Raw genomic sequence first — 288358 nt, 5'->3', positions numbered from 1 at the left:
GCTTAAACTTAGACCGAAAGTTAATACTAAGGTCAAGTAACTAGGGTGGTCTGCCGTTACACTTTAGACGCATAAATGAGCGAAGCATTTTTTAAAGATTGTCAATGGCTTCTTGTTCACGACGCCACTCTCTTACAATATTTGCATTATTGGTGCGACGACCAATATTAAGACGTGGCCTTTGAGGCATGCTCAAAACAAATATAGCAAAACTGTTACTTCCATTGATAAACTGTTATTTTCCAACATTAACCTAGGATGAAAGTAAACATTGAAATGTAAACAAAACAGTTACAAACAATTACCATATGTTTATCTTATTTAAATGAAACTATATAAACCCATATGTCATAAACCCAATATAATTTTTCTTTCAACTTACATTAAAATAACAAGCGAAATAACACATACATTGAATAATACTAATACATTGAAATAACAAGCGTGACCCCTAAAATAAAATCCAGAAAGAAATTTGCAAATATGTTTTACCAAAACGTTGTGCTCAGTATTCTTTAGCTGTTGGCCAAATTCCATATCAATTGGTCAAGCCATTACATTCTGATGCTCTTACAAAGAAGTTACAGAGTGAGGGAAAGTGAGCTTCGCTCAACAAGTTTCTGTCATTGTCGGTGATAGTTCACTGATCATATGGATTCCATCTTCATGATAAGTTTTTTGTTGTTTTTTTTTTTATTAGTAGTATCATTTATTAAACTAATTCTATTCCACTTATCATACTTTTAGATGAGATTATTTATTAAAGTACTAGCCTACCCGTCGCGCGTTGCTGTGATTTCAAGGAAGTTAACCTTTCCGTTTTGAATCTCTCTAGGATCTTTTAAATTTTTCGTGCATTCCATTTTTTTATTTTTTATTATTATTTATATCTAATTAAACAGTAAACCATAATTCCGCTTCAAAACATTTAATCATATGTTTTTTGTAGAAATATTTTACAGTTTCTCCAGTTTGCGCATAAACAAATAGATTAATTGTTTGGTTTTACAACGTGAGAACAGGTCACATCAAGTTGTCCATGTGAGAAACATAGATTTGTTAAGTCTAATTCAAACACTTGCAGTGATTGCCCTTGGATTTGTGTATAGTCATTGCAAATGCGAGACGCATAGGAAACTAATTTAAACTACTCACTTCTATTACTAACATTGGTCATCAGTTTATTCACTATTATGTCGCGTGCCATTACATAATCGTGGAGGGTTGATATTAGGTCTTAAATTACAGGTATGCACACTCAAATTTGCAATCTAGCATCGATATTCATTTATTTGACGTATATTTCAAGTCATGCACAAAAGCAACTTCCTCCCTGTTGGTAGTAACACTTTTTTCGAGTTCGTTTGGCTCTTCTACTTGGCGATTTTCATAATCTTGATAGTTAAATGATTTTGTTTGAAACCTTAACAGTAACCGTAGAAATAAACGGCTTTTACCTAGTCTTATTTTTCAAATCAATGACACGATCTTAAAATAAACTAACCTACTACATAGTTGTATAGTTAAATTAACCAGCTGTTGCCTTGTAAATTCAAAAGTATTCATCTATTCAAATGTAAAGAAATCTATTCTCCATAAGGATAACATGGGAACTTTAAAGACCACTGGGGCAGTTGGGGCAGAGCCCTGAGGAATTTTCCAGCATTTAATTTCACACAAACCTTCCCGGGGGTGTATATAACAACTTCCCAAAATTTCATCATGATCGGATCGCCAGTTTGTTAACTCATAAAGGGCAAACAAACATACATTGGAATATACATATATATATATATATTTTTTAAAGAGGTTGGCGGCCTCTTTTAACCTTGCATATGCCCGTCCACATAGACTAAGCGCCCGTGCGTGGATCGTTTACAGCAAAGCAAGGAGTGAGCCGGTACAGTACAAAGGTGAACTGTACTGATAAAATGTTATCGGCAGTGACCAGGATCCGAACCCACGACATCGCTGCCTTGGGCCCGAAGTCCGCGACGCTACCGACTGAGCCACCGACTCACAACTACCTAATAGGCAAGGTGCCTTTTAACACTAAAGTATAATCGAACTGAATTAATTACAAAAAAAGGTTTGGTGTGCATAACATTTAAATAACAAACAATAGTAATATAAATAACAATAACAACAGTTTGAATATGGATATGATAACAGTAACAGAACAGTTAAAATGTACATTTTGAACAACCGCTGAGCCTTCTAAAATATCTTACAATTAGTATGTGTGTCGCTAAGGAATATTACATTCATTCTCGCAGGTATATTTCACTTCCCAAGCAGCATTCGAACATCCACATTGCAAATTCCATCGGTGTAAAACACCAGAAAGCTTTTAGACCTCGGTTAAATGCCCAGTTTACATTCCACTCGAATATATTTATTTGGAATTATGTTTATGCTTTTCTCTGTTTGCAATTTCATCCTTCTTTTTTGTATCGAAACTAAAATTTTGAAATCTTTATACGTCCTAAAATTTTACTTTGCTAGCTCAAGAAGGAAAACTGATTAATTTAGTATTTTGAATTGCCGTACTATCTTTGTTTATTTAAGTTACTGTAATGTTTTACTAACGTACTCAAGCAACTTTTTTTTGTTTTGAAGTGTGTTAAGGAAAATTAAAATCCAAGGAAAATACAAGGAAATATTTAGTAGGAAGTTGTACGTAGGGAGTTGTAAAGACCAAGTTAACACGTCTACCTGACCGGCTGAGTTTGGCCCAACCAGGCAACATACCAGTTCACATGAGCAACAGGTCCAGTGACTACATCGCAGGCGAGACGTAACAAATCGGCATGGATAAAGGCTGAGTGGATAAAAGTTGTGTATTGTCGTTTCTTTTTTTAAATTTCCAGAGCAAAACAAAAGTTTATGGATAAAAAAGTAAACATTTCTAAAACTAAAATAATGTTATTTACGGCAGGAATAGTCAGATTTTTAGCCAGTTTTCATTACGGATGATGGACCATTGATATTACTGATTCTGTGAAATTCCTAGCAATGCAGCTTGACCAAGTTGACCTCATATATGCTAAAGCTACATCTATAGTTATCACCCTATGTAATCAAAGTGATATTAATTTTACATTTTGGTATAGTCTCGTCTCAAATGTCTCATGGAAATATACTTTATGCTGCAAACTACAGGTTAAAACAGTAATTTAAAATCCAGAAAATGATAATGAGAACAGTTAGGAAAAATTCCTGATGAGGGACTCGTGTATAAATTATTTCAGGGAGTTAAGGACTGTTCACAGTATCATACTATTCCAATTTGGATGCCCACTAAGGCAGGGCAAAAACATCCACATCTTTAACACTCGAGGCAGGAAAATTACTTATCTCAAATATGTAGAAGTATGGCGTGCAAGCTTTTATTTGGTATCATAATCCTCAACAAACCCCCTTTACTCTGTCGAAAATGTCATAAGCTACAACTGAAAAATCTAAATTCTAAAATATTTTGAACACAAATCATGAACATGTGTTGAAAATATAAAAAAAAAGTATTAGTACACCCTTCCATATAAGAAAAAAAAACTGTTACCTGAAAACAACAACAATCTTCATATACTTTTAAATGGCTTTATTATAATATTTTACTCTAGCAACATTAAAATTCAAGATATGTCAAACCTTACAATTATTTTGAATTTGTATGTGCAAACTTACTGTAACAATAAAGGTACAGTATATCGGAAACAATATAATTTAGAATTAACTTAAAATGGGAAACTTCACCTTGCAAACTCAAACAACCTTGCATTTAGTAAATATGAAAATTAAAATTCCATCTTGAAAAAATTACATCAACTTCAAATAATATGGTGATCAACCTTTATTGTTCGAATCGTACGTCAAATCCATTTTATATGTACCATATCATATTATCATATCACCGTAAATCACATAGTTCTTAAAGTTGGCTCTCATATTGTAAAATAGTAACAAAACGGAAACAATAGTTTTGTTCGGAATGAAAACATCTTTTTCACCACACTATGACGTTTTTGGCTGTATTACATACGTTAATTGGTGGCCGAAAGTTAGGTTTTGCCGGCCATGCCAGCTGTCATCGTAATTTGGGGACCGAGCAGGTTTTTACAGGCCGGGGCCGCAAAATCAGCTGTCCGCTTACTTACTTAAAACATGAATGCGTTTTAAATACACAATCAAAATCCATAGCATTGCAATAGAATTGTGTTATTGTCACCGTTGCCTAGCAACTATTTACTTTTATTTTTGCTGATTCCTCAAAATATTTCTTCACATAACCTTAAAGTTGTAGTTGTGTTGACTATCAGTGTGCATTATTATAGTGGTGAATAGTAATAGTGGTAATAGGGTGTGGTGAAAAATAGCGTTCGTACCACGGACCGAAATGGTTTTGCAGCTCTCGATCGATTTAAGTTCTCGACTTCGTCTCGAACTTAAAAACTATCTCGAGCCGGCAAAACCTCATTTTCGGCCCTAGGTACGAAATATACTATTACCTACGACCGTTTTTTAAAGTAGCCATTTCAGTCCAGTTCTTAGAATTGAAAAGTTTCACTTTACAGCTGTTTACTTTCATATCCGCATAGTTTCATTTCATATCCGCATAGTTTTCTCATATCCACACAGGTAACGGACCAATGAGGTTCAAGTATTGAGAGAAAAGAATTAAAATTGTAATGCTTCGAACGTCAACTAATCAGCTGATCAGCTGATCAGTTGACCAATTTAATTGTTGGTCCGACTTGTTCATGTTGATACTCGCGTATTCTTAATTAAGTTGGTGGAAGTCCAAAAATAAATGAAATATTTGCCGAATTGTACCTGATACAATATTATTTATGGTAAGAATGCTGCTAGCAATGTAATATTTAACGAAGTTGAACAAACACGTAATTACAGGAAATCAGCTAATTATACAACAAGTCGTTGCATCACTTTCAGTGGCAATGACAATACACGAAAACATAACCTCTCTAAAAAGTTATCAGTAGTGATTGTTAGTAATTAAATCCAGATTGATAGTAATTAAAAAACGGTCGTAGGTAAAGTAGTGTACGCAACTCGCGTTAATAGTCTTTACGACACTCGTAGAAGTTTTTAAGGCACTCGCCAAGGCTCGTGCCTTAAATTTTCTACTCGTGTCGTAAAGACTCACTTAACGCAATCGTTGCGTAAACTACTATTTCATTAAGGTTTCTGATGTAGAGCCTACTAACTTCAGAACAGTTGACTCATCCACCATGAATTAAATAAATATTTAGGTACATTCATATTTTACTATTAACTTATAATCTCACTGTTGAATATAGCTATTATATTCACTAGATTGTAAACCTAACTGTCACCACGACGAACGTGTTTTACTGTGTCACGATGTGACGTCAGAGCTTGTGTCAAGACTGTCAACACCAGTCTATCGTTGTACAGAGGTTTGTTGGTACATTTTTCAATAAACACTACTTTATCTCATAAAAAAATAACTTTCCACATTCCTACAAACCAGGTCCATATCTTTTCATTTCACAACGGCACATAATAAGTTTTAATTATATAGAAAATGTTTCTTTTAAAATATATTTCAAAGGTAAAATTTTATATTTTTAACATTCAACTTGTTAACGTTGATTAAATTCCCTTGACGTTTATACTAGTGAAATAGTTTTTTCCCTCTGTAATGATCACAAAGTAAGTCCATGTTTTCCACTAAAGCGGCAGCACTTCGGAAAGCACTTTAGAATCTATGTTGTGTTCTTCATTATATTGGCTAATAACAATAAAAAATCTTTAGGAACGTTACCTTTATTTCTTCTACTTCATGGCGTTCTATGAGTGTTGTATTTTTCATCATTTTCGTGTCGGTTCTTTCAATAATTGCTCAAGAAATACAGCAGTAGGTCAATTCAGTTTTATTGATTGGATAACTAAATTAAATTTTCCATGATTTCTCTGCTTCTTCTGTTATAGTATGTATGCAAACCCAGATTCGCTAGTTAATGTCGTTGAGCTAGTAAATATTTGTCTTTAACCTAATAGTGAAACTTTTTGTCCCGGTAGACCAAACTCTATAAATAACTCCAAAAATAAGTAAAACATGTAACATGTAAGAATTTTTAAAATACATCAAATTAAAAATATTCAAATTAGTGTGGTAAAAATATCATTATATTACCTTGGCCACATCTTTAAGAGCCCTTCACACATACTAAGCTCATCTCATGGGGAGACACACAACTTAAAAGAGAGTTCTTTAAAACGACACAACTAAATACAAAGCATGAATAAGCAGAATAAAATAAAATACGAAATCATTGCAAAACAGTGACACGACACAATACATGCAGACTAACTGGAGAGAAGCCCAATAACACATTGTTGGATCCGATGAACACTTTCGTAGAACAGGTTACACAAGACCACTCTATAAGCTCAGTCTTACTAATCGAGTCAGAAAACTGTAGTAGTCATACTTGGTAGAGTGATGACGACGATTTAGAAGTTAGTGGGACCTGGTGTTTGATAGTACTTCACATCACCACACATCACCGCACATCAACATTATTATCACCACTGATAATTTTTAGAAGGTAGACCACATTCGTCAAGTCTCAAAAAGGGATGGAGTTTTAAACTTTCTGATAGTTCGTGAATACGCACTTCCATTCATCTATAATCGAAAAGAACACCGACTAGGCCAATGCAGTGCTGTAGCAGATTTGCCTTTGGCCCAGCCATGGAAGAGATTAAATAGGACTGGTTTATCGAGGATATGACGGACGCGAGCGTTATAGAGGGAACGAAGAGAGGGTTGTGAATTCTTATAGGGAAACCTATGATAAAACCTATAATTTTGCTGTCCTTACTGATACTGCTCACATGGCTTAAGAAGTGCGTGTATCCATTAAACCGTATATTTAAGTCCTTTATTTTCTGGTCCTTAAGAAAGGAAGTACCCTATATAAAATACTGGTATTCAGCTGGGGCCTTTGGTTGGAAAAAGTTAACGTTATTAAAGGTTTTCCTCCAAACCAATAACAAACCAAGTTGCCCTTGTAGAAATTACATTATAATATTTGTAAGTCAGTTGAATAGAAAATAATTAGGTAACGTTCCAAATTATGTCTTTATGATAGTTTTATAATTAGTATTTCTCACCAATATATTATTTAATTAATGTATTTAACTTGCAGGAACTTTCGTTCATACTTTTGCTTGTACACAATATAATAATCTTCATTTGCATCAAATATATTGCTTCAAGGATACTGATGACCTTTAGGCCTTTTGATATTGAAGTGAAAAATACTGCTCACATTTCATCAACTTATACAAATTTCAATAACTGTTTAGAAATCTTAAAACTGTAAGAATTCAGTAATATATTCTGCTGCAACATCACAGTAAGAAATATAGCCAGCAATGGACGTCAAAAACTGATCCCACAGTCCACAAGAATTTCCTGGCAGGATGACCATTGTCTATTACAGATAACACACACGATGTCTATTGATGTAGGTCAGGCTTCAGGTCACTTGATCTAAACTGTTGACTAAAACTTTTCATTTTATTTCAAAGCATAAAATACGTTTCTTAAGTAAACTATTAAACATTTCGTTAGGAAAAAACTTATTCATATTTTACTGAATGTCGAATTCATATAATATAGCGTAACATTTGTAAAACCTTGAAAAATTCTTAAAATTGTTTAAGCTAGATTTACAATACACAAATATTTTGTTTATAATTGTTTACCTAAAGAGTGTTATATATGGTTAAGTTTTATAAGTCTGTTATGTCGAAGTAATTTAAAAATTTACATCTCTGTTTACTCCGTGGACGTAGACCACATGCTTAGTATGTTCCTACTCTGCAAAGTAAAGTAAATTTAATATGCCCTTGAGTTATGAAACTCGACATTTGTCTTAAGAGCAGTTTTCAAGTTTGAACAGCACTTGGGCCGGAACATCGCGTTTGGGACTTCAAGTTATACTCTCATACATGTTGCTCTAGTCTTTGTTGGTTCATACTGTCATAACGTTGTTCTTCTTCATACACATACAATTTTTCTTTTACTCAAAAAATATATGTTGGTATAAAATATTAATTAAATAGATTAATTATTTAAATGTAAGAAAGTGTCAAAGGCTAAATACTCTGCCCAAGGGAAGAGTGATAAAATTCGATGTTGACTAGTAGTATCTACTGAACATCTGGTTCACGTGAATGGGATGTCTTTTTGCAGTATCCAAATCCAATGATAGATCTAGTCCATGTAAATGAGACGCCCATTGCAGTATTTAAAGTCATTGGTTCATCTTCTTCACATAAATTGGATGACTACTTGCATTATCTAAATTCAATAATACGTGGAATGCATATTCGCAGTTTCTGGAGTAAATTGTTCATAAGCCTAATTAGTCATTAATTTTGCAGTAGGAAATGCTCAAAGGTATTTATTTGACTGTTTTGCCCTTTTGTTCTGCAAATTCAATGTGCTAGTTTAGTTCATCGTTACAACTCTTTTCTTTGACTTTTTATTGTGATCTTGCAGATACTTCATAATGACAAATCAACACATAAGGCCCATGTTAAATTTAAGTTTACTCGGAGTTAAAAAATTGCCTGACTAAAAGCCCTGTAGTCAGATGTTTACCATTTCAGATGTAACATAGTTGGTTACTTTGACTGTGCTAAATGTCAAGTGGATTGCTTTAGCCTCCAAGGAGGAGTATTTAGGAAACATAAGCAGAAGTGGAGTATAAAAATAGAAACTTAAATTGAAATAATGGAACTAGAATTTTTAGCAATAGGAATAAAAGACAAGAAATTAAACCTTTTAATCTTAGCACTTAGGCCACCAAATGGAGACTTTCACACTTTCTTCTCAAACTTGAATAGCCTAACCCCATTATCAAGAACATTGCAAACCATTACATTAAAATGTCCAAATAAAAAATAAACAAAAAGTAAATATAACCAGACAACATGAAAAAGAAATTAAACCCACAACTACAATATCATAAATAAAAATGACTTAGATCCACAAAAAAAAAATAATAATAATTCCAACAAATAATGGAATAAAAGGATATAAATTATTACCAAATTGGCTCAACAACCTTCAACATATAACACAATTCTATATACTACTTAACAATTATCTTCTAGGAGGCTCTTACTACAACATGAACGAATTAATGGAAGAACCCGTGCACAGCATAAGGGACTCAATAACATTTAAATCTAAACATTACTCAAATAGATGCAACTAAAAATTATGAACACTCTTAAAAGACGATAAGCTATATCAGTTAAAGGGTTGCGTGAAAATTAATTGCAGTTCATGATAAGTAAATAAAGGTTGACCTCTTGTGAAACCTTCAAATTAAATTCGTATTTTTAGATCCAAAGAGCATGGTAATGTATTGAGCTAAATAAGCATTAGTCCATATTAAATGCTTTAAAATAATTTTCAAATTCAATTTACTTTAATGCAAAGGGAGAACAAATCCTTTGGGGAACAGTTCATTAGTGAAACACTAATAATCATAGTTTTAGATTAATTTACTGTAATGACGATAAACTGTCAAAACAGTTTGGAATCAGAAATTCGTTTTTTAGAAGCGTTATAATGTAATGCCTTCTCTACTTTTGCAAACGACTTATGGAAAACCGCAAAACATAATGATGGAAATACAGAGTTCAAGCAGTTCTGTTTGTGTTGAGATCATATTAAACTTCGATATTATATCATACATCAACACATATTATATCTTTGAAGATATAATAGAAGAGAGAGAGAACAAGATATAATGAGAACAATATGTAACTGGGATCTCGAAAAAAAAAAACATATCTTAAAACATTGTTTTAGGTTTTAATGGCTGGATGTGAATTCTATTGTTTTTACAACCAATACACAAAAAATATTAATGTTTGATGGTGATTATTTGAACCATTTCTTCATGAATATACTTTTAAGATATATAATATATGTTATAGTCTAAGTGTATGTTTTGATTTTTATTTTACCTAATATATCTAATTCTAATGAAATATAATTACTTATAATGTTAGCAAGAACATCATTCAACAAATTTACAATCTCTGAAAACTTAATTATTATATGGTGATATATTAAATGAGTGAGTATATTAAAATAGTTTCTACGCAATAACGTTTGAATCTGCAACATGTTTGAATTGCCTTTTTAAAACTTACATCAGGTAAACAGTATTTTTAATATCAACTATTATTTTTGTACTTGTCATTCCTTAACAAACATAGTCAGCAGTATCCAATCAAAGTAGTCTCTACAAATAAACTTCAAACCCATAAACATAGTGTACGTTATTATAAATCGTGTTTTTAAAAGCAGCTGGTTGTTGGAATTGTTACACACTTCTCACTTTCCATACTTTCACATATCCTTCACACATCAGAGCAGTAAAATATGGACTTTCAGAAAGATGTCGCCTGAAACATAATCTGTTCTCCTGTCAGAGTCAGAAGAATACCTCGCTGACTAAGAAACTGGGAAGTGATATTGAATCCAACGCTTTATTTCTCTTTTTGAGCAATATTTCCCCCCTTCAACTTTATGAGCTACTCATTCAGTTATAGGAAAGAAATTAGGTAGTTTGTGTGTGTGTGTGTATGTGTGTGTGCAGCATGTTAATAAAGAGGGGAGTTAGTCTACTTAAATGTGTTGTAAATGATTACTAATTTTATGAGGATAGGAATCCTCTGTTTTTATGTTACCTTTACATGTTTTAAAACATCTATTAAGTTTTAAATGTACTTGTCTAGATTAAGTATTTACATTGGTTTTAATGTATAGGTATGGATTTTAATTATCTAATTATAGTAATCTAACAAATATATTACCAGGAACTATTTAAATACTTCTTTTATTTAAGTTTAATTGAATATGGCAGTTGATATTATGTATGTACGTACTCACATACTTCATTTAAATAATTACAAAATAAATATTTAAATAATCGTTTACATAAACAAGTCCAATATTTGTATCTATTCATAAGGGTTTAAGAACTCTAACATCATGATGACCTTCACGCAATGCGCTCATTAGACACCAAACGCCATAGATTACTTTCTCAGTAGCATTCAAACATCCCGCCAACAGGTCTAGAAACTAAGAAGTAGAATAAAATTGTTATGATTAGCAGCTAATATATTTTTAATACGTGGAAACATTTTAATTATGCGATGAATTATAAACTAGTTTTTTGGGGGTAAACTAGCATTCATGTGTTAACAATAAGCTGTTAATATAGGCTGAGTGTAATCCAGTTATTTTGCGATCTTCACATCTACATACACGACATGGCTACATGTCACATGGCGTAAGGCCTGCCTATCATCAGACTGGCTGAGCTGACTGTCACAGCTGTGCAAAGTAACTTACCTTGTCAACAAACAAGCAATCTCTTGTACATTGAACCAATCACATTTTTTCTCAAAAGTGTCTCTAAAGGTTTGGAAAATTATAAGTCTACTTTTATATCGATTATTTAAAGCAATACGACTTTTTCAATCTAAGTTATTGATCTTGCCAAATTTTATCTACGAATTTTATTGAATTATTGTTATGTTTATTTTTCAGTCTAGGACCTACCGTACCTAAACTATAAACCTATCTTAGGTTGCAATGTTAATTTATGAAGCTACTGCCAGGGGCCAGTTACATAAAAAAGCAAAGTAATAATAACATACAGGGTGGCTGGTCATCAGTGTTACAAATCCTTTTTTGTGTAAGTACAAAGTAAATGAAGTTTAATAATGAATGTAAGAGGTCCCAAGTCTAAAAATTTTCTTCCCAAAGAATTATTAATTTGTTTCTAAAATAACCATGTTTTTAAACATAATACCATGATTTATCAACTACCTGCAAACCTTTGAGTAGATGATGTCATTTTTGGGTTCTACGTTAAATTTTGAATAAGAATCATTGGAAACTATGGAGGATTAGTGATAAAAACTCCATTGTAAATCAGTCCAAATACTAAAATTAAGTTCTTTTATAAAAATTAAAATTCGTTTGTCTATTTAATGTTTCTACACCCTGGATACAAGAAGGTAGTAAAATAGGTTGTAAATTGCGCCATTTTATAAGCCTTCCAACCATATGCATATTGTTGGTAGGACAAAAACCTCTTATGGTTTCAGTGACCACGGAGGGCAGATAAGATAGGTGATCGTTTACAATAATGGAAGGTGGTATATGTATCTACTCATAACCAATGTGAAAATTATCAGTTATCTCCCTTCAAAGCTTTTTGCATCGACAAAGTTTCTTTTTCATTGCAAAATTATTGGATCTAAAACCTATAATTTGAGGCCTATAATTTGATAAAAATATGTAGTATGGTGACTGGTGTTTACAATATGATTTTTTTACATGGAGACTAAAAGAGTTTTACTTTTATGAGTATGTAAAACAAGCTGTTCTGAATTTAAAATGTATACAGTTTTAAATGACTACTTGATTCTCGTGCGTAGAAAGGGCCTACAGCTTATGATTAAATGCATCGAGTTCTAAAAATAAGGACTCAGTTTATTTCAGGCCGAAAAGAGCGGAGCTGTGCCACTGTTCTCTGTGTTTATGTAGCGTAAGAAACTCGAGTAGTCTGTATCAATACTTTGAATTTCTTTACACTTACTGATTCTCCAGTTCTATCTTGGAGCTTTTTGGGTCAACACGTTTAATGGGAGATTTTTTAACTTGGTGATCATTGTTTTTCAAGATTTATTGGATTAAGTATTTTTTACTACACATTTCATCGAACACTAGCACTACGACGTAATTTTTACAACCAGGAGTTCATATAAAAAATTAATTACGGAAAATGTAGAATAAACCTGTTAAGACCTGTTAAACCTGTTAAATGTTTTAATTAATTATAAAAGTGTGATATTTGTATTACAAAACAAGACATAAGTACAGTATCATCTTTATTTGTACGATTGATAAAATAACATTACCTGAAATATCTCCAAATGTTCAATGTACATATTTATTTTTTAATTAACTGAAAGAGAAATATTTTTTTTATCCTTACACAAAGTGAAATGAAACCTTTAATTATCACGTATGGCATTGTCTTTCATGCCCGTAATGATTAATAAGCACATGTGATTATTTCTAGATAATTAATTATCTTACGTGGTAAACATGGAACAAATTGACAATTGATTAAGTATTTACAAAACAAAGATACTTAACAACATTACGATTGGATACTGAAATAAAAATCACATATACTGTAGAGGGACCAACTGTCACCAATTTTTTTTTAGCATAGTTGTGGGGGAGCCTAGCACAAAATGTGCTGATGTCTAAACTTATATTTCCGAACTTATTTTTTGTTGCTGACCCAGTTGATGGGTCAAAATAATTTCTAAAGCTTACAATAAGTAATTCTATTATTTGGATTTGATTAAACATTTCATGTATTTGACAGGAGTCTCCAATAGTTTAAACTGGCCCAAACCACCTGTGGACATCAACTACAGAACTATGATTTTGATTGAAAGATTAATGCCTTGTTTAACATGGGGCTTTGTATCTGTAGCTAAAGCTAACACTTGCGTTCAAAAAGAAAGCATAAGTTTAATCTGGAAATACTGTAAACAACCCCTAAGTCAAATTATTGTCAAATACACCCTTTATCTTTGGAAACAGTGAACCAAATGTATCAGATACTAGGGATCTACGTGAGAAGTTTAAGCTATGTAAAGCATTTGAGCTATATTGTTTCAGTTTGAAGGAATGTTTCTCAAGAGTGGACAGTGTCTGTGAGACATTGGTCTGTCTCTGGCCGTGACTCGCCTCAGCTGTAGATCCATCACAGTCAGAGAACACATCACAACTTTGTTCAAAACACAGTTAAACACACAATCATTCTAACACTATATACTCTCTAACAAACAATGCGCTCTGTAATATAGTAGTAGGTTGGTTACAAGCCCTTTACATTTTGGCTCCAACCGCAAAATCAATACTTGTTTACCTGATTATATTAATTTTATATTTACTGGATAGGGTGTGTGTGTACTTGACGCAGATTATCGGTACAGTATCTAAGAAAACTATTTACTGATTGTTTCCGTTGATTCTCATTTTACATATTTATTGTTTGTTTTTTTGTAGACACGGTATAAAAGATTACTTGTTTACCTTTAGGAAATGACGAAATCGCTAAGTAACAAACAGTGATTAAATATATTTTTACTTTCAGTCAACTAGTTTATAAGCACATCAGTCATCCACTAGGATGTGTAAAGTGCTAGATTATGCATTGCCGATGACTTTTATTGCTCACGAGTTGTGACAAGAAGATATCGAGAACCGATTTGAAACGTGAGAATATCCGTACCATTTCCTCAACATTGATGATAACCTTTATATCGTTTGTATCATTGTGTACCAAAATTATCTCAAACCTTTTTCGCCTATATAACAATTAATTAATTCGTTTTTCAAAGATTGTAGAGATAATTGTTTTTAAATTTTTTAATCTGTATTTATAAACAATCTATTGTGGACAAAACTTGTAATACATAAATGTATATCCTAGCTAAACGGACTTAACTTTTTTACTTTTTACTTTTAAGTACAGTTTAAGTTCGGCTGGGGACCACTGGGTCGTGGTATGTCAGAGCTAAAATCTACTGTAGATTGGCGAGTTTTGAACCCGAGGTTTCAATATACAAGGATCTCTTACACTAGATCAAACACTCCGGATAATGGCTACGGTGGTGGGATTAATTGGTTAAGAGTCAAATGGATAAATGGACATACACAGATGTCATTGAAAAGGTTTTAGCCTTTTATAAGAAACCACCATTAATAATGTAAATTGAAAAAAAATGAAATGCCTGAAGAAACCAAGGTCTAGTACCCAAATACTGAAAATTGCATATAAAAGTAAATTTGGCGACTCACCACAGATATCTTGTGTGAATCACTACACAACTGTGCACTTACGCGACATCGACGATCCGTTGTCTCAGTCATCGCCCAATACACTTCCAAGTGTTCGGATAAATATTTTACTTTCCCCAAAAACATGTCCTGAGGTATATTTTAGATTTTAGTGTGGCAGTCGTAAGTGGGTCTTGAAAGTGGTACTTTATGTAGAAGGTTATTATAAATTTCTGCATAATGTACATTATCACTTTTATTATATTATTTCCTAGGCTTACTCCTTTTTCATTTTGGTAGAATTTATACGTACAAATAATTGAGGAAAATCCGTATATGATTAAGACAGTCCGTTATCTTATGAAATAGTTATATGAAAACCATATTTTCACATGCAATGATTTGTTGCTGAACACATGACCTAGATTTGAAGCTAACTTGAAGTCGATCATTGACGAGTTCTATGTAGAATTTGTTTGGAACACGCCAAGATTCTGAGGGAGAAATCGTTTAATTATAGACAAAATAAAAGGAAAAAATAAATGTTCTACTAAAAACATGTATTTTCTAAGCTTACAACTTATAGTCTAAGCATGACGTGGATCTTGGTCCAGTATATCAATACGTTATTTACTGAGGGTCTACACTATTGTCTATGTTATTCCACCGCTCATACTGTATATGTAGTTGCTTCGGGCTGCAATATTAAATTTTTTGCCATTTCATCACGGGAGGATATTAAATAAAAATGACAGCCATACTAACAGAAAGCATTACAGTTTGAGCATACCATGCTGGAAGTTTTAATCTCACACCATACATTACTGAACAGTGGAGCTGGAGCCTAACACGTATGTTCAGTCAAGTTTGTAACAATGGTTAGAGACATAAACTGCTTATAATTTCCAAATTGGTGAAATCACTGAAACTCTACATGATGATAAAACTCTCTGGATGATAAAAACTTGGCATGGCCGTATTTTAACTGTGAAAAGGGGTCACAACCCCTTACTCCTCAAACCTTGTTATCATTTTGGTGGTATAAATGTACAGGACACTAGAACAGATTTGTACGAAAAATTCACGCGAATGATAATTAATGTAAAGACTTCTAAGATGTGCGAGTTTAGCTTTTAAGGCTTGAGCTTTAGTTTTATTTTCTTTCAAAGGCAATGTTGGTCTCGATTAAAAATAGTATCATATCCTTGAATGTTTCATAATTTACTGTAGTTTTTTGAAGTTGGCCACTTTAAAATAGTCTCTCAATACAGGTTCCGTGTGAATCCCTACATGCTGCCTTTATGCTGCGGTTTCTGTACTAAAGGTAATCTTGGCCTATACAAAAGTAGTTTCTGTTTCATAAATATATTTTTGAGCCATCGCTTTCGTCAGTACGCAATTATCGATAATCGAGTATTATGGCTGAACCGAAGACAAACTAAAATATCGTGTTAAACATTTCCAAAACTCTACAGACACAGGTGTCATTTTCATTTTTAACAAAAATACTTTTATTTTTCAACACACCTTTGTGGTTAATTCAAGTTTTATAAATCTATTAACAATGAAAATACCTATTTTGAAAACAAAATATTGTTTTTCATGCACTTCTTGTAGCACTGCCAGGTTTCTTGGTTTGGTCTTTGTATAGCAGCTCCAACTTTCATAATCATATAGAGCACATATTAAAATTAATGAGATTTAAGATTTATAAGTTTACCGATTCTCGTGTGACCTTGAATGCCTATTATGGTCCGATTTATCCATTTCTGTCGGATTTGGTGACAGTTTGGGGCTATGAGAGCTTTCGACTAAAGTTTAACTTTTGTCTTCAGAAAAAAGATTAAAGAGCAGCCTTTAGAACCCCGTCACACTTTTGCAAGCTTCTTTATAAGGAACACAATATTCTTACATCTCCGTCCATTCACATTCTCAGTTGTCTGTCGTTTAAAAAAATATTTATCTCTCTCAGCAGCAATACCATAAAATGCAGTATACTCTCAGATACATAAAACAATATACAGCTTCCTTAGCACAAGTCAACTTTCTTTGAAATGTATCTTTTCTATAACAGTGTTAGGTTCTTGAACGTGCTGCTTGAAATTTATTTTTAAGCGGAGCAAGACCGGCTTGGGAGAGCAGTGAGACGCCGACTAGTAGAGCGAGCTCCCTGTACTATAAACGAATTTTTAAAACTGCGTATCAAATTAAGACATATTGTTCTGTTCAATTTTAGAAGTTATATTATTATGTGTTTACATTTATTTATAATCTAGTAAGCTTTGTGACGCTATTCTACAAATACTCTGTGAAAAATATTTTCTGTATTTATTTCGGTATTCCTGTAAATATCCACCATATTAGTTATCTTTTAAGAATGTAATAATTCCTAAATATTTACAACTAATAAAGTACATTATTCGTTAAACCCTGCAAAGGTGGAACGTAGGTTAACTCGAATTAGTAAAAATTAAATTTTTTCGAGCATATTTATGTTAATTAATTTATACATTAAAAAAATGGGACGCAGTCTAATCACCCATCATAATGGATCAACCCAAGAAGACGAATTCGATTAAATGGTCCACAGCTTAAAAAGGCAGGCACATTTTTAACAAAATCTTTATTATGTAGGGGGTTTTTTATTTTCATCTTTCTTATACAATATATTAAACTATGGTAACAGAGGGTGGCAATTTACACCAAATATCAACTATGAAGTGTAATCAAGCCATTCTATTAAATTACCAACCGTTGCCACTATTATTGTAAGGTATCCATCATCATTGCTGCAACTTTACCGCAATTCTGGTATTGACATTTTTAACAGTTTTGTTTTGAATTTGGTAGGTTACTGTAGCAAGTTGTAAGCAGTTTATGTAATTGAAACCTCAACGTGAAGTTAGCTACTACTGTTACACTAGCAGCTCATAAAATTCCCATAAACCCTATATGCAGTAATCTTCAGCCTCGGCCTAACTCAGTTAAATCCTCATTGCCTCACCACACGTACTGTTGCGGTGAACTAACACATGTTTATTATCAGGAGTGCGTAGTACTCCGACCGTGCATCAGTTAATACTCCAGCTAAATAGTGATAAATTGCATAATTGGTGTAGATATTAGATTACATTTCAATCGTATTTCATGCAATCAATTATAATCGACAGCAAAAGGACATAATGGACATATGCAATGTGTATGTTCTCTAATTGGTGTTATGACCATCATTTTAATCATTTAATAACATTGTAAAGTACTAAAGGGGGTTTGAAGAAACCCACGAACGTTATGAAACTCATGATGAAGAAAATTACAATACTTTCTACGTTTTAGCATAGAATTAAGTACATAGCTTAACTATATACAAAGGAATATATTTTATATGAAACTGGCACAGTACTAAATCCATGCATACTCTACAGACTAGGCGCTTAGCAACCTAATCAATTGCCATCGACAGTTCATTTTCATTTTTTTATTTACGACATAAACATACACGATTTAGTAAGGATTTAATACGAGAATTATATCAGCAGTCGCAGCGAATATCTTTTACTGAGCTGCCTTGCTATTTCCAATTTTTATGTAGCAAAATACGGGGTTCCGTGGCCCGCGGTTATCGTTGTTCTCGGCCAATTTTAACCGACGGCCAAAAAATGGGTTCACGACATAGAGCGTTAGCCGAGATCAAGCTTAGCCGAGACCAACGCTGACCGTCGCTCAACAGCAGGGATTTTAACGGGGAACTTTCGTTATAAGGTTGGCAACAGCCACACGTGGGCTACCTGCCGAGCCGCTGCTCGCGGTCGACGAGTCCCAAAACAATAGGATGACGTGATAAATTATTATAATTACAGAGTGTTTACTGATATTGCATAGAAAGGTTGTGAACTTGCACTTAAATTCATTTTATACTTAACTTTTAAGTTACTGGATTAATCATTGCATTATGAAATGAATAATACACTTTTACTGACATGTCATTGAATCGGGAAAACATAATTATGTTTTTAATAAAGTTTGTTAAAACAAATCTTGGTAATGTTTGCAAACTAAATTTAGATCACCATTTATGTTCAAATATAAGACATAATTATCAGGTTTGAAGTTTTATCCAAACATTCAAACTATTTCATAAAATTGAAAGTTCTTTTCAAAGATTTATGATTATCTTTTATGTATCAGTAATTTGTGAAAAAAAATAAATTTGGAGGAACAACTGGCTATTATAGGAGTCGGGATGCCTCATATGTAACAAATAATAATATAAAACGTAAATGTTTTTGTTTGAAAGTGATTGCAATATATGTGACGTAGATATTTTTCTTTTATTGAGAAACAAATAAATATTGAACATTAGTAATAGGCTAAGTGATATTAGAATATTTCATTACAACTGTGTAGAGGAGTGGAATTTCTAAATCAGATGGCAGTAGACACCCTAGTTAGTATTGCGTGCTCTTTTCAATACCTCAGCATGTAGCGACAAATAAATAAATAGGTTTAAATACCTGATTGTTGCCTTGTGGTCCAAAGATTGTCCTATACGGATCCGACGATGGCGCTCACGCCGAAATTTACATAATCCACTAGGACAATACTTGGGACCACAAAGGCGACAATCAGGTATTTTAACCTTTTATTTATTTGTCAATTAGTTGGTCCGGAAACACCACAACAAAATATGAAATGTAGCTACACCTTATTTCACTGGGTTTACTCAGACTTTAAGCATGAGAAATCTTAGGTGTAAGAAAACAGGTTATAATCTTTTTTTAAATTGTTGTTATACGATGTTTTGTATATTTAACTATAGAATTTACCTTTTATCCCGACAAATTGAAGCAATTTATTGTAAAACCCGATATGACAAATATTAAGAAATTACCACAAGAAATGTCTTTCAACTGTTAAATCATAAACATAATAATATAAACATAAAATTTAAAACATACAAAATGAAATGTGGAAACTTAAATAAATTGACCTATATTAATTATACAGGGTGGGGCAATGAAAGCGCCCCAATTTATAAACAGTACAAACTCAATAATATTCACCCTATGGATATAAATAGCACACCAAAACACAGCTTATCTTTTGCCATTTTAACTAAGTAATTTTTCCATTTCTTGAGAACAAAATCCTACAAGTGACTTCATTGTCCTACTTGACATTCCTTTTTAGCCACTTGAAACTCCATCAAATACTCCTCCAGCACTTCTTCAGGAATCACTTTAGTTTTTGGACTATCCTCAGCTTCGGTTCAAGCAAATCTGTGGGGTAACTTTGAAAAACCTAGAACGTCAAGTAGCTTATTAGAACAACCCTCCCCCCTCCCAAAAAAATTAGCCAACGTAAAGCTTTCAACAACCAAAGCTTCCTGGCAAATCTCTTCGGACTTTGAGTTACTTGGACTCATATTCTTGTAACATTTGCTGGCGTACAAAGAGTTTTGCGGCACCCACCGATTATTTTGTTTAAGCGATTATCCTAAATAATTTTAACCAGTTAATCATTGTTTTCCAATCTGGAACAGCGCCATGTTGACCAAGGATGGAATACGGTCCAAACAATCTCTGTTTTTTGCACAGAACCACTATTTTATAAATAGGTTTCTACATCAAAATCTCAGTGTTAATAGCCTCAGGCATAATATTTACTAAAATGGCATAGTGTAATTGATGTTTTAAGCACAGCTGATCATTCATTGTTGCAACAATTAACATGTGACAGGTAAAACAAATTGTAGCGTTCTCATTGCCTCACCCTGTACAATAGAAATTCTTAGACAATCCTAACAGTATTTGTCAGAACCATTTTTATTTTGCAATTATTCGGCAGAAATAAAAGAGTTCAAAAGTGATAAAAAAAATAAAACAGAAACTAAATAAAATTCATTTTCAATTTAAATTTATATAAATAGGCCTATTTTAAGCCATTAATTATATTTTTATTTATTAATTAATTCAAATAAAAAACGGCAACCTTTTACTATGTTTCGTGTGTTTTCGACAATTAGAAGTAAAAAAATTAAAAAAATAAATATCATGTTGAGGGTAATGAAATTCTTCGGAATTTCATTGCGAATTCGAATATAACATTCTTTTTGCTAACAAAAAAACAATAAACGAGCAAATGGGATAATCCCGACATGATGTCAAGTTAACCCTGCCCCCTAGCAGGGTTAAGTTGAAGTCCAAAACCATTGTTATTTACGCCCGAGATTATCCAATTTGCGCTAGACCATGACTCGTGAACCCTATATCTGCCTATATCTGTCTGCGCCCGAGCGCGGGTAACCTCGTACTCGTGAAGCCGATTTCTAAGCCGTGGCGCAAAAAACCGGCTATAACTGGATTTTGCGCTTGAACTAAGGATAACCCGTGACTCGTGAACCGCCTCTGTGTTCAATATCAGTACTACATATTGCTTCTTAGAGGCGGTTCACGAGTACGGGGTTTCGTAGCCCACAGTTATCGTTGATCTCGACCAATTTTAACCGACGGTCAAAAAATGGGTTCACGACATAGAGCGTTAGCCGAGACCAAGCTTAGCCGAGAACAAAGCTGGCCGTCGCTCAAGATCAGGGATTAACTGGGAATTTTCGTTGGAAGGTTGGCAACAGCCACCTGCCGGGCCGCTGCTCGCGGTCGACGAGCCCCAAAACAATAGGATGACGTTGCGTCATAATGATTGGTTCATCATAAATTATTATTATTGTACAGGGTATTTACTGATATTGTATAATCATTGAATTTTGAATAATACACTATTACTGAATACATTGAATCGGGAAAATGCAATTATGTTTAAAAAAAAAAATGTTTAAACAAATCTTGGTCATGTTTGCAATAAAATTAGGTTACCAATTATGTTCAAAAATAAGACATACTTTATCAGGTTTGCAGTTTTATCCAAACGTTCTATTTATTTAATAAAATGACTGCTCTTTTCAAAGATTTATGATTATCTTTTATGTATCGGTAATTTGTATAAAAAATAAATTTGGAGGAACAACTGGCTATTATAGGAGCCGAGATGCCTTCATACGTAAACAGTAATAAACGTAAATATTAAATGGCAAACCTACAAAAACATTTTATGACACCAAGATCTTTTAAAGCTGTTCACAATTGGGGCCACAAACAACAGGCCTAAGAACTAAACCCCTTGCATTTGCGTGCGTCAGACGGGTAGATTCAGCCCTATACTGTAAGCATGAGAAAACGAAAACAGTTGTGAGAAAACAGGTTATAATTTGAAAAAAAAAAGATTTTGTTATAATACAACGTTTTATATATTGAACTATAGAATTTATCTTTTACCTCAGCAAATTGAAGCAATTTATTGTAAATCCCGATATAACAAATATTAAGACATTATCAGATGAAAAGGTCTTTCTTTAACAAATGTTAAACCATAACCATAATAATATAAACATATAATTTAAAACATAAAAAAATTTGGATACTTAAAATAAAATGACCTATGTTTATATTAATTTTATTGAGGGACAAAAATTGTACTAATTTTATACAATAAAAATTCTTAGACAAACCTAACAATGTTTGATGGAACCATTTTTATTTTGATATTATTCAGCTGAAATAAAAGGGTTCAAAATTGCTAAAATGAATATTAAACATAAGATTCGATTACAATTTAAATTTATATGAATATGTTAAGCTATTAGTTATATTTTTACTTAGTAATAATTAATTAAAATGTCTCAACAGCTACTTTTGTACGATTTTTGCATGTTTTCAGCAATCAGTAGTAAAAAAAATAAAAAAATAAATATCATGTTGAGGGTAATGAAATTGTTCGGAATTTAATGGCGAATCCGAATATAACATTCTTTTTGCTAACAAAAAAACAATAAACGAGCAAATGAGATAATCCCGACATGATGTCACCTTAACCCTGCCCCCTAGCAGGGTTAAGTTGAAGACCAAAACCATTGTTATTTACGCTCGAGATTATCCAGTTTGCGCTAGACCATGACTCGTGAACCCGACATTTGGCCCGGGGTTTTCTCTAATTGAACCCGTGAAGCCGACTTTTTGCGCTCGGGTTTATCCCTGTCATAATTGGGTGAAGTTTATCTGTCTGCGCTCGAGCGCGGGTAACCTCGTACTCGTGAAGCCGATTTCCAAGCCGCGGCGCAAAAAACCGGCTATAACTGGATTTTGCGCTCGAACTAAGGATAACCCGTGACTCGTGAACCGCCTCTTAGTGTCACCATACCTCCTACTATTGAGTTAGCAATCATAAGCGATAAATCAGGCATTAATAGATCTATCAATGAAAATATAAAATGTATATAAAGTCCGTATTTTTAATAAAAGGGCAGAAAAAGGGTTAAGTAATTTAAGGGTATGTCTTTGTGAATGATTCTATGAGAAAGGAGCTACAGCCAGAGTTTTTATTGTAAGTTAAAGCTATTTGGTTTAATGAACCTTTTGTTTAAGGAGATACAAAAACTGATTATTTAAACATGTTAAAAATGTTATGTGTACACATGTATATCAGTAGGAACGATAACAGTTATAAATTACCACAATCCTATATCCTAAAACAAGTGCGTGTACAGACAAACTTCTATTTTTGTCCGAGGATTTTCAATTCTTTGGTTTACTATGGGGTATTTGGCCACGATAAATCGATTGAACTTGGTCATAAGCCTAGGACAAATCTAGCCTCTGTCCTACAGCCCTTTAAAGGGCAAATTTTATTGTCAATATCTTGTTGTAGCTGCAGTTAATAAAAACAGCTGATACGGGTATTTATAACCATGTATTTTTGAAGGTGTGTTCAAATGTGTTCTTTAAATCACTTAAAATTCGTTCATGTTGGATTACCGTAAATATTAAATATCTTTGAATAAGCTAATTAACATATATATTTAATGTATGATTAAATGTCCAGCAAATATATAAAGTAACATACCAACTTATAGAAACATACTGTGGTCGCTAACCAGCAATATCCGAGTTTCTAGGTGGGCAATTGTGGGCTTTCTGGAAACTTCTTAAGTATTATTTTGTTATTAAGATCTGTTAAAAAATAAAAACTTCTTGGTTCTTGTTAATTTAGTGTATTCTTATTAATCCCCAAAATATTAAATTTAATAGACATAAAAGGTTGGCACCCGTGTTATTTTGCAAACAAATTTTACTTAATAGATTTTTGCACATATTGTTTTATGACTATTCAATAACTTATGAAATAGATCAAACGTAAAAATGATGCATTACAATATATAATGTAATAAATATATTTGACTTATCACGATAAAATAAGGCAGTAGTTAGTTTCCTCCCTGCTTGAAAGTATGAGATGTCGGCGACTTTGACTAGAGTTTATGACTCTCTTCATCTCGCTCATGCATATTTCAGGTTGTTGATTTCCAGTGGGGATCTTATCAGAAAATTGCCTATACAGATTTATACGGTACCTCTTTGCTGAGAATATGCAAAATAGGTTTTAGTTATTATATTTTGATTTTATGATTACTGGTCAATATATTGCGAATTTTAAAAGCGTACATTCATGTTCTTGTATGCCTTCAATAAAATCAACGTTTCAAATATTAATGTAAAATAATTTCCTGTATGTTTCATAATTAATTCCTAAAATATAAAAATTGTTTACTTCTAAACAAGGTGGGAGCTCAAATAGGCTATTTTTTATTCAAGAGAAAGGAAGTATGAGAATAGAAAGGAGTGAGATACATCATGTATCTTTTTACTGATTCCAGATGTTTATTTGCTTAGGTTGATTCATAGTGAACGCGCAATAATGGAGGACGGCTTGGCATATTTTTGAGCCATTAAAAACATATTGACCTTTTCAGGAACAAACTGCTGACTATTCGTTTACTATATCCTTGAGACATCCTATAAAACTGAGCTATGTGAGGCAGGCATACATATAAATGGCGCCCTAAAACGATTCGCCCTTAAACGGACAGAGGTTTATGGGAAGCAGAATATTTTCCACGCACTGTTACTAATCACATAGATGTTATTAGCAATGATGTGAACAAAAAGTTTTGTATCGTCTGTAGTAAAGTCAAAGGTTATGTTTGGTAAACCATTACAATAGTTTTGCATTGTTAACTACACATACAGAGGTCATCAGGGGTATTATAAGTTAAATTGGATTCTTTCGGAATTTGATTTTGATTGAATTGGGATGAACAACTTGAATTGAGTTACTTAGATTTCTTTAACCATTAAAAATGTAATTTCCCATAAGAGAAGTAGTGTTTCACTCACCCAGAAGGACTACAACTGATTCAGTACTAATATCAAAGATCCTAAAAAGTTAATCACGAACAATATTTTATGTAAATGATGTTGTGGGTACTTAATCAATGTGTTTACGAGGTTATCCGTGTGCAATTACGCATTTTAACAGGGTTCTTATTTGTCTCCTATAAAATAACAAATAATACACTTTCAAAGATGACTTAAATGGCTGAAAAACATAAAGCCAAGAAATGATATTATTATAACTGCATTTTCAGGTTTGAAACAATTTGGTCTATTACACAAATAACCCTACTAATTGACAGTCATTTGAATTTCAATTTGTAGATGTATACAATTTTTTGTCCTAGGACTCTAGGCACGAGCCCGGAATTGTTTTTTTACATTACTTCAGGCTAGACCCAACGAACTACGCTAGACCTAGGGCAATGAATATGCCAAGGGGTTGCAGCATTTATTATTATAAAATCCATTAGTGACTTGGCGGGATTGGAACCCGGGACCTCGTGGACCGAAGTCCCGCGCTCTAACCACTAGACCACCTCGCTCCCCGATGTAGGTATACCATTACATGTTTTACTTATCAATGATACCTTTTAACGCTTATTGCCTTTTAAACGATCATTTTATAACCTGGTATGTTTTTGGTCTACGATCTGACTGTTGCTAAGCAACCAACTACTGAAGATCAGCTGTTAAACTACATAATTCACATATTAGTTAATCAGTAATACAGCCCTTTGAAAGGGAGTTCTAGAAATGAATTATACGCTAGGGGACAAAGCCCTAAAGGAAACTAAAGTATTAGTTACTATTCGTCAATACACAAGATCATAAGAGTTATAATAGACATCAATCTTAAACCCTTATTTGTATTGATACAGCAAAATGGTACGGCATATACATTTTAGATTTTTTTTTATGCATGTCAGTTTTCAATCGAATATAAGTTAACGATATTGTAGATGAAACGTTTGCTAGATATCGTCTCAACACTTAATAACATAATGTGAATGAATTTTCAGCTAACCGATTTGTTAATTATTTTACTGAATATTAAACCAAGAGTCAAGCCATGTTTTAAAATACCCTTAACACGACCGAGTGTAATGATGGACAATTTTAACAAAAACTAATTCTTCGTTTTTATATAAAAAACGAAAACCTATTTTTTATCGTGAAATATGAATGATAATATTATTGCCGTTGCCAACATTTTTATATGACATTTCACATTGAGAATTCTGATATTCACTTCACCTGTCAAGCCAGTAAAATATGGACTTCCAAAAAGGTGTCGGTTGAAACATAATCTGTTCCTGTCAGAATCAGAATTTTATTTTGCTGACTAAGAAACTGAGGAAGTGATATTGCATTGCGTGTATGATTGCTTTATTGAAGTGATATATCTGTCACAACTGCTGCAGTTTTTTGTTTCTAACTTTACGACAAATACTTGCTAATAAATATTTATAAAGACGTTGAATGTAACATATGCATATTGTGAAGAGGGAGTGTTTGTCAATGTTGTGTGAGTAGGCTGGTAGGGTTGGTGAACAATAACTTGTTGTGCTGACCTACAGAAGGCTGTTACTTTGAATTGACAAAGCATCAGCCAAAGGATCAGGGGTTGAGAGTGTGTGTGTAGTGATAGTGTAGTGTACTGGATGACAGGTCCTGCTGGGTGGTAAGGTAAGATATACACTGTTCCAGGATACTCTATCTTTTGACTGTTACTGATCTGTGTGTTCTTATTATTGTTTTGTGGGTATTAATAAGGTTAAGTTTTGTAAGCGAGTGAGATTTATTCCTGAGCTACGTTACCCGAAGAAACACAGGGTAAACCTCCAGTAGTTGAGTTTACCTACCGTTACCATAAGCGACATATTTCATAACTAATTCTTAGTTTCAAAGGCACTGTATAGAATATTAGGATACTGGACCCAAGGTGTTTTGTTCTTCTGGACATATGCAGGATGTTTTGTTCTTATATATAGACATTGACTACCCGAATAGCATGTTTCGTCTTTTTGAATGTCTTTATAACTGTCGCAACAGAATCATAACATAACTACGTTTCATCTTACTCACTACAAAACGGATGTTTTTAAATATCCGTTGTATATTAGCTTATTACGTTCTTGAAAATCATATGAATTCACAGTTTTACTGAGCTTAAGTTTAAAATGTTTAAAATACAACAATTTAATGCAATATTTTCGTTATTTTATCCACTAATATCTCTGTACTGATATTATAAGTATTCGATCCGTATGCATTTGCAAGAAAATGTTTTATTGTTTGCTGAAACGGAAACATTACCAGTAACTCCAAAACCCGTCAACGGAAGCTTTCAACAACAACAATATTTCTCAGCGGTCTTTGATCATTCGTGATTCGTGGTTTCTATTTACCCACGTTTCAATGTACGTTCCCACTCATTTTAAGGAAAAGAAAACTCATTTTGTTCGGGTAGCCAAGTGGTTATAATGCTTGCCTTCAAATGAAAAGTTCGCTGGTTCGATTCCAAGTAAGATTGTTTCCAGACCCAGATGCCATTACTCGTATCAATAGGCTATCAATTAATGATGCTATCCAACAAGATACCGACGTTAGATAGTAACAAGACCAGGGGTTAGACCGTTCTCTTAAAAATAACTTAAAATAAATTCCACAAGCGTGGATATACTTGTGTATAAAACAAATATAAAATAAAGTAAAAATTGTTTTTGTTTCATGGACGATTAATTAGAAGTCCTGTAACATTTTTAACCGTTTCTCCATTTAAAACTAAGAAAAGGTGTAGAGGCTTGGTTGGGAGAGAAAAAATTAATGGAGTTACACATTGGACTAGCTCGTTTATATATTTCATAATCGTGGTCAATGTGTTGAAGTGTTGTCTGTTAGGATTATGCTAACGGAATTGCAGTTACGTACTTTTTAAAAGTATAAGTTTAATAACATTTAAATGTATTGTGTGACTCATATTCTCCGCATTCTCCCCCGTTTTACCTATCAGTGAATATATAAATATAATCTATTATTTATAAATGATTATTGGAGCCAATCAGAAATCATCTGTATGGATAGAGTAACGCCAGAAATATCAAATAAAAGACAATGTAATTTCAAATACAAATGTAATGTATATAAATAATTAATGAAACTACGTTACCAAAAAAGTTAATAATTCGACTTTTTTTAGAGGTTGGCGGCCTCTTTTAACCTTGCATTTGCCCGGCTACATAGACTAACTGCCCGTGCGCGGAACGTTTAATAGTAACTAGTTAGTTACTAGTATTTTACTAATAGAGGTAAGTTTATTTATACTTGTTCCCAAAAAATATAACGAGGCCCCAAGTGAATTATTAGTATCACTTAAGCTATAAATAAAGGGTGTAGTAAATAGTTAGTGAAGGTGTTTTGAGTATATATTGGTTTACTAAAATGTTTCATACCTTAAGTTTTGAAAATGTTTAATTATAGTCTTTTGTAACTCTATAACCGTCTACATTAGAAAGATTATGAACAGGACCATTCTTGTTTGAAATTAACTTTAGATAAGATTCTTTGATAACATATTTTTCACCAAATCAAAAGGCTTTTGTAATACTGTACTTCATGAAACCAAAACGCAACCAATATGTCAACTTTAATCCACCCTACTCCCCAAACCCGGCGCTCAAAATGGTGCCCCTATTTATACTACAGTATCAAACAGTTTGGAGTCAAAGGCTTGCTTGCACTTTGGATGTTTAGGTTTAAGTCTAATTGCGCCGTACAATTTGGAAAGAAACTATTGCCGTAAGGAACCGGGAGCGATTTACTTTCTTCATGCTGATGTCCCTAGAGGACATGAACACTATTCGTAAAAACCTGTAATGTATATGTTACACTCAATCTCCGAATTCGGACAATGTCCGAAATTTCTACCCACTCCGCGATGTGGATAGTGTGAAATACCCACGTCGCGGAGTGGGCATTTTATTTCGGACATTGGCCGAAACGAAATGCCCAGACCGCGTTGTGGGTAAACTGATTTACTCAAACGCCGAAGTCATAACGTTCTTCGGCGAGTGAGTAAATCCAAAATACCCACAACGCGATGTGAGCAAGATGTATTACCCACGTCACGTTGTGGGTATTTCTAGTTTAGGCAAACGCCGAATTCACGTTCAGACATTTCACCCCCACCATTTGCACTATTTGCGAATAGGATGGATGGACCTGCACGTGCATTGTGTTTTCTTTACTGTTGCTGCCCTGTAGTGATACGCTCGTGATGGACAGTCATTATCATCGAAAGATTATCGCCGAATCAACCGCTTCGATGTCATAAACATTGATGAAAAAGAAATGTTAATTGAAAAAACAACTGATGAAATGACAGATATAAAATATTTTTGTCGCATTGATCAAATGTATGACACAATTCATTCAGCTCACTTGCGAGTTGGTCTTAAGAAAGAGAAAGCTATGAAAGTAGAGCTTAAAAAGAACTTTTGCAACATTACCAGAGAGGTGATTAAAATATACTTGGATATGTTCGAACCTTGCTCACTGAAGAAAAAATCTCAAAGTAAAGGACTGGCCGTTAAACCCATCATTATTGAATTCACGATGTCAGGTAAGATTAGTTTTAATTTTTAAATCCTTTCGCTAAATTAGAGTGACTTTAGAATAATGTGTCAATAAGCAAAAGAAAGATGTAACAATAACTGTGTGATAATCGGTGTTTTAAGGTTACTCCTATTTTTGTAAAGCGGAAAAACGTATTCTCAATGTATGTGTAATGGACCTTTTTATATTTGTTAGTATTCGGTGATTTGCTGTTTATTTTCTAAAATGCTATTTTATACATTAAATAATTATAATCAAAACATAAATTTTATTTATTTTACCTAGTGATTGTGGATTTCATGTAGATTTTTGGGTATACGGTAGTTTATACAGGCTATTCGGCGTTTGCGCAAACTAGAAATATCCACTACCCGACGTGGGCAATCACTTTTGCTCACATCGCGTTGTGGGTATTTTGAATTTGCTCAATCGCCGAAGAAGGTTTTGACTTCGGCGTTTGAGTAAATCAGTTTACCCACAACGCGGTCTGGGCATTTCGTTTCGGCCAATGTCCGAAATAAAATGCCCACTCCGCGACGTGGGTATTTCACACTATCCACATCGCGGAGTGGGTAGAAATTTCGGACATTGTCCGAATTCGGAGATTGAGTGTAACATATACATTGTTTATATAAATAGTAAAACATATGTTTATTATACTTACACTATACTGTCAATGCCAATTGTTTATGTAATCATTACTTACTTACTCTTATTCCTGTGGCCTTTGAAAACCAACGCGGTCTTTGGCCTCGCCAACCAGGATCCAGGATCCTCTGTCTTCTGCCAGCTCCAGGTGTACTCCCATACTCCTTAGGTCCTTTGTAACCTCGTCACTCCATTTCATCGTTGGCCTTCCCAATGGTCTCCTTCCCTCCGGCGTACCTCTTATCACTTGTTTTATCATCTCCCTCTCACCTCTGCGTTGAATGTGTCCCAGTCACCTCAACCTTCTACTCTTAACCACTTCCACAATATCTAGTTCCTTATATAATTCCCTTAATTCCCCTTTTTTTCTTATTCCCCACAAGTCTGCGCCTTTTATTGGTTCAAAAATCCTTCTCAATACTTTAAAAAGTAATGAGTCTTTTTTGAGATTGTTTTGTCAAAGACCAGTCTCTGATCCGTATAGTACCATAGGTTGCACTATGGTGTTATACATTTCAATTTTTGTGGTTTTTTATAGAAGTTTACTTTTGAATGATTTTACTAAGTTCCAATATGATTTTTCTGCTGCCGTGAGTCTGTTTTGAATTTCAACATCTTCTCTTTTATTGTTTGTGATTGTTACTCCCAGATATTGAAAAGTGTTTGTTTTGTGGAACCTGTAATCTAATACTTCTAACTGGTCTTCTTCATCATCTTGCCTACTTACTTTCATGTATTTTGTTTTACTCTCATTTATTTTTAAGCCCTCTTTTCTTGCTTCTTTAATTAGGGTTTCTGTTGTGTCTCGAAGGTTGTATTTATTTTCGGCTACAATGGCCACATCATCTGCAAACACTAGAAGGTTTATTGATTTATGTAATTTTATTAAATAAATAAATATTAATTTATTTCTTAGTTTAATCTAAATATCTTGGATCTTTAATCCAAGCTTTTGTTTTCAATTTTATTCGTCTATTAAGCAAATTGGTTTTAAGAACTATAAATTAACAATCTTCAAGATGAAATACTCCTTGTTTGATTAGTTTTCGGATATATATAAACTATTTTTAGAGTTACATAATTATTTGTAATAAATAAGGTTGAGTCAAACATTGTAGCCTATAGGCTTTTTACTGTATATCAAAATCACAACTACTATAAAGTAAAACAGCGTGATTGATTGATTGACTTAGCAGTCCAAGCGTAATGGTATGTACATCGTACATGATGCAATATTACAGATTAGGTATTGATACACTTTTGTTTTAAGTCTTTACATTCCACTGACAAGATGTAAATGCAATTTTCGCTCTGTTTACAAACGTGGGATTGCCAATATAAATCTCTCATCAAAAGCTTCGACAGTGGACAAATATTTATTCGTCGAATTGAATTTATGGCTTATATCAGGGACTATGAAAATCCACTAGCTGATAAACTCATTTTATATTTCGAAATAAAATTAGTTTTTAATTATCTGATAAAGACCATTTATCTTTTGACTAATCACCAAAAACATATTTCTATCCATGCACTGTGTAGGTCCTTGGTTGATTTATTAATTAGTAAAATTATGCTTTTACGAATATTATTAATTATTTACTAAGTGAACCTCAGATGCCTTAACAATGATAAACTAAGGTGAGATTGAGTACATTGGTCATGTTTACTCTTGTATTTCTTGTACTCTTGTATGTTTAACACTAGGTCTGAATTGCAGGATTAATTAAAAACAATTCCATAATGTTTAAATGATGGTTTAACGTTTAATATCACACCCACCGTAGTTAGAAACACCGTGGAAGTTGACTTTGGTTGATAAAATTGTTTATTATTTGCACAACATTGCGCAACAATTTCAGTTAATGTGTATTTAAACGATAGAAAATAATATTTATCCAAACAAATACAAAAATCTTATAAATGTATCATCTCCATTAAAATGTATACTGTGTTAAATGTATACTTGGCTTAAAATACCTATCTTAGTTTTTCGTATGGTCGCCACTTCAGTAAATGTATTAAAGTTTGTATAATGTGTAATGCAATTTACAAGAACTGAAACAAAAAGGTTTAACTTTTGACTGCCCGTATTGACGTAAAATAAATAATAAATATAAAAAAGTGGTTTTTAATTAATCAAACATAGTAAATATTTGCAGTTAAACAATATAAGTTGAGATGATGATAAATATTTAGTTAACCTTAGGCTTGTTTTAGAGTAGTAATGTATTCGCCTAATTAGTTTTCTCCAGATATATGTCAAGTCCATTATCGACTTTTTATCATTTTACACGTTAAAAATCGTTTTTAAGGACATTAAGTTTAAAAAATCAGTTGAATTCATGTTTCTTTGGGTTTTTGTATAGTTCGTACTTTACCAGATTATTCAATTAATAAGTTTGCTCAAAGATCTCCCAATATAAACTTAATATTAATCTTCCGTAAATTACAAATTTAAACTGATTTAGTTTGACAAAATTTGTCTAATCTCCCAACACTAAAATTTTTCACACTTAGACATTTATGGTTTATGCACTTTGTGTGTGTTTTTTTTCAAATATCAATGTACACTAATAACTATAAAAATCATTTCGATGTTTGATTTCCTAGACGCCTGGACCCAACGACAGTACATAAGCGTAGCACAACAGTAGTGAAATTGCCTACATAGTATTTCAAGGCATCAGTAGAAGATCATTGCTTTTAAAAGACATAGATTAAACTTGTTAAAAACTAAATAGCTTTTTTGTTACCTGTTAAATAGGTATTTCGCAAGACTTAAATAACAGTTTCAAATTAAAATTTTAAATAACTTTGATTATTTATAAATATATGCCATCCTATACGTTTTCCTTACTTGTGAATGCACAAAGGAACGAAAACATACATGTTTAATCGTTACAATATTTACTTTAGAAATCGCAAAATAGAACCTTGTGGTTTATAATTCAAAACCAAACACCATGTCTGTATGATAAAGTCCTCCCCTGAGCTAATCGACGTGTTATTGCGTATACAGTACTCGTACGTATAATAAATCCATGAATCAATTATACACATATTATGTGACTGGAATATTCTCGGAACACATATTTTATGGTTTTTTATAATATTTCTGCTAACAATCTTAATCTGCATTTCATTATACCTACAGTGTAGGCATTATCAGACATTTAAAATAATATTAAAATTTTTGTTAAATATATAAGTTTTTAGTGACGTGTACATTTGGTTCAGGTAAATGTATACAGATTTTGATGAGTGGAAGCTAATGAGCCTTTGACCTGTCAATGTACTTAAGACAGTTCGCCTATAAGCGGAAAAGTAATTTGATAATTTCCAAAGTAATAAAAAATCTTTGTAGACTAGGTATTGCTTTATCAAACCAAACTAACGAGTTCATGAAGCAAGAAGATACTTTTTACTAACTTAGATGGTAATTGTTTTACTTCAAATAACCATAATATCAATTATTTCCATCAAAGTCAATTGAAGGGCGATTAAAGCGAAGGCATTGTATCCTCGACATTTTGTTTCTAATGGGAATGCTTTTATTGTCGACCGTCACAAAGACCTTTATATAAAAGCTCCTTTCACCCTTCATCAATTATCATTTTAAATTACCATCATTTAATATATTTGGACGTCGCCATGATGTTACCTAGAGCTATGAAATTACTGAACAGTCCAATGAATATCTTGTGGTTTCAAAAGTTTTACATAATAAATTATATTTAATTAATAATACCTAATTTCTCACATAATACAAACTGATTTATACTAACTGTGTGTATCACTCGGTCAACTAATTTACCATTTACCCAATTCATTAATAAATAACCACGAATGTTATTAACGTAATATTACCTCTACGATTTTATTACGTTTTCCTTTCCAAGCCATCTTTATCGGTTTCGAGAAGCAATATAATATAAAGTGCATATGTACTACAAATCCCTACAAGCAGTTATAGAAGTTAACTTTGATTACTCAAAGGCCAACGATAGAATTTCCATTCCACAAATATGTTGTAGGCTCTTCTGGAGTTATTTTATGTACTCAGTGCTAGACGTCAAGTGGTTCTAGAACCCATTTCCTGAGGATAACAGCGATAATGCTACTTGAATGAACCCATAGCTTGATCATCAGTATACTTCTACGAACCACTCTTAGACCCTACTATTTATATCTATAGTTCGGCCGCTTAGAAAACGACCTGCGCGCTAATGCTAAACCAATGCTGGAGGAGGTCGCTTTCTAAGCGGCCGAACTATAGTTAGTTCATTCTATGTAGCTTTTGAGCTAATGTGTGAAGTTATTTATAGAGATTGCAGATAATGTTATATTATACTGAATTTAAAATTCAAAGCTGATAAGTATTTAAAATAATAAAGAAAGTCCAAAAGAGGTTTATGTTAAGTATATGCACATGAGTAATTAATTTATATAATATCAGCTCCTCTGAAGTCTGTTGAATGTCAGCATGTTTATCTGTTAAGTCGGATTTAAAGTCTCTTGAAATTACCAGAAACCAAAATGAGGAAAATTGTAAATTTACTACAACAACAAAGGATAACTTCATATCCTGAAGATGAAATTTCTAATCTTGTAAGGCTTAAATTTAGAAAAACCATATATTAGCTTAGCTGTGGCAAATATAACATGTTTTGCCATGATTAACACAGAAACTTGTTCCATTTTTTTTTTCTTAGGTCTTTATTCATTATTTGTCTTAAGGATTTCAATGTCATATCTTATTTAACAAGAGATTAGGGCCTAGATATTTAACTGCCCAGCCTTGCAACATCAATAAAAACTTACAAGTATTCTAAATTAAAATTAAAATCTGAAAGTTTATAAGTGTTATTGAATTGTCTGTATTGAACGAAATCCAGGAAAGTTTTTAGGATACATTAATTGATTTTAGTGAATTTAACTAAATGGAGAAGCTATTACCGTTACCGTAGGTGGCACAAAAAGATCTAATCCCAGGACCGCCTTACATTTTCATTTTCATGTCCCCGGAGGCCAAAAGCTTCATTAGTTCAAATATGTATATGTGTGTGTGTGTGTGTCCGTAAATACTATAACTCGAGTAATTTTGGTCCGATTTTGATGAAATTTTTAGTTAATGTATAAAGAGAGAAACTTGAATGCAAACCAGATCGGGTCATGAAATGGACTACCGATGTTTTGAGGAGTTATGAAGTTTTTTTTTTTTTATTATTGAACATTCAATTTGTAAGCATGAAAATTTAGAAATACCAAATTTCCATTACATCCATCGTGTAGAGCGTAATAACTTAAAATTTTTTATATTGAAGCATTGTTGAACAATAAATTTTATTAAAGGTTACAACTAAAATTTTAAAATCAAAAGACTTAAAAATTCCCATGATATTCTTATTGAGAAAAATATAACTGTGCGTTTGGCTTGCTTATGGATATATTTTGATCGAATTTGGCAAATGTTTTCGTCCTATACTATTATTAAATAAAAACACACGTTTTCCCTTCCCCGTAGCAGCAGACTAGAGTACTTGTTAAATCTAATGTTATTAAAATGGGGAATACATACGTCGTTTTACAATTTAAAAGGCAATTCTAGTATGTAAACTTAACTAATTCAAGTTTATTTTTTTCAAATAATAACTGTCAGTTGGTGTTGTAACGCCAAACAATTTCATTATTGTAATTTTGTGAAACAACCGGAAATTGGAATTATCGGCTGTGGAACGAGATTTAATTAATAAATTCCAATTAGCAATGTCAATAAAATAAGGTTACTACACCTGAAAACTAAAATCCTTGATAAATAATGCAGATGTAATAGATTTTAGATTAATATTATTTTTATGTCCACTTACAACAATGTTTTAGGGGTTTCTCTGATTTTTTTAAGCTACGAGTTAAAGACAAAAAATGTTGTATTTATAAAATTCTGCTTCTAGGTAAAACAAAAATACACTATAGCATACATTTATTTACATTTTAATGATATTTATATTTTAGAATTTTATAAAAATGTATTCTCACCGTTTACTTCACGGATAAAAAACTAAATATGAAAAATAGTATTTCATTTATCAGAATAATTAAATGTATACGGTAAATTTAATAATGCCCATTGATTGACCTTACTGTATTACAACTGGTTATTGAGTTTTTGTTTGATTAAATTATGTTTTTGTTGGATTAAGTTGATATAATCTGGGTGGTGTTAATTGGTTAATGTGGTAATATATTTCAGTTGAAAATGTAATGTAAATATAATTTTGTTTGTTTGAAAAAAAGTGCAAAAGGCCAGTACTACACAAACGGGTTGGGGTTTGTGTTACAATGATCAAATTCTATTATACATATTTTTTTATTCACGAGACCTATAAAATGAGAGTCAGAGTGTTGGAAATGAGAAAAATGTTAAGTGCTGTTTAAGATCATAAGTATGGAATCATGTTACTTGGTGTTATTTAGTTTTGAGTAGTAGGCCTAGTAGAGTTTTAGTTTTCATTATTTAAGTAACAGAACGATAGCTATGTGTCTGATAACACTCAGACTTACATGAATCAAATTTACCATTTGTTTGAATTAGTTTTATTTATAAATGTAAAAGGCCAGTACCACACAAACGGGTTGGGGTTTGTGTTACAATGATCAAATTCTATTATACATGTTTTTAAATTCACGAGATCACCTATATAATTCATTAATTCACAAAACATTTGATTTCCTAAAGGGTGGTAGTGAGAGTTTTCATCAATAATCATACTTTTTTTGTATTTTTACAGACGTGCATTGACATGTAATGCTAAGTATATGACATTATTTCGGATTGCGCAACAGTTGCACTTAATGTCAATAAATTATTCCAACTAATTATGTACATAACAATAGTAGAACCATTTTCCTTGTGGGATACTTGAATATTTCTTAGAAAATGCGCAATTATGGAGCGTTCATTGCTTCTGCACTTCCCACGTCAAGGACCTCCAGGTATTGTTTACGTAATGACCGAGAAGCAGCAATAATGGACGGATAAACAGTGGTTTGAATCGGTCAGTAGATTAAAGATTTACTTGCTTCATTGTTGTTTTTACTGCGGTTTCTTGAGCTAGAATAAAATAATTCATATTTGTTTTCAAAGAGCCTTGTTAGTTGAAGATTTGCAAATTTGAAATAACGGAGTAATAAGAATGTTTTGAGGAAAAGCTATTTTTAGAAACTGTGGCAGGAAAGAAACCACGACTAATCCTAATGTCTCTAAGTCACTACATTATCTACACATCGGAACAGATGTTATCAGATTGAAATGTACTGTACTTGTGCCTACCTTAGCTTGATACACTTGTCTAGTTTTTAACGTGTTTGATTGTTTTATCATGAAATACAATTGAATTTTATATGTTAGATTTAACGTATGATATACATAATGTCCGATGGCAAAGTTACTTAGAATTCGTATTTACTAAAAATATTTAAACCTTATTACCATCGATAACATTTTTAAACATTTCTTATTTGTATTTAGAGGTAACCCCTACATCATTAAGGGTTAGTTTAACGTCCTGAGTAGAAGATTCACCGGGGTCAAACTCTTGAACAACAATGTACCAAAATAATTTAATATTACATAATAAATAGTTTTAAAACTGTACAAAACATAAACTAATCTATACATGATCTTAGCAACAAACATTTATTCGTTTACTTTATTATTCCTCAAAGTTTTTCTTCCTTAGACTTCTCATTTTGTGCCACCACAATGCGTTATCTGAGTTCCATCGTTTGCGGTTCGATTCTCTATGTGCATTCCGGGAATCTTCAGAATGTATTCCACTGTTTGGTTGATTATACCGCTCAGGATATTTAGGATTGTAAAACTCAATATTTTTTACTTTAGCACAACCTTTCTTGTTGTTGCAGCTGGTCGACTTGGACACGCTAAACGGATAAAACATTCTTTTCCCACCATCGTAGGGATATATCAAAAGCTTGTTTACTTCAGTCGTTGGAGAAGTTACTTTTGGATATTCAGGAAACACTAGGGTGAATGATTTGAAGGTATCGTTTATGATGTTGTTTACAGGATTGTCAACTTTCTGTGTTGGTCTAATTGGACTTGACGAAGTTGAATGTAAAGACTTGTCCTGTCTTGAATCAATGCCATTTGTGCTGCTAGTTGTGTACGGAGATTGAATATGGATTTGATCTTTGACCGTGGTAGGAGCTAAAGTTGAGGTGAGTAGAATGCCTGAATCTGTTGTCGTCGATGTTTTAGAAGCATGTAATTCTTCACCATCAAATGAAACAGTATTTGGATGTGAATTGGTGGGATCGGGAATGAATTGGCTGTGTTGGGTAGTTTCTTCTTCAATGCCAGGAGAAGGCGTGATTGGTGTGATGTTGTCCTCAGAAGCTGTAGTCCGGATACTTTCACGTCCAGTGCCATCACTGGTTGTATTATCAGCTTTTTCAGTGTCCAAAAATAAATTATCTTCGATTCCGGGGACCACGGTAATTGATGGAGTGGTTGACTCTTGCTTTTCAACTTCTTCTATAAAGTCAACTTTTGTATTCCCTTTCGGTTGAATGGTGGTTGTTGCAATATCTTCTGTTTCAACGGGTAAATCTCCATGTTCTTTTTCGTATTTTATGTTTAGGCCCTGATAATCTTCGGTTACGTCTGACCCATAGACTGGAGTCACCTTCTGCGAAGTGTCATTGTTTCTAGTTTGTTGTAGAATATCTTTATTAGTTCCGAGTATTTTACTTTTAGGGAGATTGTTAGGCATAGGGAGCTTATTGTCTGGTTCCTCCGTTTCGGAATATTTTGAAAATTCTTTACTTACAGTATGCGGAGTTTTTGTGGATTTATCTTCAGAATGGCTGTTTGTGTCGTATTCAGATATTCTAACTGTGTTCAAGTGGGTCGGGTGGGTATTAAGTGATATCACCGAAGGTCGTGGTTCAGACTCTGCTGCCTCATTGTCTATCTCTTCTTGAGACACAGAACTTGTAGGCCCCTCCAATACTTTAGAATGGTTTACATTCCCATAATTTGGATCACTTATGTTTATCGTGGATGCATTTAGATTTGAAATTTGCGATTCACTGTCATAAATTATACTATTATTGAAATAAGGAGGTTCTTGTGTCTTTGGTCTGTGAGCTTGATAAAGTGCTGATAATAACAGTCTGAAGAGTTTCACTAGTTTTCCTCTTAGAGGAGATTTTACTGGTAATCTCATCTCCAGGAGCTTTAAACGGGCCCAATCCTCTTCTAAAAGACCGAAGGATATGTTATCTTTATTGTCTGCCAAATTTATGTCAATAAAGTTAAAAATATTCGACCTCAATGATTCAACTTCCGAAAGGTCTATCTCGATGCAGTTATCTGAAATACGAGAGATGATATTAGAAAGTTAGAAAAATGTAATAGTAATGTTCAAAAGGTCAAATATATTTGACCATCCATTGTTACATGAGAAGCACGAAAATTCCTGATACAAAATTATGATTTAATGATAGCTGAAATACATTGCGTGACATGTACATTTCAAATTGTGATTTATGTGAGTCAGTCAGTGGCTAACTCAGTAGTGCGGTGAGCTACGAATCCAAGGCACCTCCTATGTAGTGGGTTTACATATTGGCGAATACTACGACATTGTAATAGCACAGATCACTAACTGCATCGGCTGAGCCCCTTGTTTGCTATATACTTTTTACCCAAAGGCCCGAGGCCTCTGTTGAGCGTTAATAAAGATAATAAGAGGCCACCAACCTTCATAAAAAAACACAGGTTAAACATTCGTAGCAAGTATTAGTTCACAACTTATTCGTTCGTTTTATTATTTGTTTGTAATCCCGGTTTTCTGTTTGCTTAAATCTATAAACAAATATGGCTGCTGTCAAGTAAGACGGTAAGCTATCTCAGGTCTGGCTTAGTGGAACTTGATAACATACCAGTATAATTTTTTTAATCTTTATTGAGTACGTTCAGGCAGGCTTAAGCCAGCACACCAAACGTAGTTAATTGTGAACTATCAACAGTCTCTATACTTTTAAAAGCCTAAAACCTAATTACTTACCAGGATTAGGCCTATACCTTCCAATCCCGGGTACAATAATGTAAATATATTCAATAACTATCATTACCCTTATAGGTAAGCATATTTCTTGAAAACCAATTTTTCTAAGCTCGTGTGCAATGCAGGGAAAATCTACGCATACTGCTAGAAAGCTATTTTCCTGCAGATATGCAGATTCTCTTTATAAATTATAAAAGGCTAAAAAAGCACACAAAAATAAATTCCATTTTGTAGCCCCTGAACTGCGTAGGATAGACTAAACTATTACGTACCTCGCCTTGCAGTTCAAACATAGTGCTTGAAATCCACTACATATGTTTCGCCAAATATGGCATTCTCAAGTGGTCAACAGAAACATTGTATCCAAACTGGACTCGTCAATTTGTAAATTTGAATTACAAAAATAATATTTTTGTATTTAAAACATACTATGTACATACTTACATGTACACTATGACACGTAAAATAAATTAGCAAATAAAACATTAAACATGTTCAGTTTTGTAGGCCTACACTACAACACTTAACCTTCTTAAATGTTTTATTCGTAAATGTATTTGGCGTGTCACAATGTACATTGTTGTATTTGAAATTACATCTTGACGAGTTTCTGTTACCCACTTAGCCCAGTCAATAAATGTTTTTAATCGCAACTAAATGGTGGAAAGCTGGATTTTTTATATGTGATAGAACCACATAAGAGGTGTATTTTCCCAAAAGTCCCCACTTTTACCCCTTGAGCTTTCCCCCCCACCCCCCTCCAAACGTGGAAATTGCAGTGTTTTACTTAATTGGTCATAATTCAAATTCTATGTGAGCTATCGAGCTGCAATTTGTTTTGTTTTATTTCTTATTAGTTTCCCTACAACTTTTGTATTTGTAACATTTTTCTAAAACCAATACTTAGGGAGATATAAAATTTAAACTTCGTTAAAAGCTTTGTTTCAGAGTGCAAAATTATGTTTTTCTCTATGTATACTTTTAAATAGAAATCATACGCAAATATGGTTTAAACAAAAGTTTTAGTACGTTTTTCAAGGTTTACAAATATATTATTGGTTAGTCATCTAGGTGACCGGGTGAAGTGCTGAGCGTCGGCAAAGTGAGCGCGTGCGCGCTAGTTGAACACCTCTGCGCTGCGTCGTCGCATCTAGCCCAGCCAATAAACGCACAAACTGCCTTTTTTCGTAGCTAAATAGTGGAAAGATGAGTTTGTTATATGTGATGGAACCACTTAAGACGTGTATTTTCAAAAAGTTCCCGATTCTCCCCCCCCAACCCCCTCCAACCCCCTACAAACCTGGAAATTACAGTCATTTACTTTACTGCATATCATCCAAATTCTACGCATGCCATCGTGTAGTGAAATTTGATTTGTATTATTTATAATTAGTTTATCTCCAACTTTTGTACTAAAGCTTTTCTTATAAAACTATACCCAAAGAGATATAGCATTTTAATTTTTTTTTATGTTTATGTTTTAGAGTACACAATTGTGTTTTACCCTCTATATATTTTTTCAAATAAAATATGCAAAATGTGTCGGAAACAAAATTTAGTATGTTTCTTAAGGTTTATAAATATATATTTGATTACTCATCTGAAAAAAAAAAACTGATGTGGTGTGGGCGTCGGCAAAGACAGCGCGTGCAGGCTCCGCGTAGCCCCGCCCGTCGATGCATAATAAGGACCGGCACCGCTAAGTTCTCAACTGTTTCATACAAATCTGACTTAATAATTTGTAGCCTACGTTACTACCAAAACAATCTGTTTCCAAGCTAAACCGTGACTAAATGAAGCACCTCACGGTCAGTAAAAAGTTTTCGTCGACCCACTAATCCTTGATACAAACTGCGACCTATCGTTGATATGTCCCTCTCTTCACGCTTCCCGCTAGCAAGGATTAGCTTTCTGCTCTGCCATGAGTTGTAAGTCTATGTTAAAATTATATCACGAACAACGTAGAAAACTGTCGGGAATATTTATAAGCCACTTTAAATATGGTAAGGAACACAAATTAAAACCAGTCAATGTTAAAACTAGTTTTTTTTATTAAGTCTATATATAGGAGATTTTAAAACACTTAATAAGCGCATTCATCTTTATTAGCGATGTTAAACGATTGCATAATGTCTACCACAAACCAATAAGAACTATTATGCTGACTCATTTTTAGGATAACATGAAAACAATGAAATATTAGAGAACAGAACCTCACCGAGATTCACAGTATAGAGTCTCTAAAAATGATTGATCTCGACGACGTATTAGTGCCGTAAAGCAAATTCGTAATACATTGCTGCCAATTTTTACGAAAAAACCCCAATTTGATTGACACATCTACACAGTATGTTAATTGTCAAGAAAGGAAATTTGAATAATCTGCCTGTATGTATTCCGTAAATAGCCTTGCCTGCATGTATGGGGACACAAATATAGTTTTTTACTTACTTATTTATGACTTTTGGATATATGCCTTATTACATTAATTAATTGGAAAGTAAATAAAAGAAAATACGTCTAATAATCTAACACTCAAAACAGAAATTTACACTTATAATGTTACTCACCATACTGTAAATATTACATAAAAGGTGGTAAGTGGTGGTGGATTTCGATTCGACACTCCAATCATCCTGAAATCCCATAGGCGAATTGGGTCATCTCGACCCAGCTTGTAATGTAATATTTCTTTAATATACATGGCAGCGGCCATATAGGTATGGTTGATATTATGGCCATATAGGTTGATATTATTGTCAATAGGTGTAGCCATTAACAGAAATAATTAAATAAATTATTATTTCAAATGAGAAACGAGATAAAAGTAACAATAAATCTAAGAAATGTACAAATGATTAGGTTTCATCTTAGTATTTTTTTGCAGTTTTCTTTTTAGATCTTCACTGACCGCGAGGCGCAGTTAGTAAAAACCTTGCGGAACAAAGCGAGTCCCATTGGTGGTAGATAATGGAAATCACATTGTAACGTAAGGAAGAGCAAAGAGTATGTTTGTAGTGATTTTTAAAGTGTTTACTAGGTCTAGTGTTCTATACCTCAATCTATCAAACTTCCGTTGGTCAAAGATGAAGAAATCAAGTACCTATTACAAGTATTGCAAGTATAACAAGTAAGTAGGTAGAGATTAGTTTACCTGAACCAAAACTGGTTATAAACAAGTAAATGGTTGGGTCCCATCTAAATAATTGTTTTTGGAGTTAACGGTTAAGCTTGGATACAGATTGTTTTGGTAGTAAAGTACAAAGTACAAGGCCTTAGCATTTGTATATACAACCTTTGAGAACTTATAGCGATGTCAGTGCCTACGACGCGACGCATCGACGGGCCAGCCTGCACGCGCTCTATTTGCCGACGCCCCACACTACATCAGTTCGTTCGACCGACTAACCAAATATATATTTATAAATCTTAAGAAGCATACTACAATTTTTGTTTGAAACATTTTAAGAAAAAAATTTTTTGAAACAAATTGATAGAGGGTAAAACAAAATTGTGTACCTCTAAAACATAAACATTACAAAAAAATAAAAATTTTATATCTCTTTGGATATGGTTTTAAAAGAAAATATTTAGTGCAAAAGTTGTAGATAAACTAATTATAAATAATACAAACCAAATTTCACTACGATTGCATGCGTAGAATTTGAATGATATGCAGTAAAGTAAACGACTGTAATTTCCAGGTTTGTAGGGGGTTGGAGGGGGTTGTGAGGGGGGGGGGAGAATCGGGAACTTTTTGAAAATACACGTCTTAAGAGTTTCCATCACATATAAAAAACTCATCTTTCCACTATTTAGCTACGAAAAAAGGCAGTTTGTGCGTTTATTGGCTGGGCTAGATGCGACGACGCAGCGCAGAGGTGTTCAGCTAACGCGCACGCGCTCACTTTGCCGACGCCCAGCACTTCACCCGGTCACCTAGATGACTAACCAATAATATATTTGTAAACCTTGAAAAACGTACTAAAACTTTTGTTCAAACCATATTTGCGTATTATTTCTATTTAATAGTATACATTGAGAAAAACAAAATTTTGCACTCTAAAACTAAGCTTTAAACGAAGTTTAAATTTTATATCTCCCTTAGTATTGGTTTTAGAAAAATGTTACAAATACAAAAGTTGTAGGGAAACTAATAAGAAATAAAACAAAACAAATTGCAGCTCGATAGCTCACATAGCATTTGAATTATGACCAATTAAGTAAAACACTGCAATTTCCACGTTTGAAGGGGGGTGGGGGGGAAAGCTCAAGGGGTAGAAGTGGGGACTTTTGGGAAAATACACCTCTCATGTGGTTCTATCACATATAAAAAATCCAGCTTTCCACCATTTAGTTGCGAAAAAGGGTGTTTTATTGCATTCATTGACTGGGCTAACTTGAGAATGCCATATATGGCGAAACATATGTAGTGAATTTCAAACACTATATTTGAACTACAAGACAAGGTACGTAAAAGTTTCGACAAAAAATAATCAAAATTAAAAAAAAATAACATGGGCCTTATGGGTTGCCATGCTGATTACGAAATAACAATGAAATACAAACAGAAAATCAAAACAAATGGAAGAAATTCAAATCACATGATTTATTTACAGCGTGGGGTGAAAATAGAGAAGTATGTACATTACATATTTTTGGTCGAGTTTACAACCACTGGACGACCTCTAATTACAATAATTAATATCAAGTCTAATGTATTTTTCAATAACTCTTACAATAGTCTGAGGCAGGTGAATGGTGAAGGGTTGCAGGGGCTGGATGTGAAGGTATTGGCTGTACACAGGTAGCGAGCGGCGCTGCTGTCACAACTATCAACATCAGGAGGTAGGTAGGAGTCCTCATCCTTCAGCCAGTCGACCTGCAACAAAATATAAATACATGTGGATGTTATCTTGGGATTACTAACTTATCTGAACTATATTTTGGTAAATGAAATACAAAGTTCTTACTAAATAAAATCATTTGTTGCAAACATTAAAAGCTTTCATGTCATATATCATGTCATACATATATCGAAAAAATATTTTTGAATGACTATTGTTTAGAATTCATAACAACTAGTTTGTTTGTATATTTATAAAGTGCGTATTTTAAGAATTAGCCCATTTAAGATACAACATGTAATTTTAATTGTTGTAATCCAATATACCTTTTTAAATTATATATTTTTTTTTATTTTACAGCTTAGTTTCATTTTTATTGATTAATCCGCTACTTAAAAAAAATATTCACTTAACAAACATGCTATTATAAAAAGTATTTTCAATATAATTTGTTACAACTTAGTGCAATATAATATTTGTTAGCGCATTCACTTATTCTCAAGTTACCCTAAATAATGAGAGGAATGAAAGAAAATAATCCATTAGGTTGAAGATTTATTGTATCGTTAACAAAGATAATTACGAGCAGGAGTGGTGGTTAATAACCTCGGGAACAAAACTGCAGGTATATTGTTCACTGGATTATAAGAATATGGCCAGCTAATGGACGGTTTTAACGTATCTTCAGATAATGAAACCTCTATTTCATTCTTTATGTTTTACCATTTCCGTTACGTTTAAGCTATTGCATTTAACGTAGCCGGTTTTCTCTATTTATCTGCTAGAAACTTTATATAAATAACAGTTAATAGCCGAGTCATTTTTGTTTACATCTATACATGCACCTCACGGTGCTACAAGTTTTATTCTGTTCCCGACTGCTGGAGGGGTGATCAACCACATGTGGAATATATATTCTCTTACTAGAGACTCGTCGTTGTATCTGTCTCACCCTCATGTTCCAGCAAGCCATATTAATTCTTTGTTTGTAGTTAATTGTTGGTGATTAGTACAGGTAAAATAATACAAAAACACTCCATATAAACAACAAAATTTGTACATTCATGAAATTTCACCTGTGAGTTACTAATAATATGAGAAATGAAGATCCGATGAGTCCCCAAAATTTTGGCCGTGCTAAGGCCCTTTTTGGGGCCCTTTTTGTTCCGAAGGGCCCTTAATCCTGAATAATTTTGTTTTTACGTTTAAGGTCGTGTGAGGTGTGGTTTTCGATGGTTTTAGTTATTTTAAATCGATTGGGACTAGTTTTATGTGTATTAAACCACTCCGTACAGGGTGTTTAGAAATATTATTCCTTTTTACGATATTTAAACATTTATTCATAAAGTGATAACATTAGTTACCTCCATGCATGCTCTATATAAAAGGGGATTATTGAAAATAACTAATTCTTTACTATATAAGAGGGAAGGATCTCAAGGAGTAAGAGAAAATATTAAATACCCCCGTCACAGCAAACCTGCAGACTAAGCGAATTTTAATTTGCCCGATTTTCAATTAAATCTAATAGTTTAATGAAATGAGGTCTAATAGTTTAATGAATACTTAGGTTTGCTGCTACAAGGAGGCTAATAAAGTGTGTTTATAGTAACATCTTAATAGCCTAGTATAAAACAAATAAATTTGACATATCTATAAACAAACAAACAAAATCATTTTACACTATTCTCCTTAAGAATAACATGGAATTTTAAACTTACTATTTTTGAATTTTATTCGTAACTAACACACTTACAAAACACGTTAATATACTAAATTATTTGTTTTCTTTGAGCTCTTTAAAATGCTGTAGAGAAAAATTGGGAAACTTTGTCTTTTGAGGGTCAAAGGTTACATATTTTTACCACATAAAACCCTGTTCCATGGACCGATTATGCCGGTTTCGTTAAAATTGAACCTAAATTACTCGAGTTATCATGTTTATGGACACGTATATAAAATGGATATATTATATTATATATGGATATAAACACATATATACTATTTTGAGTAGATGGTGCTTTAGGCTTCTGGGGCCATCGAAATGAAAACGTAAATCGGTTTCGGGTCTATGTTTTACCATGAGACCTTCGGTAATAGCTCATCTCCTAAATGGGATGTTCGCTAAAAGGGGATGAAGGGGATGGTTGAAGTTTCACACTATAACATGATAACATAGGTTACTAAGCAAAAATTTCAACTTTTAAGGTGGTGTGAATAATCTTTCAACGTGTTTATTATGCAAATCTATTAAGACCAATTTCAAATTGATATGTATTTTTCTAAGGTAGTATTTAAGTTATTTTTTTACATTTATTAAAAATTAAAACAATTGCATTTGTATATAACCTTACATTACATATTAAAATGAAGTACTTAAACTAAAGCTATTTTTCTACAATTTATGTAGTATCTCTCTTTACAATTTCATTATTACAATAATTATTCTCAGACGACTCATTAAAAATTTTATTATTCTTAGCAACTTGTCCATCTTTACTGATTTTGTCCAAGTTGGTGTTCAAGCAGGATTCCCCTTTACAAACCTAAAACCTTGCATATTGCAGAACAGGCAACACCAATCTTAAAGCACGAACAATGTGGTGCAAAAACACCTTTCATACATACTGACGTTTGCAGCTTGTATCTTAAGTTCCTCAAACTTATTTTCAATCAATCCAAGTACAGTTATCTTTCGTGGTTATGACGACCAGGACAGCACTAAGACATCAGAGCAGCATTGTCGGCACAAGCATTTTTGTCCTGAACAATGGGAACGAGGTTTATGGGGTAAAAATTGGGTTTTCTTATTTACTTTACCCTCAAAACACAAAGTTTCCCAATTTTTCTCTAGAACATTTTAAATAGCTTAAAAAAATAATTTAGTATATTAACGTGTTTTTGTATGATACTAGTTACGGATAAAAATACTAAAATTATAAATTTAAAATTCCCATGCTTTTCTTTTGTAGAATAGTGTAAAATGATTTTTTTTATTGTTAATAGATATATTTTGATCAAACTTATTAAATTTATTTGTTTTATACTAGGCTTTTAATATTTAACTATAAACACACTTTATTAGCCGCCTTGTAGCAGCAAACCTAGGTTATCATTAAACGCAAATTTAGACTAACGCTATTTTAGATTTAATTGAAAATCAAGTAAGTAAAACGGAAATTCGCTAGGTGTGCAGGTTTGCTGTGACGGGGGTATTTTATATTTTCTCTTACTCCTTGTGATCCTTCCCTCTTATATAGTAAAGAATTGCAGTTATTTTCAATAATCCCCTTTTATATAGAGCATGGAGGTAACTAATTTTTTTCACTTTATGAATAAATGTTTAAATATCGTAAAAAGTAATAATATTTCGAAACACCCTGTATGGAGTGGTATTTGTTTTATACTAGGCTGTTAAGATTTTACTATAAACACACTTTATTAGCCTCCTTGTAGCAGCAAACCTAAGTATTCATTAAACTATTAGACCCTTTTTTCATTAAACTATTAGATTTAATTGAAAATCGGACAAATTAAAATTACCTTAGTCTGCAGGTTTGCTGTGACGGGGTATTTAATATTTTCTCTTACTCCTTGAGATCCTTCTCTCTTATATAGTAAAGAATTACAGTTATTTTCAATAATCCCTTTTTATATAGAGCATGCATGGAAGTAACTAATTTTATCACTTTATGAATAAATGTTTAAATATTGTAAAAAGTAATAATATTTCTAAACACCCTGTACGGAGTGGTTTAATACACATAAAACTAGTCCCAATCGATTTAAAATAACTAAAACCATCGAAAACCACACCTCACACGACCTTAAACGTAAAAACAAAATTATTCAGGATTAAGGGCCCTTCGGAACAAAAAGGGCCCCAAAAAGTTGACCTTAGCACGCCCAAAATTTTGGGGACTCATCGGATCTTCATTTCTCATATTATTAGTAACTCACAGGTGAAATTTCATGAATGTACAAATTTTGTTGTTTATAAAACCCTATTTTACCTGTACTAGATGGTGAGTTAATGTTGTTCAAAGGTTTATTGTGGACATTTTCCATCACGATGGTAAAAAAACAATACACAACGTTTCGGGATCTGGAATCTGATGCCGTCCTCAGGTGAAAAAACTTAACTAACACATTACAACTAACAATACACAAACGCCCGACCTAAGTTGGAATAACTACAGAGGGTAGCAGTCAAAAAAATATGAACGGTACTATTAGTGTTCCATTGTGTGAGCTGTTCACACTACACACTTTATAGACCATGAAGTTTTGTGATTGGTTATTATTTGCATGTTGTATCATAACTTGACCGCTATACAGTGCATATTTTTTACTGCTACCCTCTGTAGTGTATTTCAACTTAGGTTAGGCGTTGTGTATTGTTAGTTGTAATGTGTTAATAAAGTTTTTTTTCACCTGAAGACGGGATCAGATTCCAGATCCCGAAACGATGTGTATTGTTTTTTACCATCATGATGAAAAATGTCCGCAACAAACCTTAGAACAAGCCTTTTAAGATTTAATACTATTTTATTGATCTTCTTTTTACTCTCAAAAACATTATTTCAACCTTTAATTAAATGTACACGCCTTTATTGTAGTAAACATAGTTTTTATGTGGCACTAATCTAAAATCGTTTCCTTTCAAACATGAAATTTAATAACACTTATGACAAATAATTCAGTTAAATGTACATACGTGTTTCTCATAGAATAGGTCACAGTTGAAGGAGTCAGCTAAGGTATACGGGAAATAGTGTCCATTCAAAATCCTGAAGAAGAAACTTCCCACTTAATATACTTTACATCAAGGATCTGTATCAGAAATAAGCACCAAAGTGACCAATCAGGTTTAAGCATAATCTCATAGTACGGTGTTAATGTGGATGTACGAATAAATACTGACTAAATTACCATTCATACTACATAACGTTGTATATGGCAGTATTTATTTACTAGGAAAATCATTTGTAGTTTCATTTGATTTTAGTTTTAGGTTAATGCGAGCCCATTCACTTATTATAAAAAGAATCATTATTGTACATCAACTAAACAGTGGATATCTTTTGACAAAAATAAAAAGTTTAATATTAAAAATGGTCACAGGTTATAGTGTCGGACACTCGAATTGTAGTAAAAAATAAACTTGGCTTGGGTGACCAGGTCATCGGAGGGCGTTAGGTCATCCAATTCAGGCCAAGCTTCATAACATATACTATGTGTGTTTGAAAGTTTATCATTGAGATCTGGACTGTGGAAATATATATTTTGCTGGTAGCATAACCCGTTGTTGGCCCCATATAAATTAGCTTGCGTTAGATTTTCTTATATTGTTTAATAATTTCGTTCAAAATGTAAACTTGTTTCAACAAAACAAATATACGTACAAGTATAAACCTAAGTAAGTGAATGACTTCAAATAATATGAGAATAATAAATGCTGCCATCAAATGTTCAATTTAAGCCAATAAGCGCATTCATCTCGGCTTGTATTACCCTGCAGTAATTGTGAGTCATCAATTCTCCCTTGTTATTGTCGCCGGGTTTTTGCAACATCAAGCGAATCGTTGAATTAATGTTTGAGTCTCGCTGGTAATAACGTTCCAGTTTTCTTTATTTTCAACTGACGTTAATATTGTCAGTCCAATTTACGTTAGCTGAAAGTGTATGTAACGATAAAAATTACTTAAGGTTGATCTTCACTTAATGTTTGTAAAAGTGTGAAACCATCTAACCGTACTGAACTGTTATGAAGTAATAGTACCTACTACAGTGTTTTGATTACTAAAATCACTACTGATAATTTCTAAGAGAAGTTATGTTTTCGTTTATAACCTTTCATTGCCACTGACAGTGATGCAACGAAACATATTGTACCGAACACTAAATGCACCACTCAACAACTACATTGTCCTGAACAGCTGATTCGTTGAAGTTCGAATCATAACAATTTTACTTCTTCTCTCTCAGTCCTTATACCTCATTGGTCCATTACCCATGTTGTTATACGTGAAACTATGCTGTTATGAAAGTAAACAATGCTGTTATGTGAAACTTTTCAATTCTAAGAACTAAACTGAAATGGCTACTTTAAAAAACGATCGTAGGTAAATATTTTTAGTTTAAAATAATAACTGACTCAGTTGTAGTTAATTGAACATCTTTAATAAAGTATTGCAATGATTTGAATTATTCTAAAATCCAACTGATACCATAAAAGGGCTCATCTGAAGAAGTTTTATGACTGGTTGTAAAAATATGCCTATAACTCTGTGTTTCTTGGACTATCGTGAAGAATACTACCTGTAAGGATCCATTCAAATTATTTTTGTTGCTAAAAATATATATTTGCTTTATTGGCACACTTATTCAATCCGTCATTTAAAGTTATTTTTGGACTAAAAGTTAATACATTACTCATACAATGTTTGCCCATATTTTTGTTGTTTTCTTCATATATTATGTATTTTATGTCCAACGCTAGAGAAGTTTTCAGGTTTTATTAGACTTTTCTTAGAACAATCCAAGGACTAGACCGGTTGTGGTTAATTTTTTTTATTTTTTATTATCATAAGTCAAATTAATTACTAATGTCAACTGGATCCAGAATCGGCCCTCCTCAAAATTGAATCAGCGACCTTCAGATATGGAAGCCCGCACATCGATTACTCTGTTGCACGATACTGTAGCTTTTATCATTGTAACGATTGCAAATACTTCGCAACGAGATAGTAGCTTATCGTGACAAAACTGATGTAACTTACTGATGTGTTAACTACTGGTGTTTTTCTCGGACCACATCACTTATGTTTCCTTGGTCTCTTAGGGAAGGCTGCGTGATCTGTACCGTACAGAAATCCTCACAGAGAGAGCCAAGCTGCAATGGTACAGTCACTAGTGTTGTTGGAGCTCCACTAATATTAACTGCACACGCCAGCATCATCTAAAGAGAAGGGATCTCCCCTTATCGAACATTACAGATCTCCGGAGTTTGTTTTGTTTACTGTATCCGTGCGATCGGGTATTGCCTTTCCAGGATGCTGTGGGGATAGTGGATGATGTTTGCAGAGTGCAGACTTGTAGCCTCATCAACCATCTTGGTTCAGTAAAGGCCAAAGTACTTGGTGGGGATGGATTGTGGCACGTGGGGAGGTGGCCTAACGCAAGACTCAGCACAACGCCTTGCTCCACTTTCAAAAAGTGCGTGTAGTAGTGGGTAGAAAGAAAAGGGTTTTCTTACTTTGGCCCAAAGATCTATAGTGATATCCCCTCCGACCTGAAACAGCTGGGGGTCCTGGGTTAAAAAAAAAACGCGAAAAGAACTGTAAAATAATTGTGTTTTATCATACAAATTGTCTTTTGTCATAATTTTTGTATGTTAAGGGAGTTATATTAACGTGAGGTTCTTTGTAAAACAGTTTAGTTTGTACTGAGGGACGCGTGGAAATAAAAAAAATGTATTTATTTATTTGGTTTATTTGTGTGTAGAGCAAAAATTAAATACCGAAACTTGACTACAACTATGGATACTGCATTGCATTTTATGGTTGGATCTGTAATGGTCAAAAGGACCTCGATCAAAAACTTAGCCCTCCAGATTGGGTGTTCAATGGTAGGCTAACTCCCTGACATGTGCGAACCTTAAACCTTGTAAAAAGCCTTGGGCTTTACAGGGACGAAAAACAACCAACACAAATAAGCATTATATTTTGAAATTTAGAACATCATTTAAAGAGGAGTAAGAGAAGAAAATGGGGGTTAGCTATACTTTTTTGTCTAAGAGTACATCTTTTTATTTGCAAATATTTCTACATCTTCTATTCTCTAATATTAAACAAATAAATTCAATAAAACAAGATCAATACAACAACAGCGATTGCTCTATCGATGTTTATAACAGTCGTAGTCAACGTACTGGCCCTATAGCTATAATAATTCTGAAGACATACTGCAGCTGCTATGGTATTGCTTTGGTTTCAGTCAGTATTGCTTTGGTTTCAGTCAGATGGGATTGTTGCCATGCAGTTCAAAACACTGACGATTTTATTGCTTGAAAAGTGCAATGCTAGCTTCAAACTCAATTACTGTGGGGACCAGTAGCGTCACTTGGCTACACCATTAAACCTTGACTTTAAAGTTCTACTTTAAAATTCAACTTTAAAGTTCGTCTCGTCATTGTTGGTATACGTACAGCATGATTTCAGGATAAATGGTAGTAATCCGTGCTAACCAGGGCACGAACGTTCATAAAATAATTATTCTTAAATACAAAAGAAAATATATATTTATAAATATGTTTATAAGTCCAATACCATACTTCTTGACGTACTTTATTGGTTATCTTTAAAAGCAAGCATGCACAACTAGGTAGGCGTAATATGCTCCAAATGTATACTATGAAATAAGAGTCAGCATTAATGTTGGTTACTCCGTCATAATTTTTGCAGTTAATATTTTCGTTTAGCAAATCAAGACGTCACATAGGTTTGTTTGTTTACAATAGATAAGTTGGGTGAAAAGTTAATTTGTTTGTCTGGAACATTCAATTATAAAGTGAACGTTAAAATCCACCACTGAGGTGAGTAACACTGCACTTAACCTCCTCTCCCAACAATGAACGTCACATTCTATTTGCAATGCATATGTGACGGGCCATTAACTGCTCTAGTGATAATCACATTTTCTCCATCAGGGACGATAAAACACGATGCGCTCATCTTCCCTGGCGAATACAGTTCAATCAGCGGCAAAGTTGACTTTTATCTATTGGATGAGTCGAACTCGTATGGTTAACTTTATAATTACAGAATATCTTTGGGGTCTATCAAAGCCAAAAATGTTACAGCTCATGCATTAGGTCCGATGAAACTGAACTTATGGTATAATTGTAAGTGTGTTTTTTTTTAGTTAAGCATTATTGTCCATAGAATCTATACTATGGTATAGTCGTCTGTTAACATTTCATCTATCAGGTATGTCAAAGTTGAGCATGGAACAGTTGTATGTTTAGTTACAGTTTATCTCTATAATATTAGGTTTAAAGAGTACCTAGGTTAGCTGCTACAGGGAAAAAACTATTACGGAGGGGGGGGATAAGGCGAGTTTTTTTTTGGTTTTTTTTTTATACTAATAGCTTAGTATAATAACAAAATAAATTACAAAGCTTCATCAAAATATATCCATAAATAAGTAAATAATAAGAATTTACTTCTTCTCCATAGAAACAATTAACAATAAAATTTTTTTTTATTTTATATGTGACCAAAAACTGTGAAAAAACACTTCAATATACTAAATTATTTTTAAGCTCTACAAAATGGCTGAGAAAGAATTTAAAATGGAACATTTAATGTTTACCATATAAGCCTCTGTTTAGTCAGTGTATTGGTTCGCCGTACCAAATTCAATCAAAATTGGATGAGTTTTCCTTTGACTTTTCGTACTAACCCTTACAGTTTATTATATATGAGGTCTAGTATGGTCCTGAGTCCAGGTCTTACTATGACACCCACGGTATAGCTTATTCCCTACCTATATGGGAAATTTGTTAAAACCTAGAGGATAGTTAAATTAATAGTTATTTGTGCAACTAGTGAGAAAAGTGAGCAATTGACTCACTCGAGAGAAATCCTTACTCACGAGCCGTAGGCGAGTGAGGAATGGTTTCTCGAGTGAGGCAATTGTACTTTGAACTCGAGTTGCACATTATACTTTTCCTACAGTTACTATAAAACAAATACATTTGTGAAGAAACATAACCTATTTTTACACAGAAGTGAACTTTTAATATAACATTTAATGTGAAGTGACAAATACAACAGTACAACAGCTGACCAGCTGATTTACAGCCAGTGCTGCCAACGTATTTCGCGCGCATACGACGTTGCCTGCATGTTACGCGCGCACTATTTCGTGCCTTCACGTTGCAAATCTGGAGTGAGACAAAGTAATTAGAGTGAGACAATGTTAACATTGTCTCACTGATGAGCGAATTGGCCACTTTGCTTTCTCAAATCAGTGAGAGAACATGTACATTGTTAGGTAACTGTAGGAAAAAGTCTTATTAACCAAAGCTATATATGTAACAAAATATTTTGACCAAATTTAGGGACATATTTTTTCTGAAAACATTTAACTCTCCTTGTCTTCAATGTACATAGGACCTGAACATGAAGGATAGTGTTATCTCCAATGAATGCTGTTTGTTACCCATTTATAACAATGGTAGCTCAGTATAGAAAGTGAATTATGCTTACATTTTATCTAGGATACCTCACTTAGCCAACACTGGGTAACAAAGCATTCAAATTTGTTTTTTTCGAATAATCGAATATGTGTTTACTTCGCATATAAATATATAATTTGATTTCTGGTCAAAAAAGTAAACCTGAAAGTTACAAACAATGTTACCTTGATGTATTTTTTTTTACTTGAATTTGTAATTAATTATACAACGATATTGTTTTATTTGATAGTTGAAAATAATTATTGAGTCGTTTGCTTTACGTTGTGAATTTACATGTTTAAACCAAAGCAAACCGTCAGTTGCGGTGCTAAATAATAGTTATTCCAGCATAAAGGATTTATTCATACGGTTGATTCCAATAACTTTGCTCACTCGCCTGAATACAATTATCAAATCGAGCTGTGGTAAGTTGAAATGTTTTAATTTACCCGTATTTTCACCATTTCATTAAATATGGGCTTTCATCAATGTTTATTCGAATACAAAATATTTCCCATATATTTGTTTGCATCTCAATTTCATCTAGTATGTTGCGAAATGCGAGTTGTTATGAATTGACAATCTGAGAGTGTTATGGTGTCACGAGTTTATTTGTTACAATAACTGACTAAAAATATTTTGATTTTAAAAGAGTTACAAGAGTTACTGTCGCATTACATCTTAAAGTAGTTGATAAATAACCATCTTACGCCTTTTCGAAAACATACAACTTGATGCATAAATACATAAAAACAATGTCGTATTTGGTTAGGAATTTAGTTTAAAGCTAAGAAATTTTAGTAATTTAAGCTTCGTTGAGATATACTTTTATTTCATATCTCTAATAAAAAAAAAAACTAAATTCAATCAATATTATATAAGGTTTTTTTTTAAATGCCTCATTATTTTATCATTGGCCACGATTAAACTTGGATAGTAAATATTTCATTAATAAACTACTTTAAGCCCCAAAACCTCTACAAACAAAAAATCTATACCAATTACTAAACTCATTAGTTTATGTGAAACGTACTTAGTTTTGCATTTTCAGCTTTATAAGAATATAAACCATCTAAACTTAAAATATAAAGATCAAAGTCGATTAAAAACCAAACCTAAAATGTATTATTTCCTGAAAAAACTAGTATTTGAAATATAAATACAATTTGGCGGTGTTGCATATTCAATAATTTGGAGTAATTAAACCAGCACAATCTCTTGTAAATGAGGTAAGTGTAGAAGGCACGTGCGGTGGAATCATATTTTGTTAACGAATTCGCTTTGTTGAAATTAACATGGATCAATAAATATTTAACGGTGACAGGAATTTAATAGCAAGGAGTGTTATATGTTTTTTCATTGACAACTAGATTCTAAATCAAAAAGAACATCGAAACCTTTAAAAAACATAACATTATGTTACATTACAGAATTTGGATAAGATAGTGATGGATAAACAACGGGATTACTTGTGGAAACTAAGTAATTTGTTAAGAGGCGACCCATGTGCAAATAGCGCAACATAGGCTATTAGATTCATTGTTACTTTACCTAACAAGGTAAATAAATGTAATATAACCCCTGTTTTTCATACCACGTTCAGCTGTAATCAGTCAACTTTAATATCATCTGGTTTTATGGATTTACTGGTAATCTCACCATAGAGTCACATTATACATAAACATTATATTTTGTAGTTTTCAGAATATTCACACTAATTTTACGTATGCATTTTGTCATAGTACTAAATTGTACTTGTCTTAGTACAAACCGAATTAGATAATTAAATTTGTTATGTGTTACAGCACGGATATAATCTTATAAAACAAAAATAAAATATCTAAGTAAACATTCAGTTGTTATTGGGCATTAAATGCACAAGTATACTGTATTAACTGTACATATTGTATGGTGTAATATATCATAATTACACGTGCAGCAAACATTGCCATGCTGTTACTACACATATATCTACTATGTAGTCCCCAAAGCATTATCATCCATTTTAGCGTTGTATCAACATTACATACCCATTTTACGGTTAAGTTAATACTTTGTTTGTTGGCTTAAGAAAAGGAATTTACCTACTAATGCAAAAATAACATATAACATGTAAACATATATTACCCGATTATACATAAAAGTTAACAAAGCAACTACAGTATACTGTTTTGACAGATCGCCGGTAAATATATTAAAACATTTTTTTTTATCAATCGAATTAGGCAAGGATTTCGTTATAAGAGTACTTTTAATTGTTCCCCGAGCAAAGCTCGCCTTCCAGATACTTAACATAATCCGAACAAACTGTATAACCCTGCATAAAAGAATGTACGTACCTGAAGAGTGTGGTAGCCCAGTAGGCCGAACACTGCTGAGTAGCGGTGAACTGTTGAGGAACTCGGTGGCGACTCAGCACCTAGCAGGCACAGCTGCATCAGCAAGTGACAGCTGCTTTGAACACTGTACATTGTACAACAAGTAGCAGTAATCAACATGGGTGAGTTGGGGATCACTACCATTGTGTCTGAGGTAAGCGTATTGATGAACATAATCAATGGAAACCCAAAACCTACAATAGACATGTAACAAATGTCGTTTGAAAGCTATTACCCTACTAATGTAGCAGAATCATATCTTTGTTAATGTATAATATATTAACTAGGACTAAATATACCGATTAATTTAGATAAAAACGTGATAGAGGCATTTAAAAGTTGTAAAAAACTCTTTTAAAGAATGCCTTTGGAAACTTTATATTCCACTGTTTTTGGTGTTCTTTTTTACATATAGATTATTTTGACTTATATCATGGTGTCCTCAAGAGATTACTTTGTATTCTTAATAGTGACACATTGCTTGGACATAGCATCTACTCGTATTTTAGATAGCATTTTAGTTTTGATTTACCTTTTTTATAGTCATCTTTGTCCATTCAGCTGGTTTTTAAATTGTTCTATCAGGGATTGGCGAATCAACATTTATTGTCAAAATAATTCATTTTTGAGCAAACAAAAGCATTATTATTATACTATAACATCATTTATATGGTTCATCACAAAATTAATATTACAGCTGTTTACGCCTATTATGTTTAGGAAAACGATTAAAATGCTTCATTTATATTACTGTGGAATTTGATGGGATATTACAATCACTAACAATAAACTATATTCTAGTAAACATATTGTTAGCATAAAGAGAACTTGTTGTTAATAGGCTATTTTCTCATGCTTAAATTTATGGCTCGTTCTAGCTACCTGTGTGTATGGTTTAATCTAATCTTCTTTTGCTGAAAACCTTCTGGAAGTGATTTTTTTGTGTTCACTAAAACATGCAAATGCTCTACTAGTAGTAGGCTCTTGTAGACAATTAAAAGCTTACACATGTTACCTTACAAGTTAGTTTTCATAACTTTGTACATTGATTAACATTCAGCATATGAAGTCTTAAGGTCCAAACCAACAAAGTAATTTATTAACTTCATTGTTGGGGTTTAGACTATATAGCGCTTACTCCCATGGACTATTTTGGATATATTATTTGAGATAGTAGCCTGGTCAATAAACAGATTTGTGCACTAAAGTCAAGAGTGGATGAGAAATATTTCAATATATAGTTTCTTAGGAGTTCCAAAATGTGACTTAAATAGTATGAATTTTCATTGTTAGTTTTCAGCATTTGGGTTTTGAAATCACGTCCACATTTTTTCTGTGGTTTATCTTAAATGTTTCCTCACATAAGACATAAAATTTTAAAACCTCTCAACTCAGAAAAGTAGGATTTTTTTAATATTACATAAAAAAAAATATTACATATAAATTTAATTACTTAAAATGAATTTCTCACTGAAGAAGACACTTGACAACCAAAAAGTGTTCTTGTATGTACATTAAATCTAAGGTATACCCAACTGATGGTAATATTAGAATTCAACAATGTTAATTCAACAAAACATTAATTTCAAAGTGATAATAGTCTTTTTACATTTCAACTTTTGCAAAAGTAATAGCTGTCCGTTCGTTATTAAAACATAAATCAACAAGCAAATCCAATATCCAGAAACATTGGAAAAATTCAATTAAAACTGGCGTTACTTTATAGTTCACACATAACACTTATTAATTAAAGGAGTATTTTCAAACACACATGGACCCGCTTTAAATCTCCCGGTAATCAAGTCGCATGTTAATATTTAACTGCCTATAACCGGATTATTGATGTAATATCAGTTTTCTTCAACCCATTTTTATTTAACATTACATACAACTTTGGAATTTTAACAGGTAATTGCAGACAATAAAACTTTTTTACATAATTTATACACCATTGGAAAATACTGTTTGTAATATGCCAATGATTATAAATAGAGAAAGTTATAGTAAAGAGTGAGCTGGCCGAGAACCGAGGCTGCGTTACTGATTCCCTCCCACCCTACGTCAGTTGCGGTATAGAATATTATACCATAGTTAAAATGAGTAAGCTTTTAATCCATGGTTATGCCGATAGTCGATAAGAGTCACCACGCCACTTACAATAGCTTGAGTCATACAATTTTTTAATAGTAAAATATTTAAATATATTATGTCATTTCTTTTAATCACCATTGGTAAAAAATAAAGAGACAACATTTTGAGATTTGAAAAGAACAACATACAATTTCTCACGAAAAAATTGCCAAAAAATACTGTAAGGATGATTTATTATCGAATTATTTTGTTTATTCAAATTATAAGTAAATTAATTTATTCGAATTATTTTATTAAGTTATTTCATGATTGAAATAACTTAATATTTCATATTCACAACATATTTATTAACTGAAAAACAGTTCCCACCCATATCTGCAATTGTTTTTTTTTAATATAAAGAAATTATTAGAAGAAGTCGAGATAAACATCAGGTGTTTATAGCTACTGATATTTAGCAATATATGGCTGTACGTTATATACAGCTCAAAATATTTAAGGTTTAGTCACTACAATTATAACTTTTGCGCTGTATTGACGAAGTTATAAAATATTGTTTGGTTATATTACAGCTCAGGCGCTAAAACAAAGATTTTAAACACACCTGACTAACACTCCAATGTTTTTATGCGACATAAAAATATTATTCAGTTTATCAAATGTTTGCAATAATCTGAATGGGTATGACTAACATGAACTATAATAATTGTATTTAGCCTACACAGTAAAAACTAGAAGTGTCTTACGTTTTGCTGAACTTTATATAAAGCGGAATGCGCACTAATCCTTAATAGTGTCTTAAAGAGCTGAACTACCCATCATCATCTTAATACAACGAGGAAATCCCATCGTCTTATTCACAACCGGAAGTATGGTTGAGATATAGGTTTCTAAATAGAAATAAACATTTCTATATTTTGAATTTTTTTAATACATTCTCTCTGCAGCATGATGTGGGCGAAAACAATAAAGGTAGAAAAGGTTATTTCCAAATAGAAATGAACTATAGAGCTCTTAATAATAAAACAATTGGATGAAATCTGGGTTCAGATAAAAATGTAATTTACACAAAGAACGGAATAAAATGAAGAACCAACCGATTTGTTGGACAGCTCTCTCAACATGGAGCAGCTCCCGCTCTCTTAATTTATTTAAACCCAATTTATTAAACAAATGTTTGAGTTCTTTAATTTGAAGTACAGAATTTATCGTCCTATCAAATAACAAGTAGATATACCTTTCGTGTGGTATTATTATATGAAGACTGCTTAGTAACAATTATCAAGTTGTTAATTGTTATAGTGTTATGGAGACTATTAGTACGAATTGAATACAGGAATTTATCTACCAAAGGTCTATGGATTGCATTGATATATTGTTAGTTGTTGGTTTTTAAGGTGCATATTCTTAATATTTTATTTATAATCACCGATACGAATTAAGATAAATCTGTCAATTTACTAACAAAAGGTAAAATTTACATAGTGACAATACCAGGGTGGTTTTGAGCGTTACCTTACAAAACCATTTAACAATGAAGCTGGAGTATATAAACAATGGTTCACATTTTAGTAATTTTACGCGGTTTGAAAAGGGGGTTTTATAGTTTTTTATTTGTAAATTCAGCAATGTTTAAAAAAAAATGTTTGTCTGTTGTTTCAACGACAAGGATATATTTATGTATATTTGAGTTTACTTGACCCTTAATTTTATATTCATTACCATATCAATTCGAAACCATAATAGTATATTTCGTAGTCGAGAGGAGAGCTGCAAAACCATTTCGGTCCGTGGTACGAACGATATTTTTCACCACACTTTACCCTATTACCAAATGCACACTGAGAGTCAACACAACTACAACTTTAGGGTTATGTGAAGAAATAATTTGAGGAATCAACAAAAATAAAAATAAATAGTAGCTAGGCAACGGTGACAATAAAACAATTCTATTGCAATGCTATGGATTTTGATTGTGTATTTAATATGCATTCATGTTTTAAGTAAGTAAGCGGGCAGCTGATTTTGCGGCCCTAGGGATAAAAAAACCTGCTCGGTCCCCAAATAACGATGACAGCTGGCATGGCCAGCTAAACGTAACTTTCAGCCACCAATTAACGTATGTAAAACAGCTAAAAACATCATATTGTGGTGAAAAAATGTTATATCCAAGGGGATACACCTCCTCCAATGGTCAGTTTTGAATAGTAATTTTTTTTTCAAACCATTTTGAAAATTATTTATAATTTTTTTGGTTGTTTTATTATGCTGGTGCAAATCGCGATATTTTCATTTTTCACATCTCTTTTTTAATAGACGTTACTTTCATCACATTTATTGGTTTATTATTAAGCTACACTAACTAGCACTACGCCTTCTAAGCTTTATAATTTATATATTTTTGAAAATAGACATTTATATAGTGTAACTTGGTTTTGTTATAGTACCTCAGTACATTACATGTGATATTCATATGATCTAGCACTGTACCAGCTGTTTGCTGTAAACGATATTTGCCACTTATAATGTTTTCCAGTTTTCGAACACAAGATTTTAAATAACTTTTAACCCAAATAAGATAGAGTAGAAATGTTTACCACCTTATAAGATTTAGCAGCTTTTTAACCATTTGAATCATTTTGCATGCTATATTACTCATTTTTTGAAAGTTTTTAAATGAAAATGTTAAAATTTTAACTTTTAGCGAATTTCCCTATAGGGAAGTAGCTATTACCGTAGGTGGCACGGTAACACCTAGGCCCGGGACTGATTTACTTTTTCATTTTGATGTCCCAACAGGCCAAAAACACCATACGTCCGTGAACGCGATAATTTGAGTAATTTTTGTCCAGTTTTGATGAAATTTGGTTTAAAGGTGTAAGGCGGGTTAATCTTGAATGAGTTCGCGAACCAGCATGATCGGACCATGGGAATGGGGTTTTAGGGGGGTTTTATGGGGTAAAATTTATTTATTGAAGGCCTATACTAAGCTATTGATATTTTACTAAAAACCCCACTTTAACAGTTTCCTTGTAGCAGCAAACCTATGTACTTGTTAAACCTAATGTTATTTAAATAGATTTAATTAAAAATCAATTCGCTTAGTAATCAGGTTTACTGTGGCGGGGGTATTTTGATTATATTCTATAGCTGAAAAACTGTATTTGTATAATTAGTCTTTAAAACTTTAGGCAAAATAGTTAAAAAACTAAAAAACTAAAAAAAATTTAAATCTTAAAACAATTATCTAAAGAGATGATATAATTAAATGTTATCAACACTAAGTTTGGGAATTATTATTTTTTTTATTTTTCCTTGTACTTAATTATAAGAAAGTTAAAAAATACTATTTATGGTTTAAATGTTAAAAATTGGAAAAAGAATTTCCGGAGGAGGTGTATCCCCTTAATCCAAAAATATTAAATAAAAACTCAGTAACTTGTCTACGGACTTTAATTATAAACTGCGTTATGTTCTGAGCTGTCTATTGTCTAATGGCAGTGATAATAGTTATTTGTGCAACTAGTGAGAAAAGTGAGCAATTGACTCACTCGAGAGAAATCCTTACTCACGAACCGTAGGCGAGTGAGGAATGGTTTCTCGAGTGAGGCAATTGTACTTTGAACTCGAGTTGCACATTATACTTTTCCTACAGTTACCATGAAACAAATAAATTGGTGAAGAAACATAACCTATTTTTACACAGAAGTGAACTTGTAATATAACATTTAATGTGAAGTGACAAATACAACAGTACAACAGCTGACGAGCTGATTTACAGCCAGTGCTGCCAACGTATTTCGCGCGCATACGACGTTGCCTGCATGTTACGCGCTCACTATTTCGTGCATTCACGTTGCAAATCTGGAGTAAGACAAAGTAATTAGAGTGAGACAATGTTAACATTGTCTCACTGATGAGCGAATTGGCCACTTTGCTTTCTCAAATCAGTGAGAGAACATGTACATTGTTAGGTAACTGTAGGAAAAGAATATTTTTAATTTTTATACGAATAATTATTTGATCAAATAAAAAATGTAAGCAATTGTTTATAGCTATTTTATCACTCTAGGAATAAATATGAGGTGTTAAATAAATACAACCACATTATGTTGTTGGTGTTATTTTGCATAGAAGACGTATTAATTATTTGCTCAATAAACCCGTTAAAAATTATATTCTAAAAGTTTATATATTTTGTGTTATCACTTTCTTATAACAATTTTCATTACAGCCAGTAACGTTTCCCATTTGTTTGTACTACATCAAGAATGTATTTGTATACATAATTTATTATTTAGATTTACAGAGTTTTAGCTTTATATGTAAGTTGTACTATAAGCATGTGTAACCTTCCTTACATAAAGTTACTTTCTTTAAAGTCATTAACTACTTCTTTACCTAAACACATTACCTGCATATCAGTTATAATAAGCTCACTTGGTTATCATTTTGTTATTGTGTAGTGATCGTATACATTAGAATGTTTGAATGTTTTTATATCATTTTCTTTAGCACAAATAAACATAAATTTATTAAATAATTGCAAGATACTTTTATTTAAGTGGAAAAATACGTGGACAATAATGTCTCTTCTTATTAACTTGTAAGATGGTATTTAATATTGCAACAGCGGATAGTATCTTTGTTTGATGTAAAAAAACAAATTGAATTGTTATAATTTACAACTTTATTGCTTCATGGTGTAAACATTTCCTTTGAACTCAAATGAAATTGTTTTTAAATTGAATCCAGCGCTTGGGCCCTTAAAAGCGGGTGTCAAAAACACATTTTGTCAGAGTATGCAGATGAAAATTTATATTTCTTTTGACGCTCTATGTAAGAATATGAGTAGCAATTGTTGAGATCTCGTTCTGCATTGTAGGAGATATGAAATGATCATGTAAAATGATATCAATAGATTTAATTTAGGCTTAAATATTAAATGCTATTAAATTGATGGTGTGAAGTCATTTTAGCAAGTTAAATAACTGTCTCATTGTTTGAGAATAGTTTTCTTTTGTCGTTATGTTGACAGCATTAGTAGCAGGTTTGTTGTGGTTTAATGAACAATTTAGGTTTATTTTAATGTATAACCTATTTGCTTTATTATAGTCAACTATACACAATTTGTTCTAAATAATTCTCTAGAATTTCAGCCTCAGTTGCATGAACAACCATATTATTCCTTAAAAGGCGATGATAATTGGAGTATAACACTTCAACCGCATTTTGAACATTTTGATTCTTCACGATTTCTTATTTTTCATCAAAAGGTTTCCATTCCATGGTTACTAATATGAGTTCTTATGTTACGAGGCGAGTTATGTAAGAGCCAGTTTATAGTATAGCAGGTAACACACAAAATTATAAAAACCCAGTTTCACTGTAGCTATGACGGAAATTTCACCTCTGTATGAATAAAATGTATTCCGTCAGTATTATTTCTGATTTCAAATCAAACTTTAAAAATGCTTGTTGACAGTGGGACAATCAGCTCTATTAATTGGTATTTACACGTGTTGTTCGCAGTGATCGCTGAGCTGCTGAGTGTGCTGTGTGCATGTCCATTACCTAGACAGACGGTGCGTGACGACGATGTACCGTGTACAGTAAGACAAGATGGCGGCGGTGCGACGGTGAGGTTGAGGTAGCTGGAGGATCAGTCGTCGCGGCGCGCCGTGTCGGCAGCCTACACCCGCGCACACCGTCACACCAACACACCAACACACCACGACATCGGTAAGTGACGTGTCACTCTGGCTTATGCAACATGCACATCTAGGATGAGAGGGTTCGGTCGTCAGTAAACTGCTATACTTTGACGTTCAATCATAACATTGCTCTATGATAGTTATAATATAAAATATTGTCCAATGAAATCCTTGGATCTGATAACTATTGGGTTATCTACAGGTAGCTTTGTCCATTCACGTAACAAATTTTCCGAGGCTTTTCATCACAAAAAGGCCAAAATCATAAATTGGTGACTATTTAGCATAAATATATTTAATATGTATTGACTATGAACTTATTGTTAGCTATTTTAAAATGTGGTATTTAGTTTCATGTAAACATACAAAAATAACGTCAACTCAGTATCGATACATAAATAAACTATAGGATAACAATAAAAACAGAAGACAACATTCCAATAATATCAAAGCCAATATATACGAATGAAGTGCAATCGAGTCTATGGTTTATTTTATAGCCGGCCAAGTGGGCAGCAGTCAGCACAGCTCAAGTATAAACCGGCAATAAACTGGCCCATGAATACGGGATCAGCCGTTAAGCGAATCGCACCAGCCAGAATGAATAATTCATCATCTGTCCGCTCTAACCTTGCCTCTAGCTGTGGAAGTCGAGCAGACTGATGATGTTAGGACATCGACCTAGGAACATTAGACAGAGCTGCACTTGTAAACAATGGAGTGCGAGATATACATGTGTAATCAATTGGTTCACGTTGCACCAGCCAGAATGAATAATTCATCATCTGTCCGCTCTAACCTTGCCTCTAGCTGTGGAAGTCGAGCAGACTGATGATGGTAGGACATCGACCTAGGAACATTAGACAGAGCTGCACTTGTAAACAATGGAGTGCGAGATATACATGTGTAATCAATTGGTTCACGTTGCACCAGCCAGAATGAATAATTCATCATCTGTCCGCTCTAACCTTGCCTCTAGCTGTGGAAGTCGAGCAGACTGATGATGTTAGGACATCGACCTACGAACATTAGACAGAGCTGCACTTGTAAACAATGGAGTGCGAGATATACATGTGTAATCAATTGGTTCACGTTGCACCAGCCAGAATGAATAATTCATCATCTGTCCGCTCTAACCTTGCCTCTAGCTGTGGAAGTAGATCAGGCTGATGATGGTAGGACATCGACCTAGGAACATTAGACAGAGCTGCACTTGTAAACAATGGAGTGCGAGATATACATGTGTAATCAATTGGTTCACGTTGCACCAGCCAGAATGAATAATTCATCTTCTGTCCGCTCTAACCTTGCCTCTAGCTGTGGAAGTCGAGCAGACTGATGATGGTAGGACATCGACCTAGGAACATTAGACAGAGTTGCACTTGTAAACAATGGAGTATGAGATATACATGTGTAATCAATTGGTTCACGTTGCACCAGCCAGAATGAATAATTCATCATCTGTCCGCTCTAACCTTGCCTCTAGCTCTGGAAGTACAAGTGAGTAGATTAAACAACAATAAAAATTGCGTATGGCTTAAAACCAATACAGGATGTTGTCTCCACTGATTGTTCGATGTAGAAGCAGGTAGACTTTTTGATATACCTTGTTAATGCTGAAATTATTATGTTATCTTAAGTCAGTAGTCTATCAGGGCACACCTATAGGGATCACTTTAAAGAAGGTGATTCGGTTCACATAACCATACAAATTTAGGAAACACCGGCCATATACGTAAACATAAAAGACGCTCTGGACCAGGCTAGAGCGGTGTGTTGACCATCAGTATACCCGGGTGGATGACAATAGCCAGAGAGAGAGAGAGAGAGAGAGGTTGGTTGGTTACAAGGCGTTTTCTCAATATGAATTATTATAGATACACTCAAACATATAGTAATTAAATTGTATGTGTTTTGATAGCTCTGACTTATCTTTACAAACTTTTTCTTAATACCATATTTAATTATGCTACTTTCTAATTATACAGGGTGAGTTTTAATTGTCCCCCCCCCCCAACTTTTGTCTACATTTTTTCAAATATCAATCCCAGACCACTTCCAAACATTGTTGGGTAGTAAGTACTTCATTTTGACAAGGTGGTCATTTCCGGCCGCCATCTTGGATCCGCCATATTGGATGCAAAATTTTTTTTTCAAATGTAAAGGTGGAGTTGTGACCCATTATTTCGAATTAGATTTTTACCCTAATTACAATGCCGCAAACTGTTTTTAAAAATCTTGATTCATTCTAAAGTTATGAGGGCTTTTTAAAACTTTATTTTTAGCCCATTTTAACATTGTGCATTTACAAACTAAGACCATAATCTCAAAATAGTGCTAGATAAAGATAAGTATACACTACCAGTAATTGTCGACCTATTTTCACTTGGTTATGACTGATGTATTTTTTCGGCCGCCATCTTGGATCCGCCATTTTGAAATGTGATAAATTATTTTAAATATGAAGGGGGTGTTGTGACCCATCATTTCTCACTACTTTTTTAAGCTGAACTTAATTCCATGATCCGTTTTTCATTTTAATTTTTTGGTTTTTAAATATTGACATTTTTTACAAAAAAATTGCAATATTTCATAAATAAAACTTGATAAAAAAAAATGGATTGCGGCATTGAGTTTAGCTTAAAAAAGTAGTTCGAAATGATGGGTCACAACACCCCCTTCATATTTAAAATAATTTATCATATTTCAAAATGGCGGATCCAAGATGGTGGCCGAAAAAATACATCAGTCATAACCAAGTGAAAATAGGTCGACAATTACTGGTAGTGTATACTTATCTTTATCTAGCACTATTTTGAGATTATGGTCTTAGTTTGTAAATGCACAATGTTAAAATGGGCTAAAAATAAAGTTTTAAAAAGCCCTCATAACTTTGGAATGAATCAAGAATTTTAAAAACAGTTTGCGGCATTGTAATCAGGGTAAAAATCTAGTTCGAAATAATGGGTCACAACTCCACCTTTACATTTGAAAAAAAAATTTGCATCCAATATGGCGGATCCAAGATGGCGGCCGGAAATGACCACCTTGTCAAAATGAAGTACTTACTACCCAACAATGTTTGGAAGTGGTCTGGGATTGATATTTGAAAAAATGTAGAAAAAAGTTTGGGGGGGGGACAATTAAAACTCACCCTGTATAAGATCTGTAATGCTGGTTAGGCTAAAACAAGGCCCATTTAGTTATCATACGTCACAGGCTATAACCAGCTCCAAGGTAAAAAGCCGATATGCATTCACACGGGGGGCAAACCGGCAAACGTTTACCGCACTTTTTTGAGGGCAAATGAAAAGTATATTTTTTTCTTGTATAAGTTTTTAGCTGTTCGAACATAGTTAATTTTAATGTAACACTATTGGTTATTCAGCTTTATGCCGGCATTTTAATTCTATTCGATAGTTAATATAATTTTTTTGCATTTACTCCTTACACAGATTTGGCGGTATTCTATGTTGCCATTTTTTATGTTAAGCGTAATTGTTAACAACATAAATCTCTTATGTAAAAAAATCCCATACGATCTAAGTCGATGTAAAAGAGTCACAACGTATTTATCAGTATTTCTATTTAATTGGCTTTTGAGCCTGTAGGCCTGTAATTTAATACATATCCTAACCATGATTACCATAAACATTAAAACGATTAACCTTCAATAAAAATCTAAACCAAAGTTTAAAAAGTTGCTCGCCTAAGAGCTGAGTGATAAAGTTGAGTTGTAAAAGATTCCGATCAGACTGTTTGAAACAATGTTTACGAGGAAACACGAGTAACTTGTTACAATAAACTCTGAGGAAAGCTGTTAACTCGGTGAAGAGAGAGAGACAGAGCAAGTGAGGTCCTCACCTTTCCATTAATTAAACACTTTTAACCTTGATACCCATGAAATAGTTTGTAAGCCGCACGAACCTTTCTGTCATTGTACTCCATTGATGTAATTACTAATGACTTTAGATCATTTTGTAACGTTCAATTGTAATTAATCTATGAGCAACGATGTATCTGAAAAGTTTCCTGATCGTGATAATAAAGATTTCTTTTTAATTGTTCTCAAAAGGTTTATTAAAGTAATTCAATTTTCCTTTAATGTAAATCTGGTAAAAATCTGAAATTACTTTACTTTAGTTTATTAAATAAATGTGACTGATTACATCTTCATTACTCATACTGATTATACTGTCATTTACCATTGATCTGTTCTATTCCTAGACCTGTCCACCACATTTCGCACGAGCTGCAAAATAGCTGTGACTCTATGAAACTGTGAGATTGACATGATCTTACGTTAGTACAGATTAATAAATGTCTTCTTTTTTTATCGTAACAAACTTTTTTGTGGTAGACATTCGTTTGTTATGTTATGAAAATAACCATCCGTTATCCGTGCCATTTTTTTCTATCAGTGAACTGAAGTTTCCTGTGAAAAGATTTTTTTTAGGTTCAAGCTGGGATAGAATAAATAGGTAAATTTACCCTGAAGGACACGAGGAATAAATAAGGCGGAACACAACTCGTAGTATAGAATACCATGTTTGATATGTCCGTTAAATGTGTAATACATAGATAGTGCTTCCAAATATCCTTGACATTCACCATTCACCAAACAACTATTGAGGCAAATCAAGGTGAGCAGCTAGGCCAGAGCCCACGGTATAGTCAGTGTGTACTGTATCAAGTGTAGGCACTAGGCAGGTCAGCCGTTACAACCATACACATAGTCACTTTGCAAAATATTATAAAGTACTTTTCCTTTTTTATGAGGGCAGAGTTTCTTGAACTATAACTCGTGCATGTAACGAATGGTTTAAATGTACAATTGGTTCGTTACAGAACATTTTTTTAACAGTTATTGGTATTATCCTGTCAAATATGAATCTTCCTTAGGTTATAAGGTTGTTTAATTTTACACAATCATTCAAGTAACTATGAGGATACCTAAAACACAACTAATTAAATTAATTAATTGACAACCATGTAAAAAGGCCTTAAGTTTTATAGATTTGATATTCTCTACTCAAAACTATGTATAAATCTTATTTTGACATGGCACTCATTGCTAACATGAAAGTTCTATAGAATAGATCAATACATATTATAATTTGAAAATTATTGTTAGAATTGTTGAATTGTTAGAAGAATACTATGATGCTCTGTGGGATTTAATGTACAATACATAATAAACAAATAATAATGAAACTGATGCGCTTTTCTTGGTAGTAGAGATAAACAATGAGCATCTTAACAGGAAAGCAACTACGTAAAGTAAGAGCGTATTCATCTGAAGAACGCCAGCACGCCAGTCTGCTTGTGCTTGATTCTGTTTCATTTCTGCTCGGGCGGTCCCGCAATGAATGTGAACGCTGAGCCGTGTTTCACATGAGCGGTTCTGTTTCTGTTTACATGCCTAGGTTATGAGAACCGCCCTGTCAAAGGGACTCTGGTTTTATAACCGAGTTTCAATTTTAAACAATTTCTCGTCTTTTGTTGTTTTGTTTAAACAAATCCAATTTACTTTTGCTATTTCTGCGTTCTAAGATTGTGTTTTATTGGAATAATTATTTATTTATTGTAAATCTTAGTGATCACTAAGACATCAACACTTCACACTAAGACGCACACACTGAGAGACTAAGACTTACACAATTTTTAATCGTCGTTTACTATTAAATTTCATCTATTATAAATTCAACATAATGTTTAAAAAAGGAATAGAAAACAACTCTCCCATGGTTATTTTACCATTTTGTTATTATTTCATAAATCGAGTTTACCACTTTCCAAATTTTTTTCCATTCCAAAAGACTACTTACAGTGACTCTTCAAATTTAATTTAAATTTGAAATAAATTACACTCAGCATACCTGAAATGAGTTATTATTTAGATATATTGATCCTTTAGAACCCTCATTTAGTCAGTTAGTGTCAATTAGCTCTTTACTATGAATAATTGAGACACCACAAACTATATGAAAACTGCATTCCATATTGTATTTATTTTAAATATTGTTTTTTTTTACATTGGTGCCATATTTACAAAATAATATAATATTGATATTAAAATAATATCAATAGAGTGTCACGTATAAAATTACGTTGAAATCAATAAATTAAACAATGACAAAACGTGAAAGATCGCAGTGCTCCAGAAACCGAGATCGCGGTGTGCGGGTCAATACCCCGACCATTTATCACTCTTTGTCAATAGAAAGTGTCGGCTTTGAATTTGTTCTTATTGATCGTCCGATGGCAATCCATTTCTTCAAACAAACCCCGTGGTCGTTCGTCATGTGGCCAACTAGCAGATCATCTATCTCACTCTGCTCAACGCCCGATTCACCTTCGAAACATCACCCACTCTGCCCTTGAGTACATTTACTGCTGTCAGTCGTCATGTGGCCAACTAGCAGATCATCTATCTCACTCTGCTCAACGCCCGATTCACCTTCGAAACATCACCCACTCTGCCCTTGAGTACAGTTACTGCTGTCAGTCGTCATGTGGCCAACTAGCAGATCATCTATCTCACTCTGCTCAACGCCCGATTCACCTTCGAAACATCACCCACTCTGCCCTTGAGTACATTTACTGCTGTCAGTCGTCATGTGGCCAACTAGCAGATCATCTATCTCACTCTGCTCAACGCCCGATTCACCTTCGAAACATCACCCACTCAGTCCTTGAGTACAGATACTGCTGTCAGTCGTCATGTGGCCAACTAGCAGATCATCTATCTCACTCTGCTCAACGCCCGATTCACCTTCGAAACATCACCCACTCTGCCCTTGAGTACATTTACTGCTGTCAGTCGTCATGTGGCCAACTAGCAGATCATCTATCTCACTCTGCTCAACGCCCGATTCACCTTCGAAACATCACCCACTCAGTCCTTGAGTACAGTTACTGCTGTCAGTCGTCATGTGGCCAACTAGCAGATCATCTATCTTACTCTGCTAAACGCCCGATTCCCCTTCGAAACATCACCCACTCAGCCCTTGAGTACTGTAACTGCTGTCAGTAGTAATGTGGCCAACTAGCAGATCATCTATCTCACTCTGCTCAACGCCCGATTCACCTTCGAAACATCACCCACTCAGCCCTTGAGTACAGTTACAGCTGTCAGTCGTCATGTGGCCAACTAGCAGATCATCTATCTCACTCTGCTCAACGCCCGATTCACCTTCGAAACATCACCCACTCAGCCCTTGAGTACAGTTACTGATGTCAGTCGTCATGTGGCCAACTAGCAGATCATCTATCTCACTCTGCTCAACGCCCGATTCACCTTCGAAACATCACCCACTCAGCCCTTGAGTACAGTTACAGCTGTCAGTCGTCATGTGGCCAACTAGCAGATCATCTATCTCACTCTGCTCAACGCCCGATTCACCTTCGAAACATCACCCACTCAGCCCTTGAGTACAGTTACTGATGTCAGTCGTCATGTGGCCAACTAGCAGATCATCTATCTCACTCTGCTCAACGCCCGATTCACCTTCGAAACATCACCCACTCAGCCCTTGAGTACAGTTACAGCTGTCAGTCGTCATGTGGCCAACTAGCAGATCATCTATCTCACTCTGCTCAACGCCCGATTCACCTTCGAAACATCACCCACTCAGCCCTTGAGTACAGTTACAGCTGTCAGTCGTCATGTGGCCAACTAGCAGATCATCTATCTCACTCTGCTCAACGCCCGATTCACCTTCGAAACATCACCCACTCAGTCCTTGAGTACAGTTACTGCTGTCAGTCGTCATGTGGCCAACTAGCAGATCATCTATCTCACACTGCTCAACGCCCGATTCACCTTCGAAACATCACCCACTCAGTCCTTGAGTACAGTTACTGCTGTCAGTCGTCATGTGGCCAACTAGCAGATCATCTATCTCACACTGCTCAACGCCCTATTCACCTTCGAAACATCACCCACTCAGCCCTTGAGTACAGTTACTGCTGTCAGTCGTCATGTGGCCAACTAGCAGATCATCTATCTCACACTGCTCAACGCCCGATTCACCTTCGAAACATCGCCCACTCTGCCCTTGAGTACAGTTACTGCTGTCAGTCGTCATGTGGCCAACTAGCAGATCATCTATCTCACCCTGCTCAACTCCCGATTCACCTTCGAAACATCACCCACTCAGCCCTTGAGTACAGTTACAGCTGTCAGTCGTCATGTGGCCAACTAGCAGATCATCTATCTCACTCTGCTCAACGCCCGATTCACCTTCGAAACATCACCCACTCAGCCCTTGAGTACAGTTACTGATGTCAGTCGTCATGTGGCCAACTAGCAGATCATCTATCTCACTCTGCTCAACGCCCGATTCACCTTCGAAACATCACCCACTCAGCCCTTGAGTACAGTTACAGCTGTCAGTCGTCATGTGGCCAACTAGCAGATCATCTATCTCACTCTGCTCAACGCCCGATTCACCTTCGAAACATCACCCACTCAGCCCTTGAGTACAGTTACTGCTGTCAGTCGTCATGTGGCCAACTAGCAGATCATCTATCTCACTCTGCTCAACGCCCGATTCACCTTCGAAACATCACCCACTCAGCCCTTGAGTACAGTTACTGATGTCAGTCGTCATGTGGCCAACTAGCAGATCATCTATCTCACTCTGCTCAACGCCCGATTCACCTTCGAAACATCACCCACTCAGCCCTTGAGTACAGTTACTGATGTCAGTCGTCATGTGGCCAACTAGCAGATCATCTATCTCACTCTGCTCAACGCCCGATTCACCTTCGAAACATCACCCACTCAGCCCTTGAGTACAGTTACAGCTGTCAGTCGTCATGTGGCCAACTAGCAGATCATCTATCTCACTCTGCTCAACGCCCGATTCACCTTCGAAACATCACCCACTCAGCCCTTGAGTACAGTTACAGCTGTCAGTCGTCATGTGGCCAACTAGCAGATCATCTATCTCACTCTGCTCAACGCCCGATTCACCTTCGAAACATCACCCACTCAGTCCTTGAGTACAGTTACTGCTGTCAGTCGTCATGTGGCCAACTAGCAGATCATCTATCTCACACTGCTCAACGCCCGATTCACCTTCGAAACATCACCCACTCAGTCCTTGAGTACAGTTACTGCTGTCAGTCGTCATGTGGCCAACTAGCAGATCATCTATCTCACACTGCTCAACGCCCGATTCACCTTCGAAACATCACCCACTCAGCCCTTGAGTACAGTTACTGCTGTCAGTCGTCATGTGGCCAACTAGCAGATCATCTATCTCACACTGCTCAACGCCCGATTCACCTTCGAAACATCACCCACTCTGCCCTTGAGTACAGTTACTGCTGTCAGTCGTCATGTGGCCAACTAGCAGATCATCTATCTCACCCTGCTCAACTCCCGATTCACCTTCGAAACATCACCCACTCAGTCCTTGAGTACAGTTACTGCTGTCAGTCGTCATGTGGCCAACTAGTAGATCATCTATCTCCTTCGAAACTTCATCCACTCAGCCCTTGAGTACTGTTACTGCTGTTAGTCGTCATGTGACCAACTAGTAGATTTTCTATCTCCTTCGAAACATCACCCACTCTGCCTTTGAGTACTGTTACTGCTGTTAGTCGTCATGTGGCCAACTAGTAGATTATCTATCTCCTTCGAAACATCACCCACTCTGCCCTTGAGTACTGTTACTGCTGTTAGTCGTCATAAGGCCAACTAGTAGATAATCTATCTCCTTCGAAACATCACCCACTCTGCCCTCGAGTACTGTTACTGCTGTTAGTCGTCATGTGGCCAACTAGTAGACAATCTATCTCCTTCGAAACATCACCCACTCTGCCCTTGAGTACTGTTACTGCTGTTAGTCGTCATGAGGCCAACGAGTAGATAATCTATCTCCTTCGAAACATCACCCACTCTGCCCTTGAGTACTGTTATTGCTGTTAGTCGTCATGAGGCCAACTAGTAGATAATCTATCTCCTTTGAAACATCACCCACTCTGCCCTTGAGTACTGTTCTGCAATCATCCTATCCGTCCTACTCAATGAGCGTTGTTATATTATCACTTGTTTGTATATTAATGATCTAAGGCTTTATTGTTAAGGTGTTCTGTTATCTGTAAGGAACCTCCCCAGTAGTCCGCAGAGCGTGGCGGCCTTGGGCGGGGTGGTTTGGTCACGCAGGTCCTGCCCAGCTGATGATTCATTTACCGATGTTCCACTTCGTGCCCATTGTAATGTGTCAGCAAACTAGAACTCGTTATATCAGACTTAATAATTTTATAGTGTTGAAAAAATGTTTTCAAAGGAATCCATGAACCAGTTTAGCTATAATTCTAACTTCAGTTCCACAATCAGTTTCGGCAAAATTGTCAAAGCTATTATGTAGATATGCATATTTAGCTGCAGTAATGTTATTTGCTACAACGCACGGTAATGGACGGTAAATATGATAACAAACAGTTTGGTAACTACATAAATGAAATATCCTACTGATAGGATTATCGACAAACAATTACCAGCATACGCAGTGATATGTTAATGTAGTAATGAATTATAAGTGGTTTGGTGATAACTCTATTTATCCACAAAATGTAGTTTTAATAACCATGTTAAAACCCATGTCGTTAAAAGTAAAATACTTTTCGGCAAATTTCAATTGATCCGTTAATTTTTTCACATTATAAAAATTATGTATAGTACACCGTTAACAAAATTGTAGTGAAAATTACATAAATTGTCCTCTCAAAAAATGTTTGTTGTATCATTAACAATGTAGTGGTATAATACCTGTATATTCGCTAAACTGTACAGCACACACGTAGGTACACAGTTTAACAGTGAGCTATACAGTGTACAACCTGGGGTGCTGCCCATTGTCTACTCCGGTGGAGGTATATGCCCAGTAACACACCAGGTAAGGGCATGGAGCCCGGTGTCCTGATGTAGTCACTGCCCACTCTGTGGTGAATCATGCTGCGGTCCGCACACTCCAACTCTGTCGCCATTGTATTGTTAACACTCGCTGTCGTAGTCATCATACTGTACGCTTACCTAACGGTTCTGTGGTTGATACGTGAATAGTGGAAATAGATGGGAAGGGATACCATAAACGTTAAGGAATGGAGAGTAGTTGGGAGTAATACAGAATTTTCAATAGTGGAAGTTAAATTAATGTTTAGGTTGAAAAGAAATAAATCAAAATCTTTTGTAACAATGTAGAAATATTTATTTTCCTACAGTTACTTGACAAAGTGGGCTTTCTTGCACTGCTTATAGCTCGTAAAGTATCTAATTGCTGCATTCACTTACTTTTTCCGCACTAATTTTTTGCCGCACTCCAGTATTTCAACCAAACAACACAAAACTGTGTGCTTTTATTAGGCACGTAAGCACGTAATACGTATACGCTTGAAAATAAGTTGACAAACTTAAAGATAATACGACTACGATCAGCTGATGCAGTGTTTCCCATTTCGTTCAACATTTGGATTTAACCTAACCTAAAAATGTGTTACACATTGTTTGAAGGACTAATTATTTATATGATTTTCAGTAACTTTAGGAAAAAATAATGTGTAGCGCGAGTGCAAAGTGTCTTTGCTGCACATGAAAGAAATGCTACGCACGAGCCGCAGTTTAAATCGAATAGTGTGAAAAGAAGAGTTTAGTGTTATTGGACCAAAACCCGTCGATACGTTGTCGACTCATTAACTATACTGGACATTTTTAACAGTAAATATAGCAACGTCAAAAACAACATATTTAAATAAAATGTGTCTATTGAGTAGTAAAAGTAAATAGAAGATCGATAGCAAAAATCGAATCCAAAAAATGCATCATCAAGAGAATTTGACCTATAAACCTTCAATTCCTTTATATATTTATAAGGTTATATAGTTACAATTCCCTTGATGATGCATTTGTTTCGCCTCAATAGCACCTCTGGTTATCAGGATTTTTACGGATGACCACTGGAATAGTGTTGAGTAGGCTATTGGAGCAACAAATATATTTGAACAAAAAATATTTGTCATCTGTAAATTTACAATGAATGAGTTGATTTGGTAGACTCTAGTGCATAATATACCAGAGGAAACGGTACATCTGTTGTTTAGTTATTATACTAGTTGCTCTGTCCGTGCTTCGCTACAGGGTTAGAATACAGTAGAGAATAATTCTAACAACATGTACACATGACGCAAATTATCTTGACACATTCCACAACTGAAGTAAGATTTATAAAACAGCTGTGTTAGTAAAATTTCTTCATAAGAAATTTTTATGGCCTGTGGGGCAAAGCCCGAAAACTTTTAATACAGGAATCGGTGAAAGGGGGCCTCTACACAAAAATTACTTAATTTTGACACATCGTTTGTTAAAATCCGTCCATTATTAATGGAGGAGTAGTGTTTAGTAGAAATCGCCTTCACGCATATATAAAAATGCTAAATCCCATTATGGAGTATGTTATGTTGAGGTTGCGTGAACCTGAATTAGTTAAAACAAACATAAATAAACAGTGAAGATGCTAATTATACAACAAAAATCTTATTTTACAAAGATGGACAAAAACAGACAGCGCGAAACAAATATATTGATAGATATATCTGAAGCATAGTTTGTTGTTTCCACAGCTAAGATACCGCTTATAACTACCATTCTGTTTAATACTTTAAGGACGTCACTGAATGTATACCGGTATCCGGGGTAAGTCCACGGATATTACAAAATAAATGCTGTGGATCATAATCATACACAAATGACGTCACTGGCCCGAAAGTAAACTTTAGAGAAGTAATAAGCTATACAGTAGCCAGTAGCCTGAGGTGTAACAGTGCAAGTCTATGTATAGTGTGGAGGGGGTGAGGAGATGTTCTCGGCATGACCCGAGGTCGTTGAGTCAGTCGACACAATGACATGAAGGTTGCAACAGTTTGGTCTTGCAACAACTGATGATACACCCGGTAGTGACGTCAGTGTTTTTTGATTCGGTGACTTCAATTTGATTCGGTATTTTGATAGCTGTAATTTCAATATCATTTTTTTTTTAAGTAGATTTTAAAATATATTTCTGTTTCTAATTGTATTTATGTGATTGAATACAACACTATGCAGAAGTACAGAGGGGATCTGTCCAAAGACTGTATCCAGGCAAAACAAACAAGAATGTGTGCGTCTTAGTTAACTTTGCTATATGCACAATTTAATCGATTTTGGAATTGTTTTACATTGGATGAGAAGACTATACAAAACATCTAATATATAAAATTCTCGTGTCACAGTGTTTGTCTGCAAACTCCTCCGGAACGACTTCATCGATCGTTATGAAATTTGGTGTGTAAATTCTGTAGGTATGCGAATCGGACGTAAACTATTTCCCGTTTCGAAATTCTTAAAAGGGCTCCGCCCCAGTGGCTCTGGAGTTTCCCATGTTAACCTTATGAGAAATGGAATTAATGAATCTTAACAGCTGTTTCAATTAAACAAGTTGGTTCTGTTCTATGATGTTCAATAGCATTGAAGTTACAAGGATTACCAACAGGGTGCAGCACTATTATTTCTTTTACATTTATGACAACAGCTAATTTGCAACCAAAAGGCAAGTGAGCGCAGCGAACGAGCTCCAACCTAAAGGTGAGTGAGCGTAGCGAACGAACTTCAACCCAAAGGTGAGTGAGCGTAGCGAACGAACTTCAACCAGGACGTGATTGAGCGATGCGAACGAGATCATCTTGAAAATTAAACGTAACGGTACTTTCTTTTCATCGGTCTGTCTTAGGGGAAACCTATAACTTAGGCGATACGATGTTCGCCGGGTCAGCTAGTATAAATATATTACTAAATTGTTAGAACATTAGACCAAGACAATTAGTCACATAAAACTACTATTAAATTCACTTAATAACTTATATTTATCGAAATATTACAAAAAGTTAACATCCATTTTTTATACTTAATCATTTAAATATTTACTGCTTGAACATTAAACCAAGGTTATGAAAAACTTGTCAACTCGTGGGCAGGGAAATTGTAAGTTCGTCAGATAAAAGAGCTATACAATATCGTCGAAGTTAATTTTAATAAATATACTCAATTTATTTAACCAATATAATATTTAGTTATGCTAAAGCCGTAACAACTTTCGCCTCTCATTGAAAAAATAAAATGTAGGGTTGATAAACTAACGAACTAACGTGTAGTACTGAAACAATTATCCGTTTTGTAAACCCAAGCTGCCTAAGTTCATTAAAACTCGCTTATAGCGAATAGAAACTTTTCTGGACAACAAACAAGAAGAAATCGTTTATGGACAGAAGTATCAGACAAGGACGTCGATTAAGCAGATTTCCAATAATGGTAATGTTTATCTGGAACCTGTGTCGCATTATATAACCGATCACCATCGATAGGTGCCAGGTGCCATATTCAAACCCAAACCTCGGCCCGTCGCTGTAAATGGACCGAGCTTTACTGAGCAACATCTCAACCAATCTCAACACAGCAGGGCTACACTCTGTCCGTTACTACGGGTGTTGTAGTTGATTGGTCTAGTAAAAAATATTGTTTATTTGCCATTTGCTTTAAGTTTATATCAATGCGTGGACTTGAACAGTATATTTGAGATATATGGATATATCTATGTTGTTGAAAGATGATCAAGGTCCGTCTTCTACCTGAAAAACCATATTATGCTTTGTTATGTATTTCACATTAGTATTTGAGTGGCTATGGTTCTCGCCTAAAAATCAAATATCTCCGGTTAGATCGTCATAAAAGGGAGTAGCTTTTTGATGATTCGAAACTATACCTATCTGCAATGTAAAATGTATGATTATTTTCATGTTTGGCTGTTTATAGAACTAGATATTCCATCCCCATGGAAAAATGTGTCTCCAGTTTTGTGTTTTTTACGGGCGTAATTGAAGTAAACCTCCAACAGATTGCGCTGAAATAAATTACTGATTTCTGTTGAATATGCAGACTTAGTAACCAAGTCAAACTTATGGGACAATTTATTTTAACCTTTTTCCTTTATTTAGTACCACTTTGGTATTCATAAATAAGTAATTAAAAGTAACAAATTACATAACTTGTAACTTGGCTTGTATAATTACATACGGTTTTTGTTTTGATTTTTTAATGATATACCCAATTCTACGTAGTGAGCGTTTTAGTTTCGAAACATTATTAAAAGTATGTAGAACTGTTAGGCTATACCTATCCGCATCGCAAAAATGTTGTTCACTTGTTTACTCATAATTAAAAACGTTTTGTTTTATCATGTAAATGTTATACTTTTTGAAATTGAATCAATTAGTGATTAATAACAATCCATTGTGTTAATCACTAAACTTCATACCTTATAATGGTATGGTACAGAAAATTTCCAATGTTGTGCATTTAACCGGACAGAAAGTGAAGTGATAAAATAAGTACGGGTTTCTGTTCAGGATGATTGAAGAAGAGAACCCGGTGCGTGCCTAGCATCGATGTTGAATTCATTTTGAAAAGTAAATTTTAGCGTCATCCATACGGGACGTGACCGGGAGATCCTGTTTAGCCAGGAACTCCGGGACTTTGCCAGAGAAGTCACTTTGATTTGACTAATCAATTCTGATGTATTATTACGGGAACCACTTACTTCAAATGTATTGTCACCTCTAGGCCCGATGTGTACGTGATGTCAGCAGAATAACTGATTAGATTAATCCCCACGACGTAAAATATTATTTAGTATAATAAGTATTTTACTATGATAATCAATTAAATATTTAATTTAAAGACATAGTTGAATATGTAATTTATTTTAATATTTATCATAACATAATCAAATAGAGAAATGTTTTTATAATGTTAAAATATTAAACGCTATATTTTAAATATTTAAAACCTGATGGACTGTGTTAATTCGTCTCGTTATAACACAGGACATTTTATTTTGATGACTATTGTATTTTTCAGTAATTAATGTTAATTTGCCCCTTCCCTACTTTCTGAAACAGCTTTTGTACTTACTTAATTTTTATAATGTTACATGTATTTCAAGTCAAAGTTCAGAGTTTATGTTAAATAGTTTTAACAGTGCTAAGTTCAAACATGTTTTTTTATCACCTACCTCAGTTTTTATTCAATTACTTGACTTTAATGCACAACAATAACAGTCCTAGTCCTACTCTCTCTACTATATGGCATGGATTTGTTGTTTAAAAAGAATTATTAAAATAGTGCTTAATAACTTTAATCCTTAATTGTTTTTTTCACCACACTATGATGTTTTTTGCTGTATTACATACGATAATTGGTGGCTGAGAGTTTGTGTCGTCGTAATTTGGGGACCGAGCAGGTTTTTACATCCCGGGGCCGCAAAATCAGCTGTCCGCTTACTTACTTAAAACATGAATGCATTTTAAATACACAATCAAAATCCATAGCATTGCAATAGAATTGTGTTATTGTAACCGTTGCCTGGCAACTATTTATTTTTATTTTTGCTGATTCCTCAAATTATTTCTTCACATAACCTTAAGTTGTAGTTGTGATGACTCTCAGTGTGCATTATTTATTATACTGGTGAATAGTGGTAATAGGGTATATTGTGGTGAAAAATAGTGTTCGTACCACGGACCGAAATGGTTTTGCAGCTCTCAATCGATTTAAGTTCTCGACTTCGTCTCGAACTTAAAAACTATCTCGAACCGGCAAAACCTCATTTTCGGCCCTAGGTACGACAAGATGTATGACAAGATTGTTATTTGTGTATTTTAAAGAGTGCTAGACACATATTGATGTAGTTTGTATATTTGCATAATGTTATGTAATTATGTTACAGAGTGAGATGGCTGCAATGCAGGGCATTAGCTGCAACATGTCTTCCTCTACAGGCTCTGTATCTCGCCTCACAGAACTACAGGTAACACATCACACACTCTCTCCACATTACTAATGTTGTTGCTATCCCGAGAGTGACTATGAGCCACCTGCAGCACATTGTCTATTCATTCACAGAACTACAGGTAATACACACACTCTACATTACTTTTTTTTGTATGATCCACCTTCAGCACATTGCGTTCACTGCCTGAGGTCGTCCAGTCATTCACCCCGACTCCCACACTCTGCTGACGATAAACAGACGGAAACCTTGATTGGATTCAAGATTCATTGTTATCTTAAATAACCCACCAAATAAATTAAATTATAAATGAAAATAGTTGATCATGTGAGTTAGCTATATAATATGTAAATATATACATGATTTTACTTATCACAATCAGCAAAATAAGTTGTAAAACAAACTAATTAAATTATCTGCAACACTAGAAAATTACAATTTGAACAGCAATTTTTTTACCATGCCCATTCTTATGTGATAGCAAAGGCAATAAACAACAAACATATCGCTTATAAACTAACATTAACTTTGTATTTGGTTGATTTATTAGATTCAAATGTAAATAGAAGCTATACCTCTGCTATGCCCAAGCTATAAAAAATTTATTTAAAAATCCCTAACACTGATACGACATTATACAGGGTTAGGCAAAAGTCTGGAACCCCCCAGTTAACTTTTTAACACGTTCCAGTAGGAAAACCAAACTCGGTACATATTTACAACATAAAAAATTGCACTTTTTCATTGAAGTTACAACTTTGCCCCAGCCCCCAAAATGGGGTGTTTTGGGGGCAGCCCGAAATTTTGAAATGTAAACACCTATCACGTGACCCCTCATTTTAAAGGGTTTATCAAGAGAAATTGAATAGCGCAAAATAGAGGTCAATATCACACCCCTAATCAAAATGGCAGCCATTTTAATTTAAGATGAGCAAGCAAGATAAAGTCTGGACACCCCCAGTTTACTTTATAACGTGTGGCAGTGGGAAAACCAAACTCGGCACATGTTTACAACATTAAAAAATGTACTTTTTCATCAAAGATAGAACTTGTGCCCAGCCCCGGGGTATTTTTGGGACAGGCCCAAATTTTCAAATGTAAACACCTATCATGTGACCCCTCATTTTAAAGGGCTTCTCAAGACAAATTAAATGGCACAAACTAGAGGTCAATATCGCACCCCTAATCATAATGGCAGTCATTTTTAAATATCCCCAATAACTTTTTAACAGGTTATAACAGGAAAACTAAACTCAGCATACCTTTATAAAAAAATCACCTTTTGGTCAGTATTAAAATATTAAATTTTTAAAGTTACCTGGAGGTGGTCCAGACTTTATCTTGCTTGCTCATCTTAAATAATTAAAATGGCTGTCATTTTATTAGGGGTGCGATATTGACCTCTAGCTTTCACAATTCTATTTCTCTTAATAAACCCTTTAAAACGAAGGGTCAAATGATAGGTGTTTACATTAAAAAATTTGGGGCTGCCCTCAAAATACCCCATTTTGGGGCCTGGGGCAAAGTTGTAACTTTGATTAAAAAGTGCAATTTCATATGTTGTAAATATGTGCCAAGTTTTGTTTTCCTACTGCAACGCGTTAAAAAGTTAACTGGGTGTTCCAGACTTTTGCCTAACCCCGTATAAGAGTAGATGTACTAAAGAACATGGCAGAGTGCAGTTACAGCAACAGAGCCAACTCCCCAGTATAATAACACAGCCTGCGGCAGTATCCACTATCCACTCCATTACAGCCATTACGATTGTATAAGGGTAGATGTACTAAAGACCGTGGAAGAGTGCAGTTACAGCAACAGCGCCAACTCCCCAGCATAATAACACAGCCTGCGGCAGTATCCACTATCCGCTCCATTACAGCCATTGTGATTGTATAAGGGTAGATGTACTAAAGACCGTGGAAGAGTGCAGTTACAGCAACAGCGCCAACTCCCCAGCATAATAACACAGCCTGCGGCAGTATCCACTATCCACTCCATTACAGCCATTATGATTGTATAAGGGTAGATGTACTAAAGACCGTGGAAGAGTGCAGTTACAGCAACAGAGCCAACTCTCCAGTATAATAACACAGCCTGCGGCAGTATCCACTATCCACTCCATTACAGCCATTGTGATTATATAAGAGTAGATGTACTAAAGAACGTGGAAGAGTGCAGTTACAGCAACAGAGCCAACTCTCCAGTATAATAACACAGCCTGCGGCAGTATCCACTATCCACTCCATTACAGCCATTGTGATTGTATAAGGGTAGATGTACTAAAGAACGTGGAAGAGTGCAGTTACAGCAACAGAGCCAACTCTCCAGTATAATAACACAGCCTGCGGCAGTATCCACTATCCACTCCATTACAGCCATTGTGATTGTATAAGGGTAGATGTACTAAAGAAAGTGGAAGAGTGCAGTTACAGCAACAGAGCCAACTCTCCAGTATAATAACACAGCCTGCGGCAGTATCCACTATCCACTCCATTACAGCCATTGTGATTGTATAAGGGTAGATGTACTAAAGAACGTGGAAGAGTGCAGTTACAGCAACAGAGCCAACTCTCCAGTATAATAACACAGCCTGCGGCAGTATCCACTATCCACTCCATTAAAGCCATTGTGATTGTATAAGGGTAGATGTAGTAAAGAACATGAAAGAGTGCAGTTACAGCAACAGAGCCAACTCCCCAGTATAATAACACAGCCTGCGGCAGTATCCACTATCCACTCCATTACAGCCATTGTGATTGTATAAGGGTAGATGTACTAAAGAACGTGGAAGAGTGGAGTTACAGCAACAGAGCCAACTCCCCAGTATAATAACACAGCCTGCGGCAGTATCCACTATCCACTCCATTACAGCCATTATGATTGTATAAGAGTAGATGTACTAAAGAACGTGGAAGAGTGCAGTTACAGCAACAGCGCCAACTCCCCAGCATAATAACACAGCCTGCGGCAGTATCCACTATCCACTCCATTACAGCCATTATGATTGTATAAGGGTAGATGTACTAAAGACCGTGGAAGAGTGCAGTTACAGCAACAGCGCCAACTCCCCAGTATAATAACACAGCCTGCGGCAGTATCCACTATCCACTCCATTACAGCCATTATGATTGTATAAGGGTAGATGTACTAAAGACCGTGGAAGAGTGCAGTTACAGCAACAGAGCCAACTCTCCAGTATAATAACACAGCCTGCGGCAGTATCCACTATCCACTCCATTACAGCCATTGTGATTGTATAAGAGTAGATGTACTAAAGAACGCTGAAGAGTGCAGTTACAGCAACAGAGCCAACTCCCCAGTATAATAACACAGCCTGCGGCAGTATCCACTATCCGCTCCATTACAGCCATTGTGATTGTATAAGAGTAGATGTACTAAAGAACGCTGAAGAGTGCAGTTACAGCAACAGAGCCAACTCTCCAGTATAATAACACAGCCTGCGGCAGTATCCACTATCCGCTCCATTACAGCCATTGTGATTGTATAAGGGTAGATGTACTAAAGAACGTGGAAGAGTGCAGTTACAGCAACAGAGCCAACTCTCCAGTATAATAACACAGCCTGCGGCAGTATCCACTATCCACTCCATTACAGCCATTGTGATTGTATAAGAGTAGATGTACTAAAGAACATGGAAGAGTGCAGTTACAGCAACAGAGCCAACTCCCCAGTATAATAACACAGCCTGCGGCAGTATCCACTATCCACTCCATTACAGCCATTGTGATTGTATAAGAGTAGATGTACTAAAGAACGTGGAAGAGTGCAGTTACAGCAACAGAGCCAACTCTCCAGTATAATAACACAGCCTGCGGCAGTATCCACTATCCATTCCATTACAGCCATTGTGATTGTATAAGAGTAGATGTACTAAAGAACGTGGAAGAGTGCAGTTACAGCAACAGAGCCAACTCTCCAGTATAATAACACAGCCTGCGGCAGTATCCACTATCCACTCCATTACAGCCATTGTGATTGTATAAGGGTAGATGTACTAAAGAACGTGGAAGAGTGCAGTTACAGCAACAGAGCCAACTCCCCAGTATAATAACACAGCCTGCGGCAGTATCCACTATCCACTCCATTACAGCCATTGTGATTGTATAAGAGTAGATGTACTAAAGAACATGGAAGAGTTTAGTTACAGCAACAGAGCCAACTCTCCAGTATAATAACACAGCCTGCGGCAGTATCCACTATCCACTCCATTACAGCCATTGTGATTGTATAAGAGTAAATGTACTAAAGAACATGGAAGAGTGCAGTTACAGCAACAGAGCCAACTCCCCAGTATAATAACACAGCCTGCGGCAGTATCCACTATCCACTCCATTACAGCCATTGTGATTGTATAAGGGTAGATGTACTAAAGAACGTGGAAGAGTGCAGTTACAGCAACAGAGCCAACTCTCCAGTATAATAACACAGCCTGCGGCAGTATCCACTATCCACTCCATTAAAGCCATTGTGATTGTATAAGGGTAGATGTAGTAAAGAACATGAAAGAGTGCAGTTACAGCAACAGAGCCAACTCTCCAGCATAATAACACAGCCTGCGGCAGTATCCACTATCCACTCCATTACAGCCATTGTGATTGTATAAGAGTAGATGTACTAAAGAACATGGAAGAGTTTAGTTACAGCAACAGAGCCAACTCTCCAGTATAATAACACAGCCTGCGGCAGTATCCACTATCCACTCCATTACAGCCATTGTGATTGTATAAGAGTAGATGTACTAAAGAACATGGAAGAGTGCAGTTACAGCAACAGAGCCAACTCCCCAGTATAATAACACAGCCTGCGGCAGTATCCACTATCCGCTCCATTACAGCCATTGTGATTGTATAAGAGTAGATGTACTAAAGAACATGGAAGAGTGCAGTTACAGCAACAGAGCCAACTCCCCAGTATAATAACACAGCCTGCGGCAGTATCCACTATCCACTCCATTACAGCCATTGTGATTGTATAAGGGTAGATGTACTAAAGAACATGGAAGAGTGCAGTTACAGCAACAGAGCCAACTCCCCAGTATAATAACACAGCCTGCGGCAGTATCCACTATCCGCTCCATTACAGCCATTGTGATTGCTTATGTTACATTAAAACTGCTGCTTTGAGAATTCGGCTGGGAAATTAATTAACTTACCAAAACAATCACTTATTAATTTTGTTTTTCTGAACTATATTGAAGATCGCAAGAAATATGCAATCAGGAAAACATAGCAGGAATTAAAAATACTGAGTTGAGGAAAATATGATATAAAACTTTACCAAAACATGAGTTCAAAACGAATTTATAAGTCTAAATTTATAAATGAAAAAATAAATTCGTTGGTGAAAGCATAATTTTTCAATGTTAACATGTTGTCTATACTAGACAGGAGATACGATTTCTACTAACATGGATGTTAATAATCAAGAAAGACATAGAAATATCAATTCTCCAGTGTCAAGAGCCAGCACCTGACATCTGGTATGTTATGTTATTGTAATTATTTTCTTTTATATGCGCATTATCATTCCTTTGCAAGTGATCTCTAAAATACAAAAAATTGTCGATACATCGTTAATAAGTTTTCATCACACTATTATGTTTTTAGCTGTTTTACATACGTTAATTGGTGGCTGAAAGTTACGTCACAGTTGTCTGTGGTTACGTTTTGTTTGCCATGCCAGCTGTCATCGTCATTTGGGAATCGAGCAGGTTTTTACATCCCTAGGGCCGCAAAATCAGCTGCCCGCTTACTTTCTTAAAACATGAATGCATATTAAATACACAATCAGTATCCATAGCATTCCAATAGAATTGTTTTATTGTCACCGCTGCCTAGCAACTATTTATTATTACTTTTGCTGATTCCTCAAATTATTTCTTCACATAACCTTAAACTTGCAGTTGTGTTGACTATCAGTGTGCATTATTATTGTGGTGAATGGTGGTAATAGGGTATAGTATGGAGAAAAAAAAGCGACTTCATTGACTTCGTCTCGAACTTAAAAACTATCTTGAGCTGGCAAAACCTCATTTTCGGCCCTAGGTACGAAATATACTATTTAAAACTCCACAAGATATTTAATTTTTAATTTTGTTTAGTACCTTTTATTAGAGTAAAAAAAATTGTTTTCATTAGTAGAAGTAGCCAGATTAATTGAACAAATGTGATCAACAATATTACATGAGAAATAACAATTATCCATCATTGTTTAGTTATACAAATATTCTTTATCTGCCTACACTTTACTTTGAGTATCACTCTAAATATTTTATATCAGATACATAAGAAATTACGTGTTATTGTTCATGGACTGGACAAAATGTTAATCGTAAAAATATCAGAAGCTATTTTTTATTCTGTTCTCTAGAGAATATATGCTACATATAACTGCATTAATTTGAACTATTAAATGTCGGAAACCATCGTAAAATGAAATAGAAATACGGGCGAAGACTCTTTAATGCTTATTCGGGATATGTTTCACAATATAAGCAATATAACTTGTTTGTTATTTTGTTTAGTACTTTAATTTTGGGGCTATTTTAAAGAGCAGCATTTGCAAAGCTGTTGAATGGCTAAACTCTGAATAAAATAGTAATTATTAATATATAATATTATTCCAATGAAGGAAGGAAATCTAAGTAGTTTAAACTCAACTCGTTTAAAAGTTACCGTCAGTTAAAACAGTGCTTTCTATTAGTACATCTTACAGTGGACGGGTTTGATCGTAATTTGTTAGTGGTTTAGTTTGAAGAGATTAAGGATGCGATGCCAGTGACGTTATGACAAAACCAGGGTAATTAATTAATAACTTCATCGTGGTCAATTAGTTTTGGAGTTTGAAGAGCCTCTAGTCTCGCATGAACGACCGCTGCTAACTACGGCACAAGTGGGGTTAGCGTACCACGTCGGAATGTGCTACTTGACCTCTGCCTGTACTCTATACCTCACACCATCACACAGATACTTAACCTGTTAAACTCAAACATTACCCATCTTACATGTTAATTAATGTTTCATACACTATTTATTTAACAAATTCGGTACCGGTCGTCACACAGCCCTGCATGTATAGTCTCCAGACACGAGGGATTGAGTGTGTTAAGTCATAGAAGACAAGAAGAGTTACTCTGGATTTCAAAAAATGGAAGATAAAATTATTTAGACGAACTGGTCAAATATTAATTTATGTGAATACGTGTTTGTATAACAATATTTTGAATCTGAAATAAATAGTGCTTCAAAAGTTATTGTTTACAAATACAATATTTTTGAGAATTTGTGACATTTCATTTAATTTGTTTGGGGCCAACAGTTTATCAAAGGCGATCTAATTATATAAAGCTCACCCAAACCCGCTTCATAGGCCAGGTACTTATATTACTGAGGATGTAATGGGGTTGCCGATGAAATAAATTCAACAGTAAATTACATTTTTTTTACTTAACTTTAATGATAATCGAGGTTGAAGTGAAGAGAAATCACCAGTAAGTAATCAGTAAATTATTAGTCAAATGCAACTAACCGCATGTCGTTGGTCACGGGTATAGAGCCAACATGTGGTAAAATGCATACATCATTGCAGACGAAACAACTCAGTCTCTGACGCTAAATTGAATTACTTCTGTCAAACTGTCTATTAGGAATTTGCATACAGACATTAGGAATTTATAAACGGTGTATTAGGAATGCAGTCTAGCCATTGTTGCTTTCTAATGTCCTAATTGACTTTTGGTTATTCATTTATTATTTTTGTATCAGGCTTTAACAATGCCTAAAAACTAACTCATCACTGTCAAAAAGGGCCAATTTCAACTCTCAGATACCTAAACCCTAAAAAATCATTTCATATCTGCAACAGCTTAACATCGATGGAAAAGTGTTTAAAACAATTTATGGAGTTTGATAAGTGGTAATCCATTTAACAACAATAAATGCGGTTATATGACGAAGACGAATCATTTCATATAGTTAAGTTTAATCGCTTTAGAAACTTGGGGAATAACTTCCTTTGTCAGAGACGAATAATAAAGTGAATGACGTGTTAGAACTCAACCTGCTGACTTGAACATTATCTGACAATTGTATATTCAAACACAGTGCTATAATACATCTGGTTGATAAATGTAATATGTTGCACAAGTATACAGTAATTGGGTCACACACAAAAACATAACATATGTAATCAACGTTACCGCATTTGTATACATTTGATATTGATTGAAACTAAAAATCTTCTTCGCTATTTTATAAATAGTTAACAGTCTTAAATATAAAATACATGTACATAGTTTAAAATTATGTTGTAGATTACTTAGTATTGTTTACTGGTGACAGAAATTTAATTACTATCCTCACCGATGACACAATCACTCAAATTATGTTTTCGTGGTAAGTATTAGAAATTTGTCAATTATATATATATAATTATCTTGATGTGAAATTTTTTTATTTTTTTGATGTATATATATATAATTAGCTTAACTTAATATATATATATATATATGTATAATATTAAAATTTGTAAACCAAAAGATGTCAAACATCTAAATTATAATGGAATGTATTTAATTACAGACCCAATTTGCCTTAAAAATGATTCAGTTCTCTTCGGACACCCGGTATTATATATCCTGTTTATGGTTTGATTTTTAAAATGAAATGAGAAAGGCGATGAACTTCTGACTATAAGCAATGAATCACAAAATATTTGTGTACGAAACCATGAATGTGTTCACTAAAGGGTGTTGTTGTCAAATAATTGTAACTCATTGGTAAACCAATTCCTTAAAACGTACTTACCAAAGTTCATGTTAATTTGAGGAACAACACCCAAAACTTTGGTAAACTACTTCAATTATAAGATATGAAAAAGATAACAGTGTAAATATAATCAGCTTCAGCTTTTATTCGGAAAAATCAATGTTAACATCTCCTAATAATGGATGAAGTATAAAAGACAGCGGCCATTGTTACTTTACAGACGACTCAACATTGTCAATGGGTTAGTACATTACTTTGGAACCACTCGCTCTTACAAACGTAGTTCATTATTTCATAACATGGAATAGGAATGTTTTTATAACTATGAGAAACTGTTGATATATGAAATATATTTGTTATCCAAATTTTGCATATCATCAATCATTACAGGTTAAGTGTAAGAAAGAGCCATGTGGCCCTAACTTTGCCTGGGTTAAAAACCCATTTTTCATTTTATTTCATCATCAACGTTATTCTTTGTATGCATTTAATACATTCTAATGATAAAGAGATCATACCAACATTTTATTGATTGTGTTTTGAAATCCACTGACGCTTTTCCAAGTTTACAATTACGATTAGAAACTTAGTACAGTATAACTAAAACATACTAATGAATTGCATGTTTTACACAACTAATTAATCCAAACTATGATCATTTTCATTACCTTCGTTCGCGTGTTGATGGAACTTCTAGTGAAACTAATTTGTTATACGATATTTAGTGGTTAGAATGCGTGTAACACTTTACAGCAAAGAAAAAGCAGCATTGCTGCAGTTGAAAAGTTATAAAGCCCCTTGACGAAACCGATTTCCACGAAATAACTTAACTTTATTGAATAGAGTTAGTTTCCTTTGAAGTAAACATCTTTAAACAAAAAAAAATTATAAAATATAATATATTGCATGGGGATACGTTTTTAAAATGTTGTCAGATTTTAATTGTAAATATACTGTGTGTAGTTTTAAGTTGTATTATATTTGATGTAAATCGTTATTTATAGATCATTCATTTTATTGTATGAATTAGTTTTTTCAAGACTAAGCAGTCTAATTTCAACAAATAATATTTTTTGTATAGGAATAATTTTTTGTAATTGATTTAGTTAACTCGATTTAAGATTAGTATATTAGTTTAGTAATAAAGGTTTCATGCACAATACTAATACCAAAAATCTTTCATAATGAAGATATGTAAATCACTTTTAAGTTTGTTCAAACTAATCAAGTTTAAACTTGTAAAGCGTTTGTTTGTGCTCGAAACTACCAGTACGGTAACGACTTGCACTATACTATAAATTTACGACTATAGTCTGTCGTTGAAAACTAGTGCAAAGCCTGTAAGTGGGATTAATCGTCCGTCCTAAGTTATGAATAAGTTTCTTGAGGTACTACATTTTAAGTGAGATTAGTTTGAAACCTAAACCCATATTACTTACCTCATCGACTGACAAAGTCACTTACCTTTGTGCTGTGTGCTCTTACACCCCTATTGCTTAGACAGGACATAAAGGGGTTTATTTATATATATTTCCTTCTTACGAACTAAAATCAGTCATAGTGTTCTATAAAACTTTGTACAATTTCAAACATAACGCTGCTATGTTTTTAGGCTACACATTTTGTTTTGATACCAAGACCTACGTTTCATTTATCGAGTATATAGGATGTCGAGCGTATAGGAGTACCGACACTATTGGGTTGTAAGACCTAGAGGGCCATCGAATCAATCATACTACAATAACCTTTCTAAAACTATTGTCGATAACTTTCAAAGGTTTTACAGCCAATAGGACCACCTAGAAAAACCCAGAGAGGTTAGAAAAACACGTGAATATAACTATCTTTGTTCACTGTCGTAATAGCATATGCATGTCTATTTTGGTTTCGGCCACGGGAAAAAAGTAATTTCACTACTACCAACTTACGTGGACAATTTTTGAAGATCATTTAAAGGATCATGATTTTCTACTGTTCTCCCATGGATGACATTTTCTACACAATATACTACGTACGGTACATCCATGCATATATTAATTGAACAATAATCAAACGTAGATCAATTAGATGTAAAGTTAGATAGCGATTGGTCCAAAAATAAGTTTTTTTTTTAATTTTTGATTCTATTTACATGACTTTGGATCCATTGTTTGACGTAGAAATTGAACTCGTCTCGACCGTCATGTAAGCTGCTTAATCTGGATATTAATCTTATCACTACGAGCACTTAAATACTAAAAGTAATCACTTCGGTGTTACTTTTAAATATTTCATACCGCGTCTGCTGCAATGGAGACTGGGAATGAAGTTGTAATGAAATGTAAGCAATGCCCGAGTGATGGTAATAGAACGCATACGGCTGGAGGCGCGTGATGGTAATAGAACGCATACGGCTGGAGGCGCGTGATAGTAATGTGGATCTCAAGCGCGAGTAATGGATCGTATAGTGTGGTACGTAAAACACCACATTTAATATTATCCAAACCAAACAATCCGATTTTCTATATTACCGATTTTCAATGCTACGTATTTTTTATTTTACTTAAATGTTTAACGTGTAAAACCTTGATCTTTTTACCGTGTTACCTTCTGAAATTTACGTGTTATGAGCCTAACAACTAATAACTAATAGCCTAACAAATGAAAACGCGGCCATAATTAATCCTGATTAGGATCGAAAAAAGCAATAATGAAGACGCTTTGGGTCGTTTTGGCTATCCAGTCAATTTCTTAGTGCGTTAGGTTTTGATTCTTGCTTAGTGTTTTCATAAACGCAGTGTATATAGTACTTGATATAGATGCTATCCGTGTCATAAAATAGCTTAACTAGAGATGCGCCGTAACAGTGAACTGCAATATCACGGTTACGATCCAACTAAACACATAACAAATAGGTTTATTGCACGTGTTCTGTCCCAGCATCTTTACTATCGTTCGCTATCAAGTTCTTCTGAGGTAATGCAATGTTATCATTCTGAGCTAGCTACGATGAAACACAGTTAAATGCATCCCAAAAACACGTTAATTGAATATTTGCTGTCCCCGAGTCATTAAAATGGCGGGGGTACTAAATATAGTTTGCACCAATGAATTGTTAAGATGGAATGAACACATTGCAACTAGGCTTATTATACTGTTTCAGATTCTGGATAATAATTTGCCAATATAGATATCTGCAGGAAAAGCATGTCACCAATCAATTATACAATGCAATTAAACACACGGGAAAAACTTTTTTGCTCTTTTTAGTTGTCACAATTATTTATAATGGGTCAGACGCTTCAACTGTATTGTAAATAATAACAAAATACTAACCAATACCATATTACAATGCAATTGAGCATATCACCAATACTGTATTGCACTTTAACTGTCACAATGTCTGCAAGCACTCCAGAAGTAAAGATGCTGAACTAACTCAGATAAAGATGCGCAGTTACTGAAACATTTTATGCGACTAAACAAATGACAAATGGTTTTAATCCCCCTTGTGTCTTGTGTCTTATGTACTCAATTGACCCAGTAACTAAACATATTTTCAGCATCGGAATATTTGTGTGTTTCTTATTCAAAGATTATGTTTATGTAGTAATTTATTTTTATTCAGTATCAGATCAGGACAGTTTTACTTTCAGAGTAAGCTATTGTAAGATATGTCTTGTTGCAACAGATATTTACTTAAAATCTTTCCCATTGCATGATTTTTTACTTTTTTATGTTAATAAATTATATATTTATCTTAATAAATCAAACTAGTGATTCTTTAATTGATAAGACAAACTATATGGTTCTAAAGAATAGTGCAGCAAAATTAGTCGTTTCTACTAACTTATAACATTTGTCATGTAGTTCATTATGGATGTTATCAAACTTAAGAGTATATTTTTTATCCTTTGAAGATTTCTAACCAATGAAGAGATAAAGAGGTGAAACACTAACCTCATTCCAGACAACTGTTTGTACGTTAGAGGAGCAGCAGGGGGCCAAGACGTGTTCAGCATTCTCTTATTTTTCATAGCAGTTTTCTTGGCGTCGATGAAAGAAGAGCACATGACTTTACTTTTACTTTTCTTGTTAACCTTTTCAACAAATTAGTAAAAAACAAACATAATAAGCTTTTGAAAGAATCAAAATAATCATCACGATTAAATGTATGCACTGCAAACTGTGCTTCACCAGTGGTGCGTAGGCAATACATGGTTGAGAGGTGATAAATATACTATTATTAGACCTACATTACAATAAAAGTACTTTCACGAATTAAATACAAACCTAGCAATTAGCATAACAATATGTGTAGAAATAATTGTATGTTCCTTTTTATTCCAGACTATACTAGAGAAACTCAAAATCTTGAAAATCCCATCCACAAATACACAAGCAAACACACAGCAAAACTCAGAACAACACAATCCAAACAACCGTACACAAGAAAATCACTTGCAGGTAATTCATTGTTGTAATTATAATCAAACACTGTACATCATATTGAAACATCACTGTTTTGTAGAATTATATTACACAACACCTTACATTAATGTGTATATAATCATTTCTGTCGTATCTCAACGTAGTAGATTTGATCAATACTGTAAACTAATACCAAATAAATGCTGGTAAAACAGCAACGGTATAGTGACAAAAATCAATACATGGTTTACTAATAATAAAATAACCTCGATTTAGTGGCTATCAAAGGCGAAACTGCTGAGCGTCGCGTCACTTATGTCCCGCATGACGACTCCCACGTTTACAACTGAGCCGTATAAATAAATCTCTAGCACGTGCAGAGTTCTTCAAATGGAACCCTGCATCTTGAAAACTGAGGTAGCATCCCTCCCAGAATCACCTCCTTTTAAGGAACTGTTAGGAAGAACGGTGGGTACTTTAGACAGCATAAAAGTGACACACCAATGCAATAGACAGTACAGCATTTATGACTAATGCAAATGTATTTATTGTTCAAAAAGCACATTCAAGAAGAGAGTGAGCATGTTTTGTAAAGTTTGTTGATTAAACACTACAGAGGTGAGAATTGAGTTCTTGGTAGGGTCAATTTTAAGGTTCCTAGACTATTTACATCGAGATAGCTATAGTATTTTTCCTTTTTTAGTTTTACGGCCAGTTGTATACAGTTTATTATTGTCTTATTTAAAACCAACATATTTTTCCTGGATGCAAATATTTACTGGTAATTATTTCAGTAAAGGGCTAGTAGCTCTTTACTATATTTCTTGTTTTTAAAAACTAAGTAAACGAATAAATTAGGCCTTAGAACTAAATTTTGACCTAACAACTATTAATCCATCTAATAATATTATTAAATGTACATAAAAAACATTATTACTTTAACTACTGTATTTATAAAGATCTTTTTATGCACTTTCATCTGGAAGTTTCTTTTAACAGTTATTCAGCCCAAGATCATAATTAAAAAGAGAAGGAATAGAAACAAGATTTGCGAACAATGTCTTCCCTCAGATAGAGCGTTACGTCAGACTGCTTCTTTATTCAAGATTTAATTAGAGAAATTCTGTTCTATTGAATCGCCGATGAATAACTCGTGTTATTCCCTCGTCGTTTGGAAATATTGCTTTCGGAATTACTTGTAAGGAATCTGTTGTTCTGGTTTGTTTGTAATTCTTTCACAGTTTCAAACGTATTTTTAAAATAACCTTTTTCGTTTATTCCGTTATAATGATTTTAAAATTACAATTTAACATTATATTTTACATTCTCTATTTTACCTACTTTGCCAATCTTTATGAACTCGTCGTATTATTTTTTTTTATCTCTTTGATTCACATTTTAACGCTTTAAAAACCCGGAGGGTGAAATTTCTTTGCCATGTTGTTATCACGATAGGTACATACAGGGTTGGGCAAATGTGTGGATACCCCTAGTTAACTTTTTAATGGGTGACACCAGGAAAACTAAACTCCACATACCTTCATAAAAAATAAAACTGCAATTTTTGGTCGGTATCACAATTTTGCCCGGGACCCCGAAATGGGGTATTTTGGGGGCAGCTCAACAATTTTAAATGTAAAGCCCCATCAAGTGACACCTCATTTTAAAGGCCTTTATTAAAGAAGAATATTAGCGAAAACTAGAGGTCTCTATCTCAACCCAGTACAACATGGCAGTAATTTTAAATTTTCATCACCCTTAGAGAAACTTTTAATGAGGTTAAATTGTACAATGAATTTTCAAATGACCGCCATGTCGTACTGGGTTGAGATAGAGACCTCTAGTTTTCTCTGATATTCTTCTTTAATAAAGGCCTTTAAAATGAGGTGTTACTCGATGGAGCTTTACATTTAAAGTTGTTGAGCTGCCCCCAAAATACCTTATTTCAGGGTCCCGGGCAAAATTGTGATACGGACCAAAAAGATCATTTTTGTTTCTTATGAAGGTATGCAGAGTTTAGTTTTCCTGGTATAAGCCGCTAAAAAGTTAATATGGGATATTGATGCCTACATTTAAGTGGGTTCTCTCAGGCTGATGAAAATTTAAAATGACCGCCATGTCGTACTGGGTTGAGATAGAGACCTCTAATTTTCGCTGATGTTCTTCTTTAATAAAGGCCTTTAAAATAAGGTGTAACTCGATGGAGCTTTACTTTTAAATTTTGGAGCTACCCCCAAAATACCCCTTTTTGGGGTCCCAGGATAAATTGGGATACCGTCCAAAAAGTGCAGTTTTATTTTTTATGAAGGTATGTGGAGTTTAGTTTTCCTGGTGTCACCCATTAAAAAGTTAACTAGGGGTATCCACAAATTTGCCCAACCCTGTATATATCTCTCCGGTCGCAACAGATATTCAAATATGTCAATGTCTAAATCGAGTGAATAGCTCGTCAACATTGACGATAAAAATACTAAGGTAATAAATTTCACTCTGTATATAAACAGTTTTAGGGATATTAATCTAGGTTTGAATAGAATTTGTCTAAGCTAGGTGTTTTGACTATACATACTACGTTCGGGAACACCTCCATTTTCAAGAGACCGAACTCTTAATTTCATTTACCTAACTAACCTTTCTTACATAATCTACATATTTTCCTTTTCCAAACCGATTAAATTGTATGTATTACTTGGCTGAAAAATAATATGCATGTTTTAGGGAATTACCCTGTAAGCATATAAACCGTAGTTTTTATTAGTCTTGGACCACGATACCTTATCGTTATGAGAGCCCCGGAGGCCAAATAGATCGTTCGTTTAAACTATAGAAATAATATGTAAATGTTTATAAAAATGTTTAATAAGAGTGTAATGAAACCTTTATTTTATCGGTTTACAAACTGGCCAACCAATACACAGTTGGACGGGCTATATTGGGAGATTGTACTTCGATATTGTTGTTTTCCTTTGTGTAAAAAATCTGATTAATGTCAAAAGTGTTTATTTACAATTGAAACCAGCTTTGAAGTGCAAACGATATTGTATATTTTTTTTGTATTTTACCCTTATTTTTATCATCATATTGAAAGCTGTAAACACATTTACTAATAGCTTGTTTAGATCTTCATTCACTGTACGTTTTGAAAACTACCAACTATTTTAAGTATTCCTCGGAGCAGCGAACTTAAATACTTATTGTATTCATACCGCCCGTACATTTAAAAGAAAGTTTCATTTTATTGTGTTAATAAAATGTAGTAAACGAACTGGAAATTCGCTTTGCGTTTTGGGAAGGAAATGTTTACATGAAATTTATTCAGTTGGGTAGTTTAGTTTAGAATCGATCGATGTTGCTGTGATCGGTCACCAAAGCCACACAGAGTCCAAGGGTTCGCTCCAAGTTAGCTCATAACCTAACCAACTGTGATTGTGAATTCCAGCAGCTATTGTCTAGTTTGCCGATCACTTTGGCACCTTACCAATTCGAATTCCAATCATACCTACTAGTGACATTGTTTAATCTCGACATTTTCTGAGCTTAGGATTATGACTTTCTAATTTTTGTGTTTATTCACTTAGAAAGCGCTGTTTTTGTTTATAAAATTTATCAATGTTGTTAAATAATTAAATTTTTACAGCTTTTAAGGATTACAATATTCTACTTCCATAGATTAACCTTTAGCACATACCCATGCTCATCAAAACATCTGTTTATAAAGTTATAGTGATAGAAGGAGCTGGTATCAAATGAAGATGTACCTCTATATTATTTATTTATCTTTGGACCTTGAAGTAGACATCTCATCTTTATAGCCCAACACGTAGCCTATTTTCTATTTTTTTTTCTTGTTGTATTTGTCACTCACATAGTACCCTAGAGCCTAGAGTCCAAAATTGTATTTTATACCTCAGTTTATTTTATTTTATTATTTTTTTTTTACAAGATGTTGTGACATAAAAGAATCTTTAGAGTAAAAGAAGTCAGTATGGCCATTGACCAGATTAACAGGGAGAATATTCGACAAAAATCTGTAATTTACATCAGCATTCTTCTGGTGACCCAATTTATATACATCCATTTTGATCCCAGATCAGAACACAGCTTTGAACTTGGGGGTTGAATATCTATTTCTAAGCCAGCGCTATTGCTCTAACGTTCCGTCCACAACCAACTGTAATTTTAGTTATCAACTGTATTAAAAGGTTTTCTACAGTGCAGTGCAGAACCTACGATAAATGAGCAAATAAGAAAAAAATACGTTCAACCTTAAATATGTTTGCACTATTTCATTTTTGAAAATTTGACTATAACACTATTTTAAATTCATAGTGAGGCAGTGAGAGCACCCCAATTTTCTTTCGTCGTCACACTATAAGTAAAGCAACAATGAATGAACAGTTGGTGCTTATAACGTCAATTAAACTATGCCATTTTAGTAAACATTATGCCTGAGGCTATTAACACTGAGATTTAGACGTTGAAACCTATTTTTAAAATAGTGACTCTTGTGCAAAAACCCAGAGATTGTTTGGACCACATTCCATCCTTGGTCAACATTGCACTGTTCCAGATTGGAAAAAATGGTGAACAGGGTAAAATTATTTAGGATAACAGCCTAAACCTTAAAAATAATCGGTGGGTCCCGCAAAACTCTTTGTACACCAGCAAATGTTGAAAGAGTGCGAGTCGCAGTAACTCGAAGTCCAAAGAGATTTGCCAGAAAGCTTTTGGTGTTGAAAGCTTTACGTTGGCTCTTTTTTGTGCGGGAGGGGGGGTGTGGGTAATTCTGATAAGCTACTATTGTAGTTCGAGGCTTTTCAAAGTCGCCACGCAGATTTGCTTGAACCGAAGCTAAGAATTGCCCAAAAACTTAAGTGATTCCTGAAGAAATGCTGGGTGAGTTTTTGATGGAGTTTTTTAAGTGACTAAAAATGAATGTCAAGTAGGACAAGGAAGTCACTTGCAGGATTTTGTTTTCAAGATATTGAAAAAATGACTATGTTAAGTTAAAATGGCAAAAGATAAGCTTTGTTTTGATGTGCTATTTATTTCGATAGGGTGAATATTATTGAGTTTGTACTATTTACACATTGGGGCGCTTTCATTGCCTCACCCTGTATTACTTTATAACACGTAAATTGAACCAAAACCTTGAAACAGCCAGTGAATGTTTGAACTCAGCATCGCCCCGATATGAATGGATATGATCATTGAGAGTGAGAGTAGTCCTACTGCTAGGCAGACGAGCGTAGGAAGTCTGTGGGCAACACCGTTGGCCGAGTCTTTGACCCAAATAATGTCAGAAGGTCGTTAAGGCCAACTAATGAATTGATACGTTCAAAGCTTTCAATTTGTCTTCACCACAGACGCCCTTGACCGTTGCCAACGTAGGCTGATATTCGCTGCGTACAACCTAGTATTTTTCGATATTAGGTTAGAAGATAGCCAATAATAAAATATTTTTTTATTAATCTGCAATTTATTAATTTGCCTATTTCATTTAAAATATAATTATTTTTCCATTCTTGTTTTTACCCATGGTTATATTTAAGACCCCACACTATGCCTAACAGGTTAACAAACATTTACTGAGGTGCCTATGCTAACAATGAATTGTATTTGCAGTTTTGGTAACCTACATTTTGCCAGGGCTACCTACCTAAATTTTTACTTACACTTTATGATTCCGTTTTACCATTGCTAAGTATGTTCTTGGATAGAATAATATTCTTTCACAATTAATGACGCCTTTTCATCAAGTATATAAGAATACATTTCAAAATGTTTTCCCTTAAATAATACTTCCTCAAATATATTATACTGAGATAAACAACAAACAGTAAAGGGTGCAACATTTGAAACCGAACACTACGTACAACATTGTAGATTAGTTTGGGAGCATTGTATCAGCTTAGCAGTGGCTAAACTATCACAAGCAAGTAAGCAACGCAGCAGTGTACAACATACAGTATGTAACAATCCAAAGGTTCATAACAGCCAAGGACTAGTATAGCAGCACAGTGCTTTAAAGCATCGCAGCAATGTATCACGGTAGGTGGCCACGGATCCACCATCAACTACAATATAGGCTCTGCGGCAGAGTATGAATACATACATATAAAGCAGTACCGTAGTATTTCAGAAAAATAAAAAGCTATGCAGTTAGTTGCATGTTGCAGATTAGAAAATAATGTGTATGACATAGCATTGAAGTGATTTAGGCGTAGACCAGTATAGTAGAAAGTAATACGGCACGATGGGTCTCATAGAAAACTACTTTATTGGTATCTAAAATCACCACAGTTTACAGGCTTTTTACACCATGAAAGCCGTATAAAGCTGTAAAGCACATTAGTATAGCTTCATAGCACAGCAATACAGCTCTATAGCTAAACAGTAAAGCTGCATGTAGTATAATACAAGTCATGGGTTGCAGGTGATTACAATACCAACCAGTAAAAGGGATTTACGCAGTTTCAGTGTAGCTGTTTATATTCAAGCGGTACACCCTTTTAACTGCGTAGCGGTGCAGGTGTGAAGAAAGTACTGCTGTACAGCAGTACATCTGTATAATATCATAGCAGATGTATCATTTTACAAGCTTTATGTGTTATAAAGCAGTATTGAAGCAAAAGTGAGAATAGAACATAAATCTGTTTAGCAGTACAATTAATTGGACTAAACAGTTGTTCAGTATTTAGACAAAAGTATAGCTGTTCAATAATTATAACATCACACACTGCACCTATACGTAATCATAGTGAAGTACAGAGCGGGCGACTGCGACAGTAGGTGTGACAGTGGGCGATCAAGGCTCCACCACCATCGTCTGATTTATGATATTGATCAGTTCAGTAATAACGAGCGAATGGAGATTCCAACAGATATCTGTCATTCTGACATTAATGTTGGAATTATAATTCAATAATTTTTCATCGAGATATTTTTCAATTCGCAATTATTTTGATTTACAGCCTCTTCCCGACCCTTGCCTTCGCATCGATCATTCCTCTTCAAATACTTCCTGCCAACAGTGGTATGGAAGGTTTATTATTTTTTAGTAATCGAACGTAGATTAATATTGATTTCGATTAAGCTCTGGACTATTATTGCAATTGAGATGACGAAAGTGTTATTAAATACGTAAGGCACCGCACAAAATTACGACAAATATATAATGAGTGAAAAGTATTTTTCCCCTTTTGACAAATATATTTCTTTAACAATGGGGACGTATTATAGAGGTTGCTGTTATTTCTTCATGTAGCTAAAGTTGTTTAGATTATATATTTTAAAGCTTTAAAATAGGAATACTATTGAAATAGTTTTAATTCTTCGAGGAATATTATTGCAACAGAAATATGAATGCAATATTAATTAAATGTTTATCGTCCTACAAATGATCATATAATCATTTATGATCAAGCTGTCAGATCTTTGTCCACATACTATCCTTGCTAAACACTTTAATTAAACTGATCCTTAAGGATTCTGGTGATGAATGAAAATACAAGACAGTTACCTTTATGTTGTACAGTTTATAGAAGACGTTTGTTTCATAATACGAATCTTCACACCATCCAGCTTGAAGAGAGTTAATGTTGTTTAAACACGTCAACTTGAAAACGAAGACGTTTTGGCCTTCGAAACCATTTTAGTGTAACTATAACAACAAGATCACTTGGCAATCCATAACCGACTGTTCTAATAATCATAGTCTACCTGCGGCAACGCCACGATGATAATGACAATGGAAGAGTAAAGAAATATAATTTACATTAACATCGTTAATCAAGTTAAATACAACCGTACTCATTTAGATGATAAGGAACACACCACGTATATTAATCAATAGATTACATCACAAGAGTAATAGAAACATAAAACCAACATCTTGCCAAAATTCTGGAGGGAAGTGAATGCTAGTCACGTAAATGCTCTCGCCCTTCGATACAACAAACACCGGCTACAAATTAGATCACTGGCTTCTTCCTCCCGTTTGATTTTTTATTTGTAGCGATGATTAACAGGTTTAAAAATGGAATAACACCGTGTGCAGATTTTTTTTTATTGTTGTGCAGCTGTTTTTATTGAGTGGGTGTAAACTAATTAGTTTGGTTTATATAAAAAGTAAATCGCTACTTGGAATACATTGTACTATAAAATATAACTGTAACACCTAAAGACTAATTTGAAATTTAAAAGTATAAGTTTTCTTATAACTCAGAAAAAATAAATGGCAAACTTATTTTTAATACATTAATTTATTAATGTATTAACTTTGCTATGCGTTTTATTTGGTTTTCTCCTGTTACTGGATTATTTTAAAGAGTTTCAGTTACACTGTCCAAACAAAACACTTCCTCTCACTAAACAAAATGTGATTAAAAGGCATTAGTAACACGATATGACTGATGTATGTGGTCCAATATTGTCTCTTTGTTCCACAGCCTTTGAGTCAACGAATTCCCAAACAGGATATAATTGTACTTGTGACGTGGTCTGCTGTTTAATCATTCTGTTTGTAGACGTCTAATTTGGACGTTATAAGCTGATATCCGACAGCTGGACTAGCTGTGGCCTACATTGCTCGCATGTATACCAACTAGAACCTACAACTAAACAATAAAAACTAATCTTTCCATAGACAATAGTAGTAACTCGTTATAAACAATATAAACACGATAATTATTAATAGAGAAAATGTTTCTTTGAAACCTTTTGTCTCAGCTCGTGTACAACGCAGGGAAAATCTACGCATACTGTTAGATACTACTGATACAGTTAGAATACTGATATTTTGCTGTAGATGTGCAGAATCCCTTTATAAATTAAACTAGGCTAAAAAATAAGCACAAAAAAATAAATTAAATTTTACAAAAGCTTAACATGGGCCTTACGGGTTGCCATGCTGTTGACGAAATAACAACAAAATATAAACAGAAAATCAAAACGAATGGAAGAAATTCCAATTACATGTTTTATTTACAGCGTGGGGTGAAAATAGAGAGAACTGTACATTAAATATTTTTGGCCGAGTTTTCAACCACTGGACGACCTCTAGTTAAAAGTAATCTACAAGTTAGCTTTTAATTTGATACTAAGACATTTTAAGGGGTTATTTCGTTTAAATAAAATTATTTGGTATTTGTGATTAATTTTAAATAACGATTTGATATTAAGATAGTAAGATACTTTAAGAACCGTCTCGTCTTTTATAACTTAAGAAGCTGGATTGCTGTTACGATATAATACAAGATCACAACAACATGATATGCTGAACGTGTACTGGATGGAAACCTATAAAATTACTACAACGTTCAACAACAAACAAGCACTCGTAACATGATATCTTGAAAATTGTATGCATCATAAATAAATGAAAACGAACTTATAATGTTCTGGAAGGACGAATTGATTGCTATGACGGAGGAAAACAATACATTGTTGGTTCTTTATCATCTTTAGCAGCTTGAAATGTAGTTACAGACTATTTTCATCACAAATTACTACCAATTTAACTATGTAAAGAGAAAGTCTTTTTCTACAAATTAATCAATAAAGATGATGAATGCAATTACAAAATGTTAACCAACAAACACCAGCATGCTTTCGTAAAGGGGTTGATAACTGGGAATCAACCATCCATTTTTACAGTTCTCGTTTAAACAACTTTAATCTCTTTTATTTGAGCCTATCGGACGAAACATGTGTTATTTTCTCCTCAATAAAACAAAGGGAAATAAAAAACTAACAGTAATTGGAGAGTGCGGCCACGATTGGCTGCTTCAAATGATGTCATGGCTTTGTTGGTGATAACAGAACCCCGCGGCCAGCCCTTTGAAACTCTACAAATTAACATCATTGTGACGCAGCACCAGAGTCGTCGTTGATTGCATTAACAAAAGGAGTAATTCTGTGATGCACGACCTTTGTATTTAATGCTGTGCCATGTGATATTCTCTTTAAAGCCAACATATTAAACGAAAATTACAATTGATTCTGCTTTCATATATAGTTGTTTAACATTTGTTTTCAAACAGATTGAAATCAAAAGACTTTACATTAAATTCATCAGTAATCACGTGTATGAAACCTTTGACTATAGATACACTACCGTGATACAGGTAATCCATTCCCATGTTAAATGTATACAAAAAACTTTGGCCACTTACAGAGTTAGCTTTTACAGTTTTTTCTTTGTTCAACGCCACCTTTTTAGTCATATCACACTGAAAGTACTCGTATGACTTATTGTAAGCCAGAGCCTCGTATCAACTTTCGTAGTGTAGAAAAATTTAAAATAGAACTCCAGTTATAGAGAGAGCCACTCAACTAAACTCTTCGAATAAAAAATACTTACTACAGCAGATGCTTATATAATATAAGCTTATATAACAGACGGATATTTAATCCAGTATCAAAGTCAAAGATGTAACTAATCATCGAACTCTTAGTTATGGCGTATTCGTAATCGGTCTAATGTTAGTTTGTCGTTGATTACGGTGGATAAGCTGTACCATCGTACTGAGTGGACATGGCAGAGTGGTCTAGACTAGAACATGAGTCCCTACTCTCTACAATATGTAGGTCAACTCTGTGTTGACGAGGAGCCTGTTTGCTTAATGCTGAAGATTTATGTTTTCAGCACTGCGCTTAGACACATAAACTGAACTGACCCTACTACACTGCACCACCTACGACTTCTAGTTTTACACTGTATTGATGTTGTTAAGCAGTACATTTAAATGGTTTTATGATAGCTTTAGAAACATTGTTATGCATAATATTTATAATGTTTTACTATTACCCGAATGTTTTAAACGCTGCATGCCTGATTACAAACTAGTTTTCGTTGTTTAATTCAATCTTATTTACTCTATGGATTCAAAATAAGTTGTAATAGCTGATCGTACATACTAGTTTCGTTTTTTATAAGATAAATAAGTTTATTAAAATGTTTATTTCCGGTCACGAAAATAAATGAATTTTACATTACTGTTATTTGTTTACTGGAACCTTGAAAAATCTTGCTTGATTTTACAAGTATCAGATTTAAAACAGTAAAGGAACAACTTTTTACTTGTAATTTTAAAACTAACACTATAACACGATGTATGCATGTTTTTGAGATGAAAGGTAGTCCATTTTACCTGTCGATGCTTTGGATGACATTCGCAAATTCCACTCATGGCACATTCGTTGTGTCAGAAACAAAAGCACTACACCTCATGATAACATGGTCGGCATCACGTTGATGAAACCAAAGCGAGCACCTTTACACATTCTGATTGTTAAAGGTGTCAAGTAATCCAATAAGTGCAGCCTACATGAACGCTGAATCACACGTAACTGCTACAATGCACTTCAGTAAACAGGCACAATTATATTAGCACGCCTATTCAATGTTGAATTCAATTAGGTAAGCAAAGAGAAGCTACAACACTGTGTTGTATACTATACTGCGACTGTATTGTGAAATAGAATTAAGTGTGATCCGCCCCTAGAGGCGCTGACTAGTTGTGTCTAGTCAGGAACTTCTCTTGTTCTTAGTTCAGCTTACAACTGCAGTTGCACTTCTAACATTTTACTGTATAGCCATGTTTATGTAATGTCGAAACACTTACATTCTCAAAGTTGTCTTCCACTGTTTCCATAAACGTTCAACTTAGTTTTACTTAGAAACTTATATGCATAAGTTTTATTTGTCCGTTTTGCGTTGTTACATGATTTATTTATGTACAGTATAAAAAGTTTCAAAGTGCAACAGGGACGGAAACGTTTAACTGAATGTTGAGGTTCTTTAGGCGATCACGGTGGAAAACATCGTTGCTACTGATTAATCATAGTTACCGTGAATGACGGCTTCATTCGCGCCTGTAAACATAAATCTTGGCCTCATTAGGTAGGCAAATGTCAGGGTGACTGTTGCGTCCCTTCCACATCAACCACACACTTAACTATACATAACGTTACATTCTAAGGCACAATACTGCAAAGTTTCTAAAATCACCTCATATTAAAGTCCATTGAGTGATTAAAACTTCATAACAGGGAATTATAACTGTTTTAATAATAAAGTAAGTTTATGAGACTTTATACTTAAATATCATGAATATTTCAATGGGTAGTTGCATTCACTATTGGATCCTGAAGTAGACTTCCCAAGTAAATGGACCAGCTGTAGCCAATGTTTTAATTAAAATACCTCCGCCACAGCAAACCTGCCGACTAAGCAAATTTCCATTTGTCTGAATTGATTTTTAAGCAAATCTATTTAGACAACATTAGGTTTAGCATTAGAGTACTTAAGATTGCTGCTACAAGGAAAGTAATGAAGTGTGTGTGTGTGTGTGTGTTTTTTTGTAAAATATTAATAGCTTAGTATAAAATAAATAAATTTGCTTAGGTCTTTAAAAATGTCTATAGGAAAATTGGGAAATTTTGAGTTTTGAGGTTCAAAAATCTTAAAAACCATTTTTTACCCCATAAAACCCGCCGTAAAACCCTGCTGCCATGGTCCGATCATGCTAGTTCACGAAATCATTCACGTTTATCCTGCCTTAACACCTATAAACCAAATTTCATCAAAATCAGACAAAAAATACTCAAGTTATCGCGTTCACGGACGTATATATATATAAATGTTAACGAATGGTATTTTTGGCCTCTGGGGACATCAAAATGAAAAGTAAATCGGTCCCGGGCCTAGGTCTTACCGTGCCACCTACGGTAATAGCTACTTCCCTATAGGGAAATTCGCTAAAGTAACGTAGTTGTGTGAGCCAGTAACAGAATGTGCTAATGTATAAAATGTAATTTTATTCCCTATTTTTTGTTGCTGACTAGGGGCCTGTTTCGTAATCAAATTACAAACTAATATTATTATTAAATCAGCTGATCGCCCAATGCAAATCTAATGGAAATTACAAGTTACACCTTGTAGCTTGAAACCTAGTTTACTATGAAACAGGCCCAAGGTCGATGGGTCATAACAGTTGCTATAAAAGTATAAGTCATTCCTTAAGTTTGAGTTGGTAAAAATGTTTCGTGTATTTGACAGAATTTAGTAATTTAGATCAGCACAATCTGTAGGCGGCTCACATCAACTACGACGAATTTGGTAAAAAATCTGGCTACAAATTTAACACAGGGATGGAATGTCTAGTTGTATTATTAGACCTAGTCAAAGGCAGTATTATAAATGGGTAGCCATAAACCTATTAAAACGATGCGGGTTTTAATATAATCAGTAGTAACTTTCTTCTGGGGTACTTCTTGCCTACTTTTGTGACAAAAAAGGTTGACGTTTAGCCAAAACCCGTGTTATATAAGGCTGATCTTTATAGATATACCAATAACCTTTAGCATGAGTAAAAATATAAGATAAAATTGAAAAGCATTATTTTTTAATACATTATTAGGATATGAATATTATATTAAATTTGATATTAGTTTGATGCCTAAGAGAGTAGAAAGGCCAAAGGAAGGCCAGAGCCTCTGAATAATGCAGACAATATCAGCTCCGGGATCAAACGGACTTGTGTAGCCACTAAATAACATCTGCTGCGAACCGACAACATTCCGCTCTATTATATTACCTCTATCACCATATTTGGCTTCACATTAACACACTTAAGTAATTATAAACGGAGCCGGAGTTTTCTAATGTATTCTAAACTGCTGCGAAGTACCTCCAAGACGAACCAACTACACTGTACAACAACTTCGTTTACTTTGCGAAATATTCGCTGCGAATGATGCACTAAATACCAACTAAGATATTTAAAACCAGCACATTTATTTCAATGTGATCTTATTATTTTTACTTTGTTCCTAAATGAAACCTCTTGTTCTCTTTGCATGTCTGTCTCTATAAAAAAAAGAAAATTCAGTAATGTATAATCATATTTAGTGTAACCCAGACTGGTTTATGTCTTTGAATTTTTACTTAAGTATCAATAATGTGTTTTCCAAAAATATAGATTATTATTTAATGATTTTCCATAAGCAAAAATACACTTACCGTACTAAATTGTTTTTTATAGAAGTTACGATAGCTTTAGTTGGAAACAATAGGCAAACTATTTAAATGAAAGATCAATATTATTTTATGAACATAAAATATAAAAGATAAAACAAATGTTTGGATAAATACAAAAAAAAAAAAATTAATTTGTAATTTTTTGTAAATTGTACAATTCTAGTTTTTGTTATCGCTAGGCTGACTAATTTCCTTCGCCCTTGTTATTCATTACTTTGACTACGTTTTATTTTTCACACCTCTTGTTAAGTTTTCTTCTAATTTTCAAATTGTCTATTCTTGTTATACATTGCGATTGTCTTGTTTCTCGTTGAACAGTTTTTTTTTTTTTTTTTATTTTAGTTTTGATCTACATATTTATTATTGTTGGCTTATAAGACTGACTTGTCTGAACCATAGATGTATGCATTATTGTAAAAATGGTATTTACCGTTGAAAATAAATGAAATGAAATGAAATGGAACAAATCCAACATTGTCTCTTTTGCATACTGACCCGGTTGCATGGCACAGGTAGTTTATGAGGTAGCTAGTGTTACTAAAACAAATAATTAAATAATAGCGATTATAGTTATTTAGACCTGTGATTATAATAGAATGTAATCTCCTTAACTAAATTGCCTTAAACCATCTGAGATTGTTAAATAGGAAGTATTCTCGCAAGACAATGGAACACCTACATTAGCATGGAAATTATACAGTCGAGGTTGTAGCTGCACTGAGACTTATACTGTCATTTTGCAACCGATTTAACATGTTTACCTCAGCAAAAAAAAAATGGGTTTCGGCGATTCTGTTCGCATTCTAGCACAAAATACCAAATTATCTATAATATAAAAAGGAGGAATTGGTCAAAGCCATGAAAACGCATTCCACATAATGTTTTTTGGACTTGTGTTTTAATTACCAATAAAATTATAGGTTCTAAGATGTAGAAAGTAATAAAAATTGGGAGAAATTTTGAATAAGGTTGAAAGAATATAAAATAACATTCAGGTCTTAGAATGGGTTTAAAAATATATTTTTATGACCTTTTTTCGAAGGACATTTCATTTTTCAATAAAATAAACTTAAGAAAACTAGGACTACTGTTTAGTAATGAGTACAATTGACACGTTCTGTGATTATGCAGGTATTAATTATTTGTAATGAGTCAAGATTTAGTTTCTCTGTAGAATTGATGATACGGAAAATGTCTAGATTACACTACAATAATTATTCTTAGCCATAAAAGGCTATGGGTATAATAAACACTTATTCTGGTGTTTGCTAAGAAAAGGCAATTTAATAACATAATTTACAGAAAAATGTTTAAACAAGATTTCTAACTCGCTGAGATGCCTGTGAGAGCACGCAGCTTGCTGAAGAAAGGTTTGACGAAATAAAACTGTTGGAAGTTCAATTTCCTTCGTTTACTGCGTCTGAACAAATAAAAGCCGGCGATCCCGTCATGCACCACCGCTATCGTCTCAACCAAAGTCTCATTCTACTTTTATTCCCTTATTTTCCAACTTTAGAAGAGAATTCTCTTTTCTAACCAAGTAACGTAAATATATATAAAGTAATGTTTCACAATTAACAAGTAAATAGAAATGCTTTCAACATGTCCTTTAAGTGAATGTAGAAAGTAAATCGTTTGAATGCAACATAAGGTGTGATTTTACTTTAAATCGACACAGATATATTATTTTAAATACGTAATAAATCTTTCATCACTCCGTACAGAAAGTACCTACTTTTGAAAACAGCTGATATCAAAGAGAGTAAGTGTTTCCCAAGCTCTGAGATGGAGCAATGGAAAAATAATCAGCTGATTCCCCTTACTCTAAATTTACTTTTCCTTGCACCCACTACATGCACTAGTGTTTCTTTTATATTTATTCATATTATTGAAATTAACTTTTCCAATGTTACCAATACAAATTTGAAAAGAATTATACGCATAAGCTGGTTTTTTGCTGTGTTTTAAGCTTGTAGAGCGTGTTTAATGCACAATGAACCTAACCTTAAACTGGAACTTCTAATTTTACGTTTTCATATAAGTTTGATATAACCTCTATGTTTTTTTTTTTAACTAAACATGTTTAAGAAACCGGGCCCGTACATCAAGCATCTATTCCACGCTATGTTAATTGTTTATTATGTCATAAAGACAAAGTTATTATCACTAGTGAAAAAAAGTGTTCTTGAAAACCCTATATACATACAGGTGTTGAGCTTGTTGTATTATAATGTGTACGATACGGTTATAAGGTATTCTATACTAGTAGAGTGTATAGTTGAGATCATATTTAGTTGTTTGTATTTGTCTTATCTGACACTTTTCTGTATCGTATTACAATATACGGATGTATACTTAATTTATCACGTAATGATCTTGTCTAGCAAAACAGTTTTGGAGTCGTTTCCAAGAAAAATATTTTATTTATTAAAACTACGTAATTATTTTAGCAATAACGTCATTGCCCAGATATGTATACAACAATCCTCTAATTCAATCTAACACTATTACAAGCTTACACTTTTGATAATCAACATTATATATACAGTATATATATATATATATATATATATATATATATATATATATATATATATATATATAATGTTGATTGATTCTAAGTCGGATAAAACCCTATGGATGTTGGATTCAGCTGCACAAAGGTCCAAGAGATTCAATAAAAGATTGACATCGATCTCGAATCAAACAAGTTTTTCCGTGGTTGGCCTTTGGGTTTTTAATATTCACTCTCTGTCTACAAATTTTTACTATTTTTATATGACAAAATATGTTAATTCCCTTTTGCAACTTATTCTCAAATAATGCATTTGTAATTCCCTTCATAAACGACACCATGACATTTTAAATACCCTCGCCGCAGCAAATCTGTAAATTGGGCGAAATTATATTTGCCTGATTGGGTTTTCTATCAAATATGACCCTAAAATGTAGGATTTAGGCCATTCCTTATTATAATACCATGAGACAATTACTTAGGTTTGCTGCTATAGGCAAGGTATTAAGTGTGATTTTAATGAAATAACAATGACATAATGTGGTATTAAATAAATAAATTTGCCAAGTCTGATTTAGCACATCCGTAAACAATAGAACTACAACAGTTGACTTATAACGTGGAGATTTTAAATTCACAGACGTTTTAAATTTTCTTCTTAACCATTAGGCGTACAAGAACGCTTCAACATATTAAATCGTTATTTTAGTTCTACTAATTTGGAAATAAATTGCAAAATCTTAAGTCAAAATGGGAAAGCACAATTTTTACTCCCATAAAACCCAGCTAACATGCATCCTAGCATGCATCCATATTAAACTTTTGAATTTGAAAGTATATGGTGTTTAGACTGTAGGGAAATCAAAACCAAAAAATTCAAACGGTCCCATGTCTAGGTCTTACTATAAGACCAGCGGTAATAGCTAGTTCCCAACATAAAGATTTCGCAAACATCCATTATGTTTTCGTTAACTAAAAGAACTCCTTTTGATTGAGAAGTCACATGCACTTAAAATTGACCTGAAAGCAACCACAATGTATAGACTTTAATATTTATACCAATGTAAAAGAAACCAACATACAGTTAACATTTAGGCCTAGATGGAAGTAATTTTTCTACGTTTTACTAATTTTACTACGGTGATTAGGAAATGTAACCTGCAATCACATCTGTAAAAAATAAAGTTTTAAGGAAATAAAATCAACTCTCTACTTTGAATACGAGAATATCTCAGTGACAAAACTGTTTGACAAATTACACAAAATAAGGAACACTGTAATTGTTACTGGAAAGTGAGCAATTTCATTTAACGCTCATCCCAGTTTTCTTATACGAGTAAAGTGAGCGTGACATTTCATTACTTAGACTGACTGGCGCGCAATAAAAGTCGCCAATCTATGTGACAGATGCACAAGTCCTGATTACTTTTATATCTTCAAACACTATACACAAGATATGTAATTAGCGGTTGGTCTCAACAATGTTATTATTATTTGTTGATGCACAACTTTTTTGAAAACGCTTTAGTGAGACCACCTTTGCTTTGACATCTCAATGTAAACAAGAACTGTCTAATAGATTTTATTTACAATGCCACACAGCTGGCTTAGGAAAATAAGATATTCAGTAAAATCATGTGGCAGGTTTATCAGCAAGATTCTGTAGCCACTGTCTGTACTAGTCTCTATCCCCAAGTTTTTCAAATTAACATTACACGAATTATTTTATTGGTAGATATTTATATAAACTAGAGGTCGTACCGTGGTCGAAAACTCGAACAAAGAAATATGTACTGTACAGGCTTCTCTATTTTCACCCCACGCTGTAAATAAAACATTTGATTGTAACAACTGCACAACTTGTATTGACGCCCTTTCAATCTTAAAGATTGCAAATAAAGTATTCTTGTATCTTGTATCTTGTAATTTCTTCCACATGTTTTCATTTTCTATTTATACCCTATTCTGTTGTTATATCGTCGCCAGCATGGCAACGCATAAGCCCCATATTAATTTATTGAAAATTTCTAATTCATTTTTCGTCCTTATTTTTGAGCCTATTTTAATAAAATAGGCTCAAAGGTACTCTGAGTACCTTTATAAAGAGATTCTGCACATCTACAGGCAAATATATTTCTAACAGTATGTGTAGATTTTCCCGGCGATGCACATGAGCTAAGAAAAAGGGTTTTAAAGAAACATGCTTGCCTATTAATATATAGGCTAGAGGTCGTCCAGTAGTCGAAAACTGGACCAAAAATATGTAAATAAAATTAAATGAAAAAATAATAAATGGAAAAATACCTTATTTATTCAGGCAAAGTTAGGACCACATGGCCGTTTCTTACACTATGTAATGTACAGTGTTAACCCCCACACTGTGAATAAAACATGTGATAGGAATTTGTTTAGATTTGTTGTGCTTATTGTTGAGCCTATTTTAATTTATAAAGGGATTCTGCACATCTACAGGGAAATATCTTTCTAACAGTATGCTTAGATTTTCCCTACGATGCACACGAGCTGAGAAAAAAGGGTTTAAAGAAACATGCTTGCCAATTGATATGGAGATAGTAGGAAGATTATTAGATTTACATAATTTGAAAATGTTGATAGTTTTAACTTACAATCTGAAAGTACTTTACATGCATTTGGATTAGGCCATAAAAATAAAGATTTGCTCTTTTAAAGAAAGAACATAATGCAAATATTTTCTCAAATTTAAGGTAATAATGTGTGCACTATTTGCTTTGGTATCGTAATCATACTTTACCTTTAGACTACTCCATATATCCTGATTGTTTTACTCAGAGATATCTGCTATATTTTCTCTATAGTTAAGCCCGGTTATATTTTAGGATAACCAAACCCGTAATAAGGACGGGTACTCGCTGCTAGTACTGTTTATAGTATTTTCATAGTATAAAGGCCTAGAGCGAGTTATAAAGAGTTATTCAGGGGTTTGGGGGTTAAAATATGTACACATTTTTAATTTCTGCATTTAAGGCTAGTTTCAAGGAGTGAATTTAATTTATTGCTTACCATAATTCAACACATTTCCTACTAATTTACTTTGTGATTTACTTGTTTAAAAACTTATAACAAATTGTTCAATAAAAACAAAGATTTTATTGTAAGAAACGTAGAACTCTTCAGTAAACGCACCGCACTTCCTCGAGAACAAATATTTTAATGGCGAACACACAATTCAGTACACTCAGTTACAGCCCAATATTCAACTTCAAAGAGACATAAACCGTTTATTTGACGAGTAGTCGGTAGCGTAACAATATCACGCCGTTATTGCGACGCGCCAACTGCACAGCTTTGTCAAATGCAATCAAGTAAGTGCGCGGAACTGTTTCGCATAAACTGGAAACATCGCCCGTGTTAGTCAATATGCATGTCTACACAGTTGCAGTGTTGCAGTTAGAAGTGTGAAGAGCGACTGTTGCACTCAGGTCTTCGCTCCAATTACACAAGACGGAGTTGAACGATCACATTCACACGACATCCTGTATGCTAATAGTTCTACAAATTACTGGTTTGAGACTGATTATGTAAATAATTCTACCGCTTTTAGCGATGCACTTGTAGACTCGTGTAGTCTTTATATGTTAATACTTCGATTTCTCAATTGACTATGTATTTCAGTTTAAATAAGGTTAGTATAGAAATTAATTTCTAGACAGGATGATACATTGTAGTTGTAAAGGAACACATCTTTATACATTGCGTAATGGGTTGGATCTTTGCAGCCATAAATTATTATACTAGATAAATATTATATCATTCATGTAATTTTGTATGTAAATTTAAGGACTTAAGTATGCTGGATCCAGATAATACAATCATTGGGTATTCTCCGTTATCAAACTTGCCTTTTAATTTATAGTTTCGAAACATGCATTATACCATGATCTAGGACGGTCAAGAGCAATAAAACAATTTTTGCAAGCGTAACTTACTACATACATGAAGTAACGTTTAATTGCTAAACGTGCACTTTTAATATGTCTTTCCACCAGATATGTGGTTGTGTGAATTGTACGGGTTGCATATAGATCGCAGGTAGTAGGTATGTAGCTTATGCATTTAAATCCGCGACATTATGTATTATCAATATGAGTACAATACTGTATGAGGGTAAACACAAGACTTCGCTAACGTCTAGTCTGTTTAGCTTGTTTGACTTTGAACTGTTTAAATATATGACCTGAGAACTACGATGCGACGTCCAAATCAAGACCATTAAAATAGAGACTAGCAAGGCCAAGATGGAGTATTGACTTGTAACGCGTTGATACAATAGTTATGGTTAATTAGTCCTAGGAAATGTCTACGATATAAGTAGATACAAAGTGTTCAGTAGATTCATAGATATATTTTGAGGTTTAATATTTCCATCATCAGCCTTAATTACATAGCTTATTTGATTTCATAGAAGCGGAGACCAAAACTGTTACAACTTCGGTGAATGTTAAGGCTAGCTGGGTGGTCTCTTTCAGAAATTAAACTTTTAATTAAATGTACACTCATCTCGAGAGTCTAGCAGTAGCAGAGGAGGCAATCCTGACCTCGCAATGGACCTCGTTTAACTGATTACATCTATTGGATCTAAAGGTCTGTTCACACCGGCGTAGCCCGACGTCTGCAGACGTATTCGGTGTATTAATACGTTGCCCGTGCACTGTTCACACCGCAGCTACGTCTGACGGCTACGTAGCCGGTGAGCCGGCTGCTGTTTGTTTATTTTATTATATTATTTTATATTTGGTAATTTTATTGTTTATTTTTATTAGCGTTTTATGGATTTCAGTTAAGATTGTCACGGTTCAAGTGCAGCTTTTATAGTACCCTGAAAAGTCTGTTGATTAATGAGTTAATGTTGACAAAAATGTTTCACTCTAATTTTAGGCCGTATATAGTAGACTTTTTATAAGACTTGTGCTATATTATAATATAAAATAAATATTATCATAAAACATGTAATAATTTTGCTCATCCATGGATTACATGATAAAATATTCTATGGTGTAAGTAAGACATAGGCCTATGTCTAAAAATAATTCATTAATGTTTCATAAATATCAGCCCACAATATGGTATCAGCCGACTTTTTTGATAAGGAGATTACAAGCAAAATGTTAGTACATTAGGTACTCGTATGATGAAGTATTATTACATATATTGATCATATAAAGTTTTCTTAAGGTTGTTATGTTATAGTGATTTAATGATTTGTTAAAGTGATTCTTAGTTTTTGTGTTATAATCCAACATTTACCGCTTAATAAATTAATTATATGGTGGAGGGAGGGTGGCGGTCACAGCCCGGTGTGCTAGTGCGCATGCGCGTATTCGGCTATGCGAGCTACGCGTAGCTAGCCGGCGTAGCGGCAGCGCCGTAGCTTCCGTAGCTCACGTATTAATACGCCGGTGTAAACACTCTCTATGAATTACATTAAGAGCTACGTCAGCTACGTATTCAGAAAAAGTATTAATACGTCTGGCTACGCCGGTGTGAACAGTCCTTTAAGTTAAATAGAAAGCGACTCCCTACGTAATTGCACATAAACTCGGTATCTGAGAGTGATTCACTATTGTTACAAACTACATTTTCAAATCACGCTATCCTAAATATATAATATAAGTAAGGCTTGTATAAATGTTACTTATATCTTGCAGTCGGCACCATCTATAGTTACCGTTAACTTTGTTCTGCTCCAAAAAGCGGTTATTGTTTTTTACACATTGTGTCATTCATAATTGTACAATTGTATATCATGTTAAAAAAATAAAGATTTTCTAAAAAAACAATAAGTTCCAGAACAGTATATACAGGGTGATCAACTCAAGGAGGCCACCATTGGGATATCGAAAACTGTAAGAATTAGAGAAAACTTTAAATGGGGGACATTCCTTTATTTTTTGTGGCAGTTAAAAATATGATTTTGTTTTTTTGAAATTCAGCCGCCATTTTCCAAAATGGCGGCCAACTTTGAAATTTCTTATAGAACACCCTATATTTTATCATGTTTTCGGATAGAACAGGCAATTTAAAAACTTTTTTATTCTTGACATTTTTTCGATAAACCCACTCGTTTATGAGTTACAGCCTATGGAAAAATGACTTCCGGTGTACATTTAACATCATGTAGCTCCTAAACAAGTAGGTTTATAGCGAAAATTCAAAAAGTAAATAAGTCAAATAAGTCTTAAAATTGCATCCACATTCCAAAAAGACCATAATATTCGTTAAAACTTTTAATTCGATTATTTTTTAAATGGCGGCCATTTTCCAAAATGGCGGAAAACTTGAAAAGTGGAAAACTGTGTATTTTATGGTCTTTATGGAATGTGGATGCAATATTAAGACTTACTTATTTACTCATCGCATTTTCGCCATAAACCTACTTGTTTAGGAGCTACATGATGTTAAATGTACACCGGAAGTCATTTTTCCATAGGCTGTAACTCCTAAACGAGTGGGTTTATCGAAAAAATGTCAAGATTAAAAAAGTTTTTAAATTGCCTGTTCTATCCGAAAACATGATAAAATATAGGGTGTTCCATAAGAAATTTCAAAGTTGGCCGCCATTTTGGAAAATGGCGGCTGAATTTCAAAAAAATAAAATCATATTTTTAACTGCCACAAAAAATAAAGGAATATCCCACATTTAAAGTTTTTTCTAATTCTTGCAGTTTTCGATATCCCAATGGTGGCCTCCTTGAGTTGATCACCCTGTATATATTATTGAAGCAATTTCAATAAGCCTGCTTATAATGTCATATAAATCATGAAACATATGACATTATTTATAATGTGTAAAATTGTTTAGTTCAGTTTGTATTGGTGTGTGTTCTGTTCTGTCTATTAAAAGTTAAATTTAATTTCCAAACAAGTCTTAAAGTTTCCTACTAATAACAGGTTATGGGCTACTAAATTGAGGATAAGGTTGACTTGGAATGGCAATGGGAACTCCAATTTTGGTATTGAAACCTTTTGATGGACACAAGTTTGGTATTGGCTGTTCAGATTAGAGTTGGTATTGGAACAGTATAAAGTCCTAGATGTCTTGACACAAGAAATTCCTGAAGAAGAAGGACCAAGGTCTGCCTTCATGGAAAAAGATGTTAAAGAAAGAGGTCTGATAGTACAGCATATCACGGATGATATCATGTCGACCATCAAGGGCCAGAGGACAGCAAAAGGAATGATGAATCTCCTCAAGAGGACGTATGGAGCAACTGGCATTGGAGAGCAAGTAAGAATAAAACAGGAACTGAGTAACCTGAAGTATCGTGGTGAGTTACCTCTTTTGTCATTCTTTACAAAATTTGAGATGTTGGTGAATGACCTGAAATCTGCAGGTGGTAGTATGGATAGCAAAGAGATCATTACCACTCTTTTGTCGTCCATGCCTGCACAGTACCAATCGGTCACTCGTACTGTTGATATTCTCTTTCATCAGAATCCTGAATCCATAACATTAGATTTTTTGAAAAATCAACTGCTGTCTGAAGAAACTCGTATTAAGGGCGAGTGTAAAACTGAAACTCTTGATTCTTCTGCCTTTGCTGGTCACAGAAAATCAAACTTCTCTAACACGAAGTCAAATTTCCGGAATAAAGACAGTAAAAGTTGTTACTTTAAAGATCAAAATCAAACATTTAAATTTCGTTGTTATGAATGTAATGAGAAGGGTCATCGTAAAGCAGACTGTCCTAAACTGAAACATAAAGTAAAGTCTCATGTAGCAAACGATGACACTTGTTTTTTATCTGAAGGTAAGGAAGCTCTCATTGGCACTAATGATATTGTAGATTTTGTGGTAGATTCTGGTTCTACACATCATCTGGTTGATTCTATCACTGGAGCATTTCTTGAAAATGTAAAAGATGTTGATTTTAATATTCAAGTGGCCAAGCATGGTCAACAGCTAAAGGCTATTAGATGTGGTGATTTAAGGTTACTACTACCAAGCGGGAAAAGTGTCACAATCGAAAATGTCATTGAATGTCCGAACCTTACAAGAAATTTATTATCTGTGCGTAGAATTGAGCAAAAGGGACATTCTGTAATATTTTCAGAAAATAAGGTTTCCATTGAAAAACCTCTTGGGAATGTACTTCTGAAAGGTCAGATATATGGTGACTTATACATGGTTAAACTAGGTTTACCCTTCAACTCTGAAGCTAATGTTGTTAAAGGTAGTGACAATCAACTTTTATTACATAGACGGATGGGGCATTCATCAACATTTCCATGTAAACGACCTTGTGATACTTTTTTAAAGGGTAAGCAAACAAGAAACAGTTTTTCTTCTTTACCAATTGAAAGGAAACCAAAGAGAATTCTTGAGGTCGTTTCTAGTGACGTTTGTGGTCCGTTTGAAACTAAGACATATGATGATATGAAGTACTTTGTCTCTTTTCTAGACCATTATTCACATTTTACTTATGTTTATTTAATGAGAACCAAGAATGAAGTATTAGAACATTTTAAATCATTTGAAGCCTCTGTTTCTGCACATTTTGGAAGTAAAATTGACCGCCTTCGGTGTGATAACGGTGGGGAATATGCATCTAAAGAATTTCAAAAATTTTGTCGTGAAAAGGGTATAACCTTAGAGTATACTGTACCACGGAATCCCCAACAGAATGGATGCAGTGAACGGCTTAATAGGACTATTTGTGAGTGTTTGCGTTGCATTTTAATTGACTCGAAAATGCCACAACACTTCTGGGGTGATGCTTTGCGATCAGCTGTGCATTTAATAAATCGCAGACCTACTGCAACTCTAGACAAAAATGTTACACCTGCTGAAATATGGTATGGATATAAACCTGATCTGGCAAAAATCAAACTCTTTGGTTGTGTAGCGTATTGCCATGTCGATAAGGAACTTCGGAAGAAACTGGATGACCGCAGTTCAAAAATGATCATGGTTGGTTATGCAAACAATGGTTATCGTTTATGGGACCCTGTGAAAGAAAAAGTCATCATAGCTAAACATGTCAAGTTCTTTGAAAATGAGCTGTACTATGATGTGAAAGACAAACAAGACATTCTACAGTTTGAATCTTCAATCTACATACCTGATGTATACTCAAATGACAGTGATAGAGAAGTTGAAGGTAATGTTAATCAACTGCATGAAAATCCTGAAATTGAACAAAATGGAATCTTTCAAGAACCAGAGGTCAATGACTATCACCTCAATGAAACACAAGATAATTTGAGAAAGTCGACAAGGCAAAAGAAACTACCTACATGGCTGGATGACTATGAGGTAAATTATGTAGCTGCTTATTCTGTGGATGAACTTTTGAAGGATGGACCAAAGACTTATGAGGAGGCAATTCAAGATGAAGGATGGCGTAGTGCAGTGAATGAAGAATTAAACTGTCTACACAGAAACGAAACTTGGGATTTGGTAGAAACTCCTAAAGACGCTAAAATAATTGATTCTCGGTGGATTTTTCGGGGAAAATCTGTTAATGGCAACCTAGTTAAGAAAGCACGGCTTGTTGCTCGCGGATTTCTTCAGGGGGAGATGTCATGTGAAGAAATATTCGCTCCGGTAGCACGCATGATAACGATAAGAACTTTACTTTCATTTTTGGTTGTGCATAGTTTGTTTTTTTGTCAACTAGATGTAAAGTGTGCATTTCTTAATGGAAATCTAACCAACCCTGTGTATATGAAACCGCCTAAAGGGGTAAAAACTGAGGATGGTATCGTGTGCAAGCTTAAAAGATCACTATATCGTGTGCAAGCTTAAAAGATCACTATATGGATTGAAAGAAGCGCCAAAATGTTGGTATACTCGTCTTCATGAGTTTTTGATCAGTATTGACTTTAAGAGATCGTCTTCTGATCCATGTTTCTATTATACTCAAGATGTTTTTATCGTTATATATGTTGACGATATGATTATTCTGGCCAAAGAAAAGAATATTTTGTTGGAAGTTAAAGCCAAATTAATATCTTCATTTGAAATGAGAGATCTTACTGATGATAAACATCTAGAGTTCCTTGGTATTTCTATAGAAAAGTGTGAAGAAGGACTTAAACTAAAACAAACTAGGTTAATTGAAAAAATTATACAAAAGTTCAGGATGGAAGAAGCTAAGCCAGTTTCGTTACCTATATTGCCGAATTTGAAACTAACAAAAAGTAAAGAAAATTGTGAAAGCTTACCTTACAAACAACTATTAGGAAGTTTAATATATCTCATGTTAGGTACAAGACCAGATCTGAGTTACTCTGTTACGTACTTCAGCTCCTTTCAAAACTGTTATGACATAGGACATTGGAAGAACTTAAAAAGTATTGTGAGGTACTTAATTGGAACCAAGGATTTGACGCTGACCTATTCCAAAAATAGCAAAACAGAAAATCTCATTGAATGCTACTGCGATGAGAATTTTGCTAATAGTGAAGATAGGAAGAGTATCAGTGGTTATATGTTTAAAATATTTGGCAACACAGTGGCTTGGAAAACTAAGAAACAACCAATAGTGGCTCTTTCCACTTGCGAAGCGGAATATATTGCCTTGGCTACATGTGCAACGGAGTGTGTGTTCATAACAAGATTATTATCAGAAATACTACTTAAGGTTCAAATAACTCCGGTTGTTATTTGGGAAGATAACCAGTCTTGCATAAAAATGGCTAAGACACTTGAAACTAAGAGATCCAAACATATTGATGTGCGATTCCATTATATAAAGGAGCTGATAGAAAATGGTGTAGTGGAACTTAAGTATGTTGCATCTGAAAACCAAGTTGCAGATATTTTTACCAAAGGATTACCTATATTTAAATTCAACAAATTCAGGAAGGATATGGGACTTAAATGAAACTTGACATTTTTAATATTTGTGCCTGAAGATTATGAAATTGCGGGGGAGTATTGAAGCAATTTCAATAAGCCTGCTTATAATGTCATATAAATCATGAAACATATGACATTATTTATAATGTGTAATTGTTTAGTTCAGTTTGTATTGGTGTGTGTTCTGTTCTGTCTATTAAAAGTTAAATTTAATTTCCAAACAAGTCTTAAAGTTTCCTACTAATAACATATATATCGTGGTAAAGCCAGGAAAAATGTTTTTTTCGTCATAATGTACATATCAAATTTCGAGGATTTAACATGGAAATTATGGGTTGCCATGGCGCTATGGCAGTTTTCTAATATGAATGTACCGGATTAATACCATGGTGAAATTAATTAGAAGAAAAACGGAATACTCGTAACTGATACCTGTTTTTGGATTTATAAGAAGGCAGGTTTGAGCTAATTTATTTCGACTTATCTATTATTTCATATGGAACCTGTGACCATTTTAAACAACGCAACTCACCCTGAAATGAAACTACTTACCTATAAGGCCACCGACTACCGTAAAACTTTGTCTTACACAGTTACGTTATTATAAAATAATGAAAATAGAGAATATGTATACAAATTATGCTCTAACTTTTATTGGGTTTAACCACAATTTTATTGACGGGGATTTATAGCTGGCCCATAGCCGTTAAATGATTATGGGTCAGCTAAGAACAATGTATAATTGTAACATTGTAATCTAAGAATATTATAAAAGAAGTATCCAATACATTTTAGAGTTAATAATAGTACGTTAACTATACTTGTAAAAAAGCTGCTCGATCCATATTTTATAGAACGACATAATACTTTAGTTATTTGTACGAGATGATAATAAACACCCACTGTCTAGGGAATTGTTACATCCCGTGTTAAAATATGGCCACAATAAATCTAACGCATAATGTTATAGCACATGGCTTTTGCCGTTGTGTCTTTGCTGTTTTACTGTGTTTATCACATAAACGCTGGAAAAGTAAATTATTATAAAGAAATTTTATTTGGGGTTTCAAATACATCATTAACTAATTAAGGTAGTACAGGAATTGGTTTGTCAAATTTAACGTGCATTCTCAATTAGTTCTGCTGTTAGGAATGGGTAAAATTTGTTATTATTTGTACTACCTAACTTCCAACACTTACGGACAACACCAACGGTCGGTTGTATTAGGCTATCAAGCTCACTAATGTCAGTGATGTTGTTGGGAGAGCGACTCAAGTTACAAGGTCGCGTGATTCACAGGTTCTAGGTGAGGGTGAGTCGTGTTGTCCTCTACCTAACTGTCAACACTTACGGTCGATATCCAACTGTTGGTTGTCTTGTCAAACTTACACTTGTAGTGTCAGTGTCAGTGATGTTGTTGAGAGAGCGACTCAAGTAACAAGTTCGCGTGATTCCCCCTTATTTATTCAAAGGCAATTAACTTGAACTAATGCGAAATAACATTTATTATGTATGTTTTTACAAACCACTAAAATATGTCTATACAAAATAAATAGCTTTTATCTAAAAAAAGTCAACAAAAACTCCAAATTGCTTTGTTTGTATTCCTTTCAAAATTTGCATCCCTTCGACAAATTTGTTACAAAAAAATTTGCAAGTTTGCTTACAATTTGTTATTAGTGTTGTTGGTACAAATTATTTAAAATGTTAGGGAAAGTGGTATCAATCCTCCTAAGAGCTGTGCTTTAGTAAAAGCTTTCGAAATTTAATATTGAATCAATCGCAATTCCAGCTTGAACAGCGTTCGTAACAACAACGTCAAAGAAAGTCAATAAAAGAAATACAGTTCTTTCCAATCAAGTGCTGTATAACTTTTCATGATTACCCTTCTGATTCTCAATATCCGTTCAACTTTTATGGATGAATGCGTTTCGTGTAACCAAAAGGTTTAACTTTTAAACAACTTACTTTTATCCCCTAAAAGAGATGTTTGCAAATTCATATCGGATAATCAGTACGAATTTGATCATAATTTAACACAACCGTTAGCAACATGAATACAAAATAAATTTTACTATAATGAATTTTGAAAGAGCAATAAGAGTGAAATAATTAATAAGATTAATAAATAGTTGGTTTTAAAATATTTTTGAAACACAGCCCGGTAAATTGTAAGTGAAATATGCATAAACGACACAAGGGGAAAATGTATAAGAATTGAACTACCCTACCAAATAATAACGGAACTGACACGGGGGAATAAAGAGCACAGTTCATGACGGTTCATGTCATTGCAATCTTTATAACAAGTAATACGAGGTTATTACAAATGGTGTTCATAATTCCAAGCATAAATAAAATATAGTTTGACTTTTTTTTATAAAATGTTTAAACCGATTAACAAAATTTCGACACAGATACACAGAACTGTAAATGCTCGATATGGGAACCCCTTGTGATACGACAGATGTCAATCATGTAGTCAAGCTCTTGCCATACTTTGAAAATAGTGTATTAATCTACAGTTTCTATAGCATTTGTAATCCGTTGCTGGATCTCAAGTATGCTACCTGGTAATGGTGGTGTGTACACCTTATATTTGATGTATCACAACAAAAAATCACAGGGCGATGTCCGGAGATCTTACAGGCCAGTTCAAGAATGTGTCATCATTCGGACCACCGCACCCAATCCATCTCTCAGGCAGCACATTGTTAAGTTCAGCCATACTAAAAGTAACGTTACTAACGTACTAAAGTGCCGTTGCAGACTTATAACTGATTGGTTTATATAAAAGTATCACTACACAATAAATCATAATCTATAAAGTCACGATATACGTATACACGAAAGAAGTGGAAAGGCGTTATAAAGCGTAATGTCCAGCAATACACAACTGAAACAGTACAGCAAAAAGGAGTGTCATGACGTCACCAAACAAGAGATACGGCGAGACATTATACAGCGTAGTGTATTACGTCTCAACAACATACACAGTAGGCTACACAGCACCAAACAGTGGCCATGACGTCACCAAACAAGAGATACGGCGAGACATTATACAGCGTAGAGTGTATTACGTCTCAACAACATACACAGTAGGCTACACAGCTCCAGTGGCCATGACGTCACCAAACAAGAGATACGGCGAGACATTTATGGCGTAGTGTCTATGTCTCAACAACATACACAGTAGGCTACACAGCACCAAACAGTGGCCATGACGTCACCAAACAAGAGATACGGCGAGACATCTATGGCGTAGTGTCTATGTCTCAACAACACACAAGTCAAAACATACACAGAACAGCTCCAAGCAGAGGTCATGACGTCACTGCACAGTGCACGTATGATAAGTAGGCCGCCGGCCGCCCTTTGATATGTCTACATACAATATAATTAATTAATTACATGTGACTTTGCAGTGTATCCTTCGAGGTTGTACTTTACTCATTAGTGTGAATACTGTAAAATGTAATTACCAACAGTAAGATAAAAAATATTTTGTTTTTAAAAAATGCATAGAATTACATTTGTTTGGTAATTTCAAGATTATATTCACCATTGTGATAAAAATGCCATCCATACCGTCCACTCGCTATCTCAGTAAAATGTTGCATTAGAATAAATTAAATTGATTGCTAAATTAATATAATACTAGTGTACATGTTGCTCGAATTCGAGCAATTGCAAATATTACAGAAGATATTTCAAAACGAATAACAGTCATATTTACAACGAATTTAAAAGAGTCAACTCAAAGATTACCGGTGTGTAATTCAGACTATGTTTATCTTCGTTATTGATAAACCTAAAGCATTCGGGCCGGTTTTCTCCTTCTCAAAATGCCTCGCAGTACAGGCAACACAGGTCATTTATAGAGGGCCAATTGAGAACGAAAAGTCGTTTTGGGGTAGTGTTAGGGGGCGTTTGTAACCTAATAGTTGAGATTGTCCAGGGTCAGGTGCTGACTGTGATGAGTTAAGCCTAATACTCGCCACTGTTCTGTGAGATGCGGTCGTTATCACGATTACGCCTCCTGTCTATGTGTTGTTGTCGTCACGTCGGAGGCATATAAAAGAAAAAAAAAACAACAAATAAACAAATGATAGCTACACAAAACAACGATAAATGTTACAATCGTGCTAACACGATCCGTCATAGCTACACAAAACAACGATAAATAAATACACAAATTTAAGATACTGTACAACCATACTAACAAAATCCGTCTTGAAGGTTATGTTTATACAAACTCAAATAGTAAATAAATGTACTCGATGGGTTTCATTGAATTGAAAAATAAATAACAGCAATTAAATTAAACAGCTGACCAAAATGTAAACAATTATGTTCTTCATAAGGATAACATGGGAACTCTCAAAGCCACTGAGGCAGAGCCCAAGGGACTTTTTCAAAAATGTAAGGCCAGTTTGCAAATCTACGTGACACGCTCTTTCCAATGAGATGTCAATGGATAAAATCGGTTAAGAAATGGCGGAGGAGTTCAACCGACAAAGTTTCATGTAGCGTATTAATTATATAGATAGTGACATTTTAATCAGGTTCGGTAAGAAAAAGTAAAAAAACCCTATGCTTTAAAAAAAATCAACAATAAATAAATGTATCCCTGAAAATGAAATGATACATCGTTTACACATTACAAAAATGACGGATCTACCATTACTGTGGTTCGAAAATTTTCGTTATTTCTAAAATCATCAATACATGGTACAAAAACGTCATCAATATTATTTTACACTACATAATGACGAGTTATGATTGAAGGCGAGGGCAGTTTCCATCCATGAAGCAATCAACCAATACACGACGCTCGCTGCTCTTTGTGAGCGGCGCTTTGTACAATGCACATCGTTTACAATTTCCGTTTCAATCATTGAATATTTTCACCTTAACTAGTAGGTACAGTACTTACAATTGAGATTCCTTCGATGGTTATTTGATAACTAATGTACCTAAAAATATCCGTTTCAATGAATAATACAAGTTTTGCAAAAAAAAACTTGAATGCTAAAGTATGTCTTTTTCATATTTTGGACGCTATTTGGAAAGGATGAATATATTGATTTTCAAACATTATTGTGTTCAGTTTTCTTTCACAAGATAAATAACTTAGGTGTACTGTAACTAGGCTGGTTGGTAAAGTTACTGATCGGTTTTGTTGAAATGAGATAAAACGATTTTGGATGGTTAAAAAGTATGATTTACACAAACAATATTAAAGATTCTTTCAATAAACAAAAATAGAAGATATTTACGGAAACATACATTTAGTTAATCTACCACTCTATCTGTGTATTTGTGGTTAATTATAACATTGAAAAACATTTACAACGCTAATATAGGTAATAAATTGAACAATCACAATGATCAACAGTGTTTCCAAACTTCCTTCCGCTCACTGACTAAAATTAATCCTATAAAAAATATAATATGTTAAATAATCTTAAAAAATATATATATATATTTACAAGCGAATCAGAGTACTACAAGTTGTAATGTATCGGACAAAAAAATGAAAGGTACAGTAAAAAAAAAAACAATGATTTTGCTAAGAAGGGAATGTAGTAGGCCTGGATATAGCAACATTGTTAGTAGTGCAACGCAAGTCTTTAGTAAGCAGATCTTTATTAGTCATATATTTAACCGTAAACGCTTTAGATAACGTGACACCCAATATGGGGACATAGAAGACTATCATCCTAAAAGTAAAAAGACGGACGAAATTTAACTTAAGAAAATTGTGGTAGCAAGTTTGCTTTCGACGTCGTCGGCTTATAATAGAACTATTATCGAAGGCGATTAGCTATAACACATTTTGTGTCATTGATAGTTAAGTTTAGCGTATCTAATAGCAGTATGGTTTAATGTAAATCTATTTGAAATTGTTTTAATGGTAGATGCGTTGAGAAAACCAATTATAAGTTGGCTTTTGTCAGGCTACATTTTGATTACAGATCACAGATCACAGAATAACCAAGTGTTTGATTAGTGAGGAGCCGATAGTAATTAAGAGATAGTACAGAGGTCACGTCCAAACAGACTGGCTAAATAACAGGCAGTGTGTCGCTACCTGATCACACGGTGCACGGTCCGTTCTAAACTCCCTGTGAAAGGATATAAAGGATCTTCAGTTTGAAAACCCACTATTTATTCTATTACAGTTGTTTGAGTGAAATAATCTTCAATATTTCTTTCTCACAGCACTTCTTTTTGGCAAAATATTAATATTTAACAAATGCGTTTTAACAAATATTTCCTTCATTTAAAACGAAAACGTAACGTATACCTACATCGCTTCATGTTTTTTTACCATTTATCTTCTTATCAATTTGGTGACATGAATGTCGAAATTCCAAAAGAGTCTTTAAATTGCAAAATAAAGCCATCAGAACGGTTTTTAAAAAGCGTCGTAAACTTTTCTGTAAAACTCTTTTTGCTAACAATAAAATTTTTACTTTTCCGTTGGTTTATATCTCGAACTCTCTCGTATTTTGCTAAGAAAAATTTGGACCTTTTCCAAAATCCTTCCTATTCTATCTTCTATGGTTTTAGAAGCCGGTTCAATATAGACATCCCAAAAACACAAAACTGGTTTTTAAAACCATTTATATTGCAATGACATTAACTGTTTAATGCACTGCCCTCTCCCCAATGTGGACAGATTCGGTACTGTTGTTTTTTCACGCTGATTTTAAGTATGCAAAGGTAATGCAGTATTATAGGAATATTTAAGTGATGATTCGAATAATTCGTCATTGTATTGGTTACATTGAATTAGATTATGGAAACGGTATCTGTATTCTGGTATCTGGTTGTAATACAGATTTTGTTATTAGATCAGCTAATATGGTTCATTTTTCTTTATCAGTAAAAGAGGTTAGTTTCAAGAGAGTTTGCGATCAGCAAACAACGTAGAATACTAGGTGAAACCCGTCGAAATCGACGGTTACTTTCAAGGCTTACGTTAATTCATCTAACTGTGATAAATTGGGTGAAATATACATATTTTGAGCATTTAGCATTGTTTAAAGAGTAATAAGTGTAAAAACTATAATGATTTGAATTGCGTTAGTTGCCAAATTTGGTTTACTTCCCACTGTCACTTAATGACTAAATGAAATATCACTTAAGGAATCAATTACAAAACGCGTTTAACAAGCACCATAATCAAGTTTAATTATTTGTACAATTAGATAAAGAAAATAGCTACGATTTTATAATTAATAGAGTTTGAATATTGCGTAAAATGTATTTTAAAAATAATAATAAATACAAATTTTAATTAAGCATACAAGCGGTATGCAGATTCTGTAATTTGTTATTAGTCTCCTTCTGAGGTAAACTTCATGGTTTTTATACCTGTATTCGTCTCTAGAAAACTCAAATTAAGTTAAACACGATTCCCTGGTTTCAACACTTAGTCACTTTAATTATATAAATGAAACCCTGCTCAAAGGAAGGAATCGGTTACCTTATCTCATTAAAGACTGAGCTGTGCGTGTGAATCATTAAATTTAATGAAACTACGGTAGTACACATTTACCGTCCCTTTTCTTAAAAATAATTTTAAAAATAGATTCATCAGTCTCAAAGTCTACAAACGTTTAGGCTGTATCTCATTATGTTGACTACTAGAAGAAATTAAATGTTTGCACTTATATTCAAAACCCATTCAACAGTTTATTTAGTTATAAAATATGCCTCAATAGTTATAATTTTAGAGAAATTATTTTTAGCTTATGTAATCACTGAATCAAATGCCGTTTATTATTTTGTTCTAACGAAAGAATAATTTCAGTGAAAACTAAAGGTCCCTATCTCAACCCATAACCCATGTGGCGAACATTACAAAATATACCGAAAATACATTTTACATGGATTCTCTCAGGCTGAAGGAAATTTGAAATGAGTGGATACCCCCGTTTACTTGTTCAATGAGTTGCGCCAGGAAACTGAACTTATCACCCGTAAATGGTATTAATGTGGTCGGTTGTCGGTGTGACAATTTTGACCGGGACTCCAAAATGGCATGTTTTGGGGCAGCTTAAACATTTAAAAGTAAAGCTCAATCGAGTGGCACCTCACTTTTCATTTCCTTATTGATAAAGAACATAAGTGGAAATCAGACGTTACTATCCCAACCCAGTACAAAATTGTGATCATTTTCAAATTGCCGCCATGTCGTACTGGGTAGATAGGGACATTTCATTCTTCTTGAATAACGGCATTTATACAGTAATGAGGTGTTACTCGATTTTTACATTTAAAAATCTTAATTTACCCTAAGAAAAAATACCGCATTTTGGGGTCCCGGTCCCAGGAAAAGTTGTCAAATCAATTAAAAGTATACTTTTACGCCTTATAACGTTGTGTTGAGATTAGTTATCCTGGTCTAACCCATTGAAAAATTAAGAGGGTTTAGCCATACCTTTGCCGGGACCTGCATATAGAAAATTAACCTTAATAGTTACATGGTTAGAAAAATAAATTTGGCAAAAAGTAATTGTATTGAAGTAAGCTTAAAAATAATTATAGTAGATTTAAATTGTATTTATATAATAATTTAAGAGGCAGAACTGTACAGTATTTCATCATACGTGAGGCTCGGCCCCCAGGAGCATTGAGGCGCCAAGGTCCGAAGGTCTTGGTTGGCTAAATTGAGCGGTTCAATCACGCCTACTAACACATAAACTTCTCCTCAGCTCCTTAGATTATATACTTTTAACTTTCACATGTAGCCCTCAGACTCATTATATTTTACAACGCTGTCCGATCAATTACTGAGAGAGTACAGTAGATTGTAGCGCGGGCGTCAGGTAATCTTTAGCACAGTGATTTGAAATATTAAGAAGGTTTGACAACCAACGCGCTATATGAAACTAGTATTGTGTTTAACTATTTTACTATGTCAGTTTCAAACTTCCAACTCTCTCATATTCTTCGTGAATAATGTAAAAATGGCAGCAAATCGTTGGGAATATGAGGTCTAAATTTTTTTACCACAGCAAAGCAAAGTTGATTCTTGTTCACTACTGTATCCTTACTGAAAGTTTAAGTCTTAATTAGGTTTAGGCCTCCATTTGTTGTGAATTTTGGAGGGAATTATAAATAATACATTTGGTGCACAGTAATCATAAGCTATTATATTGCTTCTGTATTATTAGGTCACCTTTGAACAATAAACTGGAAGAAATGTTTACAGGAAAGTAACAATGTTTTCAGTGAAAGAGGCAATGCTGTTGATTGAGTAAGACCATCAAACCAGCCCGTGCTCCGAATATCTGATAAATTAATACAGTTTCCCCATGTCTCAACATAAACGGTACAAAAGGAATGTAATATCGACAAAAGTACTCAAATATATAAGCTTATTTGGTAACTGTTGAAATTTCGGTGACGTCCTGAGTAATGCGTACTCCAAAATTGACTATGTCCTATTCCAGAATACAATCCATCTCCTTATCTATCCGTTCTGGTGTTCCGGCTTGGTTGAAAAATATCCACACTTACAGTATTGATATAGCTACGATGTATAATGAGAATAAGCCTAAGTAAAAAAATTAAAAAAAAAATAGGTAGACCCCAAACATTGTCATGAGTTTAAATATTTAGATGCAATAAAACTCATTCTAAACTAGGCAAAAGTTTTAAAACCAGAAATAAATGTTTAAATAGGATAAATTCCAAGGCGAAGCACTGCTGACAAAACACTACAAATGGAAGGAAACATCTCAGAGCGATTCAAAGGCCCTTCAAATATGTAATTAAAGAGTTAATGTAGGCGCTACACTCAGCCCTCTACTTCGTCGTTTCAAATGAGCAAGATTAAATCTCGCAAGCCTTTAGAGGTTTATGTTCCCATCAGTGAGTGTGTTTCTAAGGCTGAAACCCCAAAACTATATTTTTTTTATATCCTCGGAACACACAATTTGGGTCTAGTGATAAAAATATTTTCGAACAAGCTACAGTACTAAATTTTCTATTTGAACAATTCTACCGATATGAGAAAACAATTCGCACGTTTGTTTGATTCCTTGATATAATTGAAAAGTCTAGAGAGAAGAGTGTTACTTTTAACCCTCCCAAAAAGAAAAATGCAAAAAAATTTCAAATTTTTGCATTTGTATATTGCGGATTTGTAATGGGAAAATATTGTTAATTGATATGGAATTCGTTGCAGAAAATCAAGTAAATTAATATTTGGTAAAAATACAAATGTTTGATACCATATTAAAATAGATAAAACTCAAATCATCTTAACCAGGGACATAGCGATGGTCAGTAGTGAATGGTAAAGGTCAGTTAGCCGTGGTTCGATCCGTTTGGCCGCTCCCATCAGATGGCAGCCCCGCGCGGCGGTCACCGGCGTGTGTTGTCACGGTCTCCATGGCGATGGCTAGCTACCCTCTAGTGTCCAGTCCAGTGACAGTGTGGTGGTCAATGTGTGGCTGGTACCATGACGTTGGCACAATACCTCCTGGGGTCCAGCCTCAACTCTGTGGTGTCTCTAGACCTAGACACGTCCTGGGCCGCCAAGAGTGTGGACACCGCTCTCTACTACCGACAGAAGGCAGACAAGGTGAGGTTGTACACACTGAATACCCCGTACTTGTATAACTTTCCAAGCCTCTGTGTGATGTCTCTAGACCTAGACACGTCCTGGGCCGCCAAGAGTGTATACACCGCCCTCTACTACCGACAGAAGGCAGACAAGGTGAGGTTGTGTACACTGAATACCCCGTACTTGTATAACTTTCCAAGCCTCTGTGTGATGTCTCTAGACCTAGACACGTCCTGGGCCGCCAAGAGTGTATACACCGCCCTCTACTACCGACAGAAGGCAGACAAGGTGAGGTTGTATACACTGAATACCCCGTACTTGTATAACTTGCCAAGCCTCTGTGTGATGTCTCTGGACCTACACTCGTCCTGGGCCGCCAAAATGTGGACACCGCGCTCTACTACCTACCGAAGGCAGACAAGGTGAGGTTGTATACACTGAATACCCCGTACTTGTATAACTTGCCAAGCCTCTGTGTGATGTCTCTGGACCTACACACGTCCTGGGCCGCCAAGAGTGTGGACACCGCTCTCTACTACCGACAGAAGGCAGACAAGGTGAGGTTGTACACACTGAATACCCCGTACTTGTATAACTTGCCAAGCCTCTGTGTGATGTCTCTAGACCTAGACACGTCCTGGGCCGCCAAGAGTGTGGACACCGCTCTCTACCACCGACAGAAGGCAGACAAGGTGAGGTTGTACACACTGAATACCCCGTACTTGTATAACTTGCCAAGCCTCTGTGTGATGTCTCTGGACCTAGACACGTCCTGGGCCGCCAAGAGTGTGGACACCGCTCTCTACTACCGACAGAAGGCAGACAAGGTGAGGTTGTGTACACTGAATACCCCGTACTTGTATAACTTGCCAAGCCTCTGTGTGATGTCTCTAGACCTAGACACGTCCTGGGCCGCCAAGAGTGTGGACACCGCTCTCTACTACCGACAGAAGGCAGACAAGGTGAGGTTGTGTACACTGAATACCCCGTACTTGTATAACTTGCCAAGCCTCTGTGTGATGTCTCTAGACCTAGACACGTCCTGGGCCGCCAAGAGTGTGGACACCGCTCTCTACTACCGACAGAAGGCAGACAAGGTGAGGTTGTGTACACTGAATACCCCGTACTTGTATAACTTGCCAAGCCTCTGTGTGATGTCTCTAGACCTAGACACGTCCTGGGCCGCCAAGAGTGTGGACACCGCTCTCTACTACCGACAGAAGGCAGACAAGGTGAGGTTGTGTACACTGAATACCCCGTACTTGTATAACTTGCCAAGCCTCTGTGTGATGTCTCTAGACCTAGACACGTCCTGGGCCGCCAAGAGTGTGGACACCGCTCTCTACTACCGACAGAAGGCAGACAAGGTGAGGTTGTGTACACTGAATACCCCGTACTTGTATAACTTGCCAAGCCTCTGTGTGATGTCTCTAGACCTAGACACGTCCTGGGCCGCCAAGAGTGTGGACACCGCTCTCTACTACCGACAGAAGGCAGACAAGGTGAGGTTGTGTACACTGAATACCCCGTACTTGTATAACTTGCCAAGCCTCTGTGTGATGTCTCTAGACCTAGACACGTCCTGGGCCGCCAAGAGTGTGGACACCGCTCTCTACTACCGACAGAAGGCAGACAAGGTGAGGTTGTGTACACTGAATACCCCGTACTTGTATAACTTGCCAAGCCTCTGTGTGATGTCTCTAGACCTAGACACGTCCTGGGCCGCCAAGAGTGTGGACACCGCTCTCTACTACCGACAGAAGGCAGACAAGGTGAGGTTGTGTACACTGAATACCCCGTACTTGTATAACTTGCCAAGCCTCTGTGTGATGTCTCTGGACCAAGACACGTCCTGGGCCGCCAAGAGTGTGGACACCGCTCTCTACTACCGACAGAAGGAAGACAAGGTGAGGTTGTGTACACTGAATACCCCGTACTTGTATAACTTGCCAAGCCTCTGTGTGATGTCTCTGGACCAAGACACGTCCTGGGCCGCCAAGAGTGTGGACACCGCGCTCTACTACCGACAGAAGGAAGACAAGGTGAGGTTGTACACACTGAATACCCCGTACTTGTATAACTTGCCAAGCCTCTGTGTGATGTCTCTAGACCTAGACACGTCCTGGGCCGCCAAGAGTGTGGACACCGCTCTCTACTACCGACAGAAGGCAGACAAGGTGAGGTTGTGTACACTGAATACCCCGTACTTGTATAACTTTCCAAGCCTCTGTGTGATGTCTCTAGACCTAGACACGTCCTGGGCCGCCAAGAGTGTATACACCGCCCTCTACTACCGACAGAAGGCAGACAAGGTGAGGTTGTACACACTGAATACCCCGTACTTGTATAACTTGCCAAGCCTCTGTGTGATGTCTCTAGACCTAGACACGTCCTGGGCCGCCAAGAGTGTGGACACCGCTCTCTACTACCGACAGAGGCAGACAAGGTGAGGTTGTACACACTGAATACCCCGTACTTGTATAACTTGCCAAGCCTCTGTGTGATGTCTCTAGACCTAGACACGTCCTGGGCCGCCAAGAGTGTTGACACCGCTCTCTACTACCGACAGAAGGCAGACAAGGTGAGGTTGTGTACACTGAATACCCCGTACTTGTATAACTTGCCAAGCCTCTGTGTGATGTCTCTAGACCTAGACACGTCCTGGGCCGCCAAGAGTGTGGACACCGCTCTCTACTACCGACAGAAGGCAGACAAGGTGAGGTTGTACACACTGAATACCCCGTACTTGTATAACTTGCCAAGCCTCTGTGTGATGTCTCTAGACCTAGACACGTCCTGGGCCGCCAAGAGTGTGGACACCGCTCTCTACTACCGACAGAAGGCAGACAAGGTGAGGTTGTGTACACTGAATACCCCGTACTTGTATAACTTGCCAAGCCTCTGTGTGATGTCTCTGGACCAAGACACGTCCTGGGCCGCCAAGAGTGTGGACACCGCTCTCTACTACCGACAGAAGGAAGACAAGGTGAGGTTGTGTACACTGAATACCCCGTACTTGTATAACTTGCCAAGCCTCTGTGTGATGTCTCTGGACCAAGACACGTCCTGGGCCGCCAAGAGTGTGGACACCGCTCTCTACTACCGACAGAAGGCAGACAAGGTGAGGTTGTGTACACTGAATACCCCGTACTTGTATAACTTGCCAAGCGTCTGTGTGATGTCTCTGGACCAAGACACGTCCTGGGCCGCCAAGAGTGTGGACACCGCGCTCTACTACCGACAGAAGGAAGACAAGGTGAGGTTGTGTACACTGAATACCCCGTACTTGTATAACTTGCCAAGCCTCTGTGTGATGTCTCTGGACCAAGACACGTCCTGGGCCGCCAAGAGTGTGGACACCGCGCTCTACTACCGACAGAAGGAAGACAAGGTGAGGTTGTGTACACTGAATACCCCGTACTTGTATAACTTGCCAAGCCTCTGTGTGATGTCTCTGGACCTAGACACGTCCTGGGCCATGACACAAAAACATGTCATGACACGGTTTTACTATATGTTATTAAGAACAGATAATGTAAAGATAATATTATCCGAAAAAATGAACAAAACTGTATTTATACTTTGGTTGTGTAAACTCCTACTTTGCAACCCACCTAGGGTTCCTAGTATTTAATTAATAAAACGGACAAGAAACTTTCCTTTAAGGAAAAGGACGACTAAAATACTGTTAGTGTTTTTCATAAAATGTTATGGAACTACTGCTCTGCAATTTCAAAACTTATTTTAATGGTTCACATTTACGAAATAAAAAGTTTTTACTGAATCCATCTTTTATCAGACGCCACTGTTTGCATGATTAAATTTAATAGCCGATCGGAGCTGCTAAAAGCTTCCATATACCGGGTAAGGATTACTAGAAAGTTTAGGATTTAGAGGTTTTATCGTTCGGTCACTTTCGAACATTTTGTTCGGTAAAACCATTACAGGTAATCCTTTATTTTAAAGTAACGTTAAAACTAAAAGAGTATTAAGTGTGGAGAGTAAAAATCGGTGGTATATTTTAGCGTAGATATTTTACCATAAAAGGTTCTTTTAATAGAAAATATGGCACTTTTCTACTTAAGTTTGACACCGTTAGTTATATTGTTATCAGCGTTCATCTAAAGGATTTCGTCAGTATTCAAAGGTCTAATTTCTAGCCAAGTTTTAAAAATATCACTCCGGATATAATCTGTAGAACTATTTATGCATACAGTATATGGATCACCGAAATGTTCCCCTATGGTCAACCCCTAGTGTTATGACAACTGTCGACCACTGTAATTCAGAACTGCGATGTCGTTATTTATGTATATTTTCCGTGTTTACTGTGTGTGTGGGAGGGCTGAGGAGGGGGGAGGGGGGGGCAGAATGACCCACTTGGCGTATCAGTTATCAGAGATCACGTGACTGTCGTAGAATTACAGGTTCATCTCGAGTATTGATCAACAATATTCATCAGTCCTTAGCCAGTTGTGTGAAAACAAGATACATAAATCATTAATTTTTCCAAACAGAAAATGTTTTTCGACTGAGATTATGCCTCTTTTATTCATACTGTAAGCTCATAAATTAACGATTCGAATTGTTTTGTTGGTTATATTTATATACAGGGCGTCCCAGACCACCCGGCCGGCTTCTATAGCTCCAATATGAAATCAAATAGAAACCCAATTGCAACTGGAACCCCCTATTTTGACCCCAAGGAATTCAGCAAAATTATTTTCAAACCAAAAAACACCCGAGAGGACAAATTTGGGGGGGTGGGGGTGGTTTTTGGGAAATTTTATATGTAAAGGGGGATTGTATTATACCTCATTTAAAAGGTCTTTGAGTCCTCAGTATTTAAGTGGAAAAAGTTTTAAATTATCTTCATCCCTATTTACAGGGTGTTCAAAAACGTAGAAAAATAGACCTTTTAACTACTTTTCACTGCAAAGAGGTGGAATTTCGTGGGTGTTCAAATTTTGATAACACTTTAATTGCTAAATGAGCTGGTCAAAAAACTCTGGTTTCAACCCTTTTCCTAACTTTTTACTTATGTTATGAGAATATATGCAATAGCCGTATATTTCATAACTGAAACCAAAACTAAAAGTGACACATTTTGATACGAGCTAAAACTTAATGCCCGAAACAGAGGCCGGGAAATTAATGAGGATTGAAAAGCCACATTGGGCAAAGTGATTAAATTATACTTTAATTGTTTCGACAAACTAGACAAATTACTTCTTTTAACGTACTACTTCGAAAACTAAAATTGAACACTGTTCGTAATTACAGTAAAAACAATATTAACAGCAACAACAAAAAAATAATTTAGGGTTTTGAATTAATTTACGTAAATAAATTAACAAAATAATAAACATACAAGGAACTTCTTGTACACAGTCGAGTACGTATTGAAAGCAGTCGCTTTGCAGCAGTATGACGATCAACAAATTGTGCATATTTAACCACAACACGGGAGAACAGGAACATAACTCTAACTTAGGAGAACAAATGCCTGTCTATTAAATGTATGATCTACAGTGTACTGCCTACACCTCTGTGTTGGGTGTAATGGTGTAATGGTGGATGGGTGGATAGGTGATGACTCTCCGGGGTATCATAACACACGGACCACTAACCCACTAACCACCGCTGTGCTGAACAGTCCGTAGAGATACCTCCCTCCCTAGCCATACCATTTAGATTCCAGGTATCGTATTACACATTATAGTAAACTCTATGCGCCAGCGCCGGCGTACACTTATCATAAATATGCAATTACACCTGTTTACTAACGATTCAGATACTCGTTTTCTCCAACACAATCAACGATAATAGTAACAGAACTCAGTAAAAATGTCGCTTCAACTCGATCAGCGAACCCTGTGACTCGCAAAGAATAATAAACATCGGCTCAAAGGCTCAGACTTTCTTAAGTTCCGAGTTTCGTCCCACTAATGATTGGAAATACTAATTCCGTCCTCTTTCATCTCTTGCTCTATTATTAAAATCCCTTCTTTTGGCTCAGAACTGTGTGGGACCTAACAGTAAAACGTTAATTTCAAGTTTGCTTTTTATATTATTATTATTATTATTATTATGTACCGTACTCAAAAATATTTATATATTTGTTCGATCGAATGTTCACAAGAACACTTAATCCACATATTTATCTTGCACCATTTTTATGGTTTAACATAAGATCAGCATACTACATGTATATGTTGAATGTCTGCGTCACAACTAAATGACGAAATGCCCCATTTAGGGGTGGGGGGAGAATTTTACGATGTTACCTTTTAAAACCGAAATTTTATATATTTTCCCCACCACTGCATGGAAATAATCACATTTCCATGCCTGTAAACAGTACGCAAAATAGCTCATTGGGAACTGATCATTCCCGCTCGTTAATCAGCTCATTTCCCAATTGTCGTTTCTAGACCAGCCACAGCTGCGGATGCGGTACGTTATCAACCGGTAAGATATACATAACCATAAAAGCAAACACGACCTAAATGACATTTTATATTCATCAAAAATGTTAATATTTGTGTTATTATAAGTTAATTATGGTGTAAGGAAACATCTTTTGTGTATTACAAGCACAAACAGTCAATGCCGCTCTTGACATAAGTAGCTATAGTAAATGTCATTCTTTGATATGGCACAGCATAGGTACCATTGACACGAGTAATGTTGTATTCTACATCAACGTTATTTTTGTGACGAATACACTTTTACCAAAATAAAATTATTTTCACGCGTGACTCTAAGTATCACAGTTTTAATGTATATCTTTACTGTATGCGGTTGCAAGTGGGGTGGTATAAATTTTCATTTAAATGTGTGCAAAACATATTTTTAACGTATACAGTATGCTTAAGCAAGAATTGAGTATTTTAACTTAAATATATAACTATAATGAATTAAATTAACAAAGCAAACTGCTGCTGCGCTGGCTTCAAGCGTCAGTAACATTAACTTGCGCCATAAAAATGCAAATATGATGTCGACGACCGAATTAATCCCGCGCGGATCCGATCTGCCGTGTAACTGTCGGGTCTAATGAGACATAGATGTGATTAACACACATCACAAACCCGTGGTCACCACTAATTACACCTCTAGCAGCAAACCTGCAGACTAACAGAACTGCTATGGTTTATCTAAGTATCCAATAGAATACAAAATGTGACGTACTCCATTGTTTGTATTTTAATGCCTTTTAATTTGACGTTGGCACAATACCTCCTGGGGTCCAGCCTCAACTCTGTGGTGTCTCTAGACCTAGACACGTCCTGGGCCGCCAAGAGTGTGGACACCGCTCTCTACTACCGACAGAAGGCAGACAAGGTGAGGTTGTACACACTGAATACCCCGTACTTGTATAACTTTCCAAGCCTCTGTGTGGTGTCTCTAGACCTAGACACGTCCTGGGCCGCCAAGAGTGTGGACACCGCTCTCTACTACCGACAGAAGGCAGACAAGGTAAGGTTGTGTACACTGAATACCCCGTACTTGTATAACTTTCCAAGCCTCTGTGTGATGTCTCTAGAACTAGACACGTCCTGGGCCGCCAAGAGTGTATACACCGCCCTCTACTACCGACAGAAGGCAGACAAGGTGAGGTTGTATACACTGAATACCCCGTACTTGTATAACTTGCCAAGCCTCTGTGTGATGTCTCTGGACCTACACTCGTCCTGGGCCGCCAAAATGTGGACACCGCGCTCTACTACCTACCGAAGGCAGACAAGGTGAGGTTGTATACACTGAATACCCCGTACTTGTATAACTTGCCAAGCCTCTGTGTGATGTCTCTGGACCTACACACGTCCTGGGCCGCCAAGAGTGTGGACACCGCTCTCTACTACCGACAGAAGGCAGACAAGGTGAGGTTGTACACACTGAATACCCCGTACTTGTATAACTTGCCAAGCCTCTGTGTGATGTCTCTAGACCTAGACACGTCCTAGGCCGCAAAGAGTGTGGACACCGCTCTCTACTACCGACAGAAGGCAGACAAGGTGAGGTTGTACACACTGAATACCCCGTACTTGTATAACTTGCCAAGCCTCTGTGTGATGTCTCTGGACCTAGACACGTCCTGGGCCGCCAAGAGTGTGGACACCGCTCTCTACTACCGACAGAAGGCAGATAAGGTGAGGTTGTGTACACTGAATACCCCGTACTTGTATAACTTGCCAAGCCTCTGTGTGATGTCTCTAGACCTAGACACGTCCTGGGCCGCCAAGAGTGTGGACACCGCGCTCTACTACCGACAGAAGGAAGACAAGGTGAGGTTGTACACACTGAATACCCCGTACTTGTATAACTTGCCAAGCCTCTGTGTGATGTCTCTAGACCTAGACACGTCCTGGGCCGCCAAGAGTGTGGACACCGCTCTCTACTACCGACAGAAGGCACACAAGGTGAGGTTGTACACACTGAATACCCCGTACTTGTATAACTTGCCAAGCCTCTGTGTGATGTCTCTAGACCTAGACACGTCCTGGGCCGCCAAGAGTGTGGACACCGCTCTCTACTACCGACAGAAGGCAGACAAGGTGAGGTTGTACACACTGAATACCCCGTACTTGTATAACTTGCCAAGCCTCTGTGTGATGTCTCTAGACCTAGACACGTCCTGGGCCGCCAAGAGTGTGGACACCGCTCTCTACTACCGACAGAAGGCAGACAAGGTGAGGTTGTGTACACTGAATACCCCGTACTTGTATAACTTGCCAAGCCTCTGTGTGATGTCTCTAGACCTAGACACGTCCTGGGCCGCCAAGAGTGTGGACACCGCTCTCTACTACCGACAGAAGGCAGACAAGGTGAGGTTGTACACACTGAATACCCCGTACTTGTATAACTTGCCAAGCCTCTGTGTGATGTCTCTAGACCTAGACACGTCCTGGGCCGCCAAGAGTGTGGACACCGCTCTCTACTACCGACAGAAGGCAGACAAGGTGAGGTTGTGTACACTGAATACCCCGTACTTGTATAACTTGCCAAGCCTCTGTGTGATGTCTCTGGACCAAGACACGTCCTGGACCGCCAAGAGTGTGGACACCGCTCTCTACTACCGACAGAAGGAAGACAAGGTGAGGTTGTGTACACTGAATACCCCGTACTTGTATAACTTGCCAAGCCTCTGTGTGATGTCTCTAGACCTAGACACGTCCTGGGCCGCCAAGAGTGTGGACACCGCTCTCTACTACCGACAGAAGGCAGACAAGGTGAGGTTGTACACACTGAATACCCCGTACTTGTATAACTTGCCAAGCCTCTGTGTGATGTCTCTAGACCTAGACACGTCCTGGGCCGCCAAGAGTGTGGACACCGCTCTCTACTACCGACAGAAGGCAGACAAGGTGAGGTTGTGTACACTGAATACCCCGTACTTGTATAACTTGCCAAGCCTCTGTGTGATGTCTCTAGACCTAGACACGTCCTGGGCCGCCAAGAGTGTGGACACCGCTCTCTACTACCGACAGAAGGCAGACAAGGTGAGGTTGTACACACTGAATACCCCGTACTTGTATAACTTGCCAAGCCTCTGTGTGATGTCTCTAGACCTAGACACGTCCTGGGCCGCCAAGAGTGTGGACACCGCTCTCTACTACCGACAGAAGGCAGACAAGGTGAGGTTGTGTACACTGAATACCCCGTACTTGTATAACTTGCCAAGCCTCTGTGTGATGTCTCTGGACCAAGACACGTCCTGGGCCGCCAAGAGTGTGGACACCGCTCTCTACTACCGACAGAAGGAAGACAAGGTGAGGTTGTGTACACTGAATACCCCGTACTTGTATAACTTGCCAAGCCTCTGTGTGATGTCTCTGGACCAAGACACGTCCTGGGCCGCCAAGAGTGTGGACACCGCTCTCTACTACCGACAGAAGGCAGACAAGGTGAGGTTGTGTACACTGAATACCCCGTACTTGTATAACTTGCCAAGCGTCTGTGTGATGTCTCTGGACCAAGACACGTCCTGGGCCGCCAAGAGTGTGGACACCGCGCTCTACTACCGACAGAAGGAAGACAAGGTGAGGTTGTGTACACTGAATACCCCGTACTTGTATAACTTGCCAAGCCTCTGTGTGATGTCTCTGGACCAAGACACGTCCTGGGCCGCCAAGAGTGTGGACACCGCGCTCTACTACCGACAGAAGGCAGACAAGGTGAGGTTGTGTACACTGAATACCCCGTACTTGTATAACTTGCCAAGCCTCTGTGTGATGTCTCTGGACCAAGACACGTCCTGGGCCGCCAAGAGTGTGGACACCGCGCTCTACTACCGACAGAAGGAAGACAAGGTGAGGTTGTGTACACTGAATACCCCGTACTTGTATAACTTGCCAAGCCTCTGTGTGATGTCTCTGGACCAAGACACGTCCTGGGCCGCCAAGAGTGTGGACACCGCGCTCTACTACCGACAGAAGGAAGACAAGGTGAGGTTGTATACACTGAATACCCCGTACTTGTATAACTTGCCAAGCCTCTGTGTGATGTCTCTGGACCTAGACACGTCCTGGGCCATGACACAAAAACATGTCATGACACGGTTTTACTATATGTTATTAAGAACAGATAATGTAAAGATAATATTATCCGAAAAAATGAACAAAACTGTATTTATACTTTGGTTGTGTAAACTCCTACTTTGCAACCCACCTAGGGTTCCTAGTATTTAATTAATAAAACGGACAAGAAACTTTCCTTTAAGGAAAAGGACGACTAAAATACTGTTAGTGTTTTTCATAAAATGTTATGGAACTACTGCTCTGCAATTTCAAAACTTATTTTAATGGTTCACATTTACGAAATAAAAAGTTTTTACTGAATCCATCTTTTATCAGACGCCACTGTTTGCATGATTAAATTTAATAGCCGATCGGAGCTGCTAAAAGCTTCCATATACCGGGTAAGGATTACTAGAAAGTTTAGGATTTAGAGGTTTTATCGTTCGGTCACTTTCGAACATTTTGTTCGGTAAAACCATTACAGGTAATCCTTTATTTTAAAGTAACGTTAAAACTAAAAGAGTATTAAGTGTGGAGAGTAAAAATCGGTGGTATATTTTAGCGTAGATATTTTACCATAAAAGGTTCTTTTAATAGAAAATATGGCACTTTTCTACTTAAGTTTGACACCGTTAGTTATATTGTTATCAGCGTTCATCTAAAGGATTTCGTCAGTATTCAAAGGTCTAATTTCTAGCCAAGTTTTAAAAATATCACTCCGGATATAATCTGTAGAACTATTTATGCATACAGTATATGGATCACCGAAATGTTCCCCTATGGTCAACCCCTAGTGTTATGACAACTGTCGACCACTGTAATTCAGAACTGCGATGTCGTTATTTATGTATATTTTCCGTGTTTACTGTGTGTGTGGGAGGGCTGAGGAGGGGGGAGGGGGGGGCAGAATGACCCACTTGGCGTATCAGTTATCAGAGATCACGTGACTGTCGTAGAATTACAGGTTCATCTCGAGTATTGATCAACAATATTCATCAGTCCTTAGCCAGTTGTGTGAAAACAAGATACATAAATCATTAATTTTTCCAAACAGAAAATGTTTTTCGACTGAGATTATGCCTCTTTTATTCATACTGTAAGCTCATAAATTAACGATTCGAATTGTTTTGTTGGTTATATTTATATACAGGGCGTCCCAGACCACCCGGCCGGCTTCTATAGCTCCAATATGAAATCAAATAGAAACCCAATTGCAACTGGAACCCCCTATTTTGACCCCAAGGAATTCAGCTAAATTATTTTCAAACCAAAAAACACCCGAGAGGACAAATTTGGGGGGGTGGGGGTGGTTTTTGGGAAATTTTATATGTAAAGGGGGATTGTATTATACCTCATTTAAAAGGTCTTTGAGTCCTCAGTATTTAAGTGGAAAAAGTTTTAAATTATCTTCATCCCTATTTACAGGGTGTTCAAAAACGTAGAAAAATAGACCTTTTAACTACTTTTCACTGCAAAGAGGTGGAATTTCGTGGGTGTTCAAATTTTGATAACACTTTAATTGCTAAATGAGCTGGTCAAAAAACTCTGGTTTCAACCCTTTTCCTAACTTTTTACTTATGTTATGAGAATATATGCAATAGCCGTATATTTCATAACTGAAACCAAAACTAAAAGTGACACATTTTGATACGAGCTAAAACTTAATGCCCGAAACAGAGGCCGGGAAATTAATGAGGATTGAAAAGCCACATTGGGCAAAGTGATTAAATTATACTTTAATTGTTTCGACAAACTAGACAAATTACTTCTTTTAACGTACTACTTCGAAAACTAAAATTGAACACTGTTCGTAATTACAGTAAAAACAATATTAACAGCAACAACAAAAAAATAATTTAGGGTTTTGAATTAATTTACGTAAATAAATTAACAAAATAATAAACATACAAGGAACTTCTTGTACACAGTCGAGTACGTATTGAAAGCAGTCGCTTTGCAGCAGTATGACGATCAACAAATTGTGCATATTTAACCACAACACGGGAGAACAGGAACATAACTCTAACTTAGGAGAACAAATGCCTGTCTATTAAATGTATGATCTACAGTGTACTGCCTACACCTCTGTGTTGGGTGTAATGGTGTAATGGTGGATGGGTGGATAGGTGATGACTCTCCGGGGTATCATAACACACGGACCACTAACCCACTAACCACCGCTGTGCTGAACAGTCCGTAGAGATACCTCCCTCCCTAGCCATACCATTTAGATTCCAGGTATCGTATTACACATTATAGTAAACTCTATGCGCCAGCGCCGGCGTACACTTATCATAAATATGCAATTACACCTGTTTACTAACGATTCAGATACTCGTTTTCTCCAACACAATCAACGATAATAGTAACAGAACTCAGTAAAAATGTCGCTTCAACTCGATCAGCGAACCCTGTGACTCGCAAAGAATAATAAACATCGGCTCAAAGGCTCAGACTTTCTTAAGTTCCGAGTTTCGTCCCACTAATGATTGGAAATACTAATTCCGTCCTCTTTCATCTCTTGCTCTATTATTAAAATCCCTTCTTTTGGCTCAGAACTGTGTGGGACCTAACAGTAAAACGTTAATTTCAAGTTTGCTTTTTATATTATTATTATTATTATTATTATGTACCGTACTCAAAAATATTTATATATTTGTTCGATCGAATGTTCACAAGAACACTTAATCCACATATTTATCTTGCACCATTTTTATGGTTTAACATAAGATCAGCATACTACATGTATATGTTGAATGTCTGCGTCACAACTAAATGACGAAATGCCCCATTTAGGGGTGGGGGGAGAATTTTACGATGTTACCTTTTAAAACCGAAATTTTATATATTTTCCCAACCACTGCATGGAAATAATCACATTTCCATGCCTGTAAACAGTACGCAAAATAGCTCATTGGGAACTGATCATTCCCGCTCGTTAATCAGCTCATTTCCCAATTGTCGTTTCTAGACCAGCCACAGCTGCGGATGCGGTACGTTATCAACCGGTAAGATATACATAACCATAAAAGCAAACACGACCTAAATGACATTTTATATTCATCAAAAATGTTAATATTTGTGTTATTATAAGTTAATTATGGTGTAAGGAAACATCTTTTGTGTATTACAAGCACAAACAGTCAATGCCGCTCTTGACATAAGTAGCTATAGTAAATGTCATTCTTTGATATGGCACAGCATAGGTACCATTGACACGAGTAATGTTGTATTCTACATCAACGTTATTTTTGTGACGAATACACTTTTACCAAAATAAAATTATTTTCACGCGTGACTCTAAGTATCACAGTTTTAATGTATATCTTTACTGTATGCGGTTGCAAGTGGGGTGGTATAAATTTTCATTTAAATGTGTGCAAGACATATTTTTAACGTATACAGTAAGCTTAAGCAAGAATTGAGTATTTTAACTTAAATATATAACTATAATGAATTAAATTAACAAAGCAAACTGCTGCTGCGCTGGCTTCAAGCGTCAGTAACATTAACATGCGCCATAAAAATGCAAATATGATGTCGACGACCGAATTAATCCCGCGCGGATCCGATCTGCCGTGTAACTGTCGGGTCTAATGAGACATAGATGTGATTAACACACATCACAAACCCGTGGTCACCACTAATTACACCTCTAGCAGCAAACCTGCAGACTAACAGAACTGCTATGGTTTATCTAAGTATCCAATAGAATACAAAATGTGACGTACTCCATTGTTTGTATTTTAATGCCTTTTAATTTGTCAATTTGGACATAAAAGTCAAACAACATTATATTGCGGGTGCAACCCCCCCCCCTCCTCCTCAAAACACCATTCAAATTCAAATAATGTAGGTTTACTAAGTGTTATTAAAATCAGAGAATATTTACTCCAGTTGCTGAGTTGCTTACGTGCTTACGTACATACAAGTATGCCACAAATTTGAATTTGAACAATTATCGGCCTCTATATAAAGGTTTGACTGCGGCGGCTACTTTTGTCAGAGTAACTTTATGCCCATATAGGGAAAGGGAACTTTGTCGAACATAGTCTATGCAGTTATTTAAGCTAAAGAGAATTGGTTCAAACGACTATTTTAGCATTGACTGTAATATTAAATGTTATTAGCCATAATCCCAAACTAAAATATCCACATTGGGTATAACGATTTTACGGCTATTTTAACTGCCGGTATTAAAACCTTAATATCCCACGCTTTTGAATTAATTATTGGTGTTATACGCCAACTATCATAACCCTTGAATGTTCTAATAACTACATATTCAATCCGTAACAGTAATTGTTACCATCCCGAGATTAATGACTTAACAACTGAAGCTTGGTGTTCTAATTTACGTCAAACATATAGTAAAGTACTAAGAGTTATTATCGCTCTGTTTTAAAGATAAAACTATTTCATACATGCACTGATCGCTTACTAAGCTTATTTTTATCTAGAGGAAACAGGTTTTTATTTCTCTCGTTATTATTCCAATATTTTCCTCTTATTCTACTCGTTGTTGTATCAACACTAGCTGATTGCTCGATCTTCGCTCGGGTAAACTTGAGATTAGTAAAATAAAGGTATCACGTGTGAAACGTAGCTGTAAAAATTTAGAATAATTATCGGAAGATAGAAATAAACACGGCATACATGAAACTGTTTTTAACAACGTTTTCTACCCGGACGAATTTACCTTAAAATCACTATTTTAGTTCCTTGATATTAGAAAAAAATCACCCTCAGAATTGTCGTCTACAAAAAGTCTATGAAGAGATTCGGGCCGCTTTTCAAAATGCTTAGAGCACTTTCCCGCTGATGTAACATAACCAAGTACTTTGATTTGTATTTCAATGTTAAGGTATTCCATTAATCACAAACCTTACTCATGGACACTTTTAGCCAACAGTCAAACAAGTCAGTCACTGCAATTAATTCACATATTGATCCGTATGTTGAAGGCTTGATCATTTTATTGCTTGTAATCTTTAGTAGTGATTTAGGTGTATACCGTACTGTTAAAAGTTGTTCAAAACATTATCAACTACTCTTTACGAGGTACCTGGATCAAATATTCGACAGCATGAAGAAGGTATGAACCTATTTCCTTAGGAGACGTTTGAACGCCTCCAAAGAGGTGGAGGTACTTTGTCCATCAAGGAATAATTCATGATATCTATTTGTGAATGGAAGATATTCCATCGCCCTAGCAGACTTGCAGTTTGTATATTTATCCTAACTCTAGTTGTGGTCTATAACGTCTCGGCTGGATGCCGGGTGTAGTGGGGGCAGGTAGCTGGGTCTGTGTAGGCAGTCGTGTTGTGTGCCCGGTGTGCGGTGAGTCAGTGTATGGAGGCGGTAGACGAGGTGGGCACAGGACATAGTCAGTGACTGCCTTGGTCGTCGCCGCGCCGTACTCCACTCAGGTAACACATCAACAATGCACCGACAATTGTCAGTGTACACACTTACAACCAGTAAATACTGTTAGCTTTGGTTAATGCTTGAATCTGCTGAGTCAATAGATGTATTTATCAGCAAATTAGTTCGATTACGTAACGATTTGCCCGAACCCAATTAAAATCTGCAGGAATTGCTAATGTTTATTAATCTTGTACTTTACTACAGAGGGTAGCAGTAAAAAATATGCACTGTATAGCAGTCAAGTCATGATACAACATGCAAATAATAAAACCAATCACAAAACACTACAATCTATCCATAAAAGGCGTAGTGTGAACAGCTCACACAATGGAACACTAATCGCACAGATAATCGCGCGCTACTATAGATCGCTTGTAGTGTTTTGTGATTGGTTATTATTTGCATCTTGTATCATGACTTGACTGCTATACAGTGCATATTTTTTTACTGCTACCCTCTGTAGTGTATTCCAACTTAAGTTGGGCGTTTGTGTATTGTTAGTTGTAATGTGTTAGTTAAGCTTTTTTTCACCTGAGGACGGGATCAGATTCCAGATCCCGAAACGTTGTGTATTGTTTTTTACCATTGTGATGGAAAATGTCCGCAATAAACCTTTGAACAACATTAACTCACCATCACTTAATATTAGCTAATATTTTAGTTGCAATTTAAGGAAACGTGTGCTACAAACATTAACTGACTTGGTTGAAATGAAATATTTACTATTTGAATTTAGGTTGGCATAAATACTACAATGTAAAAAAGCGAGACAGCAATAAACCTTTGAATAAAATATGTAGGCCTACCATCTACCAGATTACATCTAAGTTAATTAATAAAAAAAATTCGTCGATTTAACCATCATAGGTTGAATATTTTACGACATAATAGTATTCCACTAGGAGTTTATTTTGCAACTGTGGTTGAAGAGGACCTGGTCGTAGAACAGCCTCAGGCCAGTGGATTGGGGTTTCGGCTCCCTGGACTGAAACATCTCGAAACACACAACTCTAGTAAAACTCTAATCCGTGGTAATGTCAGTTTAGATTATGAAAAATAGTAGTGATTTAAATAGATCACCCTGAACAAAATTACAGTAGACACTTTTAAGTTTTAATGATGGCTGATCTCAACAAAAATTATAGGATTCCAAGCGTTATTATAAAGTAAGGGTAAATATTTAGCTGGATCATGTTATATAATTATTTTTTTATCATTTCAATATACAAAACTGATAGTTGATCTTACTAATATTATAAATGTGAAAGTTTGTGAGTTTGTTTGTTTGTTTGTTTGAAGTTCAATCACGCATTTACTACTTAATGGTTTGGGTTGAAATTTGGTATGAAGATAGCTCACATTCCCAATTATCATATTGGCATATTCTTATCTCAAAAATCCTTTCGGGCTCCGCCCCAGTGGCTCTGTAGTTCCCCATGTTAACCTTATAAGGATTCATATTTAAAGGGAATTAAAGAATTTAGTCAGCTGTTTCAACTAAAAAAGTTGGTTCTATAATGCAAAAGCATTACAAGTTATAAGATTTACCAACAGGGTGCAGCACTAATTTGCTAATTTTGAACTAAGCAGCAACAAAAAACTGTGATACGCAATGAAAACTGTCAAAGGTAGGATTGTTTACAGTTATGTTTATGTTTTTATTTTCAATTTTTTAATTTAGTAATTTGTGATATTTTGCGAATATTTAATAATTTATTTTTCTGTATTGTTTAGGTGAAGTGGTTGAACATTATGGCTATGGTAGATGTGTAATACTATAGTATGCAGTAAATTTAAAGAAGCAAACTTTATCAAACTGTGTCAACCCTCATTGCAAACGCAAAGCTTGAGTATAACTGCAATAATCATTTTATACTTATATGCCAACCCCGTATGAAGGACGGGTACTCTGCTAGTAATTGATAAAAATAAATTAATAATAATCAGTTGTTTATATTTTGGTTGGGGTAAATCCCTGATCAAAATGACTTATTATTGCTTCCAACTCCATTTTACTTACCGTACTAATATTAGCTTTTCATTTCAATGCATTTGTGCCATTCAAGTCAGTTTGTTTACAATATGGCAACTCATTTCACAAACACGTGAATACAAAATATCTAGCTTTCTTCTATCGATACAAAAACTCTTTCAAAACTCGTACCGGTACCGAAAAAGTTACCGATACTTGTTCTAAATATTTCTGTAGACTACTTAGCTTTTGTCTCATAATTGAAATCGCCTGGAGCTCGTCTTTGCTAGTGTTATTGTGTACCCTACAGCTCATACCCACTCACGAATCTAGAGCCCTCATAGGAAAACTTGGCATTAGTGATTGCCTATATAGAATTGCCACAATATTTATAACTACCGATATTTTTTAGGCAAAATTAGTTAATCATGTGATTGGTTATAGGTTTAAGATGCATTCAAGGAAACGCATTACTATTTACTACTAAGGGTTGTGTTCAAATTTCTTATAGTTATTTTTATATACGCGAGATTGGTTTTTTAAACATACACTAACTAAACTCATCAAATGACTATGCCTGGATATATTTTTAGCTACAATTTTCAATCATTGAGATGGGAACGCCACCCATGGAGCGTATTCCCAAATACGAGTGTAGATTGGTGTGAGATGATCTGTGTTGTTTTTTACTGACTAAGATTAGCTGTTTCCTAATCCAGGATCATTAATTTAAAAGTCCAATGATCAGGAACGGAGGGGTACAGTTTCGAACCATCGAGAAGCTATTGATGACTTTTCTTATGGATCGATCCGGCAACTTGAGTGTAGGCGAGCAGAGCACTATAACAGCTCATCTACTATCAAACGGTATCAGCAATATCTGACACATACTTTCTCCCATTATGGCTTGTCAACAACCTTTATCATGGGTGCAAGCGGTGATTAGGGAACTATGATATTTTATGGGGAAGATCACAAAAGTTGCAATGACTTTGAACCCTCATTCTACAGCAATGGGGGTTTTACCATTTTGTTTAGTATTATAAGCACAGTAACATAATAAATTTGAATTGTAATCGGTGGAGGAGTTTTTATCCGACCTATTTGTTATTTTATGAGGTATTTTTATAGGAGAATCACATAAATCATAAGTTACAACAAATGTTGAAACGTAATTTTTTACAGTAATGATGGTTGTACCGTTAAGTTTACAGTTTAAATGGCAATAACATACTCAACTTTAATCCAAATCGTTTTGGGTTGTTTTTGTAAATTTTTTTTATAAAAAAAAAGTCTGGAGATAACATGGAATCAGTTCCTACATACAAAAAAAGGTTTTAGAAATTGGGCCAAAGATGTGTCTGCAGCTCTGTACACTTTAAACACACATAGCCATCACTTTGAAAACCACTTTTTTCAGGGAGACCCAAAACGTCCTATATCCACCCAAAGCTCAAACTCGAATGTTTTGGTGACTATACTTTTCCATATCCTCTAATAGGGAGGGAGAGTAGAAACATAAAAATCAAGGCCGTAGACAGGGAGATTAGGGGTCAAACCCTCATCCTCCCCTAATATCCTTAAGTTTAGTAATAGGCTAGTAAATAGTTTTATTGTTATGATACCTCTGTATAATAGCACATATAACAGTGTCTTAAGGTTAACCTTGTTTTTCCATGAGCATTGATATTTGCAGTGTAAATCCCCAATATGACTTCTCCCCTTTCAAATAAAAGGTTCTCCATTCAACCATCCTTGGGAATACAATTAGCCTAGATTTAGATTGTTAAAAATAATAGATGTTAATATTAAAGGAACTGTTTTTAGTAGTTAATAAAAAAATACAGGCTTGAAACAAGTTAATTTTTGTTTCAGGCAAGGTTTCAGCAAAAACAGTTACAGGAAAAGGAGCAGAAGTTGCTGGCTTTATATGAAGAACAAGCACATCAAGGCTATCAACGATTTGGTCCTGGATGTGGAAAGGTAAGATTAACAACATTTTTCCACCTTTCTTTTTCTGTTGATCAATTATTATAGCATACAGCAAACCATCTAAAACCATAAGTATAACAATTTGCAGACTAGTTACCTACTGGCTAAAAGGAACAGGTATTTATTTATTAGCAGAAGTTGATTTTAAGGGGGAAAAGTAGACAGTAGCAGGGCATAAAATAACATGTTAACTGGGCGACACAAGTGTCACCTAGTGGTGAGATTTTGTCGCCCAGTGACTATGGGTGGTGCCGGCATATTTTTGTTATGATTCACATTTTAAATGTATCGGAATTTAAAAAATAACATTATGTAAATATTTTTGAGTATTGAGCTATGATTTTGGCCCAAGAGGTTGTGAAGGGAGCTTTGGCCTGTTACAACGTTCTAGAATACGTAATTAAGTGAGATTATATGGACTATTTACAAGCAAATATAATCGAAAAATGCATTAAAAGATACGTAGAAATGTGTGATTTTCACTTAAACTTTTGCAAAAATTTCCGGGTGGGGTATTCCATACCCCCCAGACCCCCCCCCCCCCCCAAGGTAAGTCCGGCGACACTGTCACCCAGTGAAAATCCCTTAAAATATGCTCTGGACAGTAGACAAGCATATTTAAGAATTTTTTTTTACAGACATTGAAAAAACCAATCCCCTGAACCAAAAAAAGTAGTTTTCGAAGTGATGTATATGTGTGTGTGTGTGGATGTGTGGATGTGTACAGAGCTACAGACCACACCTGAGGTGTGATTCCAATGAAACTTTTACTATCATGTCATTGAATTGGGAAAATACAATTATGTTTTTAATAAAATTTGTCAAAACAAATCTTGGTAATGTTTGCAAACTACATTTAGTTCAAATATAAGACATACTCATCAGGTTTGCAGTTTTATCGAAACATTCCAAATATTTCATAAAATGGCTGTTCTTTTTGAAGATTTATGATTATCTTTTATGTATCAGTAATTTGTGAAAAAAATAAATTTGGAGGAACAACTGGCTATTATAGGAGTCGTGATGACCTCATGTAAAAAATAATAATATAAAACGTAAATGTTTTTGTTTGAAAGTAATTTCAATATATTTGACGTAGATATTTTTCTTTTATTGATAAACAAATAAATATTTAACAATAGTAATAGGCTAAGTGATATTAGAATATTTCATTACAGTATAACTGTGTAGAGGATTGGAATTTTTAAATCAGATGGCAGTAGACACCCTAGTTAGTATTTTGCGCTCTTTTCAAAACCTCAGCATGTAATTTATAAAAGGTAAAAATACCTGATTGTTACCTTGTGGTCCAAAGTATTGTCCTATACAGATCCAACGATGGCGCTCGCGCCAAATTGTACATAATCCACTAGGACAATACTTTGGACCACAAAGGCGACAATCGGGTATTTTAACCTTTTATTTATTTGTCAATCAGTTGGTCCGGAAACACCACAACAAAATATGAAATGTAGCTACATCTTATTTCACTGGAATTACTCAAACTTTAAGCATGAGAAATCTTAGGTGTAAGAAAACAGGTTATAATTTTTTTTTACTGTTGTAGTACATTGTTTTGTATATTTAACTATAGAATTTACCTTTTACCTCGGCAAATTGAAGCAATTTATTGTAAAACCCGATATGACAAATACTAAGAAATTATCAGATAAAATGTCTTTCAACTATTTAATCATAAACATAATATAAACATATAATTTAAAACATACAAAATTAAATGTGGAAACTTAAATAAATTGACCTATATTAATTATACAATAAAAATTCTTAGACAAACCTAACAGTATTTGTCGGAACCATTTTTATTTCGGCTGAAATAAAAGTGTTCAAAAGTGATAAAAATAAATGAAACAGTAACGTTATAAAATTCATTTTCAATTTAAATTAATATAAATAGGCCTATTTTAAGCTAATAATTATATTTTTATTTAGTAATTAATTAAAATTAAAAACCGGAACTTTTTACAATGTTTCGTATGTTTTCAACAATCAGTAGTAATAAATGAAAAAAATAAATATCAAGTTGAGGGTAATGAAATTGTTCGGAATTTAATGGTGAATTCAAATAATATAACATTCTTTTTGCTAACAAAAATCAATAAATGAGCAAATGATATAATCCCGACATGATGTCAAGTTAACCCTGCCCCCTAGCGGGGTTAAGTTTAAGTCCAAAACCATTGTTATTTACGCCAGAGATTATCCAATTTGCGCTAGACCATGACTCGTGAACCCAACATTTGGCCCGGGGTTTTCTCCAATTGAACCTGTGAAGCCGACTTTTTGCGCTCGGGTTTATCCCTGTCATAATTGGAACAAGTTTAACTGCCTGCGCCCGAGCGCGGGGTAACCTCGTACTCGTGAACCCGATTTCTAAGCCGCAGCGCAAAAAAACGGCTATAACTGAATTTTGCGCTCGAACTAAGGATAACCCGTGACTCGTGAACCGCCCCTAAAAGTTTAAATTCACGTAGGGAAAAATCCCTGTGCTCCAATTTCTACCATTTCAGACTTATACCTTCCCATGGTTGGTTACTATGGCTGTGATAAATTCGAGTAGATCGCTTCAGCCGTTCAGGAGGAGTAACACAAAAAAGTTGTAAAACAAAAGCAGGAGTGTAGTATAAGTGCTTCGCTCTGCTCAATTAATAGAGTTAGGAAATCCAATTCACTCTTTTTACTACTACATTAGCCTATGTATCACTCACTACCACTTATGAATTGATTAAACATTAGAATGAAACTATACTACATAACTTTAATAATCATTGCTGCAACACCTAATTTTCAGGTACGGCAGTTGTTTCAAGAACGAAGGGGTAACAACCATCACCATTCTGCAGGGTGGGATAAAAGCTATCCCTTGGAACCCATCAACGACAGTAAGCGAGAACGAGGGAGCAGCCTAGACCGCAACCTCAACAACGTATGGAAACAACCGGTGAGGCGAACACGGAGTCAGGTGCGGCGAGATGATGAGTTGTCATCTTCTAGAAGCTACGAGCCATTGGATCAGCTAGCGCTCAAACACAATCCTGTGTTTGGAGATGAGAATGACTACCTCTCTAGAGTGACGGACCTAGACAGTTCCAGACTGTTCAGGAAGTTGCCTAATATAGGAGGGGCTCCTCTGTCTGACTCTACGGACAGATTCAAGACATACATAGCCACAAAACAACACCCCAACGCAAGCATGGCGCCGGCCAAGGAGACAAGAATCACAGAAGTGGGATCAATCACAAAGGCACTGTCAAGATTGTCACCTCCTTCAAAAAAGACTGAGGTAATTTATCTATCTTCTTAATACAGATATATAGATATCTATCTATCGTAACTACAGATATACGAGGTGAAACCCGTCGAAATCGACGGTTACTTTCAAGACTTACGCTAATTATTCTAACTGCCATAAATTGAGTGAAATTATACATATTATGAGCATTTAGCATTGTTTATATTTTAGAGATAAATTGAATGGTTATTGTTGCTGATGAGTAGCGCTAGTAAACATGAACAACCCTTTTCGTTAGTCTAATAACATTCAAAGGCTCTCTAAAAGTTTTTATTTGTATACACAATACATATCTATATTATGTTTTCACTAAGCTGAATGAATACATCGAAGTAACCCCTCTGAGAAGTCTGCAGTATATTGCAGTTTTCCAGCTTAATGACTTTCTAAACCATGCACATATTTCTACATAAATATTGTAAAAATGTTTATCCAGTTGCTGTAAACCACTATTAATTTAACAAAATGTGGACGCTCAAATGGGCACCGCGCCCTTCTGCACTTGTATTATTTTGTATTGTATTACACAGTTGAAGATTTTCCAATAATTGAAGCATGACAATAATCTCATGAGCCTATGATGACCTGTCTAGAATAATATAATAAAATATAGAGAAATGGTGTGAAAAAAGCAGACACCGACCCGTAAAATAGATATAAGATAGTTCAATTAAAAAATAATTGTAAGAGTTATTCTGATAAAAGGATTTTCCACTGATTTCGTAGTGGAACTTTATATTGCAACACATGACATGATACAGAAGAAAATCAATAAATTTTAAAATCAGAAAATAACATTGCAAATACTTCTTTTAGACAATTCAGTAACTCACAATAAATTTGTGTTGTTTAAAATAGGCTACAATTTTAAAATTAACAGCTGTTTTATTAAAAAGTATTATCCACATTACCAAAATGTAAACAAATCTGTGGGTTGAAGGCTTCTAGGGGAAAACCCTAAGCGAATTTACTTTGTTTTCTTTTGATAACTCATCTACAGACCAAGACCTCTCCTTGGACACCTATACCAAGTTTCTATGCCCAGCCGTTCTCTCAAATTAGTGGAGACAAAGTTTCCAATTAAATATTAAGATCCCCCCATGTTAATCTTATGGGAGAAAGAGAAAACCCAACTTTGATGGAAGATCCTGCCCAAACTAATAAAGATATCAAAACTCTTTGCAAAACTACAGATCACGGCAATTTTATTGACACTTTAATCATCAAAATCGGTCCAAAAATGAGGGAGGAGTTCTGTTTACAAAAATCGGCTTAGCGTATTATATATATAGACTAGCAGAGTACCCGTCCTTCGTACGGGGTTGGCATATAAGTATCAAATGCTTATAGCAGTTATGAGTGAGGACATGGCTTAAGAAATTTAGGTTCTTTTTTAAGTTTGTTCGCTACGCTCACTCACCTTTAGGTTGGAGCTCGTTCGCTGCGCTCACTTTCCTTCAGGTTAGCTCGTTCGCTACGCTCACTTGCCTTCAGGTTAGCTCGTTCACTACGCTCACTCGCCTCCAGGTTGAAGTTCGTTCGCTACGCTCACTCACCTTTTGCTGTTGTCATAAATGTAAAAGAAATAATAGTGCTAGTGCTGCACCCTGTTGGTAATCCTTGTAACTTTAATGCTATTGAACATCACAGAACAGAACCAACTTGTTTAATTGAAACAGCTGTTAAGATTCAATAATTTCATTTCTCATAAGGTTAACATGGGAAACTCCAGAGCCACTGGGGCGGAGCCCGAAAGGATTTTTGGGATAAAAATATGCCTATATGTTAATCGGGAATGTGAGCTATCATCATGCCAAATTTCAGCCCGATCCGACCAGTAGTTTTCGCGTTTACTTTTCCCATACACACACACAGACACCACCTCTTTTTTATAATAGTATAGATAGATAGATAGATTTAAGTCAGTAGTTAACAGAAAATTATAGAAAGCGTTCAATCATTCATGAGTTATGTATTGTAAAGTACCGTAGTTATCGATCCATTTGCTTATGGATTATTGTGAGTCTCCTTATACGTTGGGGACTATGCAATACAACTGAATATGCCTCGTTGGTAATTTGGTATTTTACTGTTACTATGGTTTTAAACAGTTGCAAGATTCCAGTTCAAGTTCCAGGATAAAAAAAAAAAATTTAAATTAAAACTTAAGTGTGCATGATTCTTCTTAGTGATCTATATCCATCATAATCATTCTCGAATGTCTACTAAATACTATGTGAGTAGTTTAAAGCACCAATATAATATTGGTATGGAGTAAAAGCTATTTAGAATTACATCATGAAAACCCCCAACTGAACATCATACTGAACATGTACTACACAAATGGTTACCATTATATTATTTTTGCTACAGGGTATTACATTACAGGTAACCGTTTTGTTAGTATAATTGTGCAATGTTAACAATCAAATGATTTTGGATTTTTTTAAGGAAAGGAGTATAGTTTAGCTAGCTTTCCTGGAAAATTATAATCTAGTACATAATACAGTATGTACATAAAAGGTCATACTGTATAACTTAACAATGACTTTTATCCTACTACAGGACTTCTTGTGAGTCCTTTTATAGTTTATGTAGGCCTACCAGCTCCTGGAGTCTACAATTTATTAACTTAGTTGAACCCTACCTCTTTCTAAGCCCTTTGATTAGGTAATTTCTTGGCTTTCCTAAAAAAAGTATGGTTATGTAATGCCCAGGTCATGCTTTAAAAATAACCTGCTGTAATGAGAATTGGAAACTAAAACTGTAGTGCCTACATAGCCTATATTATTAGGATTTAGAATACATGGGTTAATTTTAGATATGCAAATATGTCCTCTAAAACTAGAAGTAATAAGATTATTCAGTTAGTTTTGAAAGTAATACATTTTTGCTTTATTACCTCACAGGTATAAATATTAAGTAGTCCTCACAAAGTTGTTAATAAACAAAGTTTATGAAATAAATCCTTTCTAGTCTCCTCGCTTCATACCAAATCACAGAAGTTCAAAGTTTGTCAAGCTGATGAAATTTAATTATAACTGGTTGTTTAATCAAAGTTACTCTTTCTGGCTGCTGAGATGCAACTTAATTTAGCAGAATTTTAATTAATTTAGATGGTGCTGAACACAATTACAGCATATAATTGAATCCAAAATAACTCGATTATTCAAAACACAATCTTGTTTGTTTGACCTTATTATTATGCTGCCCAACACTATTGGAAAGAGTAAATATTGGACATTTGTTTTAGCTAATCAAAATCTATACACTCCCAATCCAATGAAATATCTTCCAATCACTTTTAAAATTAAATATTTTCAATTATCTTGTTTTAGATATTAATTTCTGTTGTGCAATAATAAATCAGTCTTAAAAGTTGTTTATCACCCTAGTTTTTTAAACCAATAAATTAAAATATTTCCTTATAAAGCAAAATTATATTTAAAATATCATATTATGAGTTGAATTGTAAAAATTTAGCAAGAATGTAGAAAGAAAGGTGAATATCTTTAATTTAAAAATTCATAAAAAGTTGAAAATTTTGTTAAATAATAAATATATATATCTAAACTCAATGTAGTTGGGGAAGAAATATAGTATAAATATAGAAGAAAAAGTATGGCTACCAACACCAACCACAAGCTCACGACTACAAGTAATGGAATCATTTAAAAAGAAATAATTGTAAGCTCATGATTAATAACTGGTAATATCTTGCAGGACTTTTTCACAAGAACTATGACTCGATTAATGATCTTTTTCCACACAATGCAACAAATCTAAAAACACAAATTTGATTTTACAGTCAAAAGTATTAATATGACCTCAAATAGGAATTCTACTAGCAATCTGTTATTGAGACTAAATAAATTGTATTACATAAAAAAAACATTTAGATTTACTTTATGTTTAGGTAAAGGCATCAACCCAGCCTGGAGTGAACAGTCGCACAAAACCCTCCATCACGCCTCCAAGTAGTGGGCTGAAACCACGCAACAACACAGTAGCCAACAACAACAACAGGGACCCACCGAGGCCAGCGTCTGATCCTCCCTCACGAGCCAATCAGGTAGTAAAATCACCAAGTTTATGTTTAGGTCATACAAGGTTTTTCATGAGTGATTACAGCAGGGGGCTATCATTATAACAAACACTTCTCAAGATTGTTTCAGAACGGCGTAGCCTTGTCTAAGCGACGTTTTAGGGAGACGTATCTTGGATATTATTTTGTAAGCTAAGAACAGTTCACACCGAAAGCTAGCTCTTATATGCTTTGTTTTTGCTCACAGTCTGAGCTGTGGTCGAGTGCATAGCTGGTTATTTGTTTCAAGTTTATTGTTTTTTGCAGAGCTTTATTGAATTTAAGATCTTTGATAGACTGAGTGACATGGCGTTTAGTGTTTTTTTTTTTCAGTTTCGTGGTGTGAGCCAGGTTTCTGCTCCAGTTTGCCAATGTATAATGTATATAATTTTTCAAATTGTTGGCAGGTTCTTCCCATGCTTAGTCACAAAGATTAGCGTCATTGTACTATATAATCTTGAACTGACAAATAAACGGGATTTTGCCCCAATATGGTTTTTCAATCCAGATATTTTTATCGATCAAAGCGAGAGGTATAGACTGTAAATCAATAGGCAGAAATACTTTTATGTCAACAGAGCTAATGGTCGTCATTTAGCACAGCGCATGCAAGCAAAAGATAAGAAGCGAAAGTATGAATACAGATGCATATTATGTAGCTTCGCAACGCGATGCTACGCTGGTCTGAAATGAACCATTAATTGACATTAGGAGATACATCTGTGATGTCTATCAAAAGCAATTCCTTGAGCTGGTCTGTGAATGATCTACCGCACTTGCCTTAGGAAGGCAATACCTCCTCCACTACTTCCTGCACAGTGACCAAACGCTTGTCACTTTTGGAACGGCCCTAGTATATTCCTCTTCACTTCACTGTTAATCTATTTAAATAAAAATGAATCCCTTTTTTGATGGTATTCCATAACTCGAGAACGAGTGCACCGAATTGGATGATTCTCTTTTTGTTGTGTTCCTTAGTGCCAGGGGAAGGTTTTTATGTACCTAAGGAAATTTATAATACATCCAACCGTTATTTAGTAATTTGATTTTTAAAATTTAAAAATAATGCCTTTACATTAGCATTGGAGGAAAATGTTTTCATTAAACTGTGGGATACAATAACATGTGCTAATTTTCAAACAAAATTTGAGTGAGCGTAGCGAACGAACTTCATCCAGGACGTGATTGAGCGATGCGAACATGTTCATCTTGAAAACGAGCATTTGATGTAAAACCACATTAGGACAGGATGACGTCTGTCAGGCCAGCTAGTATATTATCATTTTGTAACTGCAGTTTTAACAAGAGCAGCAAATAGTTCAGATCAGCAAAATAGCCTGCATAATAAATTGAGACGCTTATTACGATTAGATGGACCAAAGATATGATTGTGTCAACAGTGCTCAAACAAAATGGGATGAAAAGTTTTAAAGCAAATTTTCTTTACTATCATCATATTTTGAATCGTAACAGGGGGGTTCAATCAAGGTTCCCACAATGTTTTTTGTTGGACGCACATTCAAGCGACACAACTGTGTGACAAGTTTACACAGCATGGAAGGCAGTTTATACGACAAATGTACAACTTCACAAGCCAAAGAGGCAGAAAATGCTATAAAATTTAAAATGATCTTTGATACATGTATTTTTTTTATTTCAACTAAGAACTTTTAATGACTAATACTGAGGAGTAAAGCTCATTAAAACACAGTAGTCGACTAGATAACAGCCAGTTCCAAAACCAATTTGTAACTTTAGGATTATCTTTTAGGATTGTAAATAGCAAACCTATTTGTCAAATGGTTTACACACTCACAGGAACTATTAGCTACGACTAGATATTAAATGAACAATTCACCTGTAGGTGTTCTTCAAGAATTAGGGTCCAAACTAATAAACAAAAATTACATGATGTAGTGGTCAACCCTGCCAAGAAGATGACAACCTTCCAAAAGTGCTGTTGTGACCAGATTGCCAAAGACATTTAGAGAATAAGAAAAGTATGTGACCGTAAACCCCTTGCACTTGACCAGCCTAGTCCTGACAAAGTGTATAAAGCCCTGCCTTGTGCTCTATGAGTATTTACATATAAAATATGCTGCAAGAAGTGGATGCTACAACATTAATTATCTAGAAAACTATAGGTGGCATGGTAATTTGACTGGACAGTGCTTTTTACTTCGTGTAATTAATTTAACTTTTAAACCCAAACTCACATTCACAAATTATGCATGTAAACTACCATGTCATTGTAAGGTACGTACTTAAAAAAGCTTGATAGAAGAGAATTGCAAATAGAACTTATGATCAATTTTTGTTTTCTAATTCCTCAAAAAAAAAAATATAGACAATAATAATGTTAATATAGTTATTTTTTAACCATTCATTTGTTCTATTTGTTAACATTTTTTTTTAACCACTCATTTGTTCTATTTGTTAACATAGTTATTTTTTAACCACTTATTTGTTCTATTTGTTAACATAGTTATTTTTTAACCACTCATTTGTTCTATTTGTCACAGGAGAAGGAACCACCAAAGATGAACAGAGGTCCACCAACCACGAGAGGGGCAGTGCCACGTGCAGGCACCACAGCAGGGGCCTCACAAATTAGGGCCCCGCAGGCAGCACGGGGTCCCCAGGGCATGAAAGCCCCTGTAGGCCCGACAAGTGGGGCCCGCTCTGACCTGGTACCTTGCAAAACTTGCAACCGTAGTTTTGCCCCCGACAGAATCCAAGCCCATGCTGAAATCTGTGTCAAGACAGCTCGCAAAAAGAGGAAACCTTTTGATGTTGCAAAACAGAGAGTTAAGGGAACAGAACTTGAACAGTTTGCTAGGAAAGGGCGGACATCAACACAACCACCACCGGTCAGTACATAGTATAGTGTAAAATTGTGTGTAAGAGAAAGGTGATGATTATGAGCTGTTTAAGTTATAGTGGTGTTTGCATTTCTATATTAGAATGAAGTGAAAAAAACCAAAGGATTGTTCATAGGACCGTGATAGTCTGAGAGTCAGGGGTAAACCTACACAGCCTAGAACAAATTTCTCACTTCCAAAACTCACACTATTTTCGAATAACAACTTATTTCATTTTTTAAGATTGAAATGAACTGCCAATAACATGCAAGTTATCAATTTTTATATAACCTGCATTTTAGTTAAATACAAGTTACTTAAGAATAGTTAACTGTTGTAACAGAATCACTTTGATTGGAACCAGAAAGATTAGATTGGTTTTTGAAGTAGGCCTAAAGAAAAACAACCGATCAAAAAAAAGGCGACTGAACCTTCTTGGTAAAGGAATTGGAATAGACGGAAAAGGATTATCTATTCAGAGTAAAGTATGTTTTTCTAGGTTTTTTTTCAAATATTAGCTCAATAAGGTTCACCGCAGACTACCCAGAAACTTAGGGAATATTCCAGAGATGTGCAAGGTTCTAGTAAATCCTTTAATTTTGAGCTCATAGTGTTTCGGTATACAATTTTTTTTGTAGATACGTATTTTTGATAAATATTATAGCCATTCACATTGAGTAGTAGCTCACTAAGGCGCCCGTTACACTATGGTGGCTTAGCTACAGGTGCAAATGTTTACACTGAATCAAATGAATCCTGTTACACTAGGCGTGGCCAAAAATGAGCGACTCGGAAGGCTAAAACAGCCACGAGCACAGTGGCTGTTCTCAACAAAACAGTCGCTGGCCAACCGGGCCATGGCTGCTCCAAGGTTTGAAAGTGCACTTTTTAACACTTGGTTATATGGCAGCTGGTTACACTACGGTGGCCGGCAACATGGCTAGCCATGCAGCTCGATGCGCACATTGGTTATATGCTGGTGATATGGGTTCCCTCAAGAACGTCTTTTGTCCTACTATATCGTCTCTGATGTATTTGAGTAATTTAAAAAATGATGTCTTCTTCTTCTTCTCTTTAGCAGGAAAGCTAGTAATAGCATGTACTCACTGTTTGATGGCATCTTTACAAAATTAGAAAACTGAACTGCGTTTAACAGACATAGGTGCCCACGACGTGACTAGCCACCGTAGTGTGACTAAACTAACCACATAGTTGACTGGAAAGATATCAAGTGTTAAAATATGGAATAGTTTTATGCCTGCAATTCTGGGTATTGCTTATACTTGCCAGATATCCAAATTTGTCTTCACAGCTGAACTACATTATTGGTATTATTTGCTTGCAGTCGCTTGCAAAGTCAAACTGGCGCCGTAAACATGAAGAGTTCATTAGCAACATCCGAGCAGCCAAGCAGGCACAGCAGCATGTGGCGAGGGGAGGCAAGTTGGCAGACCTGCCGCCGCCCCCACCTCTCGACACCTCTGACTACGTCCAGTGTCCTCATTGCGGACGACGCTTCAACCAGGGCGCGGCCGAGCGGCACATCCCCAAGTGTGCCAATATGCTGCACAACAAGCCAAAGCCAGCAGCAGGCGGCAGACCCACAGGTGGCGGGGCCAAGCCTAGGACTACAGGACCACCTAGGCGTTGATCAATCTCTTACAGTGCTGTGATATTGGAAATATACTGAATTTTAGTCTCTATTGAAAATGTTTTGAAACTGGGTACCAAACATACATTTTTGCTTTAGGCAACGTAACATTATAGTGAGAGGTGGAGGTAGAACATTAGAAAATGAACAATGGGTTCAAGTAACTACATGAAAACTTTTGTTATTGTTTGTATGTGAATTACAAAATGTGCTTTTTAATACCGTGTTTTGGGCAAAGAGTTCTAAATAGGCCTATGATTGGAAGTAAAACTGGTCTGGCCAAATTTATGAAAACAATTTTGATTGAAGGTTGTTAAGATATGTTTTAACAAATCAGTATTTTAAAAGTTAATACAAGCAAACCTAGTTTTTGTCATGCTAATATGAATTTCTTGTTGTTAAGAATTTAAACTGGCAGGATGAGAAGTTGGTATTGCTTCAATAGCTTAATATGTGGTACCTTTTCTTTTATGTTTTCTTTGAAAGGAGAGTCCAATAAAAATAATAGTTATCTCAAGAGTATACAGGTTGGTAATGAAGTCCGAAGACAGTTAATTATTTTAAAAAATAATGTAGATAGAGCTACAATACTTGGTACAAAGTTACAGAGCATAAAACTGTATCTTAACACATATTCAGTGATCCAATAACTCTTCAGGGGGACGGCCCACAAGGAGTCAGAAGAAAATCTTAAAGGAAGCATAGGTCAATTAATATGTACATCAAATGAAAGGTCTTTTTTTAGTAGAATACAATGCCGCAAACCGCACTTCAAAAGGTTGATCCTGCGCAAAATGGCAGCCGTTCAAAGATTTCTTGAATCTGCTATTTTTAATCTTTGAACGCCCACCATTTTTTACTCAGGCGTTCTTTTGAACTTGAATTTACGGCATTTAATCTACTAGAGAAGACCTTTAATTTGATGTGCATATCGACCTATGCTTATGTTAATAATTTTCTTCCGATTCCTAGAACTGTGCCCCCTGAGGAGTAAGCGTATAATAGCAATGCAAATTAAATGAATCTTTGAACAACTGTCATTCTTGGCTCGGTTGTCCGTTAGAGTTCAAATTTGTGGCATTAATTCTACTAGTAAAGACTTTAATTTGATGTACATGTCAACCTATGCTTCTATTTAAGATTTCCTTCTGACTCCTTGCGGGACGTACCCATGATATGACAGAAAATTGATATTTTAAAAAAAAGTAGATTTTTATGTGTGGTGTTGATGTACCAAATCTTGTTGATTTATCTGTTGTCGTTTACAAAATATTGAACTGTCTTCGGACCCTGTACATTCAAGAAAATTACACACCTTATTGCCATTGGTATTAATTTTTACATGTACTGTACATCATTTTGCTATGATGTAATGAAAACGTTAAACCATCTAAAAACCTTTCACCATATTTTATTTAGTTCTCTGTTCTCTTAACATGAACAGGTAATAAATACTGTAGATGAGTTTTTCCTATTATTTATATTATGGTGCAATTATGTAATTGTAGTAAAACTATTTTTATAAATGTAATTTTGTGGACTAAAAACTAAATTTATTTTTAAATAGTGTTCTGAATGAATGTTTAAATATTAAATAGCAAAAGTGCCAATATATCAAGCTGATAAATTTTGCCGACTATATCTCAAAGACTGTTCCTACTTTCATAGTCTTAAGGCATTTTTAACAGTAAGTTAATGATGAAACAAGTAGATTTTACAATCAATCTGTGTAGATATACTATAAACAAAATATCAACACATTCTTCAGATAACTACAAAACTAACAAAATATGAGTATTGTATTTTTATAACAATGTTAAAACTGCAATTGAAGTAGTGTTTATGAGTTGTAAAATCCATTAAAATCTGGCATTATAATTAGCAACCAAACAAAAAAACTGTTTGGTACTGTACTAAAATTTTGTATTTAGTTGTGATGCCTTTGTTCCAGTAGAAATAATGTGATAAACATATTTTATAGGTTAACAATATTTAATTTGTCATATTACGTAACATGTTAATGAATGCTTTATTGCTTTGTATACAATTAGATTGTACACTGAGGACATTTAATGTTTGTGACTTATGTTTGTATTTTGTTATTAAATTATTTTATTAATTAAACTTGAAAGTGGTTTTTTACGACATATGAAAATCATTAAAAAGTGTAACGTAAATCGATCAATGAGTTGTTTTAAGAAGTTTCATTTACAGTAACACAGGGTCAAAAGTAGGGATGTATCAGTTCTCAACTTTTATTCTAATGTCTAAGAATCATATGATCAGAATCAGATGACTAGGATAACGTTTCTGTAACCGCGGGACGATGATGATGTCTAACTGACTGCGGCAGGTGATCAGATTTTTGTTATAATCACAGAGGAAGATGATATTGTCTGACGCCCAGTGATGTTCATGGTTTACCACCATAGCAAAAGTCTATGATGTTGTTTGTGTTATTTAGGATTTTGCCGCCATCGTCAAAAACTATGATGTGTACAACCGCGAAAAATTATCAGAATTTTTCTGCATTTGGAAAGACGATGATGATGTTTTCATGTCTGATGGGACATATTTATGATTTTACCAAGATGGTAGAAGACGATGATGATGTTCCAGTGATCGTGGGTCAATATTTTGCCTCCATCATGGGTGACGATGATGATGTTTCCCTTATTGCTGAGAGATATTTTTAGAATTTTACCAGAAAAAAAAAATTTTAAAGAAAATCGGGTGCAATAAAAAAAAGGTATCGAGGATAAAAAATAGATTTTTAAAGGCATCGAGAATCAATACATTTTGGTATTGAACTACCTCCAGTCAAAAGCTACCTATGTAGGCTATGCCAACACCGACCTACCTTACCTTTTAGCCTTTTGCTTCAGCTAACGTAAATGGTCATGGAAAATCAAGTCATGTAAGAAATACTGACACTTCCTGACAACAACTAGATGAGAGCCCATCTAGCCTTGGCCATGGTCATGAGCCACATACAGTAATACCAAGGCAAATTACCCGAAAATATTTGTTCTTCCTTTCACCTTATTAAAAATAAAAAGAAGAAAGTACAAATAACTATTGTTTTAAAGGAAACTCAATTTAAAGACCTATCAGATACACACACAGCTCAAGATACAAAACGGATCTAGTGTTAAGGGTTTAAAACACTCTGCTTCATTTTACTTATGACACAGTATTTTTATTGCCAAAGTTAACACTTATCATAACTATGTTTATTCAGAATAATATAGGGAAACATAGTCAGAGTGGTCACGGAACTCATGAAAAAATCCAGGAATTGTCCCCAGTGTTCACAACAGCAAACTCTGTTAGGTGTAACTTGTGCTGGAGGTCTGCGGTAACCGATATTTTTGGGTTATAAAAAAGTTGGTCAATAAAATAAAATAATAAATAAAACCTACAACATTAATACACAAAATGCATTCATTCACACAAAGTTCAAATATATCACATTCCTTGTTTTAACAAATATTGTAGAATATTTTGATCACCAAAGTTTTCCAAGTGGTAACAGCTTACTTTCATTCACAGTTTCTGTAATGTGGGATAACAGTTCTTCTGTTAGTTCTTCTTCAGATTTATCTGCATCGATTTCCTAAAGAATATGTCACAAAAATTAAAACCAGTCAAATCATCTTCTAATCTATATATATATAATCCAATGTATGTTAAACTTTCAGGCATTATTAAGCATTATTCAAGGATGGTTTGTGTGAAGTTTGGTGCAGATCCGTCAAAAGGGCTCCGCCCAATGGCTCTGTAGTTTCCCATGTTAACCTTATGAGTACTCATATTTAAAGGGAATTAAAGAATCTTAACAGCTGGTTCAACTAAGTAATTTGATTTAAAAAGTTAATAAGTTTACCAACAGGGTGCAGGGTCTCGCCCAGTCTTTAATGTCAGAAATAATGTCCACTAGGATTACGAATTAACTACCAGAATGAACTACTAGGATTATTAATTAATCCACCAGAAGACTCAAATAGTAAACCATTATCAAACAGCTGATCGGGTCGCTCTCATCTCTTGCTCATTCATCCAAAGTACAATAGGTTTGGATAAAATTTAGCGGAGTCATCAGGATTCATACAGAGTGACCGTCAGGAACCTGACGTTTTTCAAACAGATAGTATACGAGCAACAGTTATTTAAACAAGGGATGTCATTGACTAGTTTATGCTATGCCATTTTATTGGCCATGAAGCATTAAACTCAATGTATGTTTTCCTATGATGTAAAATGGCGATCCAACCAAAATACAATTTTCAGGTGAATTAACAATTAAAAGAAAATTTTACAAATCCTAAAAAAAAGCTTTGCCAAAAAATTACTTTTAAACGGTTTAGCAAGCTTTAATTCGCAAATTGATATGCTCAATCACTTTTATGAGGTCACGGTCACAGGCGAGATAGAAACGTTTGAAGAAGATCCACCCTTCACAATGCTCAGTATTCAATGGCCATGGTGTGTATGTGTGTATTACTAATCTAGGAAGGATTATTTAACGTTTCAATGATGTTCTGTGGTCCCAAGGTCACTAGGTTTAAGCGTGTGAGAATTGTTTCTTCAGGGCGTACTCAATTTGTGTGTCTACATTCACAAACCCAAAGCCCTGATGGGTCTTAAAGACACGATTAACCAGGTGGACAATTAATGGTAACTGTGAAATGCTGAGACGTGTAATAGATGATTTTATGAAAATGACTAAAACCTGCATGAATGAAAGTGGACTCCAAATTATTGATGTTTTACACGTTCTGGCCCATATTTATAGCTAAATTTAAAATGTCAAAATTTAAATCTCTTACTCGATGTCTCTGTCCACTGTCCAGTTTTATCTATATGTATCGTAGTTTCATTGCTATTAATTTCTGTAGTTTCACATTCACCTAATTTTTACACCAACATATATTCTGAAGCTTCACAGTCTGTTCCGTCAACAAATCACACAAAAGTGCACACCATAGTAATAAGGGGGAGGGAAAAAGTATTTTAAAAATGAAAATAAGATGTGCAATATTTTGACAAAAATAAAATAGGTTGCAACAAATGTAGAGTGAATTACCTTCCAAGATGAATCTTGCAGTGTTTTATAGATTTCTATGACTTTACGTTGGATTTCGTCCTTTTCATATCTCTCAGCCCCAAAGCCTCCCCTCGCCCTCTGAGCCTCAGGCGTGAGATTGAGCAGCAACACCAGGTCTGGTTTGGGGAGACCAGAGTCAGGCTGCTTACACCACTCCAGGTCCAAACCCTTCACAACAAAACAGCTATCATTCATACAGTTATGCAAACTATGATTTTTAATTAATTAGGTAGGCCTGATCAGGGACGTATTTAAGTCCATGCCGCCTCTAGGCAGCTAGTTTATTTAATATCGTTCTTTCTGTAAACACTTGAGTTCTCATCTCCACCTGTTTACTTTGTTCCCTGTTACGCACTATGCAGCGGACGGCAGCCTTGACTTGTCCTCTAGACCAACAGGGCAGCACGGATAACTCAGCAGAGCTGTGTAGAACTAGAATACCCCCACCGCAGCAAACCTGCCGACTAAGCGAATTTCCATTTGTCTGAATTGATTTTCAGTGAAATATATTTTAATAACATTAGGTTTAACGAGTACCTAGGTTTGCTGCTACAAGGAAACTAATAAAGTGTGTTTTTGAGTAAAATATTGATAGCTTAGTACAAAATAAATAAATTTGCCAAGTTTGATCAAAATATATCCATAAACAAGCAAACTACAACATTTGACAATATTCTCCATAAGAATAACATGGGAATTTTAAATTTACAATTTTTTTAATTTTCTCCGTTACTAATAATCGAACAAAAATACTTTTATATACTAAATTATTTGTTTTTTTAAGCTCTTTAAAAAGGTCTAAAGAGAAATCGGGAAATTTTGTGTTTTGAGGGTCAAAAGTGAGAAAAACCAATTTTTACCCTATAAAACCCCCCGTAAAGCCCCGTTCCCATGGTCCGATCGTGCTGGTTCGCGAACTCATTCAAGTTTATCCCGCTTTACACCTTTAAACCAAATTTCATCAAAATCGGACAAAAATTACTCAAGTTATCGCGTTCACGGACGTATATATATATATATATATATAAGTCTATATATATATATATATATATATATATATATACATATATAAAAATTTGAACGAATGGTGTTTTTGGCCTCTGGGGACATCAAAATGAAAAAGTAAATCGGTCCCGGGTCTAGGTCTTACCGTGCCACCTACGGTAATAGCTACTTCCCTATAGGGAAATTCGCTAAAATTATAGACTTTTGACTTAAATGAGTTCTAAAATAAATTTATACTTAGTTCAAGTATTTAAAATAGCGGCTTTGCCATTCTCAGAGTTATTTGTTAAACCTTTTAGCGAATTTCCCTATAGGGAAGTAGCTATTAGCGAATTTCCCTATAAGGAAGTAGCTATTAGCGAATTTCCCTATAGGGAAGTAGCTATTACCGTAGGTGGCACGGTAAGACCTAGACCCGGGACCGATTTACTTTTTCATTTCGATGTTCCCAGAGGCCAAAAACACCATTTGTTCAAATTTTTATATATGTATATTTATATATACACACGGCCGCGCCCGGGAAGCCAGTCACATAAAATATACACTGGAAGTCAGTCAGTTGCACCCCCCAATATATTTCAAGACTATGATATATATATAATATATGTTGGTAAATATCTTAAGCTTAGACATATCTGAACGTATATATCTCTTTTTTTCTTAAAAATACTAAAATATAATTACGTAAAAAATGCTATGCTAATGCAGTCACCACCGCATTTGCATGGGAAAGCCAGTCACGTAAAATTTGTGCTGCTAAGCCAGTCACTATATATTTTACCGCATACCACTGGAATCCAGTCACTGAAAATCCACCCGGGTATCCCGTCACTTCAGTCACTTTCACTCCTGCCCTTCTACTTTGTGATATTTATTTGTTCTACAAGCTTGGAAATCCGCACCTCAAACAAATGGATTATGCTTCAGGCATTGAGCACTCTCATAACCCATCTTTCGCACTTCATTTTTATTAGTTGTCTTCCAGATTACTTAACAATTACTATTCTACAGATTAAATACCTAAATGTCAATGTAATCTTTGGTCGTCTTAATAGTCGTCATGGCAACTGTGGATACAAATATGTACCGTACTAATTCGCAAGCGTAAGATGGGAAGTTATTGCTTTATAGTCGCACAATTAGGCCTATTGTTGAGTCCTTGGAGGCAAGCGGCCATCTTGGATGATTTCAAAAAGCTGCAAAATTTATCGTCCAAAAATATTTTTCAAACACCAAAGTGTTTATAATTTAAATAGCTAGTATACTGTGGGATTAGAAATGTTCTTTGTAGTTTTGAATTATTCTCCAAGGGAGTCCATAAAATAAGTTAACGGTCACGGTCATCTTGGAAAAAGGCCAACTAATACGAAAACAATATCCTGTGTTGCGCGGGCCGTAGCACACAAATAGTTTTCCCGCCTCAAACAATCAAAGGCGTGTGGAACAAGGCAAAATTCTTGTCTCTTTTGTGGCGAGAGGTAGGGGCGAGCCTTAACGGGTTCCATTGATGGGCTACCCGGCTACCGACCGACCTGGGGTAGCGACTAGCGAGCCAGTGGATGGTTAAAGGTTTTGCCGGTTATTTCCATCTTATTGCTGGTTCTCGAGCTTTTGAGCTCGTTGTACAGTGAAATATTACTTCCCTATTTTATATAGCCACAATCAAAGCGATTTTTACAAGAAAGAATGAAGATATAGACTCAGTGATGTGTGGTTACTTAATTAAATCATGTTCCTTGATTGTTTACCCTTTTGTAAGAGCCAATAATCAATCAACTTATATTTCTTTATTTTTCGATTTATTATCTATATCAATTCAAGAGGTAGCCCTGTACCTGGTTAACAAATATACCGATTACATTTAACGTGTTTTCTTTGAGTTACGCCCCATGGGATTCCAAAGTTTCACAATGTTTACATTTTTGAAGAATGTAGATAACAGAATGTTTAACGAAGTCAGCTTTAAATGCTGTCAATAAAGTTCTTTGATTTTGCGGTCCAAAAGGTAGAAACTATTCGAATTGTGAAACTTTTAATTTTTGCTACGAGCCTGTTAATTGGAGATTGTGACTTTCTTAATTTAAGGAAGTAAACGTATTAACATGACGTGTTTGGAGTGGGATTTGAAATATGTGACGTGTATCAAACTTTTTCTCTTCAAAATCCTCTCCAATGTAAAACACAGGTACGGCAGCTAGGTTTATTAGAATGCAAAAGTTTTTTAATTGTCCTCCAATGTTTAGAAATTATTTTTCGATCAAGTTGTTTAATGAATAAATAATTGTTTTGCCAAATTATGTTTCGAAAACAGGAACTAAAAATAGATCAGGAAATAGATATTTTAGTTCAGAAAACAAAGCCAATCAAATAGGCCTACGTACTTTTTAAATAAAAACACTGGTCAGATGGTTTTTAACTTTGCTTTTTATTTACTTCAATAAATTTCTAATAAAAATCACCACAGGTACTAATCTATATAAATAAAATTAGAGTTTTGTCTGTACATTGCCCAGAATCATCAACTTTTAGATTATTTTTACGTTTTAAACATTCAAGAATCCGAAAAAAGTTTCATCTCAATTCCGTTATTATCTCAATCATCAATTATTATCTCAATTCCGTTGTTGTCTATCTTCCGTCTGTCACGGTCCAAAGGCCATTTTACGCGGCCTTCTCCTGAAAACGAGAGTACCTATCAAGATCCTCGAATCATTTTAATGTATTCACTGGATTGGCGAAAGTGTCTTTAGCTATTAAAATATGGCCTCGCTACTTTGTAAAAAAAACTTACGGACGTTTAAAACCCAATTTTGTGCGATTTTTGTCAAGTTTTCTCACAATGTTTATCACATAATCATCATATGAAATAGCGAACAGCTGTTCGGATCAAGATTATTTTTCTCTAGCTGTCACTGATATGTTTACATTGAATATTGTTTACAAATACCGCAATCATTTCAGATCAAGTTTCAAAAGCAAATCCAAACCAAGTTGGATTAAAACCGTTTTTCCTTACATAACGGATTTAATTAATCGCAAGTGCAATAATGTGTAGGGTAACCGTAAATGAAAATAGAGCTTCTTTGTGTATAGAATTTCTATCGAGTTTTGGGTTTATAACCGGGGAAAAGACTTTGACTCAGTGTTCTATATGCCTGGGAAACTTACATTTTTTACATAAGCGTTACCAATAGCTTACATATAAGGTTTCAACTCGTTGACGGCACTTCAATGGTGGTTGTGTAAAGTGTTTAGAGACAACTGCAGTGGGTGATTGTAACAGAGGTTTACGGATTATGCTCAAATCGTATTTCTAATGTGTCTTCTCAACGCTATGTGCTGCTCGCTGGACCATACGTCCAACAGACCAATTATCCATCTCTTGGGTTCGTAGGCTTAAACAATTATTCATAAGTTGGTAGCACATATAACTCAGTGTTCCGTACGGACAGGCCAAGAGCACCTTTGATAGTGAAATTTCCAACCTGAATGTTTAATGGCGAGGTTGAGGTATAGTATTTTAACTATATATTGTTTGGTAAACCATTTAAACGATTTATGGAATTAAACAATCGAATAATCAATATTACTAATTTAGTTGTTTGTGCCAACAGATATGGAAGTGTACCCCTCATAGATCTATTACGCATTTTTTTTTTACTTGAAACTGTCAGATACTGTATTTGTTTGTATATAGTTTGTTTGTTGTATTGTTAGTTTGGCTAGCATATCTGAAAATATGCAAACCAATAGTTTTTAGCGAATTTCCCTATAGGGAAGTAGCTATTACCGTAGGTCTCATGGTAAGACTTAGGCCCGGGACCGATTTACTTTTTCATTTTGATGTCCCCAGAGGCCAAAAACACCACTCGTTCAAATTTTTATATATGTATATATATATATATATATATATATATATATATATGTGTCCGTGAACACGATAACTTGAGTAATTTTTATCCGATTTTGATGAAATTTGGTTCGAAGGTGTAAGGCGGGATAAACTTGAATGAGTTCGCGATCCAGCATGATCGGACCATGGGAACAGGGTTTTATGGGGGGTTTTATGGGGTAAAAATTGGTTTTTCTCACTTTTGACCCTTAAAACACAAAATTTCCCAATTTTTCTCTAAACCTTCTTAAAGAGCTTAAAAAAACAAACAATTCAGTATATCAAAGTGTTTTTGTACGGTTATTGGTTACGGAGAAAACTAAAAAAATGGTAAATTTAAAATTCCCATGTTATTCTTATGGAGAATATTGAAAAATGTTGTTGTTTGCTTGTTTATGGATATCTTTTGATCAAACTTGGCAAATATATTCATTTTATACTAAGCAATAATTATTTTACTTAAACATACACTTTATTAGTTTCCTTGTAGCAGCAAACCTAGGTACTCGTTAAACCTAATGTTATTTAAATAGATCAATTGAAAATCAATTCAGCCAAATGGAAATTCGCTTAGGCGTCAGGTTTGCTGCGGCGGGGGTATTCTTTATTTAGGAAGGTTTCAACTGACCACTAGAGGATCCCCGTGCGTAGAACGGGCACACAGCTAGTAATTAATATCTAATTAATACATCTTATCTTACTAATATTATAAATGTGAAAGTTTGTGTGTTTGTTTGTTTGTTTGAAGTTCAATCACGCATTAACTACTGGCACAGAAGATATACTGTTTTAAATTTATAAATAATTTGTCATATTGTGCGAATCTTGGTGATTTGAATTTGGTGATTTGCTTTTTTCTGCTGTTTAGGTGCAGTGGTAGAACATTATTATGGATATGGTAGATGTTTTATACTATATTATACCTAAATTAAAGAAACGACACGACGAGTGTCGTTGTCAATAATGTCGTCTGATTCTGACTGATGTCAGATGTTACACTGAATCGGTCACAGGGATAATAATTAGTTGTAACCTACCACTAGCTTACCTAACTAAGTTTGAGTGTTGCTATTTGCAGTGTGGGATGATTGCACTGGACAGTTTAGCTATCTATTTCAGAAAAATAAAGTTTAAAATAAATCAAATTCTAGGATCTGTTCTTAAGTTGTGGCCGTTTTGAGATGGATGCTTTCAGAGTTCAGTTTAGCCTAGCCTGAACAACTGGATTAGTAGCTTGACTTAGTGGTTCATCCATGTTTAGTTTATAAACACTAATCAATGCCTAATCTAGATTATAGGTGCCTTATTCTACTCTGTTTTAAAACTAATATACATAGGCATAAGCTTTAATTTTTGTATTAAATACTGTGTGCATCATTAAGGTAACTCCGTTAGGTTGCTTTTTATAAATAAATAATTTCATAAATCACTGATACCCTATATCATCTAAGTGTGCTCAGTACATAATGACACTCTCTCAAAAAAGTACTAATCCTAACCCAAAAAAATATAGATAGGTAGCTTTAGGCCTACAGAGGATGAGTGTTTATATTTATATCACTTATATTTATATGTCTGTGGTTAGGTTTTGGTTATGTTTGCCTTAAGATGGCTATAAGCTTAGGACTAGATATCAAATAAACTTCCAATTAACTTATAGTGCAGCCTAGCCCTAATTTGTCAGTGTCAATGAAATAGTGCAATATCAAGGACAACCAAACTTGGATATACAACCATGTTTATACCTAAGGTTCCTTTTTGGTACTCACCAACAAGGATCAACCGTAATTATTTTTAGTCAGAAAGTGTCCTGAGTTTCCAGAAAATTGTAACTTATTACATTTTAAAAATTGAGGGTAAATTAAACGTTTCGGTTCTGGTTTTGGAGCGAGTCCAAGTTCTTGCAGTGACTAATACTTCAAAGGAAGGAAGGTGGGAAGATTTTCATACTACTAATAGCCTTCTTTGAATTCAGCGTGAAAAATACTGGGTAATTTCTATAGTTTCGGCCATTTAGGGGAACCAAACAAATTTTTAAAAACTCTTCTATCTCATCATTTCAGTAAACTATGATATTATTATTTGAATAGAAGTTAAATGTCAAGAAAAAAAATACCGCAAATTATTATTTTTGGGATAGCATTACATTGACCAAGGAATACTCTCAAAGTGTAAAGTTTCCCGAACAAAGCTTGGTCCCCAGCTACTTGTCAAACAACGCAATATTGTACGTTATTTCATAAAATTTGTACCTGAGAAATGTACAAATGGAAAATGCATTTCTCGTAAGTGTAAGCAAATCTTAAAATGATAGGATTTGTAATGATACAATCTTAAAACGAGCAATTCAGTATTCTTATTCAAAACACCAAACACCCGCCACTGGATCAAAATATGCCCGCACGGCGCGATCCGGCACGGTGGGAAGCCCCTCTCGTACAATTTAAATTACGTACATAAGCCAAAAATAAAAAAAAAATGATTTAGAACATTTCACTTTTTGTATACAGAATCCACTGTTTTTAAACTAACCTGACCAAAAAATAAAATAAAGTAGTAGCCGACAAAAAAAGTTCCGTGGAAATTTGCTATGTCACGTTTCATAAAACATTAAAAATAATCGACTTTATTTGAATATTTAAAATGAAAAGTACCGGGGGACCGAGCCGTGGCTCAGTATGTATATTTCGATTGTAAAAGCAATATAAAGGAAACTCGTGTTTTCTTTATAACTAATTTCGGCTTTTATTGTTTAAGTTTCAGTGGAATTTTAATTTACTATGATGTAACTTTAAATGGACAATGCAACACATTAATTTATTTTAATCTTACACATTTCTGTTATTGTAAATAAATTAAAAAAAAAAATAAATAAAAGTAGTATTTTTTTAAATACGTTCCTAATGAATGAATTAATATGCGATCACAGGTTAATGCAGTAGCAATCAACTACACAGAATTAAAACAGCACAGTGTATGTAAGGGGTGTTATTTATTTCTTGGTACTAAATTAAGTCATTCTTCAAGTATAAGTAAAACTTCAGCATGGGCATACTCTCTAACGTACTATCATATGATGGATTAGCTGAAGGCAGATAAGTCCGATTCAAGCTTATATTGCTTACTATAAAGATTGTTGTAATACAATTAACTTTAACTAGTGGTCGTCCAGTGGTCGAAAACTCGACCAAAAATATGTAATGTACAGGTTTCAAATGATTTAGGCCTAAAACTTTTTTCCCCGTGTGAGTAACTAAGGACTTCTGGATAGTTTAAATATGATATTTATATGTTTCTTACTCAGGAACAATGCCGTTCCGGGACACTATATAAATGGACGTTAACGTGATTATAAATTTGCATTTTACATAGTCAAAATACAATAGGTATTGCGCAACCGTGATATGTTAAGTCATTAACCTTGGTTTACTAATAAAAACTACACCGTATGCTTACTCAAACAAAACAAAACTTGCTTACTGTACAGCAATAAATCACGTAAAGAACAAAACAAAATGAAAATGTAGACTAGAAGACTACTGATACCGTAGTCATCCTAGGCTACTACTACATGATGTTTCAGAACAGAAGTATGGGGATAAAAATATTAAATAACTCATAAAACACCATAAAATCATAGTACTGTACTCAAGTCTTTCTGGTAATAATAACAATGATAAAAATAAGATAAAAATGATGTAAAACACCTCTTATTATTTCTCTTTGTTCTATTCTTTCTTTGGTTTCTCTACATCCACAAGTTGTCATGGTTACTAATCACCCAACGACCCAACCACAAAATATTGTAGTGTTGTGACAGCAGACAGAAGCAGACGATTGTCAGTATGTCAGTGTCAGTGCAAGATTGTCAGTCTGTAGGTGCGAGCGTATAGGTTGACCTTGACGATACTGATCGATATTTCTCCGTTTTGCTTCCATCTTATTTTTGTTAAATGAACTGTAATATTTCAATAATTGGGAACCTACTGCACATAAAAATTACCGTAAATAGTTAAATATATCGTTCATATCGAAATATAAGACTGAAAAACACAGTTAATAAAACATTTTCTTGGGATTTGTGCGGTTATATAATATATAGGCATCATGATGATGCGACTCCAGTTAAGCGAGGTTCTACTGTATTTGCAAGTTAAAGTTACAAATAGAAAACCCATTATATGGTTTGTATTCAATGACCGATGTATTATACAAAATAAATTAAAACTTATTTTGATATTAATCAGCAGCATTTATTACAGCTTGCAGCACTTATTGGTATATATAAATATCCCAGTTACTATTAGTAAAAAAAAATAAAACACAAAATTGTGTGGCCATTCAATTTTTATAAACACAGTGTTAACCATTTGACTCTGCAGAATACCGGATGGTAAAGAGTGTTTGGTTTCAAGAAAATAAAAAAAAAAATAGTTTAACCTGCTTTACTATTTATTTTGAAAAATAATAGATAGGAAACCATAAGGATAGGTATGGGATTGAACTGAAATAATTGCAGGAAAACTTAAATAGTAAAGTCCACAATCTGTACATTGTTAGAGAGCGAGAGAGAGAGAGATAGAGAGAGAGATTTGATAAGGAATCTGAAAAGTAAACAAATAATCGTTTCTGGCGTTCGTTATATTGTACCCCTCTCCCCCCCCGTATTTGCACTCGTGACCACTTTTTGTTGCTTCCTTATCATTCATCCGTCCCAAAATATAATTCCTGTAATAGTTTGTTTGTAAAATTGAAATTATTATAAAAATATTTTATCTTTCGAGTGTAGTTTCATGGTTATTCTTATCAGATAGAATAATATCGTTGTCATATGTAATAGTTACTCCTTCACGTTACGCAATTGCGTAAAAAACAGTTCCAGTATCTCGGACAAGATTCACGTATATTTCTCGAGATAAAGAAAATCCGTATAGTTCCCGGTCCGTGGAAACACTGTAAATACTAGGATAAAAAATATTGTATAAAGGAGAAGTTGACTAAAATTTAAACTGAAGGTAAAAAAAATCAAAATAACTTAAAATATGAGATGATGAACGGGTAGGATCAAGATTTAACCAATTATAATTAATTAATATTCGACGATCCTTATTAGAGGTGCATCATATTTATTTGGAGTATGAACATGTTTAAACATTAACACGTAGTTAATCACTATCCCAACACAAATAGTAACAAGGAGTAAACGAAGGTTACAGACCGCTGGGTTTTACCGCTACAAAGTAGGGTAGGGTGCCGTACTGGCTACACTACTCCACGATAGAACACACGATGAGACAGTCTCCGCATTGGTATTGCAGTTACGCTTATCGACACAGGCAGCAGCACCGGTTTGCTGTTTTCATACGTATAAAGTGCACGGGAAGCCATACCTGACTGGCTTATGGGAGAGCTGACTGGCTTTCGGGTGGGTGACTGCCACACCGAGTAAATTACCAGCGCACTGACTGCCAAACCGGGTGGGCACAAAAGTATATATATATATATATATATATATATATATATATATTAAGAAAACTGTAGTGATTAGGGCTACTATTTTGATGTATAAATGCATTATTAAAAACTAATTACCCTTTTTTTTTATTCATTTTATTTAACGACTAGTTTCGACGATAATGTCATAGTCATGTTGTTTTTATATCTAACAAATACAATAAACATTTTATCTAAATAATAAATACAATCATATGATTTCATAGGTTTTGATGACTTTAGATTTCTTCTGTTTTAAATGGTCTTTATACTATATATAATAATTTTCTCTCTTAATTTAACTGCAGGATTTTTTCAAATATTGGATTGCATTTGTTGATGTTCATTGTGTTTAGTAAATTTTCTGGGTGTTGTTTATAGTTTTTGTAAATGTAAAAATCTTCTTTAACATGTAATTTTGATTTGTCTTTTTCATATTCAAGGATTTTTAAATTTTCGTAGATGCTTTTGTATTCATGGTCTGTTTGTATTAAATGTTCTGCAAAATTAGATTTCATTGTTGTGCGGTTTCCTGATCTTAATGCTTGAATATGACTATGACATTATCGTCGAAACTAGTCGTTAAATAAAATGAATAAAAAAAAAGGGTACTAAGTTTTTAATAATGCATTTATATATATATATATATATATATACGTCCGTGAACGCGATAACTTGAGTAATTTTTGTCCAATTTTGATGAAATTTGGTTTAAAGGTGTAAAGCGGGATAAACTTGAATGAGTTTGCGAACCAGCATGATCGGACCATGGGAACGGGGCTTTACGGGGGGTTTTATGGGGTAAAAATTGGTTTTTCTCACTTTTGACCCTCAAAACACAAAATTTCCCAATTTCTCTTTAGACCTTTTTAAAGAGCTTAAAAAACAATTAATATAGTAGGCTATATAAAAGTATTTTTGTTCGGTTAATAGTAACGGAGAAAATTAAAAAAAATTGTAAATTTAAAATTCCCATGTTATTCTTATGGAGAATATTGTCAAATGTTGTAGTTTGCTTGTTTATGGATATATTTTGTATTTTGACCAAATTTATTTATTTTGTACTTAGCTATCAATATTTTACAAAAAAACACACTTTATTAGTTTCCTTGTAGCAGCAAACCTAGGTACTGGTTAAACCTAATTTTATTAAAATATATTTAATTGAAAATCAATTAAGACAAATGGAAATTCGCTTAGTCGGCAGGTTTGCTGCGGCGGGGGTATTTTACATTTTTTACATTAAAACCTCTCTTTTTTTTATTATTTATCCCTCCCTAATTTTGCCGCACCCTCAAATTTGCCGCCCTGGGACACACCTAGTCCTCTTATTCGGAAATATGTCCATGGGCCTAGAAAAATTACTAAGTTATTGAATTTAGGTTATTAATTCATACTGAATCCTACTTTAGAGGGAGGATCACACAAATCAAGTGTCTCAGTTAGACCATAACACAGTACACCTCTTTCCAACTGGGCCTACATCAAATAAAATAAACGATTGGTTAAAATGAGCAACTATGCAAACATGTAAAATACCGTACTGTAGATATAAATGTATGTCTAAATGGTATTGTATAGAAATGAAAAACAAAAACTCAACTTCATCAATTCCTTCTTTCTTTCTTTAAAGTGAATGGTGTTAATTAAGCTTTGCAAGGATTAATTATGAAATATTGAAATAAACTATAGGCCTACTAGCTGGCCTAATCAAGTATCAATGAAAGTAGGGCAATGTAATTATGTTGGTCATAAATGTTTCAACTTGTTTGTAACACTATCTGCCTCTTACCTAATGTATTTATTACAAGGAACACATACCAAGTTAAACTCACCACACTGATTATTATAAACTTATTTACGAAATTCATTATTAACTTATTTACAATCTGTCTCTAAAAATTACATCAAATCTGGTTCATAACAAAACTAGAACTGCACAGACTCAATTATGGTTCGTAATTGGAATATGGATGAAAGCGGAAGTCTCTAGATTCCTAAAAAAGTCTTTTAAACCAGTTTAAAATTTTAGGGTGAGTAAACCGACCAATATTTGTGCTACACAGAGGCGGTTAGTCTGAACCGACGGTTGATCTGGGGTGGATTAAGAGAGGGTGTATTGTATATGTATAGCCTGGTACTTACTGGTTTCACAGCAGAAAACGCCACCCCTGAGAAAGCGTATCTGTCAATAATTACAGTTGTCCCCTGAAGCAATGATTTCTCAATTTTATGTCTGTAAAAAACACACATAATAATTTATTCAATTGGCTATGTTTTACAAATAGAAAAAAAGATAATAAAAAAAACTGTAATCAATACTGTTAGCTATATCTTTGTGTGTTAACTTTTATCACTTTACAATGTTTGATATCAGAAGCAGACCCGCGGTTTGCATGTGATGCACAATGGGGCCGAGAGATAATTGTGATCCTCTCATACCTTGTGGGTATGAGTCTCAATCATGGGATCCCAGTTGATTTTTGATACTTATAAATCTTGGGATTAACGGGATTGCAAAACCTAGGTTTAGGCCTATATTTATTTTTTGTGAATTTTAGGAGTTTTACTTACGGAAAATAAATAAAAAAAATACGTCCAATAACACTTAAAATAGATATAAACTGCTTATTTTTAGGACGATTTAATTATAATCAAACTCAACAGGCGAATGTAGTGTAATAATACTACTATCCTTCATGTTTTTAGATGAATTGTATTTACTTTATGTAAATGTTATTACATTAGTTAGAAGTTAATACAGTTCACCTATAGGTTATTTTGAGTTTTACTTTTGTCATTTAACGCACACAACGCAATTGATGTGGCAAACATAACATGGCAATCGGTAATTAAAGTATTATTTTCTTAATAATATTAAAGGCCTAAAAATTAACTATAAACACACCATTGTTATTTCATTATTAGGGTTGCTTATTTTTATGGTCTATAACTTTATCTTTGTATTTTGTTTTAAGTGTGATATTTTACAATCTTATATATTAAAAATATTTGATTTTTCTTATCCGAGTTCGTTTGGCTCTTCTACCCGACCGATTTTCATGATTGAGGTCTCAAACTGAAGGTCCAACTGAACATGTTACTGTCATTTTTGACACTGTAGGTCGTCAGTTTTCAAGCCGTTCACGCACTCTAAATGTTTTCGTTTATTCGTGATTTTGTGTGTCCGTCCTGTTTTGATATGTGTACTATTTATTCAACCCCTGACACAATGCAAATCAAGACTTTTCGTGTAAAATGTGACAAGACTATAGTTTAGTGTACCACTACCCACCTGACGATGGAGATATCTCCAAAACGGCCGTAGTAGAATATCACCTCTGATTGCGTAGAAGGTAGTCGGTAAGAACCATATACATTATTATTATATTTTCACGGATTCTGCGACACTTAAGAATATGGTTAAAGAGGTGATGGTTACTCGAGGTTCTACTATAGCCTACATATCCATAAAAGCAAATATAAACATATTTACTGTATTTACCTCCAAACTACTGTAAAAAATTCAGGCCAAATGCTATATTATGAGTATTTTTTTAAAGCTCAGAAGGAGAATTGAGATTATAGGCCTAACCACAAATTAAGAGAAGGAGGTACAGCTCTGGTTCTGGTATGAGTGGCGGTCCCAGCATATCATTTCGGGTCGGGATGACCACCGGGGGGACTGAAGAAAAAGAAATTTGGAATTTTAAGTCTAAAAATGTATTTTTATACGTATTTAAGCTCTAAAATATGCACAAGCTAGTAGTATACATGTTGGCTAATAAAATATCAAATATCCCCCCCCCCCCCTAGGACCACCACTTTCTGGTTGACTGAATGTCACATTGTCAATAGATTAGCCGTTGCATTATTTTTAGGGATGGATTGGATCTGGATCTGGTTGACTGAATGTCACATTAACTGTATATTATACTGCACATATACTGTAGGGATTGTAATCCCTGGGTAGAGAAGCAAAAAATACAATTTAATATACTTCTATGTTAATGTTTTTTAAGATAAGCTGAGGATTTTTCTTGGTGTTTTTCTTCTTTGCTGATGGACACTATTCATGTTTTTTTTGTTTTTTTTATTGTTTAAACATTACCTATGTTATTTAATTTGAGTATTATTTATTGTAGTTGTAAGGAGTGCTGGTGGAGGTTTTTGCATGAGTTTGGCTTGATTTGTTATATGACAATGTTGGAGGGATGACAATTAATTGTCTTCAACATCTTTTACAAGCTTTTTATGGAAATTTCCAGTTGTGTCTTGTGTTGAAGCTGATGTGTTAATCTCTGAGTTGGGCATAAAGATTGTGAGGAGTGGAACCCATTTTGTTAGTTGTGTATATTTAGATAACAATCTTTACATTACCTATGTTAAAACTAGGATCAATATATAGATTTTATTTTCTTATAACTGCATTATGGTAAGCTTCGGTTACTGTTTGAACTCAACTTTTGAATTTCAAACTTTTTCAATCAGAATCTACCTCAAGTTCTCTGTGGGGTAAAATATTAGCAAAAGAAAATAAAAGGATATATATCTTACACTGTTTCCCATCTATTGGCAGAAAATAACAGATGTATTGCTTTGTCAGGAAAATCTTCTTTCTTTGTTAAATAGTCATTGATGAGTTTTCCAATTGGAGTTCTTCTGTCTGCAAAATAAAAATAAAATACAATATTATTCGTTAACACTAACAAAATTGGACCATATTTAAATTATTTTAAACACATAACTTGATAAAGAAAATTAATTATTAGTAGGCCTAGTTACTTACTTTACCTACCTATTGTTATTTTATCCTCAATATGAGCCTATGTTAAAAAAACCATGTCTGTTTGGTAATGTGTAAAACGTATTAAATTATGACGTTTTTAAAAACTTTGGCCCTACAAATATACAGTGTTGAGGAAGCTACTTTTAAAATGTAGCTAGCTACAATTACTGCTACATTTCCAAAAGAGTAGCTTAGCTACAGCTACAGCTACAGTTGCGAAAAAGTAGCTAGCTACAACTACAGCTACAATGAAATGTAGCTACAGCTACAATTTTAGCTACTTTCCCAAAGACACTTTTCATTCCACGCACATTAGGTAAATGTAAAATTAATTGCAACAACATTTTTATTGAACAAACATTTAAACAAGAAATGACAGTATTGTATCTAACATTACTTGGAAAACAAATTATTCCTAGATTGTATTTAATTTGTTGGCATTATAAACCTAACATTACAACAACAGCATCAAATAGTTGGGTGTCCCATCGTATTTAGTACTTATTTTTAAATATTGCATTATTTTAAGCATCTTATGTGTAATTTTCATTAAGTTCAAGGGACATACAACCAAACTATATTTTAAAAGCTCATTTTATTTCTTTAATGTAGATTCATTTATAGATGTCTTATCAACAATTAAGACCACTAAAACTGTAAAACGATTATTTAAAAATACTTTTTTGTGTTACAGAGCCTAGCCTATTGCAATTGGAGTTTATTGCCTTTCTTTACTTTTAATGTTAAAAATGACATTGCTATAACTTTTAACCATAGTGATAAGTTACTTGTTCTATGAATAACACTTTTCAATGTCAAGAAATTGTCCTTTATTGTCAGAGCAAATTGTGCTTCAACCTAGTTGATACAGAAAACAGTTCAGCAACTTATCCTGAAATCGGCTTTTAATTTAAACATGATGAAATTTGTAAAGTAAAAATAACATGTAGGCCTACTTGGCTATGTAACAAGTTGGCTATAGTAGCTTTGTTCTTGCAAGTATTCGTCTTAAACCATAGCATAGCCTAGGAATAGTCCAATACAAGAGCTGTTAGCAGGAGCAAACTATGCTATTTTTTTAATGTAATTAAGTTTCATGTTTTATGGAGATTTTTTTCGTTAAAATTATCATGTAGTCTAGGCATATCTTAAATCTCATCAGGTAATTTCCTCTTTGTTAATTTAGTAAACCTTTGAAGGAAGGGCTTGTGATGATGAACCACAATCAATAGCTGAAGCAAGGTTGATAGACCAGCTTTTTCATTATTTTAAGGAGTGTTGGTTTCCATTAAAACCCAAGTTAAAACACTATCGATATAACAAAGAAACTAAATTGATTACTAATTTCCCTGTCAATCACTTGCAAATCACTTGCAAGCATTCAATAGCTTGTCTTGTCACTGGTACCGGTAACGTTTAAACGTCGTCTGCGTCTAGCGATTTTATTTTATCTGACAGTAATCATAGAGTAGTAAATTAAGGAAATAAGAGCTAAAAATGTGGATAACACTCATTTAATGGCCTCCATGTCCACATAACGTTGTAATAGGGAATGAAACGGCTGCAACCAGCTGTATGAAGCCAAGAAAGTAGGCCTAATTGTTTTGAAAATCTCAGTTTGAAAGATGTTGTTTCGCGTAAGGTTGAGGTTATGGTAAAAATCACTATCGGGTCAATCCATATCAAGTGGTCCAGAAATAAATAAATTGGTTGCTTCAAGATTTTTAATTTTTTTCATATTTTTATCCTTAAAAGTAAATATCATTAGAAGTACAAAAATACAATTATTTTATTTTTATTTAATTTTTCTACTGTATGGCGGCCATTTTTTTGTTAGTCGAATGCCCGTTTTCAGCGATTTCAGAGCTCTACGTTAAATTAAATATCTCTGGTTCTACTAATCCTAGAACATTAAAATAAAAACCAATCTCTTCAGAAAGATCTAAACTTTAATATGGTAATATAGTTATGCACTTAAAACTAAATATTTAGGTCTAATTACCTGTTTAAAGTTTAACGCAACGATGTTACGAAAACACATTTTTAACAATTTATTTTTACATAAAGGCAATTGACTATGTGTTTGTAATTTTTTTATCTGATAGTTATAGGTATGTACTCCAAATTCTCAAAGTTTCAAGTTGTGGACTTGCATAGGGTATTAAATACAAAATTTCAAAATCTTAAAATTTTCAAAATTTCAAAAGTTTGACGCTTAATATCTCTGTTGGGCATGAAAATAAAAATTTAAAATTTGGCTCAGATATAGTACTAAGTAAGAGTATTATCCTGTAATAAATTTATTTTGTGGACTCAACTGGTTTTAAAGTTATGAAACATTGTAAAGTACTCAAATAAGCATTATACGTGTAATAGCGTAGGAAGCATAATATGATATTATAATACACTATCAATGTATTTTACTAATGTTTTATATTTTAATAATAGATTTTAAGCATTTTGATGTTTTTTAAAACACTCTACTTTGCTGTCTGCCACAGGTACAAATCTGTGAAAGGATTGTGTTCAGGGAATTGGTAGATGTCCTTTGAATCAAAATCGAAGTTCTAATTCTTTTTTTGCTACTTCTTCACTGTCTACATAAAAGTATTGAATACCTTTAAGGTTTTTTAACAAAAGTTAAACATATCCTTAGCATTCAAAATTTGGTTGTCAATGGTACATTGTAGACTATTAGTGACTTCGCTCTTTGTAGTGCCTCCTACACCATTGCAGGTATTTTTTCCGTGTGCAGTAGTGTATCAAAAAATGCCTCGCATCTGGTATTTTAGTACCTGTGACTGAATATTTAAGTAAAAAAAATTGTTTTATGATACTGTTTAGCCACGGCCACCTATAAATCCAGGCCGTGGCCTGGTAGAATTTGCAACGTCACAAGTAGTGTTGTTTAGCGCCAGACGTCCCATAAGATAACATGGCTGACTTGTGTATCATTAATTTAAATTTATGAACATAAATGAATTAAAAGAAAATAAATCACATAGGGTTTAAAACCAAAACAATATTAATTTAAAAACCATTTCTATAAATTTAAAGTGGAGTCAATATTTTCCGATGGTGTAGGAGGCACTACAAAGAGCGAAGTCACTAATAGAGTCTACAATATACGAGACGTAGGAATTGGCTAACTCAGGAACTCGCTAACTCGGTCGTGTGGCGGAACTGGCTAACTCTGGAACTGGCTAACCGTCTCAGTCAGGAATTGGCTAACTCCGGAACCCGCTAACTCGATTTTGTCTCGCGGCGGAATTCGCTAACTCTGGAAGTCGCTAACCCAGCCGCGCCCACTGCTCGGAGCGGTGCCAACCTTGTACGACAAAATAATCGTACACTGCCGTATTTCAAAATGTCAGTGTCTATAAAGATACAGTAAATGTTATTGTTTTTTGTTATCAATTCCACTTTTAACAGATAACTAGTCCAAAGTAATTAAAAGACAATTAAAAAATCATGAAAAAATGTTTTTTATTAAACTGTACAATGGCCAGTTAAATGTTTATGATTTCGATCTTAAATATAAATGCCATCAGTATAAAAGAAAATAATAGAATATGAAAAATATTCAAAATTTAGTTTAATTGGTAATAAATAATTAAACCTCTACGAAATTAAGCTAAAATACACGCAAGTTCTTAAACACGGAAAACAGATTTAATTGTAATGTCGTAATAAACCAAAACCATTAATTAATACAGTCATCAACCATCGTAACTTTCATAACTAATTCATAGATTTTAAATTTAATGTTCGTATTTGAACCGTCCAACTTACGTGTACACATATGATGACATAGACTAAGTTATTATCTAGGCCTAATAGTTTGAACCAAAGCATTGTAGGCCTACTAGTAAATAGTTGCCTAATTCTAAAATGTGTTGAATTTTTTAGCAATAATGTTACATGTTTTAAAACAGTTTTTAGATTGTACACCTAAGCACCACTAGTAAAAAATAGGAGAAGATATAATATTCATATAATAAAACGTGACAGGGTTATTTTAATTAACGATTTTTAATAAACTAATTGACGGATTTTCCTGATTTGAGTGTTGGGTTTCCTTTATATTGCTTTCACAAACGATATAAACTATAGCAAGCCATTGCTCGGTTCACTGTTCCCCAGTACTGAGCTACACAATAGACAATAGCTTTGTTTTTGGATAAGATAGAACCAGCCTGGAAAAAAAACTCCAGACTTTTAAAAAGTAAGCCTACTGAAAGACGTAAAATTAATATTAATTCAACAAAATTAAGAGGATGACCTGGGTTCTACACTAATAGCCTACGATAAAAGAAATTTACAAGTTGTATTTATGCATAGACCAACTTTTAATGCAATCCATGAATACATTAGGCCTACCACTTTATAATGTATTGATAAATATTTATTTAAATTCAATAGCTCTATTTAAAAATACGTAACCACTACAATGTAATTCTGTAATGACGTTTAACGTGTAAATTTTATTATGATTTATGATTTAAGGTTACTACAAGCCCAGTATATAAAATACGAACTCAAAAATTTTATTTGCAGAAGTTCACAAAATGGTAGGCTATTTATTCGAATAAAAGAAACAAATGGCGGACTACGAAAATAGATATTTCATAACATGTAATAGATCCAAATTAAATGTGCATTTTTATCTTTTTCATACCAATAAGCTACTATTTAAGTAAGAAACCCACATATAAAACATACTCCCTTATATTAGTACATTTCTAATCCTTATGGATCATCTGAAGACAGTTGTATTGTTAGTTATGTCCGGTGCACTGTCTTTAGAGGTCGTGTTTTGTTTACAATTGTTTCTTGTTTTCAGTAATTTAAAACCTCGTTTAACCAAATAAAACGTTCTAATCACAACTAATAACACGTCCCCTAGTTATATAACCAAACAGTAAGGAACAAATCATGAAGTTAACTATAAAATGATAGAAACACAATTTTGTCGACACTAGCGATCAGTGTCACCGGACATGAACTAGACACGAAAAACGAGCTTCAAAGTTTACAAAGGGATGTAAAGTTTACTTGTGTTGGTTAGTCTATGGTAAGACTATAATGCATTTTCCACCCTAATAACCATAAGAATAATGTTAAACATACTTCCAATATTTTTATTTTATCGACTACGTTGTTCTTACTCCTAATTAATCGTAGGATACGACATTATGGTACCGATACGATATAGGTAGTACACTTTCGGCAACACTGGCCAAAAATATTCGTGCTTGGCTCCCATTGGACGGCCCGCGAGGCTTCTGATTGGGAGTTAGCGAGTTCCGCCGAGGGACCGAGTTAGCGACTTCCGTACGAGGACGGAATTGGCTAACCCGGCTTTAGAGCGGGTTAGCGGGTTCCGGAGTTAGCCAATTCCGAAACCGAACAAGTTAGCGAGTTCCTCTCATCGACCAAATTTGAAGATAGGGCATTTAACATGGGGTTAGCGAGTTCCAGAGTTAGCCAATTCCGCGGACCCCAATATACCATTGACAACCAAATTTTGAATGCTAAGGATATGTTTAACTTTTGTTAAATACACCTTTAAGGTATTCAATTTCTTTATGTAGACAATGAAGAAGTAGCAAAAGATGAATTAGAACTTCAATATTGAAGGACGTCTACCAATTCCCTGAACACAATCCTTTCACAGATTTGTACCTGTGGCAGACAGCAAAGTAGAGTGTTTTAAAACATCAAAATGCTTAAAATATATTATTAAAATATAACATTATTAATAAATAAAAAATACATTGATAGTGTAATATAATATCATATTATGCTTCCTACGCTATACGCATATAATGCTAATTTGAGTACTTTTCAATGTTTCATAACTTTAAAACCAGTTGAGTCCACAAAATAAAATTATTACAGGATAATACTCTTACTTAGTACCATATCTGAGCCAAATTTGAAATTTTTATTTTCATGCCCAACAGAGATATTAAGCGTCAAACTTTTGAAATTTTGAAAATTTTAAGATTTTGAAATTTTGTATTTAATACCCTATGCAAGTCCACAACTTGAAACTTTGAGAATTTGGAGTACACACCTATAACTATCAGATAAAAAAAATAACAAACACATAGTCAATTGCCTTTATGTAAAAATAAATTGTTAAAAATCTGTTTTCGTAACATCGTTGCGTTAAACTTTAAACAGGTAATTAGACCTATATATTTAGTTTTAAGTGCATAACTATATTACCATATTAAAATTTAGATCTTTCTGAAGAGATTGGTTTTTATTTTAATGTTCTAGGATTATTAGAACCAGAGATATTTAATTTAACGTAGAGCTCTGAAATCGCTGAAAACGGGCATTCGACTAACAAAAAAATGGCCGCCATACAGTAGAAAAATTAAATAAAAATAAAATAATTGTATTTTTGTACTTCTAATGATATGTACTTTCAAGGATAAAAATATAAAAAAAAATTAAAAATCTTGAAGCAACTACCTTTGGACCATAGTCTATAGTTGATATAAGTGGTCCAGAAATAAATAAATTGGTTGCTTCAAGATTTTTAATTTTTTTCATATTTTTATCCTTAAAAGTAAATATCATTAGAAGTACAAAAATACAATTATTTTATTTTTATTTAATTTTTCTACTGTATGGCGGCCATTTTTTTGTTAGTCGAATGCCCGTTTTCAGCGATTTCAGAGCTCTACGTTAAATTAAATATCTCTGGTTCTACTAATCCTAGAACATTAAAATAAAAACCAATCTCTTCAGAAAGATCTAAACTTTAATATGGTAATATAGTTATGCACTTAAAACTAAATATTTAGGTCTAATTACCTGTTTAAAGTTTAACGCAACGATGTTACGAAAACACATTTTTAACAATTTATTTTTACATAAAGGCAATTGACTATGTGTTTGTAATTTTTTTATCTGATAGTTATAGGTATGTACTCCAAATTCTCAAAGTTTCAAGTTGTGGACTTGCATAGGGTATTAAATACAAAATTTCAAAATCTTAAAATTTTCAAAATTTCAAAAGTTTGACGCTTAATATCTCTGTTGGGCATGAAAATAAAAATTTAAAATTTGGCTCAGATATAGTACTAAGTAAGAGTATTATCCTGTAATAAATTTATTTTGTGGACTCAACTGGTTTTAAAGTTATGAAACATTGTAAAGTACTCAAATAAGCATTATACGTGTAATAGCGTAGGAAGCATAATATGATATTATAATACACTATCAATGTATTTTACTAATGTTTTATATTTTAATAATAGATTTTAAGCATTTTGATGTTTTTTAAAACACTCTACTTTGCTGTCTGCCACAGGTACAAATCTGTGAAAGGATTGTGTTCAGGGAATTGGTAGATGTCCTTTGAATCAAAATCGAAGTTCTAATTCTTTTTTTGCTACTTCTTCACTGTCTACATAAAAGTATTGAATACCTTTAAGGTTTTTTAACAAAAGTTAAACATATCCTTAGCATTCAAAATTTGGTTGTCAATGGTACATTGTAGACTATTAGTGACTTCGCTCTTTGTAGTGCCTCCTACACCATTGCAGGTATTTTTTCCGTGTGCAGTAGTGTATCAAAAAATGCCTCGCATCTGGTATTTTAGTACCTGTGACTGAATATTTAAGTAAAAAAAATTGTTTTATGATACTGTTTAGCCACGGCCACCTATAAATCCAGGCCGTGGCCTGGTAGAATTTGCAACGTCACAAGTAGTGTTGTTTAGCGCCAGACGTCCCATAAGATAACATGGCTGACTTGTGTATCATTAATTTAAATTTATGAACATAAATGAATTAAAAGAAAATAAATCACATAGGGTTTAAAACCAAAACAATATTAATTTAAAAACCATTTCTATAAATTTAAAGTGGAGTCAATATTTTCCGATGGTGTAGGAGGCACTACAAAGAGCGAAGTCACTAATAGAGTCTACAATATACGAGACGTAGGAATTGGCTAACTCAGGAACTCGCTAACTCGGTCGTGTGGCGGAACTGGCTAACTCTGGAACTGGCTAACCGTCTCAGTCAGGAATTGGCTAACTCCGGAACCCGCTAACTCGATTTTGTCTCGCGGCGGAATTCGCTAACTCTGGAAGTCGCTAACCCAGCCGCGCCCACTGCTCGGAGCGGTGCCAACCTTGTACGACAAAATAATCGTACACTGCCGTATTTCAAAATGTCAGTGTCTATAAAGATACAGTAAATGTTATTGTTTTTTGTTATCAATTCCACTTTTAACAGATAACTAGTCCAAAGTAATTAAAAGACAATTAAAAAATCATGAAAAAATGTTTTTTATTAAACTGTACAATGGCCAGTTAAATGTTTATGATTTCGATCTTAAATATAAATGCCATCAGTATAAAAGAAAATAATAGAATATGAAAAATATTCAAAATTTAGTTTAATTGGTAATAAATAATTAAACCTCTACGAAATTAAGCTAAAATACACGCAAGTTCTTAAACACGGAAAACAGATTTAATTGTAATGTCGTAATAAACCAAAACCATTAATTAATACAGTCATCAACCATCGTAACTTTCATAACTAATTCATAGATTTTAAATTTAATGTTCGTATTTGAACCGTCCAACTTACGTGTACACATATGATGACATAGACTAAGTTATTATCTAGGCCTAATAGTTTGAACCAAAGCATTGTAGGCCTACTAGTAAATAGTTGCCTAATTCTAAAATGTGTTGAATTTTTTAGCAATAATGTTACATGTTTTAAAACAGTTTTTAGATTGTACACCTAAGCACCACTAGTAAAAAATAGGAGAAGATATAATATTCATATAATAAAACGTGACAGGGTTATTTTAATTAACGATTTTTAATAAACTAATTGACGGATTTTCCTGATTTGAGTGTTGGGTTTCCTTTATATTGCTTTCACAAACGATATAAACTATAGCAAGCCATTGCTCGGTTCACTGTTCCCCAGTACTGAGCTACACAATAGACAATAGCTTTGTTTTTGGATAAGATAGAACCAGCCTGGAAAAAAAACTCCAGACTTTTAAAAAGTAAGCCTACTGAAAGACGTAAAATTAATATTAATTCAACAAAATTAAGAGGATGACCTGGGTTCTACACTAATAGCCTACGATAAAAGAAATTTACAAGTTGTATTTATGCATAGACCAACTTTTAATGCAATCCATGAATACATTAGGCCTACCACTTTATAATGTATTGATAAATATTTATTTAAATTCAATAGCTCTATTTAAAAATACGTAACCACTACAATGTAATTCTGTAATGACGTTTAACGTGTAAATTTTATTATGATTTATGATTTAAGGTTACTACAAGCCCAGTATATAAAATACGAACTCAAAAATTTTATTTGCAGAAGTTCACAAAATGGTAGGCTATTTATTCGAATAAAAGAAACAAATGGCGGACTACGAAAATAGATATTTCATAACATGTAATAGATCCAAATTAAATGTGCATTTTTATCTTTTTCATACCAATAAGCTACTATTTAAGTAAGAAACCCACATATAAAACATACTCCCTTATATTAGTACATTTCTAATCCTTATGGATCATCTGAAGACAGTTGTATTGTTAGTTATGTCCGGTGCACTGTCTTTAGAGGTCGTGTTTTGTTTACAATTGTTTCTTGTTTTCAGTAATTTAAAACCTCGTTTAACCAAATAAAACGTTCTAATCACAACTAATAACACGTCCCCTAGTTATATAACCAAACAGTAAGGAACAAATCATGAAGTTAACTATAAAATGATAGAAACACAATTTTGTCGACACTAGCGATCAGTGTCACCGGACATGAACTAGACACGAAAAACGAGCTTCAAAGTTTACAAAGGGATGTAAAGTTTACTTGTGTTGGTTAGTCTATGGTAAGACTATAATGCATTTTCCACCCTAATAACCATAAGAATAATGTTAAACATACTTCCAATATTTTTATTTTATCGACTACGTTGTTCTTACTCCTAATTAATCGTAGGATACGACATTATGGTACCGATACGATATAGGTAGTACACTTTCGGCAACACTGGCCAAAAATATTCGTGCTTGGCTCCCATTGGACGGCCCGCGAGGCTTCTGATTGGGAGTTAGCGAGTTCCGCCGAGGGACCGAGTTAGCGACTTCCGTACGAGGACGGAATTGGCTAACCCGGCTTTAGAGCGGGTTAGCGGGTTCCGGAGTTAGCCAATTCCGAAACCGAACAAGTTAGCGAGTTCCTCTCATCGACCAAATTTGAAGATAGGGCATTTAACATGGGGTTAGCGAGTTCCAGAGTTAGCCAATTCCGCGGACCCCAATATACCATTGACAACCAAATTTTGAATGCTAAGGATATGTTTAACTTTTGTTAAATACACCTTTAAGGTATTCAATTTCTTTATGTAGACAATGAAGAAGTAGCAAAAGATGAATTAGAACTTCAATATTGAAGGACGTCTACCAATTCCCTGAACACAATCCTTTCACAGATTTGTACCTGTGGCAGACAGCAAAGTAGAGTGTTTTAAAACATCAAAATGCTTAAAATATATTATTAAAATATAACATTATTAATAAATAAAAAATACATTGATAGTGTAATATAATATCATATTATGCTTCCTACGCTATACGCATATAATGCTAATTTGAGTACTTTTCAATGTTTCATAACTTTAAAACCAGTTGAGTCCACAAAATAAAATTATTACAGGATAATACTCTTACTTAGTACCATATCTGAGCCAAATTTGAAATTTTTATTTTCATGCCCAACAGAGATATTAAGCGTCAAACTTTTGAAATTTTGAAAATTTTAAGATTTTGAAATTTTGTATTTAATACCCTATGCAAGTCCACAACTTGAAACTTTGAGAATTTGGAGTACACACCTATAACTATCAGATAAAAAAAATAACAAACACATAGTCAATTGCCTTTATGTAAAAATAAATTGTTAAAAATCTGTTTTCGTAACATCGTTGCGTTAAACTTTAAACAGGTAATTAGACCTATATATTTAGTTTTAAGTGCATAACTATATTACCATATTAAAATTTAGATCTTTCTGAAGAGATTGGTTTTTATTTTAATGTTCTAGGATTATTAGAACCAGAGATATTTAATTTAACGTAGAGCTCTGAAATCGCTGAAAACGGGCATTCGACTAACAAAAAAATGGCCGCCATACAGTAGAAAAATTAAATAAAAATAAAATAATTGTATTTTTGTACTTCTAATGATATGTACTTTCAAGGATAAAAATATAAAAAAAATTAAAAATCTTGAAGCAACTACCTTTGGACCACTTGAAATGGATTGACCCTATCTCAACCAATGTTAATGTAGCGAGAAAAGTAGCTAAAATTCCGCTACAACTACTTTAAAAATGTAGCTAGCTACAGCTAAAGCTATAAAATCTTAAAAGTAGCGACGCTACAGCTAACGCTACAAAAAAAGTAGCGCGCTACTGTAGCGTCGCTACTTGTAGCGCGCTACTTCCCAACACTGCAAATATATATATATATTTTGTATATAATGCATAGAAAAACACACATCAAAATGTGCAGCTGTGTAACGTGTTAACTGGTTGAGGACTTTTTTATAGAGGGCCAGTGGCGCAGCCAGGTGTGAAGCGACTTGGATCAAAAATGGCTCAAGCCCTACCTTCCACCCTAAAAACAAAATATTTAACTTCAAAGCACTTTGTACACACCTCAGTAGTAATCATTGCACACTTGTTAAAAGCCCTTATAAGAGACGATAGGTGGCTGTCGTTATTTAATAATAATAGTTTAACATATAGTTGAAAAAAAATCCTATGAAAAAAAGCCTTAATAGGCGTTAATAGGAGTTTCTATTCAGACCTACTGGAAATTGTGTATAGTATGAGTAATTGTCAGCGAAGCTGAGGTGATGTTAATGTATGTCCTCACATAGCCATAATGTATTTATTTAAACAGATAATATTACAATATTTTACTTGGATTCATTAAAACATCAATAAAACATAGTATGAAAACACAAAATCCTATCACAACACAAAATCTAATGTAAGTTTTTTTCTTCTTTATATTTTGTACAAATAACATTACAATATTTTCCTTGAATTCACTAAAACACCACCAGCTGTAAGATAATCCCATGTTTGTATGGATGTAAACAAAATGTAAACGGAACTTGAAAAAGTTTAGATTCAATTCAATTAAATTTATTTATTCAATAACAACACAATGACAAAAGGGCATTATAACACTAAGCTACATAAGCCTCATAAAAGGCTTGTCCGTAACATTTCTTGATTTCACTTAATGTCTTTGTAAAGATGAATGACAACATAATTCAGCACAAACTCTGAAATTTAAAAGCCTATAGAACAAATGGCTTTAACGGGATATCATCCAAACCAGCAAAAGACACATCTAGAGGGTAAGAGCTTTAAATTAATACCCAATAAGCCTAAAAAAATAAATATTAGCCCTCCGAAGGTCACGCTTCTAAAAATAGACGCATAACACACTTTGTGTAGTGTCACGCGTCTATTTTTAGACGCACGAACATCGTTTACGGCGAAGGCTCTATGACTGACTGAATCGGATTGAACTGGATCGAGTTAGGTATCGTTCTTTTCATTAGATTCTAAGCTTTCTAAAGGTCTGTCTCTAAGCGCTGTTTGTTCTCTGAGCCGATCGTAATTGTAGCAGACAGCTGACGTGCATATTAGTAAACAGGTTACTTAACCTCGGACCGATGACTGATGTGTTTTATTATGTTTATCATTGTTTTAGTGTTAAAAATCAAAAGTAGTGATATACGTGGTGCATTATAAGAAGATTTAAGTGGTTTTGAAGTGCTGGTTGATGATCCTGAAGAAGTAGGTAGTGATATTGATGTAAATTATCAGCCAGATTCCTAGCTATGGTTAGGCTATGCATTCTTAGCTAAACGCTATGTACTGAAATCCGTTTTTCGCTCATAACTTATTTATTTGATAACTTACCTCGCTATATGATTATATATTTGTAATCCTCATTAAATTTAGAACAAAGTGGCTGTTTTAAAATATTTATAGGCCTATAATTTATACAATTTCATTGAGCGCGAACTTATTTTTTTTTGAAAATTTTCGAAATTATATTTTTTTTACCTAAAATTTTTTTTTTTTTAATGTTCTTTATGTTTTATATATAATATTGAAGCCCATGATTTTCCAAACAAAATGGTATATAGAACATTAGAATTAACATTGTTTTAAGCTTCTCAGATCCGTTTTAATAAAACCTTGCAAAGGGGCCAAAAATAGGTGGACATTAAGGCCTAAACTATGGACCTTTGGAGGGTTAAGGGGTCGATTTGTTGCACATAAAAAATTTCAACAAATTCTTTTAATGATATAGATTTGCTACAGAAGAAGCTCCTAGTTTCTATACATTTTCTAAGCCTTTCACTTTAATTGAGAATTTAAGAAATCAAGCAACTTATAATACTAGTGCACCTGTTGCTCGAATTCGAGCAATTGCAAAGAATTACATGCGTTATTTCAAAACGAATAACAATCATAATTTTCGATGACTTAAAAGAGTAAACTCAAAGATAATGTGTAGGCCTAATCAATCACTCCACTACAGTTATCGAAACTGAAAACAACTCACTCTGTAAACGATCTCTCTTGTGTGTATCATGTGTTTACTATGAACAGCTGTAATTAAGACAAATTATTTGTCTGTTTAAGTAAACAAAATATTTTCTTCATAAGAAATACATTGGGATTTTGATGGCCTGTGGGGCAAAGCCCGAGGACTTTTAATACATGAATTGGTGAAAGGGGGTGTCTACACAAAAAATACTTAATTTTGACATTATTAACGGAGGAGTATCCTAGTGTTTCGTAGAAATCGCCTTCACCTATTATATATATAAGGATGTCCTACGTGTCAGTAAGTTACAGAGTTGTATAAGGAATGTTTGTTTATTACAATTGTGGTTACAAATAATGGAAAACACACGTAAAATTATCACAAAATATGAAAATTCGTAAGCTCACAGCCATTTGACCCATACAAATTTTAATTTTGAGAAAATCTCCCCTTTATTTTAAAAAGCTTTATTTACCCTACTGCAGAAATATAAATGAGGATTAAGCTTATCTAGTATATACAGTCTTTAACCTAGGTCAAAACCAGACGTGGCTTACCAGGAAAGTTCATGTATTCTGCCGGGATGTCTATATTCTTCAAAAGGTTAACAAGCTTCTTGCATTGCGTTGTTTTACCAGATCGGTCACAGCCTTCTACCACAATCAGAGCTCCACGAATCATTGTCTTGACTGAAATGCACAGATGTTGTTAGGCACCTAATTTAGTTTAATTTACGAGGGTACAAAAGAGATATAAATCTCCAAGAAACTAAGTATTTGGAAGAGGGTCAATAATATTTCAAGATATGTGTAGGCCTACAGTATCCTACTTAACTTATGCCTTGTTAAAAAAAATAAAACCTGCAGATTAGTTTGTCTGATAATATGACTAGGCTATCCAGTCTTTGGTTATCCAACTATCCTGAAGGAATGAGCGAGTAGGCCTACTCTGAAACTGTGTGGTTCCATGTGATATTACTATACACGGTGGTGGCTGGGTAGCTACTTCAAGACAACTTTTGCCGTCCCATCCTTACAGGCTTAAGGCACCTATAACTTATTGTAGGAATTACCCTCTTATTGTTTAGCCCATTGCATACAACAGAGTTTGTCAAGTCTTTGAAGTTTGTCAAGTCACTCTGCTATGTGTGAACATGTCCTTTGTTGTACATCTGTTGTACATTTGTGAACATCACGTGACTATGTTGTATTGATACAGTGATCACTGTACGTGGGCAATGAATACAGACCATTTAAGAAGTGCAATGCCTTTGTTAAAAATTCAGTCTGGGAAAAGACTATCGCGATCGCGCTGCGAAGTTAGCTGACCGAGTGAGAGAGAGTAGCCTAAGACAAAGAATCAGCTTAGAGAGAGAGAGGGATAGAGTACCGTGGCCGCCTCGCAAGCGATCCTATTGGTGGCCGCGCAAATCTCATTTCGGCATGTCTGACTATTATCCATAAGCATTTTGCTTCTTAAAGCATTTGTATTCATTGACATAGGCCTATTGTCTCGGAATATTGCCGTCAATAAATTTTAGCACGAACACTTTGTCACTTCTCATCCCTTATAACTTAATGGTTGACACTCAAATAAAATCAAATCATCTTTATTTTGAACAGAAAAAACTGTATAATAGCGTCACAAGAATATATTATAATAAAACTAAATTATAAATGCTGTTAGAACTAAAACGTAACTGAACAGTATCTTAATTCGATCGGCAACTTAAAAAATCTTTCACAGTGTAGGGAGCTTGTTCTAAGAGTATGCGTTTGACTGCTCTCCCAAATTTGTCTTTGTCTTGCTCCACTTTCAGGGGTTCAGGCAACACATTGAAAAACCTGATAGGCCTACTATTATAAGGTGTCTCTCAAAGAAACTTGTCCTGCTTAGGTAGCTTAGTATTGTTTTTTTTTTTTTTTTTTTTTTTTTTTTTTTTTTTCTGAGAGTGTACTGCATTGAATGGAACTGCGGTTGATACAGATGATCATTTCTTTTTAAAAACAATAGACAACTCAGTATGTATATGGATGGAAATGTGAGAATATTGTATTCCTTGAAGAGAGGCTTGCAAGAAGTACGATCGGATATTCTGAAGGCTTCTCTTAGGGCTTTTTTTAAAGACGGAACACAAACTTTGTTCGTACGCTCTCACAGCTTCAAACTGGCACCAAATAGGCTACGACAATAATGGGTAAATCAGTCCATAATAGGCACTCAAGGTTACACGAGAATCGGTAAACTTCGAAAGACCTTTGATCACAAAAATTCCAGTTCTAATTCTTCTGGATATTTGCTCTATATGGTCATGAAAGTTGAGCTGTCTGTCTAAGACCAAACTAAGAAACTTAGCATTACTGCAAGAACATATCTCTTCGTCACCTATCAAAACAGTCAGTGGGACTTGCTTTTTTTGAGCTGTTAGGCCCTAATATGGTAACTTATTGGAGCATTTTTGTTTTATTGCAGTTTAAAAGAAGTTTGTTGTTTTGGAACCATTGCAAAGCTCTATTGGAACTCTCAAATGCTATTGTCTCTAGATGAGCCGTGACGTCTTTAGTTGAGACACAAAGTGAGGTGTCGTCGGCATATAAACAGCATATCTACATTTGAACCTGGATTATTTGATACAAAAGAAGGCAGGTCATTAATGAAGAGCAAAAACAGGATTGGGCCGATATAGAACCCTGGGGAAATCCCCGAATAATAACAGACGAAGCAGAGGTAGCATGATTACGAATTCCTTGGGAGTCAACAAAGGGTATCCGGACTGATTTTTTCCTTGAAGAAAGGATGACACCCATTTGTGAGCTAAGCCCCGTACTCCAAGTCGGAACACTAATTGCGTTCCTAGGTTATGACGATGGTCGTACGCTACGCGGGCCTATTGTCCTGATATAGTACCATCACTAGACACCATATGGGGTACTGGCGTGCATTCCACTATTTTTATTGGTGAGTTACTAGTAGCTTCACACAATCGATTTCAATGTGAATTGTGCTTATTAACTTCGATTTTACATTGTAAACATTGTTGGCTAGTGCTGATTCAATGTTCCTAATAAAACATAATACACTTCAAAAAATCGTAGTAAATTCAGTTTTTGTGGCAGCAGAAAAAATTTTGCACCATTATTTTCAGGTAAAAATCTAGTTTCTAATGATAGGTAGCCTATATAACTTACTATAGAACGCTTGATCACCCTCAAGTAAATAATTACTGATATTAGCATAGCCCAGTTAAGAAACTGTACCCTTGGAGATGAATTACGAATGAAATTTAGCAATAGCCTAATATAGGCCTAGGCCGAGGCCTAACTTAATGCAAACAAACAATAGAATAAGTAGTGGACATTAGGCCTGGTTATTTTTTGTCGTTTTCATATCATAGCCTAACTTACTTACTTACTGACTGCGTTGTACTGTACACTTTTGTCTTTGTCTTCAATTACTGATCCAAGCAAGTGTAATAGGGCCTAGGACCTGGTGTGAAATTTGTATTTTATTTTGATAATTTATTTTACCATTATCTGACTCTTAAGTATACTCACTTAACACTGACACTTAACTCACTTTACTTTTGGTTAAAATGGTTATATCTTTCTTTTGCTTTTGTCATGATCAAAACAAAATAATAAACAAAAATGAAACGTCAAGTCAGGTCTCAAGTCTCTCAAGAGTCTCTCTCAAAGCTCAAGCTCAAGCAGAAGCTCAAGTCAAGTCCAAGAGTCAAAAGCGGGAATTCTCTATTTTTTCTTGTCTGCTTGCAGGCTAGACTAAAAGCTTAATCTTTAGCTCTGATTAAAAGGTTTTTTGTTTTAGCGAATTGCCCATGGGAAACAAGTTCTTACTCTTACCGTATGTCTCATGACGAGACCTGAGCCCTCGATCGATTTAACTTTTTATTCTTAAGGTCCCCACAGGCCAAAACCACTATTTGTTCAAATTCATATATAAATATATAAATTTCCAAAATGTGTCCAATTTTCAAAAAAAGGGAATAGATACAGCCTAAGCAGCTATCGGCCAATAGTACCACGGCCGCCTTTAGTACCCACGAATATAGTGCCTGTGCTGTCCAAGGTGATATGCATGTAGCATACGATCAGTTGACTAACTTTTTTGAAATAAACTCATTTTTCAACAAACATCAATTTGGTTTTTGAAGTGGATAGTCCACTTTGCGGATGCAATAGGTTTTTTATGGTTGATGGTTCATGACATAGTGAACGCCTTTGAAAAAAAAGAATATGTCTGGGCAACCTTCATTGATCTCAGCAAAGCGTTTGCGGACTATGACGACCATGATGTCCTGTTAAATAAGTTGGAGTTTTATATATGTCCGAATTAATGCTTTAAAACTGCTGAAGACACATCTTTACCAAAGACAGATGGTTTGCAGTAGGGTCGGTGGTCCACGATTGCCATTAGCAACTGGTGGGGGACCACAAAGGCTCAGTCTTGGGCCATCTGCTCTTTTTAATCTCAATGATCTTCCATCCAGTCTTTACTTTAATACTTTCTTTTTTAATGGTGACCATACAAAGTAGCCCAAAGTAGCAGAAAAACGAGAAAAAAATTGTTTTAATATAAATTTTAAACTTATTAAAACTGTTATTAATATAGTTGACAACCGGCAAAATTTAAAATAGTTCAAAAATTGTTTTACAACTACATTGCAACAATTTTACAACAATTTTAAAATTAACTTTGCAACAAGTTAAAAATTGTTTTCACAGGGCCAGCAACCATCCCATGGGCATATCCTAAACACGAAGTATAAGATTTTGTATGAAATGCATATATATCAGTTGAGCATTAGTACTGTAAAATAATAGTTTAACAGTTAATAGTTAATAGTTAATAGTTTAATAATAGTTTTAATAGTTTATAAAAACAAATTTTGAGAATAAACTAGAATCAAAATAATCTTCCCCCACCGGGTCTTGAACCTGGGACCTTCAGACTGTGAACCCCTTACCTTTGAGCTACTGTGGTTGTTGACATTAAATGACGTTTTTGGCCGGAAAGTAAACATTATTTAACATTGTTTAAATAATGGAGCCGTCTAAACCTTATGTTTATGCCATTAGCCAAAGGATTCGGGCCAAAAACGTCATTTTGTTTATGTTTATGATCCATACCGGTATTTTAATAGTATTCGTGGCTTTTTATTCCCTATATGGGAAATTCGCTAAAAGGAAATGGTATAAAATTTCATTAAATGAGACGTCTTCCCAATGACTTATGTAATGTTTTGATGAAAACAAATAACCCATATTTTTCTGCGGTAATCTGTTGAAAAAATGAACAAATAAAAAATTGTCTATATGTAGTATTATTAATCTATGGCTAGAATCAGCCGTATGCCCGTAAACTCTAGAGCTGCATGGTCTAATTATTTTTACTCCTACAAGTGGATAAATAATGATTTAAATTTGCAGCTGGTTAATGTTTTTGTTTGTGATTGTGTGTTAGTTTAGTTTCGTTCTACAGAACTGTCAGTGTCAGTGTCGAGTGTCAACTTATTAGACGAATGCTGTTTTAGTTTTTCGATGTGTAGTTTTGATTAGTTTTTGTTTTCTGTTTTTAATCCGGTGATAATAATAATAAAAAAAATAGGCTGGGAGTAGAAATGGATGGATTACTGGTTCCAGGGCTAGTCGCTTGTCTGTCGATTTCTTAATGGTGAATTATCAATCTCTTCTACACTTTAGGCGCAAAAGAGTTGAGAATCTCTCTTTGGACGGTTCTTGGAAGAACCTTGTCATAGCCCATAGTATCAGTTATAAATCATTTCCATAGGGATAGATCTTTCTGCACAAATTATAATTAGCTAGGCCCCTATAAAACATTTAGTCATGACACTCAACAATCTGTTGCTGATCAGTCAACTGTCAGCTTATGTTATTGCCTTTATATTATCATTATGCGTTACAATACCAATGAGTTTTCATCAACAAGAGTTTAGGTAAGTAGTAAAATGCACCTGTGGCAAGGTTTGGATCTATAACTGTGCACTACATTTCAAATAGAGTTAAAGTCTTATTTTAAGTTAAAATCTTTTTCATCTTGCAATTTCAAATTTATTTTCGTTCAACTAACTTAGGTAACTTGGGTACACTTCCATATCTGTTGGCACAAAAAACCGAATGAGTAATATTGGTTATTCGATTGTTTAATTTGATATATCGTTTGGTTAGTTAGGTTAGGTTAACCTTACCTAACTAACCAAACGATATATCGAACAATCGATTGATATTTTCATTCGGTTGTTTGTGCCAACAGATATGGAAGTGTACCCGGTAACTTAATTAGCTTAGGCCCACTGTAGCAAATTTGGTCTTAATGTCAGTAGGGCCTAACCTAATACATACATTAGAGCCTAGGCCTATACTTAAGCAGTGTTGTATTGGGACCCATTAGGCACGATCATAGACATCTGCCTAGGGGCCGTAGGTCTCAGGGAGCTGCAGACCGAAAAATTAGAAATAAGGTTTTACTCAAGGCTACCGTATATATTAACTTATGGTAAACTTAGCATACAAGATAGAATTGTAAGTTCCTACCTTTTGTGTTTCATTTTTTTTTGGGGGGGGGGGGGGGGGCAGTTTACATGTTCCAAGCGAAAGTGATGTAAAATTCCTGGGAATTCAAAACTGAGGGAATATTCCCTGGGAATAATGCATGCAATATTCCTAAAATGTCATCTGAAAGCATATTGTATCAACGTCATATTGACATCACACCTAGAGGGGGTCCACGATTCCACCCCATACACTTGGATTTTAACGGAATCTAATCTAAATGTTGTAACATGGTTTGATTTCAGATAGAAATTTGAGAAAATAAATTTTATTTTATTTTTTGTTATAAGGCTTTCAAATTAAAGTTTTACATTCACAATAGTCAGGAGTAGCCTGCAGTAGCAAGACGTAAAAAGCTCTGGAAGCTTCCTTATCACCTGGTCCAGTGCAAGTGCTAGCCGGAGTAGGGGTAGAAGGTTCCAGAACTGAGATATCCTATATAAGGGAGCCTGCTTCCATGTGGGATTGTTAATTCAAGAGTGTAAATGTACAGGGTCCAGACCTGGGGTGAATTTCTGCAGCCTACTCAATGAGTAGGCTCAAGTGTGTACCAGGAATTAATTGTTGTAAAATGTGTTATAAAAATCTTAGCCGAATGTTTTAAATGTGTAAATTTTTTTGATATTCCAAAAACTAATGGAAGTAATTAATTTCAGTTTGATTTCGGGCTCTTAAAGTTGTTGTAGAAAGTGTTTTAGAAGAAACTGTTTTATTTGAAATAAACCATGACTTTTGTAACAATGATGAACTTTTATTTTGGGTCTCCTCTTTAGGCCAATTGCACAAAATGAAAAATAATTGATCTTGGAAATAATGTTACAAAAATTGCGCCACTCTGCTGACTGGGCCTTTTGCTTAGTTTTACTATCCAGGATTAATTTACTCTTCATTAAAGATTGGACTTAAGACAATTGAAATACCGTAAGAAGTTTGGAAGTATAAATATGAAGGTGGGTTCTAAGATAGACTTGTTGTCTAAGAGTTAATTAGAGTATGAGTTAAAATTAAGAAACTTTGAGCCAGATGTTAGGAGTACAAGTTCAGTTTTGAGAAAAAAGTTAAGACAGTTGATAAGAAACCAGGTAGATAGTGATGTCAAATATTTGAGCAACAAGTTAGTAATAGCCTACATGAGGAATTTAATTACATAGAAACAAGCTTGAAAGTTTTGAGTGGTAAATTAGAGGACCTAAACGACAGCAGTCGACCAATAGATATTTTAAGATTTGAAGCCAAAAGTGAACACCTAAATCTAAGAATCACTAACATTGGAAAACATAAGGTATCGGATGAAGCAAAAAAGAGTATTGGCTTGTGTACGGTCTGGAATTGCACCCCCTCCTTGTAAGTAACATCTCCAATCGTCTTTCAGTAAATTGAAATGGTCATTAAAATGAAATAAGTTAGTAGCGAATGCCTTCTAAGGTGACATAATATGTTGGAGCAATTTTTGAGCCTGTACAGAAAATAGAGAATATATATATATATATATTTTAACTTTAACCTTGAACAACCCAATTAGGCCTACATTATTTTAAATCAGTGTTATTTTATTAACATTTCTTCCCTGAATTTACCTTACTGTAGCATAGATAAACATAGCCACTTAGTAGATTTCCCATTCTTGTAGAACAGCTGAAGCCAATTTTATTGTTAGTTCTGTCCGGTTTTCTGTAGATGTTGTTTTTTTTTTACTATTTGTTTATATTATTTTAGGGTTAGTTTCTCATTATTTGTGTCTAGCTGTTTGGTTATATAGCTAGTGGACGAGGTATTGTTTATGATTAGATAGTATTATTTCGTTAAACGAGGGTTTAAATTACTGAAATAACCGGAAAAAAATTGTAAGCAAAACACAACATCTACAGAAAACCGGACAGAACAATCAAATTGGCTTTTTTTTATAGAGAGCCAGGCTAACAAGTAACCATGAGATTGCAGCGTATCTGGAAGAGCTTATTAGGCACTACAATCCAAATTGATGGATGGGAAATCTACTGAGGGACTATGTTTTATGGGGTAGCGGATTTTTAATCCCCTGGAATTTTACCCCTTGGGCAAACGTGACGTCACAAACCAGGGGGTAAAATTCCGGCCGCGAACTTTTGAGTTTCGCGACATCAGCTCGATGGATTAACTTAAACGCGGAATTAAACATATATTTTCACGGTTGTGAATTTAATCAGAACACGTCAAATTAGAAAAACCTAGAGTGTACGGCCCGGATTTTTACGCCCCCGGAATTTTACCCCCCGGATTTTTACCCCCGGATTTTTACCCCCGAATTTTTACCCCCGGAATTTTACCCCCCGGAATTTTACCCCCCCCGAATTTTACCCCCCGTAATTTTACCCCCTGGCCAGATATATAAATTAGTGAGCATGATTAATTATCTTCATTCTGTTTTAATTTAAACATTTTATTATTAAGTAGCGTATCTTAATTTATTTGAAACAACAACTAATAGAACAGGTTTTTGATTTTAATTTTGAAATTCGAGTATCAGGATTCGATCTCTGAAGCCAACTGTTGATTAATATGACGTATAAACAAACATCAAAATGGTAGGCCCTAATTGATTCGAAGATTTCTTTAACGATTTATTATACAACTGTGGTAAAACAATGTTTTTCGTTTGTATTGTAACAATAACAAAATATGCCTTATTGTTTCTTTACGAAGAAATGTTCACCCAATTATCATTTAAATTAGCTACCTGTACTCAGTTTATTTTACATACTTATTAACCAACAGTTGGCCCCAAACGCAAATCTTGAACATCAAAATCAAACAGCTAATTCTGTTAACTCAGTTGAGATTACAAAATGAATAAATAAAGATAGGCGACTAAATAGTAAAATGTTTACAATTAATTAAAAACAGAAATAAGAAAAACAATCATTCAATTTCTAAAATCGGCCAGGGGGTAAAAATCCGGGGGTAAAATTCCGGGGGGTAAAAATCCCGGGTAAAATTCCGGGGGTAAAAATCCAGCCCGTACATCTTGTCTAAACGCTAGTTATATGGACAGGGGGTAAAATTCCGGTTTTTATCACTAATAATCACGCTCTGGCTATTTTCATTAGACTTCCAAAATCGCGGGGGTAAAATTCCGGCCGCAAACAAACTTTTGGCCACTCAGGTTACTACGTCATAGCGACATCAGCTTTGCCCAGGGGGTAAAATTCCGGCGACCCTGTTTTATCTATGACTGTACTCATCTTTAAACTTTGAAAATTTATAGGACAAAGCCCTAAGTCAATTCTGAAACGTCGTAAGTAGGCCTTCTACTTTAATCCCATATACAATATAAAAAACGGATAAAAAGATAACAATAGTATATAATGTAACGTTACTAGCCCGGTAAGTGATGTTTTGCTGTCGCCTCGCATCATATGAGGGGTACAATTCCGGGCCGTACATTATCTACTGCGTACAAGAGGGGGTATAATTCCAGGGGGGTACAATTCCGGTCCTAGAAGGAAGGCTACACTGACAGGGTGTACAATTCCACTCCATGCACTGATCAAATAAGCGTGAGTCCAAATGGGGAGGGGTACAATTCTGGCCCATATGGGGTTTTTTAGATGTCGGTGGATTTAATCAAACCACTCGAGCATAATAATATCAGAGTATTATGAGGGGGTACAATTCCGGGCCATACACTCCAACGTTTTGGTTTGTAGGCAAAGAAAATCCGTTCTGGTATGTCTTTATACCCTGGTGAGTACATTTAACTAGTATTATACATTAAATTCAACAAAACTATAAAAAAGTGGTCTGTTGATTGTTTGTAGGGGTCACTGTCTGCTTTTCTCGAATGGAACCTGGACGGATGAAGGACAACTGGCTGTCAACTGGGCATCTCAAGCATATTGCAACTACACTATATTTGTGGGATTTCTCCTATCAGTGGTGTCTGTTGTCCAGATATATAGAATGTCAATGTTTTTATACAAGGAAACTGATAGGTGAGTTTTTTTTTAGTAAATGGTTCATGCCTGTTCAACTCTTTATTTAAAAATAAACATTACTATGGTTAACATTTATGTCTACATAAAGTTAATGTGATTTTCAAATTTTTTCTCATTTCATGTGAAAAGTCAAACCTATGTGAGGTCCAGGAAACTAGGAGACATTTGGGTATATGTTTTTATTCAAAGACGTAACTGTGTGATGATCACAAGTTCATCATAAAAAATACTACTTTCACAATTTTATTATTTTTTTCTAACAGATTTTTCAAATTATGCATTAGTATAGGGGCTTGTAGGGACATAAGTCCCTAAAAAGCTCAATAAAATACAAAACAAATCATTCTAATATTTAAACAAACTAAGAAATATATGATCTATGTGTTAGAATAAATATCCCTGTATCCATATCTTTTGGCGTTAAAACAGTTTGTTGTTTGTCTTTGTTTGCCTTTGTTGATGTCATTTTCAATAAATCATTTAAATCACTACATTATTAATAGTGTTGTTAAGGTTTGTTTAACAACATTACAGTAGTGTAAAGTAAAGGCATCCCATTGACCAAACTTAACCCTAGATTTTTTCTGATCAACATAAAAAACTACAATTAGTGTAAGTGTATGTGGTGGTATTCCTCTTAAAGGTGCGATTGACGTTACATATTCTATCAAATTAGGCCCAATCATCGGCTGATTCTTAACTCTTTTGTGAGCAACAGACAGTACCTGAAAATCTCCAAACAAAATTGTTTTTCCTCCCATTGGAACTTATCATAGTACTTACTTAATTAACAAATATATATTTCCTGTACGAACCTATTCTTCTTTATTCCCAGGTTATTTTATAAGAGTAACCGTTGAGGTTATTCCACTTCCTACAAAATATTGATTAAACACTACAGTAAAAATATCAAATTTAAAATAATGAAAGTGTAGACTGAATCTAGAACATGTTTTGAAATAAAAACAAAGCAGAAGTTTTCCATTTAATCTTGAATCGTTAATTATTTAGTCAATGTGGTTATTTCATGTTAAACGTTAAAAATACACTAACTTGAAAAGTTCCACAGTAAAATAATTTATTTCCACATTCTCTAACGCAAGTAAACAGTCTTAGTTATCATAGGGAGCGTTATCCCTGGTTTTATATAGTACATTGCAGAGTTGACCGGCAAATAAGGAATCCAGTAAATCACGATCAGCTGTATTGAAGTAAACAAAATTCAGCAGTAAATGGCTTCTAATGATATTCTCATGGAGAGCATTTTACGTTATATAACTCGTTTTCTGGTAACTTTATGGAAAGTCTGCTATTTTCCCAGAGTCCCTGGAGTCAAGACCTTTAATTTAAGACCCCTCACACTTTTCTGCAAATTACCAGTCGTCCACAATTTTCTGGTAAAAATTTTGTCTTACAGAATTAAGGATGTTATACCACATTCAAATTTATTGCCATTGAGTATGTGTACATAACCATCACACACTGTCTCCAATAGAATCTTAGCAAGTTTTTAACTGGCATTGTATCTGATTTTTAGCACTATCTGAAATAAAATATTGATTTTCACTTGCAGGATTCTTGGGATTGAATAAAATTTAAGTAAAATACAGTAGACTTCCTCTTATCCGGACTCCTTGGGACCGAGGCCAGTCCGGATAACGGTTTTTCCGGTTAAACCGACGTCCTCAAAAACTTGTTAAAACGGACCGTTTTGATGTATAGCCAATACAGTAGAACCCCTGATATCCGGCCTTGGTTTTTCCGGTCCTCTGTTAATCCGGCCACTTCCAGGAAGCCAATATCAAAATGTTTTTCTCAAAGCTTACAGACGTTTAGATGCAAGCACTAGTCTTTGCGACTTGTTTGAGCTAAACTATTTATCTGAACTATTTATCTGATTGTTTCAAACACATTTTACTGTGTTACTAAACTCAGTTGAACTAGGCCTAACCTCTAAAAAGTTGGGGGTTGGGAAATTAATCTTTGTATTTATTTCACAAAAAGGATAAGAAAGTTGAGTAGAATTGTATTTACTATTAAGGTCCTAAAAATCTTCAAGGCTGATTTAATGTAACTTTTACCTCCATCGTTTAATAGTTTTTGTTACCTGAAATCTTTAGCCTACAAATAATTTTTTTTATTTGTACAAACATGTTAATTCTTTAAAAAATAATCCTAGAATAGACTTAAATGATACTTTTGACAGCATGTTTTGATTAAATATTATTATAGGTACCTATGAATCATTTTCATTTTTGTAGTAGGTTGGTTTATCCGGCCAAATCGCTATCCGGCCAGGGGCTTGGTCCCGTGGTGGCCGGATATGAGGGGTTTTACTGTAATGATTATTACATATTTAATCACGTGATCACTGGTCTCAAATCTTTCCCACGAGAACAGTCATTTCAGTACCGCCCACTTCCTGCCAATCTAGTTCGGTTAAACCGATGTGCGGATAAAAATTGTCCGGTTAAAGAGATGTCTGTCATTTTCGCCAAGTGTAGTCCAGTTAAAAGGTGTCCGGATAAGAGGGAGTCTAAACTGTATTAAGAAAATTCTAGTGCACCTGTTGCTCGAATTTGAGCAATTGGGAATTATTACAGGTGTTATTTTAAAAACATAAACAGTCATAATTTCCGATAAATTTTAAAGAGCCGACTCAAAGATTATGGAAATACTCACGATGTACACAACAGTTCGATACAACCAACATTTCTTGTAAATATCTTATCATTTTTCATAAGCTGATCTTGTTTTTTAGTGTTTTCTACTAATGTTCCCCACTCATAGCCGCATTAGGTTATACACAATAACGATTATAAATTCTAAGAAACAACATTATTTCCATTTCTTCTATTTGGTAGTGTTCTATGATTTTCCTATGTTTCCATAATTTGCAAATTGGCTCTTTCAATGATTGCTCAAGAAATGCAGCACAGTGAATTCAGTTTTCTTTTTAGTACCCTATCAAATTATCCAGGCTTTCTCGATTTTTTCTATAGAAATATTTACGTCAACCCAAATTCAAATAGTAAATTTTTCATTTCAACCAAGTCAGTAAATGTTTTTAGCACACGTTTCCTTAAATTGCAACTAAAATATTAACAGCAATTAAACTATCCAGCTGATCACATGTAAACAAATATGTTCTTCAAAAGGATAACATGGGAACTTTAAAAACCACTGGGGCAGAGCCCAAGGGACTTTAAAAAAAATGTAAGGTCAGTTTGCAAATCTACCCACCTAGACGAACATTTTGGTAGGTATATAATATATGGGGTTGAATCTTAAAACAAAAAGCCTTATTGTTCACAAAGTTACATGTATTGATAATATAGATTATGAAATATACCCCCGCCGCAGCAAACCTGCAGACTTAGCGAATTTATATTTGCCTGATTGGATTTACATTAAAATGTCTCCTAAGAAATATCACATTTATTCCCTATTTAAACAGAATTAGTTTAACGAGTACTTAGGTTTGCTGCAACAGGGAAGGTAAATAAGTTTTTTTTTTATATAAAATGTTAAAAGGTACCTACTGTAGTTTAGTAAGAAAGTAATGTATTTTCCAAATTTGATCAAAATATGTTCATAAACAAGCAAACTACAACAGTTGACTTATTCTCCATAAGAATAACATGGGAATTTTAAAATTAAAATTTCTTTGGAACTTTCTCCGTAACAATTAGGCGCATAACAACGCTTCAATATTCTAAATTATTTTTTTTAAGCTCTAAAAAATGGTTTGGAAAGAAATTGTGAAATTTTGTGTTATTAGGGTCAAAAATGGGAAAAACCTATTTTTACCCCATAAAACCCCATTCCCATAGTCCGATCATGCTGGTTCGCGAACTCATTCAAGTTTATCCCGCCTTACACCTTCAAACCAAATTTTATCAAAATCGGACAAAAATTACTCAAGTTATCGTGCGGATGGGCACATATAAAGATATAGATATAGGCTACATATATACAAATTTGAAAGAATGGTGTTTTTGGCCTCTGGGGACATCAAAATGAAAAAGTAAATCGGTCCCGGGCCTAGGTCTTACCATGAGACCTACGGTAATAGCTACTTCCCTATTAAGAAATTCGCTAAAAGGCAACTTTGGGTGTGGCCTGTACAACAATGGATAAACTTAACACACAATCCATAAAATGGATAAAATTAACACTAAATGTAAAAAAACATAGATTTGGGAATGATTTTGTGTGTATGGTACATATATAAAAACAATTGTAAAATTACAGTATAATCTGTACTGTTTTTTTTATAACAGAATTATTTATGATTATACAACTAATATGATCATGTGTCAGCTCCTTCCTCTCCGCCTTCGTGGATGTGGTGGCAAGTCTGATGCTATGTGCTATGACTGTAGCTGCAGCTCTGATGATCACACTGGGCTTCATGGTTTGGTGCCATGACATGACTGAAAGATTCCCTTCGTAAGTATTTTAATTTTCTCAACCATTTGCACTTGGTTAGCCAGTAGTACTGGTAAATTTTATCGTCTAAACCAGTGATTATTTAATCATGAGCTGTCTCTACCACTGTGTAATTGGCTTTCTTAACCTGTACCAGCTCGACAGACGTCATTGCAGCTTCACTCCATCAGCTTGTTTCAAAGGCCTATTTCACATCTACCCGGCTGTCGGGTGCCGGTAGTTGTTTAACCGGCAATGGGGTGAAGAAGTATATGGGACCTTACCACTGTTACCACATACAACCGGCACCTGTTGTTTGTCGTCTGAACCTTGTGTACATTTAGTTTAGTTGTTTGTAGTTTTGCGTATTAGGCCTACGATTGTTTATTTGTTCGCAAAGAATTTTTCATGTCGGAAAAAGACCTTGAAGCCAACTACTTACAAGTGTTAATTTTGTTCATGAAAAGAATTGAATTTTTACCCAATTTCATTTTATCATTTTATGATATAAAATATTAAATTCAAATTGAATCAAATAAAACATTAATGCAATATAAATGATGTTTCAATAAAAGTAATCTCAAAGTAACATTGCAATTGCTCTATTACGTTCCATTTCGACAAATTTCACAAGATGGAGTAACACTGTCGGATTGCCAGTGTTGGCGTAATGTGAAAGGTGCACCCGTGTCCGTGCAAATGCTGCTGGTTAGAAGTAGGGTTAACGGCATGTCGGGTAGATTTAAAATGAGCCTAGGAGATGTTAAAACTAGCATTATTTTGTTCAAAATACCTTGTATATTTTGGTAACTGAAGATGGTTTTTAAGCGTTTAAGTACAGTTCACCTTACTCCTAGCTGCTTTTAATTTTGTGTGTGCGTCTGTTCTCTATCACTGTATTTATACAAGCAAGCATACCACTTATTGTATCAGCAAATCTTTTAGGCTTATTTATATTGAACGATAACAACTCATGGATCGCTGGCTCAGTGTTGACCACACGGTCTAGCTTCCCCACTCCCTACTGGCAGAAGCCGCATCAGCCCATACACTCACCATTATAAAATGCACATTTTTAGTTGCTGGTCTGTTGAAATAATAAATATAAATAATAAATACATTACTAATGGGACGTGATTGAGCCATGCGAATACTTATGAAGTTAAACGAGGCAAAGCCCGTGGGTACAGCTAGTTACTAATACATGTCAAACTGTTTTTAGTAAATTAAAGTTTCATGTTTGTTTTCTTTCTTGCTGAAAATAGCCCATTTGAATTCTTTAAAACTACACATTCACTAAACTAAATTTTATTTGTTTTTAGGCAACTGATATATTGCTAGTTCAAAATTTAAATGGTAAAATTATAAGTAGGAATTTTTAAGCTGCAGGTATTTAAGTTCCTAGCCGTATTTAGAAATCCTGATTTCTTCCTACTTCATTACCTTGATCTATTGAACAATTAGTTTCATGCCACTCATAGAATTTGTATTGAACTAGGTTTAGGACTCTGAGGTACAGGTTCATTCAGGGGCTTCATTATGGGCCAGAACTAGAGAAAGTAGAGAATAATTTCAGATTTAGTGCTGTCACCAAAGAGCAGGTTATAGAAACTGTGAATAAAATACGTTCAAAGGTATCTGGTATTGATGGCATATCAATTGATATGTTAAAAGGTGTTAGCCCTTATTGTCTCTCAGCAATAATTCATCTCATTAATGTGTAACTAGAGACTGGAGTTTTCCCTGATAGTTGGAAGCAAAGCATTGTGATTCCGCTCCCAAAGTGCTCTAATCCAACTACGAGTAGCCACTTCCGCCCAATATCAATTCTGCCTGCCTGTTCGAAAATCTTAGAGAAAATTGTTGTGGAACAGTTGGTAAGTTACCTGGAGGAGTCGGACATACTTTTAGAATCACAATCGGGTTTTCGTAGAGGGTTCAGCACCTGCACTGCTCTTCTCAATATGACTGATGAGCTTCTTCAGGCCAAGGACCAAGGGTTGCACAGCTTTATGGCGTCACTTGATTATTCAAATGCTTTCGACTCTGTTCATCACGACATGCTCATATCAAAGCTCAGGTTTCTAAAATTCCACGAGAGTCCACTCGAATGGTTTTCGTCATATCTTTGTCACTGATCCCAGGTGACTAAGGTGAATGGTAGGTGCTCTGAGTTGATTCAAAGAGAGGTAGGGGTCCCTCAGGGAACTTGTCTGGGTCCAATACTTTTCATATTGTATACCCATGACCTCGATAGCATTCTGAAATTCTCCACTTTTTACATTCCTACGCTGATGATTGTCAACTAGTTCTCTCCCACACCCCTTTTGATTTTCATGGAGCAGTCAATCTCATCAACACTAACTTGCTAAGGGTAAAGCAATGGTCTGACGATCACGGTCTAAAATTGAATCCTGAAAAGTGTACTTTGCTTCATTTCTGGTCTTCTGGTTTGCAGCCTAAAAATAGTCTTGTTGGAAAGGTAGAGCTGGACGGTCAAATTCTTGTGGTGCCAAGAATGTGGTGTTAGGTATCAGAATTGATTCTCAACTCAATTTTTGCTCACATGTTAGTTACATTTGTCAGAGAGTTTCAAATAGGTTGAGAATTTTACACCGTTTGAGAGGGATACTATCTGAAAATGCCAAGCTGGAATTGATCAAATCAACAGTCTTCCTTATTATTCACTATGCACTTCCATCGTTTGGTGAATGTCTTACTCTTGATAGTAGAGTTCTTCTTACGAGGTTGCAGAACCGAGCCCTAAGGTTTGTCTTCAATCTGAGGAAGTTTGATCATATAACTGCCTATCGCAAACAGGCTAAGGTACTCTCTTTGGAAAATCAATGTTTTCTTCAAACTGTTTTAATTGTTCACAAGACACTGTCCTCTAGTTTGCCTCCCTAATTGAAAAGCCTCGAACATCAGTTAGGGAACGCTGTACTAGGCAGGACGGCTTGCTTGAAATGCCGAGAGTGCGGCGTGAGATGGTAAAAAGGGGTTCTCATACTTTAGACCCCAGGTATACAATACCCTCCCAAGAAATATGAAAATCATGTCATGTAATTCAAGGCCAATTTAAAGCTAGTTTAGTTTCACTGTTTGTAATTATTGTGTACTTGTAAACTGTTTGTGACTTGAGTTGTCTTGAAAACCAGTTTTGGCTGAAGACCGCTTTAAATAAAGGCATATTATTATTATCTATATAATTAATACGCTACATGAAACTTTGTCGGTTGAACTCCTCCGCCATTTCTCAACCGATTTTATCCATTGACGTCTCATTGGAAAGAGCGTGTCGCGTAGATTTGCAAACTGGCCTTACATGTTTGAAAAAGTCCCTTGGGATCTGCCCCAGTGGCTGTTAAAGTTCCCATGTTATCCTTATGAAGAACATAATTGTTTACATTTTGATCAGCTGTTATTTATTTTTCAATTCAATGAAACACATTGAGTACATGTATTTACGATTTGAGTTTGTGAAAACATAACCCCTAGACGGTTCATGTTAGCATGAGTGTAGCTTAAATTTGTTCTTTTATCGTTGTTTTGTGTAACTATAATTTGTTTATTTGTTGTTTTTTTCTTTTAAATGCCTCCGACGCGACAACAAAAAAACATTGTGTAATCGTGATAACGACCGCAGAACAGTGGCGCGTAATAGGCTTAACGATAGACAAAAAGAATTCTTTTTGTCTATGGCTTAACTCATCACAGTCAGCACCTGACCCTGGACAATCTCAACTATAAGTTACAAATGCGCCCTAACACTACCCCAAAACGACTTTTCGTTCTCGATTGGCCCTCTATCAATGACATGTGTTGCCTGTACAGCGAAGCATTTTGAGTAGGAGAAAATCGGCCGGAATGCTTAAGGTTAACAATAACGAAGATAAACATGGTCTGAGTTACACACCGGTAATCTTTGAGTTGACTCTTTTAAAATGATTGCTATTCGTTTTGAAATAACTCATGTAATACTTTGCAATTGCTCGAAATCGAGCAACATGTACACTAGTTATTATTATTATTATAACTAGATTTCAATGTTCAGCTAAGGTCTGCAGGTTGATCCTATATCTAAGTATTGACTGCAGTTTTGGAGAAGCAGGGAAGTGTTTGGCAAGGTAAAATGATATTTACCATGTAATTACAAAGGTAGTTTTATTATTTTTTGTTAATAGAAGTGAAGTTCGCATGTACACCGAAATGAGGCTCCTCGCTGCTTACTGGCATCATTTGTGAACCCATTGACATTATTTGCAGGTCTGTAGCTGACGTGTACGCTTCGCTGTGTGTTTTAAAAATTATTGAATCTTCTGTCTCCTGCGACTTAAGGTCAGTTTGTGACCAAAGAAATAAAAAAGAAATCAGTCAAAGAAATTCAGAAATGACAAAATGAATTATTTATTACTACAGAAGAAAAATGAACTTAGTTCATGACAAAACAAAGCAACAAACTAAACTTGTTTACATTTTCTAAAACAATATGAACACATTATTTGGAAATTTAAACAAATGTTGAAAAGAAAATAATCTTTCAGCAATGACTCATTATTTGGAAATTTAAACAAATGTTGAAAAGAAAATAATCTTTCAGCAATGAATAAAATACACTCCCTCAGCAAAATATTCAAAATAGATGTTGGAGTTTTAAACTAATATTGGACAATGCCTAGTGCGACACCGGGTCCAGGTCTTACCACGAGACACGCAACCTACGGTAATAGCCTATTCCCTACATGCGAAACTCGCTAAAACACACAGCGTAGCATACAATTCAGCTACAGAGCTGCAAATGGTGTCATTCTGTTCTGTTCACAAATGTGCCAGTAGGAGGCGAGGAGCCTCGTTACAGTTTACACGCGAACTACAGAGCGATACACAAAATAAACTCTTACCGTACTTAAAAAACGACCCTCGTTTTAGCTGTCATTACTACTTTAAATTTAAGCCACTGTTTTTATTTTCCAGATGTGAAATCGCTGCTGGCAATGCATTTGATAAACTGGATGGTATTGATACAGCAAATTTCTACATAGAACTTGGAACTGCTCAGGTATTTTTAGTAATAATTGAAATAGGCTTAATTGTCTATGGAGTTTTTTGTAAGGAAGAGAAAGGGAAAAATTCAATACATAAGACTCTTACTAAGCAAACTAATCTTAAAAATCCTCCTCTACTCTGTGGACCACAGACCTGGAATTATTTGTCACAGTACCGGTAACTTATCTTTAGGTTAAGTCAACATTTTAAGGGAGATACCTTTTAATACTTTTAACTGAAATGGCGACGAGCATATAAGAAGGTAGGTATTTTAAGCCAAGTATGAATGGAGATGAGTGTAGGATGGGTGTACCTTAGACAGGACTATAATTAATAGCACATTCATCCAATGGCAACTAAGGGACCTACAGTTTAAAGTGGAATCCAAACCACATTTTTATCTTGTAATTTACATGATAAAATTATCAGGATCTAATTATCAGGATAGTACAGTGGATAGTCGTAGCAGCACTCACTAGTGAGAACGTTACACCACACCAGGGAGTATCGCACCCACCATAGGCTACCTGATAGATATTCAATTTATGTCACAACCTGGTCCAATTTTTTACGTGGAGAATACACTGGACAAACCAGTACATATTTGCCCTATCCTCTGCTATTTTGTGGTTACTGTAGCCACCAAATCTGATCCTACTTTATTTTGACCTCCAAGGCAAGCCTATTTCGTTGCAAGCAGAGAAAAATTAATGTTCTGGTCTTCGGGAAAGCCCGAGCAGTTTTCACAGTTGGTTGATGTGACTTTGCCCATCCAAAGCTGGTACAATCAAAAATAGCTATGACCCTTTAAGAACTCTATTGGTAATATCTACCTCTTCATACAGCCAATTACAGTGGGATTTGCTGGATGGTTTGACCTTTTCCCAGCACCCCTGCATATCAGGTGGTGTGAGTGCTTTTGCCAGGTTCTCCTAATACTGCCGGTAGATAGCCCTCTTCTCCGCCACAGTGAGCTTGAGCTTGACAAGGACGAGTCCTGAACTACCAAAATAGCTGGTTCAAACACTCCTCAATTCACTGATGCAATGCTATACAGTAGAACCTCTTTAATCCGAACCCATGTAATCCAAACGTCCACTAATACGAACGCCTCATTGAACTGTACTGTATACACAGTACAGTAGTTATTTATTGTATACGTACGCACCGTAATTGTTTCTATTGTAATTTACAGTACTGTTTATTTACTATGTTTACTACTGTATTAAATAAACACTGTATTATACTTTATAAAGCATTTTTTCACTCTTCCTGTAACAATTAATTAAGAGCCATTTTAGCCAGATTTTAGCTATTCTTATGTAAAAACAACAATATGTTCTGTAATCCGAAATATTCAATAATCCGAACTACCCCTGGTCCCAATTAGTTCGGATTAAAGAGGTTCTACTGTATGTTGCTTGACGCTGCACTTGAGTAAATGACATCCCCCTACACCACATTGCTGATTGTGCCTGCCGGCCCTTACAGGAGTACAGACTGAAGCATGTACATTATCAGTCTTCTGCAACTGTACTGAGAATCCTAGACTTAAGACATCAGCTTACTTAGGAAAGAGACTGCCTTGTCCATTGCTAAAAAGATCTTGCCCCACAAGCTGAGCTTATAATTCACTATTTCACATTACTTAGCAGAACAAATGGTTAAGTATGGTTTGGCCATAGGAATTCCATACCTACAACAGCACAATGATGTCAATCTCCTTCTTGGTCAGAATCTTGATCTTGGTGATTCATGCATTATTGGTGCACATGGCTCCTCGAGCACTAAGCCACATTGATGATGAGTTCACCTATTAGAGCCAACATTATCGGCGTGCCCAACCACGGCTGTTTGCACACGCATCTCAGACTTCAGAAAGCTATCACTGGCAACATTCCAGAAATCCAGGCCGAGTATGAAACCTTAAAAGCACCTTAAGTGACACTCAGTTAACTGCGGACCTTTTGTAGTGACATAAATGAGGAATTGTGACCGGAGATAATTTCCTACTAGTGTAGCCTACCTGTTGCTCGAACTCGAGCAATTGCAAAGTATTACAGGTGTTATTTTAAAACAAATAACAGTCATAATTTTCTATGACTTTTAAAGAGTCGACTCAAAGATTATGGAAATACTCACGATGTACACAACAGTTCGGTATAATCAAAATTTCTCGTAAATATCTTATCGTTTTTCAAAAGCTGATCTTGTTTTGTTAGTGTTTCCTACAAATGTTTCCCACTCATAGCCGCATTAGGTTGTCCATAATAACGATTATAAATTCTAAAACAACATCTATATATATAATACGCTAAGCCGATTTTTGTAAACAGAACTCCTCCCTCATTTTTGGACCGATTTTGAGGATTAAAGTGTCAAAAAAATTGCCCTGATCTGTAGTTTTGCAAAGTGTTTTTCGTTTTCTGAAATCTATATTCTTCCATCTCTTGGAATCCATATCTTCCATCAAAGTTGGGTTTTCTCCCATAAGATTAACATGGGGAATCAAAATATTTAAATGGAAACTTTGTCTCTACTAATTTGAGAGAACGGCTGGGCGTAGAAACTTGGTAGAGGTGTCCAAAGAAAGGTCTTGGTCTCTAGATGAGTTATCAAACGAAAAACTAAGTGAATCCCATTAGGGCTCTGCCCCAGAAGCCCTTAAAGATCCCTCCACAGATTTGTTTACATTTTGATCATGTGGATAATACTTTTGAATTAAACAGCTGTTAATACTTAAATTGTGTTTTAAACAACACACGTTTATTGGGAGTTATTGAATTGTCCAAAAGAAGTATTTGCAATGTTATTTACTGATTTTAAAATTTATTTTCTTCTGTATCATGCCATGTTTTGCAATATAACGTTCCATTACGAAATCAGTTGACAACCATTTTATAGTAACTCTTACAATTATTTCTTATTGGACTATCTTATATCTATTGTACGGGTTGGTGTCTGCTTTTATTACCACTTTTGCCTATATTTTATCATATTATTCTAGACAGATCATCATAGGTTCATGAGACTATTGTCATAGATGTTTTCAATCATTGGAAAAGTCTTTGATTGTGTAATACAGTACAAAATAATACAAGTGCAGAAGTGTTGTCCATATGAGCCGTGTCCATATTATGTTAAATTAATATTAGTGTACAGCAACTGGATAAAACATTTTACAATATATATGTAGAAATATGTGCATGATTTAAAAAGTCATTAAACTGGAAAATTGCAATTTACTGCAGATTTTTCAGAGCGGTTACTTCGATGTATTCATTCCGCTTAGTAAAAACATAATTGTATGTAATTAATAATTGTATAAATGTATGTATACAAACAAAAACTTCAACTTTTAGAGAGCCTTTGAAAGTTATTAGACTTACGAAGAGGGTTCTGCATGTTAACTATCGCTACTCAGCAACAAAAACCATTTAATTTATCTCTAAAAAAATATATTCTTAAGAGGACTGAGCAACAGCCTAAATTGTGTAACTTACTTATACAGTTAAAAAATGCCTAAACTCGCATTTATAATTCGGCTTATATTTCCACAATAGATTAATTATCTGTAGAAGAAGTTCATTGAGCTCTTATCGTGTCTAATAACAACCAAACACAGAAACCTTGCCTAGAATGGTATCGGTACCTAGGTATCATTAAACATTATTTGCAGTGGCCTATATTACGGACCGTGGCCAACTAGGTTGGTAACATTATTGAAAGTAACATCACATTTTGGTTGTAAAAATGGCATAAAGAGTAAATACTATTTAAGCAGCTACTGTCATGATAGAAAGTTCATATTACTTTTAAACTAGATCACATCATCCTTTATAAGATACATTGATTAACAATGCATTTAAACGTCATTATTTACGTAACAGCCAATTTACAGTATTCTTTGCTTTTTGGAAATGCCACTGTGCTATGTCATTTGCATTATTTGTTGCCAATGAAGCCGCACGCCCATATAAACGAAGAGGCCCCTAACCGTCGATTTCGACGGGTTTCTCCTAGTTATTTCTATTTCTTCTACTTGGTGGTGTTTTATGACTTTCCTATGTTTCCATAGTTTGAATTTGCAAATCGGATCTTCCAATAATATCTCAAGAAATTCAGCACAGTGTTAATTCAGTTTTCTATTTTGTAAATCAAAATGTCCAGGCTTTCTTGCTTTTTCCATTGTAATATTTACGCCAACCCAAATGTTTCCTTAAATTGCAACTAAAATATTAACAGCAATTAAATTATCCAGCTCATCATAATGTAAACAAATATGTTCTTAATAAGGATAACATGGGAACTTTTAAAGCCACTGGGGCAGAGCCCAAGGGACTTTTTCAAAAATGTAAGGTCAGTTTACAAATCTACACACCTACTTAGACAAACATTTTGGTATATAATATGTGGGGTTAAATCTTAAAACAAAAAAGCCTTATTGTCCACTATGTTTGATGTAGCGTATTAATAATATAGATGACATGCATCGAAAGTGATCTCTTAAGTGTTCAGCATATTCACCTTGCAGGGTAAAATTTGTTTTGATTTCCAAGTGTTATATCCAGCTCTACTCAATTAAGATTGCTATTAAACTTCCCAATTCTTCTCAGTGGCACTAATTCTGAAGCAATCATATTTACATACTGTTGCTGGTGCTGTTGTTGATTCAGCATCAATAACACATGATTCTAGTCCCGTTATAATCCTCGGAGGCAGCAACGATAGTCTAAATCGTAACTTCAAGGACATCTATCAGAACTTAGAAAAGAAACTTACCATTTTAAGTGCTACAAGACCCACATTTATGACCACTATACCTATCAGATATGACATAGCACTAAAAGATACAGTTAATCAAGAATTAAAACTTGCAAACAGTTATATAATCGAAACCGTACAAAGAATGAGTAATGTCTATTTGATTGAGTTAAACACATTGAGGAGAAAGCATTTTACATCACATGGCCTGCACTTAAATAACGAGGGAAAAAATGTTGTGGCTCATAAAATTTTAAATGCTTTATCTCGGTGGTTGATTACTAACAGAAAGGCTAATATTCTCTTAAAAAATCAAGACAGAATAGAAGTAATGGAATCCAATATGAGTGACATTGTGGATGGTCTTAGGAGCAACGGTGATGTAGCGTTCTCTCATTGTATTTCTGGTGATCTAAGAAGTCCTAGAAATATGACAGCTGGTGTTGCTGTTTCTTTCCGAAAAGCGTTTGGTAGACCAAGGACCGCCAATCTACTTAATAAGTACTTAACACTACAAGAACATGAAAACGGAGCAGCAGTGTATGGTGTTGTAACCAAGGCAACATACAATGGTAAACCAAAGACAACTGATTACAACACAGCCTTCAGTAAATTAATAGATGATTTCAAGCTAAGGAAATACAAGAGACTTGTGTGTTCACCCATGGGGTGTGTCAGGGATAATATTAGTGTTCAAAATTTTGTGAAAAACTTAGTAAAATTGCTTCGTATCACTGGGAAGCCAGTTACAGTAATAATACAGGATGAAGAATCAAGTAGAACTTTGCAAAATGGATTGAGCTACCAGGAATTTAAAAATAGTATACGAGAAGAGCTTTATAAATGGATAAATATAAACACTCAATCTGTTTCTTTCCCTGGTCCTTGTATAATGGCAACAACCTCTACTCTATCACATTCCCTGAACACTATTCACACCCATCATACAACTTCAACCAGCAATCTGGGCTCAATAGAGCCAACTCCAGTGGATGATAGGATGAAGCAGCCAGCGACAATGTCCAAGAATCCTACAACTCTGCAATCTCAAGAGACTGCTAATTGCCAATCACCCCTTGCTGCTGTTGGTTCTGGTCATGATGTCACAATTGGCTCAATGGTGGACTTCCCCCCTCTACAAGCACCCCCTGTTACACCAGATCCAGATCAGCTGCAGCGGCCTGCGCCTGTGTCAAGTGATGGGGGGCAGATTCTCTCTGGGGTTGTGAGTGATAGTGGCTCTGGTTTTTTATTGGAAACTCCAATACAAGTGATAGCAACATGATTTGTAATGGCGACTCCCGCTCCCACTTTAAACCCATCAGTAATAATAATCTCAACAAAAACGTACAAACAGAAAAAAATGTAATAAAAATATTCCATCAAAATATTCAGCACTTACCATCAAGGATCGAACCTTTATTAGTGACTATAAATGAATTAACTCCTCATATTGTAATCTTAACAGAACACGATATGAAGGAAAATGAAATTAACAGACTCAATATACAAGATTATGATGTAAACAATTTTTATTGTAGAAAAACATGTTTCAAGGGTGGCGTCGTTATGCTTTCCCTGAAGGGTTTAAAGTGGAAGCGGGTGGATGTTCCAAATTGGTTGTCTGGTAGTTTACTTCAAGATAAGCAATTCGAATTTTGTGCCTGTAGCTATATAATTGACGGATTTAAAATTTTGGCAATTGGAGTGTATAGGTCACCTAGCTCGGATTGTGAAATATTTTTAGATAGATTGAGCATGTTAATTTCCCACTTTTCCAAAAAGTTTGTTAATATAATTTTGGGAGGGGATATAAACATTGATGTTTTAAAAAATAACCCTAATCATAAATTACTAAAAAGAACACTAAAAGTTCATAAAATGAGGTATCTGGTCAATTTCCCAACCAGAGTTACTGAGGAATCTGAATCAGCAATTGATAACTTTATAATTAAAAATTGTCATGATTGCAAGGTGACTGTTGAGGGAATTGTAACTTGTCTATCAGATCATGATGGACAATTGCTCCTTATAAAAAATAAAAACCTAAGTAATACAAAAGAGGTTCAATCAACTATAAAACGTACAACTCGTAACTTCAATATTCAAAATTTGAATTTATTTAAAAACCTCTTGGAAACTGAGATTTGGGAGAGTGTTTACATGGCTCCTGTTGAAAGAAAATATGATGAATTTTATAGTACATTTAAGCACTTTTTTGACATTTCGTTTCCCAAAATTACTGTAACTGAAAAGAAACGCAAAAAAAATTGGATCTCAGAAGACCTGAAAAATGAAAAAAAAGAACTACTACAATTGGCCTTAAAACATCGTAGGAACAAAAATCCTGCCTTGAAATACGAGTTAAAACAAAACAAACTGAAATATAGGGCAAAATTAGTCAGAGCTAAAACAAATTATTTTGAAAATAAAATAAAAAAATCAGCCAATATACAAAAAACAGTATGGCAGATTATAAATTCTGAAGTTGGGAAAGGAAATGGAACAAAAAATAAAAATATTACTTTGAAAGAGGGAAATTGTAGCTTAAGTGATCCTAGAACTATTGCCAACATGTTCAACAATTATTTTACTAATGTTGATCAGGATGTCAGTGGCAACCAATGTGAGAGCAAGATTGAAAATCAAAGTCTTATTGAAAATGAGCAATGTATTAAAAGAGGTTTTGATTTTAAATTTATTGATGCGGGGGAGGTGGGAAAAGTAATTAACTCTTTAAAAAACAAACATTCTGTTGGACACGATGATGTCCCTATTAAAGTTATAAAGCATGCCAAAAAATGCCTGAGCCATATTTTAAGTCATTTAATAAATTCATCTTTTGTATCAGGAATTTTTCCAAATCAATTTAAAAAATCTAAAATAATACCAATTTATAAGAAAGACGACCTAGAAACTGTGTCAAATTACCGTCCTATTTCTCTCCTACCAGTAATATCAAAAATTTATGAAAAAATTGTTAACTGTCAGTTATTAAATTATTTAGAAGAATTTAAACTATTAAACAATACTCAGCATGGATTTAGGCCTGGAAAATCTGTAATTACAGCAGCAGTGTCATTCATAGAATCTATAATTGAATCGGTTGATAAAGGGGAGTTCACAATTGGAATTTTCATGGACCTAACTAAGGCATTTGGTAGTGTCAACCACACCCAACTGATAGATAAATTACTCATTTTAGGGGTTACAAAAAAATCAATAAAATGGTTTCAGTCATACCTAAATAATCGTTGTCAGTTTGTAGAAATCACACATAATCATGATAACAGAATACAGCATTTTCTTCTGAAACTGAAAGGGTTAAATGTGGTGTACCCCAGGGGTCAATCCTTGGCCCCCTGTTGTTTTTATGTTATATAAATGATGCTGGTGGTGCACTCTCATGTTTACCTCAGAACAATCTTTGTTTTTATGCTGACGATACAAATCTCAAAGTATCGGCTGAGTCAGTGCAACAAGTTGAAATTTTAAGTTTTGTTGAATTGGCAAACATTGGAAACTTTCTAGAGCAAAATAAATTGAAGCTTAATCCTAAAAAAACTAATTTTTTAACTTTTAAAACAAATCAAAATAAAAAGTTAATTAAACCAAATATCATGTATAATGCAGAAGAAATTGAACATAAACACAGTACACAGTTTCTAGGTCTAACTGTGGACCAAAATTTAAACTGGGATGAACATGTTGATAAACTCCTTTCAAAATTATGTTCAGGACTATATTCACTCTCTAGAATGTCTTATTTTTGTAACCATAAAACATTAAAAAACATATATTATGCTAATGTCCATTCGCATTTATCCTATGGTTTGTGCCTTTATGGTTCAACTACAATAGCAAATTTGGATAGGATACTTAAACTTAAAAAAATAGCAATAAGAATAATTTTGAAATTAGAACACAATGAAACAACCAAAAACAAATTCAAAGAACTGAAAATTTTAACAGTATATGGCCAATATATTTACGACACAATTATTCTAGTAAAAAACTGCTTGAGCACCTCTGAGACAAATTATCACCCATACAACACTCGGCATAAAAAATTCCTTATTTCAAGTAAACATAAATTAAAATTCTATGAAAAAAAACCATCCTATATAGGATTAAAATTTTTTAAGCATCTTCCTAATGAAATCAGAAATGAACAAAGCAGGAAGAATTTCATGAGAAAGCTAAAACTACATTTAGTAGAGAAAGCATTCTATTCCCTGGAAGAGTATTTTTCCACCTCCCCTCTTAGCGTTAGTACATAATTGATTCAGTTTTGATTATTTCCATTTCCTGATTCTTGGTTTTTTATTTAGATAATGATCCAAGATATGCAAATCTGTAAATTATTAATTTAAGATAGATTTAGTTGACACCATTCAATGTACAACACTGTACTTTATGAATAAAGCATATTTGATTTGATTTGATTTGATTACAGTTGGGCTGGTTCTTGGCAGAGACCACAAATGCCTTTTGTTCAGAATATATCAAAGTCTCATAAACGGTATCAACTGTATCCAACAAGCAGAGAATGACTTCAAGGACAGATTTCCTATCTCATTAATAATTAATAAAAAAAACTCATCCTACACTCATTTCCATTCCATTCATACTTACTTCATACTACCATCGTATAGTCGCCATTTCAGTTAATAAAACACGATAAATGCACATTAACTCACTTGAAGATGACTGGGCCAACCAACGCATGAAGACCTGTAGAAATTTATGTCTAAAAAAATGCTGCCAGTTGTATGGAAAAATATCCTCCACATGGAAACCACGGCAACAGCATATTTAGGGGCTATTCTAATAGACCTACAACCAACAACCATATTTTTAACAAGCGTCTAGGCAGCCAGTGCAACTCCGAGGATCGTGGATCAGATCACCCCCCACCACCGCACCATGTCGTACGCTTCCGAATCATACCGGCGCATCAGCATAGCCTAACTGTTCGCGGAAAATTGTTATCTCTATCACTGTCGCTGTCAAAACGTATCGTTTGTAGGCTAAATTTAAATAAAAAATAACTAAACTGTCATAACCTAACCAAACTTGCTGATAATGAAAAACTCCAATGAAGGTTTACTAATCAAAAAAATAGTTCTGTTCTAAAAATAAAATTATAAATGTCTCAAATTTAATTTTATAGTTTTTTTTAATTATAAAATACTGTCATAACCTAACCAAACCAACCAAACTTGCTGATATGAAAAAATTGTTGACAAAAAGTTAGTGCTACCAGCGGGATTCGAACCCGGCACCTTTCGATTATCAGCCCGATACGCACCACCAAGGCTTGTGACTTGGCTCCGTATCGTTGTGGTAATCGTTGACGTCACGCCATCGGCACGGAGCGGTGGTGGGGGGTTTTCCGATCTGATCCACGATCCTCGGAGTTGCACTGGCTGCCTAGACGCTTATATATTTTTAGACATACATTTCTACAGGTCTCGATGCGTTGGTTGACCCAGTCATCTTCATTTTCTTCAGTCGGTGGATGCAAGACCACAGCTTCACAGCTTGTCGCTAGGGGTTGGAAAGACCGAGATCATGGTCTTAACCAAGGAGGGTATTCCTACTGCCCTCCTGTGCAAGTGGGCCATGTCCAGCAGGAGACCAAGCTGTATGCCAAATACCTCGGTGTCATGATTGACAGCAAGATGTTTTTCATTGAGCAGATCAAGTAAATCATTGACAAAGCCGCTAAGGGAGTCGCTGCTCTTAGTAGGCTTATGCTAAGATTTTTGGCCTCTAGGGACTTAAAAACAAAAAAGTAAATCGTTCCTGGGTCCAGGTCTTACCATGAGACCTAATAGTAATAGCTTACTCACTCCCTATAATGGGAAATTCGCTAAAAAATGCATGTCAACCATGTAGACCATTTTATGAACCATTACGGTTGGGTGTAAGAAATAGGGGCTTCCTGTGAGCAGCCTAGGTTTTGTAATTATTTGTTGTTAAAAAATAAAGCACTGTTTTCATTTCATTTCAATGCAAAGGTCAGCCTGCTCCACACAGTGTTTTCATCACAATATTTGGTATTTCAGTTTGGTGCTTGGGCTTCGATGGCTTGCTGGGTCGGACTCTCAGTGTTTGCAACACTCAAACTCTGCCGCTATCATCAACTAGAGAACATGCGAGTGTCTATGTTCAGAGAGAGACAACGCCTTGTCAATGAGGGGAGTGGAATTATCAATGACATCTCGGCCACTACTGTACCTGTACCTGCACAAATATAACCAGCAATACAAACACAATCTGTATATAGCCTTACATTACCTACGCTGCTAACTGGTTAATATGTTTAAATTGTTGCATGAAATGATAATTTTAACAAAGAGTCTTTCTTCAAAGTCTAGCCTATATGCATGTCCTTTTAAGACATTTGGAGCCAAGAAACAAGTCTAAATCAAAATTTTAGATGAAATGATTTTCATGGAGATTTTAAATACAATTTTTTTACATTTTTAATTGTTACTTTTGTTTTTGTAGACTATTCTATTTTATTCCTTCTCAAAGTTAAGGTCTGTAGGGCTTTAAAATTGTCCCACTGACTTAAAATACCAGGATTCTAGCAATAGTAAAAAAGTAACTACATTTGATTTGGACTAGAGTATACACTTACTATACAGGGGTGGTGAAAAGTCCCGGGACGGCTTAATATTTTCTTAACCGTTACTACAGATGTAGCTATACAAGCTGGTACACTGTTACTGGACATAAAACCCTTACTACAACTTCAATGAGCTGCTACCACTTCATGGGGACGGTCCACAAGGATTTGGAAGAAGATCTTAAATAGAAGTATAGGCTGATATGCACATCAAATTTAAGGCCTTTGTTAGTAAAATACAATGCTGCAAACCCGAACTCAAAACGAACAACCGAGTAAAAAATGACAGCTATTCAGCATTTATAGATGCATTGAATTTCCATTGTTATTATACGCTATCTCCTCAGGGAGATTCGCTAGAAGTCAGAAGAAAATCATAAACGTATGCATAGGTCGATATGCACATCAAATTAAAGGTCTTAATTATTAGAACACAATGCCAAAAATTTCGGCTCAAAAGAACAAAGTAAAAAATGGCATTCATTCAAAGATTCAAAATGGCAGATTCAAGATATCTTTGAAAGGCTGCCATTTTGGTAGGTTGTTCGTTTGGGTTCAAAATTTTCCGAATTGTATTATACTAATAAAGTCTTAAAATTTGATGTGCATATCTATGCTTCTATTTAAGATTTTCTTCCGACTCTTTGTGGGCCGTTCCCCTGAAAAGGTAGCGGCTCATTGAAGTTATAGTAAAAATAGTGTTTTATGCCCAGTAACAGTGTACCAACTTGTATATCTCCATCTGTAATGGTTAAGAAAATATTAAGCTGTCCCGGGACTTTTCATCACCCCTGTATACAGCCTTTGACTATTACAACTTTAAGTGTAAATATTACGGTATTATAAAAATTATTGTAAAATTACTTTTTGTAAATACTTAAAACATATTTTCTCGTTTACTTTAAATTATTATTGTATGTAATAATATTGTGATATTTCTCTGTTGGCTTTTGAATAAATCAAATCCTGTAACAGATTATAATGTTTATATTTCTTATTTTAACCTACCACTTTTATTATTATTATTATTATTTTTTTTGCGTAGACTAAAACGCCTATTACTTAGTTAGTGTATACCATTGTTGTACCACATATATACAGTACCACAATTATCCATTGTGAGTACCCTAATTTTGATAATTTACTTGTCTTTGTTAAACCCTTTTTAATAATAAACTCAGGAAAATATACTTTTCCTACAGTTACCTAACAATGTATATGTTCTCTCACTGATTTGAGAAAGCAATGTGGCCAATTTGCTCATCAGTGAGACAATGTTAACATTGTCTCACTCTAATTACTTTGTCTCACTCCAGATTTGCAACGTGAAGGCACAAAATAGTGAGCGCGTAACATGCAGACAAGGTCGTATGCACGCGAAATACGTTGCCAGCACTGGCTGTAAATCAGCTGGTCAGCTGCTGTTGTACTGTTGTACTGTTGTATTTGTCACTTCACATTAAATGTTATATTAAAAGTTCACTTCTGTGTAAAAATATGTTACGTTTCTTCACCAATTTATTTGTTTTATGGCAACTGTAGGAAAAATATAATGTGTAACTCAAGTGCAAAGTACAATTGCTCTTGTAAAACTGTCTGAGAAACGTAATGTAGGATTTCCAGACAGTCCAAGATATTTTTACCAAAATCCAAGCAAACAAAGTACCTACTATAGATATAAGATTCTAAAGCGGTGAAACTATATGATGTATACATAAAATTCATTTAAAGTGGTTTAGTTACCTGTATTTAAGTAATCCAATTCGTTGCTTATGTAGCAACCAGTTTCAACTCCGTGGAGTCATCTTAAGGCTTCCAAGTATATAAGTTGTCACTTCATTTCCAGGTCAATGTGTAACTATATGATATACATATTTAAAAAAAAAAACTAATAAACACTTAACACGAACATTGAACATTGAGCACTGATGTTTAACATTTAAAAAACACACACAAAATTACTGAGAAGGTGAGCGACGTGTACCAGACGGATGTAAAGCCTAGACTCTCACAGTAATCCGGAGGCTAACATCCATCAATATGAAAATTCATTTAAATGTCAGCTATAGGAAGGTAACATTTGTTTAAAACACCATCATCCACTTTGGCTTACACCTAATAATTTCACTAACAACAGTACAGCTCTACAGCTGAAAAGTCAAAACTTACTCTTGGAATGATTGTTTAAGCTGGTGATTAAATTTGTCTGTAGGCCCTATGTACCGTCTGTAAATCTGTAAATGTTAAATATATGTTTCCATAAGTAAGGGTGGTGTACTCATTGGTTTCTGCAATATACTTTTTCAAGGGAAGAGATAAAAATGTGTTAATGCACACTGAGATTATCAATGTCGGCTCAGGAGTGCCAGATTCCCGTGGGCTCAATGTCCCGGACTACCGGCTACAAAAACCTCCTGCTAGGAAACTTCCCTGGAACTGTTTACCACGTTACTTCGGACTAGGCCTTTTGAACTATGCCGCTAGGGCTTTCCTTCTTATTTTCATTCGAAGGCTAAGGCTGATCGAGATCGACCTTCTTTGCCTGAAGTTTGGCCTCGGTGAACTGCTTGACACAGTTCCAGGTTTCCTCTCCCTAGAGCATAGCTCCAGCCCTTTTGTCAGGAATGATGTCGAGACTGATCCTATTCCTAGAGATCAAACAGGTTTGGCCAGAGGCATGCCACTTGTCACAAAAGAAGGTGTACTCTGCAATTCTGGGACAGTACAGTCTGAGCTGGCAGCCTTCCTCATTCTGTGCAAAAAGGTTCGGAAGCAGCCGTGACCTGTTGTACCCTTTTTACCCTGTATCCTATTTTATACACGCAAAAAAATCACACAAATTTAAGCTATTAAATTTGCTCATCAATTATCTTACCCCCAATTACCCAATCAATTTGCCAATAAATTACCCATCAATCATTTGCCCAATAATATACTATGACTATGACTATGACTAATATAAGAACATCATAAGCCCGTTCCCAAAATAACTATAGTATAATTCCCAGCGTTTTCCTGTTCATCAAAATTCTGGTTCAGTTCTTCTTAGTTTTAATTGACCAATGCATGTAAAGAAAACAAACCTCATAAACATATAAGGTATGGTGACAACTATTTGTGCAATTCTCTCAAGCAGGCAAGTCTTACAAAATTTACGTCTTCAGGATTATTTCTGCCTGAATTGCAAAATTTGGCCAAGATTGAGAAAATGTTGGTTGTTTTAGGTTCAAAATCGGGTTCAACCAGAACTGTGGGTTCACCAGATGACATTAGCATCATATATACCTTATATGGTATGGTGAAAACTATTCGTAAAATTATCTCAAAGCAGGGAAGTAAAAAAAAAATACATTTGCTCGTATGGATCCATGCAGGATGATTTCTGCCTGAATTGTCAAATCTGGTAAAGATTGAGAAAAATGTCGATTGGTAGGGGTTCAGCCAGAACTGTTGGGTTAACAGAACAGATTACATTACCAAGCAAATATGTTAATATTAAGACTTGGCTAATGTAACTTGTTTTGTTAATGTACCCATCTTTACTTATGAAACTTGCTATAGATGTTGATAGTTCTGAGACAAACTGATAAGTTAAATTGATATATTTATATCATTATATCATATTTATAAACATTGTTTTAATTTACTGCTTCGTTAAAAACCACAAAACGTAATCGCTCCGTTCAACTGGCTTTCACTGCTATGAAAGCAATCATAGTACTTTATAGCATCTTTTAATGTAATATTTAGAGTTTAAATAGTTCTACTCTTTAGCCAATCTTTTAATGATTGTAATACCAATTATCAAGTTTAGGGCAAACATGTTATTTCCTAGGATTATTAACTATTTGAATCTTTGTATATATTCATTAATATCGAGTCAGGGTTAAATACTAAAATAGTATTCTTACTATTTGAATATTTTCAAACACTGGTAAGTTATTTCTATAATGCAATTACATTGCAACCTTAAACTAAATATATTACGCAATCAACTGCAACTCCCTATTGTTTTTTATAAAACCACAACACGATTTTGCGGAAATGTAGATTATTCCTGATGACATTGGCCCAGAGACGGACTACTATAGCCACAACATATCAGACTGAGCTACAAAAACATTGGCCTGGTCCAGTGTCAGTCTACTGGTACAGGGTCCAGTACTCCCCCTGCTCCAGATATGTCTGCAAGTCTTGTAGTGTGCCTCTGTGTGTTCTTACCTCTGGTCAATCCACATAACTACTTTGTGCAACGGCAAGTTTATCCAGGTAGGTCTTTATGTTGCTTGCTGTTTCATAAATAATACAAACACAGGTTTTCTAAAAAAAAATCTTTAATTGGAAATAAGCTCGAATTATCTTTTTATGGTATGCATTTATAGGCGTATAAGCTACTGATCCTATGATTTATTACTAACACTTTATATTGATGGGCTTATCCATTATAACATGCTACATTAGGGCTATAGGTAGAACGTTTGATATAAATTATGCAATAGAATAAGTTAGTAATGTTTTGGTTATTTATTTTTCTTCTTGAAATAAAAATTTTAATATATAATGCCATAATTTAATATGTTGCCTGCAATAAATAAGTCGTCTAAGACAATTTTTGCAATAAATTATTACCAAAAGTAGTTATCAAAATATATTACGATACTTAAAATAAAAAATAAAAAAATACATAATTTCATTTTTATTGTCTAAAACAGATAGCTTAAAGATGACAACTGCTGTGAAACAGTATTACACTATTTTATACTACAAAACAAGGTCACGAATATATACTGTTTTTTTTTATTTAAAATAATTATAAAAACCAAATGTATTTAAGAGTTTTAAATTTATACTGACTTAATTAAAATATATTTTTTTTTTCATTTATAGGCCTACTTGTCCAAAATGAGGTTTTGCATGGTATATCGTTCCATAACTTCTGATATATAAAATAATAGTATGGTTCCAAATTATATGGACGTTTACATGTGAAACTATTAAATAAACGTCACTAACGTCAGACCGAAGCAATTTAGAATATCTAAAAAATGAAATGCAATACTTTCTAACATTCCTGTATAGCCAGGAAACACGACTACAATGGCTAAAGGTGAAATAAAACAGTTTCTAACGTTCCCAAAGAAGAGAGCGCCCTGTGTTTTGCTGCATGCATTTCTACGAGGCGCGCTGTGACGTAGATCGCCTATACACCCTACGTCCCTCCGGTGGCTGTATCTTACGGTATTGTCGGCATTTTAACCCAGTTGGTCACACAATGTATATGTTATAATTTTATGTTTGAAGTAGTATTTCTTATTCTACAAATAACTTTTATTAATCTCTCGGCGTTTCATATTTATTTATAATCTCATCGTCAAACTTAATTTACAGTGGGTTACACGTTTCAGCCGAGGACCAACATGAACACCCTTATCAAAATCAAATCAAATCAAATCAAATCAAATCATTTATTGCCGTAAAACATACAAAACATACGTATGGCATCGTCATATTTTACAATAAATTTCTATTTACAAAACTGGACACCTTAAATAAGTGATAAATTCGTCAACATCATACACACTTAATTCTATCAAAAGAGATTTCAAATGCACTTTGAATTTCTTATCATCTAAGCATTTTACATTATGTGGCAGCAAATTAAAGATTTTCTTACCTAATTCAAAAGGCGAATTAGGTAGTAGGCGAAGTAATTTCAGTTTGAATCCACGTAAGCTACTGTGGCGCTAGTTTTTTTTTTAGTTTGTTATGAAACTCAAATATGTAGCTTGTTTAATGCATACATTACCATTATAATAATTACTAGTTGTTTCCAGTTAATAATATTAACTACATTTTAATGTCATTTTAATAATTATTTAAATACCATTTTACCTTGTCACTACATAATAAATCAAAAGTCAATACTCAATACTGTTATTACTGTTTTAATAAAGGTTTTAACAGAGTTCAGAATACTGCCTTACAGAACAGTTATTATCTTACTTTTGAAATTTTTAAGGTGAAACTCTTTTCATACGATGTCTTTGCGCAAATAATAACGTCTTGAACCGGATGACCTTGGTTTCGTTGTTCTTTAACCATTATTTTTAGTTAATCAAAAGCGCGGTACGTACAATGCCCCATGCTGGAAGCATGGCAGATAAGACAAACTTTTTCAAGTGTATTTTTTTGATGGTCATGGCAAAAGCAATTTGTAATAAGCTTTTAACGTCAACCATTGGAACTCCATTGCCATTGCCATTACCATTGGTCATTGGAACTGCTGACGTTTGAATTTCAGGATAAAATTTCCTTCTGACGATTCTAAACTTAATTTTAATAATAAAACTCGTTTTCCAGCCGAACTTCCAGTAATCATTTCCAGATTTAATATTTAAGATAATTAACCTCTTTCACCATTAATCTGGTTCCATTAACCAGTCCTTTTTATGGGTTTAAATTTCTTAGTAAAATTACTATTACACCTTTTTGAATATTTTTTGGAACTGCTGACGTTTGAATTTCAGGAGAAAATTTCCTTCTGACGATTCTAAACTTAATTTTAATAATAAAACTCGTTTTCCAGCCGAACTTCCAGTAATCATTTCCAGATTTAATATTTAAGATAATTAACCTCTTTCACCATTAATCTGGTTCCATTAACCAGTCCTTTTTATGGGTTTAAATTTCTTAGTAAAATTACTATTACACCTTTTTTAAAGCATAACTTGTGAGACATAACCACTTGGTGCTAAAGTGTGGATGTAACTGTTCTCCTTCGTGAATCAAAGTATCTACTGAGAAGAAACTCTACTGTCATTATTTAGTTGCTTGGCTATTTTATTATTTAATGTTCATTCTTTGGTGAAATTGTTGCATGATTTTTGTCTTTTTTAAGCATCTTGAGAGAATCCTTCACTGAAGATTTTGTCAATTATATTTTGATATCTTATAATCACAAAACATTGTGAAGGAAGAGGAAGACTTGTCAATGTCTCACAAAGATCATTATGGCCATTCCCTTTTCGTAAAAGATATTCAGCAAATATTGATTCACTTGGATTTGCTCTCATGTTTTTAGCAAGTGAAATATTTTTAAACATTGGCCATAAAGGTTATATAATTAATTATTGAATTTTCTACCATTGCACAGCGACTCGCACCAGAGACTATGATAGCTCATTGCCGGAGATTACCTCCAAAAACCGCTCCACCAAAAGGCTTTTCTTGGTCTTCTCTTCTGGCAATATCTCGCAGTAATAATTCTACAGAAGATAAAGCATACTTATTGTACATAAAAGCTTCATCCCATAATATTATTTTACAAATATTTAGCTTCTTTACTTTTGGTTTTGGATTTTATCCCGAAAACTGAAACTGACATATTTCATTGTATTGGCAATTTAATTCTGTTTTGTACTGTACGCTAAGATCTCCTAAGTCAAAATAGTCTGTTGTGACAGCATCTGTCCGAGCAATATTTAAAAAATAATCAAGCGATCGCATAACATTTCTTTGAATTTCAAAAACCAACATAGGTAACTTTTCAAGCTTTATTATCATACGATCTCCGTGTTAATACTTCGCCGAATCGCAAACACGGAATTGTTTCTTTTAGGTGGCATTTTATGGTAATCAAAATTAAAAATTGGAAAACACAACACATAAAAATATCTATGAAAACATTAACATACACCTTATCTGAAAAAAAAAAATACAATCACATAATGAAATAGATTGATTTTTACTCCCTATGAATGAAACTGCATAAATAAACTATCCCATCTCATAAGTTATCATTGTATTTGAAAGTAAACTGATAGGTAAACAGAAAATGTAAACATTAAAATGACAGTAGGGAAAAAGGCTACTTTTATGAAGACAGATGATTTTTTAAAGCAAACGAATCATATGTTTGATAAAATTAACTAAATATTCACTTATATTTAAAAATAAATGGAAACTTTAAAGTCAAATGGGGCGAAGCACATTGAACTGAACGTGACAAAAATTATTCCATGACTTCTGCAGATAATTCCCTTTAATTTGACACATCAATCATCAAAATCGGTTAATAAATAAAAGAGTTTTGCTGTGCACAAGAAACTCCTTACGGAATTAGAATAATAGATTAAGATATTAGTCTTACCCACTCCAATAAAACTGATTTAACCGAATTAAGCAATTATTAAGTAAAAATTGATCGTGGACGAATTTGATGCAAATTAGCCAATTTTACGTAATAGCTAATGAGAACTGAGGTGAAAGAGAATAGATACAGTGTCTATGTGGTTTTATGAGATTTTGGTCAGAACTCTTTGGTGTTGTAGTGTGGTAGGTTTTTGTGTTCGGTACATATATCGTTAGGCTCTATATATCAACGAGTTGTACAATGGCTTGAATATATTATGTTTGATTTATAAAGGTGCAGAATACTTTTAGCACAACATTTCATGTGATACCTTAAACAAGTTAAAACTAAAATCATTTTTAGACCCAAAATGAGACGGACCCATACTGCTTAGCTTTAATTTCCGGGCCTGTACAACTAAACATAGTGATTTCTCAACTATTTATTAATTGATTTTCTTGAACTTTGTGTTGTATAATAGGAAATTATAGATAAAAACGTGTTTGGATTTTTTCATAAAACCAGCCTCTTTCAGTCAATTAGGTTATATAAATTGAAATAGCCGTAATTTTGAAACAAACAACTTTTTTATGATTGTTTTTTTTTTTAGAAATGGATTATGACATAAAAAAAAAGATTTGGTACAATTACGTACCAAATTTCATAAAGATATCATAATTCTTTGTCGAGATTTAAATTTAAAAGACAACATTACAAAATACTATATATCTTGCTAACGAGACCTTTTTGGGAGAAATGTTATTCTTAGTTTTATTTTTATTAAACCTATTCATAAATCAGTATGTAAATACTTAAGGGACATTCTTCTAAACATGAACACCCAGAATCTTTTTAAAAATTACTCTATGACTACTTATGTTTGCTTCTACAATAAACACCTTTTAAGATGCGGTGTGATTTGACAATCTAAAAGCTAGAAGTCTGTGTGTGAATGGATTCAATATCTGTAAGAATACAGTAACACAATATACGAAATACTATGTTTTACACTTATACATTGTTTGTGGCCAGTAGGATTCCATAGTCGTATCAGGTCATCAGGAAGTTTCTCGAATACACATGAGTAGGTTTACGTAATAAACATTAAATAATGAACAGTTAACCGGGCGATATATATATATATATATATACGATTATAGCTTCTTCCCTTTAATGTCTCAAATGAGAATGGCAATCCTGTGTTAAAAATGTAAAGTTTGTAATCTAAAAAGTCACCGTAAATCTGATGAAGTTGCCACAACAATCACTAACTGGGACACTTTTTACACATCGTGACTCCAGTTTGGATTGGAATTTATCGGAACAGAAGTTAACAAGAGATTTAATAAAAAAATATTGTGTTACACAACCCCTTGCACACACTGGTTCGTCCACATAGTGGTCCAGTGTCCAGCTCAGGCCGCCTGCAGCGATGAATTATTGCCAACAGTTGGTAGGGCGTTGACTGTTATAATTGGGACAGTGTGCAAATCTATAATTATTATTCGCGTTATCACTGAGTAATTTGAATAGCTAAGGAACAGTTAGTAGTAATTTGTACAACAATTTCCTCATAGAGTGAATATTTTTGCAGAGTTCAGGTAAGGTTGTACACGTATTTTAAATGTACTATTGATATGTTTACTTCGTAATTTGTCATATCCTCTAAAGAGGACACCGTAAAATGTTGTATGACTATAGTTAGTAAAATATTAATAAACTATTATAATTCTTATCATAATCTCTTAAACAACATTAATTGACAGCGTGCCAATCTATATACTGTATATTAATAGTTACATACAACGTGTAATCTACCAGATACAATAGAAGGTGAAGGTGTCAACATGCAGTTGTGGCTGCACATGTCATATTCATTAGTCCGGATAGTATACAAATTTGTGTAGGAAGGTTTTGATATTATTCCGTGGAGAAAATTTAAAAAATGGGTAAAACATTACGTACTTTATTTTACACATAAAATTAAAAGTCTTTATTAGTAGAATACAATGAAGCAAATTTAAGCTCAAAAGATCAACTGAGTATAAAATGGCAGCCATTTAAAGATTTTATTAAATCTGCCATTATGAATATTTGAATTTTAATCTTTGTATAGGATTACTTATGAACAGGTTGCTACAGTTATATTATGGTGTGTTTTTTTGAAGTAAAAATTTAATTTGCAAAACCATTCAAGATAAATTTTGATTTTACAATCTTGCTTAAGCCTAAGTAAATAAATTAATTCATTCCGGTATGTTTTTTCGTGATGGCGTTATCAATGTTAATTTTGGTTTGTTGGCTACTCATCACATAAATAAAATTATACACAATTGACAAAAAAATGTGGAGGTATATTTCGAGTAAATAAATAAATTAAATAAATTAACAGTAATTAAAGAGATGAGATAGTGGTGAATCATAAATAAAATTAATTACATTCATATTCGTTTATACAAATTTAAGCCCAATGTTCGTAATGCACTTTTTTATCACGCTAGCAAACCTTTTTTTGCCAATTTTGTGGTGATTTTGTTACTCGCCATTTTGTTGTGATTAATCAGAATCAAATGAGACTTGGAGGGTACTTTTTACCCATTTTATTTACTTTAACTGCAAAGTTTCAAGTTTATAGGGTGTTCGATAGGCTACGCCTGGTATAGCAATTTCTTCGTGAAACTCCCGTATATAATATACCATTGTGGACGACTTTTATTACCTCCAAATCCACCCTCATTCAACATAGCTCTGCTATACGACATTAAATTCACCTTTGGATTACCATTAACATGTTAGTCCTGTAAATGTTTATGACTCAAAGACGACGACCTTATGACGTATTTGTGAATTTATCTACTTTTTCATACATTATTGTATTTAATAAATTAATATACAATCATTCAAAAAAGGAGTTACTGAAAATTCAAGTTTTTATATCAAGTTTTAAAATGAAAAATAAAAAAAAAATGGTGGTTGTATTTGCATGCAATCGCGGTAAACTTCCTATAATCCGTCGCGGCCGTGTAGACATTGTAATCGTCTCCCGATATTGCGACAAAATTCTGACTATTTTCCGCGGTCGTGTAGACATAATTATCGTCTTCCATGATCGAGACAATATATGAACATTATTGCCTACATTCTTAGGCCTATGTCCTACAAATAACTATTTTTCCTAATTTAATTCATCACGTTCATAGCCGAACGCTCACGGAACCCCCCGATCCTCATCCGAATTTCGGGAGTAGGTGGCTACACTTGTCCGATTCGGTCCGGTCCGCCCCGAATGCTTCCGCCAAATGCGGATGAATGCTCCCTGGACGATTGTTCCGCGCCGAACCGGACCGTACCGAACCGAATCGGGTAAGTGTAGCCACCTCCATTTAAAAACATGGGAAGCATTGTTCCGCATTTTGGAGGACCGGACCGAACCGGACCGAATCGGGCAAGTGTAGCCGCTGCTTAAAGAAAACAGACTTCTTTGTATTCGTTTCATCATAAGTATGAGATGTGTCAGTAGACATAATAACTCGTTGTTTCTTTTTGTTAACTTTCGATGGATTCACAGTTGTTTTATTTGTGTTAGAATAGAGTAGATGTAAAACTCATATCCACCTATTTGTATGGAAGTGACAAGCAAAAGAATTTGTCATTGCATAACACAGAATTGTCATGAAGAAAACGTGCAAACAATCATTTGACGATTACTATAATGGCTAGGATGATAACTCGGCCTTGTAGATCTTCTCCACCACAACAGACAACCATAACAAACGTTTCAGATTCATGTTTATAAAACTTTCCGAAACCTTTTATCTCAGATATCTTTAAATTACTGACAAGGTTACTTATATCTATCTATATCTATAAAAGAGGAACTATGTATGTATGTATGTATGTGTGTGTGTATATACGTTATGGACTCTGAAACTGCTAGACAGATTGTAATGAAACTTTCAGGCATTGTTAAGCATCTTTCAAGGATGGTTCGAGTGAAGTTTGGTGCAGATCCGTCAAAAGGGCTCTGCCCTAGAAGGTTTTAAGTGGGCCAATGTCAGACTTTTTGATCTACAATGTTTACAAAAATAAATATAATTTAAAAGCAGATGTTTACTTTCACCAACTGTTTTGTAGGTTTGAATAATCACAACATTCTGTATTAGCATTAGTCATGATTTGAAATAGTGCCTCAGTGTTTCTACAGAGTGCAGCACAGAAAACTATTTTACTTTTTAATAAGTCCAAATGTATTAAACCCCAATCGCAGCACACCTGTGCACCGAACAACGTTTAAATTCTCCAATGTTAAATATGTAAACATAAAAACCTTTATCAAAGTATTATAAACAATAAATGGGATGGCAATGCGTTAATATTTTTATCTTTTGTTCCATACCCACAGTGGACTGATAGGTACGCCTAAAACTTATATTTTATACACCTAATGAAAAAACAAAAAACATTGTTTATGCACTGGCAATTAAGTAAAATACTAAATTTTTATTTTTCGTATACACTTTGTAGCGTACTAGGCCCACATGATCTAGTTTATGTATTAATATATTTTAATGTCTTGACTTGTAAAATTTGTTTAAATGCCAAAAGCAGGTAAAGATAATATCCTCTTGAAAATGATCGAACTAAACTTTTATTATAAAATCTTCATTTTTTTTATAATAACATTCAACTTAAATTCTTGTAAATAAGCTCTGCTCATCAAAATTATATTAAGTGTTAATCTTTTAAAAATTCCTTCTTGATATACTATACTTAAACAAATCTTGACTTTATTTAAATTTTTTTTAGTTGCTTCTTAATCATGAGCCCTAAAAGAAATAAAATTAATTAGAAACTTTGTGATTTGAGATTTGATCAAAATCTGAAAAAGAGAGGACATCTGTTAACATAATCTAAAATAAAACTAACTAAATTTAAAATTTTTAAGAGACTTACCCAAAACGTGGGGGTAACTGACCAAAAGAACAAACAAACTAAACTTTACTTATCAACTGGTTTTGCACAACTGAGGCCGGACAAGAAGGGTGATTAAGTTTTGTCTGACCAAGGTAACCCTGTGATTGGCTGAAGACCATGTGCTTCAAACAATCACTGAGTTACCCTGGCCAATCAAATTGTCGTCTCTTTTCCTTACAGGATCTTGCAAATATTTAAATTTCTGTTTTAACTGACAAAATTGAACTAACATGTTTGAATCTTTCATGACTGAGCAGAGCTAAAAAAAAGGAAAATACTAACTTGAATTTGTTTTTTAAAGAGTGACAAAAAATACCAAATATAAAATGCTACAAATTTCCCTCACTTAACTTTTTTGTTACATAAATAAACAAATTATTTGATCTACAAATGAAATCATTTAGAATCAACAACAAAGGTTACAATAAGAGATAAAAAAAAAAAAAAACAATGCGATAGTGTCTGGTGGTAACGCGCGGTGCGACAGCTAGGAGTGTGACACTATGGTGCAGACGACAGGCAGACCTCTCCGGTACATTCCGTGTAAGACAGGAGCCCTCGTCCCAATTTCATGTCAGTCAGTGTGTCCCTGGTTTGTGTATTGCAAGCAGGGCCTGCGTTGAACTGTCTTTCCACCAATCTCGTACATTACATAAAACAAGTATACAAAATCGTTAAACACTTAAAATATCAATTAACAAATTAGTAACCAGCCTATTAATCATTTGCGACATTGATTTACTCATTATTTTACTTTCAGACAAATTCAAAATCCATTGTGAAAAACTATTTTTGCAAACAATAAAATTCCATATTCCTTTCTCAACCCAAAATGCAAGTCATGTGATCAGTGATTTCACACCTTGACAAGTGAAATGTTTTGTCCAGTCAAGTGTAGTTTTGTGTGTGTGTCAAAGTGTGTTTCAAAATTACAAAATTAAAAATAAAATATAATTACTCCAGTGTTGGAGTGCATGTCAAGTGTTGTCCAGTGAAAGTGGTTTGTTCAGGTTCAAGGTCGTCGTCCTTTGCATCTTGAGTTTGGTGGAATTCTACATAGAAGGTACAAAACCGGTTTTAGCCTACAAGACATTGTTTGACTGTTTAACTCTTCTCCATTTTTAATAATCATTTCAATAATTTTATAAATTCTAAAAACAATGTATTTTTTCCATCTGGCTACTTATTTCAAACTGAAATAAAATAAAATAAAATCTTAACTTATAAAACAACCTGAAATTAAAAAAAATTTTCTTTTACATAAAATAACAGACCTTTGTTTACCCTTTTTTTTACCTGTTACCTGTTATCATTTTACCCTTGTTCAGCTTTTAATTGTGATACATGTACTCTTTTCACAATATTAGGGTCATTCAATTTTTGAACAATACAACTTACATCTGAAATACAAATTAAAATTTTATAGGGTCCTTCAAATCTGAGTGCTGTTTTCCCTTGAAACTTCTTTACTTTATTACTCAGATGATATGTCTTCAAATAAACAATACTGTTTTTCTTGAAAGGATATTTACTATTTTCTTCATTATACTTAAGCAAATTTGTATTTAACTTGTTTCTTGACTTGTTGTTTGAAATAGCTTGATTTAACTTCTCCGCTAAATTTCTTGCATTTACTTTTTCTTCTATTACATCATTTAAACCCCAAACATTTGAAAGTGAACTGTTTATTTTAAAACTGAACATCAATTCATGTGGAGTAAACTTTGTAGCTTCATTACATGCACTATTCAAAGCTAATTGAATTTCACTTAGATTGCAATCCCATTTGTCTTGGCAATTGTGAAAATATATTTGAAAAATAGCCTTTATGTTTCTTAGATAGCGTTCAGAAATGTTACTTCTTGGCACATAGGGTATTATAGTTTTGTGAATAATGCCTTTATTGAATAGAAAGTTTTTTAATTCACTACTAACAAAACATTTAGCATTGTCACTGATAAGCTCTTTGCATAAACCAAAGTTTTTGAAAACAAAGTTTTCTAAAATATTTACAATAGTCTTAGATTTGGCATTTCGCATAGCATACAACCAAACAAATTTTGTGCATTGATCAACTATAATTAACAAATTATTGTTCATTGTTTTGCTTCTAGTTAAGGGACCAAAAACATCTATATACAATCTTTCCATTGGAGCACTTGCATTGCTTGACACTAGGGGACCTTGAAACACCTTTTGTGATGGTTTACCTTTGTTACACAGTTCACAACTTTTGATTCTAGCCTTAACTTCCTCAGATATGTGTGGCATATAAAAATACTCTGTTATCTTTTTGATTGTTTTATATACACCCAAATGACAACCACTAAATGAATCATGGAAATATTTAAATACCATATCAAATAGCTTTTTAGGTAAAAATATTTTCTTAACAGAATTGTCCTTAGTTTGATGCATGAGAACACCTTTATTCAGAGAAAATCTTTCATTGTTTGTACCTTTGTTTACACTATCAATAATTTGACTCACTTCTTTATCTTCATTTTGATAACTTTTAAAATCGCTAAAAGATAATGGAAAGTCTTTGATACTGTTTACAAATAAATTGCATGCATTGTCATCTTTTACTTCACTACTTATCATCTTCTTCTCATACTTATCCTTACATTTATTTACATTATTTACAAAATCATTAGAATCATCTACCTTGTCTTCTTTGGCTTCAAAGTGTCTGGACAAAAAATCAGCTACAGCATTATCCTTACCTTTCACATGCTGGATTTCAAAAGGAAGACTTAAAATTGTTTCTACCCATCTTCCTAATTTACCTAGCTTCCTAAAATTGCCTAAAACCCATGCTAAGGCGCTATTGTCAGTTACTAATGTAAATTTCTTGTGCTCTAAATAATTCCTAAATTTATTTATAGCATTTACAACAGCAAGGGCCTCTTTGTGATAAACTGACAAACACTTTTCAGAGTCAGAAAACTTTTTGGAATAGTAAGCTACTGGATAAGTTTCTCCATTGTTCTCTTGGAGTAAAACCGCTCCTGCAGCTTTATCACTCGCATCACACTGTAGTATGAAAGGCAAATTGTAGTCTGGAATAGCTAACACTGGTGGATTGATAATGGCTTCCTTTAATTTATCAAAACTAGATTGACATTCTTCACTCCAGTAGAACTTTTTATTTTTCTTTCTAAGCTCATTAAGACATGCTGCTAATTTTGAATACTCCGGAATAAACTTAGAAAAGTAAGAAGTCATACCAATAAATCTACTCACACCCTTAACATCTCTAGGAGGTTTTGAGTTTTTGATAGCAATGGTGCGGTCAGGATCTATCGTTACTTGATTTTTACTTATCAAGTACCCGAGAAAACTTATTTGTTTACTAGCAAACACAGCTTTGCTAGGGTTAACTGTTAGGTTATGTAGTTTCAACTTTTCTGTTACTTGTTTTAAATGTGACAAATGCTCTTCTAAATTTTTACTGTAAACTATCAAATCATCAACAAAATTTAAGACAAATTTAAATTTTTCTTCTTTGAAAACTCTATTTAAGTAAGATGACAAAATTCCACTTCCTGAATGTAAGCCAAATGGGAGTCGATTCCATTCATAGGACTCATAATTAGTAGTAAAAGCAGTAATGTGTCTACTATTTTCAGCTATCTTAATTTGGTGAAAACTTTGTGTTAAATCCAAAACTGTAAAATACTCAGAGTCTCTTAAATAGTGGTACAACTCATGGAGATCTCCTATGGGATAGTTTACTTGCTCAATTTTCTTATTTAAAGCATTGTAATTGATTACAAGTCTATATTTATCTGAATTGGGTTTCTTTACAAGAAAACTGGGACTGGCATAACTAGACAAGCTGGGTCTGATAATATTTTGTTTTAACAGGTCATCAACAATATCTTTCATTATCTTATTTTTTGGAGGACTTAAGGGATAACATTTTTGTTTTACAGGCTCAGAATCCTTTAACTTTAGATCAACTTCAAAATCAATGGCTTCTCCTATTTTACTAGTAAACACACTTGGGTTATCTTGAATAAGTTGTCTTATCTCATTACTCGCCTTGTTACAACCTACTACTATATCTTTATTTACATTTGCGCTGATAACTGTGGGATTGTTATTTAAATCAATTTTTGTTTCAGGACTAAATTTAAAATAACAGGTGTCTGAACTTAAATCCAAAACCATGTTAGAATTCTTTATAAAATCTGAACCTAAAATCACCTTCCAAACTAGATTCCTTGCTATTAAACATTCTACATTCCAAGAGAAATTGTGAATCCTAACCTTTATGGAACACTGACCCATGATATCTATGTTGTTATTTATTGCTGACTTACAAGTGACATTAACTCCCCTTATCTCCTTCACTAAATTATTTGACTTTAGCTTCTTGTACATATCTTCATTGATAAGACTAACACTACTTCCTGAATCTAGTAGAACATTTTCAGATAAACGCTTCCCCATATTTACCTTCAATGTAGGTAGCATACATAATTTTGACTTTTGGTTTTTTACTGGTCTTGAATTTTCGTACTTATTTCTTCTACTTAGCTTATTAAATCTTCTTACCTCATTGCAATTTATTCTCCTTTGTATCTGGCTTTTGTTGTAGAATATTCTACTCTTCCTCTGGGGAAAACCTACTTTCCTATTTAGATCTATGATTTTCCCCCACTTACCCCATTTTTTGGAGCAGAAGGTGCTTCGTTGTATCTACTTTGCGGTCCTGGAGGTGGTCCGGAAGGTGGTCCATTGTAATGGATTTGAGTAGCAAAAGGTGGTCCATTGTATCGGTTTTGAGGAGCAAAAGGTGGTACAATGAATCTGTTCTGAGGTGTCGGTCCTGGGTTTACCTGTCTCCTGAAGCAGTTCCTTGCAATGTGTCCCAATCTATTGCAGTTGAAACATTTGACCGGACTACTTATATTATTTACCATCCTACCTTGGGTTGTGTTGTGTACCGGTACCCTCACGGAGCGTCGACAGTCATCCTCGTATGCGACATTCTGAGCATGTATACATAACTTATCTAAGTCATCAAAAGATTTAGGCATACTATAAAATACCAACTTTGATCTGGTTTCAGGGTTCATTCCTATTGTTATTAACTCAACCAATTCTTGTTCTGAATAGGCACAATTTAACAACCTAGCATTTTCCTTGACTTGTAGCATATAGCAATTGAGAGCTTCATTAACCCTTTGAGGTCTGTTTACAAGGTTTCTTTTCAAATTTTCCCTTAAACCTACAGGTACAAAATAGGATAGTAATCCTTGATGAAGCACACTTAAGCTTACCTTGGAACGCTTGAACTCTAGCAATTTTATATGCAGTGGTCCTGTTGAGTATCCTAAGCTTAAGTCTATTACTTGATCATCAGTAAGCTCAGTTTCATCCTTGAGTTTCAAAATGTTACTTATGAAACCTAATAACTTATTTACATCAAGTCCATCACAAACATGAAAATTTCTTAAATGTATTTGGATTGGATTGGGTAGCTTAGCAAAACTACATTTTTGGTCCTCTTGCACATTTAAATTAGATTGTGATACTTTTTCTACACACTTTAACTTTTCTGTAAAAACATTTTCGAGTTCCTCCTCTTCTAAAATACTTTCACTAAGTTTACGCTCTACTGTAGCTTTTTCGTTTGTATCAAAGTTGAGTTTACCAAATGACTCTTTTACTGTCTTTAACTTGTCAATCAAACCCTCTACTTTAGCTTTTTCATCCACGCCTAGCTTAAACTGACTTAAATTATTTACTCTTGATCCATAGTGATTAATTTTAATTTCTGCTCTAATAAAACCATTTATGTCTTTACTCTCTTCAAGATCTTGGATTTTGTTTTCCAAACTTTGCAAACTATTAGTTAAAGTTTGAATTTCGTCAACAACAACTAACCTTTTTGAAAGATTATAAGGGTTAGGCATTACATTAATTTTTATTGCTGCTTTTAATAACTTTCTTAGCTCTGACACACTGTCATTGGAATCAAACTCAATCCCTCTTACTATTAGTTCATATTGAAGTTCTTGTTTGACTAAAAATTCTACTTTTAGAGCCATTTTAAGTTACTTCAATAACACTTTTTAAATTAAATTAAATAATTTATATCTTTCATTTGACACCAAACTTTACAAGAATGAGCAGAGTGGCGCATTTTGTAGCGTACTAGGCCCACATGATCTAGTTTATGTATTAATATATTTTAATGTCTTGACTTGTAAAATTTGTTTAAATGCCAAAAGCAGGTAAAGATAATATCCTCTTGAAAATGATCGAACAAAACTTTTATTATAAAATCTTCATTTTTTTTATAATAACATTCAACTTAAATTCTTGTAAATAAGCTCTGCTCATCAAAATTATATTAAGTGTTAATCTTTTAAAAATTCCTTCTTGATATACTATACTTAAACAAATCTTGACTTTATTTAAATTTTTTTTAGTTGCTTCTTAATCATGAGCCCTAAAAGAAATAAAATTAATTAGAAACTTTGTGATTTGAGATTTGATCAAAATCTGAAAAAGAGAGGACATCTGTTAACATAATCTAAAATAAAACTAACTAAATTTAAAATTTTTAAGAGACTTACCCAAAACGTGGGGGTAACTGACCAAAAGAACAAACAAACTAAACTTTACTTATCAACTGGTTTTGCACAACTGAGGCCGGACAAGAAGGGTGATTAAGTTTTGTCTGACCAAGGTAACCCTGTGATTGGCTGAAGACCATGTGCTTCAAACAATCACTGAGTTACCCTGGCCAATCAAATTGTCGTCTCTTTTCCTTACAGGATCTTGCAAATATTTAAATTTCTGTTTTAACTGACAAAATTGAACTAACATGTTTGAATCTTTCATGACTGAGCAGAGCTAAAAAAAAGGAAAATACTAACTTGAATTTGTTTTTTAAAGAGTGACAAAAAATACCAAATATAAAATGCTATTATTCATCGTAAAGAACAAATTACCATTTAAAATAATAGTTGTTAAGCGCAGCAACGCGCTCCGGGTAACTGCTAGTTGTTATAAAAATGTAAATTTGCATACTCTATTGATTGATATTAAACCGTAGCAATTAGGATATATATTTTTTTCATCGTCCCACACGTGGGTAATATTTAATTTTAATTATTTACATGGACCTAAGGATATTAAGGCTCGGCCCTGTAACAAATGTTTCATATTAAAAGTTTAGAATTCTTTTTTTATAAATAAGTGTTTCATTACTCCACACGTGGGTAATACCGTAATACTTAACTTATATGTTTACATGTACTAAAGGATATCAAGTCTGCAAAAGTTTTTTTTTTTTAAATATTTGTTGTTATAAATAAGTGTTAAAATATATCAATAAATATTGTTGTGGAACCAAAAAAAGCTGTAAATGATTGGTTTATTGCGAATATAAACCAAAAAAAGTAAACAAGGCCAGAATAGTCTGTTCGTGTTGGAACTAAAGTAAATGCAGTATTGCGAATTCTGAGGTATTTATAAGCATTTGGACTGTCAAGTATTGTCACTTGTTAGTTGATTGCTGGTAAATAAATAATCAAGCTAGACTCTGTGTGGTTCCTACATTTTAATAATTAATGCATAAATACATTGACACAGCGTACAACACAACTACTTACACAACAGAGAAAATCACAAATGTAAATTTAAAGGTCTTTAATTCTTGCTGAATACAATTTCAGAACAGAATCTTTTTAATAATGTCTCAGCAATGCTTGTAATGTACATAATTTGGAGTAAAGTTTGGTTCACAGGGTAAATTGGAGCACTTGCAAAGTAGTTCTGAACCAAAATTGTTCATGTTATCAGACAGTTAGGCAATTCTCTGTTATTAAGCCATTTTATGCATCGAAAGTACGATAAGTATTGGCTGTCCCATGCGGCTTAGAGACAAGAACTGGTCTTGTAAGCAGGTATTACAGGTAAGGGCAGTGTTAACACGAGCACTTTCTGGTAAAATTAACCTCCCTCCTTTAGTGTCAGTGAAATAAACCTGTCAGAATGTATAATCAGAGAATGTTGCCGTCATTTTAAAACATTTTTATTAGCTCAATTTCTTGTCCGGTACAAATTTTGCAATTGATATTAAAGCAACTTCTTGATAGGGTGTAGACTCAAAACTTGAAACATAGCCCACAAATGGATGACAACGCAACATAAAATCATTTTATTTTCATATTTCCCTTGGGCTACGCATTCATTAAAAACGGCTATTTTTGCTCCAGTATGACGAAAAATAGAACATATTTACACATTAAATACTAAAAAGTAGAAAACAATTTATAAATAAAAATACTTTTTTAATACCATATTTTTAAACGCACAAAAAGGTAGAAAATAATTTATAAATATGTGGAGAAAATGAATACTTGTAAGATTTAAAACGAAAAACGCGGATGCATGTAATAGATTATAATAGTCCAATAGGTGAAGGTAGTTGTAAATTAGCTATCGCATGCGCCTCACATTTTTTGTTTTAAATCTTACAAGTATATATTTTCTCCACCTATTTATAAATTATTTTCTACTTTTAAGTGCGTTTAAAAACCTGGTGTTAAAAAAAAAACTATTTTTATTTATAAACTATTTCTTTATATAATAGAAATAAACATATCTTCAGACAATATACATTGTAGATATACACTTATGTACAAGTTTTGATTTAAAAGGCAGCTGTGAGTTTTTCCTATAGAATATTTCTATGCAAAAACCATAATTATATAATTTTTAGCTTAACAGAAAATATCAAAATGATGCTTTCTGTAATTGAACACAAACCAAGGCAGACAATAGTGATCTAGTGTACACTAGTCGTTTGAAAAACCGACAGGGAAAGTAAGCCGTGTCAAGTGCCAACCACCTTTGACAGTATTTGTAATTTACATCAGTAATTTACATTACGCATCGACTAAACAGAAGGGACGTAGGAGAAGGAGCAGTCGTGCTAATGATAGCGACAGTTTACAGCAATCATTACGGTAGGTACATAATGATATTTGCTGCAAAGTTATTACCAGCATATATTATATCGACCTTCTTCAGAGATTTTAACTGCAAACATGGGATATTATATCGGAAATTATTCACGTGAAGCAATAAATAACTGCAAATATAAATTTGTTGGCGGTGAAGTTTTGTTTGTCAGAAAACATGTGCTGCGTTTGGCTGCCATTGACATCGGTTCGTCGGGCAACTCACCAACGACGACTTGGTAACTTGCCAAATCTCCGCATAGAGTATGAATATTGACAGTCAAAAATTGATGACAACACGACCATCAATCATAGGCCAAATGCATAGGCCGATTTCAAGGATTAATCTATCGCATATATTTTCATAAAAATAGAGTACCGTTTGATTCTAATTGAAAATTCGTCATACTTGCATTATAAGTGGTTTCAATCTTGAGTGATGCAAAACTATGAGGTTTCCAAACTTATATTGTGGAATAGAATGGTAGCCTAAAGTTAATGATTGTGAATGATAATGTTTAATTTTTAAGGTAAATCGGACTTTTCTTATTAATACTCGATAGTGATAGGAAAAGTCCAATTACCATAAAATCGTAAGAATAGTGCTGTGAGTTTTTATAACTGGGATTCAGACAAATATTTCATGAAAAGATCGAGCAATGCATAAAGTAAAGCTATGTACTTTTTTATACTATGCGCTTAAATAATACGCTTTTAACTATGTGCTTTAATGACCCACGATGACATAAGTTATGAATTCACCAAAGTTGGAGTCACCTTATAAAGATATTGCCTTGATACGTACAACTTTCCCCGACAACGTGCGTGGATGGCGATTAGTGGTTAGTCAAATGTAGCAAAAAACCAGGAGTGGCAAACATCCAAATCACATTCTAGATGTTACATAAATATGTTAAGGATGTCATATATACTACTAATAGCTTAGGAATGACTGTTGAACGCAATTTCCAAATTTATCGAAGACCGTAGAATGGTGAATGATAATACTTTACTACGAAAACATCCATACAATAAAAAGTAATTAGTTCAAAGCTAAAATCTTAAAGTTACCAATATTACATTATTTTTTAGTGTCTGCAAGTATCTACATATATACCTATTACTTTTAGTTTTTATTCATGGAGATTGGAGAGCGAAGGACTTGAATTATCTCATAAGTTTACTGTGTGCTTCTATCGTGATTCGAACTTAGCGAACTTGTCGTTATTTGGATACAGTTGTTGTTACGTAATACTGCACAACGTAGGTATAGTTGGCGATAAGTTGTCGTTATAATTTTGAACGATTAAACTTGTAGTGTAACCTAAGACAGAAAACATGCTTGTAATTATGGTTGTGTAACCATTCGGTGGCTCGAACTAAATACATTATTTTTAAATTGACATTTTTTTTTGACATTTTTTTAAATGTCTGCTACATGGCTACATTGAATGTTTGTCTACTTTACAATAGTTTATCCACATTAAACATTATTCTAAAGTACACTGAATTTATGTAGAAACAAGAAAAAGCTCCTGATGATCCCACACTTGGGGCGAAATGTACATAGAGCGTAAACTACAAAATTCATCAAGAACCTGGCAAACATAAGGTAAACAACATAAACTGAATTGATTTTTATTTGAATTTTACTTTACAGTTGCAGAATGGGAAGCGTACACGGACCACGCAGGCCAGCATGTCCAGGACACCCCGACAGGCCGCTCCTACACTTACAGATATGACGGCACTGGACACAAACAAAGGTCACTGGTGACAACTAGCCAAAGGTCGCGAAACTGGCCTAGAGGAACTGGTTTCGGGCCAGCGCCTGACCACGAGGGATCACCCAGTGAAGCCGCAGACCAAGTGTATGATTCATCTAAAATGATATACAAGTATGACGATCAAACCTTCGAGCCAAAAGTTATCATTCCTTCGCCTTTTTGGATTGAACCTTCTAGTGAGGAAAACACTGATTATATAACAAGAAAACAATATTCTGTATCAAATCAAAATTATCACCCAAAACCCCTTAGCTCTTTTCAACCACGCAACTCTGTACCCATTAATCCGACACTTCTTCCAGAAAGGCCAATTCGTACAAAAAATATTCCACCTCTTTCGATACCTAACATAGAGGTTAATGACGGTGGGATTTTAAGTAATGCCGAAGGAAATAAGATTAAGCTCAGAACTACAGATGAATCTTACTATGGAAAACAAGGTGCGCTTAAACCCCCTTTTACAATTTACGAGGAATATATACAATTCCCGTTAACTCAACAATCGCGTAAACCTCCAGAATCAGACATTGAAGTGGTGAGAAAACCACTCACGTTGTCAGAACCTAATGGCATTTCCCAAGGCAAACAGCATGTTCCATACGTAGAACAGCCCAACTGGAGCAGACACGGCAAAGTCGATATTTCCACTGCATTAAGTGGCCTCATAAGCCAACAGGCAAAACTGTCTGAACATATAAATACGATACTGAATATTCATAAAAATTCGCTACAAAGACACCAAGCAAACAACAGTCTGGTCCAACCACAATATGAAACAGACACTCGTAGAATTGGATTTAATACTCCAACTGAGATTGATGCTTTAGCCAATATAGACAATTATGGGACAATCGGTCCGGAAAAAGTATATCAAGTTAAAGTAACAAAGCCCCCAGCGATTGCTAACGATTTGAGATGGCAGGTTGAGAAAAATAAAGCGGCATTGCACCAGGCAGATAATGGAGTTTATGATGGTTATGATGTCTACACACCGGTCTTTAATGGACAATTCCCTGAAGTTTTCAAAAGTTCTGGCCCATTAAGAAAACCAATTACACACTCCTCACCACGACCAATTACAAAACCCCTACCACAACCAATTTTCCAATCTTTGCCACATTCAACGTTAAGCTCCTTACCGCAAAAAACTACACATTCTGTACCACAACCAATTATACATTCCTTAGTACTAGACGTTTCTCACTTCTCACCACAACCAACGTCACACGGCTTACCTCAACAAGTTTTGGACTCCCTACCACAACCAATTATACATTCCCTACCACAAGACGTTTCTCACTCCTCACCACAACCAACGTCACACGGCTTATCACAACAAGTTTTGGACTCCCTACCACAACCAATTATACATTCCCTACCACAAGACGTTTCTCACTCCTCACCACAACCAACGTCACACGGCTTATCACAACAAGTTTTGGACTCCCTACCACAACCAATTATACATTCCCTACCACAAGACGTTTCTCACTCCTCACCACAACCAACGTCACACGGCTTACCACAACAAGTTACGGACTCCTTGCCACAACCAATTATACATTCCCTACCACAAGACGTTTCTCACTCCTCACCACAACCAACGTCGTACGGCTTATCACAACAAGTTTTGGACTCCCTACCACAACCAATTTCTTTCTCCTCGCCGCAACCAAAAACACACTCCTTACCACAACCAGCGTCACAATTAGTACCACAATCAATTACACACTTCTTTCCACAACCTGTCAACAGCCAGTTGAGTGCTTTTGAAGATATCAAACCTGAGGCTCTCCAGGTTAGTCCGTAGGTCATAGACTATTTCTCTTAAGGTAATAAGGAACTAAATCTTTGAATGTAAGCTTTATTAATAGTAACATAGCATTATGTTAAGACTACTAACCAAGTGAAATACTCTTTAGTGAGAAAGAAACAGAAAAGAAAATGTTTTCATCGATGTATAATTTTAGTTTAATGTGAGAAATTATGTTTCCTTTTACAGAGTTTTCTCTATTAGGGATACCTAATACGTTTATAAAGGTAGATATTCATAGTACAAGTTATTAGTTAACTGGTTGCAGTGGGATCCCTGTGTAGGTCCAGGTGACCTGGCCGGCCACTGTGTCCCAGCAGAACTGTGTGATCTGACAGACAACCTCCATCACTACTCTGCTACCCAGAGACACTATTGTATCATCAAACACAAGCAGTAAGTACTGAGTAGTGTTGGTGAAGCCTAAAGAAGAAATACGTCATTATAGTGTCAAGTACCAACACTGTTTTTAACAAACAGTTCTACGTCAATCTGTCGTAATAGTATAAACTACATTATAATCAAGCTACTCCAAAATATGTTTACATCATCACACGTGACAATTTCTGATTATTTGCGTCAATATATTGTTTAGCTAATATTGATATTTTATGAATTGGCAGTAATTTGAGGTAACGATGTGATTTATGATCAAGATCCATTGGCGTTTGCTGTGTGAACCTCAAGCAGCATCCAGTGGTCAGGGTGCCAGGTGTAGCGAGTTCCCCTTCAGTATCAGATGATCATATCGCCTCACATCATCACCACCATGAACACTGCATCTACCCGATTGCCGACTATACAGGTAAAACCACATTAACTCTCGCCATAGACAAATAGAATTAAATACAGACTGACAGCACTGCTGTCGGTATATATTTAATTATATTTGGCTAGTTCCAAGTATATTGACTAGTTCTCTCTACTTCTGTTTTCTGTCAGGATATTACTGTATTTAATTGAGAAAAAATATTGGAATCAGCTTCATAAATATAAAAATACTGTACTTAAAAAAAGGCAAAAGTTTATGATTTATTTAAGACAGTATCTTGGTTAATTTATCGAAATTCATCCAACGTAATTAATCTATTTACAGAAATTAACCAAATATTTTCCAAACAATAAATGGTCAGACTCTGGCTTAAAGCTGTGGGAGAGGTAGAGGTCCTTTGTAATGGAAGACTTGATTTATCTCAATTTTTCAAGCATTTCCAGCTATAAATCTAAATTATGTTCTGGTAAGTTTATTATCTTAGACAACTTCAAATCACTTTATAGATTAGGTCTACCTGACATTAAAGGCTACTTTACTTTCCCTGCATCGTCAACTTGCTTGTGTTTAGATATTCTATCAGGCCTTATCTAAATATTCCACCAGAAAAATCATATTGATTACTCATGATCAAATAAATGTGTTGTTCAGTGTGTGGGCGTAGCGGTAAGATGATGTCCGACATCACCACACAGGCCGTGGCCACGCTGCGGGACTGGCCCTGGATGGCGGTGCTGGTGTTCAGATCCTCCCGCAGACAGTTCTGTGGTGGTACACTCATCTCCCGTCGTCATGTGCTAACTGCAGCTCACTGCTTTCGAACGTAACTATTCTAAATACTATTTAACTTAAAAACCATTAGAAATTTAACAAAGAGTTGCTACAGTTTATAATAAACATGTTTTAATGTTTGATCAATGAATAGAATTAGGAAATTTTAGGTGTTAATGGGGTGTTTATTTAAAGGTTTCATCAATATTTAGGCCTAGTATTCCATCACCGAATTATTTTTCAAACAATTCACTTTAAATTCGTTTGCCAAATTATCTGTTTACTCCTAATTCAAACAAACGTGGGCTGTTTGTAATAGCTACATAATCAACATTAAGCTACCTAAGTATCAAAGACCTATTGACCACCCATGTTTTATGTTTTCTATCTGACCAGGATCAACGCGTCTGATATCCTGGTAGTCCTGGGCGACTACGATGTCAGAAAGACCAACGAGAGCAGGTCGCGAGCATTCTCTGTGGAACGACTCATCTCCAACGACGACTACGACCCTGCGACTCACGAGAACGACATCGCACTGCTAGTGCTCAACACTACTACCGCCTACAACAACTACATCCAGCCAGCATGTCTGCCGGCGCCTGGTCCGCGCTACACCAACGTGTCCGCCGTCATCACAGGTCCACATTGTTCCCCTCAGGAACATTCCTATCTTTCTATGGATTTTGTCGTGTTTAGCTACCCACTTAGTTGCATAGCTGCATTTTGTGCTTAGTTTTGTTGTTTTAGTTCATTTACTGCTTGTCGTTGTTGTATTGTAATCTAGTTGTGAATTAAATATATCAATAGTATATACCAGTGGTCAGCGGAGCAAAGTGTCATTCCGAATCGTTTTAGTCCCAGCACTCCACAGATTATTTAAGATTCTTATTTTAAAACCAATGTTTCCAAAAAGTCCACTGGCTTTGTCCTTTGTCCTTAACAACCCTGTAACAGTTGAATTGAGTTATTTCAACTTTTAAACTACCTATATTGTTCTGTTAGTAGTATGAGATATGACCTGTTAGTAATGGTTTTATGAGATATGACACAATACGATTCTATAACTGTTGGTTAGGACAGTTACTATATATTTGTCCTGATACAGGAACTATTTGCAGGGTGGGGCCGGATCGTATACAAAGGACGATTGCCTACCGACCTGATGGAGGCACCTCTTCCAGTGTGGGACCAGGACATGTGTATTCCCAGATTCCCACAGACTATATTTAACACAAGCATGTGTGCCGGAGCTTTTGAAGGTGGAAGAGATTCATGCCAAGTAAGTTAAACCTATGATTAAACTACTAAAAGTCTAGCTTGCCTTAAAGCTTCTTAGTTACTTCCCTTAACAATCCAATAAAACCGCCATTGATTGCCTTCACGTCTTCCAAACTCCTAGTCTTTAATAACATACTGTTCCTGTTCATCCACTTGACACACACTTTGGCGGGCTTCACCCTTATCAGTTTCTTTATCATAATCGTTTATATTCGTCATAAGCGTTTGACCATAATCATGAGCAATAACCTCCATATCTCAGGTTCATAGCAATAATAAACCCCATAAAAGGTTACGCATTATCAACTTTCCTGGTTTTGGTTATTGATGTATATGCTACTGATGTTCTTGTTATTCATTTATGTGTTATTTTTGAACAGATAACTCCAACATATTGTTATTAAAGCTTTATATTTCTTGTATGTTGAACGATTTTTAAACAACCATTCATTGTCTGAAACATTGTTAAAAACAGAAATAACTTCTGTCGACGCCATAAGTTCAAACATTTCTGTGTCATTTTTTGCTAAAGGAACTTAAAAAGTATGTGCGTAAAAGGAGAAAAAAATTGGTAGTTATACAGCGCAAATTCAATGATTGTACATTTGTTTTGAATGTGTTGGGAATGGTAAAATACGCAGTTCGTAGCACAGAACCACCGCAAAAAAACTGCACACTGTGCCAAGTACGACGTGTACGGAGTGAATGACACAGTGTCACAAAAGCAAGAAATGGGCATTTGTGAGTTGCACTTTATATATTGTTTTGAGTGTAGAGAGACTGTCAAGCACAGTGTCGCCAGATCAGGAGATTGGCCATTGTATAGTGTACTTAAATGCATATTAGTGAATTTCCTATAATATAGGGAATAAGTTAAACTCATTACGGTAATGTATTACCGTAGATCTAATGGTAAGACCTGGACCCGGGACTGATCAGTTTTTTTGTTTTGCCATCCCCAGAGGCCAAAACCCCATCCGTTCAAATTCCAGCAAGGTAAATGTAAATTGACTTAGTCTGCAGGTTCTCTGCGGCGGGGGAAGCATGGACGACCGCTAATGACACAACGGAGCACAGCAAGCAAAACAGGATGACTACAACAGAGGATTGGCAGTTGTGTGGTGTACATATGATGCAGTTGAACTTTGTACATATGATTTTTTATGTGCAGGGGGACAGTGGAGGACCTTTAGTGACACAGTGTCACCACAGCAAGAGGTGGATCATCATCGGAGTAGTGTCTTGGGGCATACGCTGTGCTGAGAAAGACAAGCCAGGAATATACACCAGAGTCAACGAGTATCTTGACTGGATACATGAAAACATCGTCGAGAACACTACTGGTAGTGCATCAACCCCTGAGCCTACCGTCTTAAATACATTTTTAACCTTACACCCTCTTGTTACTACAATATAGAAAAATAAATTGAAAAATGAAAATTTTATTTAGCACTTGCCCATTTATTATCTAAAGTCACATAAATGAACTTAGTTTTAGATTGACCTAGCATACCACGCTAATGTGAGGTATTATTATAGGTAGGGATTCTTTTAAAACTAGTGTCCGTCAAAATAGTACATCATTAACAGTGCTTGCCTTACGGTACTTTGGTATTATACGGAGTCCACCTTTATACTTGCTTAGGTTGGGTTATCATAAATAGAAAGTATGACTCATCAGGTATCGTTCGATTCATAACAAAACGAGGAAATTCCAACAAACATATTTATGATAGATAACCCAACCTAACATAATACTAATATAACCACCGCAGCCCGCTGTAAAATAAGTGGCCTCAGTATAATACCAAAGTACCTAAATTACTTGAATCTTAACAAGATATGAATGAAGAACTCATTATAGTTCATTTAGGTTCATTTTAGAACAAAGAGAACGAATCACACTCAGTAATAATTTCCTTATAGCTATTTATCTTTCCACATATACTATGTAAAATATTTGTCTAAAAACTTTGCCTTGGCATAAATTGTATGTTTTTTAAATCTCATAAGTCTCATAAGAGGTAAAACATTACTATTCCTGTCACATACAATCATTATATAGACGACATTAGCAAAATTAAAAAATAACACAGTATTTTTGTTAACGAACGATTTTTAACAACTCCTCTTAAAAAAAATCTGACTAACAAGCTAACCACGCATTTTAGGTTGAATATGGATAGATTGTTTTAGAACATCCAAGAAAATAGTGTTCTTAAAGTTAATAGTTACTTATGATTTTACCCCTAGCAAAGCTCACTCAGTCAGTACTGACTTTTATTAAACTTTTAGTAATGTATATATAGGCCCAGATACAGGAATGAAAGTATTGAGCCCATGACATAATATTAGTGTAAAGCCAGAACTTTAGGCCAGTTGAAGTTGAAGACTATCACATAGGAACGACCTTGGGACTGAGGTATCACTAATGAGTCAATACTGGGTAGCGACGTCAGCGCAGGAAGAACCACACTACAGAACAGCACAGAACCAACTTGCCCGTGCATAATCTCACTCCGAGAACAATAATGTGAAAATAACATGAAATTGAGCTGTGGCGACCTTGAGGAGGAGCGCCTTCTAGCGGGGAAGTCCGCAACTGTGTGTGTGTGGGGTCAGTTAATGTTGATAATCTGAGGCCCTACAGTGTACAGTGTGCAGACGATACCGCGGCAGTGTGAAGTGAAGATGTCCACGACCGCAGTGGTGTTGTTGTGTTTGTGTGCGCCACCGTTGGTCCTGTCCTTCGCCCACGTACCCGGACGAACCGATGTTCAAGGTCAGCTTTATTCAGTTATTACCTAAAGTGTAGGTTACTTGTAACAATTAATTACTATTTGATGTTTGATCTATAATCAATTTTTGATATTAAAAGCAAGAATCTACAAACACGTTGGTATTGGTGAATATAGTATTTTTTTTTATGTTAGCCTTTAAATATTTCCTCACAATTAAAGTCAATATTGACTAAATAGGCAGTTGCCCTGGGCATTGTAGTGTGGATAAGATGTTTTGACTATCTCGATTGACCAAGTGAACAGATTGAATGTGCTAAGGACAACTACCCATCTTAATTTGAGGACTAATGTGCCAAACAAAGGTTCTATTACAAATAAAGTCTTAAATTTGAAGAGCAAATGTGAATTGCAACACGTAGTTTATTACCCAAGATCATGTTATGTTGCGCGTTGGCTACCTTTTATTGAGCGGAGCGAAGCGAAGCTCTTTGGGATCGACTTCAATGCTAACTTTCTAACACATTAACTCAATAACGGCTGAACATATTTAAGCCAAACCTAACTAGGGGTTTTTGTCAAATATTGGAAGGTTTAGATGAAACCAATTTTAATTTTTGACAAGTTAATGCCTATACAATTTAAAAGGTATATAAGAGGTATAACTCAAAGTGTTTAAATGTTAACATTGACCATACAAGATAATGTACCTTGATATGGTTTTCTGAGTAAATATGGTATTCGTAAATTACAAGGAAAAATGTGGTTCGGATTCCACTATAAACTGTAGGTCCCTTAGTTGCCATTAGCTGTATGGGCTATTAATTAACAGCTGTGTCTAAGGAACATGTCGGCCTTAGTCACTAACAAGACTACAAGATCGCGCCACTCATCCTACACTCATCCTTCACTCATATTTGGGTTAAAATACGCACATAGTGGCGTCCCCATCTTAAATAATTGATAATTGATAATTGATAATTGATAATTGAGTTATTAATTTGCAAATGCTTTGATTTCACTTATATAAAAAGGTAACAAGGCAATATTTGTAACGATAGAGTACATAAAGGAAATCCAATATAGTTGATTATGCAATGTATTGTGCTGTGACAAAAAAATGTTTACAATGTTTTGGATATACTGTATTGGCTAGCTATTTATGAACGAACGAAGAATTTGCGAAATTGTATAGGCTACTATCGTTAAACGTCTACGTTTTTCAGACTAGTAACATAGAATGATAAGAATATAAAGAGAATAATTAATAGAGGGCTATGTTGTGCTACAAGGTATGATGGCAGGGGAATTTATAGCATCGGATATTGAATAATGTATCTGGGTTTGAATGTAACAGCGTCAAATCAGCGTCTAGAAGTATTGCCTATAAAACTCCAGGTCTTTGAAATATGTTTGTTAGATTTTTACTGAAAACTTTAATCAAGCAATTTTACTTAATTTTGGTACCTAATACGATGAGGGGAATATCTTGTCATTGTAAAAAAGATAAAGTTTTGGGGTTGGCGAATAATGCCAAATTATTCTGTAAACAGGCTATAAAAAAAATATAAATAACTATGATTTTTTCACGATTAAGAATTATAAAATGTATGGTATAATAATTTAAATCTCATAAACATGCAAAGTTAAACCTGACATCCCAGAAGACGAGATACAAGGTGAAGTCTGATATAGGCTACTGCTCATGATCATCTATGACTTCGGTCTGAGCAGTGAGCGGGGTATAGGCAGAGGAGCTCGGAGCTCACATTGACCTAGTCCAGTGTGTAGTGATGTATAGTTGAATGGTGAAGTAACTAAGGCATTTTGTTACAGCATAATATGCATAACCAAAATAATAAACCGAAGACACATGGACTTGTAGTCTTCTATAACGAGTTATTTTAGATAGTTCAATTGTAATTGGTGGTCAATCGACTGACTTTGCCAATACTGTATCTGTATTACATGGATGAAAGGCAATAAAGATACTTGATTCTTGTACAAGATATTTTAATAGAATATTAAAAAGTTTATAAAAAAGAGTGACATTATTAAAAAAATGAATGTACTAACAAATAAATTTATTAAAACTTAACGTAAACAAAAAAAAAAGGATATGAATATTTCTGGAAATTTGTTTAAATAAAAGGTCATATTTATATTTTTGTGTGTGTATAATACAACTTATGTTATTTATTATTCCAATAATACGTTACAATCGTTATTAACGTTCAACGATCAGTAATTTAACTAGATTACAAGAATATTTACTCACCGCGCAGATACCAATTCTAAAAAGGTACTAAAATACTACAAAACAGTACCAATTAGCTGTCGTATTTGAGTTATTCCAAATATATCCTATTATTTACTTTTATTTATTTATTTATTTCCTCTCAACGGTTACACCATTTTGAAACATTTTGATAAACATTATACTCAATAACCTGTTTCAGTAGAAATCTATACTGTACAGAAGGAATCGTCATACCAACATTGTCCCCGGAGTAACGTTTGTATAAAGTTATATCTTGGCTGACAGGAAATGTTTTGTTTCAAGGAAACATATGTTTTTCACTGTTTTATACGTAGTGAAGTTGTTTTGTATTTTGATACTTTACTCTAAATCGATACATGGGCCTTATATAAGATGTAATTACGAGTTAAGGAATTCGAAGCTTAACCAAAATATACAGGTTAAGGGGGTGGTGGTGAGACGTAGAAGAAGTTGGCGAAAGGATAAATGCAGTGTTTATACAATACTGTAGGATCCGGTAGTTCTCTATGAGGATTAACATTAAGGAGAGGGCACGCGAATAGGGATATACCTGTTGCGGTGAAGCCAGATTTGCAGAACACTAGAGGGGAACGCGGAACCGTAGAGTGGCAAAAAGCCACAGCTGTAACATGGGAAAGACAAAGAAAAACATGACGCGAGCTGTTTTCGAATAAAAATTGCCGCAAAACTAAACCACCTGTGTTATTCACCGATGGCATTCTTAAAGTAAAATAAATTTCCAATCGTATGGTGTAAATCCTTTCTGTAAAAACCGTTATTTATTATTTACTATTAAATGGTAATTCTCTTAGGTAATTCTGGAAGGAATTTTACAATTTGTTTGCCACAACGCAATTTTAGAGTAACTTTTGGATATCAAACATAAAACAAACGTGTCAGAGGCATGAAATTATCTTTGTGCATATTGTCTAGTTAACTTTCTGACTGCGTCTCTGTAAGTTACAATACATTTTATTCAGGTCCTTTGTTTTATTTATTTTTTCATCAAGGTGTCGGCACAAAAGTAGTTAACGGTTTGACTTTACTACCTAAACTTGCCTTCAGAGAAAACCCGTATAGTTGAAATGTCAGCCTAAGTATATATGTTTGGTTATTTATTACGCCTAAATGCAATTTACTTTGTACATACAACATTTATGTGACCGGAACATTCAATTAACACAGTGTGGCAATGCAATAAGACAGCTTTCAACAATGTCAATGCACTTGGTTGACAGCATCGTTTGACATGTTAGCATTAAACACGCTTAACATTAAAAGATAAAACGCTCAGTGTTGATGGGCGAAACTCCAAAAATACACTACAAAGCCCCGTAAACCGTAATATAGATCAACACAAATATAATTGCACATAATACACTGTATAAATAAACAAATACTCTAGGAATTTCGTGGCTCCACACCTGCTCTAATATCAACTGATTTTACTGAAGTCTTCAAAACAAAAATACAATAGCGGTGTTATTTTCGCCAACATTTTGAGAAGGTCCAAAGGTTTTTGAAGGGGTCCGATTGTTGACATACATTTAGAAAGCAATCGTTCAAGATATAAACTTAACTGTTTTGATAAAGAGTAATAACGGATATTGTTAACATTATGGTGACATAATTGGTAATGGAGTGTCTTCAGTTTGTTTTTGCAGTGAGATATTAAAATAAGATAGGTTTTTATCGATTAGAAGTACACGTATACTCATATAGTAATCGTCGAAGGTTTACAATATGTTTTGTCTTATAAAGTGTCTTGCTTTATATAAATGCGTCTTTTGCTTCATTCAGATTTAAAGTATCGTATAAATGATAGCAAACTAAAACCACATATAAAGTTATGGTAAAACTCGAAAAGCAATTAATTATTCATACAAAAATCCAATTGGATTGTCTAATCTCGGGGAAATGAAATTGAGTCCGTAGTAAGATCAATGTAAAGATTAACTCCTGAAACAGGAAGGACGGGGATATCAACATTTATCTCTCAGAATAGTTTGTCTTTTCCTGGTACTTGTAATATTCATTGAAAAGTTTTTTTCACTGGGTCCATAAGTAACTTTTTAATTGGTCGTTTTCATCAAGTTTAGCATGGATATTTTTATTTCTTGTAACAACTATGTTTACTTGATATAAAATATATGTATATTTTTATCTAATAAATGTATTGTATATAACAGCCTACTTACTGTTTACTGGTAACGCATTATATTGACGTGTTCGCATTAAAATTAGAACATAGTCTTAGACACGCGAATTTACAGTGTAGTTGTTTTAATTATTTTATATTTCTTTCGTATATGTAGTTATTTTTTGCCTATTTGTTGGGACTTTTGTGAAAATACATGTCTGTGTTAAAGGTAAGAATACTTTTAACTTCAAAGTGATAAAATAATAATCCGAAAATAAGACGTATTTATGTAAATATAGCAAAATAAAAATGAACTGTTTATATTTTGACACAAATTACATATCTAAAATAATTACTTTCAATTATTGTTAAAATTAGGGTTTCTCAAAAGGGATGTTTAATAATTATGTAAGACAGATCCTCACCCTTACACTTAAAAAAATAAAAATATTGAAGGGTCTGTAATGTTTGAAGTAATTATATGGCCATATACGATTTTTGTGTTGATGGCTTTGTTTTTACACAGACATAAATTTCACTAAAAAGACGCACCCTTGACAAAGCCACAATGAACTGAATGTGTAAAAAAACATGGTTTGGCACGTACAATCCTTCCTTCGTAAGCGTCTGCCCATGTGCCTAATTTAAAGTCATGTCGAAGGTAACTTTTAAGGAAGATTCCTTCTTAGTCAGTTTGAAAGGATTATGTACTATTACGTAGTATGACAGTTTGACCGGAGTCAACCAACATCGCTATGATAGTCTAGGTGTCCAAGAGAGTTACAAACCAATCTTGGACCATACTTAGGTTTCTCATCAACATGATATTAGAGTTCTTTTTAGCATGAGTTTATGTACCTAAAGGGCTTAGTGAGTAAACAATAAAAATCTAATGGAGGCAACAGAGTGTTCTACGTCCCTTGGTAAAGAACCACATCAAAACTGATATAAACCGTTTCCTGTCGGTAACAAATTCGACAAAACATAACCATTCGTTAAAGAAAATATAATAGGTGATGTTTGAGAATGGAATTCTTAAATATAATAATAAAACTGTTGGTAGGCATGTCGAAATAAAGGCTATGACGTAAATAAAGAAATATAAAAGCTAATGTATCCATGTGGTACTTACTTTTGAATTGTTCTTGTCTAGACTTCTTTAAAGTGAATAAAATCAGATTTCATCATGGAGTTATTTAACGTAGAAAACACAGACATAGTATGTTGGTCATTATGGATGAAGTAAAAACCGATCATTCGGATTTGAGAAGTAAATATTAGTTTGTTTTGAATTTAATTAATGTTCCAGCTGATCGAATAAAGTAAATAAAAATTTCAAGTCTAAATTACTTGCAGAATGCTATAATAGATCGTGTTTACGAAAAAAAACTACTGTTAATTGAGTGATGTGTATATTTTTGCTGGGTTGTGCGTAAAAAAGCTTAAAAATTACACCTCCTTTTGGAAATTGGTGACGAATTAAGGAAGTCATGGCATATCGACAAGAAAAAGTACTTTAGAAATAATATTTAACAAAATAATACCATCGGTAAACTAGGCATAGAACGGATACTAAAGATAATAAAACTATTAACTTATATTTATGATTATTTATGATTTAAAGTGTATTTTTAGATTATTATAATTTTTTCTACTGACCACACAACTTGATAAAGTGGTCAGTTATATTTCCAATATTATAAGTGTTCATACCTTGTAATTTTTTGATGGAAATAAAATCATTTATTCACATTCATTTATTTATATCAATAATATTTTTGTAAAGATGCAGAGACTTAGGAAACATTATTGCATACAATTTGATTGACATAACTTTAACACTGACTGTGTATAGTTTTATAATAGAACATTTATTTATACAAGTAGAGGATTTAAAAGTATTTACGTAATAGCTTAAAGTTGTTTTTATTTTCAAGAAGTTAATTTGATGATGTAAGGATACTAACACCATTATACTGTATTGGTAGAAAGGGTCACCAAAGTAAATGATAGTATATAGTTGCGGTGTCACTCACGATGTATCCAGGAGAAAGGGACAGAGAGCTAAGTGTACATTTCAAGGACGTCTGAGTAATATCTTCAGTTTTGTCCGAAATTGTGTTTGACCTTGTTTACACGAGGTGGAGGTTGTGATCAGTCAATAAACACCTGTGTTTTCTAGAAATCTAAACAAGTTATCCGGCTGAACTATAGCTAACCATAACATCACCGATAGTTAACAACTTATGTCGTTAGGCATATAAACATTTTAAAGGTTTACATCTACTATTTCAACTACATTTATTAACCCATTTCATAAGATATATGGGTGATTCAAAATAAATACCACATTTTAGGAACTTAATACTCTACAGAGAAAAAAGGAAAGCTAAGCACTTTCTGTGGTGAATTTAGGAGGCTATAAAGTTTTATTTAGCTGCTCGCTCATTTTGTTCGCTTGAGGCGCTGTTGACAAGGAGTCAGAGCGTCGGTTGATAAGATGGCCACCGCTCAACAGATGATGTTTTTGATGTTATTGAGTACGGCAGAAGTGAATGACAGTTGTTCAGTGAGCATTTCGAACGAAGTATGGTGTTCAACTTCCTGATAGGTGGTGTATTAAACGTCGGTGTAAACAGCTTAAAGGGAATGGGTGTTTTTGCAAGGGAAAAGTTCTGGACGAAAAGTGAGGAACGAGTTTGAGTAACGGGTTGATATTGCTTAAATCTGGAGATAGTCATATTGAACATCCCTCAACTAGTTTTTGAATAAAAAAACCTTTTTCAATACTCTTTGTAATGATGTATAACAGAAGGTTCTACAGTATTATGTTTCTTTCATTAAATAGACATTTTTAAATTGTGCTATTCTTTTTTAATCACCCTGTACATCCATAAATTCATATGATACTTTGCATAAATTATTATTATCAGCAATCGTTTCAAGTTAATTATGTGTCTTTCATCGACACTATTCTAGGAAATTGTTCGTGCGTTAAAATAAAATCTACTAGAGTGTAACAGAGAAAATTTGCAACAAAATCACTTGCAATATTTCCGAGAATTGCAAAAGAAGTTAACGTTGATAATATTAAACCAAATTAATAAAAACTAGTAATACTATCAGCTCATTATTATCGTACTATTGTCATAAATTCATTTTAGTATACCACAAATATAAATAACTAAAATTATAAGGACGTTTAGGCTTAAAGCAAAAGAAAATAAGGGATTATAAAACACAGAAGTCCTAGGCTGAAGGTTTGCGTTGATGTTTTGATCTATGATGTTTTGACTGCTGGTGACCTCACACAGACGAGTTATCTCACGGTTATCTCAGTATTAGTATTCATCATAACAAGAATAGCAGTGAACATGCTTATAACTAATTAGAATTAAAATTATTTAAAAGCTTTAGTTTTTCACTGAAAAATTATCATTTGGAATAGGAATACAATAATGTAAGAGGAATTATAGATGTGTACTTTAAATGTAACTTTTATTTTTCATTTTATAATCGCTTTCTCCATGTCTGTGCCATGAGCAGGTACCTTGCTAAACGTAAATCCAGCAATAGATACATGATCAAGCTCATCCAAGGCCTTGAGCTACGAGCAAAATGCAAACGAGGTGACGTGACATAGTTTATACTACAAATGGTTTATCTTGGCAGTCTTAGCCTTTGACGCCCAAAGTAGCAAAATCAGTATTGACATAATTTTTTATCAGTAAAGGTAAAAAGGTAAAGGTAGGTTTTACCATGCAATTGACTTGCGTTAACGTTAACCATTGCACAGACGTCATGGGTATACTTTTTAAATTATAACTATAAATACTAGTAGGCACTCCAATGATTGACCATTTTAAAATGTACATACAGCAATATACACTAATAATAATTCAGTTTAAAAAATCTGTGTACAACTAAATCTACAGTTCTAATGGACCGATTTGCTTAACTAATGAGTGGATTGTTGGAATATTACTCCCTGTAAATTTGCAAGAAAGTATGTTTTTGTTAGGATTTATGTTTTTATAGCCTAAGAAATTCATGAAAAACAGGGGGGTTCACGTTTTTTTATTTGGAGGAAACTTTTGGCTGCCTTTTTGAGTATTTTCAAGAAATGCATAGTAGTATTTTTTAGGAAATTTTATTCCCTTTCAAAATATAACTGTCAACTTTGGTCATTTATCGTCCACTTTGGACGATATACTCACCATTTAAAATTTATTTCAATAGGTCGAACAGCCCCCAAATGTATAAGAAAATATAAAGATATATATTTTTGTTAAACTTTGTACAAATAAATTTACAGTTCTACTGTGCCAATTTGATCACTTACTAGGTTAATCAAAGGCTTTATCCGTGTAGATTTGCAAATAATTATGACAGTTTGATTTCTTTAGAGACTTATGTTAATAATGGGCCTGCCGGTATGCAGCATCTGATCATGTGGAATATGTGTTAATGATCTTTCGCTACACTGCTACTGTGTGCGAAATGATCTGTTTTCGTTACATTTTTATCACCTGCGAAAATTCATCACTACACCGTTTACTACAAAAATAGTTATTTGTGTAACTAGAGGGCGAAGTGACATTTTGCTGCACACGGGAAAATGTTTTCACACTAGCTGTAGTGAAATCATTTTAACATTTTTCATTTACGCATAACACTACGTGGTAGTATTATGCGTAGGTGAGTGTAGAAAGTTTCTCGAGTGCAGCAAAGGCAGTTTCCACTCGCATTACAGATTATATTTTCCCTACAGTTACTATAAAGCATATAAATAATTAGTCTTTCAAACACTGTACAGCATGTTTTGATGTTAGGTTAAATCCAAACATTGAACGTTGGGAAACGCTGCACCAGCTGATCGTAGTCGTAATAACTTGAAGTGTTGCTAACTCATTTTCTAGCATACATGTTACGTATTTTGTGTTGTTTGGTTGAAATACTGTATCGAATACTGTTGTGCGAAAAAAAACTGTTTGGCAAAAGTAAAAAGTGTGTGGCAAAAGTAAGTAGATGCAGCAGTTGGCAACTTCATGTGCTATAATCAGAGCAAGGAAGGCCACTTTGTCAGATAACTGTAGAAGAAAATGTTTGCTATGCGAAAGTAATATTTAATATCGTTTTTGGATTTTACCGACGTAAACAAACATTTGTTATTTTTTGTTAACTGTTTCAATTTTATTGACCAAAACTGTACAACCAAAATACCTACTTTAAGTTGAAGGCATAACCTAAAAATGCCATGCGTTTTGTAATGTTTCTAACTGTAAAAAAGACTTATCTTACTTACTGTATGTTTTAGTAAAGAAAATAATTAGTCGTTGTTGTGTAGCGAAAAATAATGTTTAGATGAACTCACTTTCTACTCTTTTTATGAAATACTTTATACTATTACCTACCGCCGTTTTTTAAACTAGCCTTTTAAATTCAGTTCATAGAATTGAAAAGTTTCACTTTACAGCAATAAACTTTTTTTACTTTTTTACTTACTTAACAGCGTCGTTTTGTTACTTTGCAGTACACATTTGGACCAATGAAATTCAAGGATAGAGAGAAAATAAGTAAAATTTGAATGATTCGAACGTCAACTTATCAGCTGTTAAAGCCGTTTTAATTGATTATACAATGAGTGAGTGGTTGGGACAAAGTGTAGTTGCATCACAATTAGTTGCAATGAGAGGTTATACACGGAAACATAACCTGTATTAGACGTTATGAGTAGTGATTGTTAGTAATTAAAAACCGGTCATGGGTAAAGTAGTGTACGCAACTCGCATACAACTTAACGACACTCTACTAAACGTAAGCAACTCTTCTACTTCTATAATTAGTCATAGTTAATAAATGAGAATATGTTACTACATTATTCAGCTCAAATTTACTATATTATTAATTCTGACTGAGGCATTAATATATCATTTTGTATTGCAGGGGTCCAGCCACTTCACCACCAGCCGCGCCTACACACAGATAATGCTTTTACGTGGAGGGTAGGTCACTTGGCAGCTATGGTCAACTATTGTAGCATAACTCGCGTTTTGTTTGATAAGCAACGCTCATTAAAATAATTATTTTCAACTTGTTATGTAAATGAGAGAGACAATTCAAGGCCCCACTTCTAGTGGGGCCTTGGACAATTGCGTTTAAAATTTTCGACAGCTAAATTACCATTGAGCAGGTACACTAGTTTCATAGTCTTTATTCGAAACAATTTGTTTATTAAAATAATTTGAATATTAGGGCTTACATCTTTACAAAATATTTAAATATAAAAAAAACTGTTACTCATACTTTGGTCTGTTACTTTGGAATACATAGCCCTCTAACTTGAATACAAATTATTGGGATGAATATTTATCAATTTGTTATCTCTTGAAGTTATTGAACCCAAAGTTAAAATCTTATTACAGTTTAAATAATTTTAAACAATGCACATTACAAAGATTTTACCTAGCTCACAATATTGGTTGAATGTGGCTTATATTAAAAATCTTGCAATTTAAATGATCAAGCAAATTTAAATGTTAAAGTTTGTTATATGTATGACAGGTTCGACGTCAGGCCCCGGCAGCGCCGCCCAACCTGCCGGAGGACATCTACCCTCTCGGGGACTTCAGGGGTGAGTACCGAGACCAGGACATAGCTACATAGCGTCTACACGTTCATCAGTCTGGTTATGAAGATTGAGAATAACTTCACATCAATACATTTTCAATCACATTCGTGATAGTTTTTCAACTACACGATTAGTTTAATCCTGAAAGTCTCCCAACCGTGTGAACATACAAATTAATAAATAATACCAATGACACATAAAATACAAAACTATCATAGCAAATAATAAGATTTAATTTGAAAAAAAAAAATTTTAATTAGATTATTTGGAGCATATTATATGGGGAGGAAAAGTATTTTTTTATGCATTTTAAAACATCTCTTTACCACGAAAAACTATTACATCGAGTTTTAATTATTAATACCATCCATGTGCTATTTATTTATATTTTCCTCAAGTGGTGATCTTTTCTGTGCAACACACTATCCTTAAAACATGAAAGTTAAAAAGTTTGATCAAAATTTATAAAGGGTTTTGTAAATACCCCCCGGGGGGGGGGGGGCGTACGAAGGTTGTTTTTAAAACAAAAGGCTCAAGCTTTGTCGTATTATGTCTAATATCCTAAATGTTTTTAAGTGGTTTGATTTTAGAGGCCATTTCGACAAGCACGTTGGCAATTTTATCTTTGGAGAACGTTTGACGACATTTAACAGTTCCTCACATTTTTAATGCTAATGGTATTTTCATTACCTTGAATTAAAATAGTTTTGTCTCAACTTTAAGATGGTTACAAATATAACTATAAGTTTAACCATTTTTCGTTACCAAGAAATTGTTATTAGTGTTTTAAAGTGCTTTTAACAAACATAGGTTACATAAACATATATTTTTAATGAGTGTGTTTGTTCAGTTTGTGGTCGCAACGGCAAGAAGATGTCGTCGATTACGAAGGTGGCTCCCACGACAGTGAGGGACTGGCCGTGGATGGCGGCGTTGGTCTACCGTGCGACGTTCAAGCAGTTCTGTGGCGGGACACTCATCACGAGGCGCCACGTCCTAACTGCGGCTCACTGCTTCCCCAGGTATGTCTCCCACGGCTCACTGCTTCCCCAGGTATGTCTCCCACGGCTCACTGCTTCCCCAGGTATGTCTCCCACGGCTCACTGCTTCCCCAGGTATGTCTCCCACGGCTCACTGCTTCCCCAGGTATGTCTGCCACGACTCACTGCTTCCCCAGGTATGTCTCCCACGGCTCACTGCTTCCCCAGGTATGTCTCCCACGGCTCACTGCTTCCCCAGGTATGTCTCCCACGGCTCACTGCTTCCCCAGGTATGTCTCCCACGGCTCACTGCTTCCCCAGGTATGTCTCCCACGGCTCACTGCTTCCCCAGGTATGTCTCCCATGGCTCACTGCTTCCCCAGGTATGTCTCTAACGGCTCACTGCTTCCCCAGGTATGTCTCCCACGGCTCACTGCTTCCCCAGGTATGTATCTCACGGCTCACTGCTTCCCCAGGTATGTCTCTCACGGCTCACTGCTTCCCCAGGTACACCCCCCCCCTGGCTAATTGCTACCTTAGGTATGGTCCCCGCGGCTCACCACTTCCCCAGGTATGGTCCCCGTGGCACACTGTTTCCCCATGTAGGCTTTAAGTAGTGATATTAGTGCATCTATGTTGGGTCAGTCGGTCATCTTATCACCTTTACTGTGACCAAAATGTTTGAAACATACATGTCGGTGAGGTTCAATTCTGACTTGATTACAATGTAATAGACTTAATCCTCTATATTATGTTAGTAAGCAAGTATCTAGCTTTCTACTAATAGTATATTTCATTACTAGGGCGTAAAGTGATTATTTTCGACCCGAGCTCAACTTTTACGATGGAGGCGAAGCAGAGGATAGTAGAAAGTGTTTGTATACAGTAGTGTTAAATTAACTGTAGGTCAGTTGAACTTCATTAAAAGTTCTTGAAAGCTTAGATTTTTGGGGTAAGTGATATTGACACTCAAGGGCTTAAGGGATTTCCCGTCGCCTACAAAAATATGTATTGGACTAATGTTCTTTCAGGGAAGCTACGAATATTAGAATTTGTTTCCCGAAGTCACAGTTAATTCTTAGAACAAATCTTCCATAAAATTAACAGCAATTAATTATAATTGAATTTTAGTTGGATGGAGAATACTTCTATCAGTATCACACATGTATGTTCCAGAGCGGATCCTGATGAAGTGATCGTCCTCCTTGGAGATTATGATCTGAAGAAGCCAAATGAAAGCAAATCCAGAGCCTACGCAGTTGTTCAAATGACAGTTCACGAGGACTTTGATGTTACTTCTTACGAGAACGATATCGCTATATTGACATTGAACGCTACGACAGTCTACAACTCCTTCATCCAACCCTGCTGTTTGCCGGCTCCTGGGCCTCGGTACGCCAATACCATTGCGGTGGTCACAGGTGAGGCAACGATACTGTTTAAACTGTTGTCTTGCCTATGTTGGCAGGAAACCTACCAGTATAATTATGCCCTTCCTGTATAATATTTAATACACGTCATTCCAGTTATAAAAATTAACGTAATCATTTAGGGCGAGACATTTAAAATTATCGTCGTTTTTGTTGGGAAGACTGATGATTGAACAGTATTCTCGTCACCAAGCCAAAACCCCTGTTTGAATACTATGGTCTTGGCGTGGTAATGTCTGTGTTGTGAACAGAGCAACTGGTTTTCTGGACCTTATAAAAACAATTTTGAATAAATTTTTAATCTTATAATAATATTTGATTACGAAGGAACTAAATGACAAGAAGTAGTGCCCTCCACATTGAGAACTTCTAGTAGCCACTAGATAGGTCCAGGAAAACAATCCAACTTAATATGTAAATTAGTACAGTAATTATACTTTTAAACATGGTACAATGAGTACCCTAAAATTATTTTTTAAACTTACCTAGTTTCGGCACATAGGCTATTTTTGAAGTAAGCATTTAACAAAAATTACAAAAGGCTAATAAACAAATAAAATATGATATTCTAATTTACTAAATTACGGGTTACGGTATTTTGCCTTTTACTATTTTATAGATGTACAATATATTTTTCTCTTAGCTTAGGACTTTTTTGAATTTTATTATTTTGTGATAAATAGTTATGGTATATTTTGGTATCATTGGGCTTAGCACTTTAAAAGTATTGTTCTTGTATTGCTTGTAACTCTTATTTTTTCTTTCTGGCCTAGCATGGACGCAGTTTCAGTTTTATAATTCCACCACCAACGGACTAGGGTGTTTAAACTGTAACATACATTCTACCTACCATACTTCCAGGATGGGGCAGGTTGGAGTTTGGCGGACTGCAGCCCAGTGTCCTGATGGAGGCGCCCGTGCCAGTGTGGGACCAGGCCAAGTGTGTTCCTAACTTCGCACAGACTATCTTCAATTCTACACTGTGTGCCGCCGCCTACGAGGGAGGCAAGGACGCTTGTCAGGTCAGTCAGCTAGTATTGCAAACATTCTACCTGCTAGTTTATGCAAACACTATTGACGTATATTGTAGGATTGGTTTGTCATGTGTACGGTATGTGACAGGGTGACAGCGGCGGTCCACTCGTGAGACAGCGCAGTGACGACCGCTGGGACATCATCGGCATCGTCTCCTGGGGCATCCGCTGTGGCGTCAAAGACAAACCTGGAGTCTACACTAGGGTCAACAACTTCTTGGACTGGATAGCGCAAACTGTTTTATAATTTATTAAATCAATTTATATTTCTTAAACTGTGTTCCGTTTTTATGACCACCTCTCTTCTTCTCTGGACTGAGGTATGCGAGGCAGTAAATAGGATGAGGCCACAAGAGCGTGTATGTCATAATAAAACAAAAACAATATTTAGAATTGTAGTACAGTATGTTAAATTTATTTGTTTAACGATTTCCAATTAAGAAAACTGTGTAAAACATTTAAAACATCAACGTTGTATACCATATCATTGCTATTTTTCATCGTTGCTCCCAATTCATAGTCCCAAACCTACTGTTTATACATAGATATGACTATATTTTCTAAAACATACCGTTCAGTCACACAGGATAGCTACTAGTTAATTGTTAATATTTAAATTATAAAAACAGTATCTTAGGTCTATCTTAACAGTAACTAAGTCAATCTTATCGTAATAGAATCTCTAATAGTTAAATATTCTAATACGATAAGACATTCGATCAATTATTGAATGTCTCAATTATGCTTGTCCATAGGCTTTAGAGAATTATAAAACAAAAAACCAAATAAATCTGTAGGCGTGCTTAAACAAGAGCCTATTCGTGTTTGCATTCGTGTGTCTCCACCTGCACTCTGTTAAAACATGAAGCCTTAATACAGTAGAACCTCGGTTAACCGAGGTAATTGGGACCGAGGGTACCTCGGATACGGCGAACCTCGGATAACACGGAACGTAACCTAAAAATCGTTACCGGGACTAAAAATAGCTCAAGATATACTAAAACATGAACAAAAGTTATTAACTGAACTGTTGTTTAGTTTATTAGTACAAGAAATGTTATTAGTACGCAATAAAACGTGAGAGGAAACGGTAACACTCACAATACTAAACACTGTTTTAATATAACACTCAATTTATTGCACAACTGAATACGTATGATATAGGCTACACAATGTACAGATGTTTAGTTACAGTACAGTACAGTATTCCTGTTTACAAAATTAAATCAAAGAAACGAAAATTAATTTACTGTACATTGTACAAAAATAAACAAAGTAAGCTAATCTTTTTTCCCAAAAAATCAGTTATTGTTTTTTGACTTAGATTAGAGGATCTTAGGCTAGCCGCCCTGTTGCGCCAGCGTCGTAGCCAAACTAAATCGTCAGCGTCAGCCCACTAGATGCGCAATAAGCTACGGAGTCGAATCAGGGTGGTGGGGAGAGCGAGTGGCTCAGTCGCGTCTCGGCATTGAAACAGTTCGCATTGGTCCGGCGGCGAGCGGTGTCGGGTTACAACACCTGCAGCTGCTCTGGCGAGCGGTGTCGGGTGACAGTGCCGTATGCATTCGGCAAAGATAAGCGCTAAGCTACGCAAATATTTGGCCGAGGAAACACAACAGTTGCCAACATTTTACTGTACAGTAGTTTTAACGCATTGCAGGCTAGCGTGCGTATTGCGATAAAAGGAGCACCCAAACGCTCATTACTGTATGTAGTTTGTGCGTGTTTCTTTTGCTTTTTAAATAAAAAAAATTGTCCGAGGACGGCCTCGGTTAACCCGGAGTCTCGGTTAAGCGAGGCTCGGTTAACCGAGGTTCTACACATGAATTTGGTGTGGATCTCAATTAGAAAGTAAATTTTGAATAAATAACCGGACTAAAAATTAAGTAAAAACAAAGATTGATTAGTTTTTTTTTATAACCTAACTTGACAGAGGTTAACCACGGAACATTGTAGAAAGTCATCCATAGAAGGTGTTTAGAAATCTGACTACTTCATATTGTGTTTTTATAGTAAAAACATACAGTTAATAAACTAATAAAAACTAAAAACAATATTTTTACAAATAAAAATCAACTAGTGGAACCCCGTCGAAATCGACGGTTAATCTTGAGGTTTTATGTAAATTCAGCTAACTGCGATGGATTCAGATTGTATCCTGATTTATAAGTAATCTTCATCTTTGGTCATAAAAATACAGAATTCTATCAGCATATTAAATCAGTTTTTTGTTTGATAAAAATATCTGATTCTCTAGAAAGCAGTAAGATTCTTACTTCGATCTCAGCAATTTTAATTCCTTCTCTTGCCACATCGACCCATGTATTTAATCATCCTGTTCTTACTTGATAATTCATTAACTTGTGGGGTAGTTTTGCCTTGGCCATATAGATCACATAAAGCTGTGCATGTATTTCGTGGATTGGAATAAACCATAATTGTAGGAAATTTTATCACAAATCTTGAACATTTGCGGAACCAAATCCATAACCTAGTCCAGCCTTGGTAACAAATTATGCAAATGCGATGAGATGTGATGACACTGTTTTGTTTCCGAATGTTTTGTATGTAGGGAGGTTTAGATGCGTTGTTCGACCTAGCTACATGTGTACATCAAAGTAAAAACTGTGTACACATCCTTATATATAATACGTGAAGGCGATTTCTAGAAAACACTACTCCTCCGTTAATAATGGACGGATTTTTACAAACGACGTGTCAAAATAAAGTATTTTTTGTGTAGACGCCCCCTTTCACCAATTCATGTAGTAAAAATCCTCGGGCTTTGCCCTACAAGCCATCAAAGTTGGCGTTTCTCCCATAAGATTAACATGGGGGAATCTTAATATTTGATTGGAAACTTTGTCCCCACTAATTTGAGAGAACGGTTGGGCGTAGAAACTTGGTAGAGGTGTCCAAAGAAAGGTCTTGGTCTGTAGATGAGTTATCAAAAGAAAAACTAAGCAAAATCCCTTAGGACTCTGCCCCAGAAGCCTTAAAAGATCCCTCAACAGAGTTGTTTACATTTTGGCCATGAGAATAATACTTTTTAATGAAACAGCTGTTCATTTTTAAATTGTATTTCAAACAACACATATTTATTGGGAGTTGAATTCAACCAAATAAGTATTTGCAATGTTATTTTCTGATTTTAAAATTTATTTTCTTCTTTATCATGCCATGTTTTGCAATATAACGTTCCATTACGAAATCAGTGGAAAATCCTTTTATCACAGCAATTCTTAAATTATTTCTTATTGAACTATCTTATATCTATTGTACGGGTTGGTGTGTGCCTTTTTCGCCACTTTTGCCTACATTTTAACATATTATTCTACAAAATATCAAATATTTATGTAGAAATATCTGTTCTTATTGTGTCTAATAAAATCCAAACTTAGAAACATTGCCTAAAATGGTACCTATCTTGACAAATTATTTGCACCTGCCTATATTACGGACTTTGGCGCACCGAATTTGTAACATTATTGAAAATAACACGAAATTTTGGCTGTAAAATATGGTACAAAGAGAAAATACAATTTAAGCAGCTACTGTCATGACAGAAAGGTCATATTCCCTTTAAAGATCACATAATCCTTTGACTGGGACGGGTGGCGTCGTCCTATAATCCAGCTACTAGGTCACGAATTGTGGATATTTATAGGAATGCACTGTGGATGCGATACTCCCTGGTGTGGATTAACGTCCGCACGAGTGAGTACTACAACTACCCGCAGTGCTATCCTGATAATTATACCAATTCATAAATACCAATGCAAAAAAAATTTGGTACCAATTCAACTATAAACTGTAGGTCCCTTGGTTGCCATTCGCTGTATTGGCTATTAGTTAACAGCTGTATCCAAGGAATGTCGGCCTTAGTCACTAACAAGACTTCAAGATCGTGCCACTCATCCTACACTCATCTCCATTCATACTTGGCTCACCTACTATGAATGGTCGCCATAAAAAACGTATTAAAGGATTAAAGTATTTATCATATACGTTGATTAACAATATGTAAACGTCAATATATACGTAACAGCCATTTTACAGTATTTTTGCTTTTTGGAAATGTTCCATTGCTATGTCATTTGCATTATTTATTGCCAATGAAGCCGTCAAGATCATATGAACTAGGAGGCCCCTAACAGTTCAAGAATAAAAGCCAACTTTACTTCATGCATTCCACTACACCTAACATTCCGTAGAGAGATTGTATTGACAACTTTATGTTATTGATAAGGCCGAGACAACTAACTGACATCCCCCATGTCAAGGAATTCCAGCTTTATCAGTAACCCCATAGTCAATTTCTCAAAACTATGCTAGAGGGTTCATTCATTGGCACAGAAGTACGATATGAACTGACGCGACGTGACGAAGGAAAATCAAACTTACACTGTAACGGATATAACTCCCTTTGAAGTTAGAACGTGTCTTCTCAACAAACATATATTTTTTCTCAAACACTGATGAAGTCGCGGAAGTGTTTAACTACAAGATCCACCAATACGATTTAAATACTATTTAAAGGTTCTACCAAAGGAAGAGATACCATATAACATACTTATAATAACTCCGATGACGTACAGGATAGGAAATATTTTAATCATTGAATGAACAACCAAATTTGGCAACTAACGCAATATTGTAATTTTTTACACTTATTACTCTTTGAACAATGTTAAATGCTCAAAATATGTATATTTCACCCAATGCATCGCAGTTAGATGAATTAACGTAAGCCTTGAAAGTAACCGTCGATTTCGACGGGTTTCCCCTAGTTTTTTTTAATACCTGAATTGACATTAGTTCACCTACTTCACCAAAACCATAGACTCCGTAGTTAGTCTATTCCAAAACTTGAACACAGCTCTCATCCTCAACGTACTCATCTATGACACAATTTTCAACCCGATTATCAAAAACTTGTATACCAATAAATGAATCTCAGGTGTTCTTTCTTGAATTTAAAAATAAATGATGATTGAAAGTAGGAAAAAAGGCAAGTGCCAACCTTACAATATATATAAGCTAACCCGATAAGGAATAGTCCTTTGAAATTGATATGTCACACTTATTTCATAATTTAAAATTATCTAAGAGCAATAAAGCATAGATTTTTAACCAAACATTTAAAACGTATCATAAATTCATCATTTTGTTGAAACTATAAAAAAACTTGCCATGCAGTGGGGAATCCATTTAAAATCATAAATAATAATGTAAACATTTAATTTTGACAGTTTCAGTAGACCTTTTAATACAATTTTAATATTAACAGCTGGTTTATTAAAAGTAGAGTAAAATTGTCCATATGGTCGAAATGTAAACAACATTGCAGAGTGAACTTTAAAGGCCTCTGGGGCAGAGCCCCAAGGAAATTTACCTCGTTTATCTTTTGAGGGCTCACCTACTGACCAATACCTTTCTTTAGACACCCCTACCATGTTTCTACGCCCAGCCGTTCTCTCAAATTAGCTGTGACAAAACACTCGTTTTCCTCCATAAGAATAACATGGGATGGGAATTTAAAGGCCACTGGGGCAGAGCCCCGAGGGAATTCTCCATGTTTCTCTTTTGATGGCTCATCTACAGACCGGGACCTTTCTTTAGACACCTCTACCGAGTTTCTACGCCCAGCCGTTCTCTCAAAATAGCTGTCACAAAGAAAAACAGTTTCAAATTAATATATAGATAATATAATCAGCGCCCTTGGTAACATAACAGTGCAAAGCAGATAGAAAAGTGAACAATTTCACTAAATTTAGGGATGTTTAACTTTATACTGTCACTATAAAACATCATTTTTATAAGCCCGACATTTTGGATAGATAATTTGATTTCACGTTTGTGTAACTAGTCATCAAGCCAGTATAATCTCTTATAAATTTTTCCTACGTTATTTTAGTAGAGTATCTGTCTAATACGAAAAATATGAATGTTTCGATTTTGTAAGTGTGTGTCACATGGTCAATCAGGTGAAATGAATGGACCAGTCGAGCAGAGATTTCGTGGGAATAGAGCCAATATACCACAGATGGACATGTGCCTATTTGTATTTTAAAACTCACCTAGGGCTCCGTCCCACGGCATTCAAAAGCTGCTAGGTTATTGTTATTCTTATTCAAATTCAAATATATTTATTATAGAAATTACAACAGCTTGGCCTCACCAAGGTTAAAAAAAAACTTGTCGGCAAAGTCCAATTTATGCATAAAGATAACAACAAAATGTTACTTTTTTTCTTTTTTTCTAGAACGAAAAAGCCTTCCAATTCTACCGTACCTAGGTACAGTCATTTCTAATATTATTAGAACTACCATATTTGTATATAATACACCAGCTTTTTGAAAACGTTTTTGTTGTCGTTTTATTTACACTGTGGAAATATTTGAGTTACTTAATTAGAGGGTTAAATTTACCTAAAAAAGGGGGTAAAAGTTTTGTAGATAATCGGTTACAGTTTTCTATGAAATTGAAATAATTAACTAGAGTTAAAATTGAAGAATTGGGGAAACATATCTTTATCTTATGAAACATCAATATCATGTAATTGATTTTATTGCGGCACTACGGTATGTTGCTGGACACTTTTTGATCTATTGACTTCTTATATAACTAAAGAACTAGGTGTCCGTGGTATTTGGTTGCACTGTTGCACAGTACATTAAACCCTCTACTTGAATTGAGCGAATAATTTTACCAAATTAGTGGTATATTAAGTTTTGTTCTGAAACTGAATGGTGGATGTATAACTATTTTATATGGAAGATGTATAACCCACATTACTGCCTTCCACGTCCTTTTTTTCTTTGTGAATCACGGATATAGTTTTTTACGAAAAGATTATTGCCGAACTTGTTGAAGAAGTAACCAAGTACCTATTCTACGTACCTATAAGTACCTATACTAAGTATTCTGTGTTCATAGTTGCAATGTGTGATTTGCAGCAGTTGTGAGAGTTGATAGTTTTTAAAGAATGCGTTATTTACATTTGTATGAGAATTGTGCTTGCACCATTTAAAGTTTAGCGTAAACCACCCGTAAATAATAACGGGTTCGATACAATTGATTTGACAGTTTGCTGGTTAGTTTAAATTATTGTTTTATTACCATTTGCGTAAGATCAAGATAATATTTAACCCTGACTTCACTGTTATGCGAAAAGTACATTTTTCGTTCACTTAGACTTTGTATTTGATCCGTAATATTTTTCGCATAACCTATATACCTACATTTTACCTAAGGTAATTTCGTTATGTATCGTATTTGTTCAATGGTATTCATCCAAACGTCATTTTCTTTCGTGCTGTATTTGTAATGGGCAAGTAAATTACTTGTTATATAAGCAAATGTTAATATGTTTTACTTCAGTTTCCTTTGTTAACCCCTAATTAACATGGCAACCCATGAGGCCACAGTTATAAAAAAAAATATCTATGCTTAAGTTTGAATTGAAATGTTACCAAAAAACAATTTTATTTGTACCGAGTCTAACAAAAATATTAGGCCTACTACCGTTCAAAAAATAATAAATTTTTAATGGTTTAGAGAAAGTACCAAGCACTCAAACATTTACATGCAAGCAATCAAATATTATATAAAGAATAGAATAACGCCTGCAATTACCGTTTTGCTATACCCGCATTGCAGTGCTGTATTTAACAGCAAGTTTATAGGTTGCAGGCGAATATTGTTAATACGTCTTCAAAACTTGAGAAAGATGGTAATGACAATACATCTGGAAATTTAAAGACACAACTATTCCAATTGACTTATCTTGTAACTAAAATCAATTGTGTAAATTATCCACCTCGAGCGTAAGTAGTAAATATGTTATTGAACGAGACAATTAATGTTTTTACGAGTTGAAACAATAAAACGATAAACTTCTGTTAGAAGTTCTAGGGATTGTAAACAAATATTGTAAACCCTGTAAAACAGGTTATTCAGAAGTAAACTTATGTTTAAGATAACATTTCACTGAAACCAGAGGTGAATAGATGATATTCAGTTTATTAATGGGTGAAACAATATGTGCTTCCTTGGGTAAAGAAATCAACGATGTACATGTACAGCCAATTAGAATACATTTCTAAAACGAAAACAATGTTTCATACCTATTCAATGCCTGAAACCCAATATCAGATAATATTTAATAAGAATCTCCCTATTTAATTAGCCTCAATAAATGGTAAACATCATAATGATACAAAAATACATTGTTTACTTGATATTTTTTACAGTTAATCAAGTATAACAGGAGGTAAATAAATCCCCTGCTGTTGCTATGTAATTGATAATTTCTGCATCTGTTACAAATCAAATGACGACTTTTAAAACTCCACAATGACGTGAAATAGGTCAGAATTATTAATTTTCCGAACATAACTCTATGATAAAAAATATTGGATATTGATATCAATACTTTGATTAGATTTCATACAATATCACCTGAATTAACACGTTTCGTTGAGGTGTTTGTTTCATCGCTAATTGTTATTTATACTTATACAGTATAATGTAAATCTCTTTTGAAAGTTTAACAGTAATATAATAAGACTATTAAAAACAGTTATATATATATATATATATATATATATATATATATATATATATATATATACAGGGTGATCACAAAGGCGTGTCACAAACTTCAGGGGCTGATGGTACTAATCAATCTAAACAAAAAAGTGCATATAAACATTGACCAAAACAATTTAGTTCATTCTCTATCCGCCATTTCGTATTTTTTAGGTCTACAAAACTATTTGTATCTAAAGAATTATTGAAGCTACGGAAGCTTTGCACATACATTTGTTGTGTCAAGAGGCAATTAAGAAAAATAATTATGTAATTTCCTTTAAAATTAACAAAATTAATTAAATAAAATTAAAATTAACAAAAATTTAAAATTTTTAAACTTAAATAACTAAAAAACGGCTGATTTTATGAAAAGTGTCAAGAAAACTTTTAGTATTTGCAATTCCTTATCAAACGATACCATGTTGAAAAATATTAAAAAAAAAAAAATAGCTGAAATATCATGTTTTTTATTGGGCTAGAATAAGGCTATTAGGTTTGCTTCATCTTACAATAAAAAATCATATTATTTCAGCTATTTTTATTCGATCTTTTTAAACTTGGTATCGTTTGATAGGGTATTGACAATGCTAAATTAAAGTTCTCTCGAAATCTTTTCTTTAAATCTGTAAAAATGTATGTGCAAAGTTTGGTTTCCGTAGCTTGAATAATTCTTGGGATATAAATTGTTTTGTACAAAAACAATATACAAAATAATGGCTAGCGGCTAAACGATTTTTTCGACCTATGTTTATATGAAGTTTTTTGTTTAGATTGATTAGTACACACTGTATAAAAAGACAATGTAAATAATTATCGAATTATGTATTCAGTGTGCTATGCTATTATGATGTTTAATCAACCCTTAAACAGCATTTCATATCGGTTGTGATAAATCCAATATATAATTTGCAAAATGTTAAAACAATTAAACCATACATTTTTATTAATTTTCTGTAAATGCTTTTACTGCGAACATTTTTTGAGTGGAGTGAGCGAAGCTCATATATGTCGACTCGTATCATGCGTCGATGCTTTTCGTAGTTTGAAAACTCCTCATAGACGTCGGAGACAATAATTTTCAATTTTTGCATGGCCATAAAGAATATATCGGTGAGTGCCATTATCTATCTATTTTTAAGAGTAACGTTTGTGTACAATGATTTCAAAAACGGCTCCTATGATTAAATAGAAATATCTTAGTTTCAGGCTCAAAACAATAACAATGCTCTTGTTGATTAGCTCTGTTCCGGCTAAATTATTTTTTGTTAAGAGCTTTAAATAACATTTTAATAATATTATGGATTTGTAAGTAGTGGGGAGGCGAATGGCCAAAATTCCAAAGTTGGCTCACCCCGAAAGGTAACCGGTGAACACTATGCTAGATGATATTATATAGTAGTAGAGATGATATTTTGACCGGTGTTCACTCTGTATGAGTGGGACTCTCTTTTCTGGACGCCATTTTCCAAAATGGCGGATGTCACTGTTTGATCTTTGTATAACTCGAGCAAAAATGATCCGATTTTGATGAAATTTGGTATAAACGTTTAAACTTACATTTATTCAAATGAGTTCGCGAACCAGCATGATCGGACCATGGTAGCGGGGGTTTATGGGGGGTTTTATGGGGTAAAAATGGGATTTTCTTATTTTTTGCCCCCAAAGCACAGAATTTTCCAATTTCTCTCTAAACCATTTTAAAGAACTTAAAAAAACAAATAATTTAGTATATTAAAGTTTTTATGTACCCTTATTGGTTACGGAGAAAATTCAAAAAAGTGTTAATTTAAAATTCCCATGTTATTCTTATTGAGGATATTGTCAACTCTTGTAGTTTGCTTGTTTATGGATATATTTTGATCAAACTTGGTAAACTTATTTATTTATATTTAAGCTATTAATATTCTACTAACATTCACACTTTATTAGCCTCCCTGTAGCAGCAAACCTAGGTACTCGTTAAACCTAATGCTATTTCAATTCAACTAATTTAAAAACAAATCAGGCAAATGGAAATTCGCTTAGTCTGCAGGTTTGCTGTGATGGGGGTATTTTATTCTTGACATTTCTTCCTAAACCTACTGGTTCAGGAGATTTAAAAAGCAGTTAGTTAAAGTTAGGATTTCCTCCATGATAAATACATTGATCCGTTTTAACTGTCACCCTAATATATCCCGTTGGGCCGTCGCACTTTTCTATATATACAATTTATCTTCTATTTTAAAAATAATGGACCCCAATACAATCAGACATTAAATTAACTTTTATTTAATTATTATCAGTTATTACAACAATATTTCTTTAAACATAAATAATTATATTTCTTCTCATTAAACATGAAAACACTAGTAAAAGGTTCTTTGTGCAGGGTCTAACCCACCTTTTAGTATACATTTAAGAGAATATATATTCAAGAGTTATACTATTTCTTCCTCATTGTCCTGATTTGATTATATATTCTTACATTTCTCTAGAGAACATCCACACACTTTGAGACATACAAACAGCTCGTTCAGTGCGGATGTACTACAGATTGTTCTCGATCTAAGTGTGTGTGTACAATAAACAAGCTACCATGTCTCAAAGTGTGTGGATGTTCTCTAGAGAAATGTAAGAATATATAATCAAATCAGGACAATGAGGAAGAAATAGTATAACTCTTGAATATATATTCTCTTAAATGTATACTAAAAGGTGGGTTAGACCCTGCACAAAGAACCTTTTACTAGTGTTTTCATGTTTAATGAGAAGAAATATCATTATTTATGTTTAAAGAAATATTGTTGTAATAACTGATAATAATTAAATAAAAGTTAATTTAATGTCTGATTGTATTGGGGTCCATTATTTTTAAAATAGAAG

At 34.5% G+C, this 288358-nt stretch overlaps 5 protein-coding genes across 7 annotated transcripts; 3 read left to right on the top strand and 2 right to left on the bottom strand.

Moving 5' to 3' along the window:
• Positions 1 to 38165: 38165 nt before the first annotated feature.
• LOC128982807 (mucin-2-like) lies at positions 38166 to 58132 on the bottom strand. The gene is made up of 3 exons (XM_054401823.1): positions 58031 to 58132; positions 45341 to 45483; positions 38166 to 39904 (listed from the first exon to the last, which is right to left on the bottom strand). Exons 2-3 carry the CDS (start codon positions 45465 to 45467, stop codon positions 38223 to 38225), a joined length of 1809 nt encoding a protein of 602 aa, XP_054257798.1. The 5' UTR covers positions 45468 to 45483; positions 58031 to 58132; the 3' UTR covers positions 38166 to 38222.
• Positions 58133 to 65766: 7634 nt separating this feature from the next.
• Positions 65767 to 167894, top strand: LOC128983407 (uncharacterized). The gene is made up of 7 exons (XM_054402692.1): positions 65767 to 65902; positions 82701 to 82781; positions 153745 to 153852; positions 156674 to 157165; positions 161091 to 161246; positions 163781 to 164128; positions 165465 to 167894. Exons 2-7 carry the CDS (start codon positions 82707 to 82709, stop codon positions 165768 to 165770), a joined length of 1485 nt encoding a protein of 494 aa, XP_054258667.1. The 5' UTR covers positions 65767 to 65902; positions 82701 to 82706; the 3' UTR covers positions 165771 to 167894.
• A 1053-nt stretch (positions 167895 to 168947) lies between these two features.
• Positions 168948 to 203390, bottom strand: LOC128983392 (uncharacterized). Of its 3 annotated transcripts, none has more exons than XM_054402666.1 (6): positions 203118 to 203390; positions 200267 to 200398; positions 185825 to 185933; positions 183413 to 183503; positions 170857 to 171045; positions 168948 to 169386 (listed from the first exon to the last, which is right to left on the bottom strand). In XM_054402666.1, exons 2-6 carry the CDS (start codon positions 200388 to 200390, stop codon positions 169279 to 169281), a joined length of 621 nt encoding a protein of 206 aa, XP_054258641.1. In that variant the 5' UTR covers positions 200391 to 200398; positions 203118 to 203390; the 3' UTR covers positions 168948 to 169278. The 3 variants fall into 3 exon arrangements, with proteins under 3 accessions (XP_054258641.1, XP_054258650.1, XP_054258658.1); XM_054402675.1 differs by having other exon boundaries at positions 203122 to 203390; XM_054402683.1 differs by lacking the exon at positions 203118 to 203390 and adding an exon at positions 200782 to 200800.
• A 1824-nt stretch (positions 203391 to 205214) lies between these two features.
• On the top strand, positions 205215 to 231353 carry LOC128983385 (transmembrane protein 179). Its single transcript, XM_054402653.1, has 5 exons — positions 205215 to 205683; positions 210097 to 210270; positions 214597 to 214725; positions 219679 to 219763; positions 230586 to 231353. Exons 1-5 carry the CDS (start codon positions 205574 to 205576, stop codon positions 230775 to 230777), a joined length of 690 nt encoding a protein of 229 aa, XP_054258628.1. The 5' UTR covers positions 205215 to 205573; the 3' UTR covers positions 230778 to 231353.
• A 2127-nt stretch (positions 231354 to 233480) lies between these two features.
• LOC128999931 (uncharacterized) lies at positions 233481 to 277170 on the top strand. Its single transcript, XM_054426721.1, has 17 exons — positions 233481 to 233915; positions 235288 to 235420; positions 254904 to 256828; positions 257112 to 257239; positions 257500 to 257648; positions 258267 to 258438; positions 258783 to 259027; positions 259508 to 259668; positions 260839 to 261069; positions 261921 to 261933; positions 262309 to 262449; positions 272773 to 272831; positions 273391 to 273460; positions 274308 to 274479; positions 275614 to 275858; positions 276729 to 276889; positions 276990 to 277170. Exons 1-17 carry the CDS (start codon positions 233481 to 233483, stop codon positions 277146 to 277148), a joined length of 4599 nt encoding a protein of 1532 aa, XP_054282696.1. The 3' UTR covers positions 277149 to 277170.
• Positions 277171 to 288358: the final 11188 nt, after the last annotated feature.

The sequence above is a fragment of the Macrosteles quadrilineatus genome, unplaced genomic scaffold (assembly GCF_028750875.1).
Source record: "Macrosteles quadrilineatus isolate MER2022 unplaced genomic scaffold, UCM_ALF_1.0 Scaffold_1__1_contigs__length_201487025, whole genome shotgun sequence".
Lineage (NCBI taxonomy): Eukaryota > Metazoa > Arthropoda > Insecta > Hemiptera > Cicadellidae > Macrosteles > Macrosteles quadrilineatus.
This window is presented reverse-complemented; position numbering and strand designations above follow the sequence as displayed.

What these genes read in the sequence shown, in the direction of transcription:
- LOC128982807 (XM_054401823.1), bottom strand. Translation starts at nt 45,467, where the DNA reads ATGAGGACTCCTACCTACCTCCTGATGTTGATAGTTGTGACAGCAGCG. An exon ending in TTCACCTGCCTCAGACTATT is followed by an intron (nt 39,905 to 45,340) that starts GTAAGAGTTATT and finishes CTCGTATTTCAG; the next exon opens with ATAACTGCATCGAGATAGAC.
- LOC128983407 (XM_054402692.1), top strand. Translation starts at nt 82,707, where the DNA reads ATGGCTGCAATGCAGGGCATTAGCTGCAACATGTCTTCCTCTACAGGC. An exon ending in TTGGTCCTGGATGTGGAAAG is followed by an intron (nt 153,853 to 156,673) that starts GTAAGATTAACA and finishes CCTAATTTTCAG; the next exon opens with GTACGGCAGTTGTTTCAAGA. An exon ending in CTCCTTCAAAAAAGACTGAG is followed by an intron (nt 157,166 to 161,090) that starts GTAATTTATCTA and finishes CTTTATGTTTAG; the next exon opens with GTAAAGGCATCAACCCAGCC.
- LOC128983392 (XM_054402666.1), bottom strand. Translation starts at nt 200,390, where the DNA reads ATGATTCGTGGAGCTCTGATTGTGGTAGAAGGCTGTGACCGATCTGGT. An exon ending in AGAATACATGAACTTTCCTG is followed by an intron (nt 185,934 to 200,266) that starts GTAAGCCACGTC and finishes TTTATTTTGCAG; the next exon opens with ACAGAAGAACTCCAATTGGA. An exon ending in GCCAATAGATGGGAAACAGT is followed by an intron (nt 183,504 to 185,824) that starts GTAAGATATATA and finishes TGTTTTTTACAG; the next exon opens with ACATAAAATTGAGAAATCAT.
- LOC128983385 (XM_054402653.1), top strand. Translation starts at nt 205,574, where the DNA reads ATGACACTCAACAATCTGTTGCTGATCAGTCAACTGTCAGCTTATGTT. An exon ending in TTATACAAGGAAACTGATAG is followed by an intron (nt 210,271 to 214,596) that starts GTGAGTTTTTTT and finishes ATCATGTGTCAG; the next exon opens with CTCCTTCCTCTCCGCCTTCG. An exon ending in TAGAACTTGGAACTGCTCAG is followed by an intron (nt 219,764 to 230,585) that starts GTATTTTTAGTA and finishes TTGGTATTTCAG; the next exon opens with TTTGGTGCTTGGGCTTCGAT.
- LOC128999931 (XM_054426721.1), top strand. Translation starts at nt 233,481, where the DNA reads ATGCACACTGAGATTATCAATGTCGGCTCAGGAGTGCCAGATTCCCGT. An exon ending in CGTGTCCGCCGTCATCACAG is followed by an intron (nt 259,028 to 259,507) that starts GTCCACATTGTT and finishes AACTATTTGCAG; the next exon opens with GGTGGGGCCGGATCGTATAC. An exon ending in CGGACGAACCGATGTTCAAG is followed by an intron (nt 262,450 to 272,772) that starts GTCAGCTTTATT and finishes TTTGTATTGCAG; the next exon opens with GGGTCCAGCCACTTCACCAC.